Below are 288,358 nucleotides of genomic sequence, written 5' to 3'. Positions count from 1 at the left end.
TAGAGCCTTGAATTTGATACGTGCAACAACCGGCAGCCAGTGAAGAGAGACAAGGAGTGGTGTAACATGTGCTAACTTTGGTTTCGTTAAAGACCAGATGTGCTGCTGCATTCTGGATCATTTGCAGGGGTCTAATTGCACATGCAGGGTGGCCTGCAATGAGAGCGTTACAGTAGTCCAGTCTAGTTATGACAAGTGACTGGACAAGCAGTTGTGTGGCATGTTCAGAGAGGAAGGGTCTTATCTTCCTGATATTGTAGAGTGTAAATCTACATGATCTTGCGGTCTTTGAGATGTGGTCTGTGAAATTTAGTCTGTTGTCGATAGTTACCCCTAGATTTCTGACTGATTTGGAAGGCGTTACTGTAGCTGCACCCAGCTGCACGATGATGTTGTGTTCAACAGCAGGTTTGGCTGGAAAGACAAGGAGTTCAGTCTTGGCTGGGTTGAGTTGCAGGTGGTGCTCCTTCATCCAGGCTGAGATGTCTGCCAGGCAGGCAGAAATTCGAGCAGTCACTGTGGTGTCGTTGGGCTGGAAAGACAAGTAGAATTGCGTGTCATCAGCGTAGCAGTGGTAAGAGAAACCATGTGCCTGAATGAGCATGACCGTTCGGCTCTGAAGAGAAAATCTGAATGAGTGGTTGCATACCACATGGCATGCAAATACCACTCGCCAATTTTCATTGGCCTTTTATCAAAGACCAGAGGTGTCTCGGGCTCCCAAGAGTGACCCCTAGTGTCACTACATCAACACAACGTCGAGTGAATGACAGATAGGGAACACTGAATTGACATGTCTCTAACAAAGAAATGCTATATGATAATAATACTGAATTTGCATATGTCTCTAACAAAGCAACACTGTATGATATTTTACATCACGTAGGATTTTTCCCTTCATGGTGAAACATAGGAGCAGCTAATCGTGAATAAAGACAATGTCTGGTTTCATTGCTGTAATATTATGTACAATACTATTATCAATACCAATGCAATCCTAACATAACTTTAGCTGAAAAATATATCCTATTAAAAAATCTTAAAACAATAACTTTTAATCAAAGTGAGCATGAGTGAACACAACAAAATAAACAGTTAGTAACTTACAAAGGCAGTGAAAGGGCATTATTGCATTGTACAGTATGACAAAACTAATGTCATAACGAATTACAAGACTATATGTAGGACAAATATATTTAATATATGCGTCTATTATAATCTATGCTTGTTTTTTGGAGGTTTTGAAGTGAAAATTAAGCTGAACATTTACTCACCAATACTTAGCTCTCCCATGTGCATCAGCTGTAAAACACTATGAAGCAGAGAAATGCACGGCTAAAGTAAAGTGAAAATAATGTCAACATAAACTGTTGGTTAATATGTTTATTATAGCTTATATATATTATACATTTTCAGAGGTTTTTAATTGAAAATAAAGCTAACTGTGTCCTAGTTTACTCACCTACACTCTGTCCTCCTGGCACGCCAGCTGCGAAGTGTCATGTGACCACAAAATGCCTTGTGATTGGCTTGTTGCATCAGGATGGAATTTAGATGGTTACATGTTGTTACATTTAATTTCAAGCGCATAAAAAAGTCATGCCGGGGGGGTGACGGTCAGAAAAATGGAATATACGTGCAAAAGGGTTAAATTTGTAACCATGTGTGATTATTTATTTCAAATTGTTATTGGGCGTTTGTGCGGCATTCATGAGTGTGATTTTCACTTACTCTAAAAAACTGTATAAATCTCTCTGAGGATAGATACTCATTATGTGATTGTGGTAATGGGCCATGTTCCCACATCTCTTTTCTGGTGATGGAAGAACTGGAGGGAACTGGTACATAATTGGCTCTGTCGCTTCATTAGCCATTTTTTAATTAGCATAAACAAGTCTTATTCATCAAATGTTCAGGCTCATTAGTGGCTGTGGAGATGGTGGCCAGGAGAGGAAGAACGGTAAGGATTGACACCTGTGGGAAATTATCTCTAATAGCTGTTCAGTGTTACAGTGAGAGCTGGAGAGGGATAAATAGAGAGAGACCAACCTGAGTGTATGTGTGTGCCCCGCTGATAAGCAAACCATGTGTGTTATACTGAAAAGTAGTGTAAATAAAGAAACTTTTGTGGATTGTTTATCCGGCTCATGCTTCCTCCTTCCTACCTGAACAAGTAACTTATCTCTGGCAGAAGGGGAAACTGTGTGAGTTAGAGCGAGACAGAGGAATAGAAATAGCTCCAATGGGACTGCACTGGTGTCTTGCTGTATGATGATGACAGACGGCGTATTGTCCACCCTTTCAAACAATCAAACAAAAGTTAAGTATGGAGTGCCACAGTGATCAGTTTTAGGGCCTCTGCTTTTCTCCTTATATATGCTTCCCCTGGGAGATATTATCAGCAATCGTAGAACAAGTGTATCAATGAAATCAAATATTGGATGGCCAGAAATTTCCTTCTACTCAATTCCGACAAAATAGAGGTACTAATTATTTGACCAAAAACCTCTAAAAATAAGCCGCTAAAATATAATTTGACTCTCGATGGATGTACTGTTACATTGTCTTCTACAGTGAAGAACTTGGGTGTTATAATCAGTGTTGGGGAGTAACGGAATACATGTAACGGGATTACGTATTTAAAATACAAAATATAAGTAACTGTATTCCACTACAGTTACAATTTAAATAATTGGTAATTAGAATACAGTTACATTCAAAAAGTATTTTGATTACTGAAGAGATTACTTTGCATTTTATTGTCATTTGTTTAATTTAATATTTAGTCCTTTCAGTTGGATAACATTTATACATATAAATGATGTGATCCAAAGTGCATTTGAACAGCGGTGAAACACTTTCTTATGATGTGTTACATTTATACGAGCAGACAGAGAAGTAAGTATGAAGTAAGTTTGGAGCAGAAGGAATAGAAATAAACCTTGTGTAAATTGTCAGCTTTACACTAAGCTAAAATGCTATTTCTAGACATTTTACATGCATATGTTACCAGGCACGATCATATTTTCTATCAAGAAAATTCATATTAAATCATAATTTCTTTTTTTCTAGTAAGACCTTTGATATTAGGGCAAAAATCATATTCTTGATAATAATTTTTGTATTGTTTTCCTGTAAAAATATCTAAAAATCCTTAAAACAAGATCAATTTGATTGATCTTGTTTTAGAAACAACACTGTATAAGTTATTTAGGTTTTTCAGAGAATGTATGTGTATGTGTATTTTGTAGAGTTTTTATAGTCAAAACAAGTGAAAAATCTACCAGTGCTGAAGAAGTAATCCAAAGTATTTAGAATATGTTACTGACCTTGAGTAATCTAATGGAATACGTTACAAATTATATTTTACAGCATGCATTTTGTAATCTGTAGTGGAATACATTTCAAAAGTAACCCTCCCAACCCTGGTTATATTTGATACCAATCTGTCCTTTCAAAATCAAATTTCCAATGTTTGTAGAACAGCATTCTTCCACCTCAGAAATATTGCTAAATTACAACACATGCTCTCTGTTGCTGATGCCGATAAACGAATTAATGCGTTCATGACCTCAAGACTAGATTATTGTAATGCATTACTGGGAGGATGTCCTGCAAGTTCAATAAATAAACTTCATTTGGTTCAAAATGCAGCTGCCACAGTGCTGACTAGAACCAAGAAATATGATCATATTTGCCCCATTTTATCATCATTACATTGGCTACCTGTTAAATTTTGTATTAATTAAAAAATTTTGTTAACTACGCACAAAGCTTTGAATGGTCTAGCTCCGTAGTACTTAAATGACCTTCTACTATGCTATATTCCATCACGTTCATTATGATTGAAAAATTCTGGCCTGTTAATTGTTCCTAGAATATCAAAATGCACAAAAGGAGGTAACAAAGTTAATTGTATGACAGTTGAGGAAGCGGAAGCTGGTTTTACAGTCCAGTTGAGTCAACTTTTAATACATGTTCAATTGCTTTTCAGCTTTGCAACAGCAGAGGGGATTTTCAGCACACACACATCAGTATTGGCTTTTCAGCACTCAAACAAATCACTCTCTAGAACACACACAATGTCTCTGATCTGTATCTCTCTCCCCCTTTCTGTGGACTGGCCGTCTTTTATCTCCCCCGACTCTCACTGTTAACATAGAAATGGTAATTAGTCACAATTCATCTCAGGTGGAGGTCCTTACCGCTTTCTCTCTCCCTAGATGGGCGATCGACCATGCCCTCACCTCCACATACCCCCACTGCCCGACTCAGGCTGGGGGAATTGTCCGGACTGCCAACCCCCCCCCCCCCCCCCCCATTTTCTGAAGAGGAAGTCCACGACAGCCATCTGTTCCCCCGGTGTGTGGACCACCTCGAACTTAAATGGCTGGAGTGCCAGATACCAATGGGTGATCCAGGCGTTGGCATCCTTCATGTGGTGGAGCCATTGGAGCGAGGCATGGTCTGAACAGAGGGTGAATGATTGTCCCTACAAATAATAGCGGAGAGTGAGGTCCACCCACTTGATTGGCCAAACACACCTCTATGGTGCTGTCCTTCGTCTCTGTCATAGGGAGCTTTTCACTAATGTACAGCACCAGGCACTCCTCCCCCTCCACCACTTGGGACAGAAGAGCACCCAGCCCCCTGTCTGTTGCGTCCGTCTGCAAAACAAAAGGGAGAGAGAAATCAGGAGAATGCAGAAGCGGACCACCACAAAGTGCAGCTTTTACCTGTGTGAAAGACCGTTGGCACGCTCCGTCCACTGGACCGGGTATGGAGCTTCCTTTTTAGTGAGATCAGTCAGCAGTCTGGTGACCTTCGATAATAGCCAGCCAGCCCCAAGAACTGTCTCACCTCCTTTTTGGTCTTAGGTCTCGGGAAGGTCACAATCGCTGCAGTTTTATCAATTTGGGGTCGCACCTGCCCATGTCCAAGTGGAACCCCAGATACCGTACCTCCACCCATCCAATTGTGCACTTCTTCGGGTTTACTTTGAGCCCCGCTCGTCACAGCGACTTCAGAACGGCCTCCAAATGCTGTATGTGCTGCTGCCAATCATTACTGTAAATAATATCATCCAAATAAACAGTGGCATACGCAGCGTACGGTCTGAGGACTCTGTCCATCAGACGCTGAAACGTAGCCGGGCCCCAAACAAACTGAACAGAAGGGTCACATATTGGTGTAATCCAAACGGTGTGGAGAAGGTCATTTTCTCATGGGACATCAGCATTAAGGGGATCTGCCAATAACCCTTTGTTAAGTCCAGAGTAAAAGTGAGCCTTGCCCAACCGATCAAACAGTTCATCAATCCGAGGCATTGGATACGTGTCAAATTTCGACACCGTGTTGACTTTTCTATAATCCACACAGAAACGGACCAAGCCATCGCTCTTAGGTACCAGAACCACTGGGCTGGCCCAATCACTGTGGGATTCTTCTATTATTCCATATCGAGCATGGCCTTTAATTCTTCCCATACTACCTGTTTCTTGTGTTCAGGTAAGCGGTAGGGCCAACTACGTACCACTGCCCCGGGGGTTGTCTCGTTGTGGTTAGTGCAGCCGGGGAGAGGCGAGAACACATCAGAGAAAATGTTTTGCAATCTGGCAACCTCCGTATATTGTGATGGTGAGAGTTGGTCTCCACAAGGGACCGGAGTGAACTGATTGGCTTTTAGACTCACCTCCGGACCTCCCTCCTCCCTCTCCAGAACTACCATCACCAAGGATAAGGGGACTGCCTCTCTCCATGGTTTTAGCAGGTTGAGGTGGTAAATTTGACGAGCCCGCCCCATCCGTACGCACTACCACATAGTCGACTTCCCCAACTTGCCATGTGATCTCAAAGGGCCCTTGCCACTTTGCAAGTAATTTAGAGCTTGATGTGGGTAGTAATACAAGTACTTTATCTCCCTGTGCAAACTTCCATAGCCGAGCTCTCCTGTTATACAGCCGGGACTGACGTTCTTGAGCCTGTAGCAAATTCTCCTGTGATAGATGCCCCAGTGTCTGGAGTTTTGCTCTCAGCTCAAGAATGTATTGAATTTCATTTTTGCTTTGAAAAGTTCCCTCCTCCCAGTTTTCCTTCATGATGTCTAACACGCCACGGAGCTTATGCCCATATAATAATTCAAATGGGGAAAACCTTGTGGAGGCTTGCAGGACCTCTCACACTGCAAATAACAGGGGTTCAAGACACTTATCCCAATTCCGAGCATCTTCGTACACAAACTTACGAATCATATTTTTTAAAGTCTTATTAAATCGTTCAACCAAGCCGTCCGTTTGTGGATGGATATCAGTTGGATGTCCTTACCGCTTTCTCTCTCTCCAGATGGGTGCTAGACCACGTTTCTCACCAAACCTTATCTTATTCCTTCAGAACAATACATGAGTCGCATACAATAATTTGTTAGACTTCTGAATTATAATTTTGCTTCATTTTGAAGCTTGAAGATGAGGTCATCATAAACATCACTAAGCAAAAAAATGTTCCCCACAATTTCTCATTTTGTGTTAAGAAAAAGAAAGAAAATCATATGGATTTATAACAACAGAGGTGAGTAAACAATGACTGAATTAAAATTTTTGGGTGAACTAGTTATTTTAGAACCAAGGGAATGTAAACTTTTGAACCGGATCATTTGTTTAAATTCAGTTACCATTTTGTCTTGTGGAATATACAGTATGTGAGTATCTGTTGTCAAATAGCATCTTCAAGGTAGTACTAAATACATTTTTATGATTCCTCTTATTTTAAAAAAATGATAACACATGGACGCATCAGGGTTTTAGGTTCATAAGCAGTGCGTAGAACTGCCCCACATTTTCCGCGAATTAATGTCCCTGTTATATGGCCCTAATATTAGCAGTGGGCATTACCAGTGTTTTCGGATGTAGCATTTGCAGTCAAGTTGTGAGATGTAACTTCTCAGCAATTGCTAATTACTACTGTGTTGACTCATTATTTTCCTAAACCAGTCGGCAGATAGAGACAAAAAATAAATCTCAGTATATATTATTTCTTTAGATAGGGAGCATTTTAAATAAAAGTTAACTAAATTGAAAGGAAAAATTGAAAATGAAGTAGAAATAAAAAAAACTAAATTAAAATTCAAAACAACAATAACTCTGGTTTTAATGACTAATGCAGCTTTCACTTTCTTTAGTCTTTGTTTAATTGGAGGGGAAAAAGCAACAAATAATTGAAATGTCAACAGAATGCAATAGGAAGTGTGTTGAAGGACAGTTCCCTATCTGTCACTCACTCGACGTTGTGCCCGAGACACCTCTGGTCTTTGATAAAAGGCCAATGAAAGTTGGTGAGTGGTATTTGCATACCACTCCCCCGGACATACGGGTATAAAAAGAGCTGGTATGCAACCACTCATTCAGATTTTCTCTTCGGAGCCGAACGGTCGATTTTCACTGAGCTGACTGTTCATTCACCTCTGCTGGATCTGATGGCGCATTTCAGCGGCTTCTCCCTCCTCTGCACTGGTGCACTGCAGAGAACGCCCCTGGGCGCTTTGGCAGAAATAAGAGAGTATATTTTTCTAAAAGAGTATATTTCTCTAAAAGAGCGGCACACACGGAACGTCTTTTTAAAGACGCATATTTTTAAAGATGCCTTTGCATTTGTGTGTTATTCCTGGTTGCGGTCGTTATCTCTCAATTTCTGATGGTCACGATCGCTGTCTTTCCTGTCTGGGCACAACCCACATGGAGACAGCGTTCGTGGATGGATCATGTAGTCATTGCAAGAACATGACCATGGAAACATTGTGCAGCATTAGAGAGCAGGCTCATCCAGTTGGACGCGGAAGCCTCAGCTGGGCTCCCCCCCCTCGAGTACGGTCACCCAGTCATAGGCGGACGCGGAAATGACGGACATGCTTTCCTGGGCAGCCGCAAACGTCGGGCTAGGGTGGAATCCTCTGCTCTCTCCTGAACCCTCGCAGCTCGATGATTGGTTCCTGGGCTCGCGGTGCCACTCAAAGCAGCCACGCCCCTCTCCAGTTCCTTTCTTCCCGGAAGTGCACGAGGAGCCCGGTCCCGATCTTTCAACTCCACCGCCCTCACTACCCTCGATGGTGGGGTGGCCAGGGGCTATTCGGCGATTCCCCCAGTGGAATAGCACGCCATGGCTCTCCTGCAAGTCCAATAAAGTGATTTGATTTGATTTGATTTGATAAGGCGATCGCGGTGCACCTATGCCCGCAGAGCGCCACAACATGGCGCGGGCGCCCAAAGCTCCCATCCAAGGCCTGTAGGTTTACGTCGTCCCTGATGGCCAAAGCCTACAGTGCCGCTGGACAAGCCACCTCTGCCCTGTACGCCATGGCTCTCCTGCAAGTCCACCAAGCCAAGGCGCTAAAGTTCCGCCCCATATTTGATGCAGGAGCTGCGCTCGGCGACCGACCTCACTCTCCAGGCGACGAAGGTCACGGCACGGTCTCTCGGACAGGCGATGTCCACCTTGGTGGTCCAGGAGCGCCACCTTTGGCTCAACCTGGTCAAGATGGGTGAGGCCAACAAGTCACGGTTCCTTGCTGCCCCATTTCCCAGGTTGGCCTCGACGGTGAAGCAGCAGACAGAGGCTATCAGCACATCCTGCCCCAGTGTGGCTCAAGATCCCGCACCCCGCCTGCTCGTCGCCAAGGGCGTCCCCCTGCGAGTACCTGCCGTGACAGCGTGTCCGCTGCAGTGTTGAGGTCACCCGGCGTGGAGCCCACCACAGGAAGCAGACGCCACCCATCTCACGGCCGGCCGCCAAGAACCCACGAAAGGCTTCGAAGTGCCCCTGAGACAGGCAACCCAGGGATGACGAAACACACTGCCTTGGAGCTGGTAAGCAGACCACTCCATCCCCCGGTGGAGGGCCGGGAGGAGAACCTTTTGTTGCCTTTTCATTTAATTTCACCGCATGCCCAAGTGGCTGCGGTACCCAACAGTTCAGCAAAAGAGCAGTTTCCTCGTTCACTGGGTCACATACCTGGTGTGCACAGCTGTCATCACTACCACCGTCCACCAGTTCATCCTTGCAGGTTTGGCGCTCCAGCGGTGGTCTCCCTGCCCCTGAGCACCCAGCTGTGGTACAAACCCGCCCCCAATGTGACAGTCTCCACGGGTCACGAGGAGCCAGGTAAGTGCTTCAGTGTCCCTGAACTCAGCATGGCCACAACATGGCGTGGCACCTCGGGCTCCACCCCACCTGCCGGTACGTCCGACGAGATTGTCCCCTTGGTCCCCCTCGCCCGGAGTTTGGATGCATGGCTTGCACTTTCCAATCCATCACGATGGCTGATCCGGACCATCCGACTCGGCTACGTGATTCAGTTCACCAGGTGTCCGCCCAGGTTCAGTGGCATCCACTTCACCTCAGTGAAGGGCGATAACGCTGCTACCTTGCGCACGGAGATCGCTACCCTCCTACGGAAGGATGCGATAGAGCCTGTCCCTCCGGCCGAGATGGAGAAGGGGTTTTACAGCCCCTACTTCATTGTACCAAAAAAAGGCGGTGGGTTGCGGCCAATCTTGGACCTGCGAGTACTGAACTGGGCTTTACACAGACTGCCGTTCAAGATGCTGACGCAAAAACGCATCCTGGCGAGCGTCCGGCATCAAGATTGGTTTGCGGCGGTAGACCTGAAGGACGCGTACTTCCACGTCTTGATTCTACCTCGACACAGACCCTTCCTGCGGTTTGCATTCGAGGATCGGGCGTATCAGTACAAGGTCATCCCTTTTGGCCTGTCCTTTTCCCCTCGCGTCTTCACGAAGGTCGCAGAGGCAGCCCTTGCCCCGTTAAGGGAAGTGGGCATTCACATCCTCAACTATCTTGATGATTGGCTAATCCTAGCTCACTCTCGGGATGTGTTGTGTGCACACAGGGACCTGGTGCTCTCATACCTCAGCCGACTAGACCTTCGGGTAAACTGGGAAAAGAGCAAGCTCCTCCCGGTTCAGAGCATCTCTTTTCTCGGTTTGGAGTTGGACTCAGTCTCGTTGACGGCGCGCCTCACGAATGAGCGCGCACAGTCGGTGCTGACCTGTTTGAAGGCGTTCAGACAGAAAACAGCGGTTCCACTGAAACTCTTTCAGAGGCTCCTGGGGCACATGGCATCCTCAGCGGTGGCCACTCCACTCGGATTGATGCATATGAGACCGCTTCAGCACTGGCTTCAGACTCGAGTCCCGAGATGGGCATGGCGCCGTGGGACACATCACGTGGCCATCACTACCAGGAGTGTAGCGGCCTCCTGGGCCTTGACCAGTGGCACCTTTCTAACAAACATTTGCAGAGCAGTGGGCTGGGCAACACCCAACACCTTTGCGAGGTTCTACAATCTCCGGGTGGAACCTGTTTTGTCCCGTGTAGTGGCACGCACAAGCAGGTAAGTCCGGGACAGCTGGCCAGGTGTATCGCTTGCGCATAGTGCCTTTCACCTCCCCTGAGCTGAAGACGTGTGCTGTTGACTCCCAGTAGTGTTCACAAACTGTTTCCTGCTTGATTTCCTCCAAGCCCTGTGGCTGACGAGTTTGTGGAGAAACTCGCTGCCGGCTCAGTACACATACTGACTAAGCCCTGTACTGGGGTAGGTGCTTCGCATGTGGTGATTCCCTGTAGGTAACCCCACGTGACGTATATCTTCCGCTAATTCGTTTCCCTGTTGGTAAACTGCGTCTTCCTTGGGCAGAGGCCCTCTGCCCCAGTCACCATGCTTGTAGTAACTCCTCCCCCGTAGGGTAGGACCTACCATGGGACTTCTCCACATGGCATACTTCCGACAAAGCTCGGCAAGACCATGTGACATATTTCCACTTAAATACCCCCCCCCCCTTCTCTCTGGGCGGGGTGTGGTCTCTGCGGTGTCTTCCCCTGATGGAGGGAACGAGACGTTGTGTCCCTCCTGCCACAACGCTGAACTACCCGCTGAAATGGCCAGGACCTTGTCTCGGCTCCTCAGCACAAAACCTGAATGAGTGGTTGCATACCAGCTCCTTTTATACCCGTATGTCCGGGGGAGTGGTATGCAAATACCACTCGCCAATTTTCATTAGCCTTTTATCAAAGACCAGAGGTGTCTCGGGCTCCCAAGAGTGACCCCTAGTGTCACTACATTGACACAATGTCTCGTTCCCTCCATCAGGGAACGGAGGTTACGCAAGTAACCAGGACGTTTTGTCTTCATACACCTAAAACAAGTTTGTTCAGCAGGAAACTAATCATAAAAAAAAAAAAAAAAAATTGTAATATTTATATTGACAATTGTGTTTTCTTAGTTGTGAAAGTTAAAATCAGCTTAAAATATTGATGTTGAGTTTACGGTTACGGTTTGAATTCAGATTCATGAACAGATTCATTCAGACTCGGCCTGTTATGGACTCGGTCTTGAGTCCGACTCGGCCCCTTTTGGACTCGACTCGGACTCGATTGTTTAAAGACTCGGACTTGACTCTGACTCGACTAAGGTGGACTCGAATGCAACACTACTACTCCTTGAGAGATATTACTGAAATAAGTGTTGTAAGATATCTCACTTGTCTCTGTGACAGCTCTAGACTCTGTAAACAGCAAAAATAAATAAATAAATGTGACCATGGACAATGACCCTTTCAACCTGTCTCATAGTGTTGTAGTTGCAGCAAATTATTGAGATCTACTGCCATTTTTAAGCCATGTTGTTCATAACATTTGTCATTTGAGGGCACTATTTTGCTGCTGTCATTTTTAACAACTGTTTCTGCATGATGTTGGTCTCAATAAAGCTCATTTGGTGTCTTTGGAGGGTGGTGTTTTGGAAAGAACTGATAGCAAGACGGCAGAGAAGGTTGCGGGATGCCTGTTACCATGGCACACAGACCCATTAGTTATTTATAGAAGCATCTTTGTTGATTGGTATCCCGCTTATATACTGTGTGTGTTGTGTTTGCGGTCAGAGCACTTCCAGTATTCACCATTCAACATTAAAACCTTCAGACAGCCACAGTTTTTACTCCAATCATCTCTGTGACACTATCAAATGAGGCACAGTCACAGAATTGCCCGTAAAAATGATAGGGAGACAGACAAAAGCGCATATGTGTGTGTGTGTTATTTTGTCTGCCAACGTGAGCTGAATTTAAACACCAGACTGCTCACTCTCTCAGTAAACAGCAGTTCCTGTCATGTATATTCAACACTGAATCTAATTAGAATTCCCATCACAAAGATATTAGGTTATATTCCATGTATCTATCCATCCATCCATCAATCCATCCATCCATCCATGTTTATTCAACTCTGAATCTAATTAGCATTCCCGCAGCAGAGCCAATAGATTACATTCCAAAATCAGAAAGAGACTGGCAGTCCCTGACCCCACCTTTCATTCCTCAGTTTTTCCTACTCATTAGCATAAGACAGATTTAAGTGCTGTTAGGAAACACGCGTACATAAGATTTATGATGGTGTGGTCAGGCTGTAATCAGAGAGACCAAATAGCAGACGTGGTCTCCCGGTGTGGCAGGATAAAATTTATACAGCAAATGAAATGCTATTACTTGCCCTGTAAGGAGGTTGGGGGGGGGGGGGGGGGTTCTTCCTCCGTTTTCTTCCGCGAGTCCTAAATTGGGATTAATTGTCAGAGTGAAAGATGGCTGTGTGTCGCTGTGTTGCCGTGAATCTCCATAATGAAAAAAAAAAAAAATGGCTCTGCACCATTAGTGGATTGATCTCTCTTTTTATTTAAATCATTAAAATGGGTTGGACGGAGATTCAGTTATGAAGTAAATGTGTTTTTCTGTAACATGGTTTCATTTTTACCTCCACCTGTTTTTGCACTTTGTAATAAAGATAATTTTTGAGTGTGAGCACATCAATACTTTAAGTGAGAATGTTTTTTATTGTTTGTACAATGTGGTACAGTTCACCTTGCTGCTCCATAAAGAGTCACACAGGCCATGCATTTGTTACAGGAACAATATGCTAATGGTGGTATTTACACTACAGCCTAGAAAACACCTTGATTTGGTTTTAAACATCAGTAATTGTCTATAGCAGTGACTACGGTTGAAGACTGCCATAGTTCTCAAATCTTGTTCGCGTTCACTCATTCAAATTTGCCATTAAAAAGAATCGCTGAAGTTTGTGTGCAATTTCTTCTTATCCACTGCCTTTCCTTTAATGGTGTCAGGTGTGCTCACTGTGCTGTGAGTATGCTGTGTTATATAAACAAAGACGTTTTTGTGTTTGCATCATTTTTTAATGGGTGAAGGGGAAGATTTTTAGTGAAATAACACTTTTATTGTGCTTTTAGGGTAAGTAAACGATGAAAGATTAAAAAAAAATATTATTTTATGTTGAGCTATTTTTTAATACTGCTCCTGCAGAGCAGTATCACTTTATTCCATTTTTTTTTTTTTTTTTTTATGTATATAATTAAAAAGCTTTATTATATAATTTTTTGTGAGAAAATATTCAGAAAATAACAGAATAATGAAGGCCTATTGACAAAAAAATAATTCTGATTATTATTATTATTTATATATTTATATTATAAATAAAGAATGTAACTTTCCATTATTTAGCAAATCAGTGAAAACGGAAAGATTGCATGCAGGACAGGTTTCATCTATCTATCTTTCATCCATCTGTCTGCTGTCTGCTACTGACTGGAAGCGATGATTTATAATTAAAAAGTGATTAAATGTTGACCTTTTTCGCACCAAAAGCGATCGTTTTGCTTTAGAAGATATTAATTTAACCAGTAGAGTTGTATGGATGACATTTATGCTGACTGTCTGTGATTTTTTGAGCTTCAAAGGTCAGATCACCATCCACTTGCATTTTAAGGGCTGAGCTAAGATATTTTTCTATTTTTCTTTAAATGTATTCTGCCAAAGAAAGTCATACACATTTGGGATGGCATGAGGGTGAAAGAATTTTCATTTTTGGGTGAACTATGCCTTTAATACATCTAATAACCAGTTAACAGACGTGTTTTACATTATTGATACTGGAATTGTTCTCTAAGCTTCTGTACTCATTTCAGTTCTGACAGCACTGGTCAAATGTTACGCTTCTTCTAAATGCTTCTATAACACGTGCTTGGACAACATACAAATAATTAGGTAAGTGATGAAGTTTTTTTCTTACTGTATAGGATTTCACTGTTCTGTGTTAGTGCTTCTTCAAAGCAGATACCTAATATTTAGGCAACTGAAGCTTCACATGTCACGAAACATGCAATGTGTGTTGGTTTTGACACAGGAAGTTTAGGTATCAACTTCACATCATCACTCACATTTATATATTTGCCCTCTTGATCTGCATCTTGTGGGATTTGTCAGTCCTTTGACCTTTTGGTCATCTGAAAATTTCAAATAGTAAGATAACCATTTAAGGAATTTTCCATTCCTAAACTTTTATTAATAATTGGTATTGTTTGATCTATTGTTTACGTTTCACTCTATGGTATTACTGTTTCACGAGTCATTTCCCCTTTGTTTCTCTGGTAAGTGCATCTATGCTCGCCCCTTAAGCAAGTACCAAATGCAGTGCAAAGCACAAAGCCTCTTGTCTATGTTACTCCGCAGCTGAAAGGAGACCCGACTTTGCAACTGCAAGTCTCCTTCTTCAACACATTTTTACTACCCTGGCACTCACTGCTATATTCTCCCCTCGGGCAGCATGTCTGAGTCTTGCAACACTGCAACTGCATTTCTCCTGCTACTGGCCCAATCCATCTCTTAAGCAGCACAAATTTGCCATCCAGGTGATGCAACTGCTGCATGTCTTTCTGGCCGTAAGACTGCAACTGTGTTTTTTTCTGCTTAATTGTTCCTCTATACTGTTACAGTTGCAGTCCCCATGGGGCAGTAATATTTTAGTAGCAGGTAAGAGAAGACCTCCATGAAGTTGGCACCCCATATAATTAAATAATCACCAAAACTATTCAGTTCGTTTGTGCTGTGTTTGTGCTGATTTGTGCCGCAAAAATGAACGTTTGTGCTGGTTTGGTGTTTGAGATATTAAGCATTCTTTTTTGGGCTGTGTGACGTCACACTCCACCCCATCTCGCTCAAATCGATCCAAACCGGTGCTGATCGTTTGTGCCGTTAAAACAAACGTTGTAACTATTTCCCTTCCTTACATATAGCAAGAATGTTTTCGGGAGTGGTGATGTCATTCTCCACCCCATGTTGTCTAAATCGCTCCAAACCGGTGTCATGCGTTTGTGCTCGATTTGTGCCGGTTTGTGCCATTAAAATGAACATGTTATCTATTTCCATTCCTTAGAAATAACAAGTATGATTCGGGGCTGTGACATCACTTTCCACCCCATGTCATCCAAATCACTCCAAACCGGTGTCATTCGTTTGTGCTCAATTTGTGCTGTTAAAAAAATCCTGTAACTGTGATCGTTTTTTAAATATAACAAAAAACTTTTTTTTAAGAACAGTGACATCACTCTCCACCCCATGTCGTCCGAATCACTTCAAACCGGTGTCATTCATTTGTGCTCAATTTGTGCCAGTTTGTGCCGTTAAAATGAACAGTGTATCTGTTTCCCTTCTTTAGAAATAACAGATTTAATTTGGGGCAGTGACGTCACTCTCCACCCCATGTCGTCCGAATCGTTCCAAACCGGTGTCATTAGTTTGTGCTCGATTTGTGCCGGTTTGTGTTGTTGAAAGAAACAATCTAACTAATTCCCTTACATAGAAATAACAAAATGATCTCCCGGATCTGTGACGTCAGTCATGCATTTACCTCATCCAATGCACTTGTTCGTTTGTGCTCGCTCGGTGCAGGTAGTTCTCAGAGAAAGCTGCATAAACAGTGAAGCAAGGACAGGTGAGGTGTATGTTTTATTATGTTTCAAATATTTTAAACCTGTTTTAGTTACCTGCCAAAAGTAATAATAATAATAATAATAATTAGTTTGATGAGAAAATGCTAACCATATGAAACCAACCTATGCTGGTTTTCTAGTCTTAGCTGGTTTAACCTGGTTTCCCAGTCTGACCGCTTGAAAAGTGCACAAACCCCTTTAAAGCCAGCCGAAAGACAAGGCTGGCAGACCAGTTAAGATCAAAAAACAATCTGTTGTAAGTTTCTTTTTTTTTTCAGCATGGTATCCATCTGAAATATCACTATTGTCAAATAATTTAGTTATTAGTTATGTTTAAATTCCATCATGTAATCAGTATTGAAGATTAAGGTACCAAGCAGAATGCAGCTTACAGCACTGCTATTTAAAGATGGAACAAAGAACAGACAACACCCAAAGCTTGTGTATACTTTCAAATGCAAAGATGAAAAAATTTACAAAGAACAGAACAGAACTGTGAAAACAAAGAGATCTATGTATAAATAAAAGAACAGAACAATTACTGATAAGAATTGCTGTTCAAAAAACATGGAACTGTTTAAATGAGTATGTCAATAAGCTATTAGAAATCAAATGGGAATGAAATGGTTTTTGGACTGTTTCTGTTATTGACTGACTTATTTCTGCAGAGGCCAGAACAAGATATTGATTAACAAAACGTTTTAGTCCTCTTTAGTGAACAATATGACGTGGGGTTGTATTTTGGTTTTTGCTGATACTGTTGTGACATGGTCACACAGGTCATCATATTTCTCCCATCCAACAGATGTTCTCCTGCAGTAAGCCACATAATGTCTGAGAGAATCCCTTGTGGGTCCTGGAATGAATGCGACAACACCTCGCAATGTGAGCAAATCATTGTCCAGGTCCATGTTAACAGGGATTTCACACAGTGGATGGTTTGTATCAGCACTTGTTTCAACACAAAGTAGTTGTCCGCTGATGCAGCAGTGTGTGACTGATCCATTGCAGAGGAATTTCATTGATGAAACGTCCTTTATTTTCAAGTTATCCAGGCACTCTTGAGGAGAATTTAGTGGCTTCAGACACTTGGACCTATTGAGGTGTAGTCCATCTTCCAGTGCTGCTTGGAGTTTACCCAATCCATCAGTTTGGAGAATATCCACATTGACTGGTAGGAGAGAGATGGTCCTTGAAGATTTTGTATTTCGACTGCAGTATGGAGAAGAGCACTCAGTCATAATTGTTGCACTTGTTACTTGTTTCATTGTTGATGTTACTATGTTAGCAACATTGCACTCAGCATTGACCTGCCTCACACCTGATTTAAGGTGAACACATTGAAATGTTCCCAATAGCATTTTTGCCCTCTTTGCATAAGCATCTTTTCCAACTCCTTTTGTGACAATGGTCTTCACAAAATCATACATTTCAGATTTTGTGTGCTCTTTGTTTAGATAATTGCAAAGTCAAATGTATACAAGTATTGTTGACACTTGAAAGCATTTTGTCTACTCTAATAGGTGTTTTAGCCTGGTAGTTTCCATTTTTAAGAGATATATTTCTGTCTTTTTTCTTTTCAGGTTTGCGTCCGCATGAGGGGTCAGGTAGGACAGATGCTTTTTGGGAGGAACACTGAGGCCTTTCCAGTTTTCAACAGGATCTTCTTCCAGTGATTGTGGTTTAATCTCTGTAGCCTGCTCAATACAGTCAGTTTTTGGATCAGTCTTTGTCTTGGTGTGCTCACATGGCTTCCCTGGAGCACAAGAAAGCCTCATGTTGCCCTCGAGGAATTCAAGGTGACGTATGACAATGCGGTCAATTTGGATAGGGAGGCTTTCATGTTTGAAGAGACCATGCTTTATATTTTTAAATTCAGCCTCAACATTTGCAGAGCTTGCTGTATTGTGTACACTTTTGAAGTGTGGAACCATCACAGCTGTCCAGAAAGGTAGGTAGCATGCCATTCTTATGATATTTGGGACAAGCTCTGGGAGGAAATGTAGATTGTCTCTGCCGCCATGATGTGCTGCAGTCATCTGACTCTCTGCACAAATTTCTGTTACCCATGTTTTCAGATCTGTATGGAGTGTCTCCTCATGCTCCATCACCTCATCTTCATTGACACATGGCAGCACCTCCTCTTCAATTCATCTCTTCATTTGTGCTTTGCATGTTTCAGAAACAACAAGTATGCCCTTTTTGTCATTGCCTTCTGATTCACTGAAGGCAACAACTGTAATTAAGTGAATGAGCTCCCTTGCGTCTTCCAGTGAATCAGATTGTAAAAGTTGTGCCATTTCTCTGAGGTAGAATTTTCTAACTCTGTTTCCTCTTTGTCTTAAGCATTCCCACCAGCTAATTAGCTTGATGCAGTGTGCAACATCAACCCTGATGAAGCATGGTGGTAGATTTGAGTCATTCCTCGTCAACAATCCAATGCACTCATTGATGTATGTTTTCAAGTCTGGGTAAGGAGTGAAGGCCTTAACTAATGCTCCAAGCAAAGCCAGGGAGAAATCACAGACTGCCTCTTCGGGCACAGCAGCACCTGCTTGTTGCCATTCTGTGAGCCAGTATGCAATGGAATTGATGGTGTGGTTCTCAGAAAGAATTTGCACTACTGGAACATGATATCCCTGTGAACACAAAACTCCTTGGTACAGAAACACATGTCCAGAGCTGCCACAGGGTCTTCTCACTTTTTAACGACTGTACCTGTTGCATCAAAACTCACAATGGAGCCTGAATCCTTGGATTTGTTTTTATAAACTTGCATCTGAGATGGAGTCAAGTAATGGCAAAAAAACGTGCTTTTTTGAAAAAAATGCCCTTTTTGCAAGGACTCATACACAGACGCAGCCATGGTTTATTTATCCTTTTGAGAAGGGTATTGCACAAACGTCATGGTTACTTGCATAACCTCCATTCCCTAATGGAGGGAACGAGATGTTGTGTCGATGTAGTGACACTAGGGGTCACTCTTGGGAGCTCGAGACACCTCTGGTCTTTGATAAAAGGCCAATGAAAATTGGCGAGTGGTATTTGCATGCCACTCCCCGGACATACGGGTATAAAAGGAGCTGGTTTGCAACCACTCATTCAGGTTTTATGCTGAGGAGCCGAGACAAGGTCCGGCCATTTCAGCTGGTAGTTCAGCGTTTTGGTAGGAGGGACACAACGTCTCGTTCCCTCCATCAGGGAACGGAGGTTACGCAAGTAACCACGACATTCACTATCTGTCACTCTCTCGATGTTGTGTCGATGTAGTGACACTAGGGGTCCCTACACAAAACGCCGCAACTGGCTGAACTGTGTTACGTGAACTGGTGGTGTATGATGGGCAGACAACTGTGTGCCTCGTAGCAGCGCACCAGGCCGACACGTAACCTCCCCCAACATAGTTATGAGTGCCAAATGGCCCTTTGGGGACAAGTCAACTACCCAAAAGATAGAGACAAGCTAGCCCAGTCGTGGCCTCTTTTCCCCTTCTTTTTTTTCCCACTCCCTAAAAAATGGGGGAATATCCGACTGGGCCGACCAGGTCTAGTCGGGGGGTGTCCCTCCCAAGGGGAAGACACCGCAGAGACCACACCTCGCCCAGAGAGAGGGGGGATATTTAAGTGGAAAATATGTCACATGGTCTTGCCGAACTATGTTGGAAGTATGTCATGTGGAGAAGTCTCATGGTACATCCTGCCCAATGGGGGAGGAGTTACTACAAACATGGAGACTTTGGAGAGGGCTTTGCCAAAGGAAGACGCAGTTTGCCAACAGGAAAACGAATTAGCAGAAGATATATATTGCATGGGGTTACCTTACAGGGAACCGCCACATACGGAGCACCTACCCCAGAACAGGGCTCTTAGTTAGCACGTGTACTGGGCCAGCAGCGAGTCTCTCCGAAAACTCGACTGCCACAGGGCTCGGAGGAAGTCAACCAGGGAACATAATTTGTGAACACTACTGGGAATTAATGCCGCACATCTTCAGCTCAGAGGAGGTAAATTGCACTATGTGCAAGTGATACACCCGGCCGGCTATCCCGGGCTTATCCGCTTTTATTGTGTGCCACTACCTGGGACGAAACCGGTTCCACCCGGAGGTTGTAGAACCTCGCAAAGGTGTTGGGTGTTGCCCAGCCCACTGCTCTGCAAATGTCTGTTGAGTGGCCAGGGCCCAGGGGGCCGCTACACCCCTGGTAGAATGGGCTCATAGCCCTACCGGAGGCGGCACATCCTGGGCATGATATGCCATAGCTATGGCGTCAATGAGCCAGTGGGTGATCCTCTGCTTGGAGACAGCGCTTCTTTTCCGCTGTGCACCAAAGCAGACAAAGAGCTGCTCAGAGATCCTAAAGCTCTGTGTGCGATCCAAATAGATGCGTAAAGCACGCACCAGACACAGCAATGACAGGGCTGGGTCTGCCTCCTCCTGGGGCAGCGCTCGCAGGTTCACCACCTGGTCCCTAAAAGGGGTCGTGGGAACCTTGGGCACATAGCCCGGTCGGGGTCTCAAGATCACATGAGAGTAGCCTGGACCGAACTCCAGGCATGTTTCGCTGACAGAGAACGCTTGCAGGTCTCCTACTCTCTTGATGGAAGTGAGCGCAGTCAGGAGGGCAGTCTTCAAGGAGAGTGTCTTAAGCTCAGCTGCTGCAAAGGCTCAAAGGGGGCTCTCTGTAGACCCTGAAGAACTACAGAGAGGTCCCATGCGGGAACGAGGCACAGTCTGGAAGGGTTCAGCCTCCTGGTGCCTCTCAGGAACCTGATGATCAGGTTGTGCTTCCCTAAGGACTTACCGTCCACTGTGTCGTGGTGTGCTGCTATAGCAGCAACGTACACCTTCAAGGTGGAAGGGGACAGCCACTCTTCCAACCTCTCCTGCAGGAAGGAAAGCACCGATCTGACTGCGCATCTCTGGGGGTCTTCCCGTCGGGAAGAACACCACTTAGCGAACAGACGCCACTTAAAGGCATACATGATCATGTCTGCCACTGCAGGTCCACTTAGGTCTTCCTCGTCCCATCCAGGGGCCAGACATGGAGATTCCAGAGGTCTGGACACGGGTGCCAGATGGTGCTTCCTCAGGGGAATTAGCCGGGGGGGGGCTGTCGCGAGGAGCGTGAGGTCCGAGGGTGCAAACAGTAGGGTGCTATCAGGAGGACTTGCTCCTCGTCCTTCCTGACCTTGCACAAAGTCTGTGCAAGTAGGCTCACTGGGGGAAACACATATTTGCGCAGGCCAGGGGGCCAGCTGTGTGCCAGCGCGTCTATGCCGAGAGGTGCCTCAGTCAGGGCAGTGGGTGGATTCTTGGGAGGCGAACAGCTCTACCTGTGCCTGTCCAAATCGACTCTAGATCAGCTGGACCATCAGCTGGAGGGTGGAATCTCCACTCTCCCCTTAGGGCAACCTGCCATGACAGCACGTCCGCTGCAGTGTTGAGGTCGCCCGGGATGTGAGTGGCTCGCAGCAACTTGAGGTGCTGCTGACTCCAGAGAAGGAGACGGCGGGCAAGTTGTGACATACAACGAGAGCGCACACCACCTTGGTGGTTGACATATGCTACCGTTGCCGTGTTGTCTGTCTGAACTAACACGTGCTTGCCCTGGATCAACGGCCAGAACCTCTGAAGGGCGAGCAGAATTGCCAACAGCTCGAGGCAGTTGATGTGCCAACGCAGCCGCGGGCCCGTCCATTAGCCAGCGGCTGCATGCCCATTGCAAACAGTGCCCCAGCCAGTTTTGGAGGCGTCTGTCGTGACCACGACACGCCTGGAGACCTGCTCTAGGGGAACGCCTGCCCGTAGAAACGTGAGGTCAGTCCAAGGGCTGAAGAGACGGTGACAGACCAGCGCGATGACCATGCGATGTATCCCGCGGCGCCATGCCCATCTCAGGATTCGAGTCTGAAGCCAGTGCTGAAGCGGTCTCATATGCATCAACCCGAGCGGGGTGGCCACCACTGAGGATGCCATATGCCCCAGGAGCCTCTGAAAGAGTTTCAGTGGAACCGCTGTTTTCTGTTTGAACGCCTTCAAACAGGTCAGCACCGACTGTGCGCGCTCGTTCGTGAGGCGCACTGTCAATGAGACTGAGTCCAACTCCAAACTGAGAAAAGAGATGCTCTGAACTGGGAGGAGCTTGCTCTTTTCCCAGCTGACCCGAAGCCCTAATCGGCTGAGGTGCGAGAGCACCAAGTCCCTGTGTGCACACAACATGTCCCGAGAGTGAGCTAGGATAAGCCAATTGTCGAGATAGTTGAGAATGCGAATGCCCACCTCCCTTAATGGCACAAGAGCTGCCTCTGCGACCTTCGTGAAGATGCGAGGGGACAAGGACAGACCAAAAGGGAGGACCTTGTACTGATACGCCCGACGCTCGAATGCAAACCGGAGGAAGGGTCTGTGTCGACGTAGAATCGAGACGTGAAAGTACGCATCCTTCAGGTCTACCACCGCAAACTAATCTTGATGCCAGACGCTCGCCAGAATGCGCTTTTGCATCAGCATCTTGAACGGGAGTCTGTGTAAAGCCCGGTTCAGTACTCACAGGTCTCAAGATTGGCTGCAACCCACTGCCTTTTTTCGCTACGACGAAGTAGGGACTGTAAAACCCCTTCTTCATCTCGGCCGGAGGGACAGGTTCTATTGCACCCTTCCATAGGAGGGTGGCGATCTCCGCTTGCAAGGTAGCAGCATTTTCGTCCTTCACCAAGGTGAAGTGGATACTGCTGAACCTGGGCGGACACCTGGCGAACTGAATCACGTAGCTAAGTCGAAAGTCCAGACCAGCCATCGCGATGGATTGGAAAGCGCAAGCCACTCATCCAAGTTAATGCGCAAGGGGGACCAAAGGGACAACCTCGTCAAATGTACTGGCAGGTGGGGCCTCGCGGCGGGGCAGAGCTCGAGGTGCCACACCATGTCGTGGCCGTGCTGAGTCTAGGGACATTGAAGCACTTACCTGGCTCCTTGTGACCACCCCCGGAACAGCCTGGGACGGGGGAGGAAGAGGCCTGTCCTCGCAAACCGTGGAGACTGTCACATCGGGGGCGGATGTGTGCCACAGCTGGGCACACAGGGGCGGGGAGACCACCGCTGGAGCGTCAATCCTGCAAGGGTAAAAAGGTGGATGGTGGTCATGATGACGACCGTGCACACTGGGTATGTGACCCAGGGAAGGAGGAAACCGCTCTTTTGCTGAACTGTTGGGTACCGCAGCCACTTGGGCATGCGGAGAAATCAAATGAAATGGCAACAAAAGATTCTCCACCCGACCCTCCACTGGGGGATGGAGTGGTCTTACTACCAGCTCCAATACAGTGGGTTTCGTCGAACCTGGGTTGCCCGTCTCAGGGGCGCTTTGAAGCCCTTCGTGGGTTCTTGGTGGCCGGCCGTGAGACAGGTGGGTATTGCACAAAAAATGCCCCCCCCCCCAAAAAAATAATAATTAAGAAAAAAAAAAGAAAACCTCGGATGCATCGCAAGCATCAACCATCCATCACAGGGAGTGTGAAGGGCTCTCACTTTACCAGTGGATGCACACAAGTACCAGGCACCCATTAGCCCTTTTCTTCACATCAGTGTCTACCCTTTCGCTAGGATCATCAATTCACAAGCTAATCTATGCTTCTGTAGGGTATGACACAAGTACACATACTTTTGTAGGTTAATGTGCATTTATTCATATCCATTGTGTTTCATACAATTATTTCTTCTTTTTTCAGGTTATCTTTGCCTTCTGAAGACATGGTTTGTTGTTCTGAGTTTTTTTTTCTTCACTTTTGGGGATTTAATTTTAATTAGGCCTTAATTCCTTTTGGGGTATGTTCCTCTCCCCTGCCATCATCATTTTATGGCAGGATCTGACGGTTCCAGCGAGAATCTGAGAGCTGAACTATAGGATGGGGCTTCTATCCACATATTATGATTATTCTCATATATTCAGAGTCTTTCTGGTAGAAATGGAAGTGTAACCATTGTTTTGTCAGGAAGACTCGTAGTAGCATACACCATTAATTCAGTTCAGGTGTCTCGTCCAATCATAATCCACCAACTTCTTTATAAATTCCACTGCTGTCATTCATCGCTCGTAATATGCATTGGTTCCACCCCCCTAACCAACCCTTCACCACCAGTTTAGGTCCCATTCTGCTGTAGGGGTAAGTTCCTTTCTCTCACCACCATCGTCTTCCGGCAGGATCTTACCGTTCCAGTGAGAATCTTAGTGCTAAACCAAAGGACGGGGCTATTGCCAAAGGAAACTATTCTATCCCCATATTATGATTGTTCTTATTTATTCCAAGTCTTTCTGTTAGAATTGTCCTGGACAAGCAGATTCTGATTCATATTAACTGTTTTTATTTATAGTTAAGGAAATATTGTATAGCACATAAATAAATAAATAAAACAAGTAACAACTGCAATATTGACCAGATATACATGTCCACACAGTTCTACAGGGACTACACAGCGATGCTTGCAAGGCATTACAAATAAACAAAACAATGCATATCATGGTCTTTAGTATATTCCAGAAAGAAGCAGGTTTCTTTATATACTTTGTTTCAGATCCAGGCAATGCTGCTGCATTAATTTCAAATTCCATCTTAATTACAACATTTTTTAATTTGATTTTAACTACATTTCTAAGCCCATAAATCTTGATCGCTGCTATTTTTAGGAGTTTTTCCTTCATGGCCCTTTGTGGCAATTTCTCTGTTTCTTAAAATCTAATCTTGGAGAAATACCTGCATATCAAAGTTAGTATCTTCAGGTCTCAGGACAATGCTGATATTGCATATGCCATGAGTGTGATTGGACTGTGACACATGTCAAGAAAACAGTATCTCCCTTGTCGTTTCCATCCAATTACAAGTGTAAAACTCTCAGGAGCGGAGGAAGTTGTCAGATCAGGCACCAGGTGGTGTCTTCCTGCCCAGAGCCACAGAAAGCCTTCAGCCGTTGAACGCAGAGGGTCTCAAAGGAGTAAATAGTGAGTGTTTCTGCAAGTGATGGATTGAGTGTGTGTGGTCGAAGTGTGTGTGCATGTCTCTCCCACTAAAATCCAGCACAAAGGCCAGTGGCAGATCTTGTGTGTTTCCCCTTTTTGTTTTAATTGTGCTGCTGTAGCAGTCACCTATCTGCCTCTAGAACCCGTCCTCTTGTCTCACTGTCACTCATGGTGTGTCATTAGAGAGAGATCTTCCACAGCACCTCCCCACGGAAAGCTGTGACTGACAGAGGGTCTCTTGAGCTGTCTCTCTGTTCCACATTCAATAAATATAGCTTCGGGTCTGTACACTGAGCCTGTGTTGATCACAGATTCAAAATTCTGTGATTTATCTAGCGATTGGTCTTAATGGGTTAGCAATTTGTTTTCTGAAATAATTTTTAATTCCCTCACAACAGTTTTGTGTTCCCCCACAATAGTTTTGTCTATCCCTTACAAAAATTAACCATAGTTTTACTACAGTAAGCATAGTTGAACCTAAAATTGTTTATATACATATAAATATGAATATACATATGTATATATTGTATATATAGTATATACATGCACTTCTGAGTGTACGACACACTCTTCTGCATGCATAAAAAAGAATAAAAAAGAGTAGTAATAATAATACAATTTAATCAATAATTACAAGATGGAAACAACAAATAGAACAGAGTTACTTTTAAAATTTTTATTTTCATTTAGTTTTGAAGCACTTCTGGTTAAAGCCCTGCCTATATCCGATTATATCCGAATACAGATTATTTTGCCACAAATGCAACAGATTTGCAACAGATATCGATACAGAAATTGGCTTCACTGCACACCCCTAATTATTACTATGGTTTTACTATGAATATATGGTTAAAATATGGTACTGTAGTAAAACCAGGGTACATTTTATGGTATTGTGGTTTTACTACAAATTCCATAATTCTACTATGGTTACTGTAGAAAAACCATGGTTAAAGGTGCTATGTGTAATATTTTTACTGTAATAAATCATAAATGACCATAATACGTCACTAGAAAATTAGGAAACATACTTTGTTTTGGAACAGGCACAATGGTGGATGTTTTAAAGCATGTGGGGACTACAGACAAAGAGAGGGAAAGGTTGAAAATGTCCGTAAAAACACCAGCCAGCTGGTTCACGCACGCTCTGATGACGCGGCCTGGAATGCCGTCTGGGCCCACGGCTTTGCGGATATTCACCCGTCTGAAGGATCGGGTTACATCCGCTACAGAGACGGAGAGTGAACTAACCTCTGTAGCTTCGGCCGTGAGAGCTCTCTCCGCGAGGGCGGTGTTATTTCCCTCAAAACGAGCATAAAAAGTATTTAGCTCATCCGTGAGAGAGGCAGCGGTGTTCAAGGCGGAGTTTTTATTCCCTTCAAAGTCCGTGATGATGTTAATTCCCTGCCACATGCTTCTAGAGTTGGTGGTGTTAAACTGTCCTTCAATCTTGCTCCTGTACTGGCGTTTTGCGGTTCTGATTTTTCGGAGGGCATAACTGGCTTGTTTATGCTCCTCCGCGTTCCCGGAATTAAAAGCGGAGGTCCGCACATTAAGTGCCGCGCGAACATCGCTATTAATCCATGGCTTCTGGTTCGGATAGATCCGTATTGTTCTGGTCGGAACCACGTCCTCTACTCACGTTCTGATGAAACACATTACGCTATCAGCGTAAAGCTCGATGTCGTAATCAGAGGCGGACCGGAACATCTCCCAGTCCGTGTGATCAAAACAGTCTTGTAGCATAGAGTCTGATTGGTCCAACCAGCACTGGATCGTTATGAGGGTGGGTGCTTCCTGTTTCAATTTCTGCCTGTAAGCGGGCAGAAGCAGAATGGAAGAGTGGTACGATTTGCCAAATGGTGGGCGGGGGAGGGATTTGTAGCCATCCCGGAAGGGAGAGTAGCAATGGTCCAAAACCCGGTCCCCTCATGTGTTGAAACTAATGTGCTGGTGGTATTTTGGTGCGACTGATTTTAAACTGGCTTTATTAAAGTCCCCAGTCACAATGAACATGGCCTCAGGGTGCGCGGTTTCCTGCTCACTTATACTCCCATACAGTTCCTTGAGTGCCCGGTCTGTGTCGGCTTGTGGCGGGATGTACACAGCAGTGATAATGACCGCTGTGAATTCCCTCGGTAGCCAGAATGGTCGACACAGAAGCATGAGAAATTCCAGATCAGGAGAGCAGAAAGGTGGGAGATTTTCTGGAGGAGAGAAGTCTGCAGTCAGGGATCAAACTGCTCTGCAGGATCTGTAGTGCTTCTCGCTGCCAATACAACTCTGCACCCTTTAAAGCTCACTGGAAATCATGCAGTTCTATATATTTAAAGCAGTCTGATCTAAAAAAAATAAAATAAAAATTGCATGACTGTGGCAACTTTTTGGCGAAATGATATTATGTGTTTCATTACACATATCGTAACAGTTCCTAGGTGAAATGTCCTCTGTGTGGCCCTAAAAGCGAGTTAAAGTTTCCCCTAAACAGATCCTTCCTACCCTAAACCTTAAATACAATCCTAACTGATAGTGTCATAAAAAGCAAATATAAAATGAACCATGCAATAACTGCAGCAGTCATGTTATTTGTGGTGCTTTTATGATACTTTCAGCTGACATGTTCTATGTGTTTTTGAGCACAAAAAAATAATTAAACACATAAAACAATCAGTGAAATATTGTTAAACAAACATGATTTACTTATTATCGACCTATCACAATTTCTCAATTCCCAAATTTTGAAAACACCATCATTCTCTTCTTCATCCACACTTTTGTGTCCACAGTTGACTAAAGTCAAAAGGTGGAAATGTCCCTTATTTTCTACTGAAGTCCCACCAGCACACCAAATGCATATGGAAACCCTCTGGGGCCCAAAAAGCTTTCATGTTTGGTGTGTATGCCTCTAAACATTTATCCTGCACCCCAGTCATTCCCGTCCTGAGCCTCTAGACAAAGAGAAAGCCCAGCTCCAGGTATTTTTCCTGGATTTTTCCGGGGGAGGGGTGGATGAAATGCTGGGAAGAATGAAATTACATGTCTGAGGTGAGCGAGCGGCTTTGTGTGACACGATAGAAGGAGGACAAAGAGGGTGAGATAATGAATTAGATTAAATGGGAAAAAAGTTGAACGATGAAAAAGACACAAAGGCAGCGCAGAGAAAACAACAGCAGCACAAAGGGTACAGTGAATAAAATAGCCACAGTGATCCGGCTGGTAATTTTTCATTGTACATGCTGAATGGTGGTATAAATGCAGATTATGAAAGCAATCTTTTTTTTTTTTTCCTCAATCATCATTTCTTTCTGCACTCTCTATGCATTAGAGACATTTCACACAGGCTATTTTCGGAATAGCACACTACCGTACCACTCTTACTGTTTCTGTAGTTTACAGTATGTATATTGTGCACAGTATACAGATTGTCTACAAATATATATATTGTACCATATGTACAGTGGCAAGAAATGTATGTGAACCCTTTGGAATTACCTGCATTTATGTATAAATTTGTTTTCAAATCAGGTTTGATCTTCATATAAGTTACAATAATGAATAAACACAATCTGTTTTAACTTATAACACACAATTTATTGTATTGTTCTTATACATACTGAATAAATAATTCATACATTCACTGTGTAGGTTGGAAAAAGTATGTGAAACCCTAGGATAATGATATCAACTAAAGCTAATTAGAATCAGGAGTTGGCAAACCTGTCATCCAATTAATGAAATGAGATTCATTATGGGTTAGAGCTACTTTGACTCAAATATTTTGAGTTTGCTATTCACAAGAAGCATCTGCTGATGTGGACCATGCCTCGCAAAAAAGAGATCTCAGAAGACCTACGATCAAGAATTGTTGCTTTGCATAAAGCTGGAAAGGGTTACAAAGTTATCTCAAAGAGATTAGAATTTCATCTGTCCACTGTTAGACAAACTGTCTATAAATGTAGACGATTAAGTACTGTGGCTACTCTCTTTAGAAGTGGCCATCCAACCAAGATGACTCAAAGGGCACACTGCAGAATGCTCAATGAGGTAAAAAAAGAACCCTAGAGTGACAGCTAAAGACTTGAAGGAATCATTGGAACTGGTTAACATCTCTATTCATAAGTATACTATATGGAAAACATTAAACAGGCATGGTGTCCATGGCAGGACACCACGAAGGAAGCTGCTGCTTTCCAAGAAAAAACATTGCTGTGTGCCTGAAGTTTGCCAGAGTCCACCCTGACGCACCAAAACACTACTGGGAAAAATTTTGTGGACTGATGAACTACGATTGAATTGTTTGGGAAGAGCAAGCAGCACTACGTATGTCATAAAAAGGGCACCGCGTACCAACATGAAAACATCATCACAACGGTGAAGTATTGTGGAGGGAGCATCATGATTTAGGGCTGCTTTGTTGCTTCGTAGCTTGGACCGCTTGCCATCATCGAGTGAGAAATTTATTCTCAAGTTTATCAAGATATCCTACAGGATAATGTCAGGGTGGATGTTGCCAGCAGAAGAGTGATGCAGCAGGACAATGACCCTAAACACCGAAATATATCCACTACAGAATGGCTTCAGAAAAATTTAATCCACCTTTTGGAGTGGCCCAGTCAGAGCCCAGACCATAACCCAATAGAGATGCTGTGGAATGACCTCAAGAGAGCTATTCACACCAGATATTGTAAGAATATGGCTGAGCTGAAGCAGTTTTGTAAGGAAGAATGGTCCAAAATTCCTACTGAATGTTGTACAGGTCTAATCTGCAGCTAACGGAAATGCTAGGTTGAGATTTATGCTGCCAAAGGAGGATCGACCAGTTATTAAAGCCAAGGGTTCACTTACTTTTTCCACAGCACTGTGAAAGTCTAGCGGGATGTGTTCAATGAAGAAAAGCATATTGTGTTTGTCAATACTTGTGACTTTGATGAAGATGAGATCACATTGTATGACCAATTAATGCAGAAAACCAGCTAATTCCAAAGGGTTCACATACATTTTCTTGCCACTGTATGTATGTTGAAATCTTATGTGTGAATAGCTACAAATCATAATGAGATCAGGCTGATCTACTGCATTTACAAACATATTCAGTGTACGACAGAGCATACAATGGGAGTACTGTATTGCCCAACGCAATGTGCTTAATTTGACTTCCATTTGTAGGATTGTCATGTGCGTGGAGTTACACTGCTTATTGGGATACTTTGATTTTTAAATAGTTTGGCATCTTGTGGAATTATTGTCTGCACACCAGAGCAAAAGTAAATAATTAAAAATAAAAAAATTGGCTTACGATTTATCAGGCGCTGAAACTTTGCCAGGTGAAAAACAATCTGGAATCATACGTAAGTTTAACTGTCACATTAAGTTATTTTGCAACCTAAACCTTTTCAGAATGTCACAAACGTTGTGACATGCACTAAAAAAAATAGATGGGAGACAGGTGTCTCGAGGTGCATTGATAAACATGTATGTTGATTTGTAACTAGCAGCACCTAATAAACAAACAATAATAATAACAATAATAATTTATTTTCTAGAGCCAATTTTTTTCCTAAAAAAATTATGTCCATATATGTGGCCAGCGGGACTACATTGTGAAATTTTAAATAATACCAAGTAATAGAAAGTCAGATTTTTTTTTTCATCAAATTGTTTATTATGTTTCCAGGAGTGTTGGTTATTCATGTTTTTGAGACGTTACAGACATTACATCCAATTAATTCTGATTCAAAGTAATGGCCAGCATCATCCAACCACTGCTTGCCATGTTAAAATAAAATTATACATTATAAATTCTGAATCTATGTAATAAATGTCTCATGTCTGCCAAACATGTTGAGTGGTCCAAACATCATCTGCAGCCTGAAACGTAACTTTTTATAGAAGTTTGTATTGAATATACGTAGCTGCATTGAGAGCTATAGGATGCTCTCTTGCTCCCCATTTAGTGATGACTTACCCTCCAGTGTGCTGTCTGTCTGCACTGGTCTTAGAACAGTTCCAAAGGCACCTTATTTTCACCCTAACTCCATATATATTCTCTGAAAGCGACATTTTTCAGCTTTTGGATGAACCCATTTATTCTCAATGTGAAAATGCACAGTGAATATAGGAATGCATTTACTAATGTAAATTAATAGAACCATTTGTACAGTGATAACAAAATAAAATATAGCAGAATGTATATTAAAATTATATAATATTACATAAAATGACCCATGTATTTTCAACTTTTGAGGGAATAATGTCCCAAAATCCACGTATATATGGACATCATGTTTCTCAGTGCGCTATCAGCTTCTCTTTAAACTCAAACAGGATTCAATGAAAAAACATAGAGATTTCTTACCAGAAGCACTTTTGTTGGCTCTGCGCCCTTAGAAGTGCTTCACGGAAATCGATGTCATTTTGTTGTATCACGTGACTCGGTGCGCCAGATGTTTAACCCTTAAATGACAGTCTAGAGTGTTGTGACCAGTATTCAGTTAAATTCAATTCAATTCAATTCAATTCAATTCAAATTAAATTATGTGTTGCATATAAGGAAGCCAAAATACAAAGTCCACACGTGTATGCATGGTCATAAGAGGTTAATGTTCCCCTTTTAAGTTTTTATTAAGGGGTTCATTAATGATTAATGAGTCATTTACAATTTGTATGCAGTTATAGTTAACTGCACAAAAAGGGCAACTTTTATTCAAAACTTGTAATAAAATAGTAAGCATTTTCAACTTTAATGTTATAAATAATTGATGAATACACTTACTCATATAAATCAAAAACATAAAATGTCTTAATTCATGCTTTGTGTTACAATGTAGCAAAAACAGACTATTATAATGAGATTGAAAGGAGAGATTGTGTCACTTTTCTACTGTCCGCTTTGTGTTTCTATTCATTACTGTAATGTCTTGACTCACTTGTGTTGTCCCTTTTCTTGTCACGTTGATGTCAAAAGAATGGCTGTCCCAACTTACCTAGTCATAGTTACCTAAAGTTTACTGCAAAAAAAAAAAAAAAAAAAGAAACCTTTCACAGAACCTTTATTGAACTTTATGTACATAGATTTCTAATTGTGGCAACTCCTTAATAAATGCTTTACATGTGTCCACTTTACAATAAGATACATTTTCAAAGGTTACTAATGTTGAATAAGTGTTATTGAGCATTTATAACATGTGAGGTCAATGAGGACTTCAAGACATTACAAACATTACAGCATAATTTTCTGTTACAGCATAAGTTTTTGCAAAGCTGCTTTGAAATGATGTGTGATGTGATGTGTATACAAATAAAAATGACTTGACTATATGTGACTTGGTAAAATGGCTCACAATTTGAAAAGTATTGCATAAAAGTCATCCTTTTAAACATGTTGTTAAAACCGCATACCAATGATATATAATGTATTTTTAAATGAATTATTAGTAATTAATTAACCGCTTTATAAACCCTTACCCTTCCAAAAGGCACATAAATGTAAAGGGTCCAAAAGAAGCACAACATCGCACAGACTTACTGACTGCCTGCCTGAAACACCACAAACACAGACAGTGGAGTAATACAAACAGTGAAGCATCTCAATGTTGTTATATTAAATACCAGCACTCTTGGAAAGCCACTGGTTAAATTAAAATATAGGACCAAATCTAAATGTTGTACAATGCACAGTAAGCAGTATGCTAGTATTTAATTCCAAACATAGCCACTCACATATACTCAGAGGGCCTCAGAGATGTGTCTCTTCTAATCCACCAACTCTAAAGGTCACTGGAGTTTCCCATTAGTGAGTGTGAAGTATTAGCCCTGTGCCTGTGGAAAATAAATGTTTTCCATCTTCAGTTCCCCCTCAGGTGTGTTTGAAACACCCTTTTACACAGGTCTCCAAAGCGTCTCTCACAGCATGTCAACATTGTTGATGCCAGAGGTAAGACTCAACACACAGGCCACCTGTAATGATATTCATACTCATTTGCAGAAAAAAGCAATGGATTGTGGGTGCCATCAGTTAGACAGATGATTTATTGCTGTCTATAACAGATGAGGGTGAGAAGAATTTAACTTTGACCTTATTTCAAAGACAGAGAGAACATTTGAATAATCAAAAACTTAGTCATTTATCCCAAAAGACAGTTTAGAATGGAGAGGAAACAAGTTTAAAGTTATTGCGGGAGTTAAAGGTGCTCCCTGTAATTTTTTTCTTATTGAAAAAAATTCTACACAAATAAATGAATAGCACTTTTGAAAAAAAATATGTTTAAATTGATGTACATCCACATGAGATAAAGTCTCCAGTCTTTCCAGTGCCTAATAAAAATATAAGAGGGCCCTCATAGGGGTCAACATGTTGGGATCACATGACCAGCCAAACACTTCTAATTTTTTCTTGGTAACCCTCCTTTTATTAGACACTTGAATAACACATGGCTGACTATGAATAACACATTACTACAATGGCATTAATAACTGATAGCTTATGTGTGATGCTGTATCCACACTGCTAGGTGTCAGTATAACTCCAAGAAGACAGAACGACAAGCCGCAACAAAGCTACAAATTTAAGTGTGCACCTTTATAGGGGAATCTCACAAAACATATCAAGAAAAGTAAAAAAAAAAAAAAAAAAAGTATGTATATCATATATATATATATATATATATATATATATATATATATATATATATATATATATATATACACTGCCTGGCCAAAAAAGAAGTTGCATACTCTAATATTTCGTTGGACGGCCTTTAGCTTTGATTACTGCACACATTCATCATGGCATTGTTTCAGAAACCTTATGCAACGTAACAACATTTATTTACATCCAGAATTTTATTAATTTTTGGCCGAGATATTGTATTGTTGACGGGAGAGTCGAACCACTCCGTAAAGTCTTCTCCAGCACATCCCACAGACTTTCAATGGGGTTAAGGTCAGGACTCTGTGGTGGCCAATTCATCTGTGAAAATTATTCCTCATGCTCCCTGAACCACTCTTTCACAATTTGAGCCTGATGAAGTTTGGCATTGTTGTCCTGGAATATGCTCATGCCGTCAGGGAAGAAAAAATCCATTGATGGGATAACCTGGTCATTCAGTACATTCAGGTAGTCAGCTGACTTCATTTTATTGCCCCATAATGTTGCTGAGCCTAGACCTGACCAATTGAAGCAACCCCAGATCATAACACTGCCTCCAGAGGCTTGTACATTGGACACAATGAATGAAGGGTGCATCGCTTCATGCGCTTCCCTTCTTACCTTGACATGCCCATCGCTTTGGAATAGGGTAAATCTGGACTCATCAGACTACATTACCTTTTTCCATTGCTCCACACTCCAATCTTTATGCTCCCAAGCAAATTGAAGTTGTTTTTTCCGATTAGCCTCACTAACAAGTGGCTTTCTTGTGGCCACACAGCTGTTTAGTCCCAATCTTGTAAGTTCTTGTCACATTGTGCATGTGGAAATGCTCTTATTTTCACTTTTAAACATAGCTGTTAGTTCTATTGTTGATTTTTTATGATGTAACTTCACCAAGTGTTTTAGTGATCTCCGATCACGATCATTCAAGATTTTTTTCCAACCACATATCTTCCACAAAGCTGACAGTTCACCACTATCATTCCAGGTTTTAATAATGTGTTGGACAGTTCTTAACCCAATTCCAGTGATTTCAGCAATCTCCTTAGTTGTTTTCTTTGCTTGATGTAGGCCAATAATTTGCCCCTTCTGAAACACAGTAACATCTTTTCCAAGACCGCGGAATACATCTTCCGACATGGTTGTTTAAGAAATGAAAAACTACACTACATCAGTTAGGGTTAAAATAATTGTTGCCAGCTGAAACATATTAATCACTGCAGTAATGATCCAATCATTGTCTCTTAAGTATCTGCTTATTTAAATCCAAACTGCAACTTTTTTTGGCCAGACAATTAAATGAAATGCAGCTGAGGTCCCCACGATGGAGACGCCTTCACTCCCTGCTACTGAGTCCCCTGTTGCCTTGACCTCGCCTGAGTCCCCTGTTGCCTTGACCTTGCCAGAGTCTCCTGTTGCCTTGCCCTCGCCTGAGTCCCCTGGTCCTTGGCCACCACATGAGTCACCAGGTCTGTCAGTGCCACCTTGGTCTTCTGGTCCGTGGCCTCCACCCTGGTCTCCAGCTCTTCCATTGCTCCTGGTCTCCAGCTCTTCCGCCGGCTCCACCCCGTCTCCAGCTTGTCCGTCGGATCCCTTGTTGTCTCCTGGTCATCTGCCGGTGCCACCGTGGTCATCCGTCCCTTAATTGTCTGCCAGATCCCTCATGGTCTCCTGGCTGGCGCTGGCTCCCAAGAGGTCTCCTGGCCATTCGTTGACTCCCCCCATTGTGTCATGGCCATCTGCCACCTCCCCTATGGTCTTCAGCTGATCTGCCAGCTCTACCTTGGTTGCCCACCGGTTCCGTCCTTGTCTCCTGGTTACCCGCTGATGCCCTCTTGGTCTACCGGTGGCCCGCTGGCTCCTTGGTGCCCACATGGTCTCCAGTACCACCTCTGGCTCCCCCGCAGTCTCCTTCCCTTTTCCTGCCCCAGCTGTTCTGTTTGGGCGTCAGGAGCCGCCCTTTAAAGTTGGGGCTCTTTAATGCATGGGACCTTCCCCTTGCAGCCAGTGGAGGTTGCTAGGAAGTTGTGACTTTTAGTTTTAAGTAATTGGTTTTAGTTTTGTCTCTTTTCCTTTTTCCTGATTGTACTCCAGCTGTATCTTGTTCCCTTATTAGTTCATGTGTCTTTATAGCCCTCATCTTCTCACTATCTTTGTCTAGATTTGTTTGCTGTAGTTGGTTCTTTTGGTGAGTTGTTGGTCTTGTTTTTCTTTTTTGTTTTAGATTTTGCTCTTGTTTATCAGTGTTGTTGTAGAGGCGGTCAGATGCAAATGTCTACCACAGTGTGACATCATAGTGTGGAGAAAGTAGAGAACAAGTCATTTTGGCAGCTTGGTTTTAACACATGCACTTTTTGCAGTGAGGAGGAAGTTTTGAGCACTGAAACTTACAGTATGTTTTGATAATACAATAACATGAGGAATTTGATCCTTGTGTTATGACATCTTTAATCTTGGTTAATGTTAGTTTATAAAAATACATTAATTGTAAGTTAATGTTAGTTATAATGTATTAACTAATGTTAACATATACTACATAAACTTACATTTTAAAAAAACGTGTTAGCATAAGTTGAAATGAACATTAACCAAGATTAATAAATGCTTAATTGTAATGAAAATAATGTCAAATAATGGAAAAAAGGCTTCATTTTATTTATTAACATTTCTAAGTTATTTATTTATTTCACTTGATTTTGTGGTCAAATGTGACTTGGAAATGTTTTTTTTTTATTATTTTTTTATTCACACATGATTTTTAAAAAGTTATCTCTCTCTCTCTCTCTCTCTCTCTCTCTCTCTCTCTCTTACTCTCTATCTAATGGGCTGTCATTGTAATGAAGCTCTGTGCTGTACCCTGCTGTTTGGACAGGTTATAAATGTTATCTTTATGTGCTGTGACACGTTTGTTACTGAGAACAGAAGACAATGTGCAAAAAAACCAATGGCAGCTGACCTCTGAGCCACTGGGAGATGGAGAGAACTCCGGTTGCCATGACAGCCAACTGACATACAAAAGAGTTCTAAAATCACCATTGAAGCGGTTCCATTGTTTCACTCTGGTCATCATAATTACTCAGTGACCACAGATACAAGTTATGTTATCAAAGTCCCCCTTCTGAGAACTCTGATAATTGAATGGTTTCATTGTTGCTGTTAAAGTTGTTTAATTATATCAAGTAAGTTATATTAATTTGGTGTCAAAACAGCAGGAGCACTTGCTATGTCAAGCATCACTATTACTTGTTTGTGCTATTATTGTGTGTGCTCTGACATTTCTGAGCAATCATATGTAATTGTTTTTTGCCTGGCAGACAATACAACATACAAAAAAATCCCACAGACTTACATTAAAAGAGGAACACGAGCCATATCTAGAGACCAGAATATTATAGAATTTTAGGGGCAAATTCACTAAGGCAGAATTGCGCCCACTAAAAGTGCATTTTTTTGCACGTGTTAACCACATAAAGGAATTATGCAGATCAGGCAACAGCGCAAATGCGCCCACAAAATCGCTGCTGAACGCATTTTGCACAATTTTGATCTTGTGGTCCGATTCTGAGCGCAGTATAGACGAGGATGCCACAGACCACGGTATTTGACCCACCCTGCCGGGACTGAACAGCATCAATTTGATCCAGACATCTGGATCATCTCTTAAACATGCAGAACGTGCACTTGACAACACCGCGCATCTAGATATAAGCCAGGTTATAACGCTCTTCAACATCATTTGATGTGTATTTGATTAATTACTGCTAAAATGATTGGTTGAAAATGTTCACAAATATCTCTTTTAAATAAAATTCATTTTACCACCTACTTTCATTTGGCGGTAATAGCACGATCTAAATTTCGCAGGGACAATTGCACAGAGTTTTGTGAATGAAGCGCAATCTTTAATAAGCCTAATTTACATAGAAAGGAGGCGTGTTTGCGTGGAAAAGAATGACAATGACTTCATTTAAATATTGAAGACACAGGGCAATTTCAGCACTGGTTGTGCCCACTAAATGTGATTGTGGGTAGTTAGTGAATAAGATACAGGTATTTGCGCTGAAATACCACATGCAAAAGTGGCACAACTGTGTAGTGAATCTGCCCCTTGGGGTAGACTCTTTTGACTTAGGCTAGTAAGCAACCACTTTGTATTCACAGGAAGCTCTTGGCCTTTGTTTTGTTTTCATCATGCTTGATAATTCTTCGAATTGATTTTTCAAAATATGCAGTTCGTTTGCGAATTTCAAACAAATTAAGGTTCAGCAAAACCTATTAACAAAAGACATTTAATGCAAATTGAGAACATACTGATTGTTTTCCTCTGAATGAAGGCTCCACGTTGTTTTGTTTTGTTCGTGGAAAATGAGCAGTAATTGCTTTTACCATTTTACACAAAAGCCATAGTGGGGGGTGTTGGAATTTGTTTGATGCTCACAGTACATGTACATAATGCTTGGATGTTGCATAAGTGTTAACAAAAGAGGAAGGAGCTGTTTGCAACCTAGCACCAATATCTTTGGTGTGACCAAAGAGGCCGGGTTTGCATAGATTTTCTATCTGAAATGGGAAAGGCTCATTCAGTGAATATGGTACACTTTGATGTCCCATTAATTTTGTTTCTTTTATTTACTAAGTACAATGCAAAGAGCTCCAATACATCAGAAGCACAACTGTAAGAGTTGCCTAAAGTTGAAAAAAAAAGAGGTTAAGGATTTATTTTGTATCCTTTTCATGGAAAGTGCTAAAAAATGCTCAGAATGGTAAACAGCAGAAACATGTGGTCCATCTTTGCTCTGAGGGTTTTAAAGCATCTCTACCCATTGTTTAGCAACCATTACGCAAACATGGGCAACAGAGCGCTGGAGACTCGGTGTTGAATACTGGAGCTGGAATCTCCTGATAATGAAATCCTGTCAGTTTTTATGACCTGATACATGGACCCTGGAATGGGAAGTGACATCTGGAACCGGCCATTAGCACGATTTCTCGCATTGAAAGCCAAAACTTCCCTGCAGGCGTGCCACCAAAACAAACAAGACACAAGACAAATGATTCCTTGACTGTCATACAGTGAGAAGACACCTGACTGTGAGGAGGGGAAAAAAAACATACACATACAAGGAATGGAATGCAAATTATGTGTTTGTGGTCATACTTTTGTTTTAAACATTACAAGAACGAGTGGAAGAAAGAAATAGAGAGAGATAATCTGTCTCTTTCCCTATTATCTCTGAGTGTAGTTATGTCACATCACCTTTAAATATTCAGCAAGTGCCTATTATATTCCAAAGGGCTTGATTTAAAATCATAACGGCCTGTCCCTTTAATTGTCTGAATGCCACCCAAGTGCCGCATCTGAATAATGTCAGTTTATTATTAATGAGGCCCAGAGAGTGCTGTGACATTTGTATTGTGTTGGCAGAGGCAAATGAGGCTGCGGTGTTAATTTAGGAATATAGAAAGTCAAGGTTCAGCATGTGCAAGTGGTCGCCCCCTCCTCCACTTCCTGTGCACATACTGCACAGACCAATCTAAAACAGGAGAATCAAACTGTGATTCCCTAACAGTGAAATGTTTAACTATTTCTTAATATACATGAACAGAGTTTGTGGCATAGGGTGAAGTGTAACATGAAGTAACCAAAAGACCTTAGTCAGAGTAGACATATTTAAAGTCAATATAAAACTGTGTTCGCAACTCATTTCCAGGGTTCATACGGAGTCTTGGAAGTTTGGAAAATGCTTGATTTTCACAGCTAGTTTTTCAAGGTTCGACATATGCTTGAATTTTGAATATATTCCTTTTAAAATGCTTGATTTTTCTTTAGGTTGTTGACAGTTATAAAATATCTAAATTTCACATTTGAAATAGATATTATACAGTCTTTATTTTTGTGGTGCCTCGTGAGCGCGGGAGTGCACGTCTCCACTGTGGTAGACTGGTGCCAAAAAAATAATACTTGCATCTCCTGCTTCCATCAAAATGCCGGAGTGCTGTTTCAATGACAGCTGGCTGGAAGGAAAAATATCTATATGTGGAAGAGCAATTAACAACAAGGAAAACATACTTCTAAGTGTGCAAAAAAAAAAAAAAAAAAGAAAAAAAAAGACGTCAATGGATGTTTGTACTTATCAGCACTAAGCCATTCAAAAGATATAAGCTGAGAGGGGGGGCAGCGCTAGGCCAGCAGTCTCAGGCCGGAGAAACTCTGCCTCTACTGTGCTGGCACATGTCTCTGCAAACTGCCAGCAAAAGCCAATGCTCATCTGTTGGAAGGGGGTACTGGCGAACACAACTCCACTGATCAAAACCCCTGCACTTCGGACTGTCTCCTGGCCCAACTGCAGTACGGACCGACCAGTCATACTGTTTCTGCTTTGGTGGATTCTGGAGCAGAGGAGAATTTCCTGGATGTTGCCACGGCTTCCAGATGGCGGATTCCGTTTGTCAAGTTGGACGAGCCCATCATGGCCCATACCATCAGTGGCATGTCCCTGGTCATCGTCACCCATTCCACCAAACCACTCAACTTCATCTCCGGCAACCACTCCGAACAGCTGTACTTCTTGCTGGTCCGGTCTCCATCAGCACTGGTGGTGTTAGGGCATCCATGGTTGGTAATGCACAATCCTCAGATTGACTGGCCAACCAATTCTGTTCTTGCCTGGAGTCCGTATTGTCTGTCCCATTGTCTTAACTCTGCTGTCTCTCCTGACCAGTCTTGTGTTTCATTTCAGGATGAACCGGCCGATTTTTCCGGAGTACCTGTGGCATACCATGATCTGAGGGCGGTGTTCAGTCGGTCCTATGCTGTGACCCTTCTTCCTCATCGCCCATACAATTGCACAATCGATCTGATTCCTGGTACTTCCCCACGAGGGAGGCCATGAATAAATACATCATTGATTCTCTAGCAGCTGGTCTCAACCATCCTTCCTCTTCTCCTGTAGGGGCGTGGTTCTTCTTTGTGGAGAAGAAGGATGGCTCGCTTAGACCCTGTATAGATTATTGGGGGCTGAATGACATCACGGTGAAGAATCGTTATTCTTTGCTGTTGATTTCTTCGGCTTTCAAACTCTTGCAGGGAGCATCCGTCTTTACGAAGTTGGACCTACGCAAAGATTATCACCTTGTTCGGATCAGGGAAGGGGATGAGTGGAAGACAGCTTTTAACACCCATAGAGGGCACTTTGAATATTCGGTCATGTCTTTCGAATTGGTCAGCACCCCCACTGTTTTCCAGGGGCTTGTGCTTCAGGACATGGTTGACCGATTTGTGTTTGTGTACTTAGATGATGTTCTGATCTTCTCCCAGAATATCAAGGACCATGTCCAGCACGTCAGGCGGGTTCTTCAGCGACTGCTAGAGAACCAGCTGTTCGTTAAGGCAGAGAAGTGTGCTTTTCATGCGCAATTGGTTCCGTGCCTGGGGTTCATCATCTCCTCCGAGGGAGTGCGCATGGATCCGGTTAAGGTCAGAGCAGTTTCTGATTGGCCAACCCCAGATTCCTGCAAATACTTGCAAAGGTTTCTAGGGTTTGCCAATTTTTATCGCCGTTTCATTCGAAACTACAGCCAGCTCACCACACCTCTGACGGATCTCACCTTCACCCGTACTGAGTATTGGTGGTCCCCACGGGCTGAAGCTGCGTTTTCTAAATTGAAAGAAAGGTTTACTACTGCTCCCATTCTTAACACTCCTGACCCTTCACGTCAGATCGTGGTGGAGGTGGATGCATCAGAGGTCAGCGTCGGAGCTGTTCTGTCGCAGCACTCTTCCTCGGACGGGAAGATGCATCCGTGCACCTTTTTCTCGCACCTCCTCACCACATCAGAAGGGAACAGAGTCAGAGACTTCATGTAATACTTCATTATGACTGCTTTTTGTTCAAAAAACTTTACTAACATTATAAGTGAACATCAAGAAAATTTATGAAATAAAAAATCATGCCATGATCCTTTCAAGAGTACAAGGGAAACCCAGTTTCTCCTAAAACTTCAAAAGAAATGCAGCAAAGATACAAAATAAAAGAGCTAATTCTCACTTTTTATCTCACAATTGTGGCATTTATTCTCCCAATTCTGACTTTATATCTCACAATTATTTATTTATTTATGCCCGTATAGTATGGTAATATACTCTTTAACTTACTTGTGACAATTATATATTTGTAAGATTGTCGCATCGAGAGGACACAATGATGAGACAATGATGCCACTGCAAAAGCAAATATAAAGTCGCAATTACATGATATGAACTCATAATAGACTCATAATAGCGTGATAAAAACTCAAAATTGCGAGTAACAAAGTCAAAATTGAGGGACATAATGTCGCAATTGCAAGTTTTTATAATGCAAATATGAGTTTATATCACATAAATGCATTTGCAGTGGCATTACTCGTTATTGTGTCCTCTTGATGCAACAATCTTACAAATACAGTATATCATTGTCACAATTAAGTCAAAGTGTATATTACCATAACATATGGGCATAAATCATTTGACTTAAAACAGTCAACATTTGTTGTAGCTACAGAATAAAGCCTGCACATGCTCAGATGCACTTTCATTGCCCGGTGTACGTAAGGGACCTCTGAAAATTCTACTCACTGTGCTAAAACATTGGCAGTGTCCAAGCATTCAAACAACTGACTTATGCCTATTATGTATGTTATATATATTTAAAAAAGAACTGTGAAAATACAATTTAAGATTCTGAAGGTTGTAGTAGGAACAGGATGTTGTTCACCGATGAGGGCTTTAACATAGTGCGTCTCTGCAAATACTGAAAGCTCGTTCCGGTGGTGCACTGGAAGCTGGGATGTAAAGTACATAGCATGTTAATTTGCTTAATCTAGGAAACTCATGGCAGCATCTCTTCTACCACTGAAGGACATCCTTGAGTCTGTGTGCTTCAGATCCGTCCAGCTTGACATTTAAATAGTCCGCTATCTTGGAATCTAAATATGTTGACAAGTCACTGTCTGTGGTACCTATATCCTCCCATTCCTCAAGGTCATGAAATGTCACCTTTTTAGCTGACAGTGGCTCTAGGTTTTCCTCTATGAGTCTGACGTCAAACCTCAACTCATCAAGCAGCTCTTTTAAGGCATCGATCATAGATTGTCTCTCATTTTCATTAATCATCTTTAGCTGAAGCAGTTTGGGAGTGAGGAATGTCACTTTTTTGTAGAGCATGTGATTCCATTTGCTGCCAAGCTGTTCAGCAATATCAGGTCGTCCAGACGTTGCACACAAACCGATTCGACCTTTAGCGATCATACAGTCAGCTCTGGCTGCTTTATAATGGTTTCTTAGTCTCACTGACCACAGCACAACAAGGGACACACTTAAGACAGTATTGTCTGACTCCAAGTCATTAGTCATTAGTTGGGACTTTGAACGGTTTAAAAAAATACACAAGGTTGTAAGAGTATTCCTGTTGGGGCCTAGCTCAGCAAGTATTGACGCTGAATACCACCCCTGGAGTCGCAAGTTCGAATCCAGGGCATGCTGAATGACTCCAGCCAGGTCTCTTAAGCAACCAAATTGGCTCGGTTTCTAGGGAGGGTAGAGTCACATGGGGTAACCTCGTGGTCGCGATTAGTGGTTCTCGCTCTCAATGGGGTGCATGGTAAGTTGAGCATAGATCGCGGAGAGTTCATATCAATGTAATGTATGATGGCAGATAGGAAAGAGGTCTTCTGTTAGTTTTCAGTCCTGACATCAGTTGACACAGCACATCCATATTTCCCTATTGTCTGTCATGTTATCAACATCAGCCCTTCTACATTTCTGTGCCCTTTCAACCAGTTGCCGTAACATTGTTGTTGGATGGGGCAACATCTCCCTTACATCAAATTTGCCTAACTTGACTGCCGGGTCAATGAGGTGCTGCGTTAGTTTAATGAAACCCTGGCCAGAGACGGTGTCATAAGTTCATAGGTCTGCACAAAAATGTCAATGCTTTTTTCTGTCGTTTCATCTTTTAGTGTACTTGATACTTTCGACTGACTTGCCATGAATGTCAGGGAAGTTGGCCTTTTGAAAATGAATACACATGACACTTCAGACCTGAAGTGCCAGACTTGTGACCGATGTATGTTAGCAACTTGTTACATTTGTTGTAGCAGGCAAAAGGAAGGTGCTTTCCCTCGCTGTCACATACAACAGAGAAACATTGACAAATATCTGATTTACCTTTAGTTGGTTTCAAAGTTTTGTATGTTCCTTTCTTTAATAAAGCATTATCATCTGTGGCACTAAGGTTTCCGTCTTCATGCTCAGACATTTTGCCTTAAGAACTTTCCACTGCATAGAGCACGAGAAATAATTTGTATGAATTAGCCACCAACCCTGTGCCTGTAAAGCGTTTTTTTTTTTTTGCACAATAGACGAATAACACGAATAACATTATGTAGCCCTTGTGCTGTCTTTACATTTTTTACCTAATTTGGTATTCCCGGTCAAAAATGACCGGCCTATAAAAAATTGCTTATAAATCTCTTATTATGCTATATTATCACCAAAAATTTGATTCGATCTTTTTGTCTACTTGTTTTCTTTTAATTAGCACAGGTTATGTATTTCTTTTTGGGACTTACTGATCGTAGGCCTCCTTGACCTGAGCTTATGCACCTAAATTTTGAGTGGAAAAAAGCATTATTTGTGGATAATTTTGGCAATATTAAATAAAATATGAAAACATACTGTACTATATATCACACTAGTGTGCTTTAATGTTTAACAGGGAAGTTTGTTTTGAAACACTTTTATTTTGTAAACAAAATGGCAGAAAGTCACACTTGTAGTTCTCCCGGTCAAAAATTACTGGCCATTGAAAATTAATGGGGAAGATCACAAAAAAAAAACAAGAATTTTATTTTGAAATGAACCAGGGAAAGTGGTCTAGTGTCATGATGAAAGATGTGATCAAGAGCCACATGCACGGAGAACCACTATGCCATTGTGCTGCCACAAAGTGAATGATGAGCAAGGCCCTATGAGGATTTATTTACCTTAGCTGTGGGAAATTTTCTGTATATTAGTAAACATTAGCTATGTTTCCACTATCGGGCCAAATGAGGGTGTGCTAGTGCGTGCCAGGGCCAGTTGCGTTCCCATTGTCACTTCCGGGGCTTCATCGTGCCTCCTCGGGGCTTTCTTGGGGCCAACGGCCATTACCTTTGTGCCATACAAGGCCAACCGGGGATTGAGGTGGTTACAGTGTCAAAGGCGGAGTTTCAGGTCATGTCTAGAAGGGATCCCTCTCTCGTCAACTGCTCACGCATCCGCATTTTGTTAAGATGCTTTGGCCTGTGCTTTTTTGCTCACATCTCAGCGTATTTATGATGGACAACATTAGAAACTTCAATAATATCAATAATATAACATTATTATTATCATTATCATAGAGTTCTATGCTCAATGCTCAATGAAAAGTGTTATAAGGCCACTCTGTGTCCATTCTTGAGGCTGCTTGTGATGTTTGGTGCTACTAAATTTGCAGGTAAACCTTCTCAGTGATGAAATTGAATATAAAAGTAGATCTCGGCATCATTGTGGGTAATCATTGACACTCAAAACTAAGCAAGTGAGAGACGAATATGTATATGCATTTTTTATTTGTGTAATTTAGAAATGTTGAAATCCCTCGCACCTGTATGTTAATCTAACTCTTGCAGTAATCATTTATCATGGAGCCTGTTTTATTCAGTTGTGTGCTGAAAGGTAAGTCAAACCATTGACGAGACCCGCATCATGAAACTTTTAGCGTGCAAACGGGTAATGCTTTGAGAATAAAATAAGTAAACTCGCCTGCTTTGCGACAAACATTAAAATATATTTTTATTTAAACAGACCCCTGATGTAGAGAGTGTTAGATTGAATAATAAATTAACAGGGAAGTAGAGATGGTAAAATAAATTATTTATAATAAGCTAAGCCTTTATTCTGTTTTTTAATGCCTGATAGAAAAGTATCTACCTTTGTAGAGCAATACAACACTTTAGGCAATTGCAGAATAGTCCCATTAATCACATATACACTTCAGAAAATTGAGGGCACAACTATTTCTGGGCTTAAAAGATACAAAAACCAAATCAGTGCCACCCTATTCACTACTTAAAGCCCGATGTGGCCCCTTTATCAAAATAGTTGCCCACCCCTGATGTAGGGTGTCTGTGGGACTCTAAATAAACACACTGCAGTGATGCCCTGTTAGTGTTTCATTAGAGGTGCAAATAGTATCTGTCTAATACTGTTTGCACTTAGTGCTAATATGTTGCTATTTACACAGTGCAAATAGCCTGTGTAGCCTATTATTATTAAGAAATCCTATTGTCTTCTTGAAAGCTCATATGTCGTCCCATGTTTCTTGGATACAGTAATATTTTGACATAAGTTCATGTTAAGGCACATTAGATTCTGTTATTGTGACTTAATTGACATTAATAGTAATTAATGAATTGCTGCTGTTTAAAGAGGGTTATCTCTTTTAGAACTGGAAAATGTAAAACAAATCTTGTGGAGATTCTGTTTGTACTTCTCCAGTGACCAACAATATCTCATGACCGAAAGTTGCAGACGTAGAGCTAAAGTTATCAAATTTATTGTGTGAAATTTTTATTTTAGAGCTTGAATTGATCATCAAAACATACAATTTGGGCAAAAATGAAATAATAAAATGTGGGTACAGTAAACATCTGTTGAAATGCACAATGGACAAAGGGGTGCCAAAAGAAATTACTCCATGGTTTGGTGAACTTTCATAGACGGTGTGCTGGGACATCGTCCCACTGTTAGTGGAGAGACCACTCGGGACATCATGGCAGTTACAGTTGATGAGTTGTTATCACTAATGTATCTGGCACCAGCTATTGGCCCCGGCTGGCCAGTTGATAGCCCTGGCTTGCACTGGCCTGATAGTGGAAAAGCAGCTATTGATCTGCTTCTTTGTGAGAGCATAAAAAATCCAAAACACATTGTCATAATATTTTGTCTGAAAGGTGTGATGAAAGAAAGATCATGAAAGAAAGATTATATTGGAGAGAGGTCACTGTGAGGCAAAGAAAGTTCAGGTGTGTGTGTGTGTGTGTGTGTGTGTGTGTGTGTGTGTCAGGGTTCCCACACCTCCTGGAAAACCTGGAATTTTGCAATGCATTTTTCCAGTCATGGAATAGTCATGGAAAATTTGAAAAATACCTAAATGCCCTGGAAAATAATTATTTGTCCTGGAAAATATTGTAGTATAATAAAACATTTTGACTGTGAAGCTAACAAGTTTTTTGTTACATGTACAAAACATGGTAATAATAATATAATAATCAGAACTTTGGAGTCAAATACATACATTTTTATCGTTTTGTCACTGCCAGCGGCTGTGCATTGTGAAACAACATCAGTGGTTGACTGTCATGAACAAATCCCTGTCACATACATTCTCTGCTCATCTGTTGTCATCTCTGCTTTGCTACGATTAAATATTTTAAGTATTGATATAATACAAAATAAAATAAAAAATTTAACTTTGCTGTCATGTTAACCAAAAAATATATATGAGTTACAAACTTTAGAAAATGATGACAGTAGGACCACTGATTTTTTTGAAAATTAATTCACACTCTCGGTTGGTAGTGTAGTGATTTGGCCTTAATACCTCAGGATGTGATAATTCAACAATTAGAGTCAGCTTTTACCGCGGTTACCACATGATAACGGAATCTAGACATAAAAATTACATTAGCTATAATTAAATATTACATATTTAGACAAAAAAAATATTTTTGAATGCACAGTTAATCTAATTAAAAATGTGATATGTCCTAATGTGATAATTAATATGCAAAAGACTCTGCAAGTGATACGTGTTTCAAAATGAAAGTGAGAAGCCAGCCGCTCATACACTGAAAACACAGTTTACTCATCATGATCATCACGCACGCTGTTGTGTGTGTAAGATGACAAAGAGCAGGGCACACTGAAGTGCAGACTATATAAATACAGACTATGTCAAGTCAAGTCATTTTTATTTGTATAGCGCCTTTCACAACACACATCGTTTCAAAGCAGCTTTACAGAAAATCATGCATTAACAGAAAATGAAACTGTAATATCTATAATGTCTTAGAGTCATCACTGTGTAGATTTATAAAATACGATTGTGAATTGTGTTTAAAAATAAGTAATTAAATAATAATTGTATTTAGAATCCTTAGTGTGCAAGCTGAAGGCGAATGTGGCAAGGAACACAAAACTCCATAAGATGTTGATGTTAATGGAGAACAATAACCTTGAGAGAAACCAGGCTCACAGTGGGGGCCAGTTCCCCTCTGGATAACATCATGATTATAATGCCAATATTACTTATGTATAGTGCAAGTCATGGTTTAAAATTATTAAACTAAGTAAGTGTTAAGGGTCAGTGTTTAAATAAAGATTTGGTATAAACTGAAAGATTAATGACTAATGTCTTTGAAGTCCATCCTGGATTAACCCTCTGGGGTCTGAGGTTGTTTTGGGCCCTGGAGAAGTTTTGACATGCCTTGACATTTGTGCTTTTTTCAGTTGCTTATAAACATATTAATGGCTAAAGTCTGATAACATTGTATTCAGCACAAACTGGGTTACATTAATATGTTAGCAACATGTATGTACATGTTTGTATTTTTGAGAAAATAACATTTATGCGTGGTAAAAAAAATTAAGTCACTGAAATAAGGCCATATAACACATACTAAATATTTGTTCACAAGACTTTTGAGAACTGGATCTTGTAGCCTAGAGTTTTTGCTACAAAAATGATGTGAAAACCATCCTGATCGCTCATTCATACAAACAATATAGTCATTTAACTTTTGTAAGACACTTTTAGTGTTAGAAAGGCCATATGCGAGGAGGCGTGGATGATTCTGAATATTGAGGTGATTCACACCTGAGGAGACAAAGACCACCGTTTGTGCTGAATACAGTGTTATCAGACTTTAGCCATTAATATGTTTTTAAGCAACTGAAAAATCCAGGGCCCAAAACACACTCAGACCCCAGAGGGTTAATGATTGAATGTACATAAAGACTTTACTTTAAAACTTTAGACCTACACTACCGTTTAAAAGTTTTTAGATCTGTTCACCAAGGCTGCATTTATTTAATCCAAAATACAGCAAAAACAGTGATTTTATGAAATATTTTTTAAAAAAATTTAAAATAACTTTTCTATTTGAATATATTGTCAAATGCAATTTATTCCTGTGATCAGAGCTGAATTTTCAGCATCATTACTGCAGTCTTCAGTGTCACATGATCCTTCAGAAATCATTCTAATATGCTGATTTTCTAATATGGGCATATTTACAGCACATTTTACACATTTACACCCGAACAGATATTTGCAAGCACAAGCTTCGTTGATGATAATGAGGCAGCATAAACTCTAGTTAAAATATAACCTAAACATTCATGTTATTTTTATATCATATTACATATCATATTGATATCATACAGCATACAATTTAAATACCTGCTTTAGCCGAAACAACATTTAAATGTAACTAAAACTTGCCTATTTGGACATATTTCAAATTTCAATACTCTGAATCCTGGCTGGCAAGTCTGGAAATAGTCCAACTAGTAAAATATGTCCATGTTTATATAAAATAGCATGTCAACTAATATGTAAGTAAAACGTCCTGGTTCCTTCCATAACCTCTGTTCCCTGATGGAGGGAATGAGACATTGTGTCGATGTAGTGACACTGGGGGTCACTCTTGGGAGCCCCAAACACCTCTGCTTTTTTGAAAAAAGGCCAATGAGAATTGACGAGTGGAATTTGCATGCCACTCCCCTGGACATACGGGTATAAAAGGAGCTGGTATGCAACCACTCATTCAGATTTTGTGCTGAGGAGCCGAGACCAGGTCCATTCAGGGACACAACATCTCGTTCCCTCCATCAGGGAACAGAGGTTATGAAAGTAACCAGGATGTTCCCTATCTATCACTCACTCGACGTTGCGTCGATGTAGTTACACTAGGGGTCCCTATACAAAATGCCACAACTAGCTGAACTGTGTTGCGTGAACTGGTGGTGTGTGATGGGCAGACTGCTGTGTGCCTCGTAGCCAGCGCACCAGGCCATCATGTAACCTCCCCCATCACACTTATGAGCGTCAAACGGTCCATCAGGAACAAGTCGACTGCCCAACCATAGGGACAGGCTAGCCCAGCCAAGGCCTCTTTTCCCTCTTTTCTCCCCAAAAAGAGTGGAATTTGTTAACTGACTGGGAGCCATAAGTGTCTACGTCGGGGGGTGTCTCCGTGGAGATCAAACCCTACCCAAAAGGGGGGGGGGTAATTTGAGTGGAATACATCACATGGTCGTACCGAGTCTTGTCAGCGCTTGCAGGTTCACCACCTGATCCCTAAAAGGAGTCGTGGGAACCTTGGGCACATAGCCTGGTCGGGGTCTCAGGATCATGTGAGAGTAACCCAGACAAAACTCCAGGCACGATTCGTTGACAGAGATTGCCTGCAGGTCCCCTACCCTTTTGATGGAAGTGAGCGCAGTCAGGAGGGCAGTCTTCAAAAAGAGTGCCTTAAGTTCAGCTGACTCCAAGGGCTCAAAGGGAGCTCCCTGTAGACCCCGAAGGACTATGGAGAGGACCCATGAGGGGACGAGGCACAGTCTGGAGGGATTCAACCTCCTAGCGCCTCTCAGGAACCTGATGATCAGGTCATGCTTCCCGAAGGACTTACCGTCGACTGCGTCGTGGTGTGCTGCTATGGCGGCAACGTACACCTTCAAGGTGGAAGGGGACAGCCTCCCTTCCAACCTCTCCTGCAGGAAGGAAAGCATTGATGTGACTGTGCATCTCTGGGGGTCTTCCCGTCTGGAAGAACACCACTTAGCGAACAGACGCCACTTAAAGGTATACAGGTGCCTCATAGAGGGGGGCCCTAGCCTGAGTGATCGTGTCTACTACCGTAGGTGACTCCGCATCCCGTCCAGGGGCCAGACATGGAGATTCCAGTCTGGTCGCGGGTGCCAGAGGGTGCCCCGTCCCTGAGAAAGAAGGTCCTTCCTCAGGGGAATTCGCCGGTGGGGGGGGCTGTCGCGAGGAGCGTGAAGTCCGAGAACCACGTCCGGGTGGGCCAGTAGGGTGCTACCAGGACGACCTGCTCCTCGTCCTCCCTGACCTTGCACAGGGTCTGTGCAAGTAGGCTCACTGGGGGAAATGCATATTTGTGCAGGCCAGGGAGCCAGCTGTGTGCCAGTGCCGTGCTGGGGCAGGATGTGCCTGATAGCCTCCATCTGCTGCTTCACCGCCGAGAACTGCTGGGCAAAGTCCTCGATGGTGTTGCCGAATAGGCCAGCCTGGGAAATGGGGGCAGCAAGAAACCGTGTCTTGTCGGCCTCACCAATCTCGAACAGGTTGAGCCAAAGGTGGCGCTCCTTGACCACCAATGTGGCCATCGTCCACCCGAGAGACCGCCGTGACCTTCGTCGCTCGGAGAGCGAGGTCGGTCACCGAGCACAGTTCCTGCATCAGTCTGGGGCGGAACTACCCTCGTGCAGTTCTTTCAACGCCTTGGCTTGGTGGACCTGCAGGAAAGCCATGGCATGCAGGGCAGAGGTGGCTTGTCTAGCAGCACTGTAGGCTTTAGCCGTCAGGGACGACGTGAGCCTACAGGGCTTGGACGGGAGCTTAGGGCATCCGCGCCAAGTGGCGGCGCTCTGCAGGCATAGGTGCACCGTGAGCGCCTTATCCACTAGGGGAATTGCCGTATAGCCCCTGGCTGCCCCGCCATCGAGGGCAGTGAGAGCGGGGGAACTGCAGAATCGGGGGCCGGGCAGTAAAAGGTGCTTCCCACAATTTCGTCAGCTCCTCGTGCACTTCCGGGAAGAAAGGCACTGGAGTGGGGCGTGGCTGCTTTGAGCGGCGCCACGAGCCCAGGAACCAATCATCAATCCGCGAGGGTTCAGGGGAGAGCGGAGGGTTCCACTCTAACACGACGCTCGCGGCCGCCCGGGAAAGCATGTCCATCATTTCGGCATCAGCCTGTGACTGGGCAATTGTCCCCGAGGGGGGGAGCCCAGCTGAGGCTTCTGCATCCGACTGGACAAGCCTGCTCTCCGATGCTGTGCTCGAGAGCTCATCATCTTCGCGGGCTCCGAACAAGAAGCCAGACTCGCCGTGAGACGAGCCGGCGAACTCATCCGGAAGCCCGACTTGGGCAGACGAGCATGCTGGGGAATGGGAGGTCCGCGGGGGGATTCCCAGCAGAGGCGATACCATTGGGGTCCCCAAATTGCCCCAGTGCTAGCCGCGCTGGCCTCATACCTGTATGTAGAAGGACCGAGGCGGGGAGCCACTGGCGAAAGCAAGCCATGACCGCAACGTTGCCATGGTCATGTTCTTGCAATGAGAACATGAACCATCCACAAACGCTGCCTCCGTGTGGGTCGCGCCCAGACATGAAAGACAGCGATCATGACCATCAAAAGTTGAGAGATAATGACCGCAACCAGGAATAACACAATCGGAAGGCATCTTTAAAAAGACGCATCTTTAAAAAGACGTTCAGATCCAGCAGAGGTGAATGAACAGTAGAATTCAGCTCAGTGAGCATGACTGTTCGGCTCCGAAGAGAAAATCTGAATGAGTGGTTGCATACCAGCTCCTTTTATACCCGATGTCACTCACAACATCAAGTGAGTGACAGATAGGGAACAAAAGTTACTAGAACAGAAACATAACTATGATAGCTAAAAGCACTTATTAGTTTACATACCAGGAAAAAGGTGCTTGAGCCCATGCTACAGCAGCCAACAACAGCTAAATGGTAAATACACGTGCTAAAGCGAGAGAAGCAATGATTTTACTATGCTATTAACTCAAAGAAACAAACAACATCTAACAAGAAAATTCAAAATACCTGAGGACAGACAGCCAATAGCAATTTGGATGACCAAATGGGATCCCGAAACAAGGGCAGGGTTGAAACCAGTCCCTGCCAAGATGATGACAAACGCCTTAAATGAGCCAGCTGCAACACTGATAGGTAGTCAATGAATGACATCGTTACCAAATCACTAAAAATGGGGAGGTGACAGCCTACCCTGCCACAATCTACCCCCTGCTTTTGCATCATTGCCCCGATGATGAACCAGAGAAAAGACACAAGGAGATTCTCCAAGGCCTGAGAAGGGCAGAGAAAACAATGGATAAGCACCAACCTAAAAGAGAAAATGTGATGGGTCTAATACCACAATCAACATTACAGACTGATTATTAAACATATTGCCCACATGATGCTGCAACCCATTAAATTCATAGTCAGACCTTCAAATACAATAGTTGTTGAAACAATTATGTTACAGCTAAGGTATTGGCTGCTTGACGCGATCACCAATCCTGACCCCGTATCACAAAATACTTCAGAAACTACGGCCCTTAACCAGTGGGAACCGGACACTGACCAGTGACAGAGCACAAAACTCCTAAACCCACACTGTAGAGTACATCAAGGAACAGCTTTAGTACAGCTACAGCATTGGTTGCTTAACACCAGGATCAGTTCGGACCTGTACTTCTCAGCATCCCAAGAAGCTACATTTCTGTTATGCATTGGCAGTTTGACACCATAACAATGACAAACATGAAGGGTAGCCTGGCCCAACCCCCCAGAATGTTTCAAGACACAACTGTGGCACAACTAAGGCATTGGCATGCTTGAAGCCATCACCAATCCTGACCTCGCATGACAGGGTTCAAGAATCTATTCTAGGTTGTAGATGCAAGTGAGTCACATCTATCAAGCAGGGCACCTGAACCACCCCAAAGGAAAACACAAAGTGGGTAAAGGGATTAAAAAATCTTCTAGTCTAACAGGCTCTCACCCAAAACTGGAGTTCTACAGCAGAGCGAGAACAAGAGTGGAGTAAGCATTTTTTTCCTACTGTCCTACAGGGCCACATAAACTTAAGAACTATATAGATACTGAAAATGAAAAAATTACTTTATACAAATCCTCATTCCACTTCCGAATGATACTTAAATCTCGTCTGTGTCCCACCCTCTAGGAGGTCAAACAAAAGAGAAGCTTGGTCAAGAGCAGGCAGACAATGAACCCGTACAGCAGCCTGGGCCTCTCCAACCCACTCGTCAATGCCCATGCCAGATTTGCAATCAAATTTCAGATATTTTATGTCCCCTGATACGAAGACAAAACATTCAGGCATAGCAGGACAAACATTGACTGGTTGAGGTGGAGCAAGCAATGTCATGGATGCACTAGTACCGGGCAATGCAACCAGCACACATTTGACACAGCCTCTCATTATCTGCCCTCAATTAAGTAACCAACTCCTGTATCCCTTCTTCCATACAAAAGACACTTGCCACTAAAGAGGGAGAAACAATAAGGGGGACACAGATAAGGGGTAAAAAATTTCACTTCCCCCACCATGGATTTACACCGCTGTTCTGCTCCTATATTCACAAAAAAAAACAAAAAAACAAGCAACCACCATATACAATGTGATCTGCAATTTAAAATACAGCCTACCAACAAAGAATACACCTGAACATCCATGCCTCAGCCTAAAAAAAGGTGGAATCCTGCCGACTACGCCAGATTGTGGTGAGTAGAATGGAGCGGTAACAGTGGGATAAACATAGGGGGTAGAACCTACATTAGAATTTATGAGACTGAGAGGAAAAGGTAGCCAACTACGCCACTCTGGGAACCTCACCCAGGGAATATATTTACTGACAAGGAGTTAAATCCACCCACAAAAGGAACACAGTTTACTTTCCACCAATGAAGGGCGAGAGGCGTGGATACCAGTACAAAACTATATTCTTTTTGTTTGTCACAATAAATCAATAAAAACTCATTCTAAAATTCAATTCAAAATACTGTGATAAGATTCAGCCTGAATGGCAGGTTTCACATTGCATCAAATAATGGCAGCAGAAGGGGGGCAGACCCATACAATTACACACACACACTATCAAAACTCTAAACAGGGCTGAGGCTTACCAGCAAGGAGAAGCCAGTTACAAACACTATCTGTCCTGGAAAGAACCACAATCACACGTGTTTTACACCCACACACCGAAATATCAAAAAATTATGTGGTGATAAACACAGCACAACACGCAGTGAAGAAAAAACACCACCAGGCACAGAAATGGAAGCCAGTCTCCCTGCTGCAAACACTCAGCTACTGTAAAAGACTGTAAAATGATCAACAACAATTGGACACCACACTGGCAAATTTAACCAGTTAACCAAACAAAAACACATACATCAAATTGGGTTACCCAAAAGGCAAATGCAGCTAAGAAATCAAATAAAACAAAATACATTAAAAACTTGAGTAAGTGCAGTCAGCAGTTTCCCGGTATGAATATCAGTGCAAACAATGCTTCAGCCTTACACAATTCAGACCAAGTTCACTCGCTCGTAGAGAAGAATCCAAATATACCAGCTTCTACAAACAAATTGGAGTCCAGAACGAAAAGCAGTCATTTGTCTGGAGTGAACGTCCGGGGTTGCACACACCAAACACAGCACAATATCCGCCCATGCTACAGCAGCCAACAACAGCTACACGGTAAATATACTCGCTAAAGTGAGAGAAGCAGTGATTTTACTATGCTATTAACTAGGGGTACTCGAGTTTGTACTCGGACGCATTTTTACTCGGACTTGACTCGGACTCGAGCCTTTCGGACTTCCGAGTCTGGCCGAGTCCATGGCATTTGTGATGCAATGAAAAACAAACAAACAAAAAAAAATAACGTAACATAGGGTGACCATACGTCCTCTTTATCAGACCTGCTAAATGTCCGGGATTTGGCTTTGTCTTCACATTGATGTGCACTATACAGCAAGTACAATCATACATTCTATGTATTTGATACTGCGCATCAATTTTCATGCGTATATTTCCTTACGTGTGATTATTCTGGCTGAGAGCAGCAATGCACACTCTTTCAAAGCACTTTTTTAACTCTCTTGCCCACGCACCCATGCTGTATGTGTGTGCGGGAAAGAGATTGCCATTCGCTAGATGTGCTCTGCCTCTCTCATCTAGAAATAACAATAATGTAAGTACACTTTAAAAAGTACGTTCCCCAGCTCTGCAAATTATTAAATAGAACACATTTTATCAGACTCACGCTTACTACACAAAGTCATTTCTAACTGAAAATGTTGACTATATCAAGACAAAATCCAATTTACTACATATCAGGGACATTTCAACTAATATGACGGATGAAATAGACCATGATGGAAATTATACAACTCAGTCCGTCACATATTTGTAGTGCAGTCCCTGTGTGATACCTGTAAAGCTGGCACTTGTGTTTCAATGGCAAAAAAGTAAGAAAATACAATGATGAACACAAGTGAGGGGAGACGTCTCTAGTCACCTATTATCCATACTAAATATAATGTGAAAAGAAACATCAGCCCAAGATGAGTTTGTCAAAAATTTGATCTTGACTTAAGGGAAGTAGACTACACCACAACACCTGTTATGGACTCGGTCTTGAGTCCAACTCGGCCCCTTTTGGACTCGGACTCGACTCAGACTCGACTATGGTGGACTCGAACCCAAAACTACTATTAACTCAAAGAAACAAACAACATCTAACAAGTACATTCAAAATACCTGAGGACAGACAGCCAATGCTGTAATTCTCAAAGTTGAAATCATCTTCGAGTTCATTACAATGACTAAACTTACACTGACCAGCACAACAGGCCAAAAGTTAGCCAAACCGCTAACATGAGTAGTGTTTTGGACAACCACATGGGATCCTGGAACAGGGGCAGGGCTGAAAGCGGTCCCTGCCCAGATGGTTCGTGGGTGCCCTACCCATGCCTGTCAATAATTTTTCACATTCTCATAGTTTTGTAGCTGCTGCGAATTATTACAAGTAGGTACAGCAACAAGAAGACATATACTGCTTTCCAAATGGCATAAATGATGCCTTCACAGTGCACTTTAAAGGGAAAACTATAATGATGGCAACACAGTAGGATTGTTAAATGACTTAAAAAGTGCATTTAGAATGATTTTAGAGAAGTTTTATTACATTTTTCAGCCCTATGACAGTGGAAGGTAAAGTCAATGAGGGGTGTTGGGACTCATGTATTCAGATAGAAGACAAAGGCAGACCTAACACAGTTGTAAAAACCTAACTCAAGCCCCCACATTCCAAGTCGTAAATTATACTGATAAAAATCGCACCAGAATCAAACAAAGGGAGTCCAAAACAGACTACAAATCCCATGAAGCCTTGCTCACAAAGGATCGAACTCTCAACTCCTATTGGATGAGGCACACAACAGAACGTCCCTCAAACATGACATCATCAGGAGTTGAAATACCTCTGAAATGCTTCCGGGATTTGCTTCCAGCAACTTTGTTTGCAGCGTGTGGACGCAGCTCATCGCTGCTCTCAGGTGCAACCTCGTGGTACAAGGAAGTAACGTCCGACTTGAAACTGTGGCCATACAATCTCCACCTCGCTGGATGAGTTGAGATTACTCTGTGTTCAACCGAACATTCTAACGGATCCGAAGGAGACTGCCGAGCAATTCGCATCTTCATCCGTTTGCCTACAGAAGTGAAGAGATTAAAGAGTTCTCTTCCATCTTCAATCAAGTCAACATTTCTGAGTTCTCCGCCAGCCCGCCAAGAATCAACAGCCGTACCGCCCGCCGACAGAGCGAGGAAACGGCCTCCCGTCATCACCCGAGCCTCAAGGAACTGGGTCGGAATTAAAGGACGGATGAACACACATTCTGTCCTCATGCGATTCAAGTAAGAGGTTTACGTCTGGGCAGAGATAGAATATTATAGTGTGTTATTCTTGTGTTTCAAGGTTTTTGCTTGTACAGTTTACGGACCGCCATGTCCGCTCATTATTAATACTCAGGGTATTAATTATCACAAATTTGTTTTGCTGTATTGTGGTCCAACCAAATTGGACTTTTGGGCAATTTCGCCATCGCGGGTGAGACAGGTAAACTGAGTTCATCCATTAAAGAGTCAAATAACGCGGGACTGTTTACGAGCCGTCCACCGCGTCTCTGAGCGATGAACTAACAGCTGCTTTCTCTCCCACGATCACGAAATCGGCTTTAGGGCCGTCACTACTCTCTCTCTCGTACTAACCACACACACACACGCACGCACGCGACCCCTCACAAACATTCTGGCACACATTTTTGGCTCGTAGATAGCTTAAATGCTAAAGCCCAGCTTTGTCCCTAAGCTATCGTACAAGCGGATACATGCGGTAACTGGTAGACGCCATTGACTGGTTTCTCTCCGCCCCCATTCGCGGTCATATTCCCTGGCCGAGAAGTCTCGCGTGACATACTCTCCACGAGAGTCACGTCCGCCATTTTGTGCGCGTCCCTCCTTACACACACACACACACTGTCACACACACAACTTATGTGTTATAGGATTATTTTTATTTCCATATCTAATCATATCACTGTTTAGTTTGTAGTTGTAAGTCGGAAGTTTATTGACTGCCTTGTATTAATTATTAATTGATATTACTGCATAAATAAACTTTGTTTGTTTATATTACAAAGAGAAGTGTTTTGGTTTGTTTTGCATACACCTGTGTCATGCTGACGGGATGTCAGTGCTCGGATTCAAACCTTCATTCATTGTTTTTTTCCCGAAAATCAATATTCTTTGGATGTCGATTTTCCTAAGAAAACAATCTAATATTGAGACTGTTTTACTATCTGGTTATTAGTCCCTGATTTCAGGGTGTTGCCCCGTCAATGTTAATCCTGATTAATATTCTATTGATTTTTGATAATTGATAATTATCTTTGATGATTGTTGAATTTGAATGATCAATAAGCTAGTGTTAATTTTAATTAATGTTTCATCGATGTTAACAATTAACGATTATCTTTGATAATTGTTGATTTAAAGGATTAAAAAAGCTAACATTGATTCTCATCAATGTTCTATTGATTTTAATAATTAATAATTATCTTTGATAATTATTAATTATTGCTAATAACCAAACTTGCTCACTGTAGCACACTACATTTACTGGAGCCCCATATGAGGTTTTAATGAGTTAGATCCAATTAATTAATTTAAATATTGATTAGTAACTACAGAAATTATTATTAATTATTTCTGATAGTAACACTGATCTAAACAACCAGTAAAGCCTTACAGGGGCATAGGGATTATCACTTCTGAGTGGAACACACCCATTCTGTCAAGTATGTTACAGGGCAGACAAAGAAGTGAAAACATCTTTTAAAATAATACAGACATTGGCTGTATTAGTGAGTGGATCATAATTTCCAGGTCTTTGCTGGAAAGAAAATATTAAACTTTAGCGATAGATCTCGGGTGGAAAAAGCTACCCTTGACAATGGCGCTGATCTGCTTATTGAAAATTAATGATGAGTCTAAAATCACTCCAAGGCTCCTTACATGATCTTGTACATTTGATGACAGAGGCCCTAACTGGGCAACCAGGCCAGGTAAGAAGGACATGGAGGAACTTACGATCAGAACATTGGTTTTGCTTTCATTTAATTGTAAAAAAAAATTGTTTGCCAGCCAATTTTTTATATCTTTGAAGCAATTTAGGATGTTATCAAATGAATACCTCTTGTCAAAGCTTGCTGGGAAATACAATTGAGAATCATCAGCATAACAGTGATAAGATATGATGTACTGTACTTCTGGAAAATAGAACTCAGAGGAAGCATATACAGGGAAAATAGTAAGGGTCCCAAAGTCGATCCTTGAGGGACACCACATGATAATTGAGCCGTCGTAGAAGAAAAATTCCCTGGATTTACAGAAAACGTCCTATCTTTTAGATAGGAAGCAAACCACTGGAGGATCATGCTCTGGATGCCAAACATACACTCAAGACGATTGAGAAGAATATTATGGTCGATAGTGTCAAACATGGCACTGAGATCTAATAAAACAAAGACAACAGGTGAACCTGAATCCATGGAGAGACAAATATCATTAGTGACCTTCAGCAATGCAGATTCGGTGCTGTGCAAGGGTCTGAAGCCAGACAGAAATTTATCTAAAATATTAAATATATTTAGATAAGAGTAGAGCTGCGAATAAACAACTCTCTCCAAAATCTTGGAAATAAAATGCAATTTGGAAATTGGTCTATAATTGTTGTTTATTGCTGGATCCAAGAATGTTTTTTTTTTAACAAAGGATGTAGAATTGCATGTTTAAAACTACTTGGAACAACGCCATTTGCTAAGGAACTGTTAATTATAGCTGTCACACTGGAACTGATTGTTATGAAAATGTCTTTAAGAAGGCGCAGTTTGCATCATATGCAAGTTTGTATCGTTACTATGACAACTAGTGGATGTGCTAGCAAAAGCGATTGCGGTCAGAACAGAAAAAAACAATCAGATCTGTCCACATATAACCTGCAGTCAGTCTAAAAAAATCATATTTGATAAAAACAAATCAGATTTTCCTGCAGTGTGAACAAAGCATTGTAATTTGGGTGCGTGCACGAACTCTTCCACGCAACACATAGGAAGGAATATAAGATTGTGAATGCTCAGCCAGCCTGCTCAATTTGCAAAGTCATTTTTTCTCTGTGTGGCGGTGCACTTGATGAATTCATTATTCAAGAGTTCAATCTGCAGTTGTGTCCCTTAAAATCCAACAATTAATTCCTCTGTGTCCAGATCTCCCACCGGAACAGCGATCCCTAAGTGAGATCCATCAATCATAGAAGTTCCCAATTACTAATAACTTTTTCGATTTTTTTTTTTTTAATTATTTGCTTCAAATCAAATGTTTTAATGTTGTTATTTAATTATAGAGCTTTCTGGTTTGGGTCAAGGCTGAGAAATATTTATTAAATATATATTTTTTAATGCCTATTGAGAAAATTCATGGGAAATATCTTGTGTTTTTCAGTGGGTGCTTGGCCATTTCCATGGGTGCTCGAGCGCCCGAGCAGTCAAGGGATCGCCGCCTGTGTCTGAAGGTGACTGGTGATATATTGGAGAGAAGAACATATAGGGGACATTGGGAGATACAGAGAAAGAAAGTGATAGGAAACAGAGAAAAAACCAAAAGTGTTGACAGGTTGTCAGGGAAGAGATCAGAGAGCTGACCCTTACCCACTGCTTTCTCAACAAACAAAAAAAACCGACCACCTTCAAACAAAAAACCAACATGTATAAAAGTCAGGCAGGAACATGATGTATTTATAATGTAATCTCCTTCTCACCACTGCCTTTTCTGGAGTTGTTTGCATTTACATGCAGGAAAACATTCATTATGCTTCGAGAGCGAAGATCTCAAAAAGCTGCAGGTGAAACAGTGTTTTTGATCTTTGGAGTGGGAGGAAGAGAAGGTCTTGGTGTTATCCAGGTATGGACTAGTCTCCTGAAGCACCTGTGTGCATGTCTGTGTGAGTTACACTGCTGTGTGTGTATCAGGTAGAGTTAATTTGCTTGCAACTGAACTTTATTTTCCATCATTATCAGATGAAGCCACTGGGATAAATGGCTATGGAAAGTCATGGAAAATAGGGGCCATTTCAAAACAATTTAACCCTGCCTGATATTCTACAATGAGTTGTATGATTGCCTCTTCACAAACATGCTGTACATGTACTGTATGTCTCATTCACATGAGACATGTGATCATGTCCAAGCATCTTTAATGTAATGTACACCTTTGTAGCAGCTGCAGTACATTGTGTTTTTGAATGCATCTGGAGTTTCAGGGTTTCTAGGTGTGTTCTTCAATTGAAATCCCTTTCTTATCAAGAACCAGATCTTGAGAAGAAGATCAGATGAACAATATAGGGGGAGTTTGAAAAAGTAGTTTTTCAATAAAATTCTAAATGATGTATGGCAAAATTGGTATCATTGTACTCTGCATGACCCAATGAATCCTAAGAGATCACTCTCATCATATTAGGCCAAATTAAAATCAAAAGTTATACACATTTTTAAACATTTAGTTATGTTCATTGGCCGCTAGGTGGCACTGTCCTAAAACTTAATAGGTACCTTCGAGGCATAATGGCTGACACCCAATATGGTTGACATAGGAACATTGGGTATCATTCAGCTATGTATGCCACAAGGAATCTAAAGACTTATGATTTTTGGCCAAACTCTTTGTAGTCTCTTGGGTGCCAAGAATGACAGTTGGTTTCACATTCATCTGGTTTTGTGGGCTTGCATGTGGCTCTGGAGTCCGAGCTCAAAAGCACATTGCTGACCACAAGTGGGGCATTGAATACTTGATGACAGGGCTTGGCCAGGCATTGTTTCAGCTCTGTGGCATCTCTCACTTGCAGCAATGGCATGCTGACAGTGTTGGTCCTCAAAGTGAGTTGCTGCCTGTTTCGTCAGTTTGTGCCAGGTTGTTCTATCCAAGGCAGCTGTCTCGAGCTGGCAGGGCTGGAGGTCTTCCCACTTGAGGTTGGCCTTGAGGGTGTCCTTATACCTCTTTCTAGGGTGACCCTGATTGCGGCTGTCTTGTGTGAGTTCGCCATAGAACAGCTGGTGTGGAATTCTGGTTTCATCCATGCAAATGACATGGCCACTCCATCGAAGCTGAGCTTTAAGGATCTTGGCTTCAATACTTATTGTATCGGCTCTCTTTAGGACCTCTTGATTTGTGATGCGGTCTTGCCAGTAAATGGACATGATTGATCTCAAGGAGCAGGTGTGGAATTGCTCCAGTTGTTTGAGGTTCCTGTGATACAGTTTCCAGGTTTCACATCCATACAGCAAAGAGGTGATGACAACTGCATTATACACCTTGTGTTTAGTGGGTAGGCAGGACCTTGGCTCATAGCCTCCAAAATGCTTGGCTAGCTTTTTGAATCCTCATGCTGATTTCTTTGTCTAGGGGATTTCTTTGTCATCATAAGATATATTATCGCCCAGATACTTGAAACAGTCCACAATATTCAGCTGTGTGACATCTACAGTGATGCACTTTCAGACCAAATAGCTTGGAGAATTGTCGACCATGGTCTGTAAGTGTTTCAGTCATCAGCAAATAGCGCCTCTCTAATCAGTCTCTCCATAATCTTGGTTTTTGCTGAGAGGCGGCCCAAGTCGAACAGTGAGCCATCTAGGCTGTATTTAATGTAGATTCCAAGGTCAAGGTCCTTCACAGCACACAGAAACACCTGTGTAGACAACAGATTGAAAAGCACTGGGTCGAGGACAAATTCTTGTTTTACGCTGCTAAATTTCTTGGATGGTTCACCGTCAGAGAGAATTTCTCCAGTTATGTCATCGTGGATCAACTAAATGAGCCTGGTGAATTTCACAGGGCAACCAAGCTTCTTCAGGTGGTGCAGAGTGCTTCTCTGTTGACTGTGTCAAATACTTTGGTCAGATCGACAAAGACCGAGTAGAGGTTCATATTCTGCTCAAGGTACTTGTCTTACAACGAATATCATGTTGACAATGCTGTGATCTGGTCAGAAGCCACATTGTGATTCGGCAAGGTTTTCTTCTCCTTTCTTCTCTAAATTTTAGAGATCAGTCTATTCAGGATTGTGTGAGCTAAGATTTTGCCAGCAATGGAGAGCAAGGAGATCCCCTTGCAGTTCAAAATTTATTAGCAAAACCAAATTTGCTATGGCATGAGATCAGACTGTTCTTCATCAATGTGTCAAATTTCATAACTTTCCTCCAAACGGTTCTATGTACTGCTATAGACTTCAATGGTGGAAGAAGAAAAAGAAGAAAACTAACAGATACAATAGGTGCCTGCACACCTTTGGTGCTTGGTCCTTAACCCTCAGGGGTCGACGGACGCGCCAGCGCGTCCTGCTGGATTTTTTCCTCATAACAGCGGAAACAACTTAAAATTCTCCGTCATTTTTGGGCATACAGATAAGTGTAAGACATCATTAGAGACTATAAAGGGTCTACTTTTATTTGTGTACACTCACAATAACAACAAAACCTTTTTTGTAAAATAAAGAAAATAAACAGGGTGCGCTTTCAGCCGTCTCTGTCTCCACAAGCATCTTTCTGAAACACGTCACAAAAATGAACTGAAACTCAGCAAATACTTATCACACAAATATGCAACATATGTCTAAAGGAAGCTTAAAATGTCTACTTTTAAATAAAACAAATCAAGTTTAAAACAAATATTCTCCTGCAATGTAATCTGTATGAAACTAAAGAGGTTTACAGTTTCTCCTGGCTCAGCTAATTATTGCTAATGTGATCCCACCCACGTGCAGAGGTCGCTATTCATACGGTAATGTGCTGAGGCGATCAATTCAAATGGTAACCCCAACAAAGCATCAAGTTCATCATCAGATTTATTCACTTTCCTGCGCGTTTGGAAGATGGCATGCTACACAGGTGAGGAAGCTCTACAAATGGTCCTGGATAGTGATGAAGAGTTCACATTTTCCTCAGAAAAAGAGCGGGAGTCCGACGATGAACGTTCACATTTTGAAGAGGGACTTGATCCAGCCAAGGATACAATTTCGGATGAGTAATTCTTTACTTACATTAGTTGACATGCTATTTTATATAAACATGTACATATTTTACTAGTTGGACTATTTCCAGACTTGCCAGCCTGTATATTCATTACAATATATTCAAATAGAAAACAGTTATTTTAAATGGTAAAAATATTTCACAATATCACTGTTTTTGCTGTATTTTGGATCAAAAAATGCAGCCTTGGTGAGCAGAAGAGACTTCTTTTAAAAACACAAAAAAATCTTACCGATCTAAAACTTTTAAACAGTAGTGTAGGTTTAAAGTTTTTAAGTAAAGTCTTTTTGTAAAGAAAATGTATAGTCAGATTATTCTTTTAACTTAAACTTGATTTTGTGAATAAGCTACAAACAATACATTCAATCATTAAGTCTCCTTACATTCATTCTGTAGGGCTTTACTGGTTGTTTAGATCAGTGTTACTATCAGAAATAATTGATAATTATTTATTTAGTTGTTAATTAATATTTAATTAATTAATTGAATCTAACTCATTAAAGCCTCACACGGGGCACCAATTATTATGTAGGTCTTTACTGGTGGTTTAGATCAGTGTTACCATCAGAAATAATTGATAATTATTTCTTTAGTTATTAATTAATATCTAAATTAATTAATTGAATCTAACTCATTAAAACCTCATATGGGGCTCCAGTAAATGTAGTGTGCTACGTTTAGGAGCAAGTTTGGTTATTAGCAATAATAATTATCAAAGATAATTATTAATTATTAAAATCAATAGAACATTGATGAGAATCAATGTTAGCTTTTTCTAATCCTTTAAATGAACAATTATCAAAGATAATCATTAATTGTTAACATTGATGAAACATTAATTAAAATTAACACTAGCTTATTGATCATTCAAATTCAACAATCATCAAAGATAATTATCAATTATTAAAAATCAATAGAATATTAATAAGGATTAATATTGATGGGGCACCACCCTGGAATCAGGGACTAATAACCAGATAGTATAACAGTCTCAATATTAGATTGTTTTCTTTGGAAAATCGACATCCGAAGAATATCGATTTTTGGAAAAAAACAATGAATAAAGGCTTGAATCCGAGCACTGACATCCCGTCAGCATGACACAGGTGTATGCAAAGCAAACCAAAACACTTCTCTTTGTAAAGTTTATTTATGCAGTAATATAAATTAATAATTAATACAATGCAGTCAATAAACTTCCGACTTACAACTACAAACTAAACAGTGATATGATTAGATATGGAAATCAAAATAATCCTATAACACATGAGGGTGTGTGTGTGAGAGTGTGTGTGTGTGTGTGTGTGTGTGTGTGTGTGTGTGTGTGTGTGTGTAAGGAGGGACGCGCACAAAATGGCGGACGTGACTCTCGTGTAGAGTATGTCACGCGAGACTTCCGGCCAGAGAATATGGCCGCGAATGTGGGCGGAGAGAAACCAGTCAATGGTAGCTTAGGGACAAAGCTGAGCTTTATCATGAAGCTATCTACTAGCCAAAAATGTGTGCGAGAATGTTTTTGAGGGGTCGCGTGTGTGTGTGTTAGTACGAGAGAGAGAGAGAATTAAGTGACGGCCCCAAAGCTGATTTCGCAATCGTGGGAGAGAAAGCAGCTGTTAGTTTATCACTCAGAGACACGGTGGACGGCTCGGAAACCGTCCCGCGGTCTTTGATTCTTTAATGGATAAACTCAGTGTGCCGGTCTCACCCGCGATGGCGGAAATGCACAACAGTCCAATGTGGTTGGACTACAATACAGCAAATCTCATTCGTGATAATTAATACCCTAAAGAATGTGTGTTCATCCGTCCTTTAACTCCGACTTGGTTCCTCGAGGCTTGGGTGATGATGGGAGACCGTTTCCTCGCTCTGTCGGTGGGTGGTACGGCTGTTGATTCTCGGTGGGCTGGCGGAGAAATCAGCAACATCGACTTGATTGAAGATGGAAGAGAAATCTTTTCTCTCTTCACTTCTGCAGGCAAACGGATGAAGATGTGGATTGCTCGGCGGTCTCCTTCGGATCCGTTAGAGTGTTTGGTGGAACACAGAGTAATCTCAACTCGTCCAGCGAGATGGAGATTGTATGGCCACAGTTTCATGTCGGATGTTACTTCCTTGAGCCACGAGGCTGCACCTGAGAGCAGCAATAAGCTGCGTCTACACACGGCGAGCAAAGTTGCTGGAAGCAAATCCGGAAGCATTTTAGAAGTATTTCTACTCCTGATGATGTCATGGTTGAGGTGAGTTCTGTTGTGTGCCTCATCCAGTAGGAGTTGAGAGTTCAATCCTTTAGTGAGCAAGGCTTCATGGGATTTGTAGTCTGTTTTGGACTCCCTTTGTTTGATTTTGGTGCCGTTTTATCAGTAAGATTTATGACTTGTTATGTGGGGGCCTGAGTTAGGTTTTACGACTGTGTTAGGCCTGCCTTTGTCTTCTATCTGAACACATGAGGCCCAACAATTCTCTCTCAGTCACATTCCTCATTGATAGGCCCACATCAATATTCATGATCTTCCACGCCTCCTTGCATGGCTTTTCTAACAATAAAAGTGTCTTAAATGACTATATTGTTTGTATGAATGAGTGATCAGGATGGTTTTTCACATCATTTTGTAGCAAAAACTCTAGGCTACAAGATCCAGTTCTCAAAAGTCTTGTGAACAGATGTTTAGTATGTGTTATATGGCCTTATTTCAGTGACTTAAACTTTTTGTTATTTTTCAAAAACCACGCATAAATGTTATTTTCTCAAAAATACATACATGTACAAACATGTTGCTAACATATTAATGTAACCCAGTTTGTGCTGAATACAGTGTTATCAGACTTTAGCCATTAATATGTTTTTAAGCAACTGAAAAAGCACAAATGTCAAGTCATGTCAAAACTTCTCCAGGGCCCAAAACACCCTCAGACCCCAGAGGGTTAATAACAATATTAACAGCCAAAGCCATTTTTCTTTCTGTTATATCAGCATATAAACATTAGTGAATACACCTGCATCACTTTTACAAAACTTTTATGATTTATTTGTGCATGGTATCAAACAATTAATTAATTATTTGCATAAAGCAAACCGTTGAGGGTGAGTCATTAGCGTTATATTAGTTGTTTATAAGCTCTGTTGTATACGACACCTTAATGTTATTGAGATACAGCACTGAAATTGAGAAAACTTACAAAGTCATGCACTACATATTACAAAATTGCTTTTCGTTATCTTTCATGTCGACGTGCCCCTTCCAATTTCACAACTTGGCTACTTGGGTACCATGTAGAGTTTACCACTGGTAAATACAACTTTGCTTGATTCATATGCTTGTATATCATTATTATGATATTTCCAATGCCACTTGAAAACTGCATCTATTCCATTCTAAACACACATAGACTTTTATTTATGTTTATTTACAGGAGTGACAACTGCACTCTACAACCAAATTCTCTCCCAAAAAATTCAGGTAGTGACATTTACATTTAGCCATTTTGCAGATGCTTTTATCCAAAGCGACTTACAAATGAGGAACATAGCAAGCAATTTGTCATACATAGTTCAACAACATCTATAGTGTAGTACTACCAAGCTCTCAATGTGGCTGGAGTAGTATAGGTGCTAGCTCAGAAGACTGATTGAAGACAAGACGCGCTGCTGCATTCTGGACCATCTGCAGTGGCTTAACTGTGGTAGCTGGGAGGCCAGCCAACAAAGCATTACAGTAGTCCAGTCTTGAAATAACCAGAACTTGGTCCAGGAGCTGTGCAGCATATTCAGACAGAAAAGGACTGATTTTCCTGATGTTGTAGAGTGCGAATCTACAAGACTGGGTGGTTGATGTAATGTGGGTGGTAAAATTAAGCACTCCCAGGTTCCGAGCTGTTCTGGTTGGTGTTAGTGTAGTTGAATCAAGATGAAAAGTGAGGTTGTGGTCAGCAGATGGGTTGGCTTGTATCACAATGAGTTGTCTTGGCAAGTTTGATCTGAAGATGGTGTTTCTTCATCCAGGCCGAAATGTCCAAGAGGTAGGCAGAGATACGATCTGAGACGGTAGGGTCATCAGGCTGGAACGACAGGTAGTGCTGTGTGTCATCTGCGTAGGAGTGGTAGGAAAAGCCATGTGCCTCAAAGGTCAGGTCCGAATGATGTGTATATCTAGAAGAGGAGGGGTCCAAGCACTGATCCTTGAGGAACACCAGTGGTCAGCCCATCCAAGCGCAGTTCCTCTGAAGCCCAGGTCATAGAGGGTGGACAGGAGAATCTTGTGGTTCACTGTGTCGAAAGCAGCAGACAAGTCAAGGAGGATGAGGATTTGGAGTTAGCTCTTGCCAGTCACAGGGTTTCAGCTACCTACAAGAGGGCAGTCTCTGTTGAGTGTCCTTTCTTGAAGCCAGACTGATGTCTGTCGAGTAGGTTGTTCTGTGAGAGAAAAGCAGACAGCTGGTTGAATATGACCCTCTCAATAGTTTTAGACAGGAAAAGTAGGAGAGAGACTGGTCTGTAGTTGTCGACTACTGTCGGGTTATGTGTTTTTTTTCCGCAGTGGGGTTACTCGAGCCTGCTTTAATGTATTGGAAAATTGCAGTGACAACAGCATTTTCATTAAATCAGCGTAGTGTTTACAGAACCAAACTGAACAACTACTTGCTATAATACAGTGAACACTGACTCTGTCAAGGGCAATTTACTTCAAATTATCTCTTATAAATACTAAAAGCCGTCAAAAATAGCTAACACCAAACTGCTTGCATTCATGTTACAGCCGCATAACAGTGCTCACATAACAGTGCGCTCCGAGAGTGCTCACTGTCCATTAAAGGATTTAATTTTCAATTTGAGAGCAAAAGAGCAAACAGCAAAAGGTGTGACTAATGTCTAAAGAGGTTAGCATGTTTTCTTCCCATTTAAACCCTACTTAACAGTTACACAGAGCTGTTTTAAAAAAAAAAATTGAATTGAATTGTGTGACCATGCTGAGTTATAAGGGAGCTGCTGTTGTAGTTTTATTTTTAGATGTGCAAAAGAATTGAATGTTTCAACACGTTAACATTTTCAAAGTGTTGGATTGTTTAAGTGTTTAGATTTATTTCCAGTAGCCCAAGAGTTCTGACAGTGGTACACAAATCCTAATTTGAGCCAAATTCTCATCGATGTGCGAGGGCAACGAAGGCTATCCCATCTTGTCTGAACCAACACAAGGTCTAGTGTCACACAAGTCACAGAAAATTGTAATAATGGTTATGGGAGGACTGTGTCACAACACACAGTGCATCACACACTGCTGTGTATGGGGCTGTGTAACTACAGACCGGTCAGAGTGCCCATGATGACCCCTGTCCACCATCGAAAGCACCTACAATGGGCACACAAGCGTCAGAACTGGACCTTGGAGCAGTGGAAGAAGGTTGCCTGGTCCAGTGAGTCCCATTTTCTTTTACATCACATGGACGGCCGTGTGCGTGGTTTACCTGGGGAAATGACTGCACCAGGATGCACTGTGGAAAGACGACAAGCCGGTGGAGCGAGTGTGATGCTCTGGGCAATATTCTGCTGGGAAACCCTGGGTCCAGCTATTCATGTGGACATCAATTTGACATGTGCCACCTACCTAAACATCATTGCAGACCAGGTATACCCCTTCATGGCAATGGTATTCCCTGATGGCAGTGGCCTCTTTCAGCAGGATAATGCGCCCTGCCACACTGCACACATTGTTCTGGAATGGTTTGAGGAACATGATGAAGAGTTCAAGTTGTTTCCTGGCCTCCAAATTCCCCAGATCTCAATATGACTGAGCATCTGTGGGATGTGGTAGACCAACAAGTCCGATCCATGGTGGCTCCGCCTCACAACTTACAGGATTTGAAGGATCTGCTGCTAATGTCTTGGTGCCAGATACCACAGGACACCTTCAGGAGTCTTGTAGAGTCCATGTTTTGGCAGGTCGATGCTGTTTTGGCAATAGAATATTAGGCAGGTGGTCATAATGTTTTGGCTCATAAGTGTATATGTCGTATAAAGTTACTCAACCAGCCCTTTTTTTGCCAACACAAAATGAGCTCTGTTCTATACTTCTATCATTTATACTGCAGCAAGCTACATAAAAGACAAAAAACACCATAAAAGTAGTGTATATGAGTAGAGCTTCAAAATTTGTACCAAAATAATAATAATAAAAATAATCATATTGCAATTGCGATATGATAAACATTTAATAAGGTATAAAGACATATTATTTGTTTTGCGAGAATATGCCTTCAGTTAAGTTCAATTTTCTTACCCTAGTGGCATTTTTTTTTTCTTGTGTAAATCTTAACAAAATTTAGTAAAATCTATATTTTCTCTGCAACATGTCTTTTAATCTTACGTAATTTTGCGTCAATGTATCTAATTAAATGTATTTTAAGGATTTTAGATACTTGAAAACAAGGAAAATAACTGATTAAAAATATATTTTTTTTAAATGCATCAAGTCATATTTGTGTCTTTGTAACTGGTAGGTCCACAGTCTAGCATGATGTTTGAGGATAAATGTATCTGTGAACTCTGAAGGTCAGGAGGACGAGTGAAGATGGAAGGAGAAAATGGTGAGCTGTCAGTGACTGCGAAGATGACATCACACCACAACCGCTCCTGGACCACCTCAATTTCAGAAAGATTGATCATCTAATTAGCGTTCGGTTAGAAGGACGTGACATTATGTGATTTTCATCCTGTACTAACAGACTGCAAATGTGTCAGTCACTCTGTCATCAGCTGCTGATTAGTGAACGTCACTTATACCTTCAGTAGCTGAGAGGTGAAGGACAACCGAATCAATCAGATACGATTGCTGCCTAGAAATCCCCCTTTCCAAAAAAATTTATAAATACTGTGATGATATCATGGTACAGTGATAATATCAGATGATGATACTATGGTCCTGAATGATTACCATATTCATGTACCATGTTATTACATGGTAATCCAAATTATTCAAAGAATACCATGGCATTACCATGGTACATATCCATAAAAAGTTGTATTACCATGTTAAAATGTCCAAAAATCGTGGTAATACATGGCACTTTTTGTTACATTTTTGTTAGTTGGGTGTAAAACGAGAAACTTTGATATGTACCACGGTACTTCAATGTATTTCAAATAATACTTTAGATTAACATGTAAAAAAAATGCAATTACCTTGGTATCATGTCCAAAAAACATGGTTATACCAGAGGTTCTTTTTTGTTGGTTATGTATTTGAGAGAGAAAGAGGGGGAAAAAGAAACTTGTTAATGTAAACTAACTTTAGCTCATTATCATCAAGAAACTATTAAAAATAATTACAGGGGGCCTGGGTAGCTCAGCGAGTATTGACACTGACTACCACCCCTGGAGTCGCAAGTTCGAATCCAGGATGTGCTGAGTGACTCCAGCCAGGTCTCCAAAGCAACCAAATTGGCCCAGTTGCTAGGGAGGGTAGAGTCACATGGGGTAACCTCCTCGTGGTCGCGATTAGTGGTTCTCGCTCTCAGTGGGGCACGTGGTAAGTTGTGCATGGATCGCGGAGAGTAGCATGAGCCTCCACATGCTGGAAGTCTCCGCAGTGTCATGCACAATGAGTCATGTGATAAGATGCGCAGATTGCCTGTCTCAGAAGCGGAGGCAACTGAGACTTGTCCTCTGCCACCCAGATAGAGGGGAGTAACTGCGCCACCACGAGCACCTACTAAGTAGTGGGAATTGGGCATTCCAAATTGGGGAGAAAAGGCTAATTTTTTAAATTTATTTTTTTATTTAAAAATAATTACAAATGACTATAGGCTAAACCAGAGAAGGCCTGGAACTTTGTTTAATAGAGGAACAAAGGTTGAAAATGAAGGCAGCTATGTAGCAAAACAGCGATTGATTAGAATAGCCTTTACATTTTAATGTAAAAATTAAAGCCATTCAAATACATATTCAAATTGTATGAAGTGTGTATAAATTTTAATTAAATAAGTTTTAATGGTAATAGCATTCAGTAAATGTTAACATCAACAATCACGAGGCATTCTGTGATCTTTGCATGTAGACAAATTAAAGGGATAATTCACCCAAAAATGAAAATTTACTCACCCTCATACCATCCCAGATGTGTATGACTTTTTTTCTTCTGCTGAACACAAATGTAAGTTTTAAGAAAAATATCTAAGTTCTGTAGGTCCATACAATGTGAATGGTGGCCAGAATATTTAAGGTCCACAAAGCATATAAAGGCAGCATAAAAGTAATCAAAATTACCCCAGTGGTTAGCTCTATATCTTCAGAAGTGATATGATAGGTGTGGGTGAGAAACGGATCAATATTTAAGTCCTTTTTTACTACAAATTCTCCTCCCCGCCCAATAGGTTCACATTTTGCATATCGCAAAAACAAAAGAAGAAGAATGTGGAAGTGAAAGTGGAGCTTTAAAGTTTTCATTTTTGGGTGAACTAACCCTTTAAAAAATCAAAGGTACAACTGTAATTATTTCGTCTGTATCAAAGAAGATCTTTTTGCTTTGTTACTATGGTACAAAAGTACAAAACCTGTTATACATTGATGAGGAGAATGAGATAAAAATCAGTAAAAACACATTTTAAGAAAATCAGATGTGAAATAGTTTAATTTACAATTTTTACACTGTTTGTTTGGAGAGATCACATTGGAATGACAATGTGATTTATCCCCTGCTGTTTTCATCTAATAGCTGCGTCTGCGAGCTGAGAACATTTCACCATGTCAACTCAGCCATAATAAAATGAAATTAATTTTAATTAAAGGTGATGTTCTCTCATTTTAATGTGTTCATGTGCCATTGCTGGAACACATTAACACCCTGCATGCACATTTGCTTGTTTACATTGCTAGCTTTCACACAAGATAACTAAGTTCACTGTAACCATTTGTACATCAATTTTAGCTAGCAATGCAATAGCAATACACTTTAACCATTAGCAAATGCTAACAAATTGTTCATTTCTATCACACTACAAAGAAGAAATGGAGACTTGAGCAAGCAGGTCTACAATATCTGAATTGGCAGTACTAACAAACAACAACAAAAAAAAACTATATAATCTAGGCCTATACAAGTTTCATTATGATGTCTGAGGTTAAATGTGGCCACAGATGTACAGTAGGTTGGTGCTTTAGTCCATTCATCTTTCTGTTGTAGGTCTCTCCATCTCTCTCTGGGAACAATTAATAGCAGCCATTCCAAGAACAACTATTGGTGGAGCCATCCATGGACTGCAGGCAGGACTTCAAAGGCCAACCACCTCAAAGGATTATAGCTGAGAAACGGCCCTCAAAACTCCACACGGCCTTCTAAGGCACAGAGAGAGCCCTGTTTCTATGGGTCAGTGAGGGAGGGGAAGCCTGTGCTCTTTATGAAAGGACCCTCTAACACGTAGGAAAATCTCCATGGGATTAAAAACTTCCATTCAGTGTGTTGGGTAATGGCAAGGTGAAGAATCCGAAGATCAAAATGTTCAACAAAATAAATATTTCCAGCACAATTGCCCAACTATTGCTTAGTTAGTATTTTTTTTTTTACTTTTGCTTCTTTTAAGACATCAGAATTGAGCAGTGTTCACGTACATGATTTATTTGGCATTGACTGTGGACTTGGAACTAAGCCAGAGATTTCCTCCTTTGTACGGATCGGAACTTTGTTCACTGGTGTGGACCATTAAATCCCATCACCCCCCTCTCTTGTTTTTTAACAAGGCCACTGAAAGACTGAGCACCTGTTTAAGTATTAAAAATATTATTAGTGAGTCCATTGGAAGCATTTAAAACCCAGATTAGAAAACAAGGTAAAATGGGAAGTAATAGGGTTTCCTTTAATACCTTTCTTTTATAGTGGACCTACATGCAGCCATTTTGGTTGCACAAAGAGGGCTTTAGTCCCCCAGGGACAGACTGTATGATTCATTCATTAGCTACAATGCAGGGAATTGTTGAAATGTAAAAAAAAAAAAAAAAAAAAAAACATTTAACACTTTTTCAATGCAGAGTTAATTTTAATGATCAAAAGATTGAGATTAGGATTTATTTTCTTTTACCTTTTACTTAGAATGGATGCACTAAAATATATCACTGCATAGGGTACTGCAAAGGTACAGGAAGTAGTAATTAGTATACACTTTTATCTGAAGCGACATAAAGACTGCTTATGTGGCCTTCAAGTGGAGTCAGAAATATCATAAATGTGTGCTAATGACTAAGTGAAGTAATATTTACTGGAGGTAAACTTAGATTTCTCAATGATATGCAAGATGCATTTGAATGGGCATGTTAACATGAAATGTAGTGGACTCTAAGGTTGTAATTGAATGATTTTGTGAAGGTATTTCAATTTCAGCATTATATCTCAATAATATCAAGGTTTTGTGTATAACAGAACTTAAAGTTGCTGTAAGCAATTTTAGCTGTTCTAGAATTTCCACAAACTGAGCCGTTGAATTAGCCATGCCCCATTGTTTGACATTAACGCTAATGTGCTATAACGTGGCCATAATATGCACAGATTACATTCTGTTATTGTAATTTATAATGACACCGATACAATTGCAAAGATATGTGTATAAAAGAGTAATAATGGTCAAAATACAGACTGGTTCAAGAATGGTGATAGAGACATATGTGTGAATGGCTTTCACAGCAGATGGCACGTGAGTGAATGGGCACTTGAGAGTAATTGAGTAGATCTGATTTCTTTTGTAGACTAATTAAACAAAAACAAAAAATCACATGACATGGTCTCGCCCAGGCGAGCTGTTCTGAACCACTGAAATGAATGCAAAAACACCTTCTTTTTGGCCAGATTTTGTTCTAAATGACATCAAAATATAGAAATTCTCATGGATTTGGAACAAAATTAGTGGGAAAAGATGACAGAATATTAATTTACGCTGAACTATTACTTTAAGGACGCTTGTTAGATTTGGACGAATCTGTCATTAGAAGAGAAGTTTGGAAACCAGTTTCTAGTAATTCATAGGAAAAGGAAATATATATGAACCAAGAACAAGTGCATATTTCATTTTATTTTTACTTTGTTTAATTTATTCTGTCCAATGGTCACCTATTCAAACATGAATTTCTGTGTTTTATTAATGGTCACAGTTGTGACTACTGCCATGTTTACTTGTCATGTGAGCATAATTTATCTGTGCCAGAGCAATCTTATTAATAAATAAATAACTGACCCTTTTAACATTATATGTAGCAGAAATTATGACAGGTTTTCCTTGCTTCCATTTGTGGAGCTTTGACAGAGATATAATTTTTCCAGAGGTGGGTAGTAATGCGATACATTTGAGTAACTTTTTTGGGGAAAAATTAATTTTAAGAGTATATTTAATGGTGGGTACTTTTCACTCTTACTCAAGTAAAATTTTAAAGAAAATGTATTACTTTTACTTTGATACAATGGGCAACGTTTCTGTCATACATTACTGATTTTAATTTAATAAGTGTTAATAAATGTGTAATTTATTCAGAGATTTTTGAATGGGACTTTTATGACAGTGGAACTTCACAGCTGTGCTCTGTCACTAGAGTCAACCTCATCACTCAAGCAGCAGCAAGTGCTCAAAACAAACACTTTCTTTTGTCATGCAATGCCTTCATTTTACACTGAGACAAGTGGATATTTCAAGATTAAAACTGCAGCTCTGTGTGTAAGTGTTGGTGATAATGATAATGTGGGCTTGTCTGTGTCATGGTCATTTTCAGGGTGATTCTGTAACTGTGGGCTCTTATTGCATGCATAGCATTTCTGCATTCGACAGATGTGGAACGTTTTTCTTACGGACAACAGAAAACAAACACAACACGCCTCCAAACACAGAGATAAGGTGCAGTTTACCCTTAGTGTACAGAACTAATGATCTAAATTCATTCGACACTGAAAGTACTGTAACTACACTGAACTAAGAATCCAATCAGGACTTTAAAAAGTGACAGGACTTTTGAAATAGCTACAGTAGGCATTAATAAAGCATGATCTTGCTTCGTTTTATTCAGCATTATACAGTATATTATTGGGCCTGTTGGACGTTTTTCACCATAATAAATGATGTAGTTTCCCACCAGTTACAAATATGACCATAAACAAAGCACACACTTTAAATAACTTTTTTTTTAAAAAGAAAGAAAGTAAAAAAGGCACGCACTTTGTTTCACTGGGCTATAAGTAAAACACATGTCTTCACTTAGCTGGGGAAAAATATGATTAAATGGGTTAAGGCACAGACATTGGAAAGTCTCTCTATCCCCCCCTTGAATACTAAGGTTTGCTACTGCCACAAAAACACAAGAAAACATTTTAAGCTTGTTTGACTGAACTTTCATGTTTTGTCTAATTTGAGTGTTTTTCGAGCATTCTGCTCTTCATCAGACTTAAAAGTCATTGATAAAACAACAACAACAACAAAAATTTCATCTTAAATAGTATAGGTCAAATGATAATATCTGTCACATGATCAATTTTCCATCAACATACAACCCCAATTCCGAAAAAGTTGGGACAGTATGAATAATGTTAATAAAAACAAAAAGGAGTGATTTGTAAATTATATTCACCCTTTACTATATTGAAAGCACTACAACTAAACATTATATATGATGTTTTACCTTGTGAATTTCATTTTTTTTTTTAACAGTAATTTCAAATCAGATCATTGCAACACACTCCAAAAAAGTTGAGACAGGGAAAGTTTAAGACTAATAACAATTTGATAAGTTAAAATAACAAGGCAATGTAAAACAGGAGATGTTAAACAGGTGAGGCAATCGTGTCATAGTATATAAGGAGCCTCCAAAACAGCCTAGGCCTTCAAGAGCAAGGATCGTTCAAGACTTGTCAATTTGCAACAAATGCTTCAGCAAATAATCCAGCACTTTGAGAACAATATTTCCCATATACAAATCGGAAGAATTTTGGGCATTTCACCCACTACAGTGAACAATATAGGTAAAAGATTCAAGGAATCTTAATAATCCACAAAAGGGCAAGACGAAAACCACTTCTGAATTTGCATGATCTCTGATCCCTCAGACATCACTGTCTTAAAAAACATAATTCATCTGTAATGGATATCATGAACATGGGCTTGGTATTACTTTAGTAAAGCTTTGTTAGTCAACATACAAGTGCAAGTTAAGAATTTACTATGCAAAGCAGAAACCCTACATCAACACTGTCCAGAAGCGCTGCCAACTTCTATGGGCCTGGTCTCATTTTAGATGGAAATTAGAACAGTGGAACTGAGTTTTTTGGTCCGATGAGTCCACATTTCAAATAGTTTTTGAAAAACACAGCTGTCATGTTCTCCGGGCCAAAGAGGAAAAGGACCATCCAAGCTGTTATCAGCGTCAGGTCCAAAAGCCATTGTCTGTATGGGCGAGGTGTGTGTTAGTGCCCATGGCACGGGTAACTCGCACATCTGTGAAGGCACCATTAATGCAAACAGATATGTAAACATTTTGGAGCAGCATATACTGCCATCCAGCACCATCTATTCCAGGGACATCCAGGAATTTTCAGCAGGACAAGTTCAAACCACATACTGGCTGAATAAATAGAGAGTGTGGGTGCTAGATTGGCCTGCCTGCAGTCCTGACCATCTCCAATTGAGAATGTGTAGTGCATTATGGAGCGCACAGGCAACGAAGACCCTGTACAATTGTGCTGCTGAAGACCTCCATAATGGATTAACGGGAAAAAAATTAACAAACTTGTGTCTTCAGTGCCTAAATGCTTAATAAGTGTTATTAGAAGAATTTGTGATGTTTCACAGTAGTAAACATTCGACTGTCCCAACTTATTTGGAGTGTGTTGCAATCATCTGATCGTCCTGGTTACTTTTGTAACCTCCGTTCCCTGATGGAGGGAATGAGACGTTGTGTTGATGTAGTTACACTAGGGGTCACTCTTGGGAGCCACAAACACCTCTGCTTTTTTGAAAAAAGGCCAATGAGAATTGGCGAGTGGAATTTTCATGCCACTCCCCCGGACATACGGGTATAAAAGGAGCTGGTATGCAACCACTCATTCAGGTTTTGTGCTGAGGAGCCGAGACCAGGTCCCGGCCATTTCAGTAGGTTGTTCAGTGTTGTGGCAAGAGGGACACAACGTATCATTCCCTCCATCAGGGAATGGAGGTTACGAAAGTAACCAGGACGTTCCCTATCTGTCACTCACTCGACGTTGTGTCGATGTAGTGACACTAGGGGTCCCTATAAAAAAAATGCCACAACTAGCTGAACTGTGTTGCGTGAACTGGCGGTGCGTGACAGGCAGACTGCTGTGTGCCTCGTAGCCAGTGCACCAGGCCATCACGTAACCTCCCCCAGTGCTCTTATGAGTGTCAAATGGTCCATCAGGAACAAGTCGACTGCCCAACTATAAGGACAGGCTAGCCTAGCCGAGGCCTCTTTTCCCTCTCTTTTCTCCCCAAAAAGAGTGGAATTTGTTAACTGACTGGGAGCCATGAGTATCTGCGTCGGGGAGTGTCCCTCCCAAGGGGAAGACACCACAGAAACCACACCCCACCCGAAAAGGGGGGGGGGTATTTTGAGTGGAATACATCACATGGTCTTACCGAGTCTTGTCGGAAGTATGTAATGTGGAGAGGTCCCATGGTAGGTCCTACCCGAAGGGGGAGGAGTTTCTACAGAGCATGGCGACCGGGGGCAGAGGGGCCTCTGCCCAAGGAAGATGCAGTTTGCCGACAAGGAAACGATTTTGCGGAAAATATCACAAGTGGTCGCCTTCGGGGAACCAGCACATGTGGAGCACCTACCTCAGTACAAGGGCTCATTAGTGCACGTACTGGGCCGGTCAGCGAGTTTCTCTGCAAACTCAACTGCCAGAGGGCTAAGGAGGAAAGTCATCCAGGGATCACAGTCTGTGAACACGACTGGGAGTCAAGAGCACACGTCTTCACCTCAAGGGAGAGGAAAGGCACTATGCGCAAGCAGTACACCCGGCCAGCTGTCCTGGAACTTACCTGCTTGTGCCTGCCAATACACGGGACGAGACCGGCTCAACCCGGAGATTGTAGAACCCTGAAAAGGTGTTGGGTGCTGCCCAGTCTGCTGCTCAGCAGATGTCTGCCAAAGAGGCGCCACTGGCCAGGGCCCAGGAGGCCGCCACACTCCTGGTAGAGTGGGCTCATAACCCCGCAGGGGGTTGCACGTCCTGAGCCTGATATGCCATCGCAGTGGCGTCAATGGCTGTCGCGAGGAGTATGAAATCCAAGAACCACGTCTGGGTGGGCCAGTAGGTTGCTACTAGGATGACTTGCTCCTCGTCCTCTCTGACCTTGCACAGGGTCTGTGCAAGTAAGCTCACTGGGGGAAATGCATATTTGCATAGTCCAGGGGGCCAGCTGTGTGTCAGCGCATCTATACCGAGGGGTGCTGGGAAGCAAACAAATAGCTCCAAATAGCTGGACCACCTGAGGGTGGAGTCTCCACTCTCCCCTGAGGGTAACCTGACGTGACAGCGTCCGCTGGTGTTGAGGTCGCCCGGGTTGTGAGTGGCTCGTAACGATTTGAGGCTCTGCTGACTCAAGAGGAGGAGATGGCAGGTGAGTTGTGACATGCAACGGGAGCGTAGACCGCTTTGACAGTTTATGTATGCTACCATCGCTGTGTTGTCCATCTGGACCAACACGTGCTTTTCTTGGATCAACGGCCGGAACCTCCGCAGGGCGAGCAGTACTGCCAACAACTCTAGGCAGTTGATGTGCCAACGCAGCCATGGGCCATTCCAGGAGCCGGTGGCTGTGTGCCCTTTGCATTTTCTGTTGTAACCACGACGCACCTGGAGACCTGCTCTAGGGGAACCCCTACCCATAGAAATGCAAGGTCAGTCCAAGGGCTGAAGAGGCGGCAACAGATTGGCGTGATGGTCAAGCGATGTGTCCCATGGCGCCATGGCCATCTTGGGACTCAAGTCTGAAGCCAGTGCTGAAGCGGTCTATATGCATCAACCCGAGCGGTGGATGCCATATGCCCCTGGAGCCTCTGAAAAAGTTTCAGTGGAACCGCTGTACTCAGTCTGAATGCCTTCAGACAGTTCAGCACTGACTGCGCGCTCTCGTTCGTGAGGCGCACTGTCATCGAGATTGAGTCCAACTCCAAACCGAGAAAAGAGATGCTCTGAACCAGGGAGAGCTTGCTCTTTTCCCGGTTGACCCAAAGCCCCAGTCGGCTGAGGTGCCAGAGCACGAGGTCCCTGTGTGCGCACAGCAACTCTCGAGAGTGAGCTAGGATTAGCCAGTCGTCGAGATAGTTGAGGATGCGGATGCCCACTTCTGAGGGCTGCCTCTGTGATCTTCGTGAAGACACAAGGGGACAAGGACAGGCCGAAGGGGAGGACCTTGTACTGGTATGCCTGGCCTTCGAAGGCAAACCGCAGGAAGGTTCTGTGTCGAGGTAAGACCAAGACGTGGCAGTAAACGTCCTTCAGGTCTACCGCCGTGAACCAATCTTGATGCCGGACGCTCATTAGAGTGCATTTTTGTGTCAGCATCTTGGATGGGAGTCTGTGCAAAGCCCGGTTCAGTACTCGCAGTTCCAGGATTGGTCGCAACCCACCGCCTTTCTTCAGTACGATGAAGTAAGGGCTGTAGAACCCTTTCTTCATCTCGGTTGGAGGGACAGGCTCCATCACGCCCTTGCGCAGAAGGGTAGCAATTTCCACACGCAAGGTAGTGGCGTTCTTGCCCTTCATTGAGGTGAAGCAGATGCCGTTGAAACTGGGCGGGCACCTGGCGAACTGAATCGTGTAGCCGAGTCGGACAGTCCGGGTAAGCCAGCGTGATGGGTTGGAAAGCGCGAGCCATGAGTCCAACCTCCGGGCGAGGGGGACCAAGGGAGTGATCACGTCAGAAGTACCGGCGGGTGGGGCCTCGCGGTGGGGCGGAGCTCGAGGTGCCACGTCGAGGAGTTCAAGCCCCGTGGCCGTGCTGAGTCCAGGGACATCAAAGCACTTACCTGGCTCCTGCCGCCCACCATAAAATTGGCCGAGGAGGGGTGAAGAGGAGTCTCGTCCCCATAGTCCACCGGACCCAATCCCATGTGGGTGTGTTTGTGCCACAGCTGGGCGCACAGGAGCGGGGGGACCGGCGCTGGGGCGCCATACCTGCAAAGATGGGACGGTAGACCATGGTCGTGATGACAGCCGTGCGCACCGAACATGTGACCCAGGGAACAAGAAAACCGCTCTTTTGTTGAATTTTTGTGTACCGCAGCCTCTTGGACATGTGGCGAAATGAAATGAAAATGAAACCCGGCCCTCCACCGGGGGATGGAGTGGTCTGCTCACCAGCTTCGGAGAAGCAGGTCTCCTTGCCCATGGGTCGCCCGTCTCAGGGGCACTTCGAAGCCTTCCTCGGGTTCTTGGCGGCCGGCCATGAGATGGGTGGCATCTGCTTCCTGAGTTGGGCTCCATGCTGGGGCCGGGCCACCAGGGCAGGCTGCGGTGGAGCCGGTGTTGTAGTTGCAGGAGGACGCCCTTGGTGACGAGCAGACGGAGTGTGGGGTCTTGAGCCGCGGCGGGGCAGGATGTGCTGTATGGCCTCCGTCTGCTGCTTAACCGCCGAGAACTGCTGGGCAAAGTCCTCAATGGTGTCACCAAATAGGCCAACCTAGGAGATGGGGGTGTCAAGGAACCGTGCCTTGTCAGCCTCGTTCATCTCAACCAAGTTGAGACAAAGGTGGTGCTCCTGGATCACCAGGGTGGACATCACCTGCCCAAGAGACCGCACCATGATATTTGTCGCCCGGAGAGCGAGGCCGGTTGCCGAGCGCAGTTCCTGCATCAATCCCGGGTCAGAACTACCCTCGTGCAGTTCTTTTAGCACCTTGGCTTGGTGTACTTGCAGGAGAGCCATGGCTTGCAGGGCGGAGGCACTGTAGGCTCTAGCCATCAGGGACGACGTAAACCTACAGGCCCTGGACGGGAGTTTCGGGCACCCACGCCAGGTGGCGGCGCTCTGCGGACACAAGTGCACCTCGAGCACCTTATCCACCTGGGGGATCACCGAATACCCCCTGGCCGCCCAGCCTTTGAATGTAGCGAGAGCGGGGGAGCTGAAAGACCGGGACTGGGCAGTAAAAGGTGCCTCCCACGATCTTGTCAGCTCCTCATGCACTTCTGGGAAGAGCCCAGGAACCAATCGTCGAGCCGCGAGGGTTCAGGGGAGAGCAGAGGGTTCCACTCTAGCCCGACGTTTGCGGCCGCCCGGGAAAGCATGTCCGCCATAGAATCCAGCAGATGATGTGAATGAACTTCGTGGATGAATTCAGCTTCAATGAATAGAACCACTTGGCTCCGAAGAGAAAATCTGAATGAGTGGTTGCATACCAGCTCCTTTTATATCCGTATGTCCGGGGGAGTGGCATGCAAATTCAACTCGCCAATTCTCATTGGCCTTTTTTCAAAAAAGCAGAGGTGTTTGGGGCTCCCAAGAGTGACCCCTAGTGTCACTACATTGACACAATGTCGAGTGAGTGACAGATAGGGAACTGAAATTACTGCACATAACAAAAAACATAAAAACAAAATTCACAAGGAAAAACATATAATGTTTAGTTGTAGCGCTTTCAATATAGCAAAGGGTGAATATCATTAACAATAACTCCTTTTGGGGCCTGGGTAGCTCAGTGGTAAAAAGACGCAGGCTACCGCCCCTGGAGTTCGCTAGTTTGAATCCGAGGGTGTGCTGAATGACTCCAGCCAGGTCTCCTAAGCAACCAAATTGGCCCGATTGCTAGGGAGGGTAGAGTCACATGGGGTAACCACCTCGTGGTCGCTATAATGTGGTTCGTTTTCGGTGGGGCGCGTGGTTAGTTGAGTGTGGATGCTGCGGTGGATGGCGTGAAGCCTCCACAATGTCTCTATGGCAACGTGCTCAACAAGCCACGTGATAAGATGCGCAGGTTGGCGGTCTCAGACACGGAGGCAGCTGGGATTCATCCTCCGCCACCCGCCACCCATTCCAAATTGGGTGATAAAGGGGCAACCCCATCCAAAAAAAAAAAAGTTCCTAGGGATTCCCCTAGGAATCATAGTATTCAAAGTGTAAATCCAATACAATTATCTTCTTAAGATTCAGAAGATTCGGAGGTCTCTTAAAAGTAATTAAAGGGGCATTACAGAGTTGTTTTTTGAATCCTCCTTTAATTACTTTTAACAGACCTCCGAATCTTCGGAATTTACTTGTAAGAGCTGATCTTCCTCTGACTACCCCTACTCATTTTTTGAGTTATGTTCCTTGTGGTAATTATCCTTGTGGCAACTGCCAACAGTGCCGTTTTACTTATAAAATGCAAACAATTAATCATCCACAAACAGGAAAATATATACATTTTGCCAGATTTGGACACAGTGTAGCCACATTGAGATTTGTATGAAGAGAAGCATTAAAAGTTCCATGTAGAGGGGGTGACATTGATTGCATGTTGTTAAGAGAATTGTATTGGATTTAAACTTTGAATACTGAGTCCTAGGGGTTTGAATGAAGACTTTAATATAGACCATTTTTGTAAATAGTGTATCTTGAGATGTTGCGATATGTGTGTTAAATTTGTATGGGATTTTGTAAGATATGTATTAACGCCATCTACAGTAGGTATTGTATTGATTCAACTGTTGGAAACACATTTAATGATCTGGAAATTTATATATTGTATTTTATATTTATATGTATGTTTATATGTATATATTTCATTGTATGTTGATGGAAAATTGATTATGTAACAGATATTATCATGTGACCTATACTATTTAAGATGGCATTTTTTTTAATGAATTTTAAGACTGATAGAGTGGAATGCAATGAAATTTTACATATATTAAAATCCTGTTGATGGAATTTTGCTTTAGGTGTGCATCTCCTTTGTTTTCTACTGTTGTATTAGGAGTTTTTTGGATTCTGCACCCTAATACCTGGTAAATTGGATGTGCATACCTTTGTTTGTATATAACTTGAGCGTATGACCTGTCATAATAGCAATGGCCTAATTCCAATGGAGCTTACCAGGTACACATATTAAGGCAGCATTATTACAGGGACAATCCCCCTGGTGCAACCTAGGGTTATGGAGTACACCTTGCTCAAGGGCACAATGTTGGATTAAGGCTCAGCTCTTGTGGGGATTGAACCAGCAACCTTCCAATCACCAGTCCTATGTTTGTAAACATTATACCACTCTATATATTAATATGTGGTTCATGGACTAGAGGTCTGCTACCCGAGCCTGATAAAACCCTACAAACCAGCCAGTTTTGGATCAGTTTTTCAAGTATAACTTCAGGTTAAGGTTGGGTTCATAATTAAAGAAAAAAAAGGCCTACGTAATGTCATGGTTACTGGTGTAACCTCCGTTCCCTGATGGAGGGAACGAGACGTTGGTGTTGATGTAGTGACACTAGGGGTCACTCTTGGGAGCCCGAGACACCTCTGGTCTTTGATAAAAGGCCAATGAAAATTGGCGAGTGGTATTTGCATGCCACTCCCCCGAACATACGGGTATAAAAGGAGCTGGTATGCAACCACTCATTCAGGTTTTACGCTGAGGAGCCGATATAAGGTCCGGCCATTTCAGCGGGTAGTTCAGCATTGTGGCAGGAGGGACCAACATCTCGTTCCCTCCATCAGGGAAAGGAGGTTACACCAGTAACCATGACGTTCCCTATCTGTCGCTCACTCGACGTTGGTGTCGATGTAGTGACACTAGGGGTCCCTATACAAAACGCCACAAGGCTGAACTGTGTTACGTGAACTGGCGGTGTGTGGTGGGCAGACTTGCTGTGTGCCTCATAGCCAGCACACCAGGTCGACACGTAACCTCCCCCAACACAGTTATGAGTGTCGAACGGCCCTTTTTGGGGACAAGTCGACTACCCAGAGATAGAGACAGGCTTAACCCAGTCATGGCCTCTTTCCCCTTCTCTTTTTCCACTCCCTAAAAAAGAAGGGGGATTATCCGACTGGGCCGCCAGGTCTAGTCGGGGGGTGTCCCTCCCAAGGGGAGGACATCGCGGAGACCACACCACGCCCCAAGAGAGGGGGGGATATTTAAGTGGAAGAATACATCACATGGTCTTTCCAACCATGTGGAGAGCCTTCAAGGTAGATCCTACCCAATGGGGGAGGAGTTACTACAACATGGAGACTGAGGGGCTCTGCCCAAGGAAGACGCAGTTTGCCAGTAGGGAAACGAACTAGCGGAAGATATAGATCGCATGGGGTTAGCCTTACAGGGAACCGCCACATGCGGAGCACCTACCCCAGAACCGGGCTCTTAGTTAGCGCGTGTACTGGGCCGGCAGCGAGTCTCTCCGAAAACTCGACTGCCACAGGGCTCGGAGGAAGTCAACCAGGGAACAACTTTTGTGAACACTACTGGGAATTAACAGCGCACGTCTTCAGCTCAAAAGGAGGTGGAAGGCGCTATGTGCAAGCGATACACCCAGCCGGCTATCCCGGGCTTATCCGCTTGTGTTGCGTGCCACTACCTGGGACCAAACCGGTTCCACCCGGAGGTTGTAGAACCTTGCAAAGGTGTTGGGTGTTGCCCAGCCCGCTGCTCTGCAATGTCTGTTAGAGAGGCACCTCTGGCCAGGGCCCAAGAAGCCGCTACACCACGGGTAGAATGGGCTCGTAGCCCTACCGGGGGCGGCATGTTTTGGGCGAGACATGCCATAGTTATGGTGTCAATGAGCCAGTGGGCGATCCTCTGCTTGGAGACAGCGCTTCCTTTCCGCTGTGCACCAAAGCAGACAAAGAGCTGCTCAGAGATTCTAAAGCTCTGCGTGCGATCCAAATAGATGCGTAAAGCACGCACCGGACACAGCAACGACAGGGCTGGGTCTGCCTCCTCCTGGGGCAGCGCTTGCAGGTTCACCACCTGGTCCCTAAAAGGAGTGGTGGGAACCTTGGGCACATAGCCCGGTCGGGGGACTCAGGATCACGTGAGAATAGCCCGGACCGGACTCCAGGCACGTTTCGCTGACAGAGAACGCTTGCAGGTCACCTACCCTCTTGATGGAAGTGAGCGCAGTCAGGAGGGCAGTCTTCAAGGAGAGTGCCTTAAGCCCAGCTGACTGCAAAACTCAAAGGGGGCTCTCTGTAAACCCTGAAAAACTACAGAGGTCCGATGAGGGAACAAGGCGTGGCCTGGAGGGATTCAGCCACCTGGCGCCTCTTAGGAACCTGATGATCAGATCATGCTTCCCTAAGGACTTACCGTCGACTACATCATGGTGTGCTGCTATGGCAGCAACATACACCTTCAAGGTGGAAGGGGACAGCCTCCCTTCCAACCTCTCTTGCAGGAAGGAAAGCACTGATCTGACTGCGCACCTCTGGGGGTCTTCCTGATGGGAAGAACACCACTTAGCGAACAGACACCACTTAAAGGCATATAGGCGCCTCGTAGAGGGAGCCCTAGCCTGAGTGAACGTGTCTACCACTGCAGGTGGGAGACAGCTTAGGTCTTCCGCATCCCATCCAGGGGCCAGACATGGAGATTCCAGAGGTCTGGGCGCGGGTGCCGGATGGTGCCCCTTCCCTGAGAAAGAAGGGCCTTCCTCAGGGGAATTTGCCCGGGGGGAGCTGTCACGAGGAGCGTGAGGTCTGAGCACCACGTCTGGGCGGGCCAGTAGGGTGCTTACCAGGACGACCTTCTCCTCATCCTCCCTGACCTTGCACAGGGTCTGTGCGAGCAGGCTCACTGGGGAAAACGCATATTTGCGAATGCCAGGGGACCAGCTGTGTGCCAGCGCGTCTATGCCGAGGAAGGCCTCGGTGAGGTTTGCGTACCAGAGCGGGCAGTGGGAGGATTCTTGGGAGGCGAACTGGTGCACCTGTGCCTGACTGAATCGACTCCAAATCAGCTGGACCACCTGAAGGTGGAGTCTCCACTCTCCCTTGAGGGTAACCTGTTGTTACGGCGCGTCCGCCGAAGTGTTGAGGTTGCCCGGGATGTGAGTGGCTTGCAGCGACTTGGTGCTGCTAACTCCGTTGGAGGAGACGGCGGGTGAGTTATGACATACAGCGGGAGCGCAGACCGCCTTGGCGGTTGACATATGCTACCGCTGCCGTGCTGTCTGTCCGAACTAGCACGTGCTTGCCCTGGATCAACGGCCGGAACCTCCGCAGGGCGAGCAGAATTGCCAGTAACTCGAGGCAGTTGATGTGCCAACACAGCTGCGGACCCGTCTAGAGGCCGGCGGCTGCGTGCCCATTGCCAACAGCGCCCCAGCCCATTTTGGAGGCGTCTGTCGTGACCACGACGCGCCTGGAGACCAGTTCTAGCGGAACACCTGCTCGTGGAAACGAGAGGTCGGTCCAAGGGCTGAAAAGACGGTGACAGACCGACGTAATGGCCACGCGGTGTGTCCCGTGGCGCCATGCCCGTCTCGGGACTCGAGTCTGGAGTCAGTGCTGAAGCGGCCTCATATGCATCAACCCGAGCGGGGTGGCCACCGCCGAGGACGCCATATGCCCCAGGAGCCTCTGAAAATATTTCAGTGGAACCGCTGTTTTCTGTTTGAACGCCTTCAAACAGGCCAGCACCGACTGGGTGCACTCGTTCGTAAGGTGCGCCGTCAAGGAGACTGAGTCCAACTCCAAACCGAGAAAAGAGATGCTCTGAACCGGGAGGAGCTTGCTCTTTTCCCAGCTGACCCGAAGCCCTAGTCGGCTGAGGTGTGAGAGCACCAGGTCCCTGTGTGCGCATAACCCATCTCGAGAGTGAGCTAGGATTAGCCAGTCGTCGAGATAGTTGAGAATGCGAATGCCCACCTCCCTTAACGGGGCAAGGGCAGCCTCTGCGATCTTCGTAAAGATGCGAGGAGACAGGGACAGGCCGAAAGGGAGGACTTGTACCGATACGCCTGACCCTCGAACGCAAACCGCAGGAAGGGTCTGTGTCGAGGAAGGATCGAGACGTGAAAGTACGCATCCTTCGGGTCTACCGCCGCGAACCAATCTTGATGCCCGACGCTCGCTAGAATGCGTCTTTGCGTCAGCATCTTGAACGGGAGTCTGTGTAAGGCCCGGTTCAGTACTCGCAGGTCCAAGATTGGCCGCAACCCACCGCCTTTTTTCGGTACAATGAAGTAGGGGCTGTAAAACCCCTTCTTCATCTCGGCTGGAGGGACAGGTTCTATCGCGTCCTTCCGTAGGAGGGTAGTGATCTCCGCGCAAGGTAGCAGCGTTTCCATCTTTCACCAAGGTGAAGTGGACACCGCTGGACCTGGGCGGATGCCCAGCGAAGTGAATCGTGCAGCCGAGTCGGACGGTCCGGACCAGCCCTCGCGACGGACTGGAAAGCGCAAGCCATGCATCCGAGTTCCGCGCAAGGGGGACCAAAGGGACAACGTCATCGGATGTACCGGCGGGTGGGGCCTCGCGGCGGGGCGGAGCTTGAGGTGCCACACCACATCGTGGCCGTGCTGAGTCCGAGGACATCGAAGCACTTACCTGGCTCCTTGTGACCACCCCCAGAACAGCCTGGGACGGGGGAGGAAGAGGCCTGTCCTCATGACCCGTGGAGACTGTCACATCGGGGGCGGATTTGTGCCACAGCTGGGCGCTCAGGGCGGGAGACCGCCGCTGGAGCGCCAACCTGCCAAATGGAGTGGTGGACGGTGGTCGTGATGCCAGCCGTACACACCGAATATGTGACCCAGGGAACAAGGAAACCACTCTTGCGGAGCTCTTGAGTACTGCAGCCACTTGGGCATGCAGCGCAATAAAATGCAAAAGGTAACAAAACGAAGATCTGCTTACCAGCTCCAGAGCAGCGGGTTTCGTTGTCCCTGGGTCGCCCGTCTCAGGCGCGCTTCGAAGACCTCCGTGGGTTCTTTGGTGCCGGCTGTGAGACGGGTGGCGTCGGCTTCCTGCGGTGGGCTCCACGCCGGGGCCGGGCCGGAGGGGCGGGCTGCGGCGGAGCCGGTGCAGTCACCGCAGGGGGACGCCCTCGGCGATGAGTAGATGGGGGGATCTTGAGCCACGCCGGGGCAGGACAAGCCGGCTAGCATCCATCTACTGCTCTACCATCGAGAACTGCTGGGCAAAGTCCTCGACGGTGTCGCCGAATAGGCCCGCCTGGAAAATGGGGGCAGCAAGGAATCGTGTCCTGTCGGCCTCACCCATCTCGACCAGGTTGAGCCAAAGGTGGCGCTCCTGGACCACTAGTGTGGCCATCGTCCGCCCGGGAGACCGCGCCGTGACCTCCGTCGCTCGGAGAGCGAGGTCGGTCGCCGAGCGCAGTTCCTGCATCAATCCCGGGGCGGAACTACCCTCGTGCAGTTCCTTTAGCGCCTTGGCGGACTTGCAGGAGAGCCATGGCGTGCAGGGCGGAGGCGGCTTGTCCAGCAGCGCCGTAGGCTTTGACCGTCAGAGACAACGTAAACCTACAGTCCTTGGACGGGGCTTTGGGCACCCACGCCAGGTGGCGGCGCTCTGTGGGCATAGGTGCACCGCGAGTGCCTTTATCCACCGGGGGATTGCCGAATAACCCTTGGCCGCCCCACCATCGAGGGTAGTGAGAGCGGGGAAGCTGAAAAGATCGGGACCGGGCAGTAAAAGGTGCCTCCCGCGACCTTGTCAGCTCTTCATGCACTTCCGGGAAGAAAGGAACGGGGCGGGGCGTGGCTTTGAGCGGCGCCGCGAGCCCAGGAACCAATCACAGAGCCGCGAGGGTTCAGGGAAGAGCGGTGAAATCCACTCTAACCGACGCTCGCGGCTGTCCGGGAAAGCATGTCGTCATCTCCGCGTCAGCCTGTGACTGGGCGATCGACCCCGAAGGGAGGAGCCCAGCCAAGGCTTCCGACTGGACGAGCCCACTCTCCGATGCTGCGCTCGAGAGCTCATCACTTTCGCGGGCTCCGAATAAGAGGTCGAACTCGCCATGAGACGAGCCGGCGGACTCACCCGGAAGCCCGATCGGGGCAGACGAGCGTGCTGGGGAATGGGAGGTCCGCGGGGGGATACCCGGCGGAGGCTGTCCCATTGGGGTCCCCAAATCGCCCCCAGTGCTAGCCGCGCTGGCCTCAAACCCGTGGGTAAAAGGACCGAGGCGGGAGCCTCTGGGGTGGCTCGCTTCCTTACGAAGGCGAGCCGCGACCGCAACGTTGCCATGGACACATTCTCGCAATGAGAATGTGACCATCCACGAACGCTGTCTCCGCGTGAGCAGTGCCCAGACACGAAAGACAGTGATCGTGACCGTTAGAAGGCGAGAGATAACGAGCACAACCAGGAATAACACACAATTGGAAAAGCATCTTTAAAAAGACGCGTCTTTAAAAAGACGTTCCGTGTGTGCGCTCTTTTAGAGAAATATATACTCTTTTAGAGGGGAAAAATGCTCTTTCAGAAAATATACTCTCTAGTTTTTCTGCCGAAGCGCCCAGGGGCATTCTCTGCAGTGCACCAGTGCAGAGGAGGGAGAAGCCGCTGAAATGCGCCGTCAGATCCAGCAGGTGAATGAACAGTAGTATTCAGCTCAATGAGCATGACCGTTCGGCTCCGAAGAGAAAATCTGAATGAGTGGTTGCATACCAGCTCCTTTTATACCCGTATGTTCGGGGGAGTGGCATGCAAATACCACTCGCCAATTTTCATTGGCCTTTTATCAAAGACCAGAGGTGTCTCGGGCTCCCAAGAGTGACCCCTAGTGTCACTACATCGACACCAACGTCGAGTGAGTGACAGATAGGGAACTTATTTTAAGCATGCACTTTCACTGACAGACACACAGAAACAGACAAGTTAGGGGCGGTTCACACAAACGTGTTTTTGTGTGCATCTGTGCTGTTTTTCAGTTGTTTTTCTATGTAAACATGCAGGACCATTGCACCGCGTCTCGCTTATTTTTCAGCGTCTCTGCATCTAGTTTTTTTTAGTGCAGGTTTAACAAAGATTCAACATCCTGAAGGTCAGAATTTGCGACTGTTACACAGTTACACATGATTCCAGATTGTTCTGCATCCAGCAAAGTTTCAGCTCTTGATAAACTGTCAGCCAATGTTTTTCCCCTTCGGCTCTGGTGTGCTTGTATGTGCTGGTGTGTATGATTACTGTTTCTATAAACATACTAAACTATATGAATGTTGCCTATGATACTGTAAAATGCAGCCCATTGCAACAAATTTAGTTGCTTGGAGAACAAATTATAATGACAGCGATTTCGGGTTTGGGCTTAAACTTTGACGGTATCGATCAGGTGAGGTCACATGGTACAGGTCGGGTTCAGGGTCCATTTTAAGGCCTGTGCAAACCTCAAACTTGGACAGAGATGAAGCCTTCAGAGGTTCTGGTGATGGACTTCAAAATACCAGCTGAGCAGCTTGTTGAATGCAGGTGACTTCCTGTGCTCCTTATTTGTGAAGTTTGGCCACTCTGCATCCCTGTTGTGACCTCAGCGCATGTCTTTGACATGTTAGAGATGCTCTCCCTCTGATTAGGGTCATTACAAACCATCCCTGCTCTCGCCACTCCTCAAACCCCACTTCACCGTGGATTCATCCATTTTTCTTGAAGTAATGAAATCCCGGGGGAGGTGCCGGGAGCCACAGCGTGGCGGGGTGCCTCATTTCAGGAGCTATTAAGTAGCAAACATGCTACTCGCTAGCACTTTTATCACTGCGCTCGTTAATCTCTGAGCCCTTCCACTCTATGGAGCGGCTGCCATTGAGGTAATCACTATAAATCATGCCGACAACTGCTGCGGGCCAACCGTGGTGCAACAAAAGAGAATGAGAGAACAATGTAAATGCTCAAGCTCTCTTGAGTATGGACGACCTGATGGCTCTTTCCAGTAACATGTATTTGGGTTCAGGCATCCAGAGTTGGGGAAATTACTTTAAACTGTTGTTTCCCAAGCTATTAATTACTCATCATTTTATGAATGGCTAGGGATGGGAATCGCAAGGACGATTCCACTTCTTAACGATTCCGATTCCTTTATGGTTCTATTAATGGTTCTAATGAGGTTTCCAGATCACACCTGTTTGCCACTGGTCAAATACATAATCCCACCCCAGACTCATACCATATTTAAGCCAATGTTGCTATGTTGGGCTGAACAGTAGCATTTAACAATTTTTCCACAAATAAAAAAGATGTCAAATCCTATGCAAAGACTTGAATGAATGATGTTTTTAAGCTGTTTATTTTCATGAACTGTCTGTACAGACTCTTCAACTCTGCAGACCTGCCAGCTGGTCCAAAAGGGGGCACTATGTCACAGAAAAGGTTTATGCTTAAAATGTTCAAGTCTCAGAATACACAAGTTAGGTATATGTAGTATCGTTTGAAAGCTTAGAATCTGAACATTTCATAGATAACCATCACTTCTGCATTTATGTTACATAAATAACAAAATAAGGCCTGAAAACATTAGGGTCGCAAATCAGCACCACCTAGAGGTCATGTGGTAGAAGTATTAATATGAACATAAGTCTTTAAAATAGCACATAAATAGAAAAATCATATATCTTATTCTCTTTCCCGTTTACATCTGGTGCAAAACGCAGCTGCCAGACTTTCACACTAAGTCTGTCACACCAATTTTAATCACGCTGCATTGGCTTCCAGTCAAGTATAGAATCAATTTTAAAATTGTATTATATGTTTACAAAGCACTCAACAATTTGGCCCCTAAATATTTAACAGATTTGCTTCATCCATACGCTCCATCTAGAACTCTAAGATCTTGCGATCTTGGTTTACTCATCGTGCCTAGATCCAGACTTAAAAAACGAGGTGTTCACGCTTTTAGGGTCGCTGGTCCGAAACTGTGGAACAGCCTACCTCTTCATATCAGATTATCACCTTCAATTTCAGCACTCAAATCTGCTCTAAAAACACACTTATACTCTGGCCTTTAATATTCCATAAACATTGTGTACTGTTTAATTGTATCATAGTACTTGTTATTTTATTTTGTTGTCTGTTTTATCTATTGTAGCAATTATTTTTATATTGTACAGCACTTTGGTCAAACTTGGTTGTTTTTTTGTTTTTGTTTTTTCTCCCAATTTGGAATGCTCAATTCCCAATGTGCCTTTTAAGTCCTCGTGGTCATGTAGTAATTCACCTCAGTTTGGGTGGCAGAGGACGAAACCCAGTTGCCTCTGCGTCTGAGACCGTCAACCCATGCATCTTATCACGTGGCTTGTTGAGTGTGTTGCCACGGAGACATAGCACGTGTGGAGGCTTCACACCATCCACCGCAGCAACCACGCTCAACTCACCACGCACCCCACCGAGAACGAACCACTTTATAGCAACCACGAGGAGTTTACCCCATGTGACTCTACCCTCCCTAGCAACCGGGCCAATTTGGTTGCTTAGGAGACCTGGCTGGAGACACTCAGCATGCCCTGGGATTTGAACTAGCAAGATAGCGAACTCCAGGGGTGGTAGCCAGCGTATTTTAAAAAAAGAAATTTTTTACTTGTCTGTGAGCTTGTTTGTGTGAATAATCCAATGGTATATCTTAGATGTCCAGAACAAAATGTGCAGGCCAGCAGGAAAAGCATGCTAAACAAATTATTGGAAATATATGTTACGACTATTGATGATAAAATTTTATACATCATAGCAATAAGGGAGGATCTCAGCTCTATAATGACACCTAGATTGAGCTTCTAGTCCACTCAGAGGCCGATATATTAGATTAAACAATGCAGGTGGTGCGTAAACCGAAAATTAGACTGAATGTCTATGGACGAGCACATCTGTAAGGGCTAAAATGCGTTAGAGTGCCATCTACATTTCAGAACAGCATTTTGTGGTGGAAGATAGAGGAAAAATTATTTCACATTTTTTCTAGTACTTGCTGCCATCTAGTGAAAAAAAAAATGCTCCAGAGTTGAAGAGGTTAACTAAAATTGATTGGACTACCCAATGCTTCAAATGAGAGCGAGAGACATTTTAGAAGAGTGCATTTGATTTTTACCTCGGTTCTTTCTGCTACAATGTCACAAAAATGATGTAGTGTTTTGTCGCGCTACTCCTCTACTTATTGGAAAAAAAGTATCTTGTTACCGTAAAAGCTCATTTATTTTGAAAACAGCTCAGCTGGGTGCCATGGTAGCTCAGCGAGTATTGACGCTGACTACCACCCCTGGAGTCATGAGTTTGAATCCAGGGAGTGCTGAGTGACTCCAGCCAGGTCTCGTAAGCAACTAAATTGGCCCGGTTGCTAGGGTGGGTAGAGTCACATGGGGTAACCTCCTCGTGGTCGCTATAATGTGTGGTTCTCGCTCTCGGTGGGGCGCGAGGTGAGTTGTGCGTGGATACTGCAGAGAATAGCGTGAAGCCTCCATATGCGCTACGTCTCCGTGATAACGTGCTCAACAAGCCACGTGATAAGATGCACGGATTGACGGTCTCAGATGCGGAAGCAACTGCGATTCGTACTCTGCCACCCGGATTGAGGCGAGTCACTATGCCACCATGAGTACTTAGAGCGCATTGGGAATTGGGCATTCCAAATTGGGGAGAAAAGGGGAGGAAAAAAAAAGAAAAAGAAAACAGCTCAGCTACATTCACTCTACTGAAACATCTACACTATGTACAGTTAGTTAGTATTGCAGCATTGCTGCTTTTATTTAGTTACTCCACAACACTGCAGGCAGCTTTATAAATACAAAGTTAAAGTTATTCCATTAAACGGTGAAAGTATCGTTCCCTCGTTTTCTGAGCACAATGGTGGCTTCTCTCAGCTTATGTACACATCAGGAGTGACATTTGGTTTTAGGGGAAAGGTCTTTGCTGGGTTTCCGGCACCGTTCAGGCCTCCAATGAGATATAATTATCATATATCTTCCACAGAAAGTTGCCATTGTGTACTGCACAGTCCATTCAGGCTGACATAAATGGGACCATATGCAGCAATATTCTTTCCAGCCGAATGGCCCTAATGAAGCTCTTTTTATATGAGTCCATGTGTGATACTGCAATAACACAGACAGCACCTTAGCTGTGTACAAAAGTTACACTGCTATTAACATATCTGTACTGTGATATATGAGTCCTTATGGAGGAGTATCACGGCACAGTGAACGTATGCATAAAAAAAAGCTGGCTCAGGTCCTTTGCTAATTAACTGGAGTTAATCTCTTGAACACAGCATTGTAATTACACCAACCAGTCTTGGGGAAGCTACTTTGAAACTGGAGCTTGTCAAGCTACAATAATTTTAAGTACTACAGTCAAGCTATCCTTGAATGTAGTTACAGTAGCTACAAGCTACTAACAAAAAGTAGTTAACAGTTGAAGCTGTTTAAGTGGGCAATATCTTTTCAAATATGTAACTAACCAAGTAACAGAGACACATTTTTCTAGGCAAAAACATTCTTTTTTTTTTTTTTTTTTTTATAATGAATCAATTAATAATTTCAATTAGGTTGACAGCATTAAAGTTGAACAGATAAATTTACATTAAATACAAAATAAATAAAATAAAATACAATAAAAATAAATAAATAAAAAAGAATCCACCCTTTATATTATGGAGTTTAAAACATAGCAATAAACAGCAGCATTTGACTAAACATTTTGTTAGTAAACAGACCTAAAATACAGCACTGGAATTTAAATCATGTGAATCTTTTTATAATCAATTAATGGCCAAACAAATCGATTCAGTAAAATTAACTTCCGTTTATATATATATATACTGTATATATATATACTGTATCTGTCCGCCTGGAAACTTGTTGTTTTTATACAGAACAGCACTTCTGAGGATGAAATAATAACTGGATTTACCAAAGTTTGTCAGGTTAGTGACATAAAATCTTTGAAAGATATTCAGTTTTGTTTGAGGCGCTAGTAAATAAACTACAGTACATATCCACAAGTAGAACTGTGGATTCTGCTTTGTTTTCTTAGTTATGTCCATGTCTACACATTTTCAGCATTGCTTTTTGTGTTTTATGTACACTGGTTCACTATCTCGGATTTTATCCATGTATTTTTATGCACATTTTGGGATATTGCATAAAACTTGCTGGATGGAAACACCAAGATGTGAATAAAATCTCCAAACTTCACATAAAAAACGTATATGCTCACTTGAGGTGGATAAATGTTTTATTCGATAAGAAGAAATGTGCATAAACTATGATGGAAACACATGTACCGAATAAACTCCTATTTAATTTATTAGGAATACAAGATATGCATCAAAAAAGTAATGTGACTGAATAATTAATTCATAACTGGACTAACGAGAGGACCAGTCATCACACCTGAAATGTTGGTCTGGTAATCCTGAAATAACGGTGTCCTGTTCAAGTACAATACAAATTGAATACAAACTTGAACAGTGCTGAAAAGCAGGTTTATTGACATTGATAGATAAACTGATCCCTGCTGTCACTCCCAGACATGAGACAAAGTTCTTTGTATGCTCTAAACCGTGAGTATTTGATCAATAAAAGAGTCCCAGTGGCTACAATTTTTCAGAAAATGACAGTTTTGTTCTTTTGAACACATGGGATGGAAACACGTCTATATTTGCACATTGTTTTTGCGATATTATGGATTTTCGCATATATTAATTCTCAACTAGGGTGGAAACAGCTACTTACTTTGCCACACCATTATTACTAAAACTTTTTGCCATTTAAAATTTTCTGAAGATTTTCTTAAGTTCTCTTACAGCGTTTATTGAATTTACACTAAATTTGTCTCCTTTCATCTTCAGACCACGCTGATAAAAAGTTATGGAATTAATTTTAATAGACCACACAGTTCTCATCTATCGCATCATCGAATTTGACAGCGAGCACGGTGTAACCTACTGGTAAAGAAATATGAAAAATACAGAGTCGAATGATACCCAATGTTCCAAGGTCAGCCATATTGGGTGTTGGTCATTTTGAATTTTGACACAATATTTTACAAACACATTGATGTATTATTGCCCTGAGGGCACCGTGCCCTGATAGTACCTGATGAGTTTGGGGACCTTGTGGTCATGAAATATAACAAACTTTTGTTTCAGTTTGGCCTATATCTCATGGTCAGCCATACTTCCTTCCATTTTGAATTTAAATGAGAACCTACTTTTTTCTAACAGTTCCTACAGCATATATCAAATCTTCACGAAATTTGGGTCAGATGATTTTCAGATCATGCCGGCTAAAGTTATGGGAATCTTTTTGATAATCCAGAACGTTCGTGAGTAACACATCAACGAATTTTATGGACACCAAACAAGATCTGAGGCTCTTTTCCAGCAACGTTTTGGCATAATAACGTAAAATGTATGTCACTGGCACAATGTAATGACCGCACCATATCAATTTGGCAACAGCCCCACTTATTGGTCAAAAAAATACACACTGATGAGCCAAAACATTATGGACAGGGGTCATCATGGGCACTCTGACCGGCCTGCAGCTACACAGCTCCATACGCAGCAGGGTGCAATGCACACATTACTCCCGTAACAATCATAAACATTTTCTGTGACTTATGCTACAGTAGACCTTCTGTCGATTCAGAGCAGATGGGATAGCCTTCATTGCCCTCGCGCATCGATGAGACTTGGGCACCCAACATCCTGTCGCCGGTTTTTGGTTTGTCCCTCCTCGTACCACTGTTGGTAGGTACTCACCACTGCTGACAGGGAGCACCCCCAAAGCCTTGCCATTTCAGAGATGCTCTGACCCAGGTGTTTGGCCATAACAATTTGGCCCTTGTCAAAGTCGCTCTGGTCTTTAGTCCTGCCCATTTCTCCTGCATTCAACACGTTGACTATGACAACTGATTGTTCGCTTACCATCTAATCTACCCAGACCTTGACATGTGGCGTTGTTAGGAGATGATCAACGTTATTTGCATCACCTGTGAGTGGTCATAATGTTTTGGCTCATCAGTGTTAGCAATTTTATTTATATTTTAAACAATTCTGCTTTTTAGGCAATTAAATTTGATTGTCATTCTTTGCTGTTGTTGTGTTTGACTCCGTAATTGCTGCTTGCAGCTATATTTTAAATATATATATATATATATATATATATATATATATATATATATATATATATATTTTTTTTTTTTTTTTTTTTGTCCACATCAGTCTATTATTGTGTTATTAGTGTGTTATTAAACAATGACTGATCGCTTTATGTGTCATTTAGACTGCTCTTCATGTCTAAGTGTGTTTTTTGGCCAGTATGTTTCAGGACTTTTGTAGTAGCCAAAGGTCTGGCTATGCAAGACGAGTTCCTCCCCAACACTGAAACCAACACTTAATGCACATCGTGTTCAGGTTTCTTCACTTGTACGCATGCTTGCGTGTGAGTCACAGAGTTAGAGGCCTCTCAAGTGGGGTAACCGTTGTGTTGATTGATGTTTGGGGAAGCAAGTGGTCAAGAGGTGTTTATTTCACAAGCAGTGGGTTCTGTGACAGTCCTTTCATATGTGTATGTGATATACAGCCTAGACCGAATATAGAGCAGCCCTACCTACTACACTGAAACCCTTTGAAACACTGTAACCCAACAAGTGCAGGCGCCGTGGGTCTCAAAAGCAATACGAATAGCTTTTGTTCTGCTGGAGCGGGGCTTGACATGCCATTAGTCTCCAGTGGGTCAACAGAGACACAGCGCAAAAAAGGGACACAATTTTCCAACAAATAACTATAGATTCAGTGACTGAAGTGAAGAGTGCAAAGAGTGAGAGAGAGAATGAGGAAAAGATAGAAAGAGAGAGAGAGAGAGAGAGAGAGAGAGAGAGAGAGAGAATGCATGACACAATTTATTTTATGACATATGGATGTATAGCGAGACAAGTTTATGTGTTTATGTATTGTATCTAAATTATAAACTAGATTTGTAAAAAAAAAAAAAAAAAAAAAAAAAAAACAATAAAATAAAAATAAAAAACAACAACAAACAAACAAATATATATTCCAAAAGTTTGGAATAATGTACAGATTTTGCTGTTACTTTAATTCACCAAAGTGGCATTCAACTGATCACAAAGTATAGTCAGGACATTACTGATGTAAAAAACAGCACCATCACAATTTATAAAAAAGTAATTTTTGATCAAATCTAGACAGGCCCCATTTCCAGCAGCCATTACTCCAACACCTTATCCTTGAGTAATCATGCTAAATTGCTAATTTGGTACTAGAAAATCACTTGCCATTATATCAAACACAGCTGAAAGCTATTTGGTTCATTAAATGAAGCTTAACATTGTCTTTGTGTTTGTTTTTGAGTTGCCACAGTATGCAATAGACTGGCATGTCTTAAGTTCAAAATTAGGTCAAAAATGGCAAAAAAGAAACAGCTTTCTCTAGAAACTCATCAGTCAATCATTGTTGTGAGGAATGAAGGCTATTCAGTGCTTGAAGATTTCATACAAAGGCGTACACTACAGTCTTCAAGACAAAGGACAAGTGGCTCTAACAAGGACAGAAAGAGATGTGGAAGGCCCAGATACAACTAAACAAGACTAAGTACATCAGAGTATCTTGTTTGAGAAATAGACACCTCACATGTCCTCAGCTGACAGCTTCATTGAATTCGCTCAACACCAGTTTCATGAACAACAGTAAAAAGAAGACTCAGGGGTGCAGGCCTTATGGGAAGAATTGCAAAGATAAAAACACTTTAGAAACAGAAAAACAAAAAGAAAAGGTTAGAGTGGGCAAAGAAACAGAAATTGGACAACAGATAATTGGAAAAGAGTGTTATGGATCTTAACCCCATTGAACTTTTGTGGGATCAGCTAGACTGTAAGGTGCGTGAGAAGTTCCCAACAAGACAGCCACATCTAAGCGCTACAGGAAGCGTGGGGTGAAATGTCACCTGAGTATCTGGACAAACCGACAGCTAGAATGCCAAAGATCTGCAAAGCTGTCATTGCTGCACATGGAGGATTTTTTGATGAGAACTCTTTGAAGTAGTTTAAGACGTTCTGAATTTTTTTTTTTTAAATTGTAGTAGTAATTTTTCACGTATTAATGTTCTGGCTATACATTGTGATCAGTTGAATGCCACTTTGGTGAATAAAAGTACCAATTTCTTTCCATAAGAGCAAAATCTGTACATTATTCCAAACTTTTGGCCGCCAGCATATATATATGAAAATATAAGTGTTTGCCCATGCAAAACTCACTGCCATAATGCTAGGATGTTCTGGGTAGTTGGTTGCTTACTGGGATGAGTCAAAAGAACCCACCCCAAATCTCTCTGATATTCTGAAGCTGGTCAGAAGAGATCTCATTAGTGTCTCAAACTGTGCTCATGATTCCAACATCTACAATTAAAAGTCAGAGATTTCTGTATTAACTAACATTTCTCATTTGTCATCAAATTCATCCAAGACATCTGTGTCTGCTAATATGCCTTCAAAACTATTTAAACAGATTGGTTCGAATGCTTGATAAGGAAACCTCATTTTCTTACACAAACAAATTACATTCACCCCAAAGAGAAGAATATGTTCTTCTAATCAAGTAAATGTCATGTCTCTTTTTATCATATTTCCAATAAAATGTTGTTGGCCTAATAAACACCACATGATTGGGTTTTATTTTATGTACACAAATGAAAAAGAAAAAGAAACATAACAGGGCTGACGTGTTTGCCCGTACACAAGACACCTTCTCTGATGTGTGTAAGAGTATTAGGCAAACCCATTTTCACCGCTTGCACTGGTAATGTTTTTGCCCTTCATATAAACCCTTCCAGATGGCACAAGTGTGTGTTTCTGTGTGTGCATTGCCAATGAGGCATTGTCCAACATCTGTTCTTTGGCTTCTGGTACATAACTGTGATACACAAAGTCACAGATTGAGCACTGTTGGCGCACTGTGTGGTCCAAACCCCAGAGTTGAAGGATGCTCTTAATAAAAGTTGACCCATCTCAACCCAGAACTTATTAAACCACACAACAGTTATCTCAAACACCACACAGTCCATACTGTTTTTTTGTTTGTTTGTTTTTTTGGAAATGGACAATGTTGAATCGACTCTTTGTTGTAGCTTCATTTACTGTAATACTGTGTCTTATGCTATTAGAAACACCAGAGAATTTATTTTGATAGGCTAATACAATAATTTTCTTTAAACAAATAAATTAAACTCAACATATCACAGTTTACAATGTTTCTTATGTATTCAGCAAAATCAACTGGCAACACTTTTTTATGTTCTCTTTGTTAAGGGTTTATAAAGGGGTTAATTAATGACTAATAAGTCATTTACCAATGCATTACTGTATAAATCATTAATACGAGGTTATAATGACATTAATAAAAAGGACAACTTTCATGCAGTACTTGCCAAATAGTGAGCATTTTAACTTACAGTGCATTATAAATGCTTAATAAATACACTTATTCATACTTATATTAATAAAAAAAGTCATATGTCACAATGCAGCAAAAATAGACTATTATAGTGAGATTAAAGTAGGGATTATGTTATTTTTCTTTGTGTTTACAATCATTCTGAAATGTATTGAGTTACTTGGGTTGTGCATTTCCTTGTCACATTAATGTCTAAAGAATGGTGCTACATTCTCATTCACAGCATATATCATATAATAAAGCCTGATGACCATTAAACCATACTGACCTTATTGTACATTGTTTTCTAATGTTGGCAACTCCTTAATAAATGTTTTATATATGTCCACTTTACATTAAGGTACATTGTCAGAGGTTACTAATGTTGAATAAGACCCCATTTACAACTGGTAGTAAGATGTGTCTCAGGTGATCCAATCACATGTGGTCAGGCGAGACGCATCGCTGTTTACATATCGACACTTTTGACGCGAACACTCAGCGCCTGCTTACAGTCGAAGAATACACAAGCCTGTCAAAGTATACTCCATTTGATGGTGTGTGCATATACAGGCGTTTGGCGCATGCATGCTATGACTGCTATGAGATACCAGACAATTTCTCTTCAGGAGTTCAGACCCATAAAGGTGTCTTTATATTCCTTCAGACCTTTACAGAGTTTTACAAATGTAGGTATCTCCTGACCTCCTTACACACACACTCTTGACATGCATATCTACTGTTGTTGTTTTTAAATTCATCTCCTGTTATTTACCGGCGATTTTGTGTTCTTCTAGCATTTCTTCATGACAGCAACAGCTCAAATGTGAGTATTGCCACCTTGTGGATCCACTAATATGTGCAGATAATTCCAGGTGCATGCACAGTCTGCACGTTAAAAGTTGCTCGTTTAGAAAAATTTAAGTGGAGTACCATGTAAATACCATTGTATATGAAGATGGTTATATATCAAAGTACCATGGTTTTATTTGATACAATAGTTTTAATGTAGTACAATATTTATTTTCAAAAGATGCTTGTTACCAATGTTTTTGGACATAATACCTTTGTAATATCCAATATAGTCTTATGACAACTTGTAATAATTCATTTAAGGTGGTGAAATTGAAAGATAACTGTCAGGGTTGGGGAAAAGAGCAACAACAAAGAGCGACAACGTGTCACAAAAAACAAGAAACACAACATGGATGTCAGGATCCTGAAACAAAGAACTATAAACAAAGCAGACTGTTTTGACAGAATCACGACATGCCGGCAGAGCTGGAGGAAAAGTGCAGACCAGGGGGGCTTCAGCAGGGCAGACCAGAGGATGACCAGCAGTGAAGGAATACTGGAAAACAAACCAAGGGAGGGTGGGCAGTGGAAAACATTGAGGTGGCCCCAAAATGGTAGCATTTTCCGGAGGCTCTGGTTCGGCAGTTGAGTAGGGAGGCTCCAGAGCGGGGATGAGGTCGGGCGGCTCCAGAGCGGGTACATGGTCGGGCAGCATTGCAGCGGAAAGAGTATTAGGCGGGTCCAAAGCGGGGATGAGATTGTGCGGCTCTGAATCCGGGGCAGACTCCAGCAGTGCCGGCCAAGGGGAAGCGGGCAGGGGCAGACAGAGGAGAGAGGCCGGGGGGGCAGACAGGGGAGTAATGCATGGATGCCGCTTTGAATAGCGTGAGCCTCCACATGCGCTAGGTCTCCGCGGTAATGCTCTCAGCAAGCCACGAGATAAGATGCACAGGCTGACTGTCTCAGAAGCGGAGGCAACTGAGATTCATCCTTCCACCACCTGGATCGAGATGAGTTACTGTGCCACCACAAGGAATTAGAGTGCATTTGGGAAATGGGCATGCCAAATTGGGGAGAAAAGGGGATAAAAGTAAAAAAGAAGAAGAAGAACAAAAAAAAGAAAGTATACTTTTAAATATGATGTTTCTAGCATACAGTTTTAAAATTCACCCAATAACATCCAGTTCCCATTTGTAGAATAAGTTTAAAATAACTTAAAAAGGGTTTTGTGGTTGTTTTTGGGTCCCTAGATCTCCTCCACTGCTTCACAAATGAACAGTCATTCAGTCATACACATTGTTATGAATATATTTCTCTGTGTAGTCTGTTATTATCATCGTTCTATTGCATCTGTGTATCACAGAGGCACTCTTTGAAATGCTGAACACATACTTCAAAGAGCGACAGTGCCTTTGCATTAAGGACTTTTTAGCAGTGCCATTAACCAGATAATCAGTCTAATATGAGTTCACAGTGCAGACGATGAGCCTTTGGAAATGTTGCCATTTAAATTGAAATTACATTTTTAATATATTCCATTTCAGACATCTCACATTTGCTTTAACTTATTCCCATAATATGTTTTATTCCCGTCTTTATTTACTGTGTATGCAAGTTTTTAAAGGTAATCGTTTTAATTATGACATATGCTGTTCGCCAATATGGAACTGAGGTACAGGAAACAGAAAACAGGCTGTTACATGCCAAACAAAGACCATAATATCCCAAAGCAGAACTGGATTGCTCAGAGCTTGCTCTTAAATGGCTCAGATTTCATTTATGTGTTACAGACAAAAATGAGACAATTGTTGACATACAGTAAGAATAAGAGTTATAAAATTAATGCGTACACCAGATATTTTTGGGAAGAATTTGTTGAGAAATGTTTGCAATGTTCTGTTCATTTTGAAATGTGGTTAACACTTTATGTTAATACTCCATTTGTTAAGGGATTATAAAGGGGTTCATTAATGACTAATAATTCATTTACAAAACCATAATAAATTATTAACATGTAATTATAACAACATAAATAAAAAGGTTGACTTTCATGCAATACCTTACAAGTAGTGAGCCATTTTACCTTACATGTTATAACCTATAATAATTTACTTAAATGTAAAGTGGACACATGTGAAGCATTTATTAAGGAGTTTCCAACACTGGAAGCCTATGTCCATAAAGGTTCAGTATAGTTTATTAGTCATCATGCTTTATTATATGACATGCTGTGAATGATCATAAAGACCTGAACAGGGTTTTTAGAAAGGACTTTATGTAACTAGGACTAGGTTAGGTAGGACACCACTCGGAGTAGCACTATTCATTTAACAACAATATGACAAGGACAGTGACAACACAAGTAATACATAAACATTGCATTGAATAATCACAATGCAGACTTTAGCGAAATGACATAATCCCTCCATTAAATCTCACTATAATAACCTATTTTTGCTGCATTGTTATAAATCATGAATTAGTAATAATTAATTATAATTATTTCACGTTTTTGAGTAATATGAGTATGAATAAGTCTATTTATGAAACATCTGACACATGCAATCAAACTTGTGATGGTAAGTTTGATTCCTTTCCGTGAACCGATTCAAAAACCGATTCAGTGGTTCTTTAACATCACCACGTAATGACGTTACTAGTACGTAATTCTAACATCCCGGAGTCATGGTTTTCACGCTCAAACATTTAAATAAAGCCATATGTGAACACATATTGCTGATTATTACCTTTTATTCAATTAAGATACAATAATAATGGTGTTTATTGTCATCAGTGTTTCATTCTGTGATCCTGCATGTCAAATACGACTGACAAATATTGAATACATCTTGGATAAATTTCCTACATTAAATTTTTGCACCTAAAGCACCCAATACAGACACTGATGCAAACACGGATATGTGTCTGAAGCATATAAAGTGAATAAACTAGTCTTAATCAGCTCACCAGAAACCATGATTCAGCTAATAACAATTCAAAAAACAATCTGCATGCAAAATAAACAATAGTAAAATTCATTTACGTCTCTCGACTGTAGTTTTTGCATGTTTCAATATAAATGTTATTTAATACAACTAGTCAGAAGTATGTTTCCAGTATGTTTTGTTTGTCATTAAAGAAACTTACATTTCGTCCGAGGCTCGTTCATGTCTTTGGTACACACATGCTCATATCAGCAGCTAACACATCAGACTCCTCTGTAATCCTCGGCGAACTTCGACAGTTCGTGGGACCGGCTCATTCGGTTCTTTTTGAGTCGGACATGACTGAAGAGCTGTCTATCGATTCTGCCTGTAGGTTTGATTTTTTCATTTCTAACAGGTGCTTTGGTTCAATAACCAGTCTAGTAACTTATAAGAGCCGTCAGCCTGTATGAGTCCAACTCGTTTATTTCCAACTCTGTGTCAGACTACCAGTCATCTGCATGTATTGTCATTTTAGTATGTTGTTGCTGATATATAAGTTAATGAAATTCTTGAAAATGTCCATCACAGTTAGCAACACAATTCATTAAGTCTAATAAAAAATACAAACACAACTAGAAAACTAATATATTATTAATCATTTGTATTAGTAACATTATAGAGTATAAGCGCTTAAGCCTCAAGATCTTCATTGTTTGTTTTTTTTTTGATAATTCAAAAATAGCAGAAACAAATACCTGTTGGTTTAAAAATGTTTTATTTGGCTACTGCCATTAACATCTCAACACATAGTAAGTCCTCAGTAATCCTCTGCAAACTTCGACAGTCAGTGGGACCGGCACAGTCGGTTCATTTTGAGTCGGATAGTTTGATGTGCTTCGTAGCCAGTACATGTACTTCAGCTGTGTGTCTTACTTCATCAACCCGGAACTAAAGTTTGATTCAGTTTGATGTTGTGAACCAGCTCGAATGGTTACTTGCTGATATTCGGCTCCATCTTGGGCAAATCTGATCAAATTTTGAGACTTTGTTGAGATATCTTCTGAAACTCAAGAGGATCGAGTCACATAAGAGATTATTGGGGACTTTTTCTCAGGAGAAAAATCTGACAAGCAAGAGACTGAAGAAAAAGTCTCAATTTACTCTCCATTTATCTCTGTTACTGTTTAGGAGAAATAATTCAGATTTTAAAGAAGTCTTGTTTGGGACTTTTCTTTGTCATGGGATGTTTTGTACTGATATACTTGTGAACAAGTTTCTTTCTATAACAAAAGACTTGTTCAAGGGTAACTAAAGATGTAGTTTTGAGTCTTAAATCAAAAAGACTCGACCGCTAACAGATGTTGTATTTAACCGGGGAGTGTAAAATCTGTATATTTGACAACAAAAACATCCTAGATGGTTCCAGTGTAATCATTTTTCCCATTGAACTAGAAAGGTTTCTGTTGCCACATTTCTTGTTGTGGTACACACAGATTTAAGAGGCAGTATTAGAGAAGAGACTTCTTTTGAACTGCAGTCAGTCCTGGTACAGTAACTTTGCTCCAGTTTGTCACTTTGCTGTAAAAGTGAGGATTTATCTCTTCTCATTTGAACTGTATTCCTTTTGTTTTCAATGGTCTGCTGTCTCGTTACATTTCACAAAATAAAATTGACCAAAAGGGTTTTCTGTAAGTTAATACTGTATTTTGCTCTAAGCTCGGCAGCATCAACTGATAAGGATATTTTGCAGCATGAAGGACATCAAAGTTCTCTGCCATTTGCATTGAAAACAGTGAAGTTCCTCATGTTACAGTAAACCTTTTGAGCTTAGACTGATTCCACCAAATCTATGCCGTAAAATTTCTGAATGAAGATCGGGTTAAATTCTAGGAACAATTCTGAACATCAGAAAGCATTGATAAAGAGATTCAACATTTGTGATATGTTCAGGAATGAGATAATGGACAGCAATAAAGCAACAAAGGAAGAGTTTGTGGAAAGAAAACAATAAAAAAGAAACAGCAGGATGATTGCAATGCAAACTGATCACACTGTGAATTTGGCAACAGCAGGTCAAAAGTTCTGCTGCTGAAAACTGGAATTGTTGTTGAACAAATGGGCATGGGTCAATTGCAGTTTCCAGGTGAAATATCCACAGTGTGGCACTAAAAGCGGGTTGTATTTTTTGTTGTAAATTGTTTTGTACAGTGAAGAGTAATACGTATTTTATTAACTCTTCAGAGTACATGAACATTCAGAAGCAGCATGTTGATTTCCTGTGTGATCATGTTGTATAATGTCCGTCTGCAGTGATGGGCAGTAGCTTCACTACAAATAGTGAAGCTATTAGCTTAACTACATTTTTGAGTAGCGAGGTGGTAGCTTTGCTAGTTTTTAAATCAAGTAGCTTTTCAGTAGCAAAGCTACAGTATATTTTGGAATAGGTAGCGATGCGCTCACCTGGTGTTTACTATCGCCAGTTTTGAATCAGAACTAAAGATGTCAGACTCACAAATTAATCGCTCATCTGAGTCAATTCTTTACAATGAATTGGTCCCATGGGATAGCAAAGTGGTCTGAATCTGTTCACGATTCAATCTGAATGACTCAGAAAGCTCATGCGCGCTGCTGAATCATTTTGTGTGCGCTCTCACTTGCTAAAACGCTCACGGAATATTTTAAAATACGGAAAATAAAGACAATGCTGGTTACAGTGGATCTACAATCAATGGAAACAAAACCTGCAAATGCGTCCTATCATTTGCCAGTGATGAAGAAGGTCTTTATTAAGTTTACATCTTGTGAACAGCACTGCAGGTAAAGACATCACCAAAAGAGTATCAAAACATTTAGTAGCCTACATGAAAACACATCAAAAAAGTACCATGACTTTACCATGTTTTTTTGACATGTACCATTACCTGGGAACACCATGTTAAGACAATGGTATATGAATAAGTTAATCATATAGGCTAGTAATGTACCATAGTAGTACCATGGTATTATTTGAATTATCTTGAAGCACCATTTAAATTCAATTGTACAGTATATGCATATGATAATCATATATCAAATTACAATTGTAGTAACATGGTATTCTTTGAAGTATTTTGAATCACCATGTAAATGCAGAATAGTACATAAATATGGTACTTGTATTTCAAAGTACCGTGGTATTACCATCTGATACCATCAGATATCATATTGTTATTGCCCAGATGTGCTCTCTCTCACACACACACACACACACACACACACACACACACACACACACACACACAAAGAATTTGGCCTCTGTTTAGAAGCATCTACTACATACAGAAATACAACAGCTAGACACAGAATTACAGGATAAGATGAATAGTATATGTATGAGGTTTTTATACAGGAATGTGCAAAGGAAATAATGTTCAAATGGACATGGGTTTCTAGATGTAGTAGAATAAACATAAAAAATAAAATGTAAAAATAGTGATTTTTCATTTTGAACACATGGGTTTGTATATGTAGCATGTATAAATATCAATTTACATGTTGTTGTTTTTTACATGCACATACATTTCATATTGCACCCTACTGTATTGCATTATACAGTGCCATGGCTTAACTTGCTACTTTCTCTGAGGTGTAGCTTTTAGCTTAGCTTAACTAATATTTTTGTTGAGTAGTTGGTAGCTTAGCTAGCTAAATTGTTTGAGTAGCTTGACCAAAACTGTCAGTCTAAGTGATGGTGAGAGAAATGTTAATGTCTGAATAGAAAGTGTGTTTTTTATGGTAATTGCAGGATTCTGACCATAAATCACACAATTGTATCAATGATCAGCCCTTTTAAACAGCACACAATTCTTGCTTTACACTTTACAAACTGCTTGCTTTACATTCCTGTAGCTCAACTAGTAGAGCGTAGTGCTGAAAATGCCAAGGCTGTTGGTTTGATTCCCAGACGAACATTACACTGTATACTTTGAATGCAAAGTAAGTTGCTCTGGAAACAAGTGTGTCAAATGACAGGGGAAAAAAAATAACTGTGAACATCTAATAACCATAAAGCAGAGTGAAAAGAAACTATAGCTGCATAATATGACATTTTAGCAATATAGACATGCAAATCTGAGCTTTAGATTCCCAGATATTTTTTTTTTTTTTTTTACTGGGTCATTCTAAATTTCTGTTGCATTTCCATCATTTTCAAAAATGAAACTCGTCAATCCTACAGTTTTATGTATATAAATATTTTGTAGGTAAGTTGATTTTTAAGATAGAGGAAGGTATTACAAAGTCAAAAAACCTACCATTGATCATGAGTCATGACAATTTTTTAGCATGTTAATGTATGACATACTGATAGGATATTGGTCTTGATGGACTAGAAGTTGCTGCTGCTGCTGCTGCAGAGCAAGTACAGCGACTTGCTACTACCAGAACATACACAGATATACAGAGTTAAGCATGTGGACATGCTGCTGCACAAATAAACATTACAAACAATCCCCCAACAAAGCAGAGAAGCTGCACAAAATAACACAAAACACAACCCTACTGTCACGGATCCACCGGGCTCTCTCTCTCCCTCTCCCTCACTGCCGGCACTGCGCTCACTCTCCCCTGAGTCTTAATTACCCGCACCTGCACGTCATCAGAACGGCAATCATGGACTGCATATATACCCCGCTCACACTCTAAGTCACTGTCTGTTCTCGTCAATGTTCTCACAAAGACTACGGACTCCCTAGCCCTTCTATACTTACCTGTTGAAATACTTACCTTGTTGTTTGTTTCCTGTGCCCATGATTACTGCTTGTTTCATCCTCTGCATATTCCTCCAGCAACGTATCTATTCCTCTGTGTTGCAACATATTCTACAAAGACCAAAAGACTGTTGTGAGTGTTCTCTTCATCTGTTCATTGTCACAATACCCTGTTTGAAGTTTACTCACCTGCTGTTCGTGCCATACCAGTGTTTGGATTACCTCACCTGTTTGTTTCACCTCTTACCCTTTCCCTTTATCAATAAAACCCATGACTGAGTCCAACCCTCTGCCTCTGAGATTTCTCTCTGTGACAGAAGAACAGACCACCAATATGGACTCAGCGGGGACTTCCCACCGATCACCACCACCAACGAGCACCATCTTAGAGGATCTGGTCAACGAGCTTCATCGAGGCATCATACCACCGGGAGCCTCGAATGCTAGTTCCTCTTCTCCTTCCATATCCGCACCGCCATCAAGTCAGTCCCATGGTTAACCCATCTCCTTACTCAGGTGCGGCAGAGGATTGCAGCGGATTCCTTTTGCAGTGTTCGCTGATGCTCGAGATGCAGTCTCAAAGGTTTGCGACGGATAGAGCCAAGATCGCTTACGTCATCTCTCTACTTTCCAGACGTGCATCAGGATGGTCCAGTCACTCAGTCATTGGATGCCTTCTTCAAGCACTTCAAGGAAGTCTTTTGATTACTCGTGGGTGATTCATCGGTGACCGAACAACTGTATCACCTTAAACAAGGAAAGAGATCGATAATTGACTATGTCCTGCAGTTCCGTACACTAGCGGCCGTGAGTGGCTGGAACAAACCGGCCCTTCTGAGGACCTACAGACAGGGACTGGTACCATCCTTGCGGCTACAGTTTGTGGCACATGATGATGCCATCGGCCTCGAAAGCTTTATCCAACTTTCCATACGTGCCTCCCATCGGATGAAGACCTGCATCAGTGAACAGACTACCCTGAGATCCCCGCCTGCACACCGTTACCTATGCCCTCCAGAATCAGTTGAAGCATCTATGCAACTCGATTCCTTCAGACTGTCCCCACTTGAGCGTCAACGACGATTACGTGAGCGGCTGTGTTTGTATTGTGGAGCCGGCGGGCATGTGATCGCTGAACATCCTGTTCACCCCCTACGACTTACGGTGAATCAGAATATTACCAAGCCTATGATACATGCTCCATGGTCTACTATGTTCTCAGTGATTTGTCCACATGTCTCTCTCTCAGTCAAGGCCCTTATTGACTCCGGGGCGGCAGGCAGCTTCATCTCTGAACAACTCCTGACAATAAAATGCTCCTCCCAATCCTCGTCCATTCAGTAATCAGAAAACTTCTGGCAAAGGGACTCATCACTCATCGAACCCCGCCTGTGACACTTCGAGTGGGTTGTATGCACTTTGAGGACATCTCTCTTCTGATTCTGGAGGGCTCCACTGCCGATATCATCCTGGGGCATCCACTGTTACAACAACACTCCCCGCAGCACTCTTGCACTACCGGAGAGGTTTTGGCATGGGGTGAAGTGTGTTTCCATGGATGTTTATGACTTCCCCATCCTACTGGTCCCCACACATCCATGCCTGTGTGTGCCACCTCTATAGAGAGCCCTCCGAGTGAGCTTCAGATAGACGTGCCCCAGGAATATCGTGCATACCAAGATGTCTTCAGTCCACAACGAGCAGCCACCTTACCACCTCATCCACCATGGGACTGTGCCATTGACCATGATGCCAGGAGCACCATTGCCCAGGGGACGGATTTATCCACTCTCACTTCCGGAACAAAAGGCCATGTTGGAGTACGTCAATGAGGCGCTTAAACAAGGTTACATCCTCCCTTCCACTTCCCCTGCCACTTCCAGCTTCTTCTTCGTGGCCAAAAAGGATGGAGGCTTATGGCCATGTATCAACTATCGTGCTCTCAACGCAGTCTCCGTAAAATTCTGGTATCCCCTTCCCTGGTCCTAGAGGCGCTAGAAATCCTGAGAAGAGCCACCGTGTTCTCTAAGCTTGAACTAAATAGTGCCTACAACCTCGTTCGTATCCGTAAGGGGGGGGGACGAGAGGAAGGTGGCCTTCATGACACCAACAGGCCACTATGAATATCGGGTCATGCCATATGGCCTGGCCAACGCCCCCTCGGTATTCCAGAGTTTTATGAACGAGGTGTTCCAGGAGTATCTCCACCGATTCGTCAGTCTACATCGATGACATCCTCATCTACTCCCGGAATGAGACCGACCATTGTCAACATGTAGTGTCCGTACTGGAAAAGCTTAGAGAACACCAACTGTATCTGAAATTAGAAAAGTGCGAATTTCATCGACCATCAATTCAGTTCCTCGGATACATCATCAGTCCAAGAGGAGTGGAAATGGACCAGGGGAAGGTTAGTGCAGTTCAATCCTGGCCCAAACCCACCACAATAAAGGAGCTTCAGAGATTCCTAGGTTTTGCAAACTTTTACCGACACTTCACATGTAATTACAGTTTCATGTCTGCACCCTTAAAATCTCTTCTCAAATCTAAGCCCAAGTCCCTGTCCTGGAACAAACCCACCTCGGAGGCTTTTCAACACCTGAAGTAAGCTTTCAAGACAGCTCTCATCTTAGTTCATCCCAACCCGGAGAGACCGTTCGTTGTGGAAGTAGACGCCTTTACCTCAGATGTTGGAGCTGTACTATCCCAACGGCAGGGGGATCCTCCCAAGCTTCACCCATTGCCTTCTTCTCGTGAAAGCTAACCCCGGCAGAGCAGAATTACGACATTGGCAACCGGGAGCTACTCGCCATCAAGCTGGCGCTGGAGGAGTGGCGCCATTGGCTGGAGGGATCTCGTCATCTATTTCTGGTCATCATGGATCATCGCAACCTTAAGTACCTGAGAGAAGCGAAATGATTGAACCCCCACCAGGCCCGGTGGGCCCTGTTCTTCACTCGGTTTAACTTCACTGTCTCTTATTATCCAGGGTCCAATAACACCAAGGCGGATACTTTATCCCGACTACACGCTGTGGAACCTCCCACAGGAGCACCTGAGTCTGTTCTACCTCCCGGATTAATCATCCGTCCTACCCAGTGGGCCCTGGATGACCAAATTGAAGAGGCCACCCAAGAAGAACCAGCTCCTCTGGGATACCCCAAGGGATGCAAATTCATCCCCTCACGCATTCGGACCTCCCTCATCACTTCCGTCCACTACTCCTTGGGCTCTGGTCATCCTGGCTACCATCAAACCCTCTCGCATCTCCAGATCGATACTGGTGGCCCTGTTGTCCCTGGAAGTACAGCAATACATCCAAGGCTGCCCAGAATGTGCCATCGCGAAATCTCCACGCCATCTTCCATCTGGTAAGCTCCTTCCTCTGCCCGTACCTCAATGCCCCTGGTCACACCTGGGGGTGGACTTTATAACTGACTTACCAGCATCAGATTCTTTCACCTGTGTCCTTGTCACTGTTGACAGATTCTCCAAGGCATGTTGTCTAGTTCCCATGAAGGGCCTCCCCACGGCGCTGGAAACTGCGGAAGCTTTATTCCATCATGTCTTCTGGAACTACGGTCTCCCAGAAGACATTGTGTCTGATCGTGGTCCCTAATTCATCTAGTGGGTATGGAGGTCCTTTTTCTCCCTCCTGGGTGTGTCAGTAAGTTTAACCTCTGGATATCAACCGCAGTCTAACGGGCAGACAGAGTGAAAGATCCAAGAGATTGGCCGCTTCCTGCGGACCTACTGCCACAACCACCAGGACAGCTGGAACTGTTTCCTTCCCTGGGCCGAGTACACCCAGAACTCCCTTCATCAACCAGCCACCGGACTCACCCCGTTCCAGTGTGCACTCGGTTTCCAACCTCCCCTGTTTCCATGGTTAGGAGACCCTTCTGACATTCCAGCTGTGAGCCTCTGGTTCGAGGGGAGCGAGAGGGTCTGGGACTCAGCGCATGTTCATCTCCAATGGGCAGTCCGGCACCAGAAGAGCCAGGCCAACGCAAGGAGATCTGAGACACCTACCTACCATCCTGGGCAGAAGGTCTGGCTCTCAACCAGGGACGTCAGGCTCCGGCTGCCCTGTTGAAAGCTAAGTCCCATATAAATTGGTCCTTTCACTATACTCCACCAAGTAAATGCAGTCACATACTGATTACAACTGCCCCCTCACTACAGAATGAACCCAACCTTCCACATCTCCCTCCTCAAACCTCATTATCCTTCTCTGTCTCTGTCTGAGGAACCCCCTCAGTCTTTACTCCTGGAGGATAGTTCGGTTTACAAGGTTCAAGCCATCCTAGACTCCCAACGTTGGAGAGGACATCTTGAGTACCTGGTGGACTGGGAAGGGTATTGTCCTGAGGAGAGGTCCTGGGTTACCCGAGATGACATCCTGGATCCAACCTTACCACCTTTCACACTGAGAATCCCACTCGCCCAGCTCTGTGTGGACGAGGTCGGCCCCAACATCGGAGGCTCCGGCTCTCAGGAGCGGTCCCTGAAGGGGGGTACTGTCACGGATCCACCGGGCTCTCTCTCTCCCTCTCCCTCTCCCTCACTGCCGGCACTGCGCTCACTCTCCCCTGAGTTTTAATTACCCGCACCTGCATGTCATCAGAATGCCAAACATGGACTGCATATATACCCCGCTCACACTCTCAGTCACTGTCTGTTCTAGTCAATGTTCTCACAAAGACTATGGACTCCCTAGCCCTTCTATACTTACCTGTTGAAATACTTACCTTGTCTTTTCTTTCCTGTGCACAAGATTACTGCTTGTTTTATCCTCCGTGTATTCCTCCAGCGACGTATCTATTCCTCTGTGTTGCAACATATCCTACAAAGACCAAAAGACTGTTATGAGTGTTCTGTTCATCTGTTTATTGTCACAATACCCTGTTTGAAGTTTACTCACCTGCTGTTTGTGCCATACCAGTGTTTGGATTACCTCACATGTTTAATTCACCTTTCACCCATTCCCTTTATCAACAAAACCCGTGATTGAGTCCAACCCTCTGCCTCTGAGATTTCTCTCCGTGACACCAACCAAGCAGATCTATTGCCAAGACTTGTGTACTGCTGCTGCTCTGAAGAGCCATATGCACAGAGTGTATGCTAGCTAGTTATAAATCTATGTGTGCCTGGGCCTGTTTGCTGAATGGCTAGTGATCAAACTCATAATGTGTACCTGGACCTTGAAAGGCCAGAGCTTATTTAACTAGTGACTTAGTGACTAGCTATGGGTGGATTTATTTAATCTAATGATTTAAGATAGCGATGTGTGCCACTGCCCAGGGGAGTAGATTCAGGGGGGTGAGGGGGAGGTAACCCCCCAACAATCAAAACAAGCAAGTACATCCCCCCAATATGTATACCATGATCAATGGAAACATGGGTAAATGCTTTACGCTGCAACCCCAATGTTCAGGCCAAACCTACGCCCTTGCCACTGCCTTATTTGACTATGATTTACCTTGTTAAAGACATGCTTCTATGTGTCATGACCAAAAGCAAACATTACCATGCAAACTGATAGAAGAAAAGCCCCAGCAACCAGCAGAGTTAATAACATTTTCAGATAAAAAACTCTCGCAGCACGCTGCAATGAAACCTGCTTATCTGCAAAATTGAGCAATTTAAATGTTAGACAAAGAGAGAGACACAAATTGATTGGCTATCCAACTACAAGTCAAAGAACCTATCATATAGTTGCATTGCTGTGCTATTCCAGGTTACAGATAAAAGTGTTTTAAAACAGATATGATTTTCCATAGAAATTGTGTACTTTACAGTTTATTTTTTTTAATTTTTTTATCTAAAAGTGAATAATGGAATCTGTCACAGCAATTGTAAAATGATTCTATTGCTCATAAGTTGCTCTTTTAAAGCTCACTAGTTGTATCAGTTTTCAGTTAGGCTTTTTTTTTTTTCATAAACTTTGTCTGATGTTACTCCTACAGAATAAATAAAAATAGAAGAAAAAAAAATGGCAAAACTTGCCACTATGATGCTAGTGTGTTGGGACAAGTGATGTGGGAGAAGTTATGCACTGAAGTTTAGAATTTAAGATTAGGGGTTTGTTTCAATCCCTAACCATAAACACTTATACGTATAATGTGGATAGCATAGCTCAGACCATTTGATGTTGGATGAATGTTTGAATTCATACTGAAAGCTCTGACTTTTGAATGTAGAATTTAGTACCTTGGAAAATATGAGGACCATTTGAAACATTGTTGAGATCCCTTCTGAAACTCTAGAGGAGACACTTTTCCTCAGGAGAAAAAAATATATATATATTATTTGAGATTTTTCTTCCCTATGGTTTGGGTCATAAGTGATCAAACAACCCACCTTATTAGCATCAGTAGTTTATGAGTTGAGCTGGAGTCAATGTTTATACTGATGACTTGTGTCACACAATAAAAACCACACATGCATGTTTGCTTTCTAATTAATCACTTTTACCACCAAGCTGCGGCTTCCTGATTACTTACCAGTTTTATTTATCAAGAAAGATCGCTGATCAATGAAAAATACATTTACATTTTGTATTTGCATGCAGCATTAAGTTTCTGTCAAATTTATATGTAAATGAATATTTGCACATTTATAAGCAATTCATCATAATTAATTTTTTTCTGTCAGGGCTTTTTGGAGTCGTTTCAACGAGCGTTTCACAGAAGCAAAAAAGCATGGCGGACAAGTCAACTGAGACAAATGCTAAGTGCTGAGCAGGAGCAGAGGAGAAAAGAGCTTAACGGATTGCCTAAAAAATCTACAGCTAAACAGTGAGAGTGGTCCTCAGATTGTGGTTATGAATCTATCATAGAGATTCTGTTATAGCATTGTGTTTAAGCTAGGGCTGAAACGATTTGTCGACGTTATCGGCAACGTTGGCAATAAAAAAAAAAAAATACATAAATGTTCGTTGTTGAATAGTCGTTTGATCTCATTTAACATAACTTGAGATCACATTATACATGATGATGTGCGAGAACAGCACTGCAGCTCGCGCCTGACCAAGGAGAGGAAGAATCACACAGCTCACAGTCCTGATGCACTCTAAACTTTCACTGCTTCAGGTGATGTAGATCGCAAAGTATGAGGGAATTATAATGCAAAAATACAAAATAAGTAAATACAGAAGCATTTTCGTTGTGGAATAAGTGGAGCCGGAGCTGCCGCTTGGCTGAAGCAAAACTTGCGTGTCGAGCGTCTTTAAAGGAAACACCCTGGCGTTACATCTTAAATGCAGTTATATTTGTAATTTATTAAAGTTCTAATAATATGGAAGCAGATCATGTAAATAACTACAAAATCCAAAACTGTTATTTCTCTGTGTGATCAGCGCCTCTTCTATGAGTTGCACAAAGTGTCCTGATCTAAGGGAGAGAGATTGAAACTGCACCTGGCTGATGCACACTCTGGGGTGGGGACGCTCGTCTTTTCTTCCCTAAAAGTGTCTCGGCAGCAAAACCTATAAATCCTAGAGACACCATATTTGGCAGAATGGTCCCAAATAGGTGATGCTCTAATAAATACATTTTTTTTGTTTGTTTTATGGATTTTCTCCCCATTTCTCCCCAATTTGGCATGCCCAATTCCCAATGTGCTTTAAGTCCTCATGGTAGTGTAGTGACTCGCCTCAATCTGGGTGGTGGAGGACGAATCTCAGTTGCCTCTGCATCTGAGACAGTCAATCTGTGCATCTTATCACGTGGCTTGTTGAGCCCATTACCGCAGAGACCTAGCACGTGTGGAGGCATGTCACACTATTCTCCGTGGCAACCACGCACAACTCACCACGCGTCCCACTTAGAGCAAGTACCACATTATAGCGACCACGAGGAGGTTAACCCAATGTGACTCTACCCACCCTAGCAACCTGGTTAATTGGTTGCTTAGGAAACCTGACTGGAGTCCTGGATTTGAACTTGCGACTCCAGGTGTGGTAGTCAGCGTCTTTACTTGCTGAGCTACCCAGGCCCCCTTATAATAATAAATACTTTTGCATTTTCGCTAATATCTCCACAACCATATGGGAAAGGAACAAAATTCTTTGTTTCCTCTGATTCACTTAGTCAAGGGAAAAAACTGATTCACACAAAATTTTCTATCTAGAGACCTTCATGACAAAAAAAATCAAAAGAATTTTGATTTGTCAAATTGTTCAGAAGATATAGGCTGATAAGTGAATTTTGACCAAGGTAAAAAAAAAAGAAAAAAATATTGCCTTATATCTTTTAAATGATTTGACAAATCAAAATTCTTTTGATCGATTTTTTTAATGAGAGTCTCTAGATGATGCATCCAAAATATCGTATGAATCAGAATAACGGTCTAAGGCAGTGTTTATGTACAGCACTTTGGTATACAATTGTTGTTTTTAAATGTGCTTTATAAATAAATTGACCTTGACCTTAACATTATCAGCTGGTGGGTTGCGGACAGCAGGGAAAGAAAATGCCATAGTTTTCCAATGTAAACTTTTTTGGTGGCCGCCCAAGTGAAATTTAGAGCTACAAACATCTTGGTTACTGATGTAACCTCTGTTCCCAGATGGAGGGAACGAGACATTGTGTCGATATAGTGACACTAGGGGTTCGATCTTGAGAGCCCCAAGCACCTTTGCTTAAAATAGAAAAGGCCAATGAGAATTGGTGAGTGGAATTTGCATGCCACTTTTCGGCCCGGACATACGGGTATAAAAGGAGATGGCGTGCACCACTCATTCAGATTTATGCTGAGGAACAGATGTCGTAAGACGTGCCTTTAGAGTGACCGAGTCCAACTCCATACCAAGAAAAGAGATGCTCCACACAGGGGAGAGCTTGCTCTTCTCCCAGTTGACCTGCAGCCTGAGTCGGTCGAGGTGCTGAAGCACGAGGTCTCTGTGTGCACACAATAGGTCTCGCGAGTGAGCTAAGATTAGCCAGTCGTCGAGATAATTGAGAATGCGTATACCCTTCTCCCTCAGTGGGACCAGGGCAGCCTCTGCGACCTTGGTAAAGACACAAGGGGACAGGGACAGTCCGAAGGGGAGGACCTTGTACTGGTATGCTCATCCCTCGAAGGCAAACCAAAGAAAGAGTCTGTGTCGAGGAAGGATTGGTACGTAAAAGTATGCGTCCTTCAGATCGATGGCCGCGAACCAATCCTGAAGTCGTACTAACTCCTGTAAGGCTTTGTTCAAGGCATGCAGATCAAAGATTGGGCGCAACCCTCCCCCTCTCTTGGGCACGATAAAATAAGGGCTGTAAAAGCCATCGCGTAACTCGGCTACGGGGACGGGCTCTAATGCTCCCTTTGCCAGAAGGGTGGCAACCTCCACCCGGTGGATGGAGGCACCCTCACCCCACACCGTAGTGGAGAGGATGCCACTGAACCTGGGCGGGCGTCTGGCGAACTGGAACACGTAGCCGAGGCGAATCGTCCTAATGAGCCACCATGAGGGGCTGGAGCTCAGAAGATTTGTCTGCTTCTGATAGCAGAAGCCCACCTTCCGATGCTACGATGATGCGCCTGTATCGCTCGACAGCTCTTCCGGATAGAACGAGCATGCTGGGGGATGGGAGGTCCACAGGGCTGAGCCGGCTGAAATGCTCCCATGTCCATCATCCAGATGGCCCGCGGTGCTTGTCGACCCGGCCGGCTGAGCATCAGCCCAGGGTGGACCAGGTTGGGGAGCAGCCACTGTGGCTCCTTGCTTCATAAAGAAGGAAGTAAGCCACGACCGCAACGTTCTGATGGGCATGAGAACATGTCCCTTCCACGAAAGCTGCCTCGGCATGCTGGGGCACCAAGCACTCGAGGCAGATTTCATGGCTGTCCGGAGGGGAGAGATAACAACCACATCCAGTAGCGCAAACGTGGAAGGACATCTTTAAAAAGACGGCAAGCATTTGCGCAAGCTCTTTTAGAAGGAAATATACTCTTTTGAATATACTCTTTTAGCACCCATGGACTCAGCCGCCGAAGCACCCAGGGGAAACATAACACGCGACAGTGCGAGGGTGTCTGCTGATATGCGCCGTAAAATCCAGCAGCGTAAGCAAAAGGTGAGAGGACGAACACAAGCATGCATTCGGCTAAATCTGAATGAGTGGTGCACACCATCTCCTTTTATACCTGTATGTCCGGGGCAGAGAGTGGCATGCAAATTCCACTCGCCAATTCTCATTGGCCTTCTCTATTTTATGCAAAGGTGATTGGGGCTCTCAAGATCGATCCCCTAGTGTCAAATTTTATGATAATCATATGTGCGCTAAAGGCTTTTCATATGCAACATGATATTTTCACAATGCCATTAAAGCTTGGTTTTCACGTGAGTATAAAGGAACCAGCGCGCAACAACTGGGCTTCCCTTGATATTGTGCAGACCGCATTACTGATGTGACCCATTTTAATTCTAATGAGAATTTTCTAATTTAAAGCACTATGGAGGAAGTCAAGTCAAACCTCTCAAACAGCAGACAGCCCCAACATGCTAAACAGCACTGAGGAGGAAAAAGCAAAGCACTGTGCTATGCGCCAAAATAAAGTTTTGCTTTTTTTTATTACACATCATTACTACGAAACAGTTTCAGGATTTTACAGTAGTAACAGTAACTCTGGTATTTTTACAAAAATGTTATAGTTTCATATTAAATAATCTATTAGGTATCTATTAGACCTCATTTTTATTAAAACGGTGGCAGTTGTAGTTAAAGTTTCAAAATGTGTTTCGGATACTATTTTTTCATAAATATTATAATTTATTATGGTTATTATTATTAATATTGTTTGAAAGACTAGCAACATTGACCAAATGACCTGTGCTTAATATGTCATTGCACTGTAAATATAAGGGCAAGTTCATAAAGGGCTTTTCTGGATAGTTCACCCAAAAATGAAAATTCTCTAATCATTTACTCACCCTCATGTCATCCCCAGGTGTATATGACTTTCTTTCTTCAGCAGAACACAAATTAAGGTTTGTAGAAGAATATTTCAGCTCTGTAGGTCCATACAATGCAAGTGAATGGTGACCAGACCTTTTATAGTTCCAAAAATCACGTAAAAGAAACATAAAAGTAATCTAAGCCATAAGGCAAAGCTCTCTATTTACCAGTCGATCTACATCCCTACCCTCACCTATGGTCATGAAATCTGGGTAATGACCAAAAGAATAACATTACGGATACAAGCGGATGAAATTAGTTTTCTCCACAGGGTGGCGGGACTGACTCTCCGTGAAAGGGTGAGGAGTTCGGTCATCCAGGAGGAACTCAGAGTAGAGCCGCTACCCCTCCGCACTGAGAGGAGCCAGTTGAGGTGGTTCAGGCATTTGGTAAGGATGCCCCCTGCACGCCTCCTGTTGGAGGTGTTCTAGGCACGGCCAACTGGGACGAGACCCCGAGGTCAGCCCAGGACCCGCTGGAGAGATTATCCCCCAGTTGGCCTGTGAGTGGCTGGGGATCCTCTGGGCTGAGCTGAAGGAAGTTGGAAGTTGCAGGGGACAGGGATGTCTGGGCCTCTCTGATCTCCCTATTGCCACTGTGACCCTAATGGACTAAGCGGTAAAGAAAATGGATAGATAGAACATTAATTTTATGATTATGGGAAATTTTTTTCCAAAAAATGGATACGCATCATTTTATTCAAAGACTATTCAAAACCGACTTTCCTCTTTCAAATCTAGAGTTTGGCAACATTTTGGTTTGTCATTTCCATGTCCAAACTGTCATGTCCAAATAGGTCTCAAAGGTCCAGTAGCCTAAAAAAAAAAAAAAAAAAAGTAGCAGCACAATTTACACTTTATTTCAGTTTTATTTTGTTTTATTTATTGTTACAGTATTCTTTATTGATAAGAGAAACACTCACATGGAGAAAAAGCATTGTTTATGTTACATTAAAGTTCACATCCCCAGAAGTGAAGTGATCGCTCTTAATGGTCATTTTATTGTGACATGGAAGGTTGTTACTGTCAAGCTCCAATATGACATTTTAGAAGCATAAAAGCACCATTAACGAAGTCCATATGACTTGTGCATTATATCCAAAGACTCTCGAGGCCTTACAATAGTTTTGTGAATCACAAAAAAAATTGTAATAAGTAAATATACAGTCTGCATGCACAGCATGCTTTAGTGAATGAGCGCTGCTCTGTTGTTAACACACACACATAGTATGTGCGAGAATTTTTTGTTTCAACCAAGAAATTTAATTTCAGTGCATCACTAACTTTCAGTTTTAATTTACTGAAGTTGATTAGGGCTTGATATGACTATAAAATGTATGTTCTGTGAACATAAAAAAACATCGTTCATCTCTCAGAAGGCTGCATGCTTTTTGTTTAAACTATTGCAAGGACTGCAGGACTTAATATTTTATATGTTCACTTAAGGCTGATTTTTGTTCAAAAGGTCAATGTCAAATGTAAAAAAAGACTTATTTGGGGGTCAGCATTGTTTATGTTCACAAATAAATAGTTCACATACAAGTATTGTAATTCAGGCACTTTTGTAATAATTTAACAATGCATTTGGTGATTTGGTAACAGTTCTCTGAAGTCCTTTGAAGATGAATGAGAAACAGTGAGTAAAATATTTTTATATATCACAGTTTTTAATTGCTAAACACCAAAAATAATTTATATTGTATCATGATCTAGATATCAATATAATATCGTATCGCCAGATATCTTGTGACTTCCACCCCTAATCTTAATACCAGCTGTTAATGGGGTCAATAACTCCTTTGTACAAAAGGTCAGATTTGCTTGCTTCAATTCCAATGTTTCTATTCCAATGTTTTTGCAAACATTCTCAAATCATTCAATTTATCATGCAGGGATATCATGGATCATCACGTTTTGTCCATCAGGTTTTTTTTTATTTATTTTATTATTTTTTTTAGTGCAATGCTGTCATTAAAGCAAAACCAGGACATACCAAATACTAAAATCATGTACATTTTTTAACTCACTCAAATTGCTATGCTGATAATATCATTTGTAAGAAAATTTGTATTAAATTATAAAAATGTTAAAAATAGAAGCAGTTTCATTTGTGGTTTTAGACTTTTGAACGGCAGATACTTTTTTTTTTTTAATCATAAGAGTATCCTCCTGATTATGTAGTAGGCCAAGAATAGTACCAGCCGCCAGCTCCGGTATAATGAAAGGTCAGGAAGGAAGGTATGTGGAAATGTTCCTGTCCTGTGGCTGTTTTACTTTCACCTTTTACGGTTTAAAGAGTCAGACTTTTCCACAGGACCTGCTGTTTAAAAAAAGCCATGTCTTATTGACTGTAACTTATTATAAATTACTCACAGCAGATTATGTCAGATAACTGAAAGGTCTGAAGGAAACTTTAAGACTGCACACAGTGATTATGCTCTTTGAATTATGATTTTCCATAAACCATATTTTTATTTCAGTACTTTGTTGAAAATATGAGAAATTATTGCTGATATTAAATTGAGTCTGTGTTTGTAATGATGAGTCAGTGGATTTGGGATCCATGTGCAGATTTATTAACAGTAAACGTAGTAATAAAGACAGGCAGGGGTCAATCACCAGCAATAGTAGTATCCAAGGTAAATCAGCGAGATAGTCACAAAACAGGCAAGAGGTCAGGGCAGGCAGCAGGCAATCACAGGTAATATCCAGGTAAACAAAGCAGTAATAGTAGGCTTGCAGCAAAGGGTCAAAACAGGGTAAACAGTCCAGGATCATACACAGGTTAGGCAGTAAATACAGATAATGCTCAGAAATGTCAGCCAGGGCAAAACAAGTGCCCTTCGCAATGACAGAGAGTGAGAGTGAGTCTTAAATAGCTGAGTAGATAGGCAACAGGTGAAGAGGTAATCAGTGCCAGGTACGGGGATTATGTGAAATGGAGTCCGGAGAGTTAGAGTCAATACTCAGGTGATGAACCCCTCTGGTGGTGAGCAGGTGGAACTACAGAGGCAGGATTCGTGACAGTGTTACACTGATTTTACCACAGGTAAGGAGTGTTCTTAGGCACAACAGTCTCGAGTGGATTGATTATATAAAATGGTAGTATACCCCAATACTCGCACACTAACTTACTACTATATAGTGGCAAGAAAAAGTATGTGAACCCTTTGGAATGACCTGTATTTATATATAAATTTGTCTTAAAATCTGGTTTGATCTTAATCTAAGTTACAATAATGAACAAACACAATCTGTTAAATAACACACAAATTATTGTATTGTTCTTGTACGTATTGAATACATCATTCAAACATTCACAGTGAAGGTTGGAAAAAGTATGTAGGGATTAAAGTTCTCCGTCGCTACAATGGATTTCCGTCAATTGAGGGTATGCACTGATGTCACTTTCCCACCGGAACACGCCCCTTCAGTCGGATTGAGTGGCAAAACATCCTGCAACATGGCTACCTTTAGTATGGGAAACTGCGAAAACGGGAGTAAAACAAACTATTGTCTGCTTAAATTAAAGGCATTTGGACTCGACAGTGATCCTTACAACTTACCAAAGAACCAGTGGTCCATGGACATTAACATGTGGCCAGGAATCTGGTTTCCTGACATTTATATGTACCTGATTTCGACGCCAGGAAAATACACAAAGAAAAGTCTGAAGGCATACAAAAGCCTTGATGCTTGGTTGTACTTCTTGGTGGGATTTGTTGGCGAAATTAAAGTGACGAGGACACCAATGGATATTCTGGTTGCATGTGGACATGTATGTATAAATATCTGTATTGTATTACAACTTTTATTTGGAAAACTGTAAGCTAGCTAGGCCTAGTTTGTTTGTAGCTTACACTGCCACTCACTAACATTATATATGTGTGGAGGTAAAACATAGCCAGAGAATGAATGAATATAAGATGCTAAATATTTAATTGATGAGTAGTCAATACAATATATAACCTAGGGTATGATTTTACCATGTCATGTTGGTCCGCCTCTGAATCCTATTGGCCATTAAAATGTATAAAGGTGCCGGACCATCTGACCTGAAGCTCACTCAACCTGCGAACTTTCTCGGAGCAACATAACCGGTTTTTATTTGATTGAATAGCTCAAGATTCAAGTAAGTAAAACGCCTTAAATATTTTTTAGTGATTATTACAATGTGTACAACATGTAGATATTTAGCTACTGTGAAATTTGTTTAAAAAAAAAAATATTTTGAGCATATTATATTTGTGTTGCTATTTTACAACACTTTTTTCATGGGGGGGGGGCACATTGCACTTCTCACATGTACCCAAATGGAAAACTAATACTAATAGAGATATAATGTCGTTGATTATTCACAATAACTAAGTTCTAAATGTGTTTTCTTTGTTAACATTTTGAATTTAGACCTCAATTGAATAAATGACTACATTCTAGTTGTAAAAAATTACATTGAACTGGCCCTGGGCTTTGTTTGTTAGTCAGAAACAGTTGGGCAGAAACAGGTTCTGGATGTTTTTGAATGTTTTAGAGGATAGTTGTAGCATAATTCTGGGGCTTGAGAGAATGTATGTTTTCTTTGTTAAAATTTTGAGTTTAGGCCAGAATTGAATCAGTCAGTAAATAATTTCTGGTTGCAGTATTTTAAATTGTATCTTGTCAATAACAAAAATACACTGAACTGGCCCTGGGCTTTGTTTGTTAGTCAGACCCCCCAGTGGACATGCGCAGGGACATGGTTGCACATTACCAGTGAAGACAACAAGAGGACGCTGCAGACTCTGCAAAACTGGCTACACCAATACTTTATGCTGCAAGTGCAATGTTCGTCTTTGTTCTTTGACAAGAACTGTCTTTGGGACTACCATACCTGAACTTTGGGACTACCATACCTGAACATTGGGACTACCATACCTAAACTTTGGGACTAAGTCTAAGTTCAGTTCTGTAAAAACATTTTTTCCTGTTTTCCTATATTTTTTATTAATAAATAACAATTCATAAGAAACATGACTGTTGTGTGATTATTATACATGATATATACATTTATGGGGCTACATAAGCAATCAACTGTGCAAACGAACACTTAGTTGTTCTGTATATTTGTTCAGACAATGCAAGTACAAATACAGGATTTCTGCTGCCCTCCCTGACCACTGTTGTAATATTACAATGTGTCATTAAAAAATGACTAAAATGTAAAAACAAAAAAAAAAAATTCTGCATCAGAGGCCTCCTACAACAACATCTGAAAGGTAAAAAAAAATTATTTTGCTCATTTATTTTAAAATTCGGCCTTCACAGGGTTAATGGTGGTGCTGTTAGTTGTTTTATTTATTTATTTATATATTCTGTTAAGTGTTAAGGGGTTCACTTAAAACATTTTTTTTTTGTGTGTGTGTGTGTGTTATAAGGTTAATAAAAACATATGCACTGAAAAGTTATGTAGATGGTTGATTATTTGTATGAATAAAAAGCGTGTCAAGCATTGCATCTTTGAAACAGCTTTGAAATTATGCAAACTGGCAATAGAAAAGCTGTTCTAAAACATCATCTTCCCTTAAAACACTATTGGTCTCGAGTATTTAAATAAAGTGTCAGTTAAAGGAATATGACTTAGCCTGAAAAAAAGTTTTCAGTCAGAATTATTATTATTATTATTATTATTATTATTTTTGCTTTAATCCCTGTCTATGTGAACCCCTAGGCTAATGATGCAACAAAAGCTAATTAGAGTCAGGAGTTGGCAAATCTGGCATCCAATTAATGAAACGAGATTGGAGGTGTGGGTTAGAGCTATTTTGACTTATAAAAAACACTTAAACATTTTGAGTTTGCTTTTCACAAGGAGCATCTGCTGACGTGGACCATGCCTCTCAAAAAAGAGATCTCATAAGACCTATGATCAAGAGTTGTTGCTTTGCATTAAGCTGAAAAGGGTTACAAAGTTATCTCAAAGAGCTTCGTTAGACAAATTGTCTGTAAATGGAGACGATTTAGTACTATGGCTACTCTTGCTAGAAGTGGCCATCCAGCCATGATAACTCAAAGGCAACCACAGAATGCTCAGTGAGGTAAAAAAGAACCCTAGTGTGACAGCTAAAGGCTTGAAGGAATCATTGGAACTGGTTAACATCTCTTTTCATGAGTCTATTATATGGGCTATACAAGCACGGTGTCCATGCTACTTTGCTGCTTCGGGGCAAAAATAAATATCTGAAAATAGCTGAAGCTCAGTAGATGTTGGGTGATGCAGCAGGACAATGACCCTAAACATCAAAGTAAATCCACTACAGAACAGCTTCAAAGAAAGAAAATCCAACTTTTGGAGTGGCCCAGTCAGAGTCCAGACCTTAAGCCCATAGAGATGCTGTGGAATGACCTCAAGAGATCCGTTCACACCAGACATCATAAGAATATGGCTGAGTTGATGCAGTTCTGTAGGGAAGAATGGTCCAAAATTCCTTCAGAATGTTGTGCAGGTCTAATCCGCAGCTACCGGAAAAGCTTGGTTGAGGTTATTGCTGCCAAAGGAGGATTGACCATTTATTAAATCCAAGGGTTCACTTACATTTTCCACATCACTGTGAATGTTTAATGGTATGTGTTCAATAAATACATAAAAGATTATCATTGTTTGTGTGTTGTTAGCTTAAAGAGCACCTATTATGGTTTTTAAACATGCCTAATTTTTTTTTAAAGGTCTCATACAATAGATTTACATGCATCCAAGGTCAAAAAACACTTTAATTTGCTCATAATTTAAATTGCAGCATTACCTTTTTTTCCCCAGTGTCAAAAACGACTCGTTCAATGATCCATTCTAAAGGATTCATTCTAAACTCCTCCTTTCAGAGAGCCTACTCTGCACTGATTGGTCAGATGTCCCAGTCCGTTATGATTGGCCTACCGCTTACAGCGCGTGTCGGAAAGGAAACGCCCACTACCATATCCAAGTTTCAGCTCCGTCTGAAAAAATTTCTGTTTTACCTTACCAATTTGAGCCCAAGTCTGATAGTGATACATCGGAAGATTAACCCGAACCACCATCGCAAGCACGACGAGAACAGGATGTTTCTCAGTGGTAAGTTTATATGTAGTTTGACAATAACGTGAGTTAGCTGGTTAGCAGAGGCTAACAGCTAACAGGCTAACAGCATGCACTGGCTGTACACGTATACAGACCAGAGGCGGGTTTTTTGTTACCAAATTACGTAGGTTAGTACAGGAAGTAAGTCTGGAATTACTAACGACTCATTTCAGGTGTTCAGAATCGGTTCTTTCTTTTGGGAGTCAGTAACTCCATTTGTCGTGCACTTAGATTTTTGAAACTTTGCTGACTTTTTTACATTTACAAACAGCTATATAACACACTACATGAAAGGTAATATTTGAAAAACCACAATAGGTGCTCTTTAAGCACATTGTGTTGGTCTATTCTTGTGACTTTGATGAAGATGAGATCACATTTTATGACCAATTAATGCATAAATTAGCTAATTCCAAATGGTTCACATACTTTTATTTGCAACAGTATACTTTCCTACCATCAGTAAAGTACACACTTTTAGTGCATAGTATAGAGTATACATCATATGCTAATTGGGATGTAGGGTAACACTTTTGATTTTGAACACCATTAATGTTCCCTTTGCTGAGGGTTTATAAAGCGGTTAATTAATGACCAATAACTCATTCACAAATGCATTATAAATCATATGCGATAATAACAACACAAATAAAAAGGGCAACAGCGATGCAATACTTGCCAGACTGTTATCCATTTTACCCAACATTAGTAACATATTAAAATGTACATTAATGTAAAGTAGACACATATGAAACGTATTAAGGTGTTGCCAACATTAGAAATCTATGTACATAACTTCAGTGAAGTTTAAAGGTCATCGGACTTTATTAAATGATATATGCTGTGAATGAGTATGAAGACCTGAAAAGTGTTTTTGCAGAGGACTAGGTAAGTTGGGACAGCAATCGTTGTAGCACTATTCTTTTAACATCATGTCAAGGAAAGTGACAACACAAGTCAAGACATTACAGTAATTAATATAAACACAAACACAAAGTATGAATAAGTGTATTTATTAAGCATGTATAACATGAAAGTTAAAATAGCTCACTATTTGGCAAGTTTTGCATGAAAGTCATCCTTGTTTGTTGTTATAACCACGTATCAGTGATGAATAATATATTTGTAATTGACTTATTAGTCATTAATGAACCCCTTTATAAACCCTTAACAAAGTGAACACTAATGTAAAGTGTTACCGAATGTAGCCTTTGATTTTCTCTTTAAGAATTTCTGTTCGAGCTAGTCACACTCAATAATTTTTGAAAAGAAATAAGAGATAGTGAAGAGTGAGAAAGTGAGAGTGTTCAACTCCCAGCTGAGATATTTTTAGCAGTTTATCATAATGAGTTATAAATGGGTCTCCCTCACTCAACAGGAGTGCAGTGGACCGCTTAAGACAATGTAAGCACGTCTTAATGACATTAATGAGAGAGAGAAAGTGTGTGAGAGAGAGAGAGAGAGAGAGAGAGAGAGAGAGAGAGAGAGAGAGAGACTGACACACACACACACCAATTCACAAGCACTCTTTTCTTTCTTTACACCGAAGTGGTTCTTAACTGGTGGGTCGCGACCCTGATAGGGTCAATGACGGGGTTTGCATGACATGCCCTAATCCTCGAAAACCAAGAACAAAACTACACAAGGTAAAAGAAACATACTACAAACACAGGTTCACTTGTAACATAGTTTGTGCCGACCACAATCTGCTTTATGTTGTGAATTATTGTCTTAATAAATCTAATAATTTAATTAATAATAATAATTTTCAATGTTTGTTTTTAGAGACATTGATGTCACTTGATGTCCAATTTAAAATCTGAGTCTTGAAGCAAAACCAGTTGAGATCCAGTGCTTTACACAACACACATCTTGAGCACAGCTAAACGCTTAAGTATCTGTCCACTCTCCTCTTCTTTTCCTTTACGCATCGTTGACCTCTAACCTATTTTCCATGGAAATGCTTAGCATCATTCGGCTCTAATATGAATTCTCTAAAATGAACTCCCAGGCTAAAGGTGACACGATAACAAAAACATAAACAGAAAACAAAATAATTAGCATTAGCTTTGGAGAATAGGGGAATTCCACGACTGAATAAACACATCTGAAATGTAGCTGTTCATCACATAATTCAGATCTAATCCTCAGAAGAACAGGAAGTGTTTCTGTTCTGCCATATTTGTCTGTCAAAACATTGTCAAAGAAAGAAGTGGGAATCTTGAGATGGATTTTAGTTGGTGGGAACAGAATGTGCATATGAATGTCCATGAAAAACCAAAGTTATATGAGGGGAAAAATCATGATGGCTATGTTTTTAATTGTATCTTGTGGCTTTTGATGCTGCTGTCTCAAGGCAGTGTGACATTCAGGTTGACAGAGGCTACATCATAAATCATATGCTTCTACTTAACTCTTAATAGTATGTACTTTACAAGTGATGGGGAAAGTACTGTTTGGTTTTTTAGCTTTGGCAGTAAGATCCTGCTGGCAGATGCCATAACTACACCTTTAACAAAAAAGCATGTTTCTCCACTGATGGCCATTCAAACGTATATTCTGACAAAATGTTTATATTTTTGTGCAAACAACATATAATACTGTATACAAAATATGTAATAATATCACAAATATTGCTGAGGCACCTATTGTATTCATCAATTTTCTTATTCTTCCTCCCCAATGGGAGTTCATGGCAGTCCTATGAACCGTACATAGGAAAATGATAAAATTTGGCATACTGATAGGGGTGGGTATGAATAGCCCCCAGACCAAGTTTGGAGTCTCTAGGCTAAACCATATAGCACCACCACCAGTTCAAAAATTCATCTTTTTGTGTCTAATTTCTCTCCTCATGATGATTGTAATGGACCAGGTGAATTAAAACTCCACACCATATTTGATGGGGATGAAAATGAGGCCGATGAGAGTAAGACTTACAGTCTCTTCAGTGTGTAATGTTGTTAAAGTGTTTTGGGTCATTCCAGAGACTGCAAGTCGATCCCTCACAGCCTCATTTTCATTCATGTAAAAATCAAATATTGCACTACTTTGAATAATGTCTTTAATCACCCAATAAAGTATGCAAGGATGCAAACTTTAAAAATCCACTGGAAATAGTTTGCTATCCAAGCACCTTTGACATACTATATTCAGTTATTTCCAAAAATGTTCATAAAAATATAAAGGATCACTTGGGGTGGATAATTTTTTTATTCGGTAAGAGGACATACACATAAATTACGATGGAAACACAAGAACCAAATAATTTGAATCAAAAAAGTCATGTGACTTTGCCTCAAGTCATATGACTGAAAAATTAGATCATAATTTGACTAATTATAACGTGACTATTTTATTGAACACACATGATGAAAACAATGCTTTATTCCCCAATTTTGTGGTATCCCAATGCTTTGCATAAATTAAATACTAAATGTGTATGGAAACCTGACTAATGTTTGTGACCAGTGCTTTAAAGGAATATTCTGTGTTCAATACAAGTTAAGCTCAATCGACAGCATTTGTACCATAATATTGATCACCACAAAAATTTATTTTGACTTGCCCTTTCATGTATAAAAAAAAAAAAAAAAAAAAAAAAAAAAAGCAAAACTGTGGGTTCCAGTGAGGCACTTACAATGAAAGTGAATGTGGCCAATCCACATGTTAAAATACTCACTGTTTCAAAAGTATAGCCACAGAACATAAACAATATGCATGTTAACATGATTTCAGTGTGATAAAATCGCTTACTAACCTTTTCTGTGTAAAATTTTAGCCAATTTTACAACTTCATTGTCATGCCGATGTAATGTCAACAAACCCTAAACATGACTATAAAAATAACGATTTAAACAACTTTACAGCTCAAATAATACATGAGAATAAGACAAGTGCTTTTATAAAATTATAAGCTTCACATTTCTGCTTTTAAACCCTCCAAAATTGTCTCCATTCACTTCCATTGTAAGTGCCTCACTATAACCTTGATTTTTTGCTTCTTCTTCTTCTTTTTTTCTTTTTTTTTCAAAGAAATTTAGGGATGAGTCGAAATTTTTTTTTTTTAGTATTATCAGCATTATGCCATAATTGAAGAACAGTCGATTGAGCTTAACTGGTATTGAACCCAGAATATTCCATTATGTGATGTTTATATGTCCTTAGTAAACCTATGATTTTATATGAACAAGATGGTGAAAAAAGGAACAAAAAATCTCTTTCAAACAACATCTCTCTGTCATGCTACCATTAAAATGAAGGAAAGTATTAGACAGTAACAGTTTCTATAAATTATTTTGTGTCCACTGACAGTTTACATTTTCCCAGGAAGGCGCACCAAGACTCGTATCCATGGAAACTACCAAGAACCAATCAGGAGTCATTTAAAGTACATCATATGACCCAGAGCCTGTTTAGAGATGTATTGAAGTTGGCAGTCAAGCTGTCTGCTGACTGCATTTTATTAAAAGAAAAATACAAACCATTGAGACAGAAAAGCTCCTTACAGCACGAGAGAGAGAGAGAGAGAGAGAGCGAGAGAGAGAGAGAGAGAGAGAGAGAGAGAGAGAGAGAGAGAGTGAGCTCCGGCTTTTACAGGTTGTAAAGGAAAAAGATTGTTGTTCTTTCATGTTGTGGATCCATTTCACAGCTCAGAGAAAGTGATTGAGTTGTGAACAACTGGGTGGATGTTTGCTTTGCTGAGTGGAGCATTTATTCTAGCACTCGCCACTTCCCTGCAAAAATAACACTTTACTGTACATTTCACATCATGAAGTTTGAAAAACTATATCCAGGGATCTTATACTGACAGTGGCGGCCCGTGCATTTTAAGTCTAGGCCTTCAGTGCGATTCATGCCATAAGAAAACACAGTTTCACAATTAATAAGACACCCTATGCCTATGGACATCATACATTATTTTGTGTTCTGTGCTTTAATTCCTAGGTTGCAATAATATTCCAAGCCTATAGGGGACACTGTGTCATGTTAATGTGAATTCTACCTATCAGCTTCATATAGTGTTGAGTGTTGGCTGTGTGCAGTGTGATGCAGTTAATAATACATGCGGATAGTGTTTAACCAGTAGTCCAGTACTTTAATTTCTTTTACTACGTTAAACATTACACATTGCTTCGCAGACAATTTATAATACCAATTTACATTTTATAAACCTGTCCATGCACGAAAGTCAAAACCAAGGAGGCCTAATACTAAGAAAAAGCTATCTAATAATATTTGCAATTTAAATGTTGCTTGCAATAATTTTAGTTTCATTAGGATACATGGTTACTTTTCAAAACTTGACACTGAATGCTCAGGCCAGCCTAATTTACACTTAAAAAAATCTTGATGTTGCTACAACAATGCAAAAAGCATTTACCAATTTGTTTGAAGTGAAAATCAGCCTTCCTTTCCTGTTTATATCTCAGGTTTTTAAATCCATAAAGATCTATTTTTCAATGGCGATAGCGGCAGTGATGACAGCTGACTCGTCAGCTATAGATCTTGTGCTCTTCACTTTCAAATTACATACATCACTTAAAGCGTGATTGCTGCACTTAAGGCCAGCTAGAAGGCTTCGATCGAAGGACGCATACTTCCACGTCTCGGTTCTACCTCGACACAGACCCTTCCTAAGGTTTGCTTTCGAGGGCCAGGCGTATCAGTACAAGGTCCTCCCCTTCGGCTTGTCCCTCGCATCTTCACAAAAGTCACGGAGGCAGCACTTGCCCCACTAAGGGAAGTGGGCAATCGCATCCTCAACTACATCGACGACTGGCTTATTCTAGCTCACTCTCGAGACCTGTTGTGTGCGCACAGGGACCTGGTGCTCAGGCACCTCAACCATTTGGGGCTTCGGGTCAACTGGGAAAAGAGCAAGCTCTCCTCGGTTCAGAGCATCTCTTTTCTCAGCATGGAGTTAGACTCAGTCTCAATGATAGCGCGCCTCGCGAGCAAGTGCGCGCAGTCGGTGCTGAACTGCCTGAAGTCATTCAAGCGGAGAACAGCAGTTCCACTGAAATACTTTCAGAGGCTTCTGGGACATATGGCATCCTCGGCGGCAGTCATGCCACTCGGGTTGATGCATATGAGACTGCTTCAGCACTGGCTTCAGACTCGAATCCTGAGATGGGCATGGCGCCACAGCACACATTGCGTGGCCATCATGCCGATCTGCCACCACTTGTTCAGCCCTTGGACAGACCTTGCATTTCTGTGGGCAGGGGTTCCCCTACAGCAAGTGTCCAGGCGCATTGTGGTCACGACAGATGCCTCCAAGCTAGGCTGGGGCACCGTGTACAATGGTCACACAGCCGCCGGTACCTGGACAGGACCGCAACTGTGTTGGCATATCAACTGCATCGAGTTGCTGGCAGTACTACTCGCCCTGTGGAGGCTTTTGCCATTGATCCAGGGCAAGCACGTGTTAGTCCAGATGGACAACACGGCAACGATAGCGTATATAAACCGCCAAGGTGCTTACGCTCACGTTGCATGTCACTACTCGCCCGCCGTCTCCTCCTCTGGAGTCAGCAGCGACTGAGGTCACTGCAGGTCACTCACATCCCGGGCAACCTCAATGCCACAGCAGGTGACACTCAGGGGAGAGTGGAGACTCCACCCCCAGGTGGTCCAGCTGATTTGGAGTCGATTCGGCAAGGCACAGGTAGACCTGTTTGCTTCCCGTGAATCCTCCCATTGCCTGCTCTGGTATTCCCTGATGGGGGCTCCCCTCGGGACAGATGTGTTGGCACACAGCTGGCCCCGAGGGCTGCGCAAGTATGCCTTCCCCACAGTGAACCTACTTGCACAGACCTTGTGCAAGGTCAGGGAGGACGAGGAAAAGGTCATCCTCGTGGCGCCGTACTGGCCCACCCAGACCTGGTTCTCGGACCTCATGCTCCTCGCGACAGCCCTTCCCCGTTGAATTCCCCTAAGGAAGGACCTTCTTTCTCAGGGACTGGGCACTGTCTGGCACCCACGCCCAGACCTCTGGAACCTCCATGTCTGGCCCTTGGACAGAACACGGAAGACCTAAGTGGTCTACCACCGGCGGTGGTGGACATGATCACTCAGGCCAGGGCTCCCTCTATGAGGCAGCTATATGCCCTGAAGTGGCGTTTGTTCATGAAATGGTGTTCTTCCCGAGGCGAAGACCCCCAGAGATGCGCAGTCGGGTCAGTGCTTTCCTTCCTGCAGGAGTGGCTGGAGGGGCGGCTGTTCCCCTCCACCTTGAAGGTGTATGTGGCCACCATTGCGGCACACCACGAGGTGCCAGGAGGATGAATCCTCCTAGGCTGTGCCTCTTCCCCTCATGGGATCTCTCCGTGGTCCTTCTGGGCCTTCGGAGAGCCCTGTTTGAACCTCTAGAGTCAGTCGAGCTGAAAGCCCTCTCCCTGAAGACGGCCCTCCTGACCGTGCTCACCTCCATCAAGAGGGTTGGGGATCTGCAGGCATTCTCTGTCAGCAACACCTGCTTGGAGTTCAGTCTGGAGGACTCTCACGTGGTCCTGAGACCCGACCAGGCTATGTGCCCAAGGTTCCCACAATCTCTTTTAGGGATCAGGTGGTGAGCCTGCAAGCCCTGCCCCGGGAGGAGGCAGACCCAGCCTTATCGTTGCTGTGTCCGGTGCATGCTTTGCGCACCTAACTGGATTGCACGCAGAGCTTTAGACGCTCTGAGCAGCGCTTTTTTGGCTTTGACAGACAGCGGAAAGGAAATGCTGTCTCCAAACAGAGGCTTTCCCACTGGATCGTGGATGCCATCGTGCTGGCATACCAGGCCCAGACCGTGCCCACCCCTTTGGTAATACGAGCACACTCTACAAGGAGTGTGGCATCCTCGTGGGCACTGGCCAATGGCACCTCTCTAGCAGACATATGCAGGGCAGCGGGCTGGGCAACACCCAATACCTTCACGAGATTTTATAATCTGAATCCGGTTTGAGTCGGTTTCATCCCATGTATTGTCATGTATGAACAGGTAAGTATGTGGGACAGCTGGCCGGGGGTATCGCTTGCGTACAACGCCTTTCCCCTCCATGAGGCGAAGACATGTGCTCTTTTCTCCAATGCGAGTTCACGAGTCCGTGAACCCTGGATGTCTTTCCTCCCTAGCCCTGTGGCTGGTGAATTTGGTGGATGAATTCCTAGCCATACCCAGTACATGTGCTAGCATGCCCTGTACTGGGGTAGGTGCTCCACAGGCGCCGGTTACCTCCGGTAGCCCCCTGTGATGTATTTTCCGTGGTACGGTCTCCTTGTCGGTCGACCCACGTCTCCCTTGGGCAGAGCCCTCTCTGCCTCTGGTTGCTGTGTTTGTAGAGCTCCTCCCCATCGGGCAGGACCTACCACTGCGCCTCTTCCGTGTGGGGCTCGTGAACCCACATGACATATTTGCCACGTTAACCTCCCCTTCGGGCAGGATGTGGTGGTCTCCGTTGTGTCTTTTCCCCCTGAAAGAATAGGAAGGGAAAAGAACACCTTCCCCGGCACGAATAATAGCGTTAGATGGCCCCAGCAGAATCTAGATACTCTGTGGAGAGAAAAAACATAGACAGAAAAGGCCGCGGCTGGTGCAGCCTACTCCCATACTAGTTACGTTACCCCCCCCCCCCCCCCATCATCGACACAACGTCGAGTGAGTGACAGATAGGGAATGTCTTGGTTACTGTTGTAACCTCCGTTCCCCGATGGAGGGAACGAGACATTGTGTCCCTCTTGCCACAACGCTGTACTACCCGCTGAAATGTCCAGGACCCTGTCTCGGCTTCTCAGCACAAAACCTGAATGAGTGGTTACGAGCTATCTCCTTTTATACCCGTATGTCCGGGGGAGTGGCATGCAAATTCCACTCGCCAATTCTCATTGGCCTTTTCTCAAAGATCAGAGGTGTTTGAGGCTCCCAAGAGCGACCCCAAGTGTCACTACATCGACACAATGTCTCGTTCCCTCCATCAGGGAACGGAGGTTACAACAGTAACCAAGATGTTTTTGCTTTGTCATTATGGGGTATGGAGTGTAGATTGATGTGAAAAAATAAATAAGCATAAGGCTGCAACATAACAAAATGTGAGAAAAAAATGAAGGGGTCTGAATACTTTCTGAATGCACTCCTTCTAAGGCAGCATCCTAAATGAAATTTAACTTAATAATGCAGGCCTAGGTGGAAACTGCATGTACAAAACCCCTTCAGATTTCCTCAGAATCACAACATCTGCAAGTTATAAGCATTCCCCACAAGTTGTTTTTTTTCCCACAGGGATTTCTTAAAATCATTAATAAGATTTCTAAAGCCATGAACCAAACCAGCCATCTCTGAGGTAAATCACAATATAACAAACTTTGATTTGAAGCAAACTAGTTTTTGAAAATTGGACAAAAAGGCAAAGGTACAAGTCTAAGTACTTAACGTCTTCATGAGGGAATGAAGTACAATCCCATGAAGCAATTCAAATGACATAATTAAATAAAAAACAACAGTAAAATGTAAAACTATTGATGTAAAGTTGTTGGTTATAAGTGTAGAATCAATATATTTAAAGTGTTTTGCAAAATATTCAGATATACAAATATATAAATAGTTTGAGAGTGTAGGGAGACCAACTTGATTGCAACATTCATATTGTGTCATGTCACCACAGAGCTCTTTTGGCACTCTTTGTTTGCTGCAATTCTCTGTTTAGTGGATCTTTCTCTTCAGGATCATGGGTAATGTAGTTCTTCAGGAACTCTGCTATTCAATATGATTTTTAAAAAGTAAAGTTGAAATAATGTGGACAGATTGCTTCAACAAAAGCATCTACCATCAATTGACAACTCACTTTACATCTGTCTTTAAGGTTTATAAGTTATCATTAGAGATTAATTCCTTTATGGTGAAAATTAATGGGATTTTCACTTCCAGATGCAGACTGTTTTAATAGAGTTTGGCTTTAGCATGTTGCTATGATAACAATGCTAAAATACAAAACTCACTTTTAGAGTAAAAAAGTCAATTTTTAATAAAAAAAAAAAAAAAAAAAAAAAAAAGGTATTTCGATTAATCTGCAATCTTGGATATATTTTTTTCACTGAGCTTGTCGCAATACATTCTGGAATTGCCTTGGATTATTGCGATGCTGCCTTAGAAATTGGTCAAATTTAAGTATCTTAGATGGTAGCATAATTATGTGGCCTACCTTCTGGAACAGTTTTCTGGTCAGTGGTGTGCCTATGATGCCTTACACACACACACACATGCTATTTTTAGCAGGCATGAACAGTATTTCTTGAAACTACCTGTCCACCTCAATCAGCATGCTCGGCTTTCAGCATTCAGCCTGATATACCTCAGATATTAGAGCATTAGATCTCTCTCTCTCATCTTTCACTACCTCTCTTTGTGTTAGTGAGAATGCCAGATTCCATTCTCTCTACAGAGTACCATGACTTGCGTGTATGAACATGGGCCTTGATCCTGGTTTCTCCCTCTGAGGGGATTTTCATGTTTTGCTCCATCAAAGTTTTCTCAGTTCTACAAGTTAAACAATTACTCATCCTCATGTCATTCCAAACATGTATTACTTGAAACAGAAACGGAGATGTTTTAAAGAATGTCATGCATGCTTTATTTTCCAAACAACAAAAATGAATGGGGACAGGGGCTGTCGAGGTCCAAAAATGACAAAACGTTTGCGTACATTAAAATATTGCGTATCGAGACACAAGAAACCAATGTTGTTTGATGTCATTCACATCAGTCCTGGCATGACACATCTTGATGCACCATTTTTTTAATGTACACAAACAAGAGAGAGCTACAACAGAGTTTAAGTGACGATTAGCAGCAATTACCGATTTAATGTAACAAAAGCTATTATGTAACAAACAAAAACTGAAAGCTATTATATGGCTTCAGAAAACTAGAAATATTACTTTTATGATGCTTTTTTGTCATTGTAATATTTTATTTAATATTTTAACATTATAAATGTTTAAAAAATGATGATTGTCCCACAGTTGTGCCTTCATTTCCAGCACACCAAAAAAATTTGCCCTTAATAAAGTTTTTTTTTCTCTCACAAAAGTTAATGTACTTGTTCACCAAGTCAACAAAAGTGTCAGTGAAGAGCATGCTTAAGATGAAATATGTGATGTTTGAAGAAAAATAAATAAATATCACTTTATCACAAAGTATTTTTAGTAGTTGTCATTTCCAGTCAAGATGTAATTTTGCCAAATGATGAAAAAAAATTAAAAAGTTATTAAATTGTGTGTATTTATTAGGGATGCTCCAGTCAGGATTTTTACTGCCAATACGTTTACCGATTTTTCTTGTCATCTGATTGGCCGATACCAATCATTTAACCATTTATCAAGAGATCTGTCATAACCGTATGAATAATAAGCTTCCTGCTTTCTGTCACTGTTGGTAATACCATAGCTGTCATTTTTGCTGTAGGTTGGTTAATTGATAATCAAATAAACAAACACAAAACTATTAAACAGTTTTTAATAGACCTTAAAAAAATAGGTTTACACAAAATTGTCTCTATATAAGGATAGATAGCCCTATAAAGAACAAGGCTTAGTGTCAAACTGAAGTCAAACTAATAACCGATAGGTGTGATTTAACGTAATGTGACAGATATGGTTATTTATTTATTAACACTATTTCATTAAATTAGAATTCCTCTTTAATTTATTATTTTTATTGTATTAAATTTAGCATCATATTTATTGCATCATATTATAGTATCTAAGTATTTTATAATTGTTTTATTTCTAACTGCCTTTTCATTGTGTTGGATTTTGGTAATATTAGTTCTGCTTTCACTTGTTCCCAGTTAAGACCACCGATAGAGCCATAGAAAGTAAATTTCAACCGATACAGATCAGTGGCCCCTAAATCCCTATTTAGAATACATAAAGTGTTAGCTATGAAATTGGCCTTAGCAAAACAATGGAGATGGCCACTTTATTCCAAAAATGTTAACATTTTTTATTTCCGATGGGGAGAGTGGCAGCTTTTGAAGAAGGGTCATCTAGAAGACTGGGGAATTTGGACTCGTTTGTGGGGAAATGGGGCAAATATTTGGCATTTTTGGAGGGCTCACGGGAAGGGGCAGTGGAGAGAGAGGTGTAGTTGTTAATGTGTGTGATTATTATATATATATATATATATATATATATATATATATATATATATATATATATATATATATTAATTTTTTATTTATTAATTTTTTTGTGTGTGTGTGTGTGTATCTATAATCATGCGTGACCACAGGGATGTTGTTGAGGGTCAGGGTGGGGTTGAGGATTGGGAGGGGGAGGGGTAATAGTGGGGGTTAAATATTGATTCTGTGTTTGGGTTTTGGGTTTTGCTTTTCTTTGTTTAATGTATGAATCAATCAAAATTGTTAATCACAAAAAAAAAAAAAAAAAAAAGAGATGCAAATAGCGACCAATAGGTGGAGACATAACATCAAGGTGAGACAGGCAGAGAGTGATGGATAGATACAGACAGTGGGCTTATTAAAATTACCAAAATATAAATAAGTATCAGTTATGGGCTGCAATATTAAAACTACATTTGTCTGAAGATCACTCTCAAGGGACAGCGGTTCTGTACTTAAACTAGCTGTCTTTTAGTGTGTTGACAAAATGGAGAAAGTCTTTTTTCTAAAGACACTTCTCAGAGATCAGCGAAGCTGCCCAAGTGTCCAGCAAGTGAGACCTCCCCTCAAGTATTCTGACCTCCTCTCAGTATTCACCAACAGATAAGTGATATCTTTCAGAAAAAACAAATACAGACCACCAGCATTTGCTCAATATAAATCCTCTCTTTGTAATTGTGTGCTGTTGAAAGACTCTTTTACATGTTACCTGATCCCAGCATGCCCTCTGTTCACCTGGTGACACTGACAGAAAGAGGGAATTTTCTAGAAGCCGGAGCACAGCGGTGAATTCCGCTACGTGGCCAGGCTTTGTTGGTTCTTCTAAGCTCACTCTTTCTGTAATGCTTTCTCTCTTTCTTTCCGAGCATCCAGGCAGCAGCGACAGGGAATCAATCCTTTAGAGATCCCCAGCAGGTAGAGCTCTCCCTGCCTGTCTCTCTCTCTCGGACTCCCTGTTGATCTGCATTCATCAGGAACATCAAAGGGCAGCTCATGATGCTGCTGTGTCCCTGGTTTGCAAACCCCTCCTGGCTGATTCTGCCTCCCATCAGGAAACAATCTACTCTCCGCAGCACAGACTCATCTAATCAATGCCGGAGTTTATGGCTCTCTGGGTTCCTACGGCTCCTGCGAGGAGCTAAGGCCAGCGGGAGAGAAACAGTCTTAGGAGGAGAGAGTACGAGCTCACAGGGTGAATCAAGGGAGTTCACTGCATCTGTTTCCCTGTGTTTAGGAAAGAAAAATCCAACTTGGTCTCATAGTATCACATTACTATTAGGCTTGGGATCGATGCCTTATTCACATATCAATAATCAGAAGATATTTTCAGATATAAACAGGGCTACCCGTTGCACAGTAGTCTTTGTGTTTTCAAACATATTTCTTAACACAACTTCGGTAAAGTGTGAGCGGCAGGTTAAATTAAAGGGGGTGGCCCACTGGACGTGTCTGGTGGAAGACAGGGCTCGTTCTAAAATTCGAAATAATTATTTTCAATTAAGGTACTTATACAGCGTGGTCTCACCGTTTCTCGAGGCTGCACAAAAATCTGCAGAACTAAGGAGCATAACAAACAAAGTTTTCCATTAAATTCAACCCAAATCATTATTAAAGGACAAAGATTATTTACTCTAGCAGTCACTGGATGATATATTGTGTATATTCATCTTTCATGTAGCCTACACAATGTATTTTCATTTACAAGTATGTCTTTTTGTGGTTTAACAGCTTGAATGAAACCTCTTTAAAGATACATACAGAGAAACTGCATAATAATTTCTAATCATTCAGTTTGCGCAGTTAAACTAGTTTCATACACTAACCTGCAAACTCATCGATGTCACTTTCATTCCTGAAGAAGAACAAAAACCTTCATAATTTTTGTGTGTATGAGTCCTGTGCGAGGAGCTCTAAAATACCGTCCTATGTTGTGTAATACCTGTGTCTTGCGACCTGCTTAAGTAAATGTTATATCACCCCCTTGTGGTCTCCCAATACTATTATGCCAGACATTTAACAAAGGCCCAAGTGAGTGAATTGGAAAGCAGACAAATTAGGCTTCTAATTTAAATGTCAGCTAATATTAATAAATCAATGCCTCAAAAATATATTGATAAAATGACGTACCAATTAATAATCGATATATCAATATTTTATGACATGCCTAGTTACTATAGCTACATTATTGCAAAATAATTTTTTATTGGCTCATTGTACATATCATGGCAGTTTCCTGGTGAAACGAACACTAGTAAAGCTACGACAATAACTTTTATTCACTTTCACACAAATCACAAATACACCGGCAGATCAGTTCACAAACACTTTTACTATAGCGAATAGTGATCTCACATTTGCTTTTATGACACTATCGGTTAGGTTTTGGTTTAAGGTTTATGGTAGTGAGGTAGGTATTGATTTAAAACTCAATAGAGCATGTTTGGGAGAAAATGTATCTTGCTATTACCACACTGTGTACATTTCACCTTAGAACTTCTCCCATACCTGTAATGAACAACGTAATGTAATTTAGCAAAAATGTCGCCACAGTCGCACAATTTTCATGAGATCAGGCTGAAGATTTCAGTAGGAACTTAAACAGTTCTCATTAAATTTACCCAAGGCCAAATTATCTGAGCAAGTTGAAAATTAATCCTAACTTAAAACATCACTCATCATGTTTCATGAGTTACAAAATTGAAACCTCTTAGCAATTACATTTTCTTCTGGGAGGCCTCTTACCCATAGTAAAGATTAAGAAAAATAACAAATAAAATATCCGTAATATCTCAATTGTTTCTTCTTGGCAGCAATGAGATTAAATACTGTAGAGCATGGAGACTTTTGAGAAAAAGACCCCAGTAATCATACATTTACCTCCTCTAGAGTTTCAGAATAGATCTCAACAATAAAAATCTGCAATCAAAAGTCAGAGATTTCAATATGAACATTTTTCATTCATTCTCTTAAACCAAATTGTCTGTATAATATTCTAACTTTGTCAACAATTGTCTTATTTGTTTCCATTTTTATTCCTCCTCAAGAATTTTAGGAGAAACATCTGAAAAAAAGTTGATAGTTTAATGAAACATAACTGAGAATGCCATAAAGTCCCCTGAGATATGAAAGTGCAACCTGAGAGAAATAAACTGATCCAGTGGGAGGCTAGAGAGGGGAACAGGTGTGTTGTTTGACAGAGTGGTGCTGGAGAGGGTGAAGTTAGTCAGGGAAGTCAAAATCTGACAGTGTTTCTGAGGGGAGGGGCTCACCGCTCTGTGATTCAGAGAGGCGAGCCAGGACAGAATAAAGCCTCAGAGACAGATTATGTTCAGCTCTAAGACAAATGAGTAGAAACATCTGAACTCTATCTGCAGAAGCAAACAAATGGAATAAAGGGATTAGAGCAGTCAAGCAATAATTTTCCCTCTCTCTCTCTCTCTCTCTCTCTCTCTCTCTCTCTCTCTCTCTCTCATTCTGCCTCTCTCAAGCCTCTTGTTTGTGATGTTTTATTAATTCACAGCATTTTGAAATACACACACATTAATAACACAAAGACATTAATAAAACTAAAATTAATTTAAAAAGAAAATTTTCATGAGGCAACAGTGCAGAGCTTTTTTTTTTTTTTTTTTTGGTGCTAGCAATAGAAAAGTTGGCACCTTGACACTAGTGTTTTTTTTTAGTAGAGGTCGGTAATGGTTTAGCAGATACCAATAACTAAACTGGTGTAAAAGGTTGAAAACCGATTAATTGGCTGAACCCTCCAGCACTGGCCACAGAGGAATAATATATATTTTTTAAACTATCGCAACTGTCGGAATTTATTTTTGAAGATAACCAATACAATAGCAACTACTGTCGCAGATTAATCAGTAAAACTGATATATTGGTAAAACTGATATATCTATTAACCAATATACTGGTAAAACCAATATATTGGTTGATCTCTAGCTTGTAGTGCATTGCTATATACGGTTGTTATTGTGTTGTCATAAGTATACTGTTTTAACTGCAAGCACATACAGACATGTTTGACACATGTACACTACAACTACTTTGCAATAAATCTTTTAGCAGTCAACAGCATGCTCATGCGCCAACAACATGCAAAGACATGCATTTACATTTTACATTTATGCATTTGGCAGACGCTTTTATCCAAAGCAACTTACAGTGCACTTATTATAGGGACAATCCCCCCGGAGCAACCTGGAGTTAAGTGCCTTGCTCAAGGACACAATGGTGGTGGCTGTGGGGGTCAAACCAGCAACCTTCTGCTCACCAGTTCTGTGCTTTAGCCCACTATGCCACCACCACTACGCATACTGGGCTGATTAAGATCATTTGCATCATGGGCACTATGCATGCAGAAAACAGAAGTATAATTTGGCCTTAAGCAGTGCAAATTTTTACACAGTTTTTGTTTTAGTCATAGTTTTATTCTTTTGATGAAGATGTCCTTAAATTTAGTCAACATTTTGCCATATCATATTCATAAATTTTTGTCATAACTAAAATGGTATATGAATTGAGTCGTTAAAAATAACATATTTTAGTTAATAATAATGTGTATAATGATAAAAATGCTTGTCAAACAGCATGTAACATTTAACAGACCAAACTTTAAATAAATATGCAAGCATATTTTGTTATGAATTTAAACATGCACCAAACATTTAAAAGATACATACAAAATACAACTGTCATTGTAAAAACACTCCTTAAATAATAATAGCAAAAAATTAATATACTGAAGTACAGTATTATATACTTTTTAGTAGTTACTGTATTCTGAATTATTCATGCTTCAGAGACTGTTATTAATTTTCTGTGTTTTAGCCAGTTTACAATATTGCATTGCATATAGCGTGTTTTTACTTTAACAGTGTATTAACAAAGTAAGTTACATTTTGGTCTGTTCTCACCCAAAACCAACTGGATCACTTCAGAAGACATTATTTAAACTATTGGAGTCATATGGATTACTTTTTATGTTGACTTTATCTCCTTTTGTTGTTTTGAAGGCTTGATCACCATTCACTTGCATTGTATGAACCTACAGAGCTGAGATATTCTCATAAAAACTTTGTTTTTGTTCTGCAGAAGAAAGAAAGTCAAACACATCTTAGATGGTGTGAGGGTGAATACATGATGAAGAATTTAATTTATGGGTGACCTGTTCCTTTAAAGCTGGTTTATACTGGTAAAGCTGGTCTCCCAGCCAGGCCAAGCTGAAAAGTGCCCAAAACCCATCTAAAAAAAGCAAGACAGGGGTGCGTTTCCTGTACAATGATGTAACTCACTGCGTAACCACCATAATATGATGCATCACTGCAGAAATTAACTAGCTAGTCATGACTGTTTCCCGAAACCTTAGTAACTATGTCGCACATTCATCATTCTGTTGATGCTTCGTTCAGGAGCGGGTTTGGTCATTGATTAGAATCAACATTAGCTTATTAATCCTTCCAATCAACAATTATCAAAGATAACTATCAATTATCAAAATCAATAGAATATAAGAATTAATATTGCCGGGGCACTGCCCTGGTATTAGGGACTAATAACCAGACAGTATAACAGTCTCAATATAGGATTGTTCTCTTAGGAAAGTTGACATCCGGACAACATCGACATTCAAAAAGGGAACATTGAAGGCTTGAATCCGAGCACTGACATCCCCTGCCAGCCCTTGGCACAGGTGCATGCAGAACAATACCAAAACACTTCTCTTTCAAGTATAACAATGTTTATTGATGCAGTAATATCAATTAATAATCAATACAATGCAGTCGATAAACATCCGACTTCCAACTACAAACTAAACAGTAACATGATTAGCTATGGTAACAGAAAAGCCTATAATACATGAGAGGAGGTTAGAGGTGTGTGTGTGTGAATGGGTGTATATGTGTGTGTGTGTATGTGTGTGTGTGTGTGTGTGTGTGTGTGTGTGTGTGTGTTTAATGAGAGAAGGAGTGCACAAAATGGTGGGCGTAGCTCTCGTGGAGAATACATCACGCTAGGCTTTCTGACCAAGAATGTGGCCGCGAATGTGGGTGGAGAGACTAGTTAATGGTGTCTGCCCGTTTAACGTGTCTCTGCTGGTACGACAAATCTGGGCTCTATCGGCAAGTTATCTGTTCGCCAAATGTGTGTGCAGGTATGTTTGTGAGGCGTCGTGTGTGTGTGCAGTTAGTACGAGAGAGAGAGAACAGGGTGACGGCAACGAAGCCGGTTTAGCGATCGTGGGAGAGATGGCAACCATTGGTTTTATCACTCAGAGACGCAGTGAATGGCTCATAATCCATCTGCCGTGGTTGTGGTTCTTTAATGGATAAACTCAGTGTGCCAGTCTCACCCACGATGGCGGAAATACAGAAACAGTCCAACGTGGTTGGACGACAACACAGCAAATCTCATTTTAGTAACAGTAAGTTACGGTAATACCTTGAGTATTATTAGCAACAATGAGCGGACTTGGCGGTCCATAAACTGTACAAGCAATAACCTTGATACACAAGAATAACATACTATAATAATCTATCTCTGCCCAGACGTAAACCTCTTACTTGAGTTGCGTGAGGACATTTGACATAAAATAAATAAATAAAAAATTAAATAAATTAAAGTAAAATAAATGTACATTTTCATACATCTCAGTTCACAGCTCCACCATTTACTGCTTAGCAAAGTCAATAATTGTTTTGCTGGAATGCAAGTTATCTGCATGGTTTATTGGACACCCTCAGTACTTAAGAGATGGTCAGTTCAATCATCCCCTGCTTCACTTGGTTGCAATAGTGTAGAAACGGAGTGCAAATCTTGTAAAAGTCCTTTAATTTCCCTTTAACTACATATGACATTTTTCAAGGCAAGGCTACTGGTCATGTCCTTAATCCATTGACTAGAGGAAGGTCTTTGAGTCTCTTTCCATTTTAATGCAACAGCATGTTTGGCCTGAAGCAAACTAAAATCAAATAGTTTGCGTTTTCTTGCATTCACCACAAAGTTTACAGGGTATATATGGAATAAGCATAATTTGGGAACAAGAGGAACATTTTCTTCAGTTAATTTACAAATCATAAGAAGAATCTCCTTCCAAAATTTTTGAATCTCATTACATTCCCACATACAATGGTACCAGTTTCTTCTTTGCATTTTATACAATTGTCAGGGTTAATTGGATTAAACCTGTGTAATTTGACCGGGGTAATGTAGGTCCGCAAGAGCCATTTATATTAAAATAGTCTGCACCTAGTATTGATACTGTGGGTTTGGGCAAATAGACTGGATTCTGTCCATTCTTCTTTAGAAATATCTTCCAGGAGTTCATTCTTCCATACTTATAAGATAGAGAATTATCTTTTGATCCCTCTTAAAGTATATTATAAAAAATATGATAGATTTCCCCAATCCCTTAAATGACTTAAAGTGTGATTTTCTATGGTTGACAATGGAGGTTCTGAATAAGTTTTCATTTCTGAATATACAAAACTTCTGATCTATAAATATTTTAAAAAATGTTTCTGAGGGAGATCATATTTTATCATCAGTTGTTGGGAAGACATCATTATACCTACTCATATAAATCTTTAACTTGACATACTCCTTTATACGTCCAATTTTTAAAACTCATATCAGTTCTCCCAGGTACACAATTTGTATTGCCCCATATTGGTGACAGGCCTGATAGTGAAATTGCTTCATCTAAAATACCAGACAGAAATGGTATTCCTAAGAAAAGGGTTATGCATAATTTTGTAATGTAAAATAAACTTTTGTGTAAAGTGTTTTAATAGAAGAGGAATAAAGGTATATTTGTAGTGGGATCATAATTCCGCTTTTTTCTATATCAATCCATGCTGGGAGGTCTGTATCTGTGAAGTAGTATATAGCAGAACAAAGTTGCGCAGCCCAATAATAGTGTTTTATATTTGGTACTTTAAGTCCTCCCTGGTCATATGATACAGTAGAGGACAGACATAACCTAGGTCCTTTGTTATTCCATATAACTCTTGTGAATGTTTTCTTGAGTGTAGAGAAAAAGGTGGCTGGTAGTGGAAGTGGAACTGACTGAAAGAGATATGTAAATTTAGGTAGAATTGACATCTTTATTGTGTTATATTTCCACATAACTTTATATATGTAATAGTAGTATTTAACTACTATTAAATAGTCCTATAATAGAAATGGGAAGTGCACTCCATCTCTCCAGTGAGTTCGTAACATTCTTTACTATTGGATCGTAATTAGCTGAGATAATTTCCTTTATATTGGGGGTTATATTAATTCCTAAATATGTAAATCCTTCCGGAGAGCTGACGAATTGCATACAGGTCAGAGGACTTCGCCTTTTATCTCCATTCAGTAATAACAAGGTGCTTTTATTATTATTAATTTTGTAACCTGAAAATTCTCTAAACATTGTTAGCGTATTATAAAGTGCCTGAAGAGAAGCTTCTAAATTTGTAAGAAATACCACAGTATCATCTGCGAACAAAGATATGCAATGTTCCCTTTCACCTATTGTTATGCTTTTTATATCTTGGCTACTCCTAATCACCCTTGCCGTGTGACTCTACTTAGATTAAAGGGTCTCGAAATTTGGTTATTTGTTATTACTTCAGCCTTTGGATCATTATAAAGTAACCTGATCAATTTAAGATACCCGTCACCCAGTCCAAATCTCTTAAGTGTCTCAAAAATGTACCCCCATTCAGTCCTGTCAAAGGCTTTTTCCACGTCCAATGACAGGATTGCATGGTCCTTGGCATTTTATTTTTTATATAATATATTCAAAGCTCTACGTATGTTATGGAGGGCTTGCCTTCCAAGCACAAACCCATTCTGGTCATTCATAATGAGGCTCGGTATGTATGTTTCAATTCTCCTAGCTAGGGCCTTACACAGTATTTTAGTGTCGCAAGACATTAAAGATATGGGTCTATAAGATGCTTTTCATTGGGGGGTTTGCCCGGCTTTACTATGAGAGTTATTAATGCTGATCTCAATGAAGGAGATTGTATTCCTTTTTCAAATTAACCAATTACCATTTCAAGTAGGTGTGGCATAAGCTTCCCTGCAAACAATTTATAAATTTCTACAGGCAGGCCATCAGGCCCAGAGGCTTTTCCACTACTCATACTCTGTAATGCCTCTAGCAGTTCATCGATGATTAGATTTTTCTCCAGATTACATCTTGCCATAATTTAGGAAATTGTAGTTTATCTAAAAAACTGTCTTGCCTTTCTAAAGTGTCTATGTATTCAGATTTGTATAGATTTTCATAATATGATTTAAAAACATTTTTTATCTCCAGTGGGTCGAAAATTTCCTCTCCGTTCTCTAGAGTAATTTTGTTAATGCCTTGTCTGTTGGTATTTTTTTAATTCTCCATGCAAGTAGCTTCCCTGGTTTTTCTCCCTGATCATAATAGGATTGTTTTAACCACATCAAACTCTTAGCTATCTTACTAGTTAATTCACTATATTGGGCTTTTAGTACAAGAAGATCTTTTTGTTTTAAAGGGTCATTGCTACTAAAGAGATATTGTTCTAATATTTTTATTTGCTTTTCCAGATTTTCTAATTGTGCATGATAATTTTTGGACTTGTATCTTGTATAGCTTAATATCTCCCCTCTAATATAAGCCTTGAAGACTTCCCATTTTAGTGAAGCATTCGTCTGACCCATGTAAGGAAATATAGGTCTATTTTACTGTCTAAAAATTAAACAAAATCAGGATCAAGAAGCCACCTTGCTTGAAATTGAAATCTGAAAGGGGTGTACACAAGGTTGTTGATTCGGATTGTAAGTGTGATTGGGGCGTGGTCAGAGAGTAAAATACTGTCATACCAACATTTACCAACCTTTGATAATCGATTATTTGATATTAAAAAAATAGAGTGTTTTGTAAGTGTTTGAGAAGCACGAATATTCTTTTTTGCTCAGGTTAAGATACCTCCATATCTCAGTTAAATTCAAATCAGTCATATACTTCGTGATATTTTTTTTAGACTGTTGATGGGTATTATCTACTCCTGAAGATCGATCGAACGCTGAATTTAGTACACAATTAAAATCTCCTCTGATAACATAATGTCTGGAATATGATGATATTGTTAGAAAAATTTTTTGGTAAAAGGAAGGGTCATTAGGTGCAAATATACTTATTAGGTTAATTTGCGTGGTTAAGATTGTACCATAAAGAATTATGTACCTCCCTAACGGATCTATATGCTGCTTTTTTAACTGAAATGGAACCGACTTATATATAAGAATCATGACTCCTCTAGCTCGAGAGGTAACAGAGGCATAAAATACCTGTCCTGGCCATCTTTTAGTAACCCTGCTAGTATCCTCCTTTAATAAATGCATTTCCTGTAAAGAAACTATGCTTGATCTCATTCGTTTCAGTCTGCCCAATACTTGTATAAGCTTTATCAATTTATTCAATCCTCTTATATTCAGCTACAGATGGATGTATCCGAATCATTGACCATTTATTATGTTATATTTCCATATAACTGTGTGAACATGCAGTAAAAAAAAAACAAAAACAAAAAAAAAAACATTGCAATCCCCCAAACAGAAAGCACAACTATACCCCAGAAGCAAACTTTGGTTATGAAGAATGCTTGATAGCATGGAGCAACATTGTGCAAGCCTTCAATCATTATTCTCCCTCTGGGCTCGCTACCAAATAATGAACGAAACTGGACCAAGAACCTTACTCATTAGAGCTTTCATTTGTATAGGACATAAATGGGATTTAAATTTGGTCCTTGCATAATTATTCATGAACTTATTTACACACATATATTGAATAGAACAGTATATCGAACTACATTTAAACTGGCAAAGTGATTTGAAGTGCTATCCTGATTCTGTTGCTGCAGGACCATATTTTCGCATATATTAGATCATTTTAATAGCTCGCAAAGCTTTACTTTAACTTTTTATAAGATGAAGATTGAGACCTGTTGATTTTGTCCCCATTTGTTTGGGCTGCGATATTTAAGAAGTGGTTCGCAATGACCTTATGAAGTCCTCTGCCTCCAGAACGGACTTGAAGATGTGACGTTGGCCTGCATGTGTAACTATCAAGTGAGCAGGGTAGAGCAAGCCATAGCGGATCTCCATGTCTCTAAGTTGGGCCTTCACTCCATCGAATTGCCATTGGTGCTGGTGAGTCTCGGCTGATAGGTCTAGGAACAGACTGATCCATTGTCCTTCATATCGAAGCTCCTTTATTTTTCTAGCTGCTCTCAAAGTTTCTTCTTATCCTTGTAATTCAAGAACTTCATCATAATTGCTCTTGGAGCCCCTAGACGATTTGGGTTAACTTGTCCCACCCGGTGTGCTCACTCGATGACTGGAGTGGAGCTGAAAGTGTCGCTCAGAGCCATGGGGAGCCAATCTTCTAGGAATGCGCATACATCTGGTCCTTCCATTTTTTTCGGGAAGTCCAACTAACCTCAGGTTAGATCGTCTTCCACGATCCTCCAAATCTTAAACTTTATTGCGGAGGAATTCTGTTGTTCCTTCAAGTTTGTTGACTTTATGTTGAAGGGTTGAAACGTCCTCTTCGGTTTGCGAGAAATCAGCCCTCAAAGATTGAATTGTATATTCGAGTATATCATCATTTGTAGTCACGTTAGCCTCGCTCTGTGCCTCAACTAACTGTTTGCTTGCTAGCGAGGTGTTATCCCCATCAATATGCACAGGCGGCTTCAAATGTTGTTCTTATTTGACAGATTTTGGAGGTTCCTCATCCCACCGGTCTTTTCAGCTGCTTTAAAACACTTTGTGCGAATTATCAGCTGCACGCCATAACCGGAAGTCTGACTCCGACTCATTTACTCGAAGCTTGGGTGATGACAGGAGGCTGTTTCCTCTCACTGTTGGCGGGCAGTACGGCAGCTGATTCTCAGCGTGTTGGCAGAGATATCAGCGAAGTCGACTCGGTTGAAGAAGGAAGAGAAATCTTCTTTATTCACTTCTGCAGGCAAAAGGGTGAGACGCAGATTGCTTGGCGGTCTCCTTCGGACCCGTTAGCATGCTCGGTGGAACACGGAGAATCTCGGCACGTTCAGCAAGATGGAGATTGTATGGCCAAAGTTCAGGTATGTACGTTACTTCCTTGGGCAGCGAGGCTACACCTGGGAGCAGCAGGGCTGCAACTAGATGTGGCGAATACTTTTGCTGGAAGCAAAGCTTAGGAGGAATCTCCGGGGTTTCATACTCTTGATGACATCATGGTTGAGGGATGCATTCTGTTGTGCGTTTCATCCAATAGGAGTTGAGAGTTCGATCCTTCAGAATTTCACACCTAGGTGTAAAGTGAGCAAGGCTTGATGGGATCTGTATTCTGTTTGGACTCCCTTTGTTTGATTTTGGTGCCGTTTGGCTTTGAGTGTTCCTAGAGGCCTCAGTCAGGCTTTATGACTGTGTATAGGCCTGCCTTGTCTCCTATCTGAGCACATGAGGCCCAACAATTCGAACCATGTTGGTTCAACAACATAGAGCTGTCATTAATAATGTTACGCAGGGGGTGGAGTAATAACTTCTGGGGAAATTGAATTATAATAGCTTATTAACACGTACGCCAGAAAGACGTTTAATGCGAGAAAGTTGCTGAAGACACAAAATCGGTGTGGTTTTCCTACATATTAGATTTCGGTGTTCCCCTGACGCTCTTGAGCACTTACACACATGCTCACTCTTCAATGGGTGCGTTCCATTCAGAAGTGTTCTTCCCTATGCCCTATTCCCTTCAAAGTCTTTACCATCCACTGTGAGAGCAGTGGAGGGCTGAAAGATGTGGGGCTCCAAAATAACAGTCATTTGGAACTAAATTTTTAAGCCATTTTTATTGAAAATGTAGGTTGAAGCTATCTTACAGCATACTGATTATGATTGTTCTCCCTGTGAAGTGCCCTTCAGAGACTGATTTATACCATTTGGATCACAGCCAAAAACGGCACCTATGCGTTAACGTAAACGCAGAAGACATGTTCTCCAACAGAAACCGCGTGTATTAGTGATTTCTCTTAACAGCCTGGAATCCCTTAAACTGCTGCATTTGTGTTTACATGAAGTTTGAACAACGCTTTCTGCAAAACCCAGGAATAAGTAGTTTTCTTGAATGTAAACGTGATCAACATCTTGACAGAATGAAATATGTGTGTGTGTGTGTGTGTGTGTGTGTGTGTGTGTGTATATATATATATATATATATATATATATATATAATAAAAGATATAGAAGCATCAGCAAAGTCAAATGATGTCCACGCAGTAAACTAACAACGAACTATGCTTCTAACCACAACTTTGTGAAGCTGTTTGCGAATGTTCATTGGAACTACGGATTTTGGAAAACACCAAATTGTTTAACTATGTTTTAAATGATGGAACTTGTTACCATAGTTAGCTAATGATGCTTTTGGGAAATGCACCCCAGACCAGCATGACCAGGCTGGGAGACCAGCTAAGGCCAGCAAACCATCTTAGACTGGGTCAATATGTGGTTTTTTTTTTTATTTATTTATTTTTTTTTTTACTTTATTTTTTTATCAGTGTTTGTAAGGCATGCATCACTAAAACCCTTGAGAAGCATTAATAAAATAAGAAAACTAAATGTTTTCTCGTATTGCACAAAGATGCAAAAGGTCTTTGAAAAGGCACAGTTCCTTTGGAGATTGACAGCTTTTATGGTATGGCTGAGACACTGATGTGGATGTTACTCTGTAGACAAGAAAATTAATTTCAAAGCTGTTCAGCTGTCTGGATGAAGTGGAAAAATACTAAACCTTCAGTTCCTTGCTCTCTGCCTAGCCTTTTTAATTAATGTGCTTAAATAATCCATTGTAGAATTTGTGATTGGACCCTGCCTGATCAATAATGTGACAGTCCTGCAATCCAGCCACTTTACAAATCAATTAAAACCATTACAGACCCTGCGTTCATTCAGCGACATCAAGGCAGGAGCTGTGTGTGTTTATTTAGCTCTATGAGCTCAGGGAGGAACCGGCTGATCTCGCTGTGGTTTGTGCAGGTGGGACTTAAAGAAAGACTTGTGAAAAGGAGCCATTGTGCAGGCAGGAAGGTATGAGCTTGAATATTCCATGAATGTGCATTTCATCCAGCACTCATAATCCGCTCGCTGTTTCGGCAGAGTTTGGCTTGGCCGGGCTCTTGCCAGTGGCCGTGACTTAGGGATACCTTACAACAGGAGCTGTGATGGAGACCAGGCCTCTCTCTATCTCTCTCTCTCTCTAGCTTTCCAAACCATCTGCATGTGCATTGGCTTTCATGAGTGAAAGCTTTTTGTAAATCTTGGCACTGTCAAAAAGCCAGAATTGTTACCACAGACCAATGATCAAAACTGAACTCCCAACCACCCCTTCCACGAACCCTCTCTCTCTTACACACATACACACACAGGCTATGTTTCAAATAGTATACTAGCATGGTAGTGTTGAGGAGTATTTACATAAGGCATAATGTTAATTTTCTATCAGATCTAGTAGTTACTGTAGATAGAGCACTGATTTTTTGTGATTTCAACATTCACATAGATAACGAAAATGACACATTGGGATTAGCATTTATTGATATTCTCAACTCTCCTGCAGTCAGACAAAATGTGACAGGACCAACTCATCGCCATAATCATACGCTAGATTTAATTCTGTCATATGGAATTGATTTTGATACTATAGAAATTCTACTGCAGAGTGATGACATCTCAGACCATTACCTCGTCTCTTATTTGCTGCGATTCTATTCTTTCGACCACTAAATATAGCTTCACTAAAAATCTTCCAGAATTGTCTCATACGCAGTAAGCCAAAAAGTCTAGAAGAACTTGATGTAATAACAGAAAACATAAATACAGCACTCTTGACCCCTTCGATTAAAGAAAATTAAGGAAAAAAGCCCTGTACCATGGTACAATGATCACACTCATGCTCTCAAGAGAGCAGCTCGGAAAATGGAGTGCAAGTGGAAGAATACAAAATTAGAGGTATTTCGCGGTGCATGGAAGGATAGTGTTTTGTAGACAGGCACTAAAATCTGCCAGGTCAGCATATTTTAGCAAACTCATAGAAAATAACCACAACAATCCTAGATGTTTATTCAGTACTGAGCCTAAATTGATTAGGAATAAAGCCTCGATATTCCATTGTAGCACAATAGTAATGACTTCATGAATTTCTTTACTGATAAAATAAAAATCATCAGAACTAAAATTGGAATTATGCAATCAACTTTCACAGCACCTCAGAAGACAGTGTCTCATAATTTTCCTCACAAGCAACTTCAATCCTTTGCTGTCATAGGTCATGAAGAGCTAACAAAACTTTGATCAAAAAATCAAAAGCCACAACATGCATGTTAGATCCAGTACCAACTAAGCTCTTAAAAGAGGTATTCCCTGTAATCTCAGAACCTCTTCTTAATATTATTAACTCCTCGCTATGCTTTGGACATGTCCCAAGAAACTTTAAAATGGCAGTTATCAAACCACTTATTAAGAAGCCACAGCTTGTTCCTGGCGAATTGGCTAATTATACACTGATTTCAAATCTCCAATTATGTTGAAAATACTAGAAAAGGCAATGTCCTCCCAACTGTTCATTTCTACAGAGAAATGGTATATATGAAAAAATTCAGTCAGGATTTAGGCCCCACCACAGTACAGAGACTGCACTTATCAGAGTTACAAATGACTTGCTCTTATCATCTGATCACGACTGCATTTCTCTTCTAGTGCTTTTAGATCTTAGTGCTGCCTTCGACACCATAGATCATGACATTCTCTTGAATAGGCTGGAGAATTATGTTGGCATGCATTAGCATGGTTCAGGTCCTATGTATCAGAATGCTACCACTTTGTATGTGTAAACGAGGAATTGTCAAATCAAACAAAAGTTATGTATGGAGTGCCACTGCGATCAGTTTTAGGGCCTCTGCTTTTCTCCTTATATATGCTTCCCCTGGGAGATATTATCAGGAATCGTGGAATAAGTTTCCACTGTTATGCAGATGATACCCAACTTTATATTTCTTCAAAACCTGACAAAATTTCACAATTATATATATATATATATATATATTGAGTTTAACTATTATATTATATTTAAAACATTATTTAAACAGTTCTGAAAATAAATCTTTGTGAAGATTCTCTGATATTTGTCAAACCCGCCAATAAAGCAGACGTGACGTATTAGTCTGTAATTACAATGGAGTGGTTTCTGAGACCACCAAATTTGAATCCTTCAGTTTCAGGGGTCAAACCCAAAAGACGACAATATGATGAGCAGTATTTAAGTTTAGGATTTACATGGACAGGATCAGTTGATTCACCACGACCTTTATGTGTCGTTTGTCAGGAGATTTTAGCTAATGACAGCATGTGACCTGCTAAGCTCCACAGACACCTTGACATCAAGCATGCTGAGGTAGTGAGCAAACCTCCTGAGTTTTCCCAAAGAAAACGTAAAGCTTTCAAGGTCAGAAAAAAGTTGCCGGATAATTTGTCAAATTAAATGTTAAGGCCACTGAAGCTTCATATGACGTTGCGCTGCGTATTGCCAAGGTGGGCAAAGCACATAACACTGGAGTGACATGGATTCTACCAGCAGCCAAAGATATGTGTTCATTGATGGTAGGAGAGGTTGCGGCTTCTAAGCTTGATTCTATTCCACTCTCTGAAAACACAGTGGGTCGCGCATCTCTGACATGGCACAGGATGTGAAGGAGCAAGTGTTAGCATCTGACACAGCCTATTTTTTGCACTCCAGATCGACGAAACCACTGATGTGGCCAGCTGCACACAGCTGTTAAAATTAACCAAGAGTAATAAATGCTGTAAAAGTATTGTTCATTGTTAGTTCATTAACTAATTATGTTATCTAATGTTAACAAATGGAACCTTACTGTAACCAAGTGAGGTACATGAAAAACATTCAAGAAGAGTTTCTATTCATATACACAAGCACACACACACATACACACACATGCATGTTGGTTTAGCTATCCTTATGAGGACTCTCCATAGACATAATGATTTTTATACTGTACAAACAATAGATTATATCCCCAAACCCTACCCCTAAACCTAACCCTCACAAAAAACGTTCTGCATTTTTACATTTTCCAAAAAAAAAAATTATGGGGACACTAGAAATGTCCTAATAAACCACATTTATAGCACAATACCCTTGTAATTACCAGTTTGTAACCTAAAAAAAAGTCCTCGTAAACCACTTAAACCTGCCCCCACACACAGACACACACTCCTCCTCTCTTCTGCAGATCTTCTGACTGGTTTGACTGAGATGGACCATTATTGGAATTTCACATTTTTTATTTTGTTTTTATTTTTTTTTATTTTTGTGTTTGTTTTGCATTTACAAACATGAGAGAGTCATAGTCATAGCATTGTTTTGTTCCATTTTTTTCTCCAGTATTGTAAAAATGATATAATATAAAAAGTTTAAAATAAAAAGTTGTATATTCAATGTCATAATTCAGTTAATAACTTCTGCACTTTTCTTGTTAAACAATAAATTATAAAAATTATTGAATAATGTCAAACAATTGTCTGACAATCTGTTCAGATGTGTTTGTGTGGGTGTTTGGGGGGAGGGGTCATCGTGTATGTTGTGTCACAAGGGAGGCCCGCTGTCTTTGACTTTGAAAACCCCTGCCATAGGAAATAGTGGCAAGGAACCAGCCAAAACCTAGAGAGCACCGCTTATAAGTGGCCCATCAGAAACAAACTCTCCATGTACTATTGTTCCGGGCAGAAATGTAGCAAACTATCTGCACTTGAGTTCACACAACAAATGATTGAATGTTTACATGCACAAATGTCCACAGAAAAATTAACAACAACAACAAAAATACTATTATTAACAGCGATGTTGAAGATGATGATGATGATGATCCAATCAATATCATAATTTAGAATTTTTATTTTGAGTTCTGATGAAACACAAAGTAACCATGAATAATATAGAAAAATATATTTAACAAAAACAAATATTGATTCAGCAACATAAAGACAACCTTCCTATTTCTATGGTATGGATGATGAGTGAACTGAGTGGTAGGTTGAGTATGAAATGAAAGGGACGGAGAATAACATAAAATGGGTTGAGCTGATATTATTGGTGATCATTATTATTTGTGTTTTTCTAAAAAAAATTAAAAATAAAAAAATGTCCATTTAAAAAACAGTGGAATTATAATGTGTCATTCAATGATGTTTGTGGCACAACTGCAGACAGCTAAATGCATAAAATATTTAAATTATGGCAACATTAAATATGCATGTTTAATTTGAGGTTGAAATACTTCACATTCTTATAAAAATGTTGTTTATTACCTAATGTTAATTCATGCATTTACTATCAAACAAGTAGTAACATGTAATTAAGGTGGCTAGTTCCTGATTAGTCCATTCCTTAACTCATCATTCATTTATTCGGAAGTAGCTACTCTTGTGTGGTGTTCACTTTTTGGACCCTTTGGTACTGTTCAGGTCAAATTGGCCTGGGACATTATTGGGGTTTTAAAAGCAATACAGAAATAAAAATGTACATAAAAACCTCCTTAACATATATTGTCTTTATCTCAATTCCAAACAATAGAGATAAATATATGATTAATGTTTGCAATTAATCTCTGCTAGATAACATTTAACAATGGAAGTGTCATATCACATTTTTTGTGATAAAGTTATAATTTATGTAAAAAAATCCACTATAATAAAGACTTGGTTGTCATAAATCATGCTTATCTTGGAACAATCTAAATGAAACATTGTTTTCATTGAATTTATTATTTTGAACTGATATTCTCAATTCATTATCACCTTTATCTTATTATAATCAAAGCTTATAAACAAGTTCACAGGTGATGAACAACAAATAGAAACACAAAACATTAACAAAATGTACACTGTTTTAGTCACTGTCGATGAAATACAGTACATAAAAAATACATCTCTCAAATAATTCAGAAATAACATTGGATAAAATTGTGTGTGCGTATGGGCATGCGTGTCTACACAACACATGATGCACAGAATTTGAGAGTATGTGTACTACATATGTACTTTTTTGCAGTTGCTGCATGTGGTCTGTGTCTCTGAGTCCTTTGAGGGTCCACACACCTCACAGCACTTACTCTTGTTGCCACCAGCTGCAATCTAGAATAATGAAAAGACTTTATTAGTTCAGGAATTTTTTTTCCACCATTTCTCCTAATACACACACACACACACACACACACACACAAACAACAACAGAACACTTACTTCAGGCACTGGAGGTTGTGGTTGTGTGGGTCATGCAGGTGGGACAGCAGGAGCCTCCACCATCCTCCTCACTATGGCTAAAGAAGCTGGGGACCTGGGCACATGTTGTCTCCTCTGTATGTGCGGTGTCACCAGTGCTTTGCCTAGCTCCTCTTGAAAAAGATGTCTTCTTTGGAGCTTCCTTTGGTTCCAGTCTGGGTTAATTGCCATCCAGATTGCAAATGCGTTGTAGGATTGAGACATCCAGGATATTGAGGAAGATTACGAGTGGCCACCGTAAAGTTCTTTTTTGGCAGCTGTAGCAGGACAGCAGCTTGTCCAAGTTGTCTACCCCTTCTTTGGTGGCGTTATAATCAAGTACGACCTCTGGCTTATGGTCCTCCCAGCCTCTGATCCTTCCATCCCTATGCAGAGTGCTCATGAGCATCACATTTTTGCCCTTTTTGGGTATATAGGATAACAGGGCAGTGTTGGCCATAAACACAAAGTCGTATGAATGGACTGGCCTGTTCTTTACAGTTAGAAGCTGAGGTGGGAGCTCCGTCTTGTTTTTTCTGGTTGTCCCATTGTCAGCTTTCTTTTGAGAAGTTCCTGTCCCAGGCTGTATGATGTGAAAATATTATCGCAGCTGATGTTGTGGCCACTGAGGCCCTGCGACATATCCAGCACCACCCGTGTCCCCTGGTTTCTCTCAGGGGCTCCTCCATCTGGCTTCCCTGTATAAATTTGCATTTTCCATGCATAAGATGAAACAGCATCACAGGCAGTCCAGATTTTGATTCCGTACCTTGCTGGTTTGGAGGGCATATACTGCCTGAAGGGGCAACAGCCTCTAAACGCCACAAGCCATTCATCCACATTTACACTGGGCCCAAAGTTGTAAAGAAGTGGAAGCCGGTCCACCCACTTGTCCCACACAGTGCGGATTGCTGCCAACATGTCCCTCCGTCGTCTAGCAGGTCTTGATTCCCTGTCATCAAACATGATGACCCTCGAGAATATGTGGAAGCTCTCCAGAGACATTGTGGCTTTAAACATCACTCTCCCTGTCACAGCATCCCACAGACTTTCAGTCACCTCCCCTCTTGACCTATAGACACCTGCAAGGACGAGGATCCCAAAGTAGGCATGTGAATGTGTATTGTCCATCTCTTTCCACTACTCCCTGAAAACGCATCTCCCCTCAAGGTTGGTCATATCCAGAATGATTTTCTGAATTGAGTCAGGAATCAGCAGCTCAAAGGATGACTTGATATCATGAACATGAGTCACTGCCATTTCTCTGAGCAGTGAATCTTTTGCTCATATTGCTGGTGGAGAATTGTAGTTGATGTTGATTGTAGTGCATTTTTCTGTGTGTCTGTCTGTGTGTCTCTGTGTGTATGCAGGTCAAACTGACCCAAACATCATATGAAGGACATGAATATGTGGGGGCATTGTAGCATGTGTACTCAATGTATATTTTTTCTTTTACATGTTCTTCACAGATAATAAGCCAAGGCCATGGAGTTTCAGGTTGAAAAATGTAATCATTTTTCTTTTAGTAAAAATTTGAAATGGGTCAATTTGACCCGAACTCCTTCAGGTATTTATTCATGATTATTCATGTACTGTTATTATAAAGTGTTACCACAAATTTTAAACCATGACATGCACTGCATACAAATAACTAATATTCACAATATATTCATGCTGTTTAGCCAGAGGGGAACTAGCCCTCACAGTGAGCCTGGTTTCTCCTAAGGTTATTTTTCTCCATTAACCAACATTTTATGGAGTTTTGTGTTCCTTGCTACAGTCGCCTTCGGCTTGCTCACTGGGGTTCTAAATACAATTATTATTTAACTATTTAATTATTTATTTTTATACACAATTTACAATTACAATTTACAATTACACAATGATGACTCTAAGACTTTATAGATATTAGTTTCATTTTCTGTTAGAGCATGATTTTCTGCAAAGCTGCTTTGAAACGATGTGTGTTGTGAAAAGCGCTATACAAATAAAAATTACATGACTTGACTTAATGTACAGTCAGCCAGTTTTTAATCGCAAAATAAACCCTGACAGGGTGATCAGGACTTGTATCACCCTGAAGGGGTCAGTTTTTCAATAATAACCAGCTGACTGTACATTATCCCGCTTATTACACAGCTACTAACCAAATAAAAAAAGTATTGATTTGTGTTGAAATTATAGAATTATGTGAGAAGAAAGAAATCTCTGAACAACTGAATTTCCCCTCCAGATAGTGTCAGAGTTCTGTTGGTGATTATTTGTAAATAACTGACTGCTCATTATCCAGCTTATTACAAGACTACTTGCCAAATAAATACATAAATTGACATGAAACATTGATTTAAGTTTAATTTATTAGCTTACTTGTAGAGATTGCAGAGTGATCTGAGAAATAAGAAAGATGACTTGCAATACCTGGATGAATGGTGTAATATGATTTGATCCCTTGATGTGCTGTTGTTATTCAGAAATATAAGACCACTAGATGGTGGCATTGACTAATCAGAGTCAAGTATTTTCAGAGACCCGTGTAATAAATAAAAGTAGCTACATTTTTCAGTAGCGTGACAGTAGCTCAGCTATTTTCACAATAGTGTAGCTTTTCCAGTAATCAGTTATTTTCCAACAATGTTGGGCCTCATGTATTCAGATAGAAGACAAAGGCAGGCCTTACACAGTCGTAAAACCTAACTCAGCCCCCACACACCAAGTCATAAATTATACTGATAAAAATCGCACCAAAATCAAACAAAGGGAGTCCAAAACAGACTACAAATCCTATGAAGCCTTGCTCACTAAAGGATCGAACTCTCAACTCCTATTGGATGAGGTACACAACAGAACGTCCCTCAAACCATGACATCATCAGGAGTAGAAACACCTCTGAAATGCTTCCGGGATTTGCTTCCAGAAACTTTGTTCACCGAGTATAGACGTAGCTCATCGCTGCTCTCAGGTGCAACCTCGTGGCACAAGGAAGTAACGTTCGACTTGAAACTGTGGCCATACAATCTCCATCTCGCTGGACGTGTTGAGATTACTCTGTGTTCAACCGAAGGAGACCGCTGAGCAATCCGCATCTTCATCTGTTTGCCTGCAGAAGTGAAGAAATTAAAGATTTCTCTTCCATCTTCAATCAAGTCGACACTTCTGAGTTCTCCGCCAGCCCGCCGAGAATCAACAGCCGTGTGCGCCAACAGAGCGAGGAAACGGCCTCCCGTTATCACACGAGCCTCTAGGAACCGGGTCGGAATTAAAGGATGGAGGGACACACATTCTACCTGTGTCCTCATGCGATTCAAGTGAATCAAGTGAAAAGTAAGAGGTTTACATCTGGGCAGAGATAGAATATTATAGTGTGTTATTCTTGTGTTTCAAGGTTTTTTGCTTGTACAGTTTACGGACCGCCATGTCCGCTCATTATTAATACTCAGGGTATTAATTATCACAAATTTGTTTTGCTGTATTGTGGTCCAACCAAATTGGACTGTTGTGCATATTTGCCATCGCAGGTGAAACCGGCAAACTGAGTTTATCCATTAAAGACTTTTACGAGCCGTCCACCACGTCTTTGAGCGATAAACTAACTGCTGCTTTCTCTCCCACGATCACAAAATCTGCTTTAAGGCCATCACTTTATTCTCTCTCTCTCGTACTAACCACACACACACACTCACTCTCTCACACACACACACCCTCATGTGTTATAGAATTATTTTTATTTCCATATCTAATCATATCACTATTTAGTTTGTAGTTGTAAGTCGGAAGTTTATTGACTGCATTGTACTAATTATTAATTGATATTACTGCATAAATAAACTTTGTTTATATTACAAAGAGAAGTGTTTTGGTTTGTTTTGCATACGCCTGTGTCATGCTGACGGGATGTCAGTGCTCGGATTCAAGCCTTCATTCATTGTTTTTTTTCCCAAAAATCGATATTCTTCGGATGTCGATTTTCCTAAGAAAACAATCTAATATTAAGACTGTTATACTATCTGGTTATTAGTCCCTGATTCCAGGGTGGTGCCCCGTTAATGTTAATCCTTATTAATATTCTATTGATTTTTGATAATTGATAATTATCTTTGATGATTGTTGAATTTGAATGATCAATAAGCTAGTGTTAACTTTAATTAATGTTTCATTGATGTTAACAATTAACGATTATCTTTGACAATTGTTGATTTAAAGTATTAAAAAAAGCTAACATTGATTCTTATCAATTTTCTATTGATTTTAATAATTAATATTATCATTATTAATTATTGCTAATAAGCAAACCCGCTCCTAAATGTAGCGCACTACATTTACTGGAGCCCCATATGAGGTTTTAATGAGTTAGATTCAATTAATTAATTTAAATATTAATTAATAACTAAAGAAATAATTATTAATTATTTCTGATAGTAACACTGATCTAAACAACCAGTAAAGCCCTACAACAAGTAGCGCTATAGCATCACGAAACATTGGAAACCTCAAGGCTGCTTGGGGCATGGTGTTACACAAAGCCCACGGCACAGTGCTTTTAACAGTGACAGATCGTGTTTGGGCCAAAAGCAACTGGATTATATTTAGTGTGCTTAAAATATCCAGGATAAATATCCTCCTCCAAACAGCCCAGTCAAATGAGCTAAAATGGTATTGACACTGTATAAACAGGGAAAATTCCTGCCTTGAATTAGATTACGTTCTCTTAAATTTGGGATGTTTTCATTTCTCAGCTCTTCAAGCAGCTTTACCTCACACACACACACATATGTCAGTTTTTCCCCTCAGGAGGTGAACGTTGTGCTTTGGTCCTCACGATTGACCAGCTGCCCATGTTACTCTGAGAGTGATTGCCATAAATATTTCATTACCAAAATTGCTTTGTGCCATAAATACACAGATGTGTGTGACAAAAAGAGAGAGACACACTTCTTCCTTATCACCTCAGATGCCCAGACAATTAACATGCCACCTCATACATCATTCCAGAGCCATTTATGTGGACATTTCTCACCCTTTTACCTTGCTCTCTCTCTCTCTCTCTCTCTCTCTCTCTCTCTCTCTCTCTCTCTCTAAAACAAATCTCGTTCAAAACCACAAAACAAAAAATTAAAAAAATAATGTGTATTTTATCCTCCATACTAAAATTCCAACATCATATTTTATTTTATTTTATTTTATTTTTTTTGTAATAGTTCTTGAGTAAACAAGTGAATATAATAAAACCCCAATGGCATAAATTCAAGCAAAACTCAACTACTGTATGGCCCTGTCCCAAGTGGCACACTTGATGTGGACTTTTAGTCTCGTGGCCTTCATTTGCATGTTCCCGCTAAGTCAACGAGACCGTAGGGTGTCCCATTTGACATTTTAGTGCTCCGAGTGGTGCTTGCGAGCACCCCCTTTGCACCCTTAATGCGCCCTTTGGCTGAGCCTGCATCAGTGCGGGTTCGACAGCGGACTGTTACCTAATAGTCCCCGCTGCTGATGCTCTCGATTAATAACAGTGGATTGGAGTTTCCGAGCTGGAGGAAAAACATGGTGGACGAGGCGATGTCAATCACAGATTAAAAATGTATTTTAATAATCGTTTTTTACTGATTGTCAACGGCGAATCATTTGCTTATCATGTGTAAATAGTATCACTTTTAAGTCTGATGTGTAGAACTGGTTCAAAACTCTGTTTTCTTCTTTAAGATTAACATTTATATTGATTCATAGAGATGACAAAGAAAAACAAAACATATACACAATGAATCAACATTTAATTCCCACTACTACCTCTCCCCCTCCCCAATCAACAACCCCACCCTGACCCCCAACGAAAATCCCCATGGTCTCACATAAGTACACACACAAAATAAATAAATAAATAAAAAAAAATAAATAAATAATGTGTATTTTTTTCCTCCAAACAAAAATTCCAACATCATATTATTATTATTATTATTACTATTATTATTATTATTATTTTATAATAGCTCTTGGGTAAACAAGTGAATGCAATAAAACCACAATGACATATATTCAAGCAAAACTCAACTACTGTATGGCCCTGTCCCAAATGGCACACTTGATGTGGACTTGTGGTCTCATGACCTTCCTTTGCATATTCCCGCTGTGTCCCATTTGACATTTTAGTGCTCTGAGTGGTGCTACGCCACTCCCTCCACAGTCCTTCCCCGAGAGTCCACCAAAAACGTCAAATAACTGCCCCATTTTCCATCAAATAAATCCCAGATCCTCAGCCTTCTACACGACACCTCCTTGAAAGCTGCCACCCTCCCCATCTCCTCTTACCACTCCCGAATTGAAGGCACTTCAGCCGACTTCCATCCCCTAAAACAATCTGCCTGCATGTCACAACACTGGTCAGGACCCAATTTTTTATGTATTTATCTCCTATATCGATGACCGCCCCATCGCCCAAAACACAGAGTCTGGGGCAAAACAAAACCCGAGTGCCCAACACATGTCACACACAAAACTCTGAACCTTCAACCAAAATTCCTGGATCTCAGCACACCACAAAAAACATAGGCCGTGTCTTTATCCTCCAACTGGCATTGCCAGCAGGTGGGTGTGTCTTTAAGACCAAGCCTATACAATATAGAGGGGGATATAGAATCTATGTAAAATCTTGAATTGCATAAGGTGCACCCTTGCATCTCTAGATACAGACTTGATTTTTTTAGAATCCTAGCCCACACTCCCTCCTCCAAAACCAAGTAAAAATCTTTCTCCCATAATCTCTTGGTAGAAGTTAAAGTCCCCCAGACTCTGAATTAGCAGGGAGTAATACACTGATGCCTCATGACCTTTTCCAAAAGCAGTAATCACCACTCCCAGAGTATCTGCTGCTTTAGGGGGGTGTGTGCTACTCCCAAAAATAGTACAGTGCAGGTGGCACAGCTGTAAATACCTAAAAACTGAGATCTGGGACTCCCAAAATGTTGAACCAAATTTTCAAAGGATCTCAACACTCCACTCTCATATAGGTCACAGAGTGTAGCAACCCCCCTCACAATCCACTCTGACCAGCAGAAAGGGGACTTATTAATACATAATTTTGGGTTCACCCATATGCTTGAGGCAACATTTAAATAATTGTCCAAATTAAACACTCTGGACAATTTTGTCCATACCGACTGCAAATGCGAGATAACGGGGTGTAACTTAACTTCTCTGGTTAGTTTGATAGAAAGGCTTTGCAATGGCAAAATAGGGCAAGAGCCTATTGTTCAATACAAAACCAGGGAGGGGCTCTCTCAGGTGGAAGCGACCAATAAGCCAAATGTCTGAGACCGAATGCATAATAATAATAAAACTAAATCTTGGGTAGGCCTAGCCCACCTTTGTCAATCAGCCTATGTAACTTATTGAAATGTAATCTGGGATGCTTACCATTCCAAATGAAGGAATTCACTATGCTATCAAATTGCTTGAAATAAGAGAGGAGGACATCTACAGGAAGAGACTGTAGCAGGTAGTTGAATTTTGGAATACAATTCATTTTAATAACATTAACCTTCCCAATCATAGATAAATGTAATGAAGCCCACCTGCCCACATCGCTCGAAAGACTTTTTATTAAGGGGTCAAAATTAAATCAGACAAATTTGCTGGGAATAAAATGCCCAAATACTTAATCCCCTGTTTGAGCCACTGGAAGACGCCCGGCTGAAAAGCTGTCACTGGGCATTACGCTGTCAGAGCCAAAACTTCGGATTTAGACCAATTGACTCTGTATCCTGAGAACTTAGAAAAGGAATTAATAATTCTGTGGAGGCAAGGCATAGTTCTAGTAAGGTCGGAGATGAATAATAAAATATCATCTGCGTAAAGCAAACGCTTATGCACCATACCTCCCACCACCACCATCAGTTTAGGGAGTTCTAATGGTTCCACAAAATTTCTAATATCTTCATCAGTAGACAAAGATGTGGAGCTATAGAGATCAAGATAGAATTATTTAAAAGCATTATTAATATCAATGACCGAGGTAAAAATTTCACCACCAGCAGATTTCACTAAGGGAATGGTAGAAAAAGACTCTCTCTGCTTTATATATCTAGCCAGAAGTTTTCCTGCTTTGTCCCCTGACTCAAAATATGACTGTCTTGCCCTGAATAGCCAAAACTCCACCTTACGTTACAAAATAGTGTTATATCTATATTTCAATCAGGTCAATTCTCTGAGGCCATCAGACGACATTCAGCGCTTCAGCTCTGCCTCGGCACTTTTAATATTCCCTTCCAACTCCATGAGTTCTCGTGCTTTGGATTTTTTGATGAATGAGGCATACTGTAAGATCCGACCCCTAAGAACCACCTTAAGTGCCTCCAAAGCCATGGCCAGAGGATACTGAGGACCAGTTGGTCTCCATATAAACATTGATTTTGGCCTTTAATGTATCCCTTTCGCAAAATCCTGAATTGTCAATCCCGGACTGCCGCATTCAGCTGCACTAATCCCTCTCCTCGGCTGATTAGCCCGATTGGGGGCCAGGCACGCGTAGCCACGGCACGGCCCCGCCCTCCTCCTCATCACAATCATGTTTATTTATTCTCTATAGATTTAAAAGGATGGGATTTTGTGGCTGTTGTTATATGTGCACTTTGTTTTTCAAAGGTTCTTGATTAAATTATCTAATGCTTTATTGTCAGTGTGTTGCCTGAAATTATTTAATAATAACAATAAAAAATTATAATAATCAATAGTGAGTTTAAAGTGTGTTCCTTAACCCTATCTATCAATGCCATAACTTTTTCAAATAATAATTTGTAAAACTGCATTTATATAAAAACATAATATAAAAATGTATCATCTGATTGAAGTCTTTAAGTCTATCTCCAGTGCACACTTTTATCACTCATGCACCCTCATGGACTTGCTGACTATCACCCCATTGGTCTACACTCGCTTACATCACCAAAGTCTGCACTCAGAGGAAGACCGCATGGGCGGAGGGTGCCATTTGGGTCAGGGCATATATAAGGATGTTACTTCCCTCATTCCCTTGTGGTGACCACGATTTTCATGTGTAGCTCCTTCTGCTGAGGGCATGTATGTTGTGGTGCTTTGTTTTGCAAAGTCTGAAGTTCATTTTCTATAATCGCTCATAAAAATAAATTTAAAAAAAGATTTGTTTATTGTTATTGTCATCGTGTTTTTCAAGTGTTGAGGTCTACGTGTGCAGCTCTGTATCTTGTTTCTATTGCCAGCAATGCAGGTTGATATAGCACGCAATTAGCTTCCCTGTGCAAGGCTTCCAGATGTCATGTGGTACGTGATTAAATGTGCCTTTAAGGAAAGATCAAAATGTGAAAAGAAAACTTTTATTTAAGTACCATGTACATCAGATTTGTAAGTAAAAGCAACTGTATTAACTAAAATGTTAAGGGATAGTTCACCCAAAAATGAAAATTCAGTCATTGTTTACTCATCCCTGTTTTTTTATAACCCTATAAAGTTTTATTTATTTTCCTTAACACAAAGGGAGAAATTGTGAAAAAAAAACTGTGCTTAGTGATGTCATATAATGGCAGTTTATGGTGACCACCTCTTCAAGATTCAAAAGAACGCAAAAGTATAATTCAGAAGTCTAATAAATTATTCCATGAGACTAATGATTGTTATGAAAGCATATGATAACAAACTGAAATCGAATGTATTATTTAGTGAAAATGTTCACGGACCATTGATCTCCTGTGCATGTTCATGATAGGGCACGAGAGCAACAGTTCATGCAGCTCGCTCGCGACATTGGGGCGTTCAAGTGTATATTTGTTTTGTTTATCTTAAAGCAGGTCCTCCACAGTGATAGTGACAACAGAACACAACACAGCTGGGAACAAAACAGAGAACAGAACTTACTAAACATGTCTGATGAGTTTGTAGTAGAAGAATTGATGCATTTCTATGCCAAGCCTTATTTGTTTGAAAGTTTTTGGACCGTTGCCAGTTCATAGTGGACGGAGTTACCCGCGCAAGACCAAAAATAGAAAACAAGCAATTGATAGAACGTACTGTCTCTCATCACAACTGGTTAGTACAAAAACTCTGATTACCATAGAAAATATACCTTTTATCGTGTGTCATTTGCCATCAGGTTAGAACATGGTGTGTCTGTTGCTGCCTGTAGCCCCATCTATGTTTCTGTTTGTTTTCAGAGTACTGTGTGAACTGTTGCTCTTGTGCCCTATAATGAACATGCACAGAGATCAACGGTCAGTGAACATTTTCACTAAATAATATATTTAGGTTTGTTTCTCACCAAACCTTATTGTATGCTTTCATAACAATCATGAGTTTCATGGAATCATTTATTAGACTTCTGAATTATACTTTTGCGTTCTTTTGAAGCTTGAAGAAGTGGTCACCATAAACTGCCATTGTATGACATCACTGAGCACAAAATGTCTTCACAATTTCTCCCTGTACGTTAAGAAAAAGAAAGTTATATAGGGTTATAACAACACAATGCATTTTTGGGTGAACTAATCCTTTAAGTTAAATGTACTTACTTTGATAAATCTTATGTCATGAAGTTAAGTAGATTTTACTTAATTTTAAACAATTCAAATTTACTTAGAAAAACCGTATGCAAAAACTTGTGAAACAAAAACTAAGTAAATCTTACTAGTAATGTTTTTTTTTTGTTTTTTTTTTCAGTGTATCGTATGCCTTCCAAAGACTTGGAATATGATGCATGAGTCACATGGACCACTTTTTTATGCTTTTAAGTCCTTTTTAAGCTTTAAAGTGAGTCACTATCCACTGCCACTGTATTAAGAAGACGGACAGAAATATATATTAAAACATCTCCTTTGTGTTCTGCAGAACAAAGAAAGTCATACTGTTTTTGAACGACATAAGAGGGAGTAAATTATGACAGAATTCTAATTCATAATGATTTTTATACTGTTTGAACTATAGATTCTATCCACTAACCCTACCCCTAAACCTAATCCTCACAAAAAACGTTCTGCATTTTTACATTAAAAAAAAAAAAAAATAAATAAATAAATAAATAAAAAACATAGTTGAGTATGTTTTTTAAGTGATTTGAATTATAGGGACACTAGAAATGTCCTCATAAACCACCCAAACCCGCCCACACACACACACACACACACACACACACACACATAAACACACATCAGGAGTCCATTTCTAGACTTATGACAGCATGCTTGAAAATGGATTCAAAACAGGTGTGAATGTTTTTCAGGAGCACTGGTAAGTGTTACTGAAGAGAGCCAGAGCTTATTCCACAGTACAGAGATTAAGTAATTTTTCTCTGTCTGTGTCTCTGTTGGTATACTAGACATAAGCTGGATACTGGATGACTATTACAGGAGAGAAAAGAATAAAGAGAGACGAGAGAGAGAGAGAGAGAGAGAGAGAGAGAGAGAGAGAGAGAGAGAGTTTGAAAGAGACATCAACACAAAGTCTGGTTAAATTCAGAGCTTATTCTGGCCAAGAACCGCCCACTCAGATCAGAATTGATTGTCTAACAGACATGGTAAGCAACAATTACAATTCATTTTGTTTTATATGCTGTTTGGGGGCAGCTTTTTCTGAAATAGTTGTTACCACAATAATAGACTAGTGTGGAAAATACACTGAAATAATTGAACTGTGGTGTCGGCCTGTGATCAATTGTACAGAAAACACTGAAAAAATTAGCAGAATTGTGTGTAGAATTCAGAATCTCTGTCCATCCAAAAGTAATAAGTACATATGTATCTCAGAAACCAAAGCAGTTTTTAAGATGTGATGCAACTAATCTGGCAAATTTTGGCAAAATGTTTAAATGAGTTAGCACTCACCATTTCTGTCATATACATTTACATATATCAGTAATCATTTGAACCATATTGTAATTGTTTTACACAGAAAACAGCATGTATCTGACCAATCTAGAATGAAATCCAGAAGTATTTTTTACCCATTCATTTTTTTCCAGAGGGATTTCATAAAATCCTTCATAAAAGAGTTCTAAGCCATGAACTAAACCAACCAGCTATGATGGGGAATCACAACATACAAACTTTGATTTTAAACAAAAAACTATTTGAAAATCGGACAAAAAGACAAAGGTACAAGACTGTGTACTTAACATCTTTCATGAGGGAAAGAATTACAATCCCATGAAGCATTGTTAATGATGTAATCGAAATAAAAATGATGGGAATGATGGGAAAATAAAGCTATTTATATTAGGTTGTTGATTATAAGTATAGAAAATATATTTACATTTTATTGCAAAATATTAAGATACATAGAAGTAGTTTGTGGGTGTAGAGAAACCGACTGGATTGCATGCATAATGGGAGTGGACGATCGCTGCAGAGCTCTTTTGGCGCGCTTTGTTAGCCATGACTCTTTGATTGGTGGATCTTTCTCTGCTGGATCATGGGTAGTGTAGTTCTTCACCAGGGTTTCCAATATTAAACATAGTTTTGAACCAATAAAGTTGAAATAACCAATAATATACCATCAATTAGCAACCGTAGAGCCACGCTAGGTCTGTCTTTAAAGCTTTTAAAGTTAACGTTAACCCTTTCGCATGTACGATCAAACCAGTGTGATCTGCATTCGTGCTGCTCTTTACCAGAAAAAGAGGGACTGATGCGGATGTCATAATGAACTAGCTGCTCAAGTAGTCTTTTCAACATCACAATATCTTTATTTTTATGTTACAAACATTCAAACAATCACAAAATAAAAGTTTAAAGTCATTACCGTTGGAGCTGACAGTTTTGATGCAGCGATGTGGCCATGTTTTCTGATATCATGAAATATACAAACTAGTCAGTCCACTTGAGCCTTCTCCCATTCCGTCACTCATTCTAACCACTTCCGGGGCTGGGAAAGTGGATGGGCAAGGTTTTAGAACCTTTTATGCTTCTATCACGAACTCAGAATCCCATGCTGCATTGCAGTGTAAACAATATGGCGGCACGCATAGCCGGCAAGTGCATTCGCGATCACATCTTATCTATCATAATCAATCATAAACATCTAAAAACCACATTATATGTTTGACAATATACATATTGTATGCTATGATATAATCTGTCCTCCAGTGCATCTGGACTGCAGGCAGCAAAACACTTGAACGTACTCATAATTACGACCTCATACGTGGGATCATTTCGAAAGCACGTAAGAGCAGCATAATTCTTCCTCAGAAGCGTTAATTGTATTACAGTAACCTGTGCACCCCAACTCTGGTATATTGCATACAGCCAAACAATATTATTGGAAATGGCAATTTCATCCAAAACTAGCCATTTTTGTGCATCATGTGCATCCATGGGCTTTCCACGTTGTGCTTTCAAAGGTTCAGAGCACAGAACATCTAATATTCTATAAACATGTTGAACTAAAACAGGCCTGTATCTCAAATATAACTCTTCAAACAGACACTCTTCAAACAAACACCTCTTCCATTCTTAGTTTAAACTACATATCTTCAAGAAAAAGTTCAAAGTTCACTTTTAATAGTGCTCTTTCCTCTTGAGTTAAAAACACAGGGAAATACCATTATTCAACCCTTTACAGACCTTTGAGGTGAGCTACCACTGTTCAAAGAACAAATGAGCCTGTTTAAATGCCAAAGGCTTTGCGTTTTACACCGGTACACCAGCAATGACCTTGGGTTCGTTATTTACGAGCCAGAGTGCACCTGTCATCATTAATTAGTTATTTTCATTAGCGAGAGGATGGATACATATCCTCTCACCTTGTCTTTTATTTTCTATCCTCTAGTGGTCTAATGAGGGTTAGGCATCAGAGAGACATCTAGTGTGCTGTATTTATACGTGAGTAATGTCTGAGCCTGTTTTAGGAGGTGGTAATGATTTCAGCATAAGAGGAGAAAAATTAAAACTGGAATGGCACTCTAGAGACTTGCAGCCTATTTGAAAAGTCCAAGGAAATGATTTAATTTCTTTTAGTGTTTTTTTTTTTTTTTCTTTTTAGTGTGCAAGTGTGTGGTTGTGGAGATGCCTAGAGGAACGTTTTACTGCTCAGAATTTTCCCTTTCATAGCTTATGAGTTAAGGAAATAATTCACCCAAAAAATTAAATTCTGTCATCATTTACTAACCCTCAACACAAAAGGAGATGTTTTTGAAGAATGTTTTTAATCACTCTTTTCTATGCAATTACAATGAATAAAGACTTGAGCTTTTAAGCTTCAAGTATCATAAAAGTGGACTTATAAGTGCATTGTATATTGTGTTATATACTTTTATTGTGCTTCTGTGTCCTTTTTGAAGCTTCTAATATCTACTATCTTACACTAACAAGCATTAATTTTTGTAACATACAGTATAGGTTCAAAAGCTGGCAATGCCATCTCACAACCACTATTTTCATGAAAAATAAATGATCTAATCCATAGTAGAAGTTGCATATCTAAATAGAAAAAATAAACTAGCTGTGATGTAATAACTCTCTTCTATATGTGCCCTTCTCTTTCTGTGCATATGTAACACACACCATGAGAGTCATATAATTTAGAGGAAAACTGAATGACAATCCAATCTTTTCTAAAGAAATGTGAAGTAAACATGAGAATACATAAAATTGTCTCTAAAAGCACACATATTTGGACTACAACTTCAAATGGACATTGTTAACTGAAGCCTCACAATGACAAAAAAGAGGATATCTTACTCGCTTTAATGAACCTTTGTGTCTTTATTACATGTTTATGTCCGTAACTTTCATTTTGTTTTTGCATGACAGATGTGTACTTCTTTTATAACTTAAGGAATTACTCTTACTATAAAATTTATATCATAAAACAGTGGTGAAATATAAAATCTGGAGATTATGCCTTCCTAATGATGTATAGTTTGTTGTGATTGAATACGAATTGTATGTAGAATAACTTGAAGTGTATGTAAACAATACCAATCCCGAATCGCATGGCCATTGGCAATATTTTCATGAGAAGGGATAATTCAGTAAACATTACAGATTCTGTACCAGTCAGCACTGTCATGCTTCTTCTCCTCCTCTTTCTTTTTTCCTCTTCTGACTCTCAGATTGGCACATTGGACATCCTCTTCATGATTCCTGCATCCTGCTTTTACTTGAATTAGTAGCTAAAGGGATGGGGACCCCTCTAGGGGGGTGTCACAGAATTTTGAAAATTCAAAACATGCTGCCTGATCTCATGAACATTTTGTGACTGTTGCAACATTTTAAATTCAGCTCTTACTTGAATTTGTAGCTAAATGGATGGGGGCCCCTCTAGGGGGGTTTTCGAAAATGTCATTCTAGTCTGCTAAGCATTGCCAATCATTGGTTTCAAGTGTCATTGCAGTGAACTACTGGTATTGCCGCCCGCGGGGGCCCCCCAGCTTGGGGGCCCAGGCAGTTGTCTGGCTTGCCTGTCTTGTAGGTCTGCCTCTGACAGCTGAAAACAACTCAATTCACAACTCACTTTGGCACCACTACATAGACATTACACCAGGTAAATGGAGCTCACACATGCCCATACACCTAACAACATGCTTTGGGCACTGGAGGTAGTGTTTTGAATTTCAGTAAGCACAGACCAATTTTAGCTAAAGAAAAGTTACTGTTTCCAATTTTACTGTAGATTCAGTCTGGTTTGACAGTCAGTTGCATCTAATAAAATTTGAGTGTGGAAGTATTGAATCTCGTTCTATAATTTGTTGCCTCATCTCTTTGATACATAAAAAGTAAAACATTGAATATTACAAAATATCTTCTATTATATTATTTTCTAATTGTATTGAAAATGCTTTAAAAATTGTACACTATCTGTTCATTTTCCAGATCCATTTGTGATAGATATAGGTGCCAGGTCTCTAAAGACCCGAGGTAATACTGTTTGGTGAAACACCCATGCATTTAAGGGTTAATGGAGTTCTCGATGTTTCATTTATAGGGATCAGCTTTGTCTCATACATTTTTCCTAAAACTCCTAAGGAGAATCAGACAGTTCAAATCATACAATTATTTGCATACAGTGGGAGTACAGAGCAAATGTGGACTGATAATTTGGTCTTGGGAGAATTTGATGAGAAATGTTTGAGTTTATATCGAAATCTCTGACTTTTGATTGCAGACTTTGGTATCTTGGCAAGTCTGAGCCTAAAATTAGACAAAGTCAAGATCTCTGAAATTCTGGAGCTGACTCATGAGATGAATTGGGTCTTTTCCTAAGGAGAAAAAATTGGTAACACTTTACATGAATGTTCTCTTTGTAAAGGGTCTATAAAGTGGTTCATTAATGACTAAGTCATTTACAAATGCATTATAAATCACTGATATGCAGATGCACCAACATGCATAATAAGGGGGACTTTCTTGCAATACATGTCAAAAATTAAACAACTTTACCTCACATGTTATAAATGCTTAATAATACATTTTCAACATTAGGAACCTATGCAAATGTACCTTAATGTAAAGTGGACACATATGAAGCAGTTGCCAACATTAGAAACCTATGTACTTGCTTTAATTTATAATTTTTGTCACAGTGTAGCAAAAATAAACAATTATAGTAAGATTAGAGCTTTTTATGTTTTTGATTAAAATAACTATTTTTAGTATATATATAGTATATATACTATATATATTATTATAACTTCATATACATTTATAAAATATGGAGTGGTGGTGGCATACTGGTCTATAGCACAGAACTGGTAAGCAGAAGGTTGCCAGTTCGATCCCCAAAGCCACCACCATTGTGTCCTTGAGAAAGGCACTTAACTCCAGGTTGCTCCGGGGGGATTGTACCTGTAATAAGTGCACTGTAAGTCACTTTGGATAAAAGCGTCTGCCAAATGCATAAATGTAAATAAAATGTGAGGTAAAATGGCTCACTATTTATTTATAATGCATTTGTAAATGACTTATTAGTCATTAACGACCCCTTTATAAGCCCTTAACAAAGTCAGCATTAATTTAAAGTGTTACCGAAAAATCTATGAAGCAGCAAACTTCAGCAAAAGTCTTAATTTGTTTTTCATGTAATCTCATTGATGTCAAGGAGAAACAATGGCGATATTAAACAGATCTCATTTGTGATTTTTCTTTCCTATAGCTAGTCTCTCTCCGGTCTGTGTTGTTTATGGGTCATTAGCTAAGACCCACTTCTCTACTAACCAAACCAAAGCATTATGAGTAAAGTACAGCCACCCATATATTCCATTGAGGAAAATAGCTGCTGGTTTTTATGGCATACATCCCCCAGTGGTGCTCAATAACTCAAACACACACACACACACACACACACACACACACACACACACACACACACACACACAATGTCACGCATATTATTTACACCTCTGTTTTGTAGGGCCAGTTTTGACAAAAGTGCATATGATGGATGGTTGTGTTTTCTTTCTTGCTTTTCGGTGTGTAAAGTGAGCCAGCCAAAAACACCCACAGAACACAAGTCCTCCACATCCACCTGTTCCCATAGACAGGAAAAGGAAGTGACTTTAAAAATGTGCTGGTTTTAGTCAGCGACTGATAAGATGGAAGTATGCAGATAAGCATGAAACCACTCTTAAGGAGAACATTTATCACTGATACCCTGAAACCTCGCATTACTTCAACATGACACCGGAGAGTGGCTGCAAATAACAGTTTGATTGTTCTAATTGGCTTGACCTGCGAGTCACCGTTGAGTCTATTTATTTGGGTTTTACTTGCATGCAGAGTGAGTCTGGTTACTGGAGCTTGATTCAGCCTCAAGAGGAATAATTAGCATAATTGCCTTAGAAGAGGAAGGTGAAAGAATATACAAAGAGAAAAGGAATGTTGCAATATTAGTGTAATATACTGTACCATACGGATGAACAAGAATTTCACACACTATTGCACTTGTGTATATGGCTGTGTGACAATAAAAGTGATTTGATTTGATTTGATTTGGATGAATCTCACAAAAACATGTCCAGGTCATATTTCACCGCCAAATCAAACAGTATAAAAAGGCCTTTTAGGATCTTTAAGATACGATTTTCCAAATATGTTCATGACAATTAAGCACATTTCCCTCAAAAATTCTCATTAGTTTCTGTAACACAAAATTACCAACCTGATATGTTTTAATGTTTGCATTTTTAACTAACTACATTTAAAAGCTTATTCAAGTGTGATCAATTTAGGGATTAATTCTATAAAAAATAATGTATTTTAATCATGCCTCTTGACCCGTACGCAAATTCTGTCAACATGATCACAAAGGAAGTCAGTGTCTAAGAGTTCCAAGAGTTCCAGTACCCTAGGATCGGCCACATTATGCTGACTAACTGACAAATGCCATCAGACATTTTTGCATTGGCTCCACCATGATTACTTTCCCTTGTGGCATGACCGGAAGCATGTTGCGTCAGCAGTGTGGAAGACCCGGATTCGGATACCAAGTTGAAACCAGGAAGTAATCGTGTTTGCATAATCAGTGATGAGCATGATTTAGAGGTTGCATTTTTCCCTCTAACATAAAATTTTTACTCCACTGATGGTAAGGTTTAGATTTGTGGTTTGGGTTGGCTTGAGCTTACAGTTCCCATAAGCAACACTTACCGCTCTGGCCACTTGGGGCAGTGTTTCGAATTTCAAAAAGCACAGAACGATTTTAGCTATAGAAAAGTCAACCTAATCTTTCCGATTTCACTGTGAGATCAGTCTGATTCTGTAATAAAGTATTTATTTTCCTACCATCAGAGCAATTCATTGCTTGATGTACATGTAATATCGTGTTTTTCAAGCCGCATCAGCAGGGGGCAGTCAGCACGCCTCAACAAACCTCACAGGCAGTGCAGCCACAGAATGAGTGCTGGTCACACAGGACAGCTATGGCAAAACAAAATGCAGGGGTCTCCAGATGCAATTTCAATGTTTTAATTACTTTTAACCTGACACAGCATCCTTAAAATGCTGTGTTTATGACTTTGAAAAAGAGTGAGACTCTCCAAAAGCATCTGTCTGACACATATGTACATAGATGGTATTTTTAAAAATAGCTCAAATGGAATGCAATAACGCGTCCTGTGAAAACAGGACAAGTTGATGAATTCAATTACAAAATGGATTGCTGTGGATATGGATATAAAAGAAAACTTTTAAAGCCACTTTTTGTATTGTCTAATCAATGCTTTACTCATCTGTAACATTAATGCAATATATTTCAATTTAAAAAAATAATTATTATGAATTATTAACTATTATGAATGATTTATATTGAACTGATTATCCATTCTATATTTGGGGACCTTTATTCAGCAAATATTGATATATGCACTTAAATGCTTCATTTTTGAAGAAATTTTCCAATAGATGACACCGCCAAAATTAGTTTTTATCAGGTTTAGCTCACAAATATAGATAAGTTAACTACACTGATGAGCCAAAACACTATGACCACTCACAGGTGAAGTGAATAACATTGATCATCTCATAACAAGGCCACATGTCAAGGTCTGGGTAGATTAGATGGTAAGTAGGGGTGGAAAAATGCATTGATGGATCGTGGTGGGAAAGTAACCAGTTGATTACAGTCACCTGTGATTGGTCAATGACACGCGGCAGCACCAAAAAGATAAAACAGCTCTGCATGAAAATGCGATTGAATTCTCATGAATGAGCTTGACAAGCGGAGGCTGATGCAGGAGCATCTCTGAAACGGCAAGGCTTTTGGGGTGCTCCTGGTGTGGTGAATACCTACTGGCAGTGGTCCGAGGAAGGACAAACTACAAACTGGTGACAGGGTGTTGGGTGCATTGATGTGCGAGGGCAACAAAGGCTACATTGTCTGGTCCGAACCGACAGAGGTTCTACTGTGCCACAAGTCACAGAAAATTTTAATGATGGTTACGGGAGGAATGTGTCACAACACACAGTGCATCGCACACTGCTGCATTGCCGCAGACCATTCAGAGTACCAATGATGACCCCTGTCCATTGTCGAAAGTGCCTACAATGGGCAGGCAAGCGTCGAAACTGGACCTTGGAGAAGTGGAAGAAGGTCTGATGAGTCCCGTTTTCTTTTACATCACGTGTACGGTCATGTACGTGTGCACCGTTTACCTGGGGAAGTGATGGCACTAGCATGCACTGTGGGAAGACGCAAGCTGGTGAAGGGAGTGTGATGCTCTTGGCAATGTTCTGCTGGGAAACCCTGCAGATCATTGGCCAGATGTTCTGCTCAAGTCGCATGATTTGCACTTGACTTCGAGTCGCGACATAATCAAAGAAGACCTGAGACTCGACTTAGACTTTAACAACAGTGACTTGCGACTTGACTTGGACTCGAGCCCTCTGACTTGGAAAGACATTATACCTTCTAAAAATAAAGATCAGAGTTGTACATTTTAAAATGTGCCACAAATCAACGATTAATTTTCCCAATAAACAATTAGTTTGATTTTCAAATCATTTCCATACTCCACATTCAACCTCAGACAACCAACCAATCAACTTCCACAAAATTAGAACCAAGTTTGAAGATTGCACATTCAAGGATGACACAGCCAAAATTATACCAAAGGTAATTTCATTTGAATATAAGGAATACCATATCGAGGTCAGCAAAAGGATTGCAACATGTTGAACCTGTGGTATGAAAATTTATAATGAATAAAACTAATATCAATCATTTCAAAAATGGTATATGAAAATAAAATATTTTATTTTAGACGGACAGGGAAAATGAATAGGCTTTTACAAGCCTTTTGACGAGTTTTGAGAAAACAAATTAACATCCAAAGTAATCTCTTTGCCATCAGGAGTTCTTTTTCATGCAATTATTATTTTTATTTTTTATTTTTTATATAAAGCAAATAAAACTCAATTAGTCATTCATTCACATATGGTATTTGTGAATACTATATTATTTTAGACAGATGAGGAAAATAAAGAGGCTAGAGCCGTTATGCAATGTGACAAAGCTCCAAAGTCCAATGAAGATAAATCAGAAAAAAATTGAGTAAAAGTTGACAAATCAATTCTTTGAATCACAATACACTAAACAAAATGAATAAAGCACACTTACAGTACTTGTGCTGTAAATCCCCAAACTGATGACATTTAAATACAAATAAATAAACTCCAATTACTTCTTTCGCGAACAACTCCCATGTTCCATTCAGGCCCCGTCCACACTAATAAATTATCATTTAAAAACTCTGTTTTCAGTTTCCTAATGTCAATGTTGTCCAAAGTACGCAGTAATGGAGAGCGTTTATGAACGAAAACATATTAGCGTGGCAGGGGCCTCACGAGTAATCATCCCTATGTGCTAAATGTTAAACATCTTTTTTTTTTTTTTACATTTATTTCATGGTTTTACATACTAAATAAAGTACATGATTGCCAAATCAATGTTGTAATTACCAGTGGAAACTCTGGTTTTTCTTTGATCCCCAACTTTCCAATAGGGGTTAAATGATTGCTTCAGGGGCAAGAGGGGTGAGACGAATGTTTATGCACTAAAGCTCTGATACATCTGTGAGGTCAAAGGTCATTAAAAGGAAGAATTAACCTGCAGGATACTCATTTCTGAGTGCTGGTTTTTGGTTTAAATAACACACACACACAAATTAAATAATTTAGAGGACATTTGTGATAGACCTCTGTTCGGTCGGGAAAGGAGGAAGTAGGATCTGGATTAACAATCAACAGGACTTTATTTACAACATAAAATGCTGAACTGAAACATAACAACACACTGAGACACACACACACACATACACACAGCGGCCGCATGCCTCTCTCTCTCTCTCTCTCTCTCTATCTGTCTTTCTGGCGTCCTCGGCTCCTCCTTTATCTCTCTCCTGCTGATTGGGAACTCAGCGCCGGGTGTGCATCCTCACGGCCCAGCCACACCCTCCTCCTCGTCACAACATTCATGAAGAAGCATCGTGCCAGGTTTGTTTTTTGCATGTAGACAAACACAATGTGGCAGCTTTATCATAGGGAACCACAAATGAGATTTGTGAGCTTTGACGAAGGGAAAGATCATCAGCGAATAATATCTTAAATTTTGGTTTTTAAAGTTATCATATAGCTTTAAAAACCTTTGAAAAAAATTGCATTGACCATTTCGAATGGTACACTTTTATTGTGTCCATCCCCATTTACTTTTATCGTATGGAGAGGGGAGCACCCAGGACATTCTGCTAAACTTCTCTTTTTGTGTTTCATGAAAAAAAGAAAATCAAACAGCTTTGAAAAGTCATGAGGGTGAGCACATGATGACAGTTTTCATTTATGGGCAAGCTATTCCTTTAAGAAGATGGTCTTGAGCTATATGAGTGTGTCTCTAGGCGCAAATTACTTTATTCTCTATTGCCTGGGCCCCTGGGCTCCTTTCATGTTGTTTATTAAGTTCCTCTTGACAGCTGATGTGTCTCCTCTATCTCTTTCTTTCAAGCTTAAATGTGAATGCTCAAAATCAAATGCTTTTGGGGTGTGGAGTCAGTGTTCAAATGCTCTTGGCATTTATTCAGCGATGAGTGTAATAGCCATGAACTTGAGTCCGCTGACAGATGTGATTCAGTTTTGCAACTGCAGGGGAAAAGAATTAAATTAATAAATGAAATCAAATCCGTCTGGAGTGGGTGAATCTGAATTATTCACCATGATTTCGGTCACCCCTGTATCCTTCTCCAAGTTCTCATATCTGTCACAAAACAAAATATGCCAACACAGACTAAAAATTTCTGGAGCTGATGACAACTGATAAAATATTAAATGAGTTGTTGCAGGTAGCTCACATACTTTCCCCCACTCCTCATCTCCAATGCAAGGTAAATCTGTTTTGGTTGATAGTTGGGCTTGAACAACTACTAATTTTTACTAGCTGACTTGTCATTAGAACAGGGTTATTGTAGTTTTGAATTTAGTGCTTATTTCTATTTTATTGTATCATTTGTTGTGATGTACAGTTTGTGAATGAACCATTCTTTTAAACCGATATGTTTCACGGACTGAATTGGTTCAAATGGTTAACATCTTTAGTCAGCACTGATCCACAATGTAGTCATGTGACGCCATGTGGGGATCGGATATGTGAACAGCGAGCTCGTCGCACTTTGCTAGTTTTAACACTTTTAATGATATAAACCGGTGAGATTCGATACACTCTGTTTCATAACTGTTCTAGGAGGACAATATGTCAAAGAATTCAAAATCCTCAGACTCTGGAGACATTAAAAGACACTTACGTGCTCATGCTGATACCCCCGAGTGCGCCGCGAGCCAGGGAGATGATTTAGTCGGGGAAGTGCAGGAAATGCAGCAAGAGATGCTGAATATGTCGGCAATGCTGACGAAGGTTGTTGCTGACTTGGAAGATCTTGCTGTGATACTTCGATCGATCACTGCCATGGAGGCAAATTTCTCTGAGATGGTTATAAGAGTGGGGGATGTTGAGAAACAGATCGATTATCTGGAGTCATCGAGTGGGAATTATCTTCTAATCTGCTAGCAACCAAGGTGGATTTTGAGCATGTCTGGGAGAAGTTGGAGGACATGGAGAACCGTAGCCGGTGGAATAATGTCCGTATTGTTGGAATTTCTGAGGCCGAATAGGGTCAGGTTATGGTGAAATTCTTGGATGGGCTCCTTCCGAATTTGCTCGACATAACAGGCCATAAGATGGAAATTGAGTGAGCTCACAGGATTCCGGCACGGAGATCCGTGGAGGGAGACAGGCCCCGATCCATTATGGCCAAATTTCTAAGATCATCCGATAAAGATCTTGTGTTACACGAGGTGAGGAGTAAAGGAAGGCTTTCTGGAAAAATCACAGCATTTTATAATTCCCAGACTTTGCAAATTCGACAAGAGAGAAACGTGATCGATTCAAGGAATGCAAGAAACTTTTTCATCAATGGAAGGTCGATTTTGCACTGATATTCCTGGCCAAAATGAGAATAGATGCTAAGGAGGGCCATAAAACCTTCAAATGCCCACAGCAAGCTGGCACCCCTCATGATATAATATTGGGAGGAGACAAATCTTTTGATGGACTCAGTCCTTGATCATAGTGAAGCAAAATTGTGCAAGCCTCCTAGAGCAACATTTATGCTTCACGGGATGTGTACAAATCTTGGCCATACAGATATTTGGAGACTTTTGAACCCATCTGGTAGGGACTATAAATTTTTTTTAATCAGTCCATAAGATTTACACTACAATAGATTTATATATATATATATATATATATATAAGTCCCTCATTTCATCTGTTGTTGATTGCTCAATTGGAAACATTTTAGTCTCTGATCATGCCCTGGTGTGTTTAAAGGTGTTGCCTTACATATGGAGAAAAAGAAATCACATAGCGTTATAATGTATCCCTTTTGCCAAATCCTGAATTCCAACAAATGCTAAAGACTGAAATCAGTGTCTATATGGAGACCAACTGGTCCTCAGTATCCTCTGTGGGCATGGCTTGGGAGGCACTTAAGGCGGTTCTTAGGGGCCAGATCATACAGTATGCCTCATTCACCAAAAAGGAGCTTGGCGAGGTAATTAAGGCCTTGCCTACAGGCAAGGTTCCGGGGCCGAGTTTTTTAGATCTTATGCTACAGAACTGACTCCACATTTGCTAGAAGTTTATACAGAATGATTAAAGAATGGAAAGCTCCCACCAACCATGACACAAGCCCGGATCAGTCTGATTCTTAAAAAGGACAAAGATCCAAGCGAGTGTAAGAGTTACCGTCCAATTCCCCTGATCCAGCTAGACGTTAAAATATTATCAAACACAAAAAAAGACATTTCTTTTTTTGGGGGGGGGGGTATTCAGGGACATAAATCTTCTGATAATAATAGGCGTTTCATCAATATCATGTGGTCAGTGGCGAATGATCAGACTCCACTCGCTGCCATCTCACTTGATGCCCAAAAGGCATTTGATATGGTAGAATGGGATTATCTTTTTAAGATTTTGGAAATGTACGGGTTCAGGAAAACTTTTATTGGGTGGATTAAGTTACTTTATAGTCACCCCGTAGTGGCGGTTAAAATGAATGGATTAATTTCAGATTATTTTACTCTGGATAGGGCACCAGGCAGGGTTGCCCCCTTTCCCCCTTATTGTTCTGTCTTGCCATTAGCAGCCACGATAAGAAAGGAGGAGGATTTTCAGGGGTGGTGGTGGGTGGTGTGGCGCATAAGCTTTTGCTTTACACAGATGATATTTTAGCATTTGTCTCCGACCTTACTAGATCTATGCCTTGCCTCCACAGAATTATTAATTCCTTTTCTAAGTTCTAAGGATACAGAGTCAATTGGTCTAAATCCGAAGCTTTGGCTCTGACAACATACTGCCCGGTAACGGCTTTTCAGCCAGGCGCCTTCCAGTGGTCCAAACAGGGCATTAAGTATTTGGGTATTTTATTCTCGGCAAATTTGTGTGATTTAGTTAGAGTTCATTTTGACCCTTTAATAAAAAGGTTTTCGAGCGATGTGGGCAGGTGGGCTTCATCACATTTATCTATGATTGGGAAGGTTAATGTTATTAAAAAGAATTGTATTCCAAAATTCAACTACCTGCTACAGTCTCTTAATGTAGATGTCCTCCTCTCTTATTTCAAGCAATTTGATAGCATAGCGAATTCCTTCATTTGGAATGGTAAGCATCCCAGGTTACATTTCAATAAGTTACATAGGCTGATTGACAAAGGTGGGCTAGGCCTACCCAAGATTTCGTTTTATTATTATGCATTCAGTCTCAGATATTTGGCTCATTGTTCGCTTCCGCATCAGTGTATTACTCCCCACTAATTCAGAGTCTGCAGGATGGAGCTTCGGCTTCTCTCAAGAGATTATGGGAGAAAGATTTAAACTTGGTATTGGTGGAGGGAGTGTGGGCTAGGATTCTAAAAAACATCAAGTCTACATCTAGAGATGCAAGGGTGCACCTTATGCAATTTAAGATTTTACATTGATTCTATTGAACCCCCTCTAGATTGTATAGGCTTGGTCTCTTTGGACACACCTACCTGCTGGTGATGCCAATCAGAAGATGGGGACACAACCCATGTTTTTTGATGGTGTGTTAAGATCCAAGAATTTTGGTTGAGGGTTCAGAGTTTTATGTGTGACGTATTGGGCACTCAAATTTCATTTTGCCCCAGACTCTGTATTTTAGGCGATTAGGCAGTTGTTAATATAGGGGATAGGAACATAAAGAATTGGGTCCTGGCCAGTGTTATGATTGGCAGACGGGTTATTCTTAGGGGATGGAAGTCAGCTGGAGCACCCTCATTTCGAGAATGGTTCACGGAGATGGGCAGGGTAGTGGCATTTGAGGAGATATCTTATAGAAGGCTGGGCAATCTGGGCTTATTTGATAAAAAAATAGGGCAGATATTTGGCATTTTTGGAAGGCAGTGGAGAGGGATCTGTAGTTTTAAATGTGTATGTGCAATTTTATTGTTTTTTGAAAGTAAACTTTATGTTTTTGTTTTTTTTTTCTAAATATTTATGACCACTGGGGTGCATGTTTGTGTTGGGCGGGGTGGGGGGGTGGGGGATGTTTGGGGGGAAGGGTTTAATTTTATATAATTTGATTAAACATTTTCTGTTATGTTTATTTAATTTGTTGAATGGAATCAATACAAATTTTTAATAATAAAACACTGATCCACAATTCATTCAGCAACTGAACCAAACCAGTTTCTCGGATGTGCCTGACACTCCAATTCGAAATAAGCCAAGGACCGGGAGTAATATTATCCCAGAACTAGTGATGTCTGCTTTTGCTTATGCGTCTTTGCAGCTACCAGTCCAACCAGTTCACAAATCACACTGAACAATCTGGCCACAACACTTCTCGAGTCAACAGTACACTGAACTGAGAACATCACTTTCGTACATGTCCTGAATGCAGAGATCTGAAGATGTATTCCTTTTATATTGCCTTTCATTGTCACTGATTTTAATGAATAAATAAAAAATAAAAAACAGCATATTTTTACTGTAATATAGTAAAATAATGACTGTGTTGAGGTAATGAGAATCATCACTGAAAACAATGAGAATAGATAAATTTTATATATTTTAAATATTTGAAAAAATCAAATAAAAATAACAGTCCAGAGGCAACATTGGCAGGGCAGTTGAAACTAAACAGGCAAAAGCAGAGGTAAAAAAAATAATAAAAAAAAATCGAAGGGAGATAAAGAAAAACATAGAAGCACATGGACCAAAAAGACAAGCTAGGCAGGGTAAATGAAGGGAGAGGGTTGCCCAGGCAGGATCATGACAGTACCTCCCTCCAATGGACGCCCCCTGGTGTCCAATATGACCCAAAAGGAGTGCTGGCAGGAGGGACCATGAGGGCACTGGTGGAACTGACCAGGCGGGCGCCGGCAGGACAGTCAAGGGTGGTGCTGGCAGAACAGACCATGGGGCGGCAGTGGGACGGACAAGGGCATGCTGGCAGAATGGACCAGTGGTGTGCCAGCAGACCAGGAAGACCGCAAACAGACCAGGGGGTGCCGGCGGTACTTAACAAGGGATGGTGGGTGCGGAAAACCATGGGGGCAGCTCCAGAACAGGGATTAGGTCGGGCAGCACCAGACTGGGAAGAGGGACAGGCAGCTCCAAGTTGGCAGCTTCCAGGAAAAGGACTGAAACAGCAGCTGCTTCTGGGGAGTTGAGAGGGTTGCTGGCAGCACCAGGGGGAAGGACTGGAATGGTAGCTGGAAAGATGGGTTGGTTGTCTGTGGTGGCCACAGGGGAGAAGGATTGGTCATCAGCAGCTGCTAAGGAAAGGGGTTGATCGGCAGCGGCCGCTGGGGACTGAGACAGAAGTAAAAAGAAACGGTTGGACCTAATGTAACGTAGGGGCCTCCAAGACAGGAACCTCCAGGGGAACTGTGGAGGGATGCCCCCTCCTTCTCTTCCCCCTCGTCTGCTTTTTGAAGGAAGCTGCAGTGGCTAGTGCCTCAAGAACCGGCACCTAGGGGAAGCCTGCAGCAGGTTTGGGACCCACCAATAATAAGGAAGCTGCAGCGGCTTGGGTTCCGCCAAGGATACTTTAGCAGAGTCTGAGACCAGGGTGCTGCCAGCCAGGACAGGACCCTCCGAAACTGTAGCTGCTGGGATGAGACCTATTGAGACTGGGCTGTCCCAAATAGGAACACCAAACACTGCCTGAATGCCTTCACAGAATTCAGAAAAAGTCTCCAGGCAAGGGGAGTCAATCCTCTGTAGGGCCTTTGCAGAAACAGGGAAACCCTTTGATGTTCATTGGGGAAGAGTATGTGAATCAAAAAGCCCAGGGCTGAAAGACCTGGGGCCAGATCTGCACAGACAGGTGGAGTGAGAGCAACAGAGGGACGAGACGGGTCCAGAGCGGGGAGGGGTGTCAGAGATATTACCATCATGTCTGCTGAGCCCTATGAACATGGGACCACGACCAAGGGTGATCAAGAATAACACAGAGAAACACAAGGACCAAAAAGACTGGCTAGACAGGGTAACAAACTAGTAAGACTGACTGGAGAATAAAGTAAAACAAACTGGTAAACAATAGAGGAAATAGGAGATTCAAATAGAAAGACATAACGAGGAACAGAATGACCCTTACAAAAAATCGAAACTAGCCATAAACTTGCCGCAAATTTTCAGATGCAAATGAGCTTATGATTCGCTGCAGATATTTTCCAGAAGTTTGGGGGGGGGGGGTATTCAGGGACATAAATCTTCTGATAATAATAGGCGTTTCATCAATATCATGTGGTCAGTGGCGAATGATCAGACTCCACTCGCTGCCATCTCACTTGATGCCCAAAAGGCATTTGATATGGTAGAATGGGATTATCTTTTTAAGATTTTGGAAATGTACGGGTTCAGGAAAACTTTTATTGGGTGGATTAAGTTACTTTATAGTCACCCCGTAGTGGCGGTTAAAATGAATGGATTAATTTCAGATTATTTTACTCTGGATAGGGCACCAGGCAGGGTTGCCCCCTTTCCCCCTTATTGTTCTGTCTTGCCATTAGCAGCCACGATAAGAAAGGAGGAGGATTTTCAGGGGTGGTGGTGGGTGGTGTGGCGCATAAGCTTTTGCTTTACACAGATGATATTTTAGCATTTGTCTCCGACCTTACTAGATCTATGCCTTGCCTCCACAGAATTATTAATTCCTTTTCTAAGTTCTAAGGATACAGAGTCAATTGGTCTAAATCCGAAGCTTTGGCTCTGACAACATACTGCCCGGTAACGGCTTTTCAGCCAGGCGCCTTCCAGTGGTCCAAACAGGGCATTAAGTATTTGGGTATTTTATTCTCGGCAAATTTGTGTGATTTAGTTAGAGTTCATTTTGACCCTTTAATAAAAAGGTTTTCGAGCGATGTGGGCAGGTGGGCTTCATCACATTTATCTATGATTGGGAAGGTTAATGTTATTAAAAAGAATTGTATTCCAAAATTCAACTACCTGCTACAGTCTCTTAATGTAGATGTCCTCCTCTCTTATTTCAAGCAATTTGATAGCATAGCGAATTCCTTCATTTGGAATGGTAAGCATCCCAGATTACATTTCAATAAGTTACATAGGCTGATTGACAAAGGTGGGCTAGGCCTACCCAAGATTTCGTTTTATTATTATGCATTCAGTCTCAGATATTTGGCTCATTGTTCGCTTCCGCATCAGTGTATTACTCCCCACTAATTCAGAGTCTGCAGGATGGAGCTTCGGCTTCTCTCAAGAGATTATGGGAGAAAGATTTAAACTTGGTATTGGTGGAGGGAGTGTGGGCTAGGATTCTAAAAAACATCAAGTCTACATCTAGAGATGCAAGGGTGCACCTTATGCAATTTAAGATTTTACATTGATTCTATTGAACCCCCTCTAGATTGTATAGGCTTGGTCTCTTTGGACACACCTACCTGCTGGTGATGCCAATCAGAAGATGGGGACACAACCCATGTTTTTTGATGGTGTGTTAAGATCCAAGAATTTTGGTTGAGGGTTCAGAGTTTTATGTGTGACGTATTGGGCACTCAAATTTCATTTTGCCCCAGACTCTGTATTTTAGGCGATTAGGCAGTTGTTAATATAGGGGATAGGAACATAAAGAATTGGGTCCTGGCCAGTGTTATGATTGGCAGACGGGTTATTCTTAGGGGATGGAAGTCAGCTGGAGCACCCTCATTTCGAGAATGGTTCACGGAGATGGGCAGGGTAGTGGCATTTGAGGAGATATCTTATAGAAGGCTGGGCAATCTGGGCTTATTTGATAAAAAAATAGGGCAGATATTTGGCATTTTTGGAAGGCAGTGGAGAGGGATCTGTAGTTTTAAATGTGTATGTGCAATTTTATTGTTTTTTGAAAGTAAACTTTATGTTTTTGTTTTTTTTTTCTAAATATTTATGACCACTGGGGTGCATGTTTGTGTTGGGCGGGGTGGGGGGTGGGGGATGTTTGGGGGGAAGGGTTTAATTTTATATAATTTGATTAAACATTTTCTGTTATGTTTATTTAATTTGTTGAATGGAATCAATACAAATTTTTAATAATAAAACACTGATCCACAATTCATTCAGCAACTGAACCAAACCAGTTTCTCGGATGTGCCTGACACTCCAATTCGAAATAAGCCAAGGACCGGGAGTAATATTATCCCAGAACTAGTGATGTCTGCTTTTGCTTATGCGTCTTTGCAGCTACCAGTCCAACCAGTTCACAAATCACACTGAACAATCTGGCCACAACACTTCTCGAGTCAACAGTACACTGAACTGAGAACATCACTTTCGTACATGTCCTGAATGCAGAGATCTGAAGATGTATTCCTTTTATATTGCCTTTCATTGTCACTGATTTTAATGAATAAATAAAAAATAAAAAACAGCATATTTTTACTGTAATATAGTAAAATAATGACTGTGTTGAGGTAATGAGAATCATCACTGAAAACAATGAGAATAGATAAATTTTATATATTTTAAATATTTGAAAAAATCAAATAAAAATAACAGTCCAGAGGCAACATTGGCAGGGCAGTTGAAACTAAACAGGCAAAAGCAGAGGTAAAAAAAATAATAAAAAAAAATCGAAGGGAGATAAAGAAAAACATAGAAGCACATGGACCAAAAAGACAAGCTAGGCAGGGTAAATGAAGGGAGAGGGTTGCCCAGGCAGGATCATGACAGTACCTCCCTCCAATGGACGCCCCCTGGTGTCCAATATGACCCAAAAGGAGTGCTGGCAGGAGGGACCATGAGGGCACTGGTGGAACTGACCAGGCGGGCGCCGGCAGGACAGTCAAGGGTGGTGCTGGCAGAACAGACCATGGGGCGGCAGTGGGACGGACAAGGGCATGCTGGCAGAATGGACCAGTGGTGTGCCAGCAGACCAGGAAGACCGCAAACAGACCAGGGGGTGCCGGCGGTACTTAACAAGGGATGGTGGGTGCGGAAAACCATGGGGGCAGCTCCAGAACAGGGATTAGGTCGGGCAGCACCAGACTGGGAAGAGGGACAGGCAGCTCCAAGTTGGCAGCTTCCAGGAAAAGGACTGAAACAGCAGCTGCTTCTGGGGAGTTGAGAGGGTTGCTGGCAGCACCAGGGGGAAGGACTGGAATGGTAGCTGGAAAGATGGGTTGGTTGTCTGTGGTGGCCACAGGGGAGAAGGATTGGTCATCAGCAGCTGCTAAGGAAAGGGGTTGATCGGCAGCGGCCGCTGGGGACTGAGACAGAAGTAAAAAGAAACGGTTGGACCTAATGTAACGTAGGGGCCTCCAAGACAGGAACCTCCAGGGGAACTGTGGAGGGATGCCCCCTCCTTCTCTTCCCCCTCGTCTGCTTTTTGAAGGAAGCTGCAGTGGCTAGTGCCTCAAGAACCGGCACCTAGGGGAAGCCTGCAGCAGGTTTGGGACCCACCAATAATAAGGAAGCTGCAGCGGCTTGGGTTCCGCCAAGGATACTTTAGCAGAGTCTGAGACCAGGGTGCTGCCAGCCAGGACAGGACCCTCCGAAACTGTAGCTGCTGGGATGAGACCTATTGAGACTGGGCTGTCCCAAATAGGAACACCAAACACTGCCTGAATGCCTTCACAGAATTCAGAAAAAGTCTCCAGGCAAGGGGAGTCAATCCTCTGTAGGGCCTTTGCAGAAACAGGGAAACCCTTTGATGTTCATTGGGGAAGAGTATGTGAATCAAAAAGCCCAGGGCTGAAAGACCTGGGGCCAGATCTGCACAGACAGGTGGAGTGAGAGCAACAGAGGGACGAGACGGGTCCAGAGCGGGGAGGGGTGTCAGAGATATTACCATCATGTCTGCTGAGCCCTATGAACATGGGACCACGACCAAGGGTGATCAAGAATAACACAGAGAAACACAAGGACCAAAAAGACTGGCTAGACAGGGTAACAAACTAGTAAGACTGACTGGAGAATAAAGTAAAACAAACTGGTAAACAATAGAGGAAATAGGAGATTCAAATAGAAAGACATAACGAGGAACAGAATGACCCTTACAAAAAATCGAAACTAGCCATAAACTTGCCGCAAATTTTCAGATGCAAATGAGCTTATGATTCGCTGCAGATATTTTCCAGAAGTTTGGGGGGGGGGGGTATTCAGGGACATAAATCTTCTGATAATAATAGGCGTTTCATCAATATCATGTGGTCAGTGGCGAATGATCAGACTCCACTCGCTGCCATCTCACTTGATGCCCAAAAGGCATTTGATATGGTAGAATGGGATTATCTTTTTAAGATTTTGGAAATGTACGGGTTCAGGAAAACTTTTATTGGGTGGATTAAGTTACTTTATAGTCACCCCGTAGTGGCGGTTAAAATGAATGGATTAATTTCAGATTATTTTACTCTGGATAGGGCACCAGGCAGGGTTGCCCCCTTTCCCCCTTATTGTTCTGTCTTGCCATTAGCAGCCACGATAAGAAAGGAGGAGGATTTTCAGGGGTGGTGGTGGGTGGTGTGGCGCATAAGCTTTTGCTTTACACAGATGATATTTTAGCATTTGTCTCCGACCTTACTAGATCTATGCCTTGCCTCCACAGAATTATTAATTCCTTTTCTAAGTTCTAAGGATACAGAGTCAATTGGTCTAAATCCGAAGCTTTGGCTCTGACAACATACTGCCCGGTAACGGCTTTTCAGCCAGGCGCCTTCCAGTGGTCCAAACAGGGCATTAAGTATTTGGGTATTTTATTCTCGGCAAATTTGTGTGATTTAGTTAGAGTTCATTTTGACCCTTTAATAAAAAGGTTTTCGAGCGATGTGGGCAGGTGGGCTTCATCACATTTATCTATGATTGGGAAGGTTAATGTTATTAAAAAGAATTGTATTCCAAAATTCAACTACCTGCTACAGTCTCTTAATGTAGATGTCCTCCTCTCTTATTTCAAGCAATTTGATAGCATAGCGAATTCCTTCATTTGGAATGGTAAGCATCCCAGATTACATTTCAATAAGTTACATAGGCTGATTGACAAAGGTGGGCTAGGCCTACCCAAGATTTCGTTTTATTATTATGCATTCAGTCTCAGATATTTGGCTCATTGTTCGCTTCCGCATCAGTGTATTACTCCCCACTAATTCAGAGTCTGCAGGATGGAGCTTCGGCTTCTCTCAAGAGATTATGGGAGAAAGATTTAAACTTGGTATTGGTGGAGGGAGTGTGGGCTAGGATTCTAAAAAACATCAAGTCTACATCTAGAGATGCAAGGGTGCACCTTATGCAATTTAAGATTTTACATTGATTCTATTGAACCCCCTCTAGATTGTATAGGCTTGGTCTCTTTGGACACACCTACCTGCTGGTGATGCCAATCAGAAGATGGGGACACAACCCATGTTTTTTGATGGTGTGTTAAGATCCAAGAATTTTGGTTGAGGGTTCAGAGTTTTATGTGTGACGTATTGGGCACTCAAATTTCATTTTGCCCCAGACTCTGTATTTTAGGCGATTAGGCAGTTGTTAATATAGGGGATAGGAACATAAAGAATTGGGTCCTGGCCAGTGTTATGATTGGCAGACGGGTTATTCTTAGGGGATGGAAGTCAGCTGGAGCACCCTCATTTCGAGAATGGTTCACGGAGATGGGCAGGGTAGTGGCATTTGAGGAGATATCTTATAGAAGGCTGGGCAATCTGGGCTTATTTGATAAAAAAATAGGGCAGATATTTGGCATTTTTGGAAGGCAGTGGAGAGGGATCTGTAGTTTTAAATGTGTATGTGCAATTTTATTGTTTTTTGAAAGTAAACTTTATGTTTTTGTTTTTTTTTTCTAAATATTTATGACCACTGGGGTGCATGTTTGTGTTGGGCGGGGTGGGGGGGTGGGGGATGTTTGGGGGGAAGGGTTTAATTTTATATAATTTGATTAAACATTTTCTGTTATGTTTATTTAATTTGTTGAATGGAATCAATACAAATTTTTAATAATAAAACACTGATCCACAATTCATTCAGCAACTGAACCAAACCAGTTTCTCGGATGTGCCTGACACTCCAATTCGAAATAAGCCAAGGACCGGGAGTAATATTATCCCAGAACTAGTGATGTCTGCTTTTGCTTATGCGTCTTTGCAGCTACCAGTCCAACCAGTTCACAAATCACACTGAACAATCTGGCCACAACACTTCTCGAGTCAACAGTACACTGAACTGAGAACATCACTTTCGTACATGTCCTGAATGCAGAGATCTGAAGATGTATTCCTTTTATATTGCCTTTCATTGTCACTGATTTTAATGAATAAATAAAAAATAAAAAACAGCATATTTTTACTGTAATATAGTAAAATAATGACTGTGTTGAGGTAATGAGAATCATCACTGAAAACAATGAGAATAGATAAATTTTATATATTTTAAATATTTGAAAAAAATCAAATAAAAATAACAGTCCAGAGGCAACATTGGCAGGGCAGTTGAAACTAAACAGGCAAAAGCAGAGGTAAAAAAAATAATAAAAAAAAATCGAAGGGAGATAAAGAAAAACATAGAAGCACATGGACCAAAAAGACAAGCTAGGCAGGGTAAATGAAGGGAGAGGGTTGCCCAGGCAGGATCATGACAGTACCTCCCTCCAATGGACGCCCCCTGGTGTCCAATATGACCCAAAAGGAGTGCTGGCAGGAGGGACCATGAGGGCACTGGTGGAACTGACCAGGCGGGCGCCGGCAGGACAGTCAAGGGTGGTGCTGGCAGAACAGACCATGGGGCGGCAGTGGGACGGACAAGGGCATGCTGGCAGAATGGACCAGTGGTGTGCCAGCAGACCAGGAAGACCGCAAACAGACCAGGGGGTGCCGGCGGTACTTAACAAGGGATGGTGGGTGCGGAAAACCATGGGGGCAGCTCCAGAACAGGGATTAGGTCGGGCAGCACCAGACTGGGAAGAGGGACAGGCAGCTCCAAGTTGGCAGCTTCCAGGAAAAGGACTGAAACAGCAGCTGCTTCTGGGGAGTTGAGAGGGTTGCTGGCAGCACCAGGGGGAAGGACTGGAATGGTAGCTGGAAAGATGGGTTGGTTGTCTGTGGTGGCCACAGGGGAGAAGGATTGGTCATCAGCAGCTGCTAAGGAAAGGGGTTGATCGGCAGCGGCCGCTGGGGACTGAGACAGAAGTAAAAAGAAACGGTTGGACCTAATGTAACGTAGGGGCCTCCAAGACAGGAACCTCCAGGGGAACTGTGGAGGGATGCCCCCTCCTTCTCTTCCCCCTCGTCTGCTTTTTGAAGGAAGCTGCAGTGGCTAGTGCCTCAAGAACCGGCACCTAGGGGAAGCCTGCAGCAGGTTTGGGACCCACCAATAATAAGGAAGCTGCAGCGGCTTGGGTTCCGCCAAGGATACTTTAGCAGAGTCTGAGACCAGGGTGCTGCCAGCCAGGACAGGACCCTCCGAAACTGTAGCTGCTGGGATGAGACCTATTGAGACTGGGCTGTCCCAAATAGGAACACCAAACACTGCCTGAATGCCTTCACAGAATTCAGAAAAAGTCTCCAGGCAAGGGGAGTCAATCCTCTGTAGGGCCTTTGCAGAAACAGGGAAACCCTTTGATGTTCATTGGGGAAGAGTATGTGAATCAAAAAGCCCAGGGCTGAAAGACCTGGGGCCAGATCTGCACAGACAGGTGGAGTGAGAGCAACAGAGGGACGAGACGGGTCCAGAGCGGGGAGGGGTGTCAGAGATATTACCATCATGTCTGCTGAGCCCTATGAACATGGGACCACGACCAAGGGTGATCAAGAATAACACAGAGAAACACAAGGACCAAAAAGACTGGCTAGACAGGGTAACAAACTAGTAAGACTGACTGGAGAATAAAGTAAAACAAACTGGTAAACAATAGAGGAAATAGGAGATTCAAATAGAAAGACATAACGAGGAACAGAATGACCCTTACAAAAAATCGAAACTAGCCATAAACTTGCCGCAAATTTTCAGATGCAAATGAGCTTATGATTCGCTGCAGATATTTTCCAGAAGTTTGCAGCTCTTTGCCGGTAGTGGTGAACCTCCGGCAAACCGTTGGCAACAATGGACAATTTGCGGCAAGTTTGCCATGAACTCTCGATTTTCGTAAGAGGAGGAACAGGTGACATCAATTAACTAAGCAAGAACTAGATAAAGATGAGGGTTGGAGGAAACAAACAGGTGGGGCAAGAAGAGCACATGGCTGGCACAAACACAACCAAAGCCATGTGCTCACATATGACAAAGACAAACAAACCATAAGAAAACAGAAGGGAGAGGGCTGATCGAGCAGGATCATGCCACATTCTGCCTAACATCTCCTTTTGAGCTTCACAGAAGAAAGAAATTAATGTGGGGAACAACATTAGGTTGAGTAATGATGACAGAATTTTAATTCTGTATAGTATATGACTGCATTACGTCTTGCTGGGAAACAAGCGATTGAAGAAAAGGACCTTACTGTAGGCTGTATACTTAAAAAATCATTCCATCTTAAATCTGCACTATATAACTTTGTGCTCTCTATCGACATCTGTGGTTGAAACTTAAAACTGCAAGCAATTTGCTGAAGAACACTTTTCATCAGTCTTGTTTTGGCACTGCTCTTCTGGTGGATGAATCTCATGATTTGAGCTTACCTGGACATCGCCTGTGTGTGATCATGACTGGAAGATATTCAGAGCTGGAGTATTAATAACGTGCTATTTTCATGTTGATAATATGTTATGTGATTAAACATTTAAAACTGAAAGATTACTTTCTTTGATGAAGATAAAAACAGTCTTATTTTCATATTTTTTTATGAATTAATGTTTTCTGACACAACACTCAAATCGTTTTTACATTGAGAACAGGAGACTCTCCTCAACCACCTCCAGTTACTAATATATTTGAATATGATTATTCAGTTGTTTTATATACTATTAATGTTTATATTGTACTAGGCTTATATTATATTATATTAAGAGTTGAAACTGGTGATATGGCTGATACGGATTCAATGGAAGACATTATTATTACTATATTATATTGTACAGCCAAGTGAACCGTATTACTACAATAGTATGTCTATGCAATGCTCACAATAACAAAGGATAAAAAAGGATTTAATAATGATGGGGATAAAACATACTTTATTAAACATAAAAATAATATGCTTATATGCAATATAACAATTACAAGAAGTACATTTCAGAAGTCATACATATTAGTAAACATGTCACAGTAACTTCCACTAACAATGTAAATACATCACAATCGATTTACACACGAGTAATGTTTGATTCATAAAAGTATGACAACTAATATAAGCTTCAATAACCCTACCAGAAACATATCCAGCATTACAGGTAAACAACTTTGCCAAACGGATAATAGATAAACATCCATCCAGATTGCTGCCATGCAGTCCTGAACTGTGTGAGTGTTACTGAACTGAGATGAACAGCGTTATTTCCCCAGCCAGCACATGAGACAGACGGTACTTCTTTCCTGCATTTACGGACATGCGTAATGACACAAGGATGCACATCATAAGCCAGCGATTTCGTGCCAAATCCAACCCGACAGCTCCAAATACAAATAATTTTTAAAGGCTTACCGTAGTAAATTGGGTAAGGTAAGGACATTGTTTTGAACACTGATTGTTTATGTACTGAACCAAAAATGGCAATTTGTTACATTTTAACCAAAAATCTTACGTAGAGCAGCTTTAATAAAACTAAAGGTAAGATTGAGAAAACCCTTACGAAAATCGAGAGTTCATGGCAAATTTGCTGCAAACTTGCCACAAATTCGCCAGTAATAATTTTCACATACAATGAGCTATGCAGCAAATTGTCCATTGTTACCAAAGGTTTGCCGGAGGTTCACCACTACCGGCAAAGAGCTGCAAACTTCTTGTGTGTGTTTGTAAAAGTAGCTAGATGTGTGTCTTTTAATTTTTCCCTGTGACATTAAAGACATTAAGACATTAAGCCAGCAGGAGGTGACAAAAGACAATGTTTATCTGTTATAAGTCAGTAAAGTTTAACATGCTTTGATTCAGTGCACAGTCAGCAAGCATTTTCTTTGAAATCATTGGCATTGTTTCTCACTCCATGATCGCTCGGATTACTACTACAACATTACAGCTGGGAAATAAAGTTAAACTAACAGCATCAGCATTGAGGCTTATCACAGCTGAGAGACACCACAGATGGAAAAATCCAAAATATACTCAAGCAGGGCTCGACCTTAACGCTTGTCCGCATACAAGTGGATTTCTGAAGGGGTAAGTGAAAGAGAATTTTACTTGCCCGACCAGACAAGCAAACTGATTAAAACGTCAATAAAAAAATAAAAAAAATAACTGGCTATATGTGATAGCCTAAGCCTGTGTTACTTATTAGAAAGTTCATATTCTTATTCTGCTGTTGAAAGTAATCCAGAGCACATCATTTTATAATTCGCTAGCGATATGTAACAGCTGTGCCCTGTTTGATTGACAGGCGGCGTATGTGTGTGTACTGAAAATGCTCACGTTAATGCACACCTGAACGGTCAAATACATTTAAAAATTCCACCAAAATGCCCGTCTTGGTGAGGAATTCATGTAAACATAATGAGTGATGTCTAAGGGTATGTTTACATGACAATGATGTATTAAAAACGGAAACATTTTTCCTTTGCCTTTTTGAAAAGTTTCGCATACAGATGACAACGTTGTCAAAACGATCCCTGTTCACACGGATCCGCGAAAATGACTAAAGACGCTGTATTATGCATGCCAGGCCAGTAGTTGGCAATGTCACTTTGTAAAGAAACATTACGCGTCTGCGCACTTAAGCATTCTTCCACAGAGCCGTGAATACAAACAATGAAGATGGCGAAAGCATCGAGCAATTTTGTCTGGACGGACGAAGAGGTTGCTTTATTACTACAATTACTTTGCTAGAGAAGCATCAATAAACTCAAAATCTTGAGCAGCACAAACACAGTCCTGTAGACCGCCATTGTAGTTTTGAATGTCTTGCGCGTTGTTTTGAAGTACTTGCGCGCATGCCTATAGACTGAACTCTCAAGATTATTCAGTAAACTCTGCTCATTTTTTATTATCACTTTGTCTCCTGCCTTCTTCTGTATTCCCCCTGCTGGCTCTTGGGCTGGTAGGAGAGTAAGTTAACATAAGCTGTTGATGTTGACTGGTTTTGGATATCAGACAGAACTCTGATATATGGATATCTTCTGACGGAGAGAGAGGTCTTGTGTACACTGGATCTAACATGCATTTCCACTGCCTCATGTTTTCATATTCTAAGCATATCATTGAATACTGTACATGGCATTACATCTCTGTCTATAGGCTATATACATAAGCGGTGGATGAATGAATTACAGGGTAAAGGTACATCAAATAAAATTAAGTAAATAAATAAATAACATTTAAAATACAAATACATTTTTCCCATCTGAATCCATACATTAATTTCAAAATTTTCAAATTGCAGGTTCTGCCTACTGTACAATGTTCATACTCCATACAAAAAACTCCAAATGAGTAAATTGTTGATTATTGTTATTTGCACAGGCACCAGTATTCATATTGATAATTATACATCTCAAATTGATGCCCATCAATTCATCATTCTTTATATAACATGTAATATGCATACGCATGACGTCATCATTTTCACAAATTCAGGTTTTTGTATGTTTACACGGAGACGATAACAGCATGTTGAAACCCGTTTTCAAAAGTTTGCGTTTTCAGGCCCCAAAATGCCATTGTCGTATAAACGAACAGCCAAAATGCATAAAAAGTTTTCCGTTTTTAGTTGAAAACGTTGTCGTATAAACGGACCCTAAAGTGAACGTAAACAGCGGAGAAAAAGTGGATTTGTATTAAAATGTCAGACTTCTTAGTGGAAATGTAAACTAATAGACCTGCTGCTGTCTAGTGTGTCATTATAATAATCAAACAACCATAACAAGAAAACCACTCACTGCTCTTGACTGGGTAACTTTAGTAGCTTTAGTATTAATACATTGAAGACCAGTAGTAATTTCATTCTGATTGTTTACTTGAAACTGTTAAAAACTTTTATAGCTGTTAAAAAAAGCACAGATTTTTTTTTTTTTATTGTTATTTTATTACTGACTGTTTACAAATCTTTAATAATTACTTTAGAACTTGAAACAATTCTTCCATAATTAACATATTAGTTAGTGTTATTATTTGTTGTGGTTTTGAAGCTGGTATTGAGAATCATCAAATTTCACTACTGACTACTGTAATTTTTGTATTCTGATAATGTATAGCCTTTATTGTACATGGCAGATCTTGCTGCATTAACATGATGAAAAAGTAGATCTCTTTCCATTTAACTATGAGCATCCCTGCTGTTAATGGTGGCAATGGAGGCTTTTCTTTATTTGATAACAATACGTAGCATAAAATAATTATCATATGACAATAGCCTCCTCCCCTACCCATTGCAGTTTACATTTCTGTTGCAGAGAATTAAGTTAATTGCAAACACTATTTTGTTGGGCATCGGTCATAATTTTAGAAAAATATACAACATAAGCTTTGACATGTTACTTGAGCATGTTACTTAAATGTCCTTTTTTCTCTCTGGACAAGTAACTTTTTTACTCAGTGAATGACCAACTTACTTGTCAGGAGGACAAGCACATAACAGTGCTTAATGTCAAGCCCTGACTCAAGGTGCATAGCTAATACCAGAGTTTACACGTTGTGAGGAGATCTAATCAACATGGCGGAGGAGAGAACGGTTTTTATGGTGAATGACTCTTGTGCACTGGCTACCGAGAAAATAGGATGTATTTGACCATTTTTGTGTTATGAGCAGTGTTGGGTAAGTTACTCCAAAAAAGTTATTAACTACTAATTACATCTTATACATTGTAATTAGATTTCTGTACTAATTACTTTGTCTAAAAAGTCATTAAATTACTCATTACTAATTACTTTCCTAAAACCCACATCAAATTTGACCAGATGGAAAATAATTGGACAGACATCAAATTATTCTTTTAATTCTTTCAAATAAATCCTATAATATCAAGTGTATTATTCTAGAACTGTTCTTAAACGCTTCCTAAATGGTTAATAAAATCTGTATCTCAAAATCGCTCACTCTTTTTATAACTTCTTCTCCAAGAAAGTAAATTTTTTTGCAAAAGGCTGTATTTCATGTAAGCACCGTAGGCAAATTTCGTAACAGTACAGTAACAGTAAACAGTTTTATCAAGGCACAGCAGCACCTTAGCAAACCAGAGCAGACGCTTACAGTTTATCACATGCTAAAACTTTATTTGGACTGAATCTTTACAATCTGGAATCATGTGTAAAAGTGCAACAGTCATATGAAGTCCTCTTTGACACCTAAACTTCTTCAGAACATTGAATCTTAGTGACACCTGCCCTAAAAATAAGCTAGATGCAGCGCAACAAATGAAACAGAATGCAGGTGTCTCGAGGTGCATTTTTTATTTTTTCTCCCCTTTTCTCCCCAATTTGGCATGCCCAATTCCCAATGCTCTCTAGGTCCTCGTGGTGGTGTAGTGACTCACCTCAATCTGGGTGGTGGAGGACGAATCTCAGTTGTCTCCGCGTCTAAGACTATCAGTCCGTGCACCTTATCACGTGGCTTGTTGAGCGCGTTACCGTGGAGACCTAGCAAGTGTGGAGGCTTCACGCTATTCTCCGCGGCATCCACGTACAACTCACCACGCGCCCCACCAAGAGCAAGAACCACAATATAGCGACCACGAGGAGGTTAACCCAACCCACCCTAGCAACTGGGCCAATTGGTTGCTGAGTGACTCCAGCCTGACTGGAGTCACTCAGCATGCCCTGGATTCGGACTTGCGACTCCAGGTGTGGTAGTTAACGTCTTTACTTGCTGAGCTACCCAGGCCCCTTTAGAGGTGCATTTTTAAATATTAAAGCTTTTTAATTTGACATGGTTCTTAAAATCCGTCCTGTGCAAGACTCAAAAGAAACAGTAAGACGCGCTTCAGCAGTCAGAGACCATCTAGCAGTCCGTCTAGCATGTGATTACAGTATATCAGAAAACAATTGAAACACAGTGCAGACATGCGCAAAAACACGTTCGCCCCTATGATCTCTCAAAAGTGTATTTCTATGTTGCTGTGTCTAATCCCTTACTTTACTTTTTCAAGGCAAAAATAATTTAATTACAGTAGCATGTTACTTTATAACGCATTTCACCAAACACTGGTTATGAGGCAGCTGAGTTGACGTACATTGAGTCGGCCCTGTCAGTCAACGCCAGAGAGCTGTTTCTTTGAAGTCATCGCTTTGTCTATCACTCCATGATCGCTCGGATTACTACTACACTACAGCTTCAGCATTAAGATTTATCACAGCTGAGAGACACAATGGACTGTGTAATCACACAGACTCAAGGCACTTACCTTTTACCAGAGTTTCCACGTTGCAGAACATGTAAACATTCAACAGGGCAGTGGAGAGAACGGTACCACAAAAAGACATCCTTGTAACTGAAAATTCATTGTGTAGACTTCACTGAAAAAAAAAAAAATGTTGTGGTATAGTAAGTGTAGCAGAAAAGATTAAGTACTTTCTACATTGAATAAGTTGGTTTAAGCATGAACATGGAAATATTAAGTAAATTCTACATTCAAACATGTAAAAATTAATACTCTAGATTATCAGTGAATATTATTTATGATTGTTTGTTTTTTTTACGTGTCATCATGTGTTAATCCTAAAGTAGAAAACCTTTTCATATTTACTTGGTAATTTTAGTAAATTTCACTGGTAAATAAATTAAGTAAATTTACGTAACTTTTCGAAGCTGGTGTTCCCAGCTTGCACTGGGCTTGAATAATTAATGAGCTTGCATGGTTTCACTGTTTGCAAGTTTATTAACATTGTTTTTATTGTTAATATTGTTTTTACATTTGGTAACTTTTTGTTTTGTTCTACTCAAAATTACCAGTTCATGGTGTTTTGTGTACCAAGTGTTGAGGTCTGCGCTCTCACTAGTAATTCAGGGAGATGTAGTCTCATAGACTACATAGCATGCATTAAGTTTCCTTGTGGGAGGCTTCTGTATGTCATGTGGTGCATGATTAAATTGAAAATGTTACATGTCGTAATAAGATGTTTATTTAAATTTAACTGAGTTGTTCAAGCACCATGTATATCATATATCTAAGTAAAAGTTATTACATTAACTAAAATGTTTAAGTTAAGTTTACTCACCCACTTCAATCAATATTATTTCATAAAGTTAAGTAGATTTTTTTTTTTTTTTTTTTTTTTTTTTTTTTTACTTTAGTTTTATACCATTAAGATTTACTTGATTATAGATGTGTGAAAAAGGCATAGATCCCAAGCCTAATATATATATACACACACTGGTGGCCAAAAGTTTGGAATAATGTACAGATTTTTCTCTTATGGAAAGAAATTAGTACTATTGTTCACCAAATTGGCATTCAACTGATAACAATGTATAATCAGGACATTAATACCATGAAAAATTACTATTACAATTTGAAACTCTTAAACTGAGTTCTCATCAAAAAATCCTCCACATACAGCAATGACAGCTTTGCAGATCCTTGGCATTCCAGCTGTCAGTTTGTCCAGATTTCACCCCACACTTCCTGTAGCACTTGCCATAGATGTGGCATTCTTGTCGGGCACTTCTCACACACCTTACAGTCTAGCTGATCCCACAAAAGCTCAATGGGGTTAAGATCCATAACACTCTTTTCCAATTATCTGTTGTCCAATGTCTGTGTTTCTTACTGTGTTCTCTAACTTTTTCTTTTTCGGTTACAAAAGTGGCTTTTTCTTTATAATTCTTCCCATAAGGCCTGCACCCCTGAGTCTTCTCTTTACTGTTGTACATGAAACTGGTGTTGAGCAGGTAGAATTCAATGAAGCTGTCAGCTGAGGACATGTGAGGCGTCTATTTTTCAAACTAGAGAGTCTGATGTACTTGTTGCTTAGTTGTACTGTTAGTTGTGCTATTCTCTGATGTTTGCCCTGTGTTTAGCCTCTGTCATCTGTTTCCTCCTGGACTACACTTCCCATAATTCCCTGCTCTGATCACCTCCAGCTGTTCCCCATTGTTTCTCACCTGTTTTTCATTTACCTCGTTACCCATTGTGTATTTAATGCCCTGTTGTTTGCTTTGTCCTTGTCAGTTGTTATGTGTTTTGATCCTCTGTTCTTGACCCATTTCCATTGTTCATGCTTTCTCTGTCCCAGTGTTTTTCCCCCCATCGTGGCTGTTTCTTTTGTTCCTGTGTTTACCCTGTTAATCTGTACTTTGTTTATTTGATTAAATACTGTTAAGCTGTGTTTAGATCCTGCTTCTGTGACCTCCTTCATTGTAACATGTACATCTGGGCCTTCCACATCTCTTTCTGTCCTTGTTAGAGCCAGTTGTTCTTCGTCTTTGAAAACTGTAGTGTACACCTTTGTATGAAATCTTCAGTTTTTTTTGTCAATTTCAAGCATTGTATAGCCTTCATTCTTCAAAACAATGATTGACTGATGAGTTTCTAGAGAAAGCTGTTTCTTTTTTGCCATTTTTGACCTAATATTGACCTTAAGACATGCCAGTCTATTGCATACGGTGGCAACTCAAAAACAAACACGAAGACAATGTTAAGCTTCATTAAATGAACCAAACAGCTTTCAATTGTGTTTGATATAATAACAAGTGAGTACCAAATTAGCAATTTAGCATGATTACTCATGGATAATGTGTTGAAGGGATGGCTGCTGGAAATGGGGACTGTCTAGATTTGATCAAAAATAACTTGGTGATGGTGCTGTTTTTTACATCAGTAATGTCCTGACTATACTTTGTGATCAACTGAATGCCACTTTGGAGAATTAAAGTACCAATTTCCTTCTGAAACAGAAAAATCTGTACATTACTCCAAACTTTTGGTCACCAGTGTATATTCTGTGGTATGCTTCCGTAAATGAACACATAATTGGGAAAAAAAAAATGCTTTTAGAGCAGGTAGCACACTTATTTTAGCACTTTCCGCCTTGGCTTGAAAATTTGGCAACATTACTTTGACATATGTGATGGCACTCCTGCACAAAATTAATGACTTTTGCCATGTCCAACTCAAAATGAAATAACTGTTACTGTGCTATACTGTTGTACTTGTTATGGCTTATGAGACTTTAATTGAGCATGTTGCTGGGTCATTCCACAGCAGCCAAAAAAAAAAAAAAAAAAATGCAGTTGCCTGTTCCCTTTTTAAACTTGACTCTTGCTTGATTCCTCTCAAACCTGCAATGATTAATCCAAACAGCCTCTGGGCACATCAAAGGATGGCCCTGCAGTTAGGGATCAAAGATGGCCGGCCTCCCTCTTCAATAATTCCAGCTGTTTGCCTTGCCTTTTTGTCCCTCGAATAAACAAAACCCTGATGAAAGGCATTTTTAGCCTAAAACCAAGCTTTCTGAGCAAGAGCAAGTGAGAGAAACTCAATAATGAACATGTTCTGGTGAGCACTACACTTGATATGAGTGTCTTTGCTGCTTTGTGAGACCTTAATACTTCAGTGAGTGGTTCCTGCAAGAGAACATAGGATGCTTCTTTAGTGCTGCAGTGCTGTATCACTTATGACATTCTCAGCAGGAGATGTGCAAAATGCCGGAAATGGAATGTCAGTGTGGACAAGATATCTTATTCTGGCATGAGTCCAATATAAACATCTAGAGTATCTGCAAGGCTTTTAAAATAGTTTTGACAATCCTAATTCAAACTTTGCCTTCACTGTGTGTTTAAATGAGAGCTGAATGCTAATTCCTTCTCCTACTGTTAAAACACCACTGCAGATATGTGCAAAATCAGATGCCAGGCTTTCAATAGTCCAAGACTATAGAACAAATGTGTCCGAGCATGCTAGCTTGCTAGGATTACATACAGCCTCAACAAGAGCCAAATTGGAGTTTACAGACTTAAAGGAATAGTTCACCCAAAAATGAAAATTTGCTGATAATTTACTCACCCTCAGGCCATCTGAGATGTATCTGAGTTTCTTTCTTCATCAGAACAGGATTTAAGATTTTTAGGATTTCATTTCAGGCCTCGTCCTCTAAACAATGCAAAGTGAATGTACTAAATTTTTTTGATGGCCCAAAATGCATATTTAGGGTGCATCAAAATAATCCACACGACTCCAGTCAACAAATAAATTTCTTCTGAACCCAAACAATTGATTATTTTTTAGAAACAAAACAATACTTATATACTTTTTAACTACAAATGTTCGCTTCCGTACATCTCTGTGACGCGCACTCATGAGAGAGATGACGTAAGCTCGTTGGTAAGGTCATGCGTGGAGGAGGTGGCAGGAAGCGTGACCTTACCAACGAGTTTACGTTATCCCTCTCATGAGCGCGCGTCACAGAAATGTATGGAAGCAAAAATATTTAGTTAAAAATTTAAAAAGAACTTTGTCGACTGGAGTTGTGTGGATTATTTTGATGCCTCTAAATATGCTTTTTTACCATAAAAAAAATGGAGTACATTCACTTGCATTGCTTAAAGGAGGAGGCCTGAAATGAAATCCTAAAAATCTTAAATTCTGTTTTGAAGAAGAAAGAAACTCAGATACATCTTGGATGGCCTGAGGGTAAGTAAATTATCAGCAAATTTTCATTTTTGGGTGAACTGTTCCTTGAAGGCTGGTGACCAGGCTTCTTTGTGGACCAGCTTTACAAGAAAGATTGTGCTGGTTCATTAGTTCATTAGTTTTGTTGGTGAAAAGCATGACTACATATTTTATCAGTTAGTCTAGCACCAAACCAGCACTTACCAGCATAATCCAGCAAATTCTAGCATGGAAATTCACGCTAGTCTAAGGTGGTCTTTTCAGCAGCGAAGTGAAATAAAATCAGGCTTTTATTGTCTCTGAAAGGGCTAGCTCTCATTAAACTTGCTATTTTAACTTGGCAAAACTTTTTATTACCCTCTTTAAAAATTAATAATCCTTCCATTACAAAAGAGAAGCTTTTATTGATCTACGCTAACTGCTAATTTGCTGAATTCAGCTGTTGTTCTTTTCCAGAGAACCTGCAGCAGTTGAACTCTAAACAGAATGGACAAAGTACAGACATACAGAAGAAAAGTTTGCTCATGACGGTTCCTTCCCAAGAAAACACAAGGAGCAACTTTAAAAAAGCTATTTAGCAAAGCGCCCCATTTGTAGTAGCAAGTCCCAGCAGATCAGTGCAATGAGTGGTGTTCCAGCATTACTGAATGCCTTAAGCACAATCACAGCTAAAAAAAAAAAACAACCAGACGGCAACACCTGCTGTCGATGCCCAAGGGGGACAAACAGAGAATGCCCTGTGCCAGTCCTTTTAATCAAAAGCAAACGAGAGCTGTGCAGATCAACCAAACCTAGAGGATAGAGGGTTCTGTCAGACTCCCTCAGTTTGACAACATTTGTCAAAGTATATGGATCTAAAGGATGAAAGTCACCTCATGTTTATTGAGCTATATAAATAGGGAAGTTTGAGGCAAATTTGCAATGATTGTAAGGGTAAACATAAAAAATATTGGGCCTCATTAATGAAACTTTCGTAATTATATGAGTAAATCTGTAGCAATTTGCACATAAAATGGACCTTCCTGAAAACTTTCCGCTGGATTCACAAAGGCTTCTTACTCCCCAGATTTGTTAGTAAAATGTGTGTATGTCAGTGAATTCCAACATTCATAAATAGGGGATGTGTGCATGTTCATTCACAATTATCATAATCCACGCCCATGAAAACGTTATATAAGGAAGGCACCACCCATCAGACTTGCTAGTAAATGCTTTTAACATTTATGTGGAACAGTAATTAAATCATTTTTATGAATGAAGTGCATTCACGTCGTAAAATTTTGATTTAGCAAGCACAATTACGTCTCAAAGAAAGTGAATTACTGTCATTGCATGTTTTTGCTGACATGAGATGCTCTATTGTGAATCAAACAGTTCAAGAAATCAACACACTCAGTACACTTGACATTGTGTCACTAAACTGACGCATATGGGGAGTATCCTTCTACATGACCTAGTTGAAACCTCTCTACAATAACAGCAATTCTAATTTTGGCTATGGTGTTTGAGCCCCACCCTTTTAGGCACGAAGATGTCCGCCATAAAAGTGGGCGCGCTAACACCATTCCTCAGAATGTTCTTCTTTCATGACAACGATTCATCTCTTGTCTAGAAGCCCTCTACTACTTCACCGTTGACATACTCTCCACTCCCCTGCAGTTTACTCCATCTTGATGCTTCGCTGGTGATCGGGCCACTTCAGATTCCTAATTCCCCGCAGCACTTCGGCAGGAGTTTTTAATCCTTACAAGCTATTGTGTTATTGTGTATATGTATGTGCGTGTGTGCGTATATAATATATATATATATATATATATATATATATATATATATATAAACTAAAAGAGCCGCTTATGTGTTCACATCTTTTTAAAGATGTCGTTCTATAAGTGTTTTCTTATGCGAGGGACACATCCCACCATCAGATCAGCATAAGAGCTGCATTCACTGTCTGGGCCATCCCCACGCAGAGACAGCTCTCATAGAGACAGACTGCCCTCATTGTGAGGACATGACTCTCAAGATGCTTCGCTCACGAATCGCCCTCGTTCTGAGGGATGGTTCAGCCTCACGCGCCCTCCCACCTGCCTCTTCTGTGACTCCCAAAGGATTACATGAGAAGGCACGGCAGGGCCGTGAGGTCAAGCAGGATTAATTTGAGGTGGACCTGATGCTGGCACATGCCCTGCGAGCCCCTCAATCTCCATGTACTGCGTCTATGCTGATATAGTCTGTGCATGACGAGCTTCAACCCTCTGTAGGAGCGCAACATCTCGTCACATTCGGTGCACAGTGGATGAGCCAGAATTGGCTTGGTCGGTTATGAACACCATATTACAGGCTAGAGCACCATCCACAAGACGCCTTTATGCACTTAAATGGAATGTGTTCACTAATTGGTGCTTTTCACATGGCAAAGACCCAGTGAACTGCCCCATACCTGAAATTTGTTCATTTCTTTAGAGCGATCGGACGCAGGGCTCACTCTGTCTATGCTCAAAGTTTACAGTGCATCTGGAAAGTATTCACAGCGCTTCACTTTTTCCACATTTTGTTATGTTACAGCCTTATTCCAAAATGGATTCAATTCATTATTTTCCTCAAAATTCTACAAACAATACCCCATAATGACAATGTGAAAGAACTTTGTTTGAAATCTTTGCAAATTTATTAAAAATAAAAATTTTTTTTTTTTTTTTTAAATCACGTTTTTGTGATTTGTCACAAGCCTTTGCCATGACACTCAAAATTGAGCTCAGGTACATCCTGTTTCCACTGATCATCCTTGAGATGTTTCTACAACTTGATTGGAGTCCACCTTTGGTAAATTCAGTTGATTGGACATGATTTGGAAAGGCACACACCTGTCTATATAAGGTCCCACAGTTAACAGTGCATGTCAGAGCACAAACCAAGCCATGAAGTCCAAGGAATTGTCTGTAGACCTCTGAAACAGGATAGTATCGAGGCACAGATCTGGGGAAGGGTACAGAAAAATTTCTGCAGCATTGAAGGTCCCAATGAGCACAGTGGCCTCCATCATCCATAAATGGAAGAAGTTTGGAACCACCAGGACTCTTCCTAGAGCTGGCCGCCCAGCCAAACTGAGCGATCGGAGGAGAAGGGCCTTAGTCAGGCAGGTGACCAAGAACCCGATGGTCACTCTAACAGAACTCCAGCGTTTCTCTGTGCAGAGAGGAGAACCTTCCAGATGAACAACCATCTCTGCAGCACTCCACCCATCAGGTCTGTATGGTAGAGTGGCCAGACGGAAGCCACTCCTCAGCAAAGGTTCATCTTCCAACAGGACGACGACCCTAAGCACACAGCCAAGATAACAAAGGTGTGGCTCTGGGACAACTCTGTGAATGTCCTTGAGTGGCCCAGCTAGAGCCCTGACTTGAACCTGATTGAACATCTCTGGAGAGATCTGAAAATGGCTGTGCACTGACGCTCCCCATCCAACCTGATGGAGCTTGAGAGGTCCTGCAAAGAAGAATGGGAGAAACTGCCCAAAAATAGGTGTGCCAAGCTTGTAGCATCATACTCAAAAAGACTTGAGGCTGTAATCGGTGCCAAAGATGCTTCAACAAAGTATTGAGCAAAGGCTGTGAATATTTATGTACATGTGATTTTTTTTTTTTTTTCGTTTTTTTTTTTAATACATTTGCAAAGATTTCAAACAAACTTCTTTCACGTTGTCATTATGGGGTATTGTTTGTAGAATTTTGAGGAAAATAATGAATTGAATCCATTTTGGAATAAGGCTGTAACATAACAAAATGTGGAAAAAGTGAAGCGCTGTGAATACTTTCCAGATGCACTGTATGTGGCAATTATATCTCCGTATCATGCACTTGAAACCAGCACCTCTAAAGGAAAACATGGTTTAATCCTAATTCCTAGGGGGCGGAGCAGCTAAATCCCCCTCGCCCGGCTACAGCCCTGACTTGGGACCTAACTTGGTCCTAAGAGCGCTCACGGGGTCTCCCTTCGAGGCTCTGGACTATGTTGAATTGCGTGTGCTTTCTCTTAAGACCGCATCACTGCTGGCTTTGGCTGTAGCAATACGGGTTGGTGATTTGTAAGCACTGTCTGTTGACAATTCATGTCTGGAATTTGGTCCGGGAATTTCAAAACCACTGTCAAACCCAGAAAAAGCCATGTGCCTAAGGTTATAACCACACTCTTCAGAGCGCAGGTAGTTCACTTTCAAGACATTTTCCCTCCTCCATTTAATTCAGATGAGGAACAGTCCTTGCATTTGTTATGCCCTTTGCGAGCGCTACACACATACGCTGAGCACATGCTTGTTCAGACTGTCTGACCAACTTTTTGTGTGCTATGCAGGATGCACAAAAGGAATGTCCATCTGCAACCAAAGTCTATCTCACTGGATCGTTGATATGGTCACCCTGGCTTACAAGTCTCAGGGTGCGAATTGCCCAGTTGGTGTTAAAGTATACTCAAGTAGAGGCATGGCCTCTTCATGGGCATGGACAAACAGTGTGTCATTACAAGACATATGTTTTACAGCAGGATGGTCTTCTCAAAACACATTCGCAAGGTTTTACAACCTAGACATAACATCTCTCTCAAAACAAGTCCTCTCTGTCTAGAGTGCTTGCTATTTTATTAGCCAAATATATACTTATACCCCTCTTTTTTTTCAATTAACATTTTTATTGATTCATAGACATATTACAAAGAAAAAACACAACACATATATATATATATACACAACATTTAACATTTAACCCCCACCATTACCCCTCCCCAATCACCAACCCCACCTAACCCCCAATGAACACCCCTGTGGTCACAAATAAGAATACACACACAAAAAAGAAAACATAATAATCATATGTAAGTAAAACAAAACTTCTCTCTCCATAGCCCCTCCCCAAGAGTCCCTGCTTGACACCTTCTCGAGAGCTGCCATCCTCTCCATCTCCGCACACCAATCTGGAAATGAGGGTGCTCCATCCGCCTTCCATCCTCTTAAAATAATCTGCTTACCAATCATATTACTGGTCAGAACCCAATTTTTTATGGATTTATCCCCCAAATTTATGATCGCCCCATCGCCCAAAATACAGTGTCTGGGGCAAAATGAAATTTGAGTGCCCAAAACGTCACATATAAAACTCTGAACCTTCAACCAAATTTCTTGGATATTAACACACCAACAAAAAACATGGGTTGTGTCTCCATCTTCTGATTGGCATCACCAGCAGGTGGGTGTGTCTTTAAGACCAAGCCTATACAATCTAGAGGGGGTCCAATAGAATCTATGTAAAATCTTGAATTGCATAAGGCAAACCCTTGCATCTCAAGATGCAGACTTGATGTTTTTTTAGAATCCTAGCTCACACTCCCTCCTCCAATACCAAGTTTAAATCTTTCTCCCATAATCTCTTGATAGAAGTTAAAGCTCTGACCCCCAGACTCTGAATTAGCAGGGAGTAATACACTGATGCTTCATGACCTTTTCCAAAAGCAGTAATCACTTCTCCCAGAGTATCTGCCGCTTTGGGGGGGGGGGGGTACTACTCCCAAAAACAATACAGAGCAGGTGGCACAGCTGTAAATACTGAAGATCTGGGAATCCCAAAATGTTGAACCAAATTTTCAAAAGATTTCAACACTCCACTCTCATATAGGTAACCGAGTGTAGTAACCCCCTCACAATCCACTCTGACCAGCAGAAAGGGGACTTATTAATGCATAATTTAGGGTTCAGCCATATGCTTGAGGCAGCATTTAAATAAATGTTCGAATTAAACACTCTGGACACTTTCGTCCATACCGAGTGCATATGCGAAATAAAGGGGTGTAACTTAACTTCTCCGATTAGTTTGATAGAAAGGCTTTGAAATGGTGAAATAGGGGCAAGAACTTCCTGTTCAATACAAAACCAGGGAGGGGCTTTCTCAGGTGGAAGTGACCAATGAGCCAAAAGTCTGAGAGAGAATGCACAATAATAAACAAAATCTTGGGTAGGCCTAGCCCACCTTTGCCAATCAGCCTGTGTAACTTATTATAATGTAATCTAGGATGCTTACCATTCCAAATAAAGGACTCTCTTGGATCTTTGTCTTTTTAAGAACCAGACTGATCCAGGCTTGTTTCATGGTTGTCGGAAGCTTTCCATTCTTTAATAATTCCGTAAAAACTTCTAACAAAAGTGGAGCCAGTTATGTAGCATAAGATCTAAACAATTCAGAGTCAAAGCCATCTGGCACCGGATCCTTGCCTGTAGTCATGGCCTTAATAACCTCACCAAGCTCCTCCAAGGTTATCTCAGAATCAAGAATTTTTTTTTTACTCAGTCGTCAGTTTAGGGAGTTTTAATTGTTCCAGAAAGTTTCTAATATCTTCATCAGTAGACGAAGATGTGGAAGCATAAATATCAAGATAGAATTCTTTAAAAGCATTATTAATATCAATGGCCAAGGTAACCATTTCACCACCAGCAGATTTCACTGAAGGAATGGTAGAAAAAGACTCTCTCTGCTTTATATATCTAGCCAGAAGTTTTCCTGCTTTGTCCCCGGACTAAAAGTATGACTGTCTTGCCCTAAATAGCCAAAACTCCACCTTCCTTGAAAAAATAGTATAATATCTGTATTTCAAACGGGTCAATTCTCTGAAGCCATCAGATGACATTTGGCGCTTCAGCTCTGCCTCGGCACTTTTAATATTCCATTCCAACTCCACGAGTTCTCGTGCTTTGGATTTTTTGATGAATGAGGCATACTGTATGATCTGACCCCAAAGAACCACCTTAAGTGCCTCCCAAGCCATGCCCACAGAGGATACTGAGGACCAGTTTGTCTGCATATAAACATTGATTTCAGCCTTTAACATTTCTTGGAATTCAGGATTTTGCAAAAGGGATACATTAAAGTGCCATCTATATGATTTATTTTTCTCCGTATGTGGCAACAGCTCTAAACTCATCAGGGCGTGATCTGAGACTAAAATGTTTCCAATTGAGCAATCAATAACAGAGGAAATGAGGGACTTGAAAAAAAATTATAGTCCCTACCAGATGGGTTCAAAAGTCTCCAAATATCTGTAAGGCCAAGATTTTTACACATCCTGTGAAGTGTCAATGTTGCTCTAGGGGGCTTACACACTTTTGCTTCACTATGATCAAGGATTGAGTCCATCAATTGATCAAAGTCTCCTCCCAATATTATATCATGAGGGGTGCCAGTGGCTTGCAGCAAGCCCTGATCATCAGCGTTAGGTGTGTAAATATTAGCCAAAATCAATATCTGCCCCTGAATTTCTGCTAAAACAATAATGACTCTTCCTAATTTAACTTTACACTGTTTGAGATATTTGAATTTGAATTTGAATTTGATGGACTCAAGATGGCGCCGAGTATGGCTGCTGTGTTGCGAGCTCCAACACAACATAGCAATGTTTTGTTTGTTTTGTTCACAATTCTTATGTTTTTTGTCTTGGATGTTGTCTGCCTTATTGTCTACGACAGAAAAACACTTTTGGACATTGATTCAGCGATCTCACACAAACACGCAAGCGGAGCCCTTTGTCTGGGCAGCACGGCCACGGAAACGCAGGAGGAAAAGGGGAAACAGAGCCGGCTTTCTCATCAGAGTAAGACGCCGTGCAAATCGACCCCCGCTACCCACTATTCTACTGGCAAATGTTCAGTCTCTGGATAACAAGCTCTGCGAGCTGAAAGCGCGGATCTCTTTCCAACGAGAGACGAGGGACTGATGCATTATCTGCCTAACAGAAACTTGGATGTCTGCGGAGATTCCAGACTCAGCCATTGAACCCACAGGGTTCTCCGTGCATCGAGCGGACAGAGCAAAAGACCTCTCAGGTAAAAGCAGAGGTGGTGGTGTATGTTTTATGATCAACAAATCCTGGTGTGATCAGAGGAACGTACATTCCATCAAGTCTTTCTGTTCTCCTGATCTGGAATTTCTTATGCTTCTGTGTCGACCATTCTGGCTACCGAGGGAATTCACAGCGGTCATTATCACTGCTGTGTACATTCCCCCACAAGCCGACACAGACCGGGCACTCATGGAACTGTATGGGATTATAAGTGAGCAGGAAACCGTGCACCCTGAGGCCGCGTTCATTGTGACCGGGGACTTTAATAAAGCCAGTTTAAAATCAGTCGCACTAAAATATCACCAGCACATTAGTTTCAACACACGAGGGGACCGGGTTTTGGATCATTGCTACTCTCCGTTCCGGGATGGCTACAAATCCCTCCCCCGCCCACCATTTGGCAAATCGGACCACTCTTCCATTCTGCTTTTGCCCGCTTACAGGCAGAAATTGAAACAGGAAGCACCCACCCTCAGAACAATCCAGTGCTGGTCGGACCAATCAGATTCTACGCTACAAGACTGTTTTGATCACACGGACTGGGAGATGTTCCGGTCCGCCTCTGATGACGACATCGAGCTTTACGCTGATAGCGTAATGTGTTTCATCAGAATGTGCGTAGAGGAAGTGATTCCGACCAGAACTGTATGAATCTATCCGAATCAGAAGCCGTGGATCAATAGCGATGTTCACGTGGCACTTAATGTGCGGACCTCTGCTTTTAATTCCGGGAACGCGGAGGAGCGTAAACAAGCCAGTTATGCCCTCCGAAAAACTATCAAAACAGCAAAACGCCAGTACAGGAGCAAGATTGAAGGACAGTTTAACACCACCAACTCTAGAAGCATGTGGCAGGGAATTAACATCATCACAGACTTTAAAGGGAATAAAAACTCCGCCATGAACACCGCTGCCTCTCTACCGGATGAGCTAAATACTTTTTATGCTCGTTTCGAAGGAAATAACACCGCCCTCGCGGAGAGAGCTCTCACGCCCGAAGCTGCAGAGGTTAGTTCACTCTCCGTCTCTGTAGCGGATGTAACCCGATCCTTCCGACGGGTGAATATCCGCAAAGCCGCGGGCCCAGACGGCATTCCGGGCCGCATCATTAGAGCGTGCGCGAACCAGCTGGCTGGTGTTTTTACGGACATTTTCAACCTTTTCCTCTCTTTGTCTGTAGTCCCCACATGCTTTAAAACATCCACCATTGTGCCTGTTCCAAAACAATCAAAAATAACTTGTTTAAATGACTGGCGTCCTGTTGCTCTGACCCCCATCATCAGCAAATGTTTTGAGAGACTAATCAGAGATTACATCTGCTCTGTATTGCCACTCAATCTTGACCCGCTGCAGTTTGCTTACCGCAACAACCGCTCCACTGATGATGCCATTGCATCTACAATACACACTGCTCTCTCCCACCTGGAAAAAAAAGAACACTTATGTGAGAATGCTGTTTGTAGACTACAGCTCAGCATTCAACACCATAGTGCCCTCCAAGCTAGATGAGAAACTCCGGGCTCTGGGCTTAAACAGCTCGCTGTGCAGCTGGATCCTGGACTTCCTGTCAAGCAGACGCCAGGTGGTTAGAATAGGCAGCAACATCTCCTCATCACTAACCCTCAACACTGGAGCCCCACAGGGCTGTGTTCTCAGCCCACTACTGTACTCCCTGTACACACATGACTGTGTGGCAACACATAGCTCCAATGCCATCAAGTTTGCTGATGACACGACGGTGGTAGGTCTGATCACTGACAATGATGAAACAGCCTACAGTGAGGAGGTGCACACTCTGACACACTGGTGTCAGGAGCACAACCTCTCCCTCAATGTCAGTAAGACAAAGGAGCTTGTGGTGGACTTCAGAAGAAAAGACAGAGAACACAGTCCCATCACCATCAATGGAGCACCAGTGGAGAGAGTCAGCAGCTTCAAGTTCCTGGGTGTCCACATCACTGAGGAACTCACATGGTCCGTCCACACTGAAGTCGTTGTGAAGAAGGCTCATCAGCGCCTCTTCTTCCTGAGATGGCTGAGGAAGTTTGGAATGAACCGCCACATCCTCACACGGTTCTACACCTGCACTGTGGAGAGCATCCTGACTGGCTGTATCTCCACATGGTACGGCAATAGCACTGCCCACAACCGCAAAGCACTGCAAAGGGTGGTACGAACTGCCAGACACATCATCGGAGGTGAGCTTCCCTCCCTCCAGGAAATATATACAAGGCGGTGTGTGAAAAAAGCTCGGAGGATCATCAGAGACTCCAGCCACCCGAGCCATGGGCTGTTCTCACTGCTACCATCAGGTAGGCGGTATCGCAGCATCAGGACCCGCACCAGCCGACTCCATGATAGCTTCTTCCCCCAAGCAATCAGACTTCTGATCTCCCACGATCAAATACATCAGCACTGCACTTTATTACCCTTACTCTTATTTCTCACACCGGACTATTATACAATATATTATTATTATTATATTATGTTCTCTCTTAACAACTGACTATCAACCAACAGCCTGAATGTCAATACAGTACAATACTGTACATTCTATATATATATATATACTTTTTTTTTAATTTTTATTGAATAATGTGTATCTATATAGTAAAAAAAAACAAAACAACAAAAAAAAAAAAAACTGCGTATTGTATACTGTACAGTGTATGTTATTATTTGTATATTGTTGAGTGTAATTATGTGTATAACAGATGTTTAAATTGTGTTGTGTTAATTTGATGTTATTGTAAATTGGTATATGTCTCATCACTGTCACGACTGCTATGTTGATCGGAACTGCACCCAAGAATTTCACACACCATTGCACTTGTGTATATGGCTGTGTGACAATAAAGTGATTTGATTTGATTTTGATTTGATTTGAATTGTAAATGTTTACTTATCAATGTAATGACTCCCCTGCTCTTACTTAAGCCAGCACTAAAAAACATGCCAACCCCATATCTTCCCAAATTTTTCAGCTTCCTGCAGGGAAAGATGCATTTCTTGAAGAAACGCTATATCATATTTCTTACATTTAACCCTTTAAAGCCTGAGCCCCAAATTCCGAAAATTCCATTCTGTGCCAGAATATGATATTCATATCAAAATTCATATTATATTCATATTCATATAACATCACACACCTGAACTGTATATACCATATTGAAGAGAAGAACTAGGGCTTTCAAATGATATAAATATATGTATGATTAGTTAAGGCTAATCATCCTTTATCAATAAGATTTCACACAGCAATTTTTACAAAAATCTTCTCCAGCCACCAAACTTCATCAGACAACTGCATTTTCAACCATTTTACTTACAAGCTAGAGGGAAACTTAGTGTATGAAATATACATAATTTTGTGGGCAATGTAGAATAGCAGACAGATTAGAAATATAATCCATTGTTTAAAAGTTATGACCATTCTAGTGATTAGTGGGAAAACGAAAAAAAAAACAAAAAAACAAAAAAAAAACATTTAGAATGTTAAGATACATTTCACATGACCGCTCCTCGAATACTCCTTTTGAGCACCTGTAATAATAAATTGAGATTGCATCTGAAATTGAAGGACACAAACACTGAAATATACATTTTATGTGTTCAATAAAACACACACTTTATTTAATTTGAACATTAGAATTACAAACAAATTATACAGCAAAACATACAAAATCAAACTTTCAAACTGTCTACAGTAAATACATTTTTAATAAAGAGTGCAGGAACAGAATATATAAATTCATAAATGCTCAACAACTGCAATACCTGTGGAGAGAAGAGAGGGAGAAAAGAGGGGAGGGGGAGGATGACAACACAAGTAAACACAGCCCAACCTAGGCCTCTTCGCAAAACTGGTCACACTCAGCTGAGTGCCAAGACTGAAAACAGTTCCTATTGCGAACCAAGCAAAGTCTTTTGCCATTACATTCCGGCATGCAACAAGCTTCTTTAGTTTTATTTTCAGTCCTACGTTTCCCATAGCATAGCCAACATCTCTTAGAGGACTCTTCAAATTTAGGGACATGGGCTGTTTGGAGTGATGACGAAGGAGGGACTACAGGCTTTAGTGTATGCAAAGGGAAACATGCGTGAATATTGATACCTCCCAGCTGACGAGCCAGGTTTTCTCTGAAATCTATCTGGGTTAAGTTCACCGGTCTACGCTCATCCCCTGGTACTACATGAATGTGTTGCCATTCCTTAAACAATATGAAACTATTGATGACGGCAATGTCTATGAAGTGGAAAAAAAAGAGTCTTCCACCACTTCTGAGTTTTTTGTTGGATGTCGTAAGATTTTATCATTTGGTCTGACCTATCAACACCGCCCATTTTTTTGTTATAATCGCTGATGACAGTGGGCTGGAGGGCTTCTTCTTTTATCCAGTTGCCATAATCTTTTACAAACCTAGTAATTTCAGTTGAGCCATTCGCATTGTGGAAATTGGAGAGGCATGTAACTGCACGCGTGTCCTTCCACTGAATTACAAGTATATTCCCCTCAATCCTTCACCACCTCATATCCTCATGACCTGTCTTGCGTTCCCATCTTTTGATGTCTTTAAATTCAGCAGGAAACAGTTTACGATTCACCCTGCATGTCCCACAGGCATTACGGTAGTTCCCATTTCGAACAGTTTAACCATAAGAGCTGTGGACATGTAAAAGTTGTCAAATCAAACATTGTGGCCCTGGTCTTTGAATGGCTGCAGTAACGATTCACCTACTTTGGTGGCCAAGTCAGTGACACGCCCATCATGACTACCTGTGTAAATATTAAAGTCGAGAGTATACCCCGAGTCTGATGTTGCAATTACCCATAATTTAAAACCCCACCGAGCAGGCTTGCCCTTCATGTATTGTTTAAATCCTGACCGAGCTTTAGACTTGACCATACATTCATCTATTGCAAGATTTTGGTAGGGCTGAAAGAGCTGCTGGCATTTTTGTTTGAGGTGGTCCATAAGATAACGCAACTTCCTAATGCGATCCTGATTATGCTCTGTGGTAGGGTCTACAACATGTACAGCTGCTAAAAGAGCCTTGTAGCAGTCAAGCGACATAAATCCCCTCACCCACGAGCCCTGAGTTTGTAAAGCTACATATCTCAGCAACTACAGCCTGAGTAAAAAAACATCATGAAAAAGTTAAATTCTCGCAACATCATATTGGAGGTTGACCACACCAAAAAAAAGTCTTTCCTTGTGAACAGGAAGCTACACACAACCTAAAATCATGTCTGTGTGATGGATGGGTAAGGCTATCTGCTAAATTATAGAAAGATATCTACCATTTTGTTTTATTACATGGGAAAATCAACAAGCTAGATATCTTATCTAACTAGCAGGCCAGTTTCCAGGCAGGTCTGATCAGCATCTGCTCTTTGCATAACATTAATTCAGGCGGATTTTTCACAAGCGACAAAATTGGCAAAAAAAGTTATTGATATTTAGTTAAAAATGTACATAGTATTGCAAGTTAATGTTTATTTAGCAAGTTTCACAGAAACTGGCAAAAAAAATATATATATAAAAAGAAGAGGCTCGCCGATGACGATCATGTTTTTTTCCAGAAAACAAAAACAAACTATCTAGTGCTACTACAAATAAATGCTTCGTAACTAGAAAGGTTTGACTATCTTCCACAAGTGACAAAATTGGCCAAAAAAGTTATTGATTTTTAGATAAAAATGTACATAGTATTGCAAGCTAATGTTTATTTAGCAAGTTTCACAGACATTTGCTTAAAAATATAGGCTAGCTGCCTGTCCAATGAACGCCGACGGTCATATTATTTTTTTCCAGAAATAACTAGCGTTACTTCTACAACTAAATGCTTCGTAACTAAAACATTTTGACTTTCAATAGACAATATTGACCACACATGTTAAATAACTTGTCTTAACTTGAAAGATCGCCTCAGTTTTCAATTTGAAGCAGTAAGTCCAACACTGGAGGTAATCTCCCGGGATATCCTGTCTCCGCCAAGGCAAATGGAGGATGACTCGGATGACGATACATTTATTATTCTCGCCCAGTAACCCCTTAACCAATCATATGTGCTTTTAGCTTATATTGTCATGAGTATCTCCCAGTTTTCAGAAATAAAATTGGTAATTGGACGGCGAAGATATTGAGACAGGAACCATGGGAATAATTGTTCCCAAATTTGAACGCTCCGGCTGGAACGGATTAAGAAAAGAAATTACCTTCCTACTTTTTATGGGGTGCCCCAACCCATTCACATTCCACATGGAGAGAGACAATCCACTCATATTAACATTTGACATTTTGACACATTACAATAAAAAATATTGTGTCAAAAAAAATAAAAAATAAAAAAATACCTCATTCCAACATTAGAGCAACAATCAAACCCCGAACTTCCCTCAGAACCAACAAACAGAAAAAAGAAAAACGTGCAGATTTACCCCGCGTACGACAGCGCCAAATGGTGTCCATCCCTCTAAACTCAAACAGTCCATGTACGCCTATGAGAGCCCCCGCGACAAATCTGCCGTCGGATTGCTCAAGTCCGATGTTTCTATATAAATTTTGTGAGACAGAATTACACAACAAAAGATAATCTATAAAACAAACTCCAGCCAATAGGCAGGATAAACACAAAGAACGTGTAGATTCATCCACATAACTGTCCCAAAGGTGTGTTCCTCCACAAAACAAGCTTCAGCTGCTAGCGGAACCAGCACAAGAAACATATGTTCAGTGAGCCGGCCCATTCGACTGTTACATGAGTGCAACAAATGACCTAATCACTCCAATGTCCTGCAAGAAATACTCCACAAAACAAACTCCAAGCAATAGAAGGCATAGGCAAAAATAACGTGCAGATTCATCCACAACACTGTCCCGAAGGAGTGTTACTACACATAACAAACTCCAGCCACTAGGCAGAACCAGCACACATAGAAACAAAAAAGGCGCCCAGTTTCCTCGGACAGTCAAGTGAATGTTCAGTAAGTCAGGCCCCCTCAGCTGCAATGTGAGTATCACACAATGACTTACTCACTCCATTGATTTTATGAAGGACAATGCTTATTGGGGATATGTAAATACTTTGTGGCCATCCTTAGCATCTATTCTCAATTTGGTCGGGAACATCAGAGCAAAAGTGACCTTTCGTTGATGTAAGAGTTTCTTGTATTCCTTAAATCGATTACGTGTCTCTCTTGTCGAATTAACAAAGTCTGGGAACAAGAAAATGTTGTGGTTCTTCCAAGAAAGCATTCCTTTACTCCTCGAGTCACGTAACACAAGATCTTTATCGGATGATTTCAGAAATTTGGCCAGAATTGATCAGGTTCTGTCTACCTCAGCGGATCGCCGAGCTGGATCTCTGTGAGCTCGCTCAATTTCCAGTTTATGGCTTGTTATGTCGAGCAGACTCGGAAAGAGCCCATCCAGAAATTCCACCATATTCTGACACTCTGCTCGCTCAGGAATTCCAACAATTCAGATGTTGTTCCGCCAACTATGATTTTCCATATCCTCCAACTTTTCCCAGACACGCTCCAAGTTTGCTTTGGTCGCTAACAGCTAATTCCCTCTCCAATGACTCTAGATAATCAATCTGTTTCTCGACATCTGCCACTCTTGTAACCATCTCAGTGAATTTCGTCTCCATGGCAGTGATCGATTGACGTTTTGCAGCAAGATCCTCCAAGTCAGGAACGACCTTCGTCAGTATTGCCGACACATTCAGCAATTCATGACGAATCTCTTTCACCTTTCTGGACAAATTGACTCCCTCGTCCGAGGCCTCTGGGGGGGCGTCAGCTTGAGCATTTAAGTGTCTTTTAATGTCTCCAGAGCCCGAGGATTTTGAATTCTTTGACGTGTTGTTTTCCTAGAACAGTTATGGATCAGGGTGTATCAAATCTCACCAGTTTATATCATTAAAAGTATCAAAACTAGCAAAGTGCGCAGAGCTTGCCGTTCACATGTCCGAACCTCGCATGGCGTCACGTGACTCCTTATACCCCTCTTTTTATTACGGGCTCCCTGTCACTTTACACCGCTTGCATTTGGACCGTTGTGTTCCCAAAGTTACAGACACTTATAAATAAACTTCCTTTCCGACTAGGTTCATGAAGGTGTTAATCCATACTATATGACCATAGTTCATAGAATATATATATATATATATATATATATATATATATATATATATATATATATATATATTCTGAGTTTTCCCCTCCTGGCTGACCATGAGGGTCATTCACTTGCGACATACTCATTTTGGTCGTCATCCCGTGGGACTGCGGCATCATGTTTCCTCTCTGGAAGGTTATGTCATGAGACATTGCATAAGCTGGCCACACTACAAGACTCAGAGTTATTTGAGGTGCGAGTGATGCGCTCTTTGTCCCTCAGTCAGATAATTCTGAGGAATGGTGTTTGCGCAGAATATATCTTTGTTGCTTTTATAGTGAACGGCTTTGCCTAAAAGGCTGGGGCTCAAACACCATAGCCAGTATTAGAATTGCCTTTATTGTAGAGAGGTTTCAACTAGGTCATGTAGAAGGACATTCCCCATATGCATCAGCTTAGTGACATAATGTCTTGTTCCCCTCGTCTCAGGGAACCGAGGTTATGTACGTAACCGAGACGTTTGACATGAGTGTAAAACATTTACAGTTTACACCAGGAGGAGGATGTCCACCACCATTAACTGTTGATCGATCTTTGATTGAACACTGTAAGATATTACAGATTTGCATGCTATATGAGTGTGCGGTCTTTTAAAAAATGTTCCCCCATTGTATTGTGTACACACATGTACGCAATGTGTTTATTTATGGATTTAACAGCATTAGCATTGACCATACGTTACCAACTGAATGCGATTTACCGATTTACTAAATTATGAAACCTAAATTATAGAGCTCATATCAAATAAAATAAACTTTCCAACCAGTCACGTTAGAGAGCATTATTTTTTTTTTTCTCGAGAAAATCAAACACAAACTGCATCTTTACATGAACTTTTCACCCCATCTCAAGCACTTCTGCTGGAAAAATTATGAGCAGAGTTAGGAAAAAACTATATTTTGAAAAATGAAATGCAAGCAGCAAAGAAATGTTTCTAAGGTTATGCTTAAAAAAAAAGAAAGAAAACAAAGCTTTTTTTTATTATTATTAATTTATGTAATTTTTAAGGTTAATTTCACTCATTTAATTATTAGTTTTTTTATTATTATTATTATTAAAAAAAGTTAACTTATTTAATTTCACTTCTATCAAAATGTAGTTATGGCAATTTGCCTGAAAGAAAACATGTTCAGATATCTTACACACGATTTACACGTGGTCGGGAACAGGTGTACATTTTATTCGTACCAACTAACATTTTGAAAATACGAAAACTTTCATGAATCCGAGAATTTGCGTCAGATCGGCTTTACAAACAATTTACACAAAAGTTTGTTCTGCTCGTGTTTCATGAATGAGGCCCATTGAGTGCATGTTTAAAAAAAAAAAAACTTTAAAAAAAAAACTTCTTTAAACACTTTTCTCTTTGATGACATAACCAAAAGTAGGTTCTGTCAGATTTAACAAACTTCTGGGGACATTTTTTTTCTCAGCAAATGTGCCCTAACGGCCTGAGTATACTTAGGTTGGCTGTGTTGCTGATTGCTCCTCGATCGTTATGCATCACACAAATTTCGTCATTAGCACAGTACACGCGTGGCCCAGATTTTCTCAGCACGTGGCCAGTACTTGTTTGTGCACATCTTCAGCATTCGTATTTGCTCATGTTCAAATGAGTACACTTTGAAAGGCAATGCTTTTGAACAGGCGTGATCCGATCCGGAACACCAAAAAAATAAAAAATAAACTATACATAGGCCTTGTTATTTTCACATGCAAATTAGCTTTTAATTTGCTGCAAATGTTTGCCAGAAGTTTGCAGCTCTTCGCCAGTTGTGGTGAACTTCCGGCAAACCTACAGGAACAATGGACAATTTGCCTCAAAGCTCATTTGCATGTGAAAATTATCAGTTGCAAATTTTCTGCAAATTTGCCATGAAATCTCGATTTCCATAAGGGCAGAGTGAAGTATTTACATGTTTCCATTGAAATCGGTATAAATAAGTGATGGTATATATATATATAATTTTGATTATTGGGGGGTTACATGCCCCCCACCCCCCTCCGTCCCACCTGGAATCTACACCCTTGCATTTGTGTAGTGAACAGTATGTTGCGAGACATCTAAATACATAGTTGCTATAAATACTTTTACAATACAAGTTTTCTAAAAACATTTTAAATGACAGTTGCCTAATTATTATATAATTATCATGCATACAGTTGGTTGTCAAATTTGTCACATCACAAGTTTATTTAAAACTAGTGAAGGCAAAAAGGTGAAAAAAAAATTGGTGAAAAACAGAACAAAGTTCATGGACATGTTATGTGTCAACTACCCAAATTAAACTTGTGCAATACAAAGCAATTAAAATTTCCAGGCTAGGTCTTATAGAATCATGTGATATTTTTGCAAAATTACTTTTATGTGTATCGCTGTATATTGCGGCAGTTTCCTAATGAAGAAAACACTAGATGCACTACAACAAAGACTTTTATTCACTCAAATCACGAGTAAAATGGCAGATTATCAATTCAGAAACATTTACTTTTTACCCTGTTTCTCACACTATGCTATTTTATAACATCTAAACACTTACTTTAGTGCAGGGGTTAGTATAACCATTTTCAGGCCAAGGACCCCTTGGTGGGTAGAGAGATGGTGCCGGGACCCCCGTTATATATTGCATAAAATTGAGTGTTGCATTTTATGCCTATAAAAACATGGATGGTAGGCTACCATATTATTGTATGTACATACTTCATGATGTTTACATTGCAAAGCCATTGAAATAATAATTATGCCCTGCTGTAAAGACCAGCTAAAACCAGCATAAGCTGGTTGGCTGGTTTTAGCTGGTTAGGCTGGTCATGCTGATCTTAGCTGGTCAGGCTGGTCTTAGCTTCTCAGGGTGATCTTAGCTGGTCAGGCTGGTCTTAGCTTCTCAGGGTGATCTTAGCTGGTCAGGGTGTTCAAACCCCTTCTGAAAACTGCTAACTGGCCAGCCTGGCTAGGCTGGGTGACCAGCTAAAACGAGCCAACCAGCTTAAGCTGGTTTTAGCTGGTCTTTTCAGCAGGGATGTACAGCAGGGGTCTGCAACAGTTTTGACATGAAGTGACATTTTTAAATTCCCCTGTAAATCCCAGTGCCAAACCTCCAAAAAGAAAGAAAAAACAGATAGAAAGATAGACAGACATACAGAAAAAGATTACTAAAATGGAGTCTTCATCTCATGTGAGTGATCGATTTTATACATATATTTTAAAATTACTGTTGATTTAATTGAGAAAACATTCATCTTGAGGAAAACAATGACTGAGTGCACCTTTAATTTTGTTGATTTGAGAGTCACTGTCTTGTGTGCGTGTAACGTTAAGGACCATGTATGCCAGCTTGATAATCTCAGCGGTAACTATTTATTTACACTAGTGTTAACTTTGTCAGCTATTTTTTTTTTAATTTAGTCTAAGTCTTAGTCCTGTGTCAAATGTCCTTGTTAGTTTTTAGCATATTTAGTCAAATTTATCCTATTTTTTGTTTTTGTTTTTATAGTCAAGTTTTGGTTGACTAAAAAATCTGGGCATTTTAGTCTTATCTTAGTCAAAGAAAATCCTACGTGTTTTAGTCTAGTTTTAGTTAATGAAAACTGTTGACATTTAGTAATATTTTAGTCACATTTAGTCATGTTGACATTTTTTAGTCACTTAAAACTGTAGACATTTTTTGCCATAAGCTTATTATTGATTAACATTTCAGTCACTCTAGTCTAGCCAAACCAATCATTTTTTGTTATTTTAGTTATTATTTAACTTATTACACATAAGATTTATCTTATTATCTGAAGAAAAACACAGGTTTGAATAATTAAGAATGCACTGCAGCTTTACAGAAAGTGTCTGCTCTGATGGTGTCAATTTAAGGAATACATCCAGACATGTTCTGATTTGCATATTTATTTTGAACCAACACAATTCAACAACTGGGGCCCAATACTCTCTTTAAAACTACATCCATGAGAGTGGGACAGAAAATGAAACATTTTGAAACCATTTTTTGGTTGCCAAAAGTACATGACAAACTTACCTTTCTGTACTGAATAACAGAAATAAAAGTAGTTAGCCTTATAAAATTTAAAAGAATATTGTACACACACCATTTGCAAAAATATAAATAAATAGATCTTAGGTCAAACTTAAATTGTGCCACATGGACTTAATATTTAATCAATAATTTTAACATAAGTAAAAAATAAATAAAATAAATGCTGTCTAGAAAGCTAGTTCACATGGCATCAATATGTAGGGCTTTACCGGTTGTTTAGATCAGTGTTACTATCAGAAATAATTAATAATTATTTCTGTAGTTATTAATTAATATTTAAATTAATTAATTGGATCTAACTCATTAAAACCTCATATGGGGCTCCAGTAAATGTAGTGTGCTACGTTTAGGAGCAAGTTTGGTTATTAGCAATAATTAATAATTATCAAAGATAATTATTAATTATTAAAATCAATGGAACATTGATGAGAATCAATGTTAGCTTTTTTAAAATCTTTTAAATCAACAATTATCAAAGATAATCGTTAATTGTTAACATCGATGAAACATTAATTAAAATTAACACTAGCTTATTGATCATTCAAATTCAATCATCAAAGATAATTATCAATGATCAAAAATCAATAGAATATTAATAAGGATTAACATTGATGGGGCACCACCCTGGAATTAGGGACTAATAACCAAATAGTAAAACAGTCTCAATATTAGATTGTTTTCTTAGGAAAATCGACATCCAAAGAATATCGATTTTCGGGAAAAAAAACAATGAATGAAGGTTTGAATCCGAGCACTGACATCCCGTCAGCATGACACAGGCGTATGCAAAACAAACCAGAACACTTCTCTTTGTAATATAAACAAAATTTATTTATGCAGTAATATCAATTAATAATTAATACAATGCAGTCAATAAACTTCTGACTTACAACTACAAACTAAACAGTGATATGATTAGATATGGAAATAAAATAATCCTATAACACATAAGGTGTGTGTGTGTGTGTGTGTATGTGTGTGTGATTAGTAAGAGAGAGAGAGAGAGAGAGAGAGATGATTAAGTGACAGCCCTAAAGCCGATTTTGCGATAGTGGGAGAGAAAGCAGCTATGTCCATCACTCAGAGACGCGGTGGACAGCTCGTAAAAGTCCCGCGTTATTTGATTCTTTAATGGATGAACTCAGTTGCTGTCTCACCCGCGATGGCGAAATTGCACAACAGTCCAATTTGGTTGGACCACAATACAGCAAAACGAATTTGTGATAATTAATACCCTGAGTATTAATAATGAGCGGACATGGCGGTCTGTAAACTGTACAAGCAAAAACCTTGAAACACAAGAATAACACACTATAATATTCTATCTCTGCCCAGACGTAAACCTCTTACTTAAATCGCATGAGGACACAGGTAGAATGTGTTTTCCTCCGTCCTTTAACTCTGACCCGGTTCCTTGAGGCTCGTGTGATGACGGGAGGCCGTTTCCTTACTCTGTCGGCGGGCGGTACGGCTGTTGATTCTCGGTGGGCTGGCGGAGAACTCAGAAATGTCGACTTGATTGAAGATGGAAGAGAAATCTTTAATCTCTTCACTTCTGTAGGCAAACGGATGAAGATGCAAATTGCTCGGCGGTCTCCTTCGGATCCGTTAGAGTGTTCGGTTGAACACAGAGTAATCTCAACTCGTCCAGCGAGATTGTAAGGCCACAGTTTCAAGTCGGACGTTACTTTCTTGTGCCACGAGGTTGCACCTGAGAGCAGCAAAGAGCTACGTCTATATTTGGTGAACAAAGTCGCTGGAAGTAAATTCTGGAAGCATTTCAGAGGTATTTCAACTCCTGATGATGTCATGTTTGAGGGACATTCTGTTGTGTGCCTCATCCAATAGGAGTTGAGAGTTCGATCCTTTAGTAAGCAAGGCTTCATGGATTTGTAGTCTCTTTTGGACTCCCTTTGTTTGATTTTGGCACGATTTTTATCAGTAAGATTTACGACTTAGAAGGTGGGGGCTTGAGTTATGTTTTTACGACTCTGTTAGGCCTGCCTTTGTCTTCTATCTGAATACATGAGGCCCAACAAATATTAAAGGTTAAACAAGGCAAGGTTTGTTGGAACAACAACAACAACCATGATAAGGAAAGGTGCAAATAAAAGGTATGTGTGTGTCTGTGTGTCTTGTGTTGTTGAAATTGAAAACTGAAAAAGAAAACTACGACCGCATCAAAATCTGCTAGCATCACACTATTTAGATTTTGTTCAGCTTGAGAAAAGCACTTCTTTCCAATGTGGTTCTTAATCTGTTGCAGCAGCCACTCATGAGGTCCCTGGTTAAATTGAAGGCATGCTCAGCAAAGGCTTGTGATGCTGGCATTGCCGGAAGGTCCAAGGCCAGAAGTTTCAGATGTGGAAACACAGTGCAAATCTGAGATGCCCAAAAATCCATCCCAGAGTCCTCAGTGTTAGCATGGGACAGCCCTTCTTTGTATTTCTGAATCTCCTGCCTGATAGAGGTCTTGGAGGTGATTGGCCTCGAAGGACGGTTGGCACTGAAAAACCTAAATCTAGGCCGCTGTGGCAAATGGGTTGTTTCTGACTCTGGAGCCTCTGTATCCCCAATTTCCTCTTCCTCATCAGTCACCTCCTCTTGCAGTCTTGGTGGCACACTACGAGTAATGTAGTCTTCTGCCTTTTTTAGAAGATTCTGAATTTCCTCATCACCATTTTCAATAAGGGCTTCAGCTGATACACTGGGGTCAAGAAAACATGTAGCCGCAGCAAGAGGAGAGAACTTGTTGGCTGAGACATCAAGGAAACAGCTGAAGCATTGATCCATATTTGCACTCATCTTCTGTGCCAGTGTAGCTACATCCCTGTAGCTCTTGGCGTGTGTTAGGGAGAACTCAGACAGGTGACTTCTCAAGTCCAATAGTGCAGGCACAATAAGGGATAGGGAATTGGTGTCACTTTCAAGCATCTTCATGTGTTCTGTAAATGGAAGGAGCAAGTCTCTGAGGATAACCCCCATCTGCCACTCACTGGGTAGCAGGCAGTCCCAGCTCATAGTGTCAGCTACCGATGTAAGATAGTCCTTCACTTCAAGAAATGAGAGATCATCAAATAAGAACTGGACCATCTGGTTGGACAGACCATAATGAGGATGAGTCCACACTGTTGCAGCAACCGCTCTGTGGCAACAGATGATTTGTGAAACAGTTTTACCAGGTGCCTGACTTTGTCCATCAGTCGTTTGATTGTGTGTTCCTTCTGGATCATGTTTACCACAAGCTGAAGGGTATGAACCACACAGGGGGTCCTCTCCCAGGTTCCGAAACGAATGGAAAGTTGAACACAGAACACACAGACTTATCATAAATCATCCAAGAAGAATTCATCGTATACATTAGCACATCATTTATCACCACATGAAATGTATAAAACAAAATGCTGATTGCAAATTCAATTTTAGGAAAAAATATCTAAAACAGTGAATAGTCACAGTATTTGGGAAGACTGTGCATTAGGTTTTGTGTTGGGCACACACGTCACATGTATAAACATTCTAAAATACATAAATATTTAAATGACGAACATCATTTGCATCATGCGTGCGTCATATTGGCGCCGTGGATGGCTGCCTCGGTGTGGAGCGCTCCTATTGTTTTGTTGTTTTTGTTTGTTTGTCCTGTGTTTAGTAATCTTTTTCCAGTCAGCTTTATCAGAGACGAATCGCTGAACATTCGACAGCATATACCAGACAATCTTTTCAAGGTTTTTGAATATTCAGATGTTTTGCTGGACATTTTAGTTGGAGAAACGGCTGTGTTGTTCAAAAGACGCAGGCGAGGGAGATGAGCAGGTGCGCTCATCAGAATCTCCACTCTCTTCCTAACAAAATGGACAAACTACATCTTGTCACCCACACAAACAAGGACTTTTCAACCTCTGCCGCCTTGTGCTTCACAGAAACTGTGAACTGGCTGAGTGAAGCCATTCCGGACAGCGCATTACATCTGCCAGGCTTTCAGCTGTTCAGAGCTGATCACATAGCGAAGTTAACGGGGAAGACGAGAGGTGGTGGAACATGCTTTTACATCAATGTTAAGTTGTGTACAGATCTAACAACGTTAAAGAGGATGTGCTGTCCTAATTTGGAAGCGCTCTTTATTAACTGTAAGCCTTTCTACTCGCCACGGGAGTTTTCCTCGTTTATTCTGGTGAGTGTGTGTATATCGCGCCAAACGCATGTGTGAACACAGTGCTGCAACAGCTGACTGATCAAATCTCAGTTATTATTATTCTTGGGGATTTTAACAAAGAAAATCTCACACGTGAACTGCCCAAATATAAACAGTATATTACATGCCCCACCAGAGACAGGAACATACTGGATCATTGCTACACAACAATAAAGGATGCATATCGCTCTGATTACTGTCTGGTTCATCTTCTTCCAAACTACAGGCAGAAATTAAAATCAACCAAGCCAGTAGTAAGGACTGTAAAGAGATGGACCAATGAAGCAGAGCGGGAACTACAAGCCTGCTTCGATTGCATGGATTGGAGTGTTTTTGAGGCTGCAGACACCAATCTGGATGAGCTCACAGATACTGTTACATCATATATCAGTTTCTGTGAGGATATGTGCATTCTTATTTAAAGTTCAACAATGACAAACCGTGTTTTACAGCAGAGCTCAGGCAGCTTCGTCAGGCCAAAGAGGATGCTTACGGGGTGGGGATATAGTCTTGTACAATCAGGCCAGGAACACACTGAATAAGGAAATCAGAGTGGTTAAAAGAAGTTACTCTGAGAAGCTGAAAAACAAGTTTTCAGCTAACGACCCTGCATCAGTGTGGGGTGGCATGAAACAACTCACAAGTTACAGGACTCCTACCCCCAACCCTGTGGTGGACCAACAACTGGCTGACGACCTGAATGTGTTCTACTGGAGATTTGAAAGGCCCAATCTCACACCCCACACCCACTCTGACCTTCACTTCACACAAACACCAACACCTCCTGCAATCCCCCTCCTGCTACTCAATCTGCACTTAAGATCTGTGAAGTTGATGTGCATACAGAAGGGAGGTTGAACAGCTGGCTGTCTGGTGCAGTCAAAACAACCTTGAGCTGAACACGCTCAAAACTGTGGAGATGATTGTGGACTTTAGGAGGAAAACCCCAACACTGACCCCCCTCACCATTCTAAACAGCACTGTGGCAGCAGTGGATTCATTCAGGTTCCTGCGCACTACCATCTCACAGGACCTGAAGTGGGAGACCCACATTGACTCCATTGTGAAAAAGGCCCATCAGAGGTTGTACTTCCTTCACCAGTTGAGGAAGTTCAACCTGCCACAGGCGCTGCTGATACAGTTCTACTCAGCGGTCATTGAGTCTGTCCTCTGCACTTCAATAACTGTCTGGTTTGGTTCAGCTATGAAATCAGATATCAGAAGACTACAAAGGACAGTTCGGACTGCTAAGAGGATTATTGGTTGCCCCCTGCCCCCCCTTCAAGAACTATACACTTCCAGAGTGAGGAAAAAGGCTGGAAAAATCACTCAGGACCCCACTCACCCTGCCCATTACCTTATTGAACTATTGACTTCTGGCCGACACTTCAGAGCTCTGAGCACCAGAACCATCAGGCACAGCAACAGTTTTTTTTCCCTCAGGCTATCCATCTCACGAACAGTTAAGTTGCCCCATTGAACAATAACTATGTGCAATACATAGTTTAGTCTTTTTATATTTATCCAACACATCCAACCTCTTCTGCCATTTCATTCCTCAGAAAAAAACAACAACATTTGCAATGTACATAACAGATTGTATTTGCACTGTACATAACAGATAACAGATTTGTATTAGATCTGCACTACGTATGTGTATGTGTGTATGTATGTATGTATGTATGTGTGTGTCTGTGTGTGTGTGTATGTACGTATGTGTATAATAATTTTTTTATTTTTTATTATTATCTATGTCTTGCAGCTGTTTTTGTATTGTTTTTGTATTGTTGTACACTGGAAGCTCCTGTCACCAAAAAAAAATTCCTTGTATGTGTAAGCATACTTGGCAATAAAGCTGATTCTGATTCTGATTCTGATCATGCACAGACTGACCTTTTGTCTTCTGCCTGATATTCTTGATCACTATCCTAGGGATCATCCTCCTCAGAAGAACTGGTGTCCTCTTCGCCGCAATGAAAAGAGGCAACCATGTTGCTTCCATTATCAGTAATAATTGTACGATTTTTTTTTTCCTTTGGGATCCCCCATTCTTCTGTACACTCATCCACAAGAGTAACGATAGACTGAGCAGTGTGTGGGTGACACATTTGCTTTAGGTTCAGGAGAATGTGTTCAGCTTTATTATCCTGGGAGTTAAAATAACAAGCACTGAATGCAAGAAAGGAAGCTGTGAGCCCCTTTTTAGTTTTCGTCAGGTACTTTTTGTCCACTACGTTTGAAATTATAGGTTTTTTTTTCCGCCAGTCAGTCTTTCATCAATTTTTTCCATCATCGTGATGAAAGCCTCATCTTCCAATGTCCGTGGAGGGAGGGCTGTCCAGCCTATCCATTGAGCTATCGCCTCCTCTTTGTAACGTTGTTCTGGTTTGTACTTTGTGTGAGAAAGGAATGCACCTGAGATAGCTGGCCTCTACTCTTTCCTGGGTGCTTGATTTACTGTAGCTCTATCTGGAATCTAGGACAGGAATAAATACAATGATTTCTGGACAGATGCAACATCAGGAAATCAAAGTGTTGCACTATAAGTAAATCATTGCTATGACTTTAACTTAATAACACAAAACCTGAGTATTCAGAGAAAGAAAACTCTACACCATTGGTTCTCAACTGGTTTGGTCACGGGACCCACATTTTCCCATTGTCATTAAGCCGTGACCCAAATTTTTAGGAATTTGAACCAAGCAAATGTATTACTCAAAAATGGTTAACACACACTAGTCCCACTTTTCTTAACATAAGTACCGTCCCACTTTTCTTAACATAAGACAAATAAATTGTAAAAATATCACTAACACTGATAAATAAATAGTATTATAAGGTAAGGCTATTAAATAGCAGTCCCAAACTAGTTTTTGTTACTACAATAAAGTTGGTAAGTTGGTATGAGCCACCACAGTCATCAGAAATATAGAAAATAACACAAAGTGAAAATAAAGTGGTATTTTGGGTTAGGGTTACAGAAACTACAGTCACCATAGTAAATACACAATACTAACATGAACTGTTAATAAAACATATTGACACTGATCCTGATGAATAGAGTGAACATCATACCTGCATGCAAATCCTTAACAGTAGACTGATGAAAAGAATCATAACTGCATTTACATCTAATATGACAACTATATCTCATAATAAACACGAGCTGTTTCACTTAACAGTCATTTGGGAGGCTAATGAGATAATTGAGGATGTGCTTTAATGCTGATAAGAGTTTCAAAGTCTGGGATGATGGTAGACAGAGCTACCCTAAGATCGTGCTCAATGTCCAGCCTGTTCCTCTGCTTTGACTTAAGCTGGACCAAAGCAGAGAAGCCACCTTCGCACAGATATGTAGTGCTGAATAGTAGGATGATTTTGATTGCATGAGTGGCGAGGGACAGATACTGAGAAATCACATCACTGCACCAGAACAGGGGGAGGCTTACCTCACTGAATTTATTTTTCAGCACCTGATCACGACAGCTCTACTAGCTGATTCTCTTCGTTGCTTGGCAACGTGATGCTTTCCATGTCAATTCCAAACGGATCATGTATCCAGTGATCATCTCCATGTTTCTGTGGGAAGTAGTCATTAAACCGAACTTGCATTTTACTGAGATGTTCCGTGACAGTTCTCTTCAGTGCATTTTTTCCTGCGGTATCCAGCTTTTGTGCTTCATTACAAGCATTGGGAAACATGTCAAGCCTGTCTTTGGAAACATGATTTGCCCACAATGCGATCTTCTTTTTGAACACAGCGACTTTGTCAGACTGTTCAAAAATATTGTGCCCCCTCCCTTGCATAGACACGTTTAATGTGTTGAGGTGCTCAAACACATCAGCAAGATAAGCAACTCGTGCGAGCCAGATTTCGTCATTAAATAGCTCAGCATAAGGAGAGTTATTCTCCAAAAGGAAGGCAGTGATTTCTGTTTTAAGTTCGTAAAACCGTGACAACACTTTTCCCCTCGAGAGCCAAGGAACTTCGGAGTGATACAACAGCTGTATGTGCTCAGAGTCCAGGTCCTTTCACAGATTTGTAAAACACCGGGAGTTCTTGGCACTTGTTTAATGTGGTTCACCACTTTGACGACTTATTTTAATGTCTCATCAAGCACTGGCACCATATTATTTGCTGCTAATGCCTCTCGATGCAAAAAGCAGTGATTCCAGGTCATGTTTGGTGCCCTGTCAAGAATTCTCTTCACCACCCTTGAGTGTTTTCCAGTCATAGAGGCTGCACCGTCAGTTGTGATTCCTACACACTTTTCACAGCTCAGGCCCACTGAACCCAAGTACAAATCCACAGTGTTGAAAATGTCCTTTGCCATTGTAGTGGTGGGGAGATCTCTACTGCAGAGAAATTGCTCCTGCAAGTCCCTTTCCAACACATGTCTCACATAAACAAGTAAAGTTGCATGATTAGCAATGTCCTTGGATTCATTCATCTGCAAAGCATAATAAGCGCTTGCCTGTACGCGAGCTGTAGTCTGTTGTTTTATGTCATCAGACATTTCTTCAATGCGCCTACCTATGGTATTATTTGACAGTGGTATGGTCTTCAGCTTATCTGCTGCAGATTGATCTAGAACCTCTCTGACCATGTCCATGGCTGCAGGTAAGAGAAGCTCTTCTGCTATTGTGTGGGGTTTCTTGGCCTTTGCAATATGGTGAGATACCTAGTAAGATGCGTGGAGTGCCTGTACTTGTTTTGAACACGATGATGTTAGGCACTTTTGTGATGCCCTCAGCTCCTGGAGCCAGGTTTTTCTTTGCAAGCTGGGTGTTTTGTTTCTAAATGACGTTTCAATTTGGATGGTTTCATGCTCTCTTGTGAGAGCACTTCACTACATACCACACACTGAGGTTTCAGGCCCTTTTTGTCGTCAATGTACGTAAATCCATATTTTACATATTCGGGGTCATACTTGCGCTTCGCCATATTTATTGCTTGAATAAAATAATAATTTGACATTGTCACCTTTCAATCAGGAGTAACCATTTCAGCAACTTTCACGAACGTCTTTCAAAATAAAAGTCCCGCATCAGAAAAACATTTAGAATTACGTTTTTTTGCTGTTGTTGTTTCATTGACTACACACTCCGACCCAGTCAAAACGGTCCTGCGACCCACTTTTGGGTCGCGACCCACCGGTTGAGAAACACTGCTCTACACAATCAAAACTAGGTGGTTTTATACTCACAAATTAAGTACTTTATGCAGGTTATGCAGGCATATTACTGCAGACACCTTTTTTGAGGTATGTTTTTGTAGGCAATAAGTTTTTATAACATATTCAAATTCATTTTGATGCCAAATCAAATTCATTTTGATGGTAATGTGAAGGACAAATACAACAGCATGTCACCAAATACATGCCAAAATACATAAGTCATTGGTCTATACTCAAGCCTACGTTACCTTTGCCGCTCATTTTCAGCTCCTTCACAACAATTTGCTAGCCTATTAGATTAATGAGTTTGGTTTAGCTATAAAACACAGCCTACATAATGTAACACCACCGCCTTGTCTTAATATAGCTTATTAAGTTGTCTAATATAGTTTTCACCAGTTGTCTTAATATAGCTTAAAAAAAAAACAACCTAACGTTAACTTACCACCAATATGTTATTGTGTGTCCACATTGTTTCCCTTCCAATATAACAAGGCATTTGGTTTTTTTCTCAGCCTCATTCTTGAGAAAATGGGCCCAAATATCCGATCTTCTCTTTCTCCCAAGTCCAACTGTTGCTGTCATCATTTAACTAATGCTTTCTGTAAACTTCTTGATACTCCTCACTGAACTTGCTTTAGTCCTTTATGCCGCACGCAGCACAGGGAAAGAAACTGCTGCTCATGCCATCCAATGAACAGGATATTTGGATTGTAATAAAAAAATAAAAATATTTTGTCTCCTGAGATACAGTATTTTAATCAAGTTTTTATTTTTTAAAATACATTTTCGTCTAGTCTTTTTTTGTCAACAATATTGCATGTTGATATAGTCACAGTGTTTATTGACATCAGTGCCGTCTTGTCTTAGTCATGGAAAAAAAGGTAATTGACGAACATTTTTCGTCATAGTTTTCGTTAACGAAATTAACACTAATTTACACCAGGCAAGTAAGCTATTGTTCTGAAAGCAGGCTGTCATCTGCTCAACTGCACAGCACGACCAACGCAAAGCATACGCGTTTACTCATGCGACTCTCCACTGCAGCACTGCTGAACCTGATGTCTGTCACGCATTGAGCAGTTCGTGATGAGCGGTGGGTGCGTGAAGGGTTTGTCCTGGCTGCGCACTTCTGCTGACTAGCGCTGTTTAGTCACACTAAGATTTGGCATGCAGCTGCAAAGGACATCAACATGTTGATAATTCATACTCCTGTCTCTCGCTGTCGCTCGCGTGTGAGTGAGTGATTATTACAAATGCCACCAAAGTGGATTAAACAATAATTTGCAGACCCCCTGCAGACCCCTGCTTTAGTGCATGACTTGTAAGGTGATACATTTGAATGTTTGCATTACATAACCAATTACATTAACAAATTTTCCGAGAATGATTAAATTGTGTGGTAACAAAGCATTGCACTTGCAATGCAAAGCACCTGGGAACGAGTCCTAAAGAGTCGACACATGAGCCGAAAGTGTCATAGAAGCACCACAAAATGATGTAGTTGCTTCAGCAATTGCGTTTTTCATCTCACTATCTCACTATTGCTTTTTATGACACTATAGGTTAGGTTTAAGTTTAGGGTAGGGAGGAAAGTTTTGTTGATTTAAAACCCGAAAGAGCATTAAACTTATAATCTGTTTGGGAGAACATTTAACTCGCTTTTAGCGTCACACAGTGAACATTTCACCTGGGAACTGCCATGATATCCTTTACAAAAATTAAGAATTCATGGCAAATTTGCTGCAAACTTTCCGCAAATTCACCACTGATTGTTTCCACATGGGCTTTGTGGCAAACTAGAGGCAAATTGTCCCTTGTTGCCAAAGGTTTGCTGCAGGTTCACCACTATTGGTGAAGAGCTGCAAACTTCTAGCAAACATTTGCTGCAGATCACAAGCTCATTTGCATGTGAAAATAATGAGTGATAAATCTGCAGAACATTTGTGGCAAGTTTGCGGCTGGTTTTCCAGATCTCTAGATTTTTTGTAAGGGATGTGAACCACGTAATACCAATTTGCAAAAATTTTGCAACAGTCACATAATTGTAATGAGATCAGGCTGAAAATGACATTTAATTGTTTTATACAAACAACATTTTTCCTTTTTATAAAAGTATATATGTTGGATATAAAACATGCTCACAATGGTCATGTTGGGAGTGATAGAACTGCTTTTCATACCTCTGTCTCTGTGTCTCAGAGTGGCACAAATGAACAGGTCTTGATTAAAGTCTGTCTGATGGCACAGATGGGCACTGTTAAACTCAGCTTGAACAGACCTGGCTGTTCGCAATACACACAGAAGAGATCATTATCAAGATTCAGATAAACCTGAGAATATAAGGCAAGAGAGTGAGTGAATAGAGAAGAGAGAGAGAGAGGAACTAGGAGATTATATAAGGCGAAGCAGAATTGCATGAGAAAGCTATTGGATATAATAAGCTCCACATGTGGAACGGGTGCAGCTTCACAGCTGAATTCACTTTTTTCATATTCTCGCTTTCTCTTTTTCTCTTGTTTTCTTCTTTTTGGTGCATCGCCAAATCATTCATGGCATGTACAAAGCTGCAGTGAATTCCAGATCTGAGCGTACAGAGTAATGAAGTCATGTGTGCTGGGAGCTGAATAAATGCTTCCAGGTGTCTGTGATTGCTCTGTGCTTCAGAGATTTATGAATGAACAAGCAACAAACCGTGCAGGCATTTAGGCCAGTTTTGTGATCATGCCTGGAAATTCAGGAAAAATAGTGAAATGAGAACTAAACTCTCTTAAAATCAATCAGTAAGGATCAATAAGTGCTTTTCATAGAGGTAACAAATGTTGTTCATTTTCACTGTAATATTCATACAAAATACAGTATATCTTGTTTTCTCTATCTGTCTATCGTTTAGTGGTGCTTGCTGAGACATTTATATATATACTGCTCATTAAAGGGGAAGTGTGTAATTTCTGTGCCAGTAGTGGCACTAATTACTTTAATAGGAATATTTCACCCAAAAATGAAAACTCTGTCATTATTTACTGACCCTTATTGCGGAACACAAAAGGAGATGTTTAATGGAGATGTTGATTTGCAAGCAATAGCAATTGAAAGTGACTCCATTTATAGCATAAATGCCATAAAAGTACTCCATGTGACTTGTGTGTCACATTTTTAGTCTTCTGAAGGCATTTGATCACTCTAAACAAACCTACATTTAAATCAGTAATTCAACATGATCACACAGGAAGTGCTACTGAATTTTCTAGTGCCCTGACATCAACCCCATTCTGCTGAGTTTCTGAAAAGCAGCATCTCCCATCAGACACCTTTGCATCAATTCCTTTTCTGAGACCCTGCTGATACCGAGCAGCCTGAGAGACACGGATTGTGGTCCCATGGAAACCATAATTGATCAACTCGTGTATACACAGACCAAATCAAATATGGCGACACGTCAATAGCATCAAACCTTATTGGCTCTTGTGTCATGACATTATGACATTTGGTCACAAGACCCAAAGGGTTGTAAGCCCCTATTGCTTTTGTAGTCTTTCCTATTATTATCTTTCTGCCATGGGAGTCTGTGGCAGCCCTACGAACCATACATAGGAAAATGCTGAAATTTGGCACACTGATAAGGTGGGCATGAATAGAACCCATAGAAATTTTGGGACCCCTAGGACAAACTCTTTAGCGCCACCACCAGTTAAAAAAAATATTTTGTGCATATCTTTTAAACTGTTTGTCCTAGAAACAATTTTTTTTTCTGATTACACTCCTCCTGATTATTCAAATATACCCCTTACATTAAAACTCCACCCATTAAAGTTGCTGTCATCTTGGATTAAATGTTACCATGCTTATCGGTAAGCATGTTAACCAACACTTTTGTGTGCTCAGTCAAAACTTGTCATGTCTCTTTGGCAGTGTTGAGACATGTCAGCTGAGTGGTCCATTGGTTAAAGCACTGGACTATGTATCAAACGGTTGGGAGTTAGTCCAGCTGTTAGTCCAGTTCTGTTGACCAATGAGTCTTCATGTTGTGCGTACTAATAAGCTACTAGTACTAGTACGCTGTATTTCACTGCGTAATCCTGCTTCAATTCAAAAACCTTTAGTTATGACAACAACTTTTGTACTATTAACCCTCTGGGTGTTTTGGGCTCTGGAGAAGTTTTGACATGTCTTGACATTTGTGCTTTTTTCAGTTGCTTAAAAACATATTAATGGCTAAAGTCTGATAACACTATATTCAGCACAAACTGGGCTACAATAATATGTGAACAACATGTAAGTACATGTTTGTATTTTTGAGAAAATAACTTATGCGTGGTTTCTGAAATAAGGCCATATAACACATACAAAACATTTGTTCACAAGACTTTTGAGAAGTGGATCTTGTAGCCTTGAGTTTTTGCTACAAAAATGATGTGGAAACCATCCTGATCAGTCATTCATACAAAACAATATAGTCATTTAACTTTTGTAAGACACTTTTAGTGTTAGAAAGGTCATATGCGAGGAGGCGTGGACGATCATGAATATTGACGTGATTCACACCCGAGGAGACAAAGACCCCTCCCCTGAGAGAGAATGAATGTGAGGAGACTTAATGATTGAATGTATTGTTTGTAGCTTATTCACAAAATCAAGTTTAAGTTAAAAGAAGTAATCTGACTATACATTTTCTAAACTTTAGACCTACACTACCATTTAAAAGTTTTAGATTTGTATGATTTTTTAAATGTTTTTAAAAGAAGTCTCTTTGCTCACCAAGGCTACATTTATTTGATCCAAAATACAGCAAAAACAGTGATATTGTGAAATAATTTTACAATCTATAATAACCTTTCTATTTGAATATATTGTAAAATGCAATTTATTCCTGTGATCAAAGCTGAATTTTCAGCATAATTACTGCAGCCTTCAGTGTCACATGATCCTTCAGAAATCATTCTAATATGCTGATTTTCTAATATGGGCATATTTACAGCACATTTTACACATTTATACCCGAACAGATATTTGCTAAGACACAAGCTTCGTTGATGATAATGAGGCAGCATAAACACTAGTTAAAATATAATCTAAACATTCATGTTATTTTTATATCATATTACATATCATATTTACATCATACAGCATACAACTTAAATACCTGCTTTAGCCAAAACAACATTTAAATGTAACTAAAACTCACCTATTAGGACATATTTCAAATTTCAATACTTTGAATCCTGGCTGGCAAGTTTGGAAATAGTCTAACTAGTAAAATATGTACATGTTTATATAAAATAGCATGTCAACTAATGTACGTAAAACTAAATGACTTACTCACTAAACAAAACACTTCTAACTAAACATTCCTCGTCGGATTCCCGCTCTTCTTCTGAGGAAAATGTGAACTCTTTGTCACTAACCAGGACCATCTGAAGAGCTTCTTCACCTGTGTAGCATGCCATCTTCCAAACGCGCAGGAAAGTGAATGAACTTGATGCTTTTTAAGGCACTGTAGGGGGCGTTTACCATTTGCATTGATAGCCTCAGCACATTACCGTATGAATAGCGCGCTCTGCTGGTGCGTGTGATCACATTAGCGATAATTAGCTGAGCCAGGAGAAACTGTACATCCCTTTGTTTCATACAGATTACATTGCAGGGGAATCTTTGTTTTAAATTTGAATTGTTTTAATAAAAAAAAAAAAAAAAACATTTTAAGCTTTCTTTAGACATATGTTTCATGTTTGTGTGATAAGGATTCGCGGAGTTTCAGTTCATTTTTGTGACATGTTTCAGAAAGATGCTCGTGGAGACAGAGACGTCTGAAAGCGCACCCTGTTTATTTTCTTTATTTTACAAAAGCACAAGGTTTTGTTGTTATTGTGAGTGTACACAAATAAAAGTAGTAAATATAGTTATAGTTTCTAATGATGTCTTACACTTATCTGTATGCCCAAAAATGAGTATTTTAAGTTGTTTCCGCTGTTATGAGGAAAAAATCCAGCAGGACAGACCGGCGCGTCCGTCGACCCCAGAGGGTTAACTTGAAATGTTTCTATGGCATCATTTAGATGTGTTGATTGTCTGCCAAACTGGTTAAAGCACTGAACGGTTGTGAGTTCGAGACAAACAAAAAATGGTTTTAAATACTTCTGTTGACCTTTGAGTCTTGATGTTGTGTTTGCTACAATGTAGGCCATATTTCACTGCATAATTCTTGCTTTAATTCAAAATTACTTAAGCTAGCTGTAACAACAACATTTTCTTAGCAATCATTACATACTCTCAACTTGAAATGTATCTTTAACATTGCTCAGACTTGTCGATTGTGTGGTGCAGTGGTTAGATCTCAGGACTATGGTTCCAAAGAATGTGAGTTTGAGTCCAATAAAGGATGATTTTTTTTTTTTTTTTTTTTACATCTGTTGAAATTTGAGACTTCATGTTGTGCTTGCTAGGCCTTACACTTAAAACAATGACCCTTTACTATCATTAGGTTTACTGAATCATCCCTTGTTTATATAACTAAAAAAATACATGTAACCAAGTGGACTTAATTTAACTAATTGTTAACTAATTGTTTCAAGGATTTTCTTTTTTTTCTTCTTTTTTTTCTACTTTTATTCATTTGTTTTGTGACAACATGAATATTTTGTGTTATGTTATCTGAAACTTTTTAGGGGATTTCTAGTTCCCAGCATGCTTTGCATGGGACTTGATAGGAAGAGCAAATGTTAAAATTAAGTGTTATTTTTTTGTGTGTGTTTTTGTGCAAGATGAATATAAAAGGGGATGCTTGTTAGTGTTAAATGTTTTGTTATGATGAGATTTAGAAGATTTTCTGTTATATTGGTGTTTTGGGGGTTACCATTGTGGTGAAGAGTGGAGCTTGAGCTAACTATGAGGACAGGTATATTTGGAACATAATATTGATTGCTCTTTTTATTTTTTTTTTGAGCAATAATATTGTTAGCATTGTTATTAAGCTACACATTGCTTACAAGAAGCATGTATTTAACTTGCTAATATACACTGTCACAAGTAAATACATAAAGAAATATAGAACATTTATTTGAATTAATTGGACATATCTAATTTTGTTGGGTTTACCCAATTCAATTAGGTTCTCTTAAGTGCCATTTAGACTTGTCAATTGTAAGGTGCAGAGGTTAAAGCTCTGGACTTTGGTTCAAAAGACTGTGTGAACCCTGGTTCAAACCCTGCTTCTACCAGTCTTAACGTTGTGCCTTTTGTTTTTTTTGCATTGTGCGTAGTGAATACCATCGATGATTGCTGCTTGCAGCTATATTTAATTTTGGCTCTGTATACATCTGTATACATGTATCATTTGATTTAAAATTGAATAATGATTTAAATATCGGTCACTACATCACACAAAATGATCATAACCTTAAAAAGAATTGGAATATGATGCATGAGGTGCATGGACTACTTTAATTACACTTATGCATTTCATAAGCTTTAAAATTAGTTACTATCAACTGCTTTTGTGTGGAAATCATAGTGATTGTAACAAAATATATATTGTTGTTTTCTGCTGAACGATGAAAGCCTTATGGGTATGGAATGACATGGGGGTAGGAAAATTATGACAAAATGTGTGTGTGGGTCAAATGTACAAATGTTTCTTTAAATATAGCAATGCAAAGACATGTAGAGGAAGTTGCCGGGACGGACCACACACACACACACACACACACACACACACACACACACACACACACACACACGTTTGCTCAGCTTTAAAAATGGGGACATACCATAGACTTCTAGTGTTTTTATGCTAAGCTGACCCTAATCCACACTCTAAACCTAACCCTAACAGAAAACTTTTAGCATTATTAGAATTTTAAAAATAATTACTTAATTTATGTGTATATATATATATATATATATATATATATATATATATATATATATATATATATATATATATATATATATATATATGATGTGTGTGTGTGTGTGTAACTATAGATATAAAGTAAGTCCCCAAACTAACAAAGCACATGCACACATGCCTGAATATTATCATTAGACTAGAATAGACTATCACATGGCATAACACATTATCATAAGGTATCACTGTGAATGAAAAAGAGCCATCTGCTGTGTTGTTTGTTTATATGTGCTATGCATGACAAATCTCTCTCTATCTCTTTCTCTCCTTATTAAATCTCATATTCACGGTCATGCTATATTTATAAGCAGTATTCTGCTGATTTTACAGCTAAGAATCTCAGCAAAACATGTCTAGTTAAAATTTTATACCAAGTTTTTTTTTTGTTTTTTTTTTTTGTTTTTTTTTACAATTATTTCACACAATGCAACTGATCTTACAGTGAAGGTCCTAAAACAGGTTTCATTTTCCTGAAGCAAAATATTATTTTGGTAACACTTTACATTAATGTTCCCTTTGTTAGGGGTTTATAAAAGGGTTCATTAATGAATAAGTCTTCATTTTTTACAAATGCATTATAAATCATTGATATGCAGTTATAACAACGAGTAAAATGTGTGACTTTCATGCAATACTTGCCAAATAGTGAGCAATTTAACTTACATGTTATAAATGCTTAATAAATACACTTATTCATACTTACATTAATCAAAACATAAAATGCCCTAATTCATGAATTACATCACAATGCAGCAAATAAATAAATAATACAAAAAAAAAAATATATATATATATATATATATATATATATATATATATAATATTATAGTGAGATTAAATGCAGGGGAATATGTCAGTTTGCTACAGACAATGTAATGTCTTGGCTCACTGGTGTTGTTACTTTCCTTGTCACGTTGATGTCAAAATAATGGTGCTACTCCGAGTGGTGTCCCAACCTACCAAGTCCTAGTTACCTATACTTAGTCCTTGCCTAAAGTCTTCTGCAAAAACACTTTTCAGGTCTTCATGCTCATGCACAGCATATATCATATAATAAAGCCTGATGACCATTAAACCATACTGAACTTTATGTACACAGATTTCTAATTGTGGCAACTCCATCATATTAAGATCCTGTTTCCACGTGGTATTACAATGCGTCTCGGGTGATCCGATCACATGTGGTCAGGTGAGACATATCACTGTTTACGCCTGGTCAATTAAATGTGTCTCAGGTGGCCAATTGTGTTCATACTTGGAGGGGAGGGTCTCTGTTTCATGACGACATACATTAATCACTATGTCAGTGTGTTACTGCATAATATTAAAGTGCAGTAAAGTCAGAAAAGACAAATACATCTCTACAACAAATACAATGCAAAAAAAAAAAAAAAAAAAAAAAAAAAAACGGTCTGCTATTTCTCCCAGATGCTGTTGAAATTTAATCTAAGCACAAACACAACATGTCGAGCAGAACTATCCATTAATTTAGTGGATTACCTGTATTAAAGGAACTTCAAGTGTCCATGCTTCTTTTTTGTGTTGATATCAGACACACTAATGAAAATCAGTGAAGCTCTCGTGATTGTGTATGTATCCGCTTCTTTAAATTTCCTGATTGGACGGTTATTTCCTTTTAAAGCCGCTAGTAACCGACAAAGTTTAAACTCTTGTTTTAGCGCAGCGGTTGACTGACAGGTGCGGGGTGGCGCTTCACTGCTGCCGGAATGCATACATGACAGATTAGTGTTTACACTGCAAATGCGATCTGGTCACATGCGTTTTTGACCACATTCATATGTGGTTTCTATTATCCGATCACAAAATGTTTTTGACCACATTTAGACCTGTATTTAGGGCTGACAACATGTGATCGTATCACCCTAAATGCATCTTAATACCAGGTAGAAACAGGGTCTAAGGAGCGTTTTCATAGGTTACTGGTGTTAAATAAGCACTAATAAAATGTGAGATAAAATGGATCACTGTTTGGCAAGAATTACATGAAAGTCATCATTTGTATGCATGTTGTTATAACTGCATATCAATGATTTATAAAGCATTTGGAAATTACTATTATACAGTACATTTAAGGAACCTTATATAAACCCTTCACAAAGGAAACATTAATGTTGTGTTATAATAATTTTTTATTTCTTTTTTTTATAATTATTTTAGGGTGAGATATGATCAGGACATATTCTTGACAGATTTCATAAGATTCACCCACAAAGATATATGTAAATATGCATATGGCACAAACACACACACACACACACACACACACACACACACACACAAACACATTACCAGTATCCCCCTGAGGGTAAAATTATTTAATTAGTCTCAGAGAGAGAGAGGGAGTCTGTCTCCACCATTTCTTGATTAACTGGACTAGAGAGAGATGGTTATAGGGATGGTTTGGGGGGAAGGGTTAGAGAAGGTGGGAGAGAGAGGAGGTGAAAAGAGGTAAAAGTGAGACAGGACAAATGATGAAGTGAGGAAGATAGTGGAAGGAAGAGAATGAAGGAAACAAGAGGTAGAGAGACAGTGAAAACTGTGGGGGTCAGGAAAGTGAGGAGAGTGAGAGAGGGAAAGAGGTAGAAGAAAGGCCATATTAAAGTGAGGTAGGAGGACAGAGGAAGCAATTAAACCCTCTCCACTCTGGACGTTGCACTAGGGGTGGGACTCTGTGGGGAAGCCAGTCATGTGCTGCCCCTCCTGGGGTATCTCCTCAAAGAGGGGTCATGACCTCCTGATCTGAACTGAGCTGATCTTACTCTACTTTGTCTTACCTCAACACAATCCTCCCATCACCTGAACCCCCATCCTAAACTGAATTTGTGCCCCGCAACGTAAATATATTTTACAAAGTTGCCATTACAAACAACATTTGTTGTCTTACAGCAGCATACAGGTGCATCTCAATAAATTAGAATGTCATGGAAAAGTTCATTTATTTCAGTAATTCAACTCAAATTGTGAAACTCGTGTATTAAATAAATTCAATGCACACAGACTGAAGTAGTTTAAGTCTTTGGTTCTTTTAATTGTGATGATTTTGTCTCACATTGAACAAAAACCCACCAATTCACTATCTCAAAAAATTAGAATATGGTGACATGCCAATCAGCTAATCAACTCAAAACACCTGCAAAGGTTTCCTGAGCCTTCAAAATGGTCTCTCAGTTTGGTTCACTAGGCTACACAAACATGGGGAAGACTGCTGATCTGACAGTTGTCCAGAAGACAATCATTGACACCCTTCACAAGGAGGGTAAGCCACAAACATTCATTGCCAAAGAAGCTGGCTGTTCACAGAGTGCTGTATCCAAGCATGTTAACAGAAAGTTGAGTGGAAGGAAAAAGTGTGGAAGAAAAAGATGCACAACCAACCGAGAGAACCGCAGCCTTATGATTGTCAAGCAAAATCGATTCAAGAATTTGGGTGAACTTCACAAGGAATGGACTGAGGCTGGGGTCAAGGCATCAAGAGCCACCACACACAGACATGTCAAGGAATCTGGCTACAGTTGTCGTATTCCTCTTGTTAAGCCACTCCTGAACCACAGACAATGTCAGAGGCGTCTTACCTGGGCTAAGGAGAAGAAGACCTGGACTGTTACCCAGTGGTCCAAAGTCCTCTTTTCAGATGAGAACAAGTTTTGTATTTCATTTGGAAACCAAGGTCCTAGAGTCTGGAGGAAGGGTGGAGAAGCTCATAGCCCAAGTTGCTTGAAGTCCAGTGTTAAGTTTCCACAGTCTGTGATGATTTGGGGTGCAATGTCATCTGCTGGTGTTGGTCCATTGTGTTTTTTGAAAACCAAAGTCACTGCACACGTTTACCAAGAAATTTTGGAGCACTTCATGCTTCCTTCTGCTGACCAGCTTTTTAAAGATGCTGATTTCATTTTCCAGTAGGATTTGGCACCTGCCCACACTGCCAAAAGCACCAAAAGTTGGTTAAATGACCATGGTGTTGGTGTGCTTGACTGGCCAGCAAACTCACCAGACCTGAACCCCATAGAGAATCTATGGGGTATTGTCAAGAGGAAAATGAGAAACAAGAGACCAAAAAATGCAGATGAGCTGAAGGCCACTGTCAAAGAAACCTGGGCTTCCATACCACCTCAGCAGTGCCACAAACTGATCACCTCCATGCCACGCCGAATTGAGGCAGTAATTGAAGCAAAAGGAGCCCCTACCAAGTATTGAGTACATATACAGTAAATGAACATACTTTCCAGAAGGCCAACCATTCACTAAAAATGTTTTTTTTATTGGTCTTATGATGTATTCTAATTTTTTGAGATAGTGAATTGGTGGGTTTTTGTTAAATGTGAGCAAAATCATCACAATTAAAAGAACCAAAGACTTAAACTACTTCAGTCTGTGTGCATTGAATTTATTTAATACACGAGTTTCACAATTTGAGTTGAATTACTGAAATAAATGAACTTTTCCACGACATTCTAATTTGTTGAGATGCACCTGTATATCAGGCTACTGCAGACACACCCTGCTAAAAAGACACATTAATTTTCCAGACTGATTGCACTGTGAATTCAGCAACAGGTCAAATGTTCTTCAGCTAAAATCAGTCTGTGCCTACCGAATTTCGAAGCACTGCCCCCTGAGGCCAAGCAGGAAGTGTTGTTGTATTTATGCAACCTACAGTTTCCGGGTGAAATGTCCACAGAGTGCAGCCAATAGCAAGTGTTAAAGTGAGTTGTTTTTAGCTGTAAATAATGTAATGCAGTCAACAGGAATGCATATTTTAGTAACTGAATACCCAAACCCTAAATCTAAACCTAACCGTCAATGGAAATGTAATCTTAGAGGGAAAATGCAATCTGTGAATCGAGCTCACCATTGTTTATGTGAACATGATTACTTCTTGATTTCCACACAGGACCTGAACCTGAGTCTCTGAGGCGCCACAGGAAAGGGTAAACACATTTAAATTGATGCAAAACATCTTGCCACTAAACCAGCCCAACTAACATACACCATCAAGAAATGGCACTAAGGGCTGTTTATGCTAAATCCTGTTATTGTGGAAATCCAGCAGATCTGTGAGCAGTCAAAATAAATAAATACAGTAGCTGAAAATTTTGGGATGGAGTTCTTGAAGTTATTGATATAGGATTGATTATCATTGATTAAAACTAGCCACAAGTCTGAACCTAATTCAAAGTTATATGTAAGGTGCTGTAATAAATGCTAGTCATTTGCTAACTTCTGTCAGTCACAGCCACTGAATTAGACCCCCCACCCCCTTCCCCCTCCAAAATTCCTGCCTTCAAAACATGTCAGCAAACCCAAACACTCAAAATGACTGACAGACACAGAGTGCCTCAAAGTCTTCTGACTGGCTAAACAATAACATCCAGCAGTAATTTTTTATTTTATTGTATTTTTTATATTTTGCAGAGCCATGGGCTGTCACAAAGACAGGTGTGGTTTCTCAGGACACCCATTTCAATAATATCTGTCAGGTAGTAGGGAAATTTTTGTGTTCTTTTCCATAAATGTTTTTAAAGCACCTTTAAAAATGGTAAAAACTTTGTTTGAGGAATCTCTCAATTTAAAACAGTAAGCCATGAAAGGCTGTGTGTTTCACTGTGCGGTGTAACTAAAAACCCCTTAGCTGTGGTAAAATCATAGGCTTAAATTTAGGTAGTGATGGTACCCGACCATCATTTGGGCAATTTAGCCACATATAAAATACTTTACACTATGTTTTTATCAAAGTTTCTTAGTGTTATTATTCATGTGTAAATTGTTGTCCTACCTCTTCTGAAGCTATGCATAAAAGGCGTTGTCACGTGACATCTGTAAATTTTCTCAGGGCTGTTCACGCTTCTCCAGTCACAGTCGTTGGTGGTTATCCATTTTCTGGAGACTACATGGGCAGATTTCCATCCACCCATTGAAATTAATAGATTTTATCAAGCATACTCTTCATGTACAAATGTTTCTAGTCTAAATAAAATAAAATAAAAAAATGTCCTGGGCTTGCATACGGCCCAATTAATGGAGGATTCTGCATCGGTCAGTAAGTGCCTTATTGAGGAAAACATCTCTGAATATGAACAACTGTTCAAACCAAACTACGCCCTTGAGGAAAATCACTTTAAGGCACAGAAATGAGATGAATATTGCTTTTTTCAGAATAATATTTGTAATAAACAATCCTTCTACCACGTAGTATAATTCATTAATTGATTCTAGATCATGCCTAGAACGGAACGTTCGACCTGGGAAAATTTTGCAGCGTTAGATTTAGGGGTAGGGTTAAGGTTAGGGTTAGGTTTAGGATCAGGGTGGGGTTATGGTTGGTGTTGGGTTTAGGGGTAGGGTTTATTTGGGTACTCCATGTGTGTGATTCTTTCCAGGCTTTACGTAGATTGAGGGTTCCATTCTTGACACGACCCTGACTGTAGGCTCTTTTCAGTTGCTAAGAAATGTTGCAACTTGGTACACAGTCACAGGTGTACGTTTATAGTAATTTTACAATGGCTTTGAACATTGCTGATCCAATTAGAATTTAGGGTTGGAATTGTCCATACTAAAAGGCAGATTTTACTGAACCCATTTTTATCTTATATTATCTAGACCATGTTCTGTCAAACAGTCATGTAAAACTTTTCCCAGAGTTCTTTTGTGGATTATGAAAAAAAAATTGGTAAGCCATCTGAAGAGAGAGGGAAAAAAAAAACAAAAAAAAAAAAACTTCCTTTACCTTTGATTGTACAGCAGTTACATTTTCCTGAAATAACTGCCCTGTCCTCTCTCAGAGAGGCACTGCTGATTTTTCCTGCTCATTACCTCTCCTTCTTTTTTAGCAGCTGACACCATTCTCTCTTTTTCTTTCTCTCCCTCTCAATGCATTGACACAACCATTTAGTGTGACTGACTGCACCTGAAATCAACTGGAAAAACTGCGAGTTTGTGACCACTCTCACCTCGGATAGCAAAGCTCTCAAGTGAATCTCAATACCTCAGGCACTATATCCACAGGCCGGTGTGTTTGTGTGTTTCAGCTTTTATTCCAACTTGGAAAAGTATTCACTTGGTCAGCACTTCTCCTGGATGTTTTTCTAGGTCAAACAACAGGCTGAAAGACTCTGATAGATATCCACAGACCCCCGGAGGCTCCAACCATCAGGGCCTGTCACAACATGTAAAAAAACCACCAGAACACAGGGCCTGGTGTTCTGCCCGCTCCAGAGTCCTGTCAGCTTGTGGATCAACAGCCTCCAAATGGGTTCAGGGATGGTTTCTGAGGTCCTCCTGGTGTTTTACTTTAAGCATAATCACACAAAGCTGTGACATCGGCTCTGAGTCAAGACGCTAAGAACTGCATGTAAAAAAGACCTGCTGATGGGTCTAATAAAAGATTTCTTGCAATAAGATTATATCAGCACAAGACATGATAAGCAGGTTATGTTATGTGTCCATGAATCATGACAGATTGTGTTTAAATTCTGGACAAATATGTGGTGTGCATGATTAGTGAACATAGTATGTGGTATCTGTGGGTTTAAGATAAAACTCTGAATAAGAAAAAGGCATCATTTTTAGCAAATAGAGTCTCAAAATGGCAATTATCTGTTTCTCTTGTTTGTAGGTAACAGTTGAATAGATCAATCTGAAGGTGAAATGTGTACTTTAAAAAAAATACCGACCTATCCCAGCTTAATTTTCAGATACAACTAAAATAATTGTTTAAATTGGATGTAATGTAATGTAAATTTCCCTAAAAAAAAGTATAAATGTTGTGGTTTTGTTGGTCACTTAATGTTGGTCATATGTTCTCTCTTTCTAATTAAGTAGTTCTTGGGCAGAATGAGCTGAAAAGTGAACCAGACTCATTGACTTTTGATGTCAATGGTCAAAAGTCTGGCTACACAAGACTACAGCCTGGATTACACTACACAACATTTTAGAATCAACAGATTCTAAAAATCCTAGGTCTCATACACTTACCAACTGTGTAAATTGCTACAGATAAAAACTGGGCATAACAAACTAAACAACTTAAAACTGTACACTATCCAATTCGGTCTGATCCCAAACTTATGCAGAAACACAGGCTCTTCCATTCTAGGAGATGCATGACAGATGTAAGCAAACATGGACACGTAATTTGACTAATGCTGTTGTTGTTGCTGCTACTCTTTGTTCCAAGTCTCAATGGACCAAATGCATTTTGGTGCGGTCTTGGGTGGGAAGACACGACAAGCAAAGCCACTGTTGACTGCAATGTCAGTTGGAGGTAGTCCAAGATGACATAATTTAGAACACAATCGGGCCAAAAAGAAGGTATTTTAGCATTTGTTTTGGTGGTTCATAACAGCTCGTCTGGGCAAACTTTTAGAAAAACTTCTAACCAGCTGCTAAACACCTGCCGTTGGTCCACGTCATCAGAAGGTGTAACCTAAAGCTCCACCTACTATTTTGTTTACATTTTTCAGTCAGTATTCATTATGAATACACCAGCGTGCAGAATCAGAATTGACTTTATTGCCAAGCAAGTTTTCACATACAAGGAATTTGCCTTGGTGTTTGATGCATACAATAACAATAAACATAGTAAGATAAATAATAAACTATTTAAGATACAATATATAGAGAAAAAGTAAACTGACTGGTTTTAAAAGAGCTGTACAGTTGTGCAAAATATGTGCAGAACACGAACCATAGAATGTGCAAATGTTCACTGTTCACAGTTGTTCACAGTTCACAGAAAAGTTCACAGTTTGAGTATAATAAAAAGTGCAATAGACTAGATAAATGTTTCATGGTGCAAGACCATATCATGAGATCTTTTGTTTAATTAGTCTACAAAATGAATCAAATCTACTCAAATAAACTCTACAAAAGGAATCAAATCTACTCAAATAAACTCTACAAAAGGAATCAAATCTACTCAAATACTCTCAGGTGCTCATTTACTCATGTGCCATCTGCAGCAAAAGTCATTCACACATCTAACCAAAGTAAGATATGCCTCTATCACCATTCTTTTGTCTTTATTCTGAATATTAACACTCTTCACATTATGAACCTATCTTTGCAGTAGTATCAGTGTCATCATAAATTACAATATCAGAGTGTAATTGGCACATATTATGGCTGCTACTCATAGAACGAGGCATAAAGTCATAAATAACAAATTTTAATGTCACATTAGTTAAGGTTTTACTGAGCATCCTCATATTTAAATGTACTTCTAAACGTCTCCCACAGCGATGTGGCAGGTGTCTGAATGTTCGCAAACAGTATACCGTTGCTCAGCTGTTTAGAACTTCTTTTTACCCCTGAAAAAAGAACTTCTCTGGAAGTATATCGGGGCCTTAACACTCCACTTGAGTGCTTGTTTGCACCTCCATTTCTTGAGCTTCATTGGCCGTACACTTAATTTTCAATGGCTGCTCACCATATGATTTCAGTTTTGAGTTGTGAAGCATCATATACCATGAAATTCCCTTTGTTACCATGGGTAGCCAGTTCAAAAATATAAAACATGTTTAATATTCTGGTGGGGTGAGCAAGAGACAGATACAGTGGGTGTGGCGTCAGACCTCGGAGAGGTGTTTATTTGAAATAATAATAACAGAAAAGGGGAGATAAAATGCACATGGGGGAATAGTGTCCAAAAGAAAGGGGAATCTTGCATTCTTGTGGTGAGATAGGGGCTTTGTGTAGGTTGGGGAGTGCCCATGGGATGATCCAGGAGGTGGGCACCTCTTCCATTTTAATGGCAGCAGTAATTTTGCTCTATTCACCTCATGTGTTCCTCATTATCCACTGCCCAAATGAGGCTTATTAAATTGCATCCCTTCTCTCTCTTGCCCACTCCCGTTGTGAGCCTGGCTGAAGGATGGCCCTCAGTGGCGGAGTGATGATGACGAGAGGGAGGGGCGGGTCCTCCCTCTAGATGGATTCATTGTCTGAGAGTAAGAAATTGGAGTCTGAATCTTTCATACACAGTACTACAGGATTTTCTGTGAAATATATCAATTCCAACTGTCCCAAAATCTGCAAAATAGCACTGACTATCGCAGACAAGCACTGACTCAACCTGATGGCAAATCGGATTTTAAAATTGCTTAGTGTAATTCATCCTTATGCACAGACAAGTTAAGTAACATTATCTAATGTTGGCAAGCTACCTACCTTAGGGGCTAACCATGTCAATTCTAAACCCAATGCTAACTTTTCATTGGCTCTATATTTTTACTCTTTTCAATGACAATAAAGTTGAATCTAATCTAAATTTAGTTAAAAAGGAATATTGTAGGGTAAGAGCATAAAAACAGCAATGATTCCCTTTCGAATTAGTTCAGTTATTCTCTAGCTGAATGCACTTTGACCCCAATAGGGCAATTCATGCCTTATGATTTGTATGTGAGGGTGATCACATCTACAATCCTGTGAGAGAGCCTTTGTTTGGAGACGGCTATGCTTTTCGTGCAGCCTCAAGAACAAATAAAGAGTTGATCCGACAGCCGCAACTGGCGGGTGTGTTCAACATATGTGTGTAATGCCCGCACCGGGCATAATATATGCATAGACTGCTCTTCATCTGAATTAAATGGTGGTGGACAGAAGGCTTGCAGGCGGACCACCTGAGCCCTGAAGGGCATTGACAACCTTATGCACATAGCCTTTTCTAGGTTTAAGAATGGCTTTTGAGGGGGGTCTGGGTAGCTCAGAGAGTAAAGACGCTGACTACCACCCCTGGAGTCGTGAGTTCTATTGCAGGGCATGCTGAGTGATTCCAGTCATGTGTGGATGCAGCGGAGAATAGCGTGAAGCCTCCACACATGCTACGTATCCGTGGTAACGTGCTCAACAAGCCACATGATAAGATCCGTGGATTGAGGGTCTCAGACACGGAGGCAACTGAGATTCGTCCTCTGCCACCCGGATTGGGTCACTATGCCACCACGAGGACTTAGAGCACATTGGGAATTGGGCATTCCAAATTGGTGAGAAAAGGGGAGACAAAAAAGTATGGCTGTTGAAAGACCTGGTCCGAACTCTATGCATGAGCTGTTTGGAACAATTTACTGGGTCTTCACCATACGAAGGGCACCAGTTTGAAAAGACTTGCCATTTTTCCGCTTTGCAGAATACTTCCCAAATCCTCAGAACTGTCTGAAGGTGAAGTCTCCATTCCCCTGGTAGCGCTCCCTGGCATGACAACAGATCTTCCCTGTAATTCAGGCAGCCCGGGACGTATGTTGCATGTAGGAGAGAGGAGATGACGCCTGCTCCTTTGGAGGAGGTGTTGTGTCTTGCTCATTGTAGAGCCGAGGAGGGCGGGGCCGGGCTGGAATGAGACACACCCGGTCCCCAATCAGCCTGATGGGGCACGCGAGGGATAAAGGCGGCCAGGGACGACAGTTCGAGAGAGAGAGAATTGCAGACAGCTGTACTGTGTGTTTTTGTTTGTGTGTTTTGTTTAAATTGTTTATTAAATTATTATTTAAGTTGTCAAGCCGGTTCTCGCCTCCTCCTTTCCACTGAACCCCCTTACCCTCATTAATTGTGGCGATCGGATTTCGCCCTGGTGATTTATGTACACTGCTACCACCGTGTTATCCGAACGAATCAGAACGTGGTGATTCACAATGTCGGAATGAAAAGCCCTCAAGGCTAGAAAGACAGTAATTCTAGGCTGTTGATGTGCCAAACTCGCTTCACACCTGTCCAGTTGCCGAAAGCCGGGCAATCATCACACATCGCACCCCAACCTTTATTGGACTCATCCATGGTCACCACTTTTTGTCTGAATACTTGACCCAGCATAACACCTTGCTGATAGAAGGCTGGAGCTGTCCAAGGTGCTAAAGCAGCCAGACTGTGGTGAGTTACCCTAATGCGTATGAGTTGTGTTACATGTCATTTGAGCAAATACTGTATAACAGACCTAACGGTATAATGCTGCCATAAAACCCATATCCTCTGAAAAGACTTCAGTGGACATGCTTTCCCTAGTTTGAACTGGTATAGACACAGAAAAATGGCCCAGCTGACATTCAGACCCAGGTTTTCAGATGGCAAAGCAATAAGCCAATTGTCATGGTAATTCAACACACGCACACCGTTCATTTCCATTGGGGCGAGTGCCGCACCGATACATTTCGCAAATTTATGAGAAGCCATAAACAGACCAAAAGACAGGACTTTAAACAGATACGCAGTTCCCTTGAACGCAAATCTAAAAAATCTTCCAGTAACGTGGTGCAATTGGTACATGAAAGTACATGTCCTTCAAGTCTACTGATGCAAACCAGTCCCGTGGACGGATGTGCGATATGATTTGTTTTCTGGGTTAACATTTTGAATGGGCACTTTGCGAGCACACAATTCAAGCACCTCAGATCTAAAATGGGCCGAAGCCCGCCGCCTTTCTTTGGAGTAAGGAAATAGTGGCGTGTAAATGCAGAATGTGATGTGAGCAGATGCAACAAGCACTTTCTCAATTGTGTGAGAACACTGTTTTTGTGAACACACCAAAACACATGTGTCTAGCATCCCGGCATACCCGGAGGGGATGAGCAGCATGTGATGTGCATCTTGAGCAGTGAGCACATTTCTGTTTCTTGTGAGAACATTCTTTAATCGAACACAATGCACAGAAACCGTTTGGGCCACGGTTATTTTTGTGGCTTCACCTATGTCTCGGCTGTCTTTGGCGGAGCCGAAGCAGCAGGGGCGGGGTTCTCCATCAAGTGCTAACCCAAAGTAGAGCAGTGAGTCATACATTACTTTTTTGTGACCTGCAGTGCCCTCCTTAGGCAAACACGAAATTTCGTGTCACATCCATGACTCTGTCATGGTTCGTGTCAGTTTGAGTCGACGGCTGGTTTTAAACCCCAGTCCTCTGACTCTAAGGCCAACACTTTATGTGGGGAGTTAACACGCAATTCGTCATTTGACGGCATCTGGACTGTTGAGAGGACGTGAATTAGCTCTTTATCAGTGGCTTGTGCTTGCTGGGCCAAAACCAGCAGTTACAGGTAGGCTACCAGATATACTTTATTCAGCCACTATATATAAGCTGTATTATATTTCCCCTCTAAGTCACGAGCACTCCCTATAAGAATAAAACCTATTTTCCAACCATGGGTGCAGAAAGGTTAAAATTACACTGTGTGTATCTATATACTTATATAGGTACCCAGACTACATTAACTCCCATCTGATATTAGCCACGTGGGTCACTTATATATCTATACACTTAAGGCATGTTTTACATGTCATCAGCCTGTAGGCCTGTGACTCACTATACATATTCTTATTTAGTGTTTCCCCTGGTGTTGTGATGTTACGTAGTGCGGTGGGATGGGATTCCTTTCCCCATACTGCAATGTCGAGTGAACTGAAAGGGAACATCTTCAGTTACACATGTAACCTCGTTTTCCTGAGATGAAGGGAACATGACATTGCGATAGCTGGCAGCACTACTACTTCAGTGAATTGAGGAAAGAGAAATTCCCTCTGTCCCTCAGTCAGAAAAATCTGAAGTAATGGTAATCGAGCACATGCTTATATAGGCTGACTGCGTGCCTAAAGGGGCGGAGCTCAAATCACCATTGCCAATCAGAAGATTGGTATTATTTTACAAGGGTTTCAACTAGGTCATTGAGGAAAGTATTCCCTATACTGCTTACAGCAATGTCTCCTTCCCTTCATCTCAGGGAACTGAGGTTACATGTTTAACCGGAGACGTTTTTAATCTGGTAAGAAAAAAGCATTAAACAGACATAGAAATCCAGACTGATTTGGTTACATCATTCACATTGCTTTAAGGGGAGTAGTATATTCATTCCATCATAAGTAAACAGTCTTTTATTTATTTTTTTAGGTTTAGGTTTTTAAATACTTTTTAGCTTTGGGTCATGTTGTGATGTGGATGGATGTAGGAGCTGGTTGGTTTGGTTTATTAAAAGGAATAGTTCACGCAAAAATGAAAATTTGCTAATACTTTACTCACCCTCAGGCAATCCAAGATGTATCTGAGTTTCTTTCTTCATCAAAACAGAATTTAAGATTTTAGGATTTCATTTCAGGCCTCCTCCTTTAAACAATGCAAATGAATGTCCTCCATTTTTTGACGGTCCAAAATGCATATTTAGTGTGCATCAAAATAATCCACACAACTCCAGTCGACAAATAAAGTTCTTCTGAACCCAAACGACTGATTATTTTTAGAAACAAAACAACACTTATATACTTTTTAATTACAAATGTTCACTTCCGAACATATTGAACATATTGAACATATTCAAGTTTATTTAATGTGGATTTAGAGATCCCAGCAAGGCATGCATTGCAATAGTCAATGCAAGAAAAGACAAAAGCGTTAATCAGTTTTTCAGCCACAGAGAATAACATAGGTCATAATCTTGCACTATTTTTGAGATGTCAAAAGGATGTTTAAACAGTATTCTGCACATGGGGATCAAATGTTAAACTCGTTTCAAATATAACTCCAAGATTTTTCAGTTTTGTTTGAAACTCCAAAGCGAAGCCATCCAAAGATAGAGTTAAAGAGCCAGCTTTACGAAGCTGGTGAGGAGAGCCAATAAGCATGACTTCAGTCTTGTTACTGTTCAGAGAAAGAACATTGTGAGTCATCCGTTTTTATATCAGAAATACAATTTGATAGAAAAGTGACTGCCACATTTTGACCAGGATTAGAATGGATGTAGATCTGTGTGATGTGTGTGTAAAAATGATAATTAAGACCTTAAAAAGTGATCTTAAGAGCTGTCCAGGAGGAACACTTTTAAAATTGAACCCTGAAGGACACCAGAGTGAACTGAACCAATCTTGGACCTATAATCACCCAGATAGACAAACTGCCTATGATCTGAGAGATAAGATCTGAACCAGTTTAAAGCAGAGACAAAAAATTTAGGAAACTTTTACCTCAAAAAATAGAGGTAAGGAAAAGACTGTTGATCGATAGTGTCAAAGTGGATGGGCGATACCACTTATTTTCTTTTCGATCTGATACCAATAATTTCAAGTCCAATATCGTCGATACCGATACTAATACCAATACTTCTATTAATTTTTTTATTTTATTTTTAAGTCATTATTTTTTTGAGCCTAAACAGAAAATTATTAGACTTCTGTTTTGTTTACCCTTACAAAAATTAACCATGGTTTCACTACACTAACTATAGTTTAACCATGAGATTTAGTTAAACCGTAGTTACCACACAATTAACCATGGTTACTACTACAATATTACTTTAGTAAAACCATGGTTAACAATTTTTTTATTACTTATTAACAACAATTAAATACAATTATAAGAAATAAGAAATGTTACCTTTAGATATGTTATTTTAGCGTGAATTTACTCAAGAAGCAGTGATGTAGTAGTGTAGTATAGTCCCACATAAACTAACAAAATGTCTATCAGGGTAAGTTTATTGATGGCATGGTGTAGAGTAAACTACTTAGAACAATGGTATGGTAACTTTATGTTAAATATGTATTTAAATTAATATGTGTCATTAATGTTCCTTTTATTAGGCTACTATGAAAATTGTTAATACTTTATTATTACTCTAACTAATAAACTAATTCATAATACATAATAAACTGTTAAGCATTGTAGCTATTATTAGTGTAGTAATGTTCACATTAACACGTTAGCTTGTATTACCATATACTATATAACCTACATAAAAATAATTGGTTATGTGTTTTATTTGTGTACTATTATATATATATATATAAAATTGAATAAAAAAAGATAAATATTGAAAAGAAAAATGTATATATAGAATACACAGTAGACTAATATATATATATATATATATATATATATATATATATATATATATATATATATATATATATATATATACACACACACACATACATACACACACACACACACACACATATATATATATATATATATATGTGTGTGTGTGTGTGTGTGTGTGTGTGTGTGTATGTATGTATGTATATATATATATATATATATATATATATATATATACATACATACATACATACATACATACACACACACACACACACACACACACACACACACACACACACACAAACATACATACATACACACACATACATATATATATATATATACATATACACATACACACACACATACACGTACGTAGTGCAAATCTAAATACAAATCGGTTATGTACAGTGCAAGGGAATGTAATGGCAGAAGAGGTAGGATGTGTTGGATAATATAAAAAGACTAAGCTGTGTATTGCACATTAATTATTGCTCAAAGGGGCAGTTTTAACTGTTCATGAGATGGATAGACTGGGGGAAAAAACTGTTCCTGTGCCTGACGGTTCTGGTGCTCAGAGCTCTGAAACGTCGGCCAGAAGGCAACAGTCCAAAAAGGTAGTGGGCAGGGTGAGTGGGGTCCAGAGTGATTTTTCCAGCCTTTTTCCTCACTCTGGGAGTGTATAGTACTTGAAGGGGGGGCAGGGGGCAACCAATAATCCTCTCAGCAGTACGAACTGTCCTTTGTAGTCTTCTGATATCTGATTTCATAGCTGAACCAAACCAGACAGTTATTGAAGTGCAGAGGACAGATTCAATGACCGCTGAGTAGAACTGTATCAGCAGCACCTGTGGCAGGTTGAACTTCCTCAACTGGCGAAGGAAGTACAACCTCTGCTGGGCCTTTTTCACAATGGAGTCAATGTGGGTCTCCCACCTCAGGTCCTGTGAGATGGTAGTGCCCAGGAACCTGAATGAATCCACTGCTGCCACAATGCTGTTTAGAATGGTGAGGGGGGACAGTGTTGGGGGGTTCCCCCTAAAGTCCACAATCATTTCCACCGTTTTGAGCGTGTTCAGCTCAAGGTTGTTTTGACTGCACCAGACAGCCAGCTGTTTAACCTCCCTTCTGTATGCAGACTCATCGTCATCTCGGATGAGGCTGATGACAGTGGTGTCATCTGCAAACTTCAGGAGCTTGACAGAGGGGTCCTTGGCGATGCAGTCATTGGTGTAGAGGGAGAAGAGTAGTGGGGAGAGCACACATCCCTGGGGGGCACAAGTGCTGATTGTACAGGTGCTGGAAGTGAATTTCCCCTGTCTCACAAGCTGCTGCCTGTCTGTCAGAAAGCTGGTAATCCACTGACAGATAGACATGGGAACAGAGAGTTGGTGTAATTTAGTCCGGATAATAGCTGGGATGATGGTGTTGAAAGCTGAACTGAAGTCCACAAAAAGGATCCTTGCATATGTCCCTGGTCTGTCCAGATGTTGCAGGATATGATGCAATCCCATGTTGACTGCATCATCCACAGACCTGTTTGCTTGATAAGCAAATTGAAGGGGATCTAGAAAGGGTCCAGTGACGTCCTTCAGGTGGGCCAACACCAGTCTCTCAAATGACTTCATGACCATAGATGTCAGGGCAACAGGTCTGTAGTCATTAAGTCCTGTGATTTTTGGTTTCTTTGGGATGGGGATGATAGTGGAATGTTTGAAGCAGCATGGGATTTCACACTGCTCCAGTGATCTATTGAAGATCTGTGTGAAAATGGGGGCCAGCTAGTCAGCACAGGATCTAAGACATGCAGGTGAAACGCCATCTGGGCCCTGTGCTTTCCTTATCCTTTGTTTCGAAAGACGTGGCTCACATCATCTTCACAGATCTTAAGTGCAGGTTGAGTAGGAGGAGGGGGGTTGCAGGAGGTGTTGGTGTTTGTGTGAAGTGAAGGTCAGAGTGGTTGTGGGGTGTGAGATTGGGCCTTTCAAATCTACAGTAGAACACATTCAGGTCGTCAGCCAGTTATTGGTCCACCACAGGGTTGGGGGTAGGAGTCCTGTAATTTGTGAGTTGTTTCATGCCACTCCACACTGATGCAGTGTTGTTAGCTGAAAGCTTGTTTTTCAGCTTCTCAGAGTATCTTCTTTTAGCCACTCTGATTCCCTTATTCAGTGTGTTCCTGGCCTGACTGTACAAGACCTTATCCCCAACTCTGTAAGCATTCTCTTTGGCCTGATGAAGCTGCCTGAGTTCCGCTGTAAACCATGGTTTGTCGTTGTTAAATGTTAAATAAGTCCTAGTAGGAATGCACATATCCTCACAGAAACTGATATATGATGTAACAGTATCTGTGAGCTCGTCCAGGTCTGTGGCTGCAGCCACAAAAACACTCCAATCAGTGCAGTCAAAGCAGGCTTGTAGTTCTAGCTCTGCTTCGTTGGTCCATCTCTTTACAGTCCTTACTACAGGTTTAGCTGATTGTAATTTCTGTCTGTAGGTTGGAAGAAGATGAACCAGACAGTGATCAGATAGTCCCAAAGCTGCTCTAGGAACAGAGCGATATGCATCCTTTATTGTTGTGAAGCAGTGATCCAGTATATTTCAGTCTCTGGCTGGGCATGTAATGTGCTGTTTGTATTTGGGCAGTTCACGTGTGAGGTTTGCTTTGTTAAAATCCCAACAATAATAATAACTGAGTCCGGGTATTGTTGTTCTGTGTCTGTGATTTGATCAGCCAGCTGTTTGATCATGCCAAACGCATTCAAACACGTGTTTGGCGCGATATACACACTCACCAGAATAAATGAGGAAAACTCGCACGGTGAGTAGAAAGGCTTACAGTTAATAAAGAGCGCTTCCAAATTAGGACAGCACATCTTCTTTAACGTTGTTACATCTGTACATCAACTTTCATTGATGTAAAAGCATGTTCCACCGCCTCTCGTTTTCCCCATTAACTCCGCTATGCGATCCGCTCTGAACAGCTGAAAGCCCGGCAGATGTAACGCGCTGTCCGGAATGGCTTCACTCAGCCAGGTTTCTGTGAAGCACAAGGCAGCAGAGGTTGAAATGTTCTTTGTTTGTGTGGGTGAGGAGATGTAGTTCGTCCATTTTGTTAGGGAGAGAGTGGAGATTTGCTAGATGAATGCTCGGCAGCGCTGTTCGAAAGCCACGCCGTCGGAGCTTGACCAGCGCACCTGCACGTCTCCCTTGCCTGCGTCTCATAGCGCGTTTAAACAACACAGCCGCGCCTCCGAATAAAATGTCAAACAAAACATCCGAATATTCAAAATCCAGGAAAAGATTGACTGGTATATGCTGTCGAATATTCAGCAGTTCGTCTCTGGTAAAACTAACTGGAAAAAGATTACTAAACAAAGGACAAACAAACAAAAACTACAAAACAATAGAAGCGCTCTACACCGAGGCGGCCATCCGTGGCGCCATCATGATGTAATGTCTATATATAATATATATATATATATATATATATATATATATATATATATATATATATATATATATATATACATACTATATACATACATACAAAGTATATATACACAATTGACTCAACGGTGTTGCGGCATTGTGTTAGCAGATTGAAAAAGTTCCAGGTCAAAAGACTACTCTTTGTTCTGGCGGCCGTACGTAGTATCATCACTTAATTAAGGTGGGCATACGCAAAATCCTAAGAAAGATAGTTGGGCATACGGCATATGCCTGTGTTTGCCTTAGACTACACTACTGTCCAGAAGCTGTTTCTCTGATTTTCTATCATTACCTCTGCAAGGCACTAAACCCTCTTATTTGAACGAGACCTGGTGCAAATGCTCATCTGCTTGTGTTTTTCAGCATGCATGTTAAAATGAGTGGAAGAAGAAATAGTTCCCATCCTGCACAAGTATTTGCTAATATAGCCTAATCCTTTTTATTTCACTTTGAAGCTTATGATTATTTTTCATGTTCATGGTAACCAAATAATAATATCCCAAGTAAAAAAATAAAAATAAAAATTTGAATCAATATTTTTATGTGAGGATCGATATTTTTGATACAACATCAGTATCGGAAGTATCGATACATTAGGATCGATCCGCCCATCCCTAGTCAAAAGTGGCACTGAGATCAAGAAGGATCAGAATAGAGAGAGAGAGAGACAGAATCTGAGGCTAATAACAAATTATTAGTGACTTCATCAAAGCAGATTCTGTACTGTGATGTTTTCAGAAGCCAGACTGTAGGGGCCTGAAGAGGTTATTAATAGTGAGGTGGTTATGCAATTGAGAGGAAACAACATGTTCTAGGATTTTTGCAAGAAAGGGGAGATTTGAGATGAGACAATAATTGTTGAACTTATCTAATTTCATATTCTGTTTTTTTTTTTTTTTTTTTTGGCACTGGAGTTACAGCAGCAGTTTTATATGCTGCTGGCACAACACTTGTGCACAGGGAGTCATTTATTATACTGAGGACAATGGGACACAAAAAGGGAAAACAAGATTTAAATAAACTAGTTGGGAGAGGATCAAGTGTGCTAGTGGTGGCTTTCAAGCATGATACCTCTTTGCTTAGCGAAACAGGGTCAAGTTGAGTAAAATTAAAAAGGGATACCAGAAAAAACTGGACAGATAACAAGGTGAAGCAGAAGAGACAGATGGAGTAGTGAGAATAAGTATACGGACACTGTCAATCGTTGTGCTAAAAAAAATCTAGAAACTTATTACAAAGTTGTGGTGAAACATGCAAGGTGGTGGGACAGTTAAATTTGAGCAGTCTATTTATAGTATGAAAGATATATCTGGGATTGTTTTGGTTGTTTACAATTATGTGAGATAAATTAGATGATCTGGCAGATTCAATTGCACATTTATAATCACATAAGTGGTCTTTCCAAGTTTGATAGAATATATTCAAGCCATAAAGACGCCAACTGCTCTCCATTTTATGACAAGCTGCCTTCATTGAGTCAGATTGTCATTATACAAGGGAGCAGAATGCAAAAAGGAGATAGTCCAAGATTTTAAATGAGCAAAAGTATCCAAGCCAGATACAAAAACGGCTTTTAATTAAAGACATTGTGTCATCAAGGGAATCCAAGAGAGAATTTTTTTTTTATTTTGAGTCTAAGTGCTCACAGAAGAGATGCACCTTTAGATGTTTCTTGAACTTTGCAAGAGAATTGGATGGGGCTGAGAAGGTCATTCCAACAGCGAGGAACAGTGAAAATAAAAGTTCAGGAAAGTGATTTTGTGCTTCTATGAGATGATACCACAAGGTGCCGCTCACCCACTAATAACAAGCTTCTGGATAGGCAAGGGTATGTGGAGCCAGCGGCTGTCCTATATGCAAGCATCAATGCCTTAAATTGATGCGAGCAACCATTAGTGGCAAGTGCAATAATATGAAGAGAGGCGTGACGTGTGCTCTCTTGGCCTTGTTGAAGACCTAATGGGCTTTAGCATTTTGGATCATTTGCAGAAGTTTAATTGTACATGCAGGAAGCTTTAACTTTTTAACTTATATAACTGATTCCATATTTTATGTTGTGTTTATTGTTTTTGATCATGATTTCAAGCTCAGTTACACTTCCTAGCGCCAATTAGCACTCTGCGTATGCGTCAAATGCTAGGAAGTGTAACTGAGCTTGAAATCATGATCACCCAGGAAACACTTTATGAGAATTTTTATTTTTATTTTTTTAATATAATTTAAAATCTGTTTTTATTGAACTCAACCATCCTTATTGTTTGGCAGCTCTGGTGGTTTTTATTTGGGGTTTCCATCCACAAAAAACAATAAACACAACATAAATACGGAATCAGTTATATAAGATAAACCCCTCCCCCCGAACATCCCCCCACCCGACACAAACATGAATTACAGTGGTCCCTTACAATTATAACACATTTTTTTTAAACAAACTAAAAAAATATACTTTCAAAAAAACAAGAGTGCACATACACATCAAACTAAATATTTATAATCAAAAATCCCTCTCCACTGCCCCTCCCTGAGAACCCTCCAAAAAATCTAAATATCCACCCCACTTCCTATTAAACAAATTCCACTTTCCCAACCTTCTATGTATTGCCTCCTCAAATGCCGCAACCTCACCCATCTCCCTGCACCACTCCCGAAACGAGGGTGCCCCAGCTGTCTTCCACCCCCTGAGAATTATTCGCCTGGCCACAATAACTCCGGCCAGGACCCAACCTTTCAAATGACTATCCCCAAAATAAATGACCTCCCCATCACCCAAAATGCAGAGGCTGGGTCAAAATGAAAATTGTGTGTCCAACACATCACACATAAATCTTTTATCTTCAACCAAAATTCCTGTATTTTAACACATCCCCAAAAAACATGGGTTGTGTCCCCGTCTTCTGATTGGCATCACCAGCAGGTGGGCGTGTCTTTAAGACCAAGACATTACAATCTAGAAGATGTCCAATATAATCGATTCAAAATCTTAAATTGCATCAAACGCACCCTTGAATCTCTAGATGTAGACTTGACGTTTTTTAGAATCCTAGCCCACACTCCCTCCTCCAATACCAATTTAAATCTTTCTCCCATAATCTCTTGAGAGAAGTTAAAGCTCCGTCCCCCAGACTCTGAATTAACAGGGAGTAATACACTGATGCCTCATGACCTTTTCCAAAAGCAGTAATCACCACTCCTAGAGTATCTGCCCTTTTAGAGGGGTGTATGCTACTCCCAAAAATAGTACAGAGCAGGTGGCAAAGCTGTAAGTACCTGAAGAACTGAGATCTAGGAATCCTGAAATGTTGGGCCAAATTTTCAAACGATCTCAACCCACCACTCTCATATAGGTCACCGAGTGTATTAACACCCATCACAGTCCACTCCGACCAGCAGAAAGGGGACTCACCAATACGCAACTTTGGGTTTAACCATATGCTCGAGGCAACATTTAAATAAATGTCTGAATTAAACACCTGGACACTTTTGTCAATAGTGCAGATGCGAGATAATGGGGTGCGACTTAACTTCTCCAATTAGTTTAATAGAAAGGCTTTGTAATAGTAAAATAGGGGCAATAACTTTCTGTTCAATTCCAAACCAGCGAAGGGCTCTCTCAGGTGGAAGCGACCAATCAGCCAAATGTCTGAGACCGAATGCATAATAATAAAATAAAGAAATCTTGGGTAGGCCTAGCCCACCTTTGTCAACCGGCCTATGTAACTTATTGAAACGTAACCTGTGATGCTTTCCGTTCCAAATGAAGGACTTCGCTATACTATCAAATTGCTTGAAATAAGAGAGGGGGACATCTACAGGGAGAGATTGTAGTAGGTAGTTGAATTTTGGATCACAGTTCATTTTAATAATATTAACCTTCCCAATCATCGATAACATCACTCGAAAACCTTTTTATTAAAGGCTCACAATTAACTCTGAATAAATCACATACATTTGCCGGGAATAAAATACCCAAATATTTAATGACCTATTTGGGCCACTGGAAGGTGCCCGGCTGAAAAGCTGTAACTGGGCAGTACGCAGTCAGAGCTAAAGCTTTGGATTTAGACCAATTAACTCTGTATCCCAGAAGAATAGATAATTCTGTGGAGGCAAGGCATAGATCTAGTGGGTCCGGAGACGAATAATAAAATATAATTATTCATCACCCCTGGAAACAACCCCTGGAAAATCATCCTCCTTTCTTATCGTGGCTGCTAATGGTTCCAGGGCAAGACAGAACAATAATGGGGAAAGAGGGCAACCCTGCCGAGTGCCCCTATTCAGAGTAAAATAATCGGAAATTAATCCATTTGTTTGTACCGCCGCTACCAGGTGTCTGTAAAGTAACTTAATCCATCCAATAAAAGTATTTCCGAACCCATATATTTCCAAAATCTTAAAAAGATAATCCCATTCTACCATATCAAACGCCTTTTCGGCGTCAAGTGAGATGGCCGCGACTGGAGTCTGATCATTCACCACTGACCACATAATATTGATGAAATGCCTAATGTTGTCAGAAGAGCTGTGGCCCCGAATGAACCCCACCTGATCTATATGTATAAGAGATGTCATAACTTTACTTAATCAGTTAGCCAGAATTTTTGACAAAATGTTTACATCTAACTAGATCAGGGAAATTGGACGGTAACTTTTACACTCACTTGGATCTTTGTCCTTTTTAAGAATCAGACTGATCCGGGTTTGTGTCATGGTTGGAGGAAGATTTCCATTCTTTAAAGATTCCGTATAAACTTCTAACAAAAATGGAGCCAGTTCTGTAGCATAAGATCTAAAAAATTCTGTGGCAAAGCCATCTGGCCCCGGAGCCTTGCCAGTAGGCAGGGCCTTAATTACCTCGTCAAGCTCCTCCAAGGTTATCTCAGAGACAAGATAATATTTTTTAGCTCAGTCGTCAATTTAGGGAGTTCTAATGGTTCCACAACGTTTCTAATATCTTCATCAGTAGGCTAAGACAAGGAACTATAAAGATCAAGATAGAACTCTTTAAGGCATAATTAATATCAATGGCTGAGGTAAATATTTCACCACCAGCAGATTTCACTGAGGGAATGGTAGAAAAAGACTCTCTCTGTTTTATATATCTAGCCAGAAGTTTTCCTGCTTTGTCCCCGGACTAAAAGTATGACTGTCTTGCCCTGAATAACCAAAACTCCACTTTCCGTGACAAAATAGTATTATATCTGTATTTCAATCGGGTCAATTCTCTGATGCCATCAGATGACATTCGGCGCTTCAGCTCTGCCTCTGCACTTTTAACATTCCCTTCAAACTCCACGAGTTCTCATGCTTTGGATTTTTTGGTGAATGAGGCATACTGTATGATCTGACCCCTAAGAATCGCCTTAAGTGCCTCCCATGCCACGCTCCCACAGAAGATACTGAGGACCAGTTGGTCTCCATATTAACATTGATTTCAGTCTTTAACATTTGTTGGAAATCAGGATTTTGCAAAAGGGATACATTAAAGCGGCAACAATATGATTTATTTTTCTCCGTATGTGGCAACATCTCTAAACTCACCAGGGTGTGATCTGAGACTAAGATGTTTCCAATTGAGTAATCCACAACAGATGAAATGAGGGACTTTATATATATATATATATATATATAGATAGATAGATAGATAGATAGATAGATATTCTAGAATAAATCTTATGGACTGATGAAAAAAATGTATAGTCCCTTCCAGATGGGTTCAAATGTCTCCAAATATCTGCAAGACCAAGATCTTTACACATCCTGTGAAGCATCAATGTTGCTCTAGGGGGCTTTTGCTTCACTATGATCAAGGACTGAGTCCATCAAGAGATTAAAGTCTCCTCCCAATATTATATCATGAGGGGTGCCAATGGTTTGCAACATCCCTTCAAGATCTATAAAAAATCCCTGATCATCAGCATTAGGTGAATAAATATTAGCTAAAATCAACCTTTGCCCCTGAATTTCTGCTAAAACAATAATGACTCTTCCTAATTTATCATTAATCTGTTTGAGAAATTTGAATTGTAGATGTTTGTTTACCAATATAATGATTCCCCTGCTCTTACTTGAGCCAGCACTGAAGAAAACATGTCCACCCCATATCTTCCCAAATTTTTCAGCTTCCTGTGGGGAAAGATGCATTTCTTGAAGAAACACTATATCATATTTCTTACATTTAAGAAAAGAAATAACCTTCTTCCTTTTTATGGGGTTCCCCAACCCATTCCCATTCCACATGGAGAGAGATAATCCACTCATATTAACATTTGACATTTTGATATAATAGAAAAATAAATTGTGGGTCAAAAAAAAATTATAAAGACCACATTTCAACATTAGTACAACAATAAAACTCTGAACTTCCCCCCGAACAAAACAAAGAAAAACGTGCACAACAATGCCAACTGGCATCAATCCCTCTAAACTCAAAGAGTACATGCCCGCCTACGAAAACCCCCGCAACAACTTTGCTGTCGGATTGCTCAAGTCCGGTGCTCCTATACAAATTTTGTGAGGCATAATTACATAACAGAAAGTACTTTGTAAATCAAACTCCAGCCAATAGAAGGCATGAGCACAAAGGACAAGCAGATTCATCCACAGCTGTCCCGAAAGTATGTTCCTCCACAAAACAAACTCCAGCCGCTAGGCGGAACCAGCACAATAAGAAACAAAACTGGCGTCCCGGTTCCTTGTATGGTCAAGTGTATATTTAACGAGTCGCGTTGACTCAGAGGCCACATAAGAAACACACCATGATTTCCTCAGTCCATCAAATCTATAAAAAACATCGCTTGTTGTAGGCATGTAGATATTTTGCGGTCATCCTTATCATTGGCCAGGAACTTCAGTGTAAATACGAACTTCCGTCAATGCAAAAGTTTCTTGAAGGAGTGTCACTCCACAAACAAACTCCAGCTGCTAGGCAGAACCAACACAAAAAGAAAAAAAAAATGGCACCCAGCTTCCTCAGACAGCCAGAGTAAGTACAGCAAGTCAATCCACTCACATGAGGAACACCAAATGGCTTACTCACTCCAATGTTTTTATGAAGGATAGTGCTTGCTTGGGGCATAAAAATATCCTTAGTATTTATACTCAGTTTGGCCAGGAACATCATTCAAAAGCGATCTTCTGTTGATGTAAGAGTTTCTTGCATTCCTTAAATCGATCACGTTTCTCTCTTGTCGAATTCGCAAAGTCTGGGAACAAGACAATGTTGTGATTCTTCCAAGAAAGCTTTCCTTTGCTCCTCACCTCGCGTAACACAAGATCTTTATCGGATGATCTCAGGAATTTGGCCAGGATCGATCGGGGCCTGTCTCCCTCAGCGGATCTCTGAGCCGGGACTCTGTGAGCTCGCTCGCTTTCCAGCTTATGGCCTGTTATATTGAGCAGACTTGGGAAGAGCTCGTCTAGGAATTTCACCATATCTCTGCCCTCCTCATGCTCAGGAATTCCAACAATTCGTATGTTATTCCTGCGGCTCCTATTCTCAAGATCTTCAAGATTTTTCAAGAACGTGTTCCAAATCAACTTTGTTAGCAAGCGGATTATCAGATAATTCCCTCTCCAATGACTCCAGATAATCGCTTCTCATATCTGCCACTCTTGTAACCAACTCAGAGAATTTTGTTTCCATCGCCGTAATCGATTGATGTATTACAGCGAGATCTTCTAAGTCAGCAACAACTTTGGTCAGCATCACAAAATGTTGGACAGTTGATGCTGGATTTCCCCGGCTGCACCATTCAAATCGAGTCCCTGGTCAGCAGGCCTGTCAGACGTTTCAGCTTGAGCACGTAAGTGTCTTTAAATATCTCCACAGCCCGAGGATTTTGCATTTTTTGACATATTGACTTCAAAGAGCAAATATGTAGCAGGGTGTATCAAATCTCACCAGACTATAAGACAAAAATAACTAAAAACTAGCAAAGTGCGTAGAGCTTGTCGCCTACATGTCCGCTCCTCACATGGCCTCACGTGACTCTTTTATGAGAATTTTTATTTTTGGGTGAACTACTCTGTTAATTATACTTGTATTTAATATTAGCACAAACATGATGTTTAGAGCAGAATTCTGAGTTATTTTAGTGGAATACACGTATTAACTGAGTTTCTAGTGTGCGTGCTTCTCATATCTGTGTCCCAGCATGTTGATATCAGACACACTGAAGAATTTTGCAGTTCTTGTGCATGAATGTATTAGCTTTTTAAAATATTTGATCACATGGTTATTTCCCTTTAAATCCTCATGTAACCGACAAAGTTTAAAATTAGGTGGCATTCCACTGCTGTGGACCTATGAGCCCAATGTCTCAAAATGTTTGAAACAGGCCAGCTCCAGCTCTAAGATCTAAGGTGGGCCATAGGTCTCTTTGGGTGGGCCATAAAGTAGGCACTATCATAAATAACCATTAGCCTTTTTATTTTAGTATGGTACCATGGTAATGCCATTTCTATCTTTCTTTCTTTTTTTCTTGTTCTAAATTTCCAAGTTGGCAGTAATATTTCTTTATAAAGGAAAGAAACAATAAATCCTAAACAGTCAAAATAGTATCTCCAGAACTGCTGCTTTGTCCAGTATATACCAGAGCCTTAACTATGAGAATGGGGGCCCAGTAACACAGTCAAAGCAACAGTGTCTGAGAGATCTTCTGCCATATATTAACTATTTCATTTTATCAATCAAATGCACTTTGATTTTAAAGTTAAAAGAAGATCAACTGTTGGTTTTAAAGATGAAAGAGCAGTCCAGTATTTGAGTTTGAGGGCATTTAAGATATTTTTCAGACACTATATTTTTGCATTTAAATAAAGTATGAGGCATGTGAGGTGTTGTGGCTGAGGAAAGATAATGTATAGGGCATCCTTGGGGAGAAAAATTACACCATGTGAGTCTGAATGAACCATTTTTATATTTTTCTTAATTTGAGGATCTTCCAACAACAAACAAAAATCACAATTTACACCACATGATTTTATTAGTCTAAAGGCGCTATGGCACCATAATGTTAATCCATTTACAAATCTTGTTTTCCTAGCTCAGCTTAACTGTTGAGTCGGAGTGGCTGACAGACACATGAAGATAGTTTCACTTTGCTTCATTCTCGTTCTGTACTGTGAATTTTAGCAAATGATGTAGGTATCATCTCTATGCTGCTGCTTGAGGCGACTTCAATGCAGTGAGCGAGAAAGGGCATAAATAAATCGGGTTTGATGCTAGAGAGAAAAAAAATATTATAGCCCCGAAAGCAAGCTATCTATGCTCCTGAATGATTGCAGTGTATATAGCTCCACTTATTATAATAGGAGCACCATTCGCTTACATCAGTCTTTGTCGGCATGTCTCAAGCCTTTCGCCTGGCACCGCAGAGCATCCTGCAAGCGCAGCTCTCGACGGAAAGAGCTGACGACTTGTTGGCCTGATTTCAAGTTGGTTTGAAATCCATCGTAGCATCTGCGACTTGTCGGGGCGAGGCAAAGGAACGTGCACACTACATGACCGTTGGTCATGCACTCTGAGACTCGTTTCATACCAGTTACCGACTCAAAACATCAAATGAGATGATCCTGAGTCATGTAGTGTTCGCTAGGCTTAACAAGCATGGAAAAAAGCCACAAAACTTTCATTTTCATTTAACTGAATCTTTAACTTGTGCAGTTGTCTGCTAAGCCATCACTGTAGGTGAAAACACAGTCCCAATCTGTTTACACACTGAAGTATGAGTGACAATTGTCTGTGGTAATTGATGTCATGCCATATATTGTCATATACTGTATATGCCAGCGACAGTAAATCAATATTAAGATAAAAATATACCTGGGATATTCCTTCACAACATGTCATTGCAACATGTAATTTCTGATTGGTAATTGTACACTACCTCTACCCCTCTTTCTTACTGCAGGTACCTAGTGAAAAAATTAATATACATAAGCACACTTTATTTGTGGGTGCTTCAGTATACTGAAGTGTATTGCTGGCATTCTATAAATTGTATACTTAAAGTCTGCTAAATTGGAACAACTAATGTTGTACTTAATGTTCTTTAGTTTGCTGAAAGCAGTGCTGTGGTGCAACTAAAGATGTGTTAAGTAAACATGGTTGTGCTAAAATGGAACTATTTCAAGTATATATTAGTACACTTTAAATATCTATCCTTGTATCTATTTTTTGAAATACACAGCATTCCCTCAGTGTGAACTTATAATGTATTTTGGTGACATTACTTATAAACTAATAACACCCATCCCATTATTACAATGATTTGCACAGGATCAAATCTATCTCAAAGCAACACTAATCTCACCAAGGGTAACTAAAAAAAAAAATAACCCTTTTTCGTAACATAAAATTACATACTGTATTTCACATTAAGCTGAACTCGAAACATAACTATAACCCAAATTACTTTTAAATGTTAGTTAATAAAAACCCCAAACAGTCCCCAAAACCTAAACAGACCTACCTAATTAATTATGCAAACACAACAGCCAATAGCAACTCTCCAAGCAGAAACATCAACAGACATTGCAGTTTATTCCTGGAAAGGACTATAAATCCTATGTAGTTTTAACACATAGGATGTTTATATAGATAGTTATAACTTACATGATATGACTTGCGTGTTAGTTATAGAATGACCATATACTGATGGCACAATGTCAACAAGCAAATTAACAGTTTTACATTCTCTGTTGGTGTTGTGTTTATTCTTCTTTCAAGAGGGAAATGTGGGGGAAGTCGTGTGGCGCCATGCGAGGTTCGGACGTGTGAGCGGCGAACTCTGTGCACTTTGCTAGTTTTAATATTTTTTGTGTTATAAACCGGAGAGATTCAATACACCCTGATTCTTAACTGTTCTAGGAAGACAATATGTCATGTAAAAATACTCGGGGGCTTCAGCTTGAGCACATAAGTGTCTTGTAATGTCTCCAGAGCCCGAGTAGCAGGCTGCAAGCCCGGGAATTGATTTGGCCGGTGAGGTGAAGGAAATTCGGTGACAATTGATGAATGTAAAGACGAAATTGAATGACGTTCGTTTTGAAGACACTGAATGACGAAAGTCATTGCTGACTTGGAGGAGCCTGCTGTAATATGTTGATCGATCACTGCCATGGAGACAAAATTCACTGAGATGTTTACAAGATTGGCAGATGTTGAGAAACGGATCGATTATCTGGAGTCATCGAAGAGGGAATTAGCTGCTAATCCGCTAGAAACCAAGGTGGATTTGGAGTGCGTCTGGGAAAAGTTGGAAGACTTGGAGAATCGTAACCAGTGGAATAACATCCGAATTTTTGGAATTCCTGAAAGACCAGAGGGTCAGAATATGGTGGAATTCCTGGACGGGCTCTTTCCAAGTCTGCTCGACATAACAGGCCATAAGCTGGAAATCGAGCGAGCTCACAGAATTCCGGCCCGGTGATCTGCTGAGGGAGACAGGCCCCGATCAATTCTGGCCAAATTTCTGAGATCTTCCGATAAAGATCTCCTGTTACGTGAGGCGAGGAGTAAAGGAAGGCTTTCTTGGAAGAACCACAGCATTTTCTTTTTCCCAGACTTTGTGAATTCGACAAGAGAGAAACGTGATTGATTAAAGGAATGCAAGAAACTCTTACATCAACGGAAGGTAGCTTTTGCACTGATGTTCCCAGCCAAATTGAGAATAGATGATAAGGATGGCCGTAAAACATTCACATGCCCATAGCAAGCGCTGTCCTTCATAGTCATTGGAGTGAGTAAATTATTTTGTGGTTCTCACATTGCAGCCAAGTGAGCCTGACTCGCTGAATATTCACTTGACCATCTGAGGAACTGAGCGCCTTTTTTGTTTCTTTTTGTGCTGGTTTCTTGTTTCCAGCGGCCGGAGTTTGTTTTGCGGAATAACACTACTTCGGGACAGTGATATGGATGAATCTGCACGTCTTTGTGCTTATACCTCCTATTGGTTGGAGTTTGTTTTGTGGAGTATTTCTTGCAGGACATTGGAGTGACTGGGTCATTTGATGCACTCATGTAGCAGCCGAGAGGGCCGGCTCACTGAACATTAGTTTGACTGCCCGAGGAAACTGAATGGCTTTTTTTTTTTTTTTTTTTTTGCTTGTTCCGCTAGTGGCTGGAGCTTGTTTTGTGGAGTTTGTTTTATAGATTATCTTCTGTTGTGTAATTCTGTCTCACAAAATGTGTATATAACACCAAACTTGAGCATTCCGTTGGCAAAGTTGTGGCAGGAGCTCTCATAGGTGTACATGGACTGTTTGAGTTTAGAGGGATGGACGCCAGTTGGCGCTATCGTGTGCGGGGTTAATGTGCACGTTTTTATTTTTTCTGTTTGTTTGGTTTGGGGGGGAAGTTTAGGGTTTGTTGCACTTATGATGAAATGTGGTCTTTAGAATTTTATTTTTGACACATAATCTATTTTTTCTAATATGTCAAAATTTCAGATGTTAATATGAGTGAATTGTCTCTCTCCATGTGGAATGTGAATGGGTTGGAGCACCCCATAAAAAGAAGGAAGATTATTTATTTTCTTAAATGTAAGAAATATGATATAGTGTTTCTTTAAGAAATGCATTTTACCCCGCAGGAAGCTGACAAATTTGGGAAGATATGGGGTGGACATGTTTTCTTTAGTGCGGGCTAAAGTAAGAGCAGGAGAGTCAATACACTGATAAGTAAACATCTACAATTCAAATGCCTCAAACAGATTAAAGATAAATTAGGAAGAGTCATTATTGTTTTAGCAGAAATTCAGGGGTAAAAGTTGATTTTGACTAATAATTTACGCACCTAACGCTGATGATTAAGGCTTTTTTATAGATCTTGAAGGGATGTTGCAAGCTACTGGCACCCCTCATGTTATAATATTGGGAGGAGACTTTAATATATTGATGGACTCAATCCTTGATCATAGTGAAGCAAAATTGTGTAAGCCCCTTAGGGCAACATTGACGCTTCACAGGATGTGTAAAAATCTTGGTCTTACAGATATTTGGAGACTTTTGAACCCATCTGGTAGGGACTATACATTTTTTCATCAGTCCATAAGATTTATTCTAGAATATATATATATTTTCATCATGATTTTCATAATTTCATCTGTTGTTGATAGTCTCAGATCACTCCCTGGTGAGTTTAGAGATGTTGCCACATACTGAGAAAAATAAATCATATAGTTGGCGCTTTAATGTATCCCTTTTGCAAAATCCTGAATTACAACAAATGTTAAAGGCTGAAATCAATGTTTATATAGTGACCAACTGGTCCTCGGTATCCTCTTTTGGCGTGGCTTGAGAGGCACTTAAGGCGATTCTTAGGGGTTGGACCATACAGTATTCCTCATTCACCAAAAAATCCAAAACAGTTGGAAGGGAATATTAAAAGTGCCGAGGCAGAGCTGAAGTGCCGAATGTAGTCCGATGGCCTCAGAGAATTGACCCAATTAAAATACAGATATAATACTATTTTGTTGCAGAGGGTGGAGTTTTGGCTATTCAGGGCAAGACAGTCATACTTTGAGTCAGGGGATAAAGCAGGGAATCTTTTGGCTAGATATATAAAGCAGAGAGAGACTTTTTCTACCATTCCCAGGTGGTCAAATATTTACCTCGGCCATAGATATTAATAATGCTTTTAAAGAATTCTATCTTAATCGCTATAGTTCCACATCTTCGTCTACTGATGAAGATATTAGAAACATTGTGGAACCATTAGAACTCTCTAAACTGACGACTAAGCAAATTTTTTTTCTTGATTCTGAGATAAGCTTGGAAGAGCTTGGCGAAGTAATTAAGGCCTTGAATGGAAATGGAAAGCTTCCATAAAACATGACACAAGCCCGGATCAGTTTAATTCTTAAAAAGGACCAAGATCCAAGCGAGTGTAAGAGTTACAATCCAATTTCCCTGATCCAGCTAGACATAAAAATATTGTCAAAAATTCTGGCTAACCAATTAAGTAAAGTTATGACTTCTCTTATACATATAGATCAGGTGGTGTTTATTCGGGGCTGTAGATCTTCTGATAACATTATGCGTTTCATCAATATCATTTGGTCAGTGGCGTATGATCAGGCTGTGGTCGCTGCCATCTCACTTGATGCCGAAAAGGCATTTGATATGGTAGAATGGGATTATCTTTTTAAGATTTTGGAAATATACGGGTTCGGGAATACTTTTATTGGATGGATTAAGCTACTTTATAGACACCCGGTAGTGGCGATACAAACAAATGAATTAATTTCAGATTATTTTACTCTGGATAGGAGCACCCGGCAGGGTTGCCCTCTTTCCCCATTATTGTTCTGTCTTGCCCTGGAACCATTTGCAGCCGCTATAAGAAAGGAAGATGATTTTTCCAGAGGTGGTGGCAGGAGGTAAGCTTTTGCTCTACACAGATGATATTTTATTATTCATCTCTGACCACACTAGATTTATGCCTTGCCTCCATAGATTTATGAATTCCTTTTCTAAGTTCTCAGGATACAGAGTAAATTGGTCTAAATCCGAAGCTTTGTCTTTAACAGCGTACCCAGTGACTTCTTTTCAGCCAGGCCTTTTCCAGTGGCCCAAACAGGGCAATAAGTATTTGGGCATTTTATTCCCAGCAAATTTGTGTGATTTAGTAAGAGTTAATTTTGACCCCTTAATAAAAAGGTTTTCGAGCGATGTGGGCTGGTGGGCTTCATTGAATTTATCTATGATTGGGAAGGTTAATGTTATTAAAATGAATTGTATTCCAAAATTCAACTACCTGCTACAGTCTCTCCCTGTAGATGTCCCCCTCTCTTATTTTAAGCAATCTGATAGCATAGCGAAGTCCTTCATTTGGAATGGTAAGCGTCCCATATTACATTTCAATAAATTACATAAGCCAATTGACAAAGGTGGGCAAGGCCTACCCAAGATTTTGATTTATTATTATGCATTCGGTCTCAGACATTTGACTCATTGGTTGATTCCACCTGAGAGAGCCCCTCCCTGGTTTTGTATTGAACAGGAAGTTGTTGCCCATATTTTGCCATTGCAAGGCCTTTCTATTAAACTAACCGGAGAAGTTAAGTTATACCCTATTATCTCGCATTTGCATACGGTATGGACAAAAGTGTCCAGTGTGTTTAATTCGGACATTTATTTAAATGTTGCCTCAAGCATATGGCTGAACCCAAAATTATGTATTAATAAGTCTCCTTTCTGCTGGTCAGAGTGGATTGTGAGGGAGGTTAATACACTCGGTGACCTATATGAGAATGGAGTGTTGAGATCCTTTGAAAATATGGTTCAGCATTTTAGGATTCCCAGATCTCAGTTCTTTAGGTATTTACAGCTGTGCCACCTGCTCTGTACTATATTTGGGAGTAGAATACACTGCCCTAAAAGGGCAGATAGTCTAGAAGTGGTGATTACTGCTTTTGGAAAAGGTCATGAGTCATTAGTGTATTACTCCCTGTTAATTCAGAGTCTGGGGGACGGAGCTTCAACTTCTCTTAAGAGATTATGGGAGAAAGATTTAAACTTGGTATTGGAGGGGGAGTGTGGGCTAGGAGTCTAAAAAACGTCAAGTCTACATCTAGAGATGCAAGGGTGCATCTGATGCAATTTAAGATTTTACATCAAGTCTATTGAACACCCTCTAGATTGTATTGGCTTGGTCTTAAAGACACACCCACCTGATGGCGATGCCAATCAGAAGATGGGTACACATCCCATGTTTTTTCGGGATGTGTTAAGATCAGAGGGTTCAGAGCTTTATGTGTGATGTATTTGGCACTCAATTTTCATTTTGCCTTTCATCTTAGGCGATGGGGCGGTTATTAATATTGGGGATAGTCATTTAAAAAGTTGGGTCCTAGCCGGAGTTATGATCGGCAGCCAAATAATCCTCAGGGGGTGGAAATCAACTGGGGCACCCTCGTTTTGGGAGTGGTGCGGGTGGCAGCTGTAACGATGCTGGCAAAGACAACGATGAAGACCATAAAATGACAAACCCAAGTGCAGTTTATTTCCAAACGTGATAACGTCATGGTTACTTGTGTAACCTCCATTCCCTGATGGAGGGAACGAGACGTTGTGTCGATGTAGTGACACTAGGGGTCACTCTTGGGAGCCCGAGGCACCTCTGGTCTTTGATAAAAGGCAAATAAAAATTGGCGAGTGGTATTTGCATGCCACTCCCCCGGAAATACGGGTATAAAAGGAGCTGGTATGCAACCACTCATTCAGGTTTTATGCTGAGGAGCCGATATAGGGTCCAGCCATTGCAGCGGGTAGTTCAGCGTTGTGGCAGGAGGGACACACCGTCTCGTTCCCTCCATCAGGGAACGGAGGTTACACAAGTAAACATGACGTTCCCTATCTGTCACTCACTCGACGTTGTGTCGATGTAGTGACACTAGGGGTCCCTATACGAAACGCCACAATTGACTGAACTGTGTTACGTGAACTGGTGGTGTGTGGTGGGCAGACTACTGTGTGCCTCATAGCAGGCACACCAGGTCGACACGTAACCTCCCCCAACATAGTTATGAGTGTCGAACGGCCCTTTTTTGGGGACAAGTTGACTACCCAAGAGATGGCCTCTTTTCCCCTTCTCTTTTTTCAACTCCCTAAAAAAGAAGAGGGATTATCCGACTGGGCCGCCAGGTCTAGTCGGGGGGTGTCCCTCCCAAGGGGAAGACACAGCGGAGACCACACCTCGCCCAAAGAGAGGGGGGGATATTTAAGTGGAAGGATATGTCAGATGGTCTTTCCAACCATGTGGAGAATCTTCAAGGTAGATCCTGCCCAATGGGGGAGGAGTTACTACAAACATGGAGACTGGGGCAGAGGGGCTCTGCCCAAGGAAGATGCAGTTTGCCAACAGGGAAACGAATAAGTGGAAGATATATATTTCATGGGGTTAACCTTACAGGGAACCGCCACATGCAGAGCACCTACCCCAGAACAGGACTCTTAGCACGTGTACTGGGCCGGCAGCGAATCTCTCTGAAAACTCGACTGCCACAGGGCGCGGAGGAAGTCAACCAGGGAACAAACTTGTGAACACTACTGGGAATTAATGGCACACGTCTTCAGCTCAAAAGGAGGTGGAAGGCGCTATGTGCAAGCGATACACCCAGCAGGCTTTCCCGGGCTTATCTGCTTGTGTTGCGTGCCACTACCTGGGACGAAACCGGTTCCACCCGGAGGTTGTAGAACCTTGCAAAGGTGTTGGGTGTTGTCTGTTAGAGAGCCACCCCTGGCCAGGGCCCAGGAAGCCACTACACCCCTGGTAGAAAGTGCTCATAGCCCTAACGGGGGTGGCATGTCCTGGGGGTGATATGTCATAGTTCTGGTGTCAATGAGCCAGTGGGGACAGCCTCCCTTCCAACCTCTCCTGCAGGAAGGAAAGCACCGATCTGACTGCACATCTCTGGGGGTCTTCTCATCAGGAAGAACACCACTTAGCGAACAGACGCCACTTAAAGGCATACAGGCGCCTCATAGAAGGGGCCCAAGCCTGAGTGATCATGTCTACCACCGCAGGTTCACCGCTTCTGCGTCCCATCCAGGGATCAGACATGGAGATTCCAGAGGTCTGGTTGCGGGTACCAAAGGGTGCCCCGTCCCCGAAAAAGAAGGTCCTTCCTCAGGGGAATTCGCCAGGGGGGAGCTGTCACGAGGAGCGTGAGGTCCGAGAACCACATCTGGGGGGGCCAGTAGGGTGCTACCAGGACAACCTGCTCCTCGTCCTCCCTGACCTTGCACAGGGTCTGTGCAAGTAGGCTCATATATTTGCACATATTTGCGTAGGCCAGGGGGCCAGCTGTGTGCCAGTGCGTCAATGCCAAGGGGAGCCTCAGTGAGGGCGTACCAGAGTGGGCAGTGGGAGGATTCTTGGGAGGTGAACAGGTCCACCTGTGCCCGTCCGAATTGACTCCAAATCAGCTGGACCACCTGAGAGTGGAGTCTCCACTCTTCCCTGAGGGTAACCTGCCATGACAGCACGTCCGCTGTAGTGTTGATGTTGCCCGGGACGTGAGTGGCTCGCAGCGACTTGAAGTGCTGCTGACTCCAGAGGTGGAGACGGCGGGCGAGTTGTGACATACAACGATAGCGCAGACCGCCTTGGCAGTTGACCTATGCTACCATTGCTGTGTTGTCTGTCCGAACTAAAACGTGCTTGCCCTGGATCAACGACCGGAACCTCCGCAGGGCGAGCACAATTGCCAACAACTCGAGGCAGTTGATGTGCCAATGCAGTCGTGGACCCGTCCATAGGCCGGTGACTGCATGCCCATTGTAAACAGCACCCCAGCCCGTTTTGGAGGCGTCTGTCATGACCACGACGCACCTGGAGACCAGTTCTAGAGGAACACCTGCCCGTAGAAATCAGAGGTCGGTCCAAGGGCTGAAAAGACGGTGACAGACTGGCGTGATGTCCACATGATGTGTCCCGTGGCGCCATGCCCATCTCGGGACTTGAGTCTGGAGCCAGTGCTGAAGCGGCCAGTTGTCGAGATAGTTGAGAATGCGAATGCCCACCTCCCTTAACGGGGCAAGGGCAGCCTCTGCGAGCTTCGTGAAGACACGAGGAGACAGGGACAGGCCGAAAGGGAGGATTTTGTACTGATCCGCCTGACCCTCGAATGCAAACCGCAGGAAGGGTCTGTGTCGAGGAAGGATCGAGATGTGGAAATACGCATCTTTCAGGTCTACCACCGCGAACCAATCTTGATGCCGGTCGCTCACCTGAATGTGTTTTTGCTCCTTCATCTCGGCTGGAGGGATCTCTGCGCGCAAGGTAGCAGCATTTTCACTCTTGACCAAGGTGAAGTGAATACCGCTGAACCTGAGTGGGTGCCTGGCAAACTGAATCGCGTAGCCGAGTCGGACGGTCCAGATCAGCCATCGTGACGGATTGGAAAGCGCAAGCCATGCGTCCAAGTTCCGCGCAAGGGGGACCAAGGGGACAACATCGTTGGACGTACCGGCAGGTGGGGCGGAGCTCGAGGTGCCACACCATGTCGTGGGCGTGCTGAGACTAGGGACATCTAAGCACTTACCTGGCTCCTTGTGACCACCCCCAGAACAGCCTGGAATGGGGGAGGAAGAGGCCTGTCCTCGTAACCCGTGGAGACTGCCACATCATGTGCCACAGCTGGGCACTCAGGGGCGGAAAGGCCACCACTGGAGCGCCAATCCTGCGAGAAAAAACCCGTGGATGGTAGTCGTGGTGACGACCGTGCACACCGGTTATGTGACCCAGGGAGGAAGGAAGCCGCTCTTTTGCTGAACTGTTGGGTACCACAGCCACTTGGGCATGCGGTGAAATCAAACAAAAAGGCAAAAAAAGATTTTCCGCCCGGCCCTCCACCGGGGGATGGAGTGGTCTTTTTACTAGCTCCAGGTGAGTGGGTTCCCTTGTCTCTGGGTCGCCTGTCTCAGGGGCACTTTGACGACCTCCGTGGGTCCTTAGGCGCCGGCTGTGAGACAGGTGGCATCTGCTTCCTGCAGTGGGCTCCACGCCGGGGCCAGGCTGAAGGGGTGGACTGCGGCAGAGCCAGTGCAGTCACCGCAGGGGGACACTCTTGGCGATGAGCAGACAGGGTGCGGGATCTTGAGCCATGCCGGGGCAGGATATGCCGGATTGCCTCCGTCTGCTGCTTCACCGCCGAGAACTGCTGGGCAAAGTCCTCGACGTTATCTCCGAATAGGCCAGCCTGGGAAATGGGGTCAGCAAGGAACCGTGTCTTGTCGGCCTTGCCCATCTCAACCAGGTTGAGCCAAAGGTGGAGTGTGGCTAACGTCTGCCCAAGAGACCGCGCACTTGGACAGCGAGGTCGGTCGCCGAGCGCAGTTCCTGCATCAAATCTGGGGCGGAACTACCCTCGTGCAGTTCTTTCAACGTCTTGGCTTGGTGGACCTGCAGGAGAGCCATGGCACGCAGGGCAGAGGCGGCTTGTCCAGCAGCGCTGTAGGCTTTAGCCGTCAGGGACGACGTGAGCCTACAGGGCTTGGACGGGAGCTTAGGGTGTCCGCGCCAGTGAGAGCAGGGGAACTGCGGAATCGGGGCCGGCAGTAAAAGGTGCCTCCCATGATTTTGTCAGCTCCTCGTGCACTTCCGGGAAGGATGGTACTGGAGCGGGGCGTGGCTGCTTTGAGCGGCATCGCGAGCCCAGGAACCAATCATCAAGCTGCGAGGGTTCAGGGGAGAGCAGAGGGTTCCACTCTAACCCGACACTCGCGGCCGCCCGGGAAAGCATGTCCGTCATTTCGGCATCAGCCTGTGACTGGGCAATCGTCCCTGAAGGGGGAAGCCCAGCTGAGGCTTCGGCGTCCGACTGGACAAGCCCGCTCTCCGATGCTGCGCTCAAGAGCTCATCATCTTCGCGGGCTCCGAACAAGAAGCCAGACTCACTGTGAGACGAGCCGGTGAACTCATCCGGAAGCCCGATTGGGGCAGACGAGCGTGCTGGGGAATGGAAGGTCCACGGGGGATACCCGGCGGAGACAATCCCATTGGGGTCCCCAAATCACCCCCAGCGCTAGCTGTGCTGGCCTCATACCCGTAGGTAGAAGGACCGAGGTGGGGAGCCACTGGGGTGGCTTGCTTTTTTACGAAAGCAAGCCGCGACTGCAAAGTTGCAATGGTCATGTTCTCGCAATGAGAACATGAACCAAACACTGCCTCCGGGTGGGTCATGCCCAGACACGAAAGACAGCAATCATGACCATCCGAAGTGAGAGATAACGACCGCAACCAGGAATAACACACAATCAGAAAGGCATCTTTAACAAGATGCGTCTTTAAAAAGACATTCCGTGTGTGCCACTCTTTTAGATGAAAAAAGCTCTTTCAGAAAATATACTCTGCAGTGCACCAGTGCAGAGGAGGGAGAAGCCGCTGAAATGCGCTGTCAGATCCAGCAGAGGTGAATGAACAGTAGAATTCAGCTCAATGAGCATGACCGTTCAGCTCCGAAGAGAAAATCTGAATGAGTGGTTGCATACCAGCTCCTTTTATACCCGTATGTCCGGGGGAGTGGCATGCAAATACCACTCGCCAATTTTCATTGGCCATTTATCAAAGACCAGAGGTGTCTCGAGCTCCCAAGAGTGACCCCTAGTGTCACTACATCGACACAATGTCGAGTGAGTGACAGATAGGGAACCAGTAACCCTAACTATAAATGTGAACAAAACAAAACATGAATGACTTAACTAAACTTAACTTGACATGACATGACTATAGACTTGACTTAAACATAACATGACTTGAATTGACTTAGCATGACAACATTACACCAAACAATACCTGACACTAGACAATGGCAAACATGAGGGCATAAATACAAGGACATGGGTAACAGGTAAACAATACAGCCAATCACAAGACTAAACTATAAACAAGATAATAAGACTGAATGAACTTAAACCAATGAAAAGACAAGACTAATAACAAAGTAATCAAACAATGAACCAATGAAAACAAGACACATGAACAGGGGAAACACAAGATCACATGAGTGAACAGGAAATCACATGACAGGAACAGGAACTAAACTTGAAAATAAAACGCATGAAAACAAGAACAAAACACATAAACATGACATATTCCCTCCTCTAGGGGTGGCTCCCGATGCCCCAAAACATAAAGATAATTAGGGAGCTGGGGAGGGGGAGTGGGGTCCTTGAGACGTGGCCTGTTGAGACAGGGCGTGGGGCATGGGAACAGGGCAAAGCCAATGGAAAGTGGGGCCCTGAGAGGCTTGAGGGGCGGAGCCGATGGGGATGAGGACCATGGCGGAGCTGCAGGGATGGAGGTCCCCGTTGGAGCAGAGGTGGGCCTGGACCGTGGAGCAGAGGCGTGCTTGTGACATGGCAGGGAGCAGTCTGGGGCTTGGCTCACATGGCATGGAGCAGGCTGAGGTTCGGCTGTGATAGGGCATGGAGCAGTCTGGGGCTTTGCTGTGACATGGCATGGAGCAGGCTAAGGCGCAGCTGTGACATGGCAGGGAGCAGGCTGAGGCATGGCTGTGACATGGCAGGGAGCAGGCTGAGGCGTGGATGTGACATGGCAGGGAGCAGGCTGAGGCATGGCCATGACATGGCATAGAGCAGGCTGAGGCTGTGACATGGCATGGAGCAGACTCAAGCATGGCTGTGACATGGCATGGAACAGACTCGGGCGTGGCGGTGACATGGCACAGAGCAGACTCGGGCGTGGCGATGACATGGCACAGAGCAGACTCAAGTGTGGCTGTGACATGGCACAGAGCAGACTCGGGCGTGGCTGTGACATGGCCTGGAGCTGACTCGGGTGTGGCTGTGACATGACCTGGAGCTGATTCGGGCATGGCTGTGACATGGCCTAGAGCTGACTCGGGCGTGGCTGTGACACGGCCTGGTGCTGACTCGGGCGTGGCTGTGACATGGCCTGGAGCTGACTCGGGTGTGGCTGTGACATGGCCTGGAGCTGACTCGGGCGTGGCTGTGACATGGCCTGGAGCTGACTCGGGCATGGCTGTGACATGACCTGGAGCTGACTCGGGCGTGGCGGCCATGACGTGGAACTCGGGATTGAATGCCATGACGTGGAGCAAAGTTGTGGAAGGTGGAGCCATGGGATGCTCAAGGGAAGAAGCCGTGGCAGGCGGAGCCATGGTAGGCTCAAGGAGCAAAGCCATAGAAGGTAGAGCCGTGGTAGGCTCGAGACTAAAAGTCTTGGATGACTGGGAAAAGACCTCAGTGGTTGTGAACATGAACAGAGTCTCAGGAACGACCTCTGGGGTCGTGGGTGTAGACAGAGACTCAGGAATGATCTCTGTGGTCGTGGGCATAGACAGAGACTTTGAAATGACCTCCGTGGTCGTGTACATGGGCAGGGACTCGTAGACGACCTCTGTGGTCGTGAACATGGGCAGAAACTTGGAAACGACCTCCGTGGTCGTGTACATGGGCGAAGACTCGGAGATGACCTCTGTGGTTGTGAACATGGGCTGAGACTTGGAAATGACCTCCGTGGTTGTGTACATGGGCAGAGACTTCAAAACGACCTCTGTGGTCGTGAATATGGACTGAGACTTGGAAATGACCTCCGTGGTCATGTACATGGGCAGAGATTTGGAAACAACCTCTGTGGTCGTGAACAAGGCCAGAGACTTGGAAACGGAAGCCTTTTTCCTCCTCCGGGAGGCTGAAGTTGGCAACGCAGGCTCTGGGACGGACGAGGCTGGCAATGCAGGCTCTGGGCCGGACGAGGCTGGCAATGCTGGCTCTGGGACGGACGAAGCTTCCAGCTCGCTGGCCGTTGACTCATTGGCAGTGGCAGGCGTGGGCGTTGGCTCGTTGGCCGTGGCAGGCATGGGTGTTGGCTCATTGGCCGTCGCCCCTACAGTGAATGGTGAACCACCCATCAATAGGGCAATGTCGATATACTGAGCAAGGCCGTTGGCACACCGACCATCAGGAATCAATGAGGAAATCGGCTTATTAAACCCGAAACGGAAACAGTCCTTGAGGGCCACCTCATTAAAATCCACCCTGCAGGCCAGAGAGCAGAATTCCTCCACATACTCCTCAAGGGGACGACTCCCCTGGTGTAGACGAAGGAGCTGAACTACTGGGTTCATTATGGGCGATCAGGTATTCTGTAACGATGCTGGCAAAGACAATGATGAAGACGATGACGATGAAGTGACGAACCCAAGTGCAGTTTATTTCCAAATGTGATAACCAGTAACCCTAACAATAAATGTGAACAAAACAAAACATAAACATGAACATGAACGACTTAACTTGACATGACATGATTATAGACTTGACTTGACTTGACTTAAACATAACATGACTTGAATTGACTTGAGGGCTAAAATACAAGGACATGGGTAACAGGTAAACAAGACAACCAATCACAAGACTAAACTATAAACAAGATAACAAGACTAAATGAACTTAAACCAATGAAAAGACAAGACTAATAACAAAGTAATCAAACAATGAAGAAAAAGAAAACAAGACATATGAACAGGGGAAACACACGACAAGATCACATGAGAGAACAGGAAATCACATGACAGGAACAGGAACAGGAACTAAACTTGAAAATAAAACACATGAAAAGAACAAAACACATAAACATGACAGCAGCATTCGAGAAGGTGATTTTTAGAAGGCTGGAAAATGGGATTTGTTTGATAGGAAGTGGGGTGGATATTTGTCTTTTTCGGAGGGTCTCTGGGAGGGGCAGTGGAGAGGGATTTCTAGTTTGATGTGTATGTGCATTCTTGTTGTTTCTTTTAAGTATACTTTTTTTTAAAAATGCTTTTAATGTTTTAATTTTTATGTTGTAATTGTTGGTGACCGCTGTATGTGTGTTTGTGTCGGGTGTGGGGAGGGGGAGGGGGGGGTGGGATGTTCGGGGGGAGGGTTTTAATGTATTTAATTGATTCCGTATTTTATGTTGTGTTTGTTTTTCTTATGAATGGAATCAATAAAAATGCTTAATAACAAGAGGGAAATGTGTCAGACAAGACTGAGCAGACAAGCAGCATTAGACAAAGTAGGATAGTGAACAAGTATTGCTTTGTACCCTATTATTGGGGATGAGGAAATTACTTTAATCCATACCTCTTCAAGTCACACAATATCGAATGCAATATGCTCCTTTAGAAATGGAATAAAACACAGGGCATACTGTAATTGTGAAACGTTGTTGAATGCAGACACAAACAACAAAAGACTGTCTGATTGAGACTGACTTAATAGATATACTTAATAGAGGAGGAACCCGTACACAAGATCCCGCAGTTGAACCAATTCAGTGTTCCAGTATTATCATCATCGATGGCTTAACAGACAGCATTTCATTTTGTTGAAAAAAAAAAATAAATGTTTGAGCAGTGGTTTGTGTGAACTGAAAATAATGACAAGCACATAGTCTCTCTCCGCAGAAGCAGATTTAAATCTTTTTAGTTTGATTGCGTCATAAATAACTAATCACCGTGGTTTTGACAATTTTGGAAGCTGGTCTGGTATAAATTGGGTGTACAACACACTGCATACTGACTACTTAATGTT

The sequence above is a fragment of the Myxocyprinus asiaticus genome, chromosome 22, assembly GCF_019703515.2.
Source record: "Myxocyprinus asiaticus isolate MX2 ecotype Aquarium Trade chromosome 22, UBuf_Myxa_2, whole genome shotgun sequence".
Lineage (NCBI taxonomy): Eukaryota > Metazoa > Chordata > Actinopteri > Cypriniformes > Catostomidae > Myxocyprinus > Myxocyprinus asiaticus.
Note: the sequence above shows the minus strand (reverse complement) of the source record.